The sequence below is a fragment of the Rattus norvegicus genome, chromosome 20 (genome assembly GCF_021556685.1).
Source record: "Rattus norvegicus strain SHRSP/BbbUtx chromosome 20, alternate assembly SHRSP_T2T, whole genome shotgun sequence".
Lineage (NCBI taxonomy): Eukaryota > Metazoa > Chordata > Mammalia > Rodentia > Muridae > Rattus > Rattus norvegicus.
The window spans coordinates 4,415,241-4,663,875 of NC_141553.1; the positions used below are offsets into that span (position 1 = coordinate 4,415,241).

Sequence of the window (248,635 nt, forward strand, 5' to 3'; positions counted from 1 at the left end):
TCCACCCTCCCACCAACCCCGTCTTTTAAAGTTACGCGTTTTCCCCCTCCTTGTGTCTGTGTGGAGCTCTGTTCTGTAACTGTGCAGTTGCTTCCCATGCAGTGACTCATGACTCTGTTGAAGAAGCAATAACTCATTGTTTTTTTTTTTTTTTTTTTTTTTTTTGGTTCTTTTTTTCGGAGCTGGGGACCGAACCCGGGGCCTTGCGCTTCCTAGGTAAGCGCGCAATAACTCATTGTTAAGAAGGCTGGCTTGGAGCGTTTCCATGCTACGTCCCTCCCAAACTACTCCCCACACTACCTGGGAAGGCCTCACCAGGCCATCTGGCCACCAGTGAACTCTTGAGAGAGGCCTTCTCCTTAAGGTAGCTAAGTGGAGGACGTGGGACCCAGGTGCCATGGGCAGGTACATGCTGCCCCCTGCTGGCCATAGAGCCTGGGACCTGAGGCATTTGGGTCGTTTTCCACAGGGCCTCAATTCTCCCTCCTAAGATCTCTTAATTCCCAAGCAGAGTGGAGAACACCTTTCTTCACCATAAGCCCATGGTTTGGAAAGGGAGGTAGATCGGTCTTCTGGTTTAAGATGAACATTGTATTTTCTTGTCTCTTCTCGTTTTATGTGTATGGGTGTTTTCTCTAAATGTGTGCCTGTTGCCTACACAGAAAATAGGGCATAGCATGTCCTGGGGCTTGAGGTTACAGGCGGGTTGTGAGTTGCCATATGGTTGCTGGGAATCAAACCTGGGTCCTCTGGAAAAGGGGCAGGCATTCTTAAGTACGGGGCTGTCTCTCAAGCCCCCCAACCTGTATTTTCACCATGCACACTCTGACACAGGGCTCAGGAAATAATGGTTTACAAGTCGCCGTTGTTGTGAACCAGACTCTTGTGTTCAATACTGTAAAGTCGGGAATCACACCTATGAGTCTCTGGGGTTCCCACCCTAGCTACTTGGTGTATAGAAGTCTCTCCTCCCACTCTTGGGCTGGCGAGATCCAGGAGATGACTGGGCCCAAACTTAAGGGGACTCTGCTCACCCCTTTCCTTTCTGCCAGGTAAGACTTCCAACCCTCTTGCTATGGCTCTGGATTCTGAGACACTATATGAATGCTTTTGGTATTAGTCCATGTACAAACTGAAGGCTGGGTGTGTTAGTGCACACCTTTAACCTTGGTACTCAAGAAGAGAAGCAGAGGCAGGTAGATCTCTGTGAGTTCAAGGGAATTACCTGAATTACCCAGACCGCTGAGGCACACAAGGCAGGAACTCACACAGGGCAGGAATCTAGAGGCAGGAGCTGATGCAGAGGCCAGGGAGGGTGCTTTGTACTGGCTTGCTCATCATGGCCGCTCAGCCTGCTTTCTTATAGAACCCAGGACCGCCAGCCCAGGGTTGGCCACACCCACAGTGGGCGGGGCCCTCCTCCAGTCAGACTGATCTGCAGGCATCCTCTCAGATGATTCTGCTTGTGTCAAGTTGACAAAACTATCCAGGGCGGTCCATCTAGAGTAAGTCATGGCGTATGTGTACTCAAGAACAAGCTTCATTATCTCAGACTCTCTAGGGGCTTTAATAGCTTTATTTATTTATTTATTTATTTATTTATTTATTTATTTATTGACAGGGTCTCAATTATGTAGTTCTTAGCTGGCCCTGGAACTATGTGTAGACCAGACTGGCCTTGAACTCACAGAGATCTACCTGCTTCTGCTTCTCTTCTTGGGTATCAGGATTAAAGGTGTGCGCCAACACACCCAGCCTTCAGTTTATATTTTAATTAATTTAAGACCTGCTACTCTGTAACCCAGAATACTTGAGTGTTGAGTATGTAGACCAGGTTAGCCTCAAATGTTCAGTAACTTCTTGAATTAAAAAAAAATTAGTTCTTGGGGTTATAGAAATGGATCAGCCAAATAGTGCACTGGCTTCTCTTCCAGTGGACCTCGGGGTCCACAGCAACTCAAATCCTTTCATGACTCCTGCTTCAGGGTGTCCAACACCCTCAATCGGCCTGTGGAACAGAACTGGTACACAGACATACATGTAGGCAAAAGACACCACACACACACACACACACACACACACACACACACACACACAGGTTTTTAAGTTATTCAAACCAAACAATGGAACTTTGTCCTCTATGTCTTTATTAAAAGTGTCACTGGCTTCGAGTCACAGAACTTGGAAGGCTGAGGCACGGAGGTCAGTTGTTCAAGGCCATCGTCAGCCCTGTATGGCTTTCCCATCACAGGTCATTTGAGAGCTGGCCTGTGGGCTACTGACAGAAAGAAACCTTAGCCCAGCAGGTACCTCAAGAGGACTGCTGGCCTTAGGGGAAGTTGGGCCACTGTGACCTCATGAAAAGGTAGCCATGGTGATAGACACCCAGTTCCTCCATCCTATTGTTTCCCTGTCAGGGCTCCTCCAAGACCCAAACTAACTGAAGTCAGACGCACCCTCTGATGTGGTCTGCACAGGTCAGTCTCCTGGGCAGAGACCAGGGTTGGGAGAATGGAGGGCAAATAGAAGACCCCCAGGGCACACCCCCTCCTCCTCAGGGCACACATGGCACACATGTGCTCACACACACTCCCTCTTTTTCTGGACAGTGCATTCTTTTCCAGATAGCACAGTCATTCCCCTTGGGGAGCACAGAAGCTTAACAAAGAGGTCTCTAATCTCACGGTGTTCTAATGGCTCCTTCCCTGACTCCATTCCCAAGCCTCTTCTAGTACATTTTGGTTTGGGGTTTTGGTTTTTCTCTTAAATTTATTTATTCTCTGTCTGTCTGCAAGTGCATGACTGGACTGGTTAGAAAGCCTGTTCCTTCCTGTCTACCATGTGGGTTCTAGCTTCCCACTCAGGTCTTCATGCTTGGTGGCAGCAACATCAATCATGGAGCCCCGCCCTGGCCCTAGCCCTTGCTTTTCTTTCCAGACCCTGTCTCAGGCTCACCTAGAACTCCTCTGTTAAGGCTGCTTCCCTCAAACCTTTGACAGTCCTGACTCGGCCTCCCCAGTCCCACATCTTCCCAGCGGACGTTTTAAAAATCCCTTTACTCTTTTATTCTACGCACCCCCTCCCCAACCAAGCTTCAGGCTGGCTTCCTCTGCAGCTGCTGTGAGCTTACTCCAGCCAGGAAGACTGCTCTGGTAGCTGCTGCCCTTACCGTTCCGGTCACACTGAGATACAGAACCGCATTCACTTCCTGGGCAAAGCTCCTGAACCCCTTTGCAGTTTGCTAACTGATAAAGGTTTAATACGGCATCTTCCATCTATTATAGTAACTCTTTTGACTGGGTTTACGTTAAATAGGGTAACTTTTGGAAAGTCCCTGAAGATAGGAATCTTGTTGCCAAGGGCAGGGGTGAGGAAGAGAGCTCTAACTTTCAACTCAACTGGTCTGTAGCCAGTAGCTGATTATTTAATGGGCCATCCCAGATCCCAGCCTGATGGTACCTCCTTAAACACTCTTCGGTCGGAGGGCTGCCAGGGACAGTTAGTACGGAAGGGCATGGAGGCTCCAGACCCCTCTCCACAGTACCTCGACTCACTGTTCCATCTGGCTGCCACCGAGTCGGATGCTTTCTAATGGAACACAAGTGAGGGCAAGGTGCTTTGAGTCCTATGAGCCAGCTCTGCAAATTACCAAATCTGAAGAGGGGCTTGTAGAGCGCTCTTGGTTTATACAGCTGGTTGTCCAGAAGTGTACAAGGCCTGGGTTCGAGACCAGCATCTTAACCTAGAGCAGTCTTGTTAGGACAGAGCCCCTCCACACGGAGGACTGGCTGTCGGCAGTGTCAGAACTGAATTATACTACAGGATGTGTGATCAGTTTCCATCAGGAACTGAGGAACCGGTTGCTGCTGGAGAACCCTCCCCCCGTGAAGTGTCATTAACTGGGGAACTGGTTGGATCCAACTCCTGCAAGTTGTAATTTCTGTACACATACTGTGCCACGAATGCTCTCGCACACACAGATACAAATAAAAAAAGTAGAAATTTGTTCCCTTTTGACCCACGCATCTCTTGCATCCCTGAGAGCAGTTTCTCAGCCATCTCCCATGCTATTCAAACCTGCTTTCTCCATACGGACACCATGAGCCCAGACTTTTCATCGGTTGGCTACCCAGGCCTAGCAGTGTGCCCTGCAAACAGAAGGCATTCAGTCCTCATTGCATGAATGCGGCTAGAAAACTGTCCCCACCAGACACTGAGAGCCTCTCGCAGGGGCTCAAGGTGACCACCACAAAGGGAAGGGAAAGGCTGGAGTCTCCTGTGGACACTTGCAGTACAAGGGGACATTGCTTGGGGTAGGGGAGAGAACAAGGGAAGGGCCTCCCCTGGTGACCCAGGGACCTGACTGGACAAAGGTTTGGTATGAGGGGAGGACATTTTTTTTTTCTTTTCTTTTTTTTTCCGGAGCTGGGGACCGAACCCAGGGCCTTGCACTTGCTAGGCAAGCGCTCTACCACTGAGCTAAATCCCCAACCCTGAGGTGAGGACATTTGCATGAATTAGACCCTTGCACAACCCATGGTGAGGACAGGAAGTGGCTCCGACTGCCGTCCCTTTCAGTCTCACTTTCTGTTCCTCCAAAGTGTCTCTTTAAACTCTCAAATGACTAAAGATTCCAAAGCAGGTGAGGCAGGAGGTTGGCACTCAAGAGCCCGAAGAACACAGACCGAAGTCGTCCTGGGACATGTCTCCATGTGTCCTGAGTGTTCCTCTGTAGCCCCTGAGAGAAGTTTCTTTACTTTCCAGGGCCCTGGGCTCAGCTCACCCCATTCTTGGAGCAGCCTGCAGACTTCAGACTCTCTCTTCCCTACGGGAGAAAGTCAGCCAGTCCTCCTCAGCTGCTTGTCTTAACCTGCACCATGAAGCCTGAGGAAATTTCAAGTAAACCCTCCCAGCCCCCACCCCAGGGTCTGGGGAAGAAGTCATTGTTTAGTGTTTCCTTGGTTTGGGTTTGAGACAGGTTCTTACTGTGTAGGCCTGGCTGGTCTCCAACTCCCAGGATCCTCTAGCCTCAACCTCTCTTAGGTGCTAGCTTGCAGGCCTAGGGCATCACGATAGTCCCCCAGATCCTGGTGCCTTTCCACGCCCCTCCCATGTACAATCTGCCTTTCTGAAGGAGCTGTGTGGAGCTTGGAGTGTTACAGGGCTGCCGCTCCGTTTGGGAGGCTGAGGCAGGACAATATGTGCCTGGACAATACGAGACCCTGCCCCCACCCTTCAAAAGTAGCTTTTCAGTATCTTACTTTTCAACTTGGTCCGCCTTCTCCTGGGATGCTGGTGTCAGCAGAAGCTGATGGGGAAGTGAAGCCTGGGAAGTTAGCAAAGGAGGAATGGGTAGAAAGGGGAAGTGTGAGAGAAGTCCCAGAAGGGACTGGGGAGCTGGTGGAGAGAGGAGCCAGCCAACACACTGCAGCCTCATCGTCATCTCCCCACCTAAGGCCACCAGCGTCTGAGGAGCTATGAGCCAGAGCAAGGATTTGCAGGGTAGGGAAGGTGGACCGTATAGCACCAGGAGCCAGCATGAGTCAGGGAGCCAGAGGGCTGCTGGAGAATCTCAGAGGGCAGCCCTTGGGCAACACTTGGGCTGGGCACAGGGGAGGAGGAAAGGGAGGGAGGGGTGGTTAACCTCTGTACCCCTCAGGAGGAAAAGCTTTTGGACTGCTGAAAGCCCAGCAGGAAGAGAGGTTGGATGGGATCAACAAGGTAAAAGCAGGAGCCAAGAAACGGGGGTGGGAGGGTGGGGGGTGGGGGGGTCTGGAGCTCCTCTGGTTGACCAGGATGATCCGACCCCCTGCTCCTCTGTGGCCCCCAACAGCACTTCCTCGATGATCCCAAGTACAGCAGTGATGAGGATCTGCAGTCCAAACTGGAGGCCTTCAAGAGTGAGGAGACTGGGGGGGGGGGGGGGAAGCTGGAGGCTGGGGGCTCAAATTGTGGCAAGGCTGGCTGGCTGTCCTGGGGAAGGAGGGAGGTGCCTTCAAGCTCCTCCTTCCCATTGGTGGTCCTTTGTCCTGCTCTCCCCATCTTAGCATCCCGCCCCCCCAGGCTCCCTCACAAGCCTCTCTCCCCATGCCCTCCTTCTGTATCTTCTACCCTGGCATTGCTCAGCTGTCTCTACCGCAAACCCCCACAATAGCAATTACACTCTCTGCTCTCTTTCTCACCCAGCGAAGTACATGGAGTTTGATCTGAATGGCAATGGAGATATCGGTGAGAAAGGGTGATTTGGGTTAGTGTGCAGACCTAGGGAAACGGAGCCCTTGTCTACTAGTTCTGTCCCCCCATGGACAGGAAAAGGTCTAGCCACAACCAATAATACTAGGGTGGGTGTGGGTGGGTACACGGAGGCACAAGATTGCAGAGGGGGAACCCTCCTTTTCCACCTTCAGATATTATGTCCTTGAAGCGAATGCTGGAGAAACTTGGGGTTCCCAAGACCCATCTAGAGCTGAAGAAATTAATTAGAGAGGTGTCCAGTGGCTCCGAGGAGACGTTCAGTTACTCTGACTTTCTCAGAATGATGCTGGGCAAGAGATCTGCCATCTTGAGAATGTGAGATCCAGTTCCAACCTCCTGGGACTTCCCTGCCTTCTCCATAGCCGCAGCCTTGTCCCCACAGCCACCTGCCTTCTCAGAGGGACTCTTCCAAGACCCTTCACGATCGATCGACCCCCAACCCATCCACAGCTCTGGCCCCCACAGTCCCTGGCTTTGTGTTCCCCGGCTTTTGTCTTCCTCCCCTTCTGCTCTCTCTCTCTCTCTCTCTCTCTCTCTCTCTCTCTCTCTTTTTTTTTTTCTTTTTCTTTTTTTCGGAGCTGGGGACCGAACTCAGGGCCTTGCGCTTGCTAGGCAAGCGCTCTACCACTGAGCTAAATCCCCAACCCCCTCTCTTTTTTTTTTTTTCCTTCTTTTTTCTTTTTTTTCGGAGCTGGGGACCCAACCCAGGGCCTTGGGCTTGGTAGGCAAGCGCTCTACCACTGAGCTAAATCCCAACCCCCCCTTCTGCACTCTCAAAGCAACCTAAGGTTTACTCCCTTGAGAGATTTGTCCCTGATGCCTGTGTCTCTTCCAGGATTCTGATGTATGAGGAGAAAAACAAAGAACACCAGAAGCCAACTGGTCCCCCAGCCAAGAAAGCTATTTCTGAGTTGCCCTAATTGGAGGTGGATATAACACGGTGGGACCGAGGACCTTCTAATGACAGCAGCATGGGAAAAGAAGAAGCAGTTGTGAGCCAGAGTCAAACTAAATAAATAATGCTCCCTAGTGCAAGTCAGCTCTGCGTTTACTGGGGACGCCCGTCCTGGATCTGGGGAGAAGGAGGCATCTTTGAGGGAAGGGTAGTAGGATTTGCATTTTTACTATTGGATGGGTTTGCTGTGACTGATAGCTCTTTGTACTGAGGGGAGAGTTCAGAGTTTCAAGACAGCTTTGACCTTAAAGAATATAGGTATGTGCCCGGCGGAGGTCGTGCACCACCTTAATCCTGGCATTTGGAGGGAAACTCTGCAAGTTCAAGTCCAGGGCAGCCTGGTCTACAAAGTAACGACAACCAGGGCTACAAAGAGAAACTGTCTGGAAAAACCAAACCAAACCAAATCAAAAGGAAGATAGGTGTGCTATCTTTTATCTGTCCAGGCACACAGGAGCTCTTAGGGGTGAAGGTGGCAACCCTTCATGTCACCATCTGTGACCCTGACAATCGCCCAGTCTCTTAGGCATCACTGTGGAAAGGGGAAGGACAGCTAAGCTGTTTGTTTTGTTTTTTGAGATAGTGTTTCTCTGGGTAGCCCAGGCTGTCCTAGAACTCACTCTGTAGACCACGGTGGCCTCAAACTCAGCGATCCACCTGTCTGTCTCCAAAGTATGAGGACTAAAGGTGTGTGCCACCACTGCCGGCTGAGAGCTAAGCTTTTGTGCTTGGCCTGTTACGGGTCCTCAGGAATGTTTGAAACCTGAGTGGACAGGTGGGGTGAAGGCCGCATGATGCTATAGAGTTAAACAAGATGTTGGGATTCTCGTGAGGAAGAACTACCAAAGTCCAGCCTAGAGCTACAGCTCAGTGGTAAAATGCTTGCCTAGCCTAGGTTTGATTCCCAGTACTGCCAAAGACAAAAGCCCCGGTCTACTAATGAAGGGAAGAGGGGATATATTGGGAAGCTATCGGGGCAAATATGGCGAATCCAGCATCTCTAAATGATAGAAATTGTGGATCAGTCAACAAACCAGGAAAAGCAAGGGTCCTGAGGACCCAAGGCCAGGCCTTTCCTTCTCTGAGGGATCCAGGTAAGTCATCTCTGGTCACAGAATTCAGATCCAATCACTGTTCTTTCCTTCCTCCAAGGCTCAGTTGAACCCACATACTGGGTAGGCGCTCAAGTAAAATATGTCCCCGACTCGCCTTCCTTTACTCCCTGAAAGAATTTCATACACAACAGCCCCAGTCTGAGAGACCTGGAAGCCAGGGAGAGGTCCTTTTCGGTGATCCCCATAGAGAGATCCGGTCACTGTGTAAAACTTCAGGAGGGGTGGGAGCTGGAAAGGGCTCTTCAGGTAAGCGTGCACACTGCTCTCGAAGAGGACCGGGGCTGAGGATGGAGTTCAGAGCAGTGTGCCTGCCTAGCATGCACGAGCCTTCCCTGCTCCAGTTCCAGAGGTTCTGACCCTCTGCTGTTGTCTGGGTGCGATGCACCCTCCCCAATACGTGGTGGTGCACACCTTCAATCCCAACACTCAGGAGGCCCGGGCTGGTATGTCTCTGTGACTTTGAGGCCAGCCTGGTCTATATTGTAAGTTCCAGGTCAGCCAGGACTACATAGTGGCTCGGGCATAAATATACCACACATACACAGACTTTATTTGGTGCTGGGGATTAAGGGACTCCAGCACATTCCTTATTACTAAGCTACACTGCTAAGCAAGGCTGTAGTTTTAAAAACCTTTTTGTTTTATCTGTATGTGAGCACATGGATACAGGTGCCCTGCACCCCAGAGGCAGGGCCCCCCCTGGAGCTGGAGTTACAGGCTTGAGCCACCAGATATGGATGTTGGGGACAAAACTCTGGTGCTCTGCAAAATCAGTCACACTAATAATCAACCTTCAGTGCCCCGCCCTTCTCTCCTCCCCTCCCCTCTCTCCTTTTTATCCTCCCCTCTTCAAGGTTCACCTGTAATTTAGCCCGGCCCAAACTCATTGTGTAGCATAAGATGGCCTCAGACTCAGGATCCTCTGCTTTAGTCTGGGAAGTCCTGAGCTTAGGGTCCCAGACAGCAGTCTGTCTCTTCTACCCTGATAATTACCAACAGCCACCAAATGTTCTGTAAGCAAACGTCTTGGCTGGTTTTGCAGCAATGGCGCCCTCTAGTGCAAAACTCTAGACGTAGCTTTGTGCAGGTAGGGAGGGGAATCAGGATTCTTCAACCCTTGGCAGCAACTGGAATTGCAGCTTCCCAGGGTAGGTGAGCCTCTGATCCTTCAACCCTTGACACCAGGCAGCGTTACAGCTGGTGGCCAGGGGTATCCAGGATCTGTCCTGAAAACTTGACAGACAGCTCTCTATAACAATGACTGGGGCTGTAGTCTCTCTGGATCTTTTTATCTTTTTATTACTTTACAGATATGATTTGCTTTCCTGTAAGTCTATGGACTTGCATGTGTGTCTGGTGCCTGTGTAAGCCAGAAGAGGGAATCAGATCCCCTGGAACTGGAGTTACAGACTGTTGTGAGCCACCACGTGGGCGCTGGATTTGAACCCTGGTCAGCCGTAAGAGAGTGGCTAGTGTCCTTAACCTCTGAGCTATCCCTCCAGCTACCCACTTCCCCCTTTTGAGGCATCGTCTCACAGTGTAGGCCAGGCTGGACTGGAACTCACAAAGATCTGCCTGCCTCTGCTTTCTGACTGCTGGGTCTCATGGGTGCATCACCAGCTCTTCTCTGGTTTATTATCGTTTTCTACTCTGCTCCATCCTTTCTACCCCGCTCTCCCCCTTGCTCCTCTCTTCTGCTCTCTCAAACTGATGGGCTGCCACCTCTTCAGCTGTCAGGCAGCACGCCTCTGTCATCTGCTGCTTCTCCACTGCCAGCTCAGCCCACACTACTAAAAGTAGGCAAGAGAGGATCATCAGAAAGGAGGCTTTGATTGGGCCCAGTGTTCTAACATCAAGGGAGGCAACTTCCCAAGTGAGCCAGACATCTTTGCTTATATACCCGGGAAGGGGTAGCACCGATTACAGCAAATCTCTCATGCAAGTGCTTTGAAAGGTAAAACTCATAACTTCATCCCTTTAGGACCAGTTACAGCAGCATCTCTATGAGGCCACTAAAGGTAGCCCTCTCTTTCTGGCCTCTGTGGAAATGGCAGAAGATCATATACAATCTATGGGTGCCCGTGAAGGCAAAAAAAAAGTTTAATACAAACTGAATAGCCCTGGCTGAGGAAAATCAGGGGCTGGGGCAATCAGCTAAAATGGTTTCTCCGAAACTGTAGAGTGCTGTAAGGTGTGTATACCGAACTGGTTGGTACTGGTGCACACCTTTAATCCCAGGTCCCAGCACTTAGGAGGCAGAGGCAGATAGGTCTCTGAGTTCAAGGCCAGCCTGGTCTACAGAATGAGCTCCAGGATACATTGGCAGAGAGTGGTCCAGCTAGCTTCTGACTGGCTGCCCTCCTCTTAAAGAAGCCAGGGAAGGTAGGGAAAGAGAGTCTAACAAGGCATCAATGAGTGAGTCAAACTGTCCCATGCACCAGTCTTTGGTTCATAGAAAAGTGATCAGAAGAGTGCTTAAAATAAACCTTAAAGAACTTTGTGTTACTTAAAGGTTTTAACAGTGCTGAGTACCCAGTGCCCCAAGTGTGGTGCTTTCAAGATTTACAAGCACATGCTAATTCTTTAATACTTTTAAAAAGATTTATTCATTTAGTATATAGTGTTCTGCCTCCCCGTATGTCTGCAGGCCAGAAGAGGGCATCGGATCCCATTACAGGTGGTTGTGAGCCACCATATGGTGGTTGGGAATTGAACTCAGGACCTCTGGAAGAGCAGACAGGACTCTTAACCTCTGAGCCATCTCTCCAGCCCCACATGCTAATTCTTAACTGTGTCCTGCTAACTCTTCATCTAGACACAGACCTTTGTTTGCTTCTTCTATTCATCGTCTCTCCTATACCTGAACTATAATTTGCAGCAATGGCGCCCTCTAGTGTAAAGCTCTCAGTGTAGTTCTTGGGTAGGTAGAGAGGGGAATCCGGATTCTTCAACCCTTGGTAGCAACTGGAATTGCAGCTTCCTAGTAGGTGAGCCCAGGATCCTTCAACCCTTGACACCAGGCAGCGTTACAGTTTCAATATCTCTCAAAATTGACAGAGATTCGCACAGTCTCTCTCCCTCTCTGTGTGTTGTGTGTGTGTGTGTGTGTGTGTGTGTGTGTGTGAGAGAGAGAGAGAGAGAGAGAGAGAGAGAGAGAGAGAGAGAGAAAGAGAAAGAGAGAGAGACAGACAGACACATGGAAGCCAGTGGTCAACTCCGGCTGTCGTTTCTCAGTTTATGCCCACCTTGGTTTTGTGTGTGTGGTTTTGAGATGGGTTCTCTCATGGGCTTTGCACTCGCCTAAGAGAGTAGCATAGCTGGCAGGCCAGGGAGTCCTAGGGGATCCACCTGTCTCTTGCCTCTGCAGCACTGGAATTACTGTGGATGCCAAGTTCTACTTTCCCCCTCCCCTTCTCTCTCTCCCCATATATCTTTTAACCTGCTCCCACCAGCAGAATCAGGCTGCTCTACAATATCCTGTGAGTGTCTCTAGTACATCAAGCTGTTACTGATGGCCACTGGAGAGATGGCTCAGCCCTTGCTGTTCTTTCAGAGGACCTGGATTTGATCCCCAACACCTAAACCTGGGAGCTCACAACCACCAGTAGGTTCTAGTTCAAAGGGATCCAACATTCTGTTCTGACCTCCTCTTCCGCACCAAGAACCCACTTGGTACATATGCATCTATGTAAATATGCATAAAAATAAAAATAAATAAAATAAAAATGAATAAATGCTTGCTATGCAAACACGAGAACCTGTGTTTGGACATCCTGTACCCGTATACAGGCTGGGCGGATCACTGTGTCTGTAACTTAGCACCAGGATGCAGAGACAGGAAGATCGCTGGAGCTCATTGTCTAGTCCATATGGAATCTGCGCTCACCCACCCAAGTGTCAAGATTCACTAAAAGATGAAAGAATATGTCTCAAAAAAAAAAAAAGTGTCTGGGGGAGACCCTGTAAAGGCCAGTGCACCAATATACATAAAAATTAACACGAAAATGCTGAGTGGGTAGTAGGTGTGGTGAGAGGCAAAGGATTCTACAGTCAAGTACTGAGAAACAAAGAGGGAAACAGTACTACCTTTAAAACTGAAACTCATGGGGTTGGGGATTTAGCTCAGAGCTTAGAGCAAGCGCAAGGCCCTGGGTTCGGTCCCCAGCTCCGAAAAAAAGAAAAGAAAAAAAACAAAAAACTGAAACTCGTTGTTGAAAGAGCATTAACTATAAAAACCCGCTTTTGAAAATTACTGAGCATAAAATTAAATATCAAATGTCCGCCGTACTTATTTGCTGCTAAAATTTGGAAGAGTAGTAGGTCATTCCTTGTCTTTGTTCAAATTATTTGCATATATTATGCAAATACCCAGACCCACTCGAAGAACGCCTACTCGAAGAAAGTCAATGATACACTCTTGTGGGCCCTTTGATTGGCTTGTCTATCCACTTCATTTGCATGACGTGATTTGATAACTAGAAAGCCCCGCCTCCCTGACGCGTTTACCTCTCCGGAATGGACACCAGACCTGAAATTCTTCCAGGGTCTATGTAACCCCGCCCTTGACTAGCTAATCCCTTCCATTTGTCGCGGTTCTTCCCGTCTCCTCTGCTGAGAGTGGCCGGGGCCTAGCATCCCTTTCCTGCGTCTCCGCTCCCATTCCGCGGACGCAACACGCATGCGCATCCTTTTTCTCCCACCATCCGTCGTGTAAATTCTGCGCCCCAACGGCCCGGCATTCCGCCGGGGCTACGCGTCTCAACTGCCGACGCCAAGGCGTCTCCCTAGCCAACCGGCGTCCTAGCGTCTGTAAGTCCCTCCCCTTTATGCAAATATCATCCACACACTGCCTTTATTTTTTTAAAGTAGGGACAGCCCTGAAGAGCGGAGGGGTCAGAAAGAAGGGCTCCGCCCCTATGCAAATCAGGGGGCGTGCCCAGCCGCTGAGGGAGGCGGGAGGTGGGGGGTGCTCCCGGGGGCGGCGGTTGCCCGGATGGGCCGTTAGTCGGAGCCCAGCCGCGGAGTGAGCGAGGGAGACGGGAGGAGCCGAGCGCGGCGCCATCCGCCGCCATCCGCCCCCGCCCCGCCGCCATCCGCCCCGGGAAGCCTCTAAACCCGGGTCCCGGACCCCTACGCACCCGGCCAGGTGAGTCTGGACGAGCGGGGCGCTGACGCCCTTTCCGGCGCGGGGCGGCGGCGGCGGCGGGCCGGGAGAGAAGCTGCCATCAGCCGCCGCCATCTTGTCCTCCTGCCGCCGGCCTGCCCCTCCCCCTCGGCCTGCGCCGGCCGCTCCCAGACCGCTGTGGAGGGCCGGGGGCCGACTGCAGCCGAGCAGCCCTCTCCTCAGGCCGCGACCGCGCTCCAGGCCGCAGTTCCTGCGGGCGTCGCGCCCTCGGCCCCGCGGGCCTGCTGTGGCCCCTCCGCCGCTTGTAGCCTTCCCTTTTGAGGGTCTCTCCCGATTCCTGGAGCCCTTACTACCACCCGGCGCTATGGTTCCCTTCCTTTCTTGGTCTTCGCGTTGAGTCACTCCCATTCTGGAGCCCTGCTTTCCGCCCAGCATCTTTGCCTCTCTGCATTCCCCAAGCCTCTGCTTTCCCTTTTCTCCCGATAGCCCTGTCTTTTTCCTCTTTACTCCCGAGCTCCCTTGACACTGCCGCCTTCCCAGCCTTGCTCAGCCGTCCTTGCTTCCCTCCTTGCTCCCTCGTTGATTCTCTCCGTATTTGTTTAAATCCGTCTGCTCCGCGACTTCTGCTCTTTTCCCTTTTCATGGTAGATTTCAGATTGGCTTCCTTAAGTGCCTGCCTATAGAGCAGCCCCCCTCTTCTTGCCTCTGGCTCGTGGTAAAGTTCTCTCCCCGATTTTGGCTCTCATCCTAGGCCTGCATGCTTTCTTGCTATCTCCCATCTCTCCTTTTCACACTGTTCCCACCCACAAATGAATGCCTGGTCACTCTAGAACGGACTAAGATGTAGAGTTTGGCCTGCCTGGCGAGTAAGGGCTGTTAAGGAAACAAATGACTGCTTACGAAGAGATTGGATGAGGATAAAAATTGTAGTTGCTTCTCGTTTTGGCCCTCTGCTGTCTGGCCCATGGTTACAGGGTATTTTAGGTAGCTCCATTATGCTGTGTTTTCCTTCAGTTTTACATTGGGTCCACTAGTATGTTTTTCTTTTCTTTTTTTCTATTTCTTTTCTGTAAGCAGAATTGTTTCCGAGAGCCAAGGTGGGCTAGTTAAGGAATAGATGGAGTATTCTGCATACAGGGGTTTTGTTCAGCTTGGGACTGTGTGGAGCCCCTGTTGTTTAGTAAGGTTTATGCTGGCACCAGCTCCCGGTCTGGCAGAGCAAGCTCATAAAAATCCTTAAGCTCCCAGCATACCTTCCTTCAAACCTCCCCAGATGGGACTTAAGGCTGCTGGGAATGGAACCTGGGACACAGGGCCCTGGGGCGTGATTAGGGAGCTGGTGTCTAATAGGTTGGCAATCTGAAGTTCTCATACTTGCTGGATGGAGTTGTGCGCCTCGTTCTGGTTTTCTCTGGGGCTTTGACTTGGTTGTTTAATTTTATCATATAGCTCTGAAGTTATTTTGGAGGAGTGAAGGATTGGCTGCCATTTCTAAGGTGGCACAAAGGATAGATCTGGAAGATACCAGGTTGTTATTTGGTTTTCTTTGTCAGGATAATCAGGGAGAAGGGACTGTGGCTGTGGAAGCTGAGTGGATTGTGGTTGCTTAAGAGACCGTAGTAGTTTACACAAGCTAGAGGGCCACATATCTGGCCCCTAAAGAGAATGCAGAGAGCTTCTAGGCTTTTGTCTGTGAAAGGGGCAGAACCTGAGCTCACTACTCTCTGGCCCACAGGCACCGGCTCGTTTTGGGGGAGGTGCCTGCAGGACCCAACGTACTCAATGAGCTTCCAGCGCAATGTCCGATCGCTCGGGGCCGACTGCCAAGGGGAAGGATGGAAAGAAGTATTCCTCGCTCAACCTGTTTGATACGTATAAGGGCAAGTCCTTAGAGATCCAGAAACCCGCCGGTGAGGGTCCCACAAAGAAGTTTCTGATATTTGCAGGCTGAGCATGTGTGGGGTGTAGGATTTAGAGCTCTTCAACAAAGTCAACAAACAGAACAGAGGAACACAGGAGACCTCAGTTCATCTTCAGGGCTAAAGGGGGTACTGGGCTCTGGGTAAAACACAGGTCATCCTCCTACAAAGGCGTGTTTTGGGTTCCCTGTCCTTGGACACGTAAGAATCGGAGGCAAAGAAATGTGGTGGGTTTGGAAAGGTCTGGGACCAGCTTGCCCACCGCAGGCTCAGGATCAACCATCCCACAGAGCGACGATGATTATGTTGAGCTTAGAGATTATTGAGTGATGGAATGGTTTTTGAGAGACTCCTATAGTGAAAAGGTGGGAGGGTTGTCTAAATGGGATCTGTGGATGGGCCTATTTCACCCTTTCTCTCAACCTTTTCTTCAGTTGCCCCTCGACATGGCCTGCAGAGTCTCGGAAAAGTTGCCATTGCCCGGCGTATGCCGCCCCCAGCCAACCTTCCAAGCCTGAAAGCCGAGAACAAAGGCAATGACCCCAATGTCTCACTAGTGCCGAAAGACGGAACAGGATGGGCAAGCAAACAGGAGCAGTCCGACCCCAAGAGGTAGACAGAGGCCTGTGGAACCTGAGGAGTCTCTGAATTTGGGAGTAGTTTAAGGCCTGGTCTGTTTCATCCAGAGATAAAGAGAGAAACACCTTCCTTCTGCATCTAGTTTGATAGATGACAAAGAAATGAAGCCTTAAACTTAGATGGAGAGAAGTCAAGGCCTGTGGGACAGTTCTTTTGTTCTAGTATTTATAGATAGTAGTGCTAGGCTAGGGTCAGTTCCAGCTTTGTGCCAGTTAGAGTACTGAGGAAGTGGCATCTCCCACTCTGGATGACCTTTTTCCATTCCTGCCATCCCAGTTCCGATGCCTCAACCGCTCAGCCGCCGGAATCGCAGCCACTGCCGGCTTCACAGACGCCTGCCTCCAACCAGCCGAAACGACCCCCAACAGCCCCCGAGGTACCTGGGGAACTGGAGGGGTCGGAGGAGGAGGAATGACCCTTACTCTTCTCTCCTCATGACCATTCCTTACCTTTGCTTCTCCAGAACACTCCTTCGGTTCCAAGCGGGGTAAAGTCCTGGGCACAGGCCAGTGTCACCCATGGAGCCCATGGAGATGGTGAGGGCAGCAGTGTTGGAGCATGTGGGAGGCAGGGGACGTGCATCCCTTCAGGAGAGATCCTTTGTCTTGTGTCCAGATCGCCCAGGATTTAGAGCTTTCCATTTTTATGTACATGTTCAGGAAGTGAGCCCCTGTTTGGTGTACACCCCCATTTCAACAGGTGGAAGGGCATCAAGCCTACTGTCGCGATTCTCTCGAGAGGAATTTCCGACCCTGCAGGCGGCTGGCGACCAGGACAAGGCTGCCAAGGAAAGGGAGTCTGCCGAACAGTCGTCTGGGCCCGGACCAAGCCTCCGCCCCCAGAGTGAGTGGCTGCCTTGTGTGAGTGTGTGGCTGCCTTGTAGCCAGGATCACGCCTGTTCTGTGGGAGAGCTGTGTGCTGACTACTCGTGCTCTTCCCCATCTTTTTGCATGTTCACTTGGCCCAAATCAGTGGTAACTTTTCTTTTCCTCCCTCTTTGCATTTCTAAACTACAGATTCTACAACTTGGAGGGACGGAGGTGGGCGTGGCCCTGATGAACTGGAGGGCCCGGACTCCAAACTTCATCATGGTCATGATCCCCGGGGTGGGCTGCAGCCTTCAGGCCCACCCCAGTTCCCTCCCTACCGCGGAATGATGCCGCCCTTTGTGAGTTTGGCTCTGTTACTTGAGTGGTGCACTGAAAAGGCCAGAGTGCTAAGAATTAGGACTTAGTCTATAGAAGACACAGAGAGTAGACCCTAGTGAGATAGGGGGATGGGAGGATGAGATGTTTAAGGGCTGGCAGGTTATGTATCCCTCTAAGCAGCTGTTGTTGGGCCTTTGCAGATGTATCCCCCATATCTCCCATTTCCTCCGCCCTATGGACCCCAGGGGCCTTACAGATACCCGACTCCTGATGGGCCCAGGTAAGTAAGCAAATTCTGGGTTATTTGGGGGGAAACGGGGAGCTACTTGGGAAGAAATGGTTTTTCTGCCATGAGGTTCAGTTTTGTTTGATTCTGCTACATGCTGTATTTAACATTGCCCCCTTTTCCCAATACACAGCCGTTTTCCCCGTGTGGCGGGCCCCCGGGGCTCAGGGCCACCAATGCGCCTTGTAGAGCCTGTGGGTCGGCCTTCTATTCTTAAAGAAGATAATCTCAAAGAATTTGACCAATTGGACCAGGAAAATGATGATGGTTGGGCAGGTGAATATGAATATTTGGATCCTCAAAAGTAAACCGTGAAGAAATGGTGGGTCATGTAGAGGAAGACAGGCGTGAGAGGGAATGATAGGAAGCTTAGTGCTGCCAAGTACTAAGGAATGAGGGCGACAGGACGTGGGACGAGTGAGGACAGTTAGCATTGACCGCTGTTTGTAATTCCAGACTGTTAGCTGCTATCTGGGATGGGAGAGCACACTGCTTAGTTCACTTTAATGTCAATTTCTTTTACCTCAGGGGCCCACGAGGAGGTTGACTACACTGAAAAGCTCAAGTTCAGCGATGAGGAAGATGGGCGAGACTCTGACGAGGAGGGAGCTGAGGGCCAGTGAGTTAGGGCACTGAGGAGGGGGCTGTTTTTCTTGTGGTGTCATAGCCTCATTGAAGGGCTGGGTATAGCAGAGCTTAGTTATACTGTGATCTGCCCACAGCAAGGATTCCCAGTCAGCTGCTGGTGAGGAACCTGAGACAGATGGCAAAAAGGGCACCTCCCCTGGCAGCGAACTGCCCCCTCCCAAGACAGCCTGGACAGAGAACTCTCGGCCTTCAGAGACAGAGCCAGCTGCTCCTCCTATCCCAAAGCCTCCCCCACCTCCACCTCACCGGGGGCCCGTCGGGAACTGGGGGCCCCCTGGGGACTACCCAGTGAGTATCTACAATTCGGGGTTGAGAGTGTCAGCTGTGGCGGGCATCAACTGAATAATTGAAGGTAGTGACAGGAAGTTAGGGTAGGACTAGGGTTGTACCTGAGAAAAGTTTGGGAGCCTTTGGTTCTAGGGGAGTTGGGGATATGAGCTTGTGATGCTGGGAAGGAAGGCCTGCATGTTTAGGTCTCCATAGTAAAAAAAGGAACAGAGACAAGGGTGAGGAGTTTGTTTTCATCCAGAGACCATTAATTCCAGGGCCTGGATCTCTTATCCTGTAGCTATAGACAGTTGTTTGGTCTTTGAAAGAGGTAGTAGAAGGTAGAATGACTGACATGCCTGGCCTGCTGGGTTTGCCCATTTCCAGGATCGAGGGGGTCCTCCCTGCAAACCCCCAGCACCTGAAGATGAGGATGAGGCGTGGCGACAGCGTCGAAAGCAATCTTCCTCAGAGATCTCCCTGGCAGTGGAACGGGCCCGAAGACGCAGAGAAGAGGAAGAGCGACGCATGCAGGAGGAGCGCCGGGCAGCCTGTGCTGAGAAACTTAAGCGTCTTGATGAAAAGTTCGGGGCACCTGACAAGCGGCTCAAAGCGGAGCCTGCAGCCCCACCTGTTACTCCTCCTGCCCCGGCTCTACCACCTGTAGTCCCCAAAGAGACCCCTACACCTCCAGCTCTGCCACCAACACCAACCCCAACCCCAACCCCAGAGAAAGACCCTGAGGAGCCAGCACACGCCCCTCCCGTGCAGTCCGCCCCCACTCAGGCTGGGCCTCCAGCCCCCACTCCGGTGAGTGGGGGTGGCACTGCCAGTAGCACCAGCAGTGGCAGCTTCGAAGCCAGCCCAGGTATGGAGAAAGGAATAGGGTCTACTGGGTGTCAAGTCTCTGCTGCTAGGCTTAAGGGGATACCGGGTACTGAAGATGGATGTCAGTAGGAGACAGTGACAAGTTTTATTGAATTCTGTGAGTGGTGGGATGTGTGGAAAGAGAATCTAAAGTATTGTGTAGAACAAAACTTTACTATTTTCTGCTTTTGTATTTTTTTGGTAGTATCACAGGAATACTTGAGGCTTTAAAGTACTTTTATGGCTTTTAATAGGATTGGTATTTTGTTGAATACTTTAACTGGGGGTGGAATTTCTGGGGTATTTGTTGTGATGTGCCAAGTCACTCTGTTCTTCAATGCAGTGGAACCCCAACTGCCTTCAAAAGAGGGTCCTGAACCACCAGAAGAGGTTCCTGCACCTACCACACCCCCAGCCCCAAAGGTGGAACCCAAGGGTGATGGCGTTGGTCCCACTCGCCAGCCCCCCAGTCAGGGCTTGGGCTATCCCAAATACCAGAAGTCATTGCCACCTCGCTTCCAGCGGCAGCAACAGGTGAAGCCAAGGTCTTTCCATTTGGGGGCTGTTCTGGCTCTTCACTGCCCTTCCATGTCTTCAGGCCTGGGTTTGTCTTTGTGTTGTAGCACAGTTCCCTCCATCCCATCTCTGTCATGTCACTGCCTTAATGTCCTCTGTACTGATGGACAGATGGAGGCCCTTGGGTAAGGCTATGGTGACCTTTCCATCCTATCTCCATCCTTGCAGGAGCAGCTCCTGAAGCAGCAGCAGCAGCAGCAGTGGCAGCAGCAGCAGCAACAACAAGGCACTGCCCCTCCTGCCCCAGTGCCCCCATCACCACCACAGCCTGTGACCCTGGGAGCTGTACCTGCCCCACAGGCACCGCCCCCACCTCCCAAAGCCCTGTACCCAGGTGCTCTGGGCCGGCCCCCACCGATGCCTCCGATGAACTTTGATCCCCGCTGGATGATGATTCCTCCTTACGTGGACCCTCGGCTTCTCCAGGGCCGGCCCCCTCTGGACTTCTACCCTCCTGGTGTGCATCCCTCTGGTACGGGCCCATGGGAGTGCTGGTGACCTCCTTGGTCCCAGGAGGGAATGTGTCTTTGTGTAACGGGATAGCCAGGGAACATGGTGGTGTATCTGCTTAGCACTTAGAGGGTCTTGTGAGACCGAGTTTGGAGAGGAGGTGAGCAGTGATCCTTCATTGGGCATCTTATTCGTGGGGCTTGGTTACTTCATAGGAAAGCTGAGTGGTTGGCTTGTTTTCTCGAGAAAGGCAAAACCCTCAGAGAACAGGAGCTGTGGGTGCTGCTTGCTCTCAACACAGGTGCTTTTGGCATGGAAGGCCCATGATGGTGATTTGTTTTCTTAGGCCTGGTTCCCCGGGAACGCTCAGACAGTGGGGGTTCAAGCTCAGAGCCATTTGAACGCCATGCACCCCCTCTGTTACGGGAACGGGGCACCCCACCAGTGGACCCCAAGTTGGCCTGGGTAGGAGATGTCTTTACCACCACACCCACCGATCCTCGCCCTCTTACCTCACCACTGCGCCAGGCAGCAGATGAGGAGGAGAAGAGTCTGAGGTGAGTTGCTAGGGAGCAACCGGGCAGGCCTGAGAGTAGTGGGGTTATCTGAGGTGATAAGGTACACGGGGAAGGAGTGTCTAAATCTTCATTCTCTTCTGCTTGTGCTCATCCTCATAACAAACTTTTCTATTTCTCTTCAGGAGCGAGACTCCTCCAGTACCTCCCCCCCCACCTTATCTGGCTAATTATCCAGGTTTCCCAGAGAATGGAACTCCTGGGCCCCCAATCTCGAGATTCCCTCTGGAAGAATCAGCTCCCCCAGGACCCCGTCCACTACCCTGGCCTCCAGGCAATGATGAGGCTGCCAAGATGCAAGCTCCACCACCCAAGAAGGAACCCCCCAAGGAGGAACCAGCACAGCTGTCCGGGCCAGAAGCAGGCAGAAAGCCTGCCCGAGGAGTTGGAGGTGGAGGCCAAGGCCCACCACCACCACGCAGAGAGAATCGCACTGAGACTCGCTGGGGCCCCCGGCCAGGCAGTTGTCGACGTGGCATCCCTCCAGAGGACCCTGGTGTCCCTCCTCGCCGAGCTGGGCCTATAAAGAAGCCACCACCCCCTGTGAAAGCGGATGAGCTGCCTCCTAAGTCCCTAGAACCAGGGGATGAAACCCCCAAGGCCCCAAAGCCAGATGCACTCAAGACAGCTAAGGGCAAGGTGGGCCCCAAAGAAACCCCAGCGGGTGGGAACCTGTCTCCTGCGCCTAGACTTCGAAGGGACTATTCCTATGAAAGAGTAGGCCCTACGTCTTGCCGTGGTCGGGGCAGAGGCGAGTATTTTGCCAGAGGAAGGGGTTTCCGGGGAACTTATGGGGGCCGGGGTCGGGGAGCCCGGAGCCGTGAATTCCGAAGTTACAGAGAGTTTCGAGGAGACGATGGACGAGGGGGTGGTTCAGGAGGAACAAACCACCCTTCTGCTCCCCGAGGCCGCACTGCCAGTGAGACACGAAGTGAGGGTTCAGAGTATGAAGAAATCCCCAAGAGACGTCGCCAGCGTGGCTCTGAAACAGGCAGTGAGACTCATGAGAGTGACCTGGCACCCTCTGACAAGGAAGCCCCTCCACCCAAGGAGGGAGTGCTAGCTCAGGTCCCTCTTGCCCCCCCACAACCAGGAGCTCCCCCATCACCAGCCCCAGCCCGATTCTCCACTGCCCGAGGTGGTCGTGTCTTCACTCCCAGAGGAGTGCCATCGCGCCGTGGCCGAGGTGGGGGTCGGCCCCCTCCTGTTTGCTCTGGCTGGAGCCCTCCAGCCAAGTCCCTGGTTCCAAAGAAACCTCCAACAGGTCCTTTGCCCCAAAATAAGGAGCCTTTGAAAGAGAAGCTGATCTCAGGGCCTCTGTCCCCCATGTCCCGAGCTGGCAACATGGGTGTGGGCATGGAAGACGGGGAGCGACCCCGGCGGAGGCGACATGGCAGGGCTCAGCAGCAGGACAAACCACCGCGTTTCCGAAGGCTGAAACAAGACCGGGAAAATGCTGCCAGAGGCACCGATGGCAAGCCCCCTCCCCTAACCCTTCCAGCCTCCACCCCTGCACCCACGGAGACGCTGGCCACAGTCGCAGCTCCCCCACCCCCTCGCCGCACAGCTGCTAAGTCTCCTGATCTGTCAAACCAGAACTCAGACCAAGCCAATGAGGAATGGGAGACTGCATCAGAGAGCAGCGACTTTGCCAGTGAGCGCCGGGGTGACAAGGAGACTCCCCCAGCAGCACTTATAACCTCTAAAGCTGTGGGGACTCCTGGGGGCAATTCAGGTGGGGCCGGACCAGGCATTTCAACCATGTCTCGTGGAGACCTGAGTCAGCGAGCCAAGGATCTGAGCAAGCGGAGCTTCTCCAGTCAGCGGCCAGGCATGGATCGTCAGAACCGGCGCCCAGGCGCTGGGGGCAAGACTGGCGGTGGTGGCAGTAGTGGAGGTGGTGGTGCAGGCCCTGGGGGACGGACTGGCCCAGGACGAGGGGATAAGAGGAGCTGGCCCTCTCCCAAAAACCGAAGGTGGGTAAGGGTAGATGGCTAAGTGTATTCTTATGGTTGCTGGGTTCAGGATGGGTACCAGGGAGTAGGAGTTTTATGAGTAAGTCAGGCCTCAGGAAGGGACTATGGAGCCTCTATCTTGGTAGTTAGCTAGAGTTGGCAGTCCTCATATATGTTTGCAAACCCCTCAGGGCTCCCCCCTCAGCCCCTAACCCACTATCACCCACCCACCCACCGACGGGGTAGCAACACTATCAGTTCTGGTAAGCTGGAGGTAAGTGAGTGGGAATGAGTCCATCCCCAGAGGTGTGTGCTTTTCTCAGCACACCTTTGTAAACAGAAAACTTGGAAAGGTTTTCCCAGGAGAGAATAGGATGCCAGTGGAGAAGCTAGAAAGTAGATGTGACTTCTAGGGGTAAGAATTTAGTGAGCCCTGGAACTGATGCTCTGCCCTCTCTAGCCGTCCTCCTGAGGAGCGACCTCCGGGACTTCCTCTGCCTCCGCCACCCCCCAGCAGTTCTGCTGTTTTCCGCCTGGACCAAGTTATCCACAGCAACCCTGCTGGCATCCAACAAGCTCTGGCCCAACTTAGCAGCCGCCAAGGAAATGTAACTGCACCAGGGGGGCACCCAAGGCCTAAGCCTGGGCCTCCCCAAGCCCCTCAGGGCTCCTCCCCTCGGCCCCCAACCCATTATGACCCCCCGAGGGCCAGCAACGCTATCAGCTCTGGTAAGCTGGAGGCAAGTGGGTGGGAATGACTCCATCCCCCCAAAGGTCAGGTGCTGGACTGGGGAACAGACGTTATCATGGGGGCCCTCCTCCCCCACAATTGGGTTCTAAAGGACTAGAAGGACTGAGAGGTGGAGTTGGGAGAGCAGGCTAGGGTCAGTGGTATAATGGGGTAGGATGCTGACAGTTTTCCCCTTTTCCCCAGACCCCCACTTCGAGGAGCCAGGGCCGATGGTGAGGGGGGTGGGCGGGACTCCCCGGGACTCTGCCGGGGTTAATCCCTTCCCCCCGAAACGGCGGGAGCGGCCTCCCCGAAAACCGGAGCTGCTGCAGGAGGTGAGGGATGGGTCTGGAGACTGGGCCTCATTGCACTCCCACCCTTGAAGGTCACTGGTCATGCTTTCTGTGCTTCTTACACTGCTGCTCTGCTTGCTCACTGGTTCTCACCCCAGATTCTCATTTGCCCCCACCACTGTCTCCCATGTATTTCTCTCCCCTGCTGCTGCTCCTCGCTCTACCCAGCTTATTTGTATTTTGCCCTTCTGGGTTTTCTCATCCTTAGGAAACTGTGCCAGCTTCTCATAGCTCTGGATTCTTGGGCTCTAAGCCTGAGGTCCCAGGCCCTCAGGAAGAATCCAGAGATTCAGGCACAGAGGCCCTAACTCCCCACATCTGGAATCGTTTACATACTGGTAAGGCTGGTGGAGGGGAAAGATTGGAGTGGGGCATGGTGGGGTGAGGTGGGTCTTAGTTTTCTCACGGTCTGCCTCATGGTCGGTGTTCTCCAGCCACAAGCCGAAAGAGTTACCAGCCTGGCTCCATAGAGCCCTGGATGGAGCCCCTGAGCCCCTTTGAGGATGTGGCAGGCACAGAGGTGAGTAGACACTGGGAAGGGGTTGGCAGCCAGGGTGAGGGTTTATTGAGTGTTGGTTGGTATATGACGCCTCTCAGGTGCCGGGTGTTTTACCTTGCTGCTTCTCCGCTCCTCAGATGAGTCAGTCTGACAGTGGGGTGGACCTGAGTGGAGGTTCTCAGGTGTCATCAGGTCCCTGCAGCCAACGAAGTTCCCCCGATGGAGGACTTAAGGGGTCAGCAGAGGGACCCCCCAGGCGGCCTGGAGGACCCTCACCCCTAAAGGCTGTTCCTGGTGAGAGTTCATCTGCCTCTGAACCCTCCGAACCTCATAGGAGACGGCCACCTGCTTCCCATGAGGGGGAAAGAAAGGTAAAGACGAAGGATGGACGAGAAATGTCAGCAGGGCCCTTCCTCGCCCCATGTCTGATCGACTGTCCTTTCTTTGCCAGTGTGCTTTGCTTTTTCTTGGCTTGTTTCTCTGTCACCCAAATACACTGTTTCTCAATCTAGGAGCTGCCCCGGGAGCAGCCTGTGCCCCCTGGTCCCATAGGCACAGAACGATCACAGCGCACAGACCGAGGCCCAGAGCCAGGCCCTCTCCGACCAGCCCACCGAGCGGGCTCTCAAGTTGAGTTTGGCACGACCAACAAGGTCTGAATGGGCTGTGCTTGGACATGTCCTTGAGTGGGTATGAGAATGATAAATGGGATGGAAGGCAGCGTGAATTCCATTACAATCTTCCCTACACATTACAGGACTCAGACTTGTGCCTAGTGGTAGGAGACACTTTAAAAGGAGAGAAGGAGTTGGCGGCATCAGCCACAGAGGTAGGTGTGAAGCCTGTGAGTTTTGATGCCAGCGAGTAAGAGTAATGAGCATCTAGGGCAGTGGGTCTCACCTTCCCAGCGATGCTGCCACCTTTGTACAGCTCCTCATGCAGGGGGCCCCAGCCTTGAAATCATTGCTATTTCCTTGATAACTGTCCTGTCATTCTACTGCTGTTAGGAAATGCAGTGTAAATATCTGCTGATTCAGAACCCCTTGTGAAAGGGTTGGCTCAACTCTCAAAAGGGGCCGTGACTAACACAAAGAGAACGACTGCTGTCCAATGTAAGCATTCCAGTTTGACAAGGCTTCTTTTGCTCAGGCCGTGCCCATATCCAGAGACTGGGAGCTGCTCCCCAGTGCTTCTGCTTCAGCTGAGCCACAGGCCAAGAGTCTGGGTTCTGGGCAGTGTGGTCCAGAGCCCAGCCCTTCAGGTCAGCGTCTGTACCCTGAGGTCTTCTATGGTAGCCCTGGACCTCCGAACTCCCAAGTAAGCTCCGTTTTTAACCATAAGCCCCCTTTCTGTCTTGTCTTTTCTGTTCTTTTTCCTTTTCATTTTTGTTTTGTTTTTGTTTGGGGTTTTTTTGGAGACAGTGCCTGGAACTTAGTATGTAGACCAGGCTGGCCTCAAACTCAGATTCACCTGCCTCTTCCTTCCAGGTGCTGGGATTAAAGATGTACCCTACCAACTTGCTCAGCTGGATAATGGTTTCTTTTGTTTGTTTTTTTAAATTATTTTTTTAATGTTTTTAATTTGTGTGTTTGCGAGCGGGTGTGTGTCCCAGTGCATGTGTTACGCTGCAAGCAGGGTTCAGAGGACAGTTTTGCTCCTCTCCACCTCTACATGGATGGGTACAGGTTACCATGTGTCAGCAGCAGGGCCTTTACCCCCTCACCTGCCCTGAAGTTAGTTAATTTATAAATCATTTCCACTGTGTTCCATTTTTCTTTTTCCTCCAAGGATGGGTGGTCTGGTGCCTCTACTCCCTCAGGAAGTTTTTATTTCATGTGCATGGGTGTTCTGCCTGCATGTCTGCACCATGTGTGTAGAGTGTCCTTGGAACTAGAGAACAGCCAGTGTACCACTGGGGTTTCTCTCTCTGTTATAAGTTATGTGTGGGTAGGTACACATCATACATGATTGCAGGTGCTCACGGAGGCCAGCAGTCTGGTTTCCCTAGAGCCAGAGTTACGAATGGCCACAGGCCTGGGAAAGTATGCTTGTTAACTGACAGCCATCTCTCCATACCTGTCCTCATATTTTATTTTGAGACAGGGTTTTGCCAAGTTAATCAAATTGGCCTTGAGCTTACTCTATAGTATAGACTGACCTTGAACTTGATGGTTGCCACCTTTGACATCTGTCTTCCTAGGAACTAAGGTTGTACCAGACTGCTTTTTCACTTGTACTGTGTCCAGGCCCTTGGTCTGTGGGATGGTGCTGCCCACTTTGGTGTGGGTGCTCTTCCCTTGGTTAATTAACCCTCCCTTCTAAAACACCCAAACACAGAAGGGTGCCTTATTGCCACCTATGTGTTTCTCAATCCCGTTGACAGCCAAGATTACCCATCACACTGTGCTAGAGATCAGACTTGGGGGCTCAGTGTCAGTGAAGCCCTCTCCCACTATGCAGTACATATACATATACATATACATATATATATGCATATACATATATGCATATATATAGATAGATAGATGCAACCCAAGTTTGCTTTTCTTGAACAAAGACACTGTAGCTGCTCCTGTCTTGCTTTTCTCCAGCAGGTCTCTGGGGGTGCACCTATCGACTCCCAGTTACATCCCAGCAGTGGAGGCTTCCGGCCTGGGACACCCTCAGTACACCAGTACAGGTAAAACCAGGTTACCCAGGGACCACATGCACAGAGGGAGAGGATGCAAGAACAGAGGGTTAAGGTATCACTCCAGCTAAGGAATAACACCTCTCCTCCCCAACTTCTTTTCAGGTCACAGCCTCTGTATCTGCCCCCAGGTCCTGCCCCTCCCTCAGCACTGCTCTCTGGGGTAGCTCTCAAGGGCCAGTTTCTGGATTTCTCAGCACTGCAAGCCACAGAGCTGGGGAAGTTGCCTGCTGGGGGAGTTCTCTACCCTCCACCGTCCTTCCTCTACTCTGCAGCTTTCTGCCCCAGCCCTTTGCCTGACCCACCCTTGCTTCAGGTATGAGGTGGGCAGCTGCCAAGGCAGCAGAGAGGATGTTCTTGGGGGACTTGACCTGTTGTGGTTTCTGACTCTGTCACCCAGGAGAGCCTGAAGACATCATGTAGTTGAGATTACAAGTTTGAGCCAAAGCACACACCTGAGAATTGACCTCTCCCCCATTTCCCAACAGGTACGCCAGGATCTGCCATCCCCTTCAGATTTTTACTCTACCCCTCTGCAGCCAGGTGGCCAGAGTGGCTTCCTTCCTTCAGGAGCCCCTGCGCAGCAGGTATCTTTGATCTTCCCACTTCGCTTTACTCTCTGCCTCTGGCTTAGGGTTTTCCCGTGTTCTTTCTGTTCTGATGGGCTGACTGGGCATTTCTTGTAGATGCTTCTACCTGTGGTAGACTCTCAGCTGCCAGTGGTGAACTTCGGCTCCCTGCCGCCAGCGCCACCCCCTGCTCCACCTCCTCTTTCTCTGTTACCTGTGGGTCCTGCTCTCCAGCCCCCCAACCTGGCTGTGCGGCCCCCACCTGCTCCTGCTGCCCGGGTCTTACCTTCACCTGCCAGGCCCTTCCCCGCTAGCTTGGGGCGAGCGGAGGTAAGGTGTAAAGATCCAGTGTTTGCAGGGTGGGAAGTGGGAGCAAGATTCAGAGTCTGTGTGGGTGTGTCTAAAAGGGTAAGTGGTTCAGACAGAAAGCTCACAGGATAAATTATTTTTATTTCAGCTGCATCCAGTAGAGCTAAAGCCTTTCCAGGATTACCGAAAGCTGAGCAGCAACCTTGGGGGTCCTGGGTCATCACGGGCTCCCCCATCTGGAAGGTAAAACCGGAATGGAACCCAGGCTCTGCATCCCCAGGGATTTCCTTTAAGACGGGCTCACCTTGACCACCCTTCCTCCCTTAGGTCCTTCTCTGGTCTCAATTCCCGGCTCAAGGCCCCACCTTCCACCTACAGTGGAGTATTCCGGACTCAGCGCATTGACCTCTACCAGCAGGTGAAGGAGTGACCCTACCCCAGTACAGCAGGTCCCCTTCTGAGCCTCGGAAGGATTGCTAACTCACTCTGCCACACGTACCCCGTCCTTCCTCAGGCTTCCCCACCAGATGCCCTGCGCTGGATGCCGAAGCCTTGGGAACGGACAGGGCCACCTTCTCGAGAAGGGCCTCCCCGAAGAGCAGAGGAGCCCGGGCCCCGGGGGGAGAAGGAGCCTGGATTGCCTCCACCCCGCTGAGGGAGTTCCCCTTGACCCCATCCCCGGGGCTTGTATATAGATTATAAATATATAAGGGGGAAGGGGTGGGTGGGGAGGGGTCGTGGGTCTGGAGTCTCACTGCCCCTCTTCTCTTCCCCTAGTCCCCTATCCCTGGGGCCGTTTGTTAAAAAAGAATAATAAAAGAATTTAAAAAAAAGGGAAGTCAAGGGTAGGGGGGAATAGCAGTAATGTTTTACACTAAGTTCAGTGACTTACCTGTTAAGTAGTGTAAGGTTTCAGAATTAAGAATTTGGATGAGGTCAGTGGGTACCTATCTTAGGGGTTCTATTGCTATGACCAAGTCAACTCCCACTCCAGTGACACTTTCTCCAACAAAGCCACACCTAATGAGACTCCATATGAGCCTATGGAGGCCATTTTCATTTAAACCACCATATTCTACTCCCTAGTCCCCATAGACTTGTAGCCACATATAAAAATAGATTCAGTCCATTTGAAAGTCCCCATAATCTGAACCCTGTTTAAAAATCCAGTCTCTTCTGACATTCATTGCAGTCTCTTAGCTGTAACCTTTGTAAAAAGTCAGATCCTACATTTTCAGCATACAGAATATACATTACCATTCTGACAGCATAGCGAGGGAATAGTAGACCAGCACTAGAACAAAAACCAACTGCAAAATCTGTCTCCATGTCTTATCACCAAAGCTTTTTCGGATCTCCGAACTCCATTTGGCTTGCAGCAACGCACTCCTCTCAGGCTGGTTCTCTCATCTATTCCTTCATCAGCTCTGGCATCACCAAGATCTTGGGGTCCCCAAGGCAATCCAGTCCACAGCTTCCCACTCTGGCTTCTCTAGGCCTCCATGCAGACACTCCCAATCTCCTGGAGGAGATACCAAAGCTGCCAAGTTCTGTTTGCTGGGGCTAGGACATGGCCACCTTTCCAAGTCACCAACTTTCTGTGATAGTTTCCTTCACTGCCAAAGCTTGACTGTCCTTGAAAAAATGCCTGCCTTTTGGGAGTTTAGCTGGGGGGGGGGGGGGGGGGAGTGTGTGTTTTGCCTTGAAGCCACCATTCCCTTTATTACTCTTGGCACCAGGCTTTTCATTGTCTATGCTTCCTCAGGTCCTAAACAGGACATTTTGTATTTCCTTCCTCAGCTTGCTTATTTCCATGTCTGCACTATGACCCAAGCACGCATCAACCAGTACTAGGCTGTCTTTTAAGTTTAGTCTCAAGCAGATTCCTTTTTTTTTGAACAAAGACAGAAAGCCACATTTTTCAGTATGGTATCACAAGAATGGTCTGTAGGCCACATACTAAAACCAGACCCTTGGCCCCAATCCAATGGCCTTCAACCACTGTCTTCTATGTTCTTAGCGTGGCCCATTCAATCACAATGCATTCAGCTGCTTTCCTAAACCAAAGTGCACATTTCTCCAATCAAGGTCTATCTCGGGAATAATGACCTAGCTTGGGTTTCTAGTGTGGTGAAGACAGCCACTCAAATATTTAATTGGGACTGGCTTACAAGTTGAGAGGTCTCGTCCTTCAGCATGTACTAGAGGAGCCAAGCTTTGTATGTCTGGGTCAACTGACTTGGCTTCTGAACCTCCAAGCCCCACCCCCTAGTGGCATTCTCTAAATATCGCCACGTGCTGTGAGGCCATTGCATTTAAATCACCTTAGTGTCACATGGCCTCCCATGTTCCTGACTTTCTTTGACACGGAACTTGGTTATCAGGTCAGATTGCAAGGGCTCTGAGGGCTGGAATCAGGCAGCAGAGGCTCATGGGTGCCATGAAGCTGCTTCAACTGAGAACTTAAGTATTTAAATACCGGTTTTATATAAAAGCTCTAAACAGGCTGTATACACTCCATAAGGAGAGGATGATACGTATGTGGAGCTAGGTGGGTCAGTTTTTTTTGGGGGGGGTGTGTGTCTCCAAAGCTAGGTTTAAATGTGTAAAAAGGTACTCAACACTACCAGACAAAAGGAGCCAGGAAAATCCGACTTTTATTTCTTAAATACTGTGAAGGAAGGGGGGAAATGGTCCCCTGGTGAGAAAGCTAGGGGTCATCAGCAAATGCCCGGTGGGCATTAGGGAAGCGCTGGGGGCTGTAGTTGGGATCTTCCTGCAGTCGTTTTTGAATATCAGACCGGAGCTACAAAGAGAAAACACAAGCCTGTCAGGAGCCCTGATTTAGACCTATGATCCCAGAAAGCACAAAGACCCTAACCCTTAAGAAATACTTTCCCCACCAGCCACGCTGGCAAGCCCAGTATGAGATTGCTAAGCCTTCCCAAATGCCACAAGGAAAAAACCCTGACCATCAATGGGCAGCCCCCACACTACCAAATCATCTCTGAATAGATCCAAGGAAGCAGGAACCTGGCCCAACCCCTCCCAATAGACCATCCCTATTCTGCTGCAAAGTGGGGGCACCTGCTGCCTGTAGCTCTCCTGAACCTCTGGTGCCTCCAGGTCCCGGCTCAGGCTCTCGGGGCTTGTCAGGGGCCGAGCTCCGGCTGCCTTAGCTGCCCGGCTCACTGCCTCTGAGAGTAGCAGCTGGGGGCCCTCACCCTGCATTGTCTGGGGGACAGGTTGAGAGGGAAAAGGGGATCAACATCAGACCCAGTGCCACCACCCAGTTCACCCTTTCCATCAGTTAACCAGTGTAGACTAGTAGAGGGCAGGGAACAGCCTGCACATGGTTCTGACAGCAAAGAAGGCACCAGCAGGTCAAAGCACCTGGGATTCAGAGCTAGCTACTCTCCAAGACAAAGTCCACCTTACACACCTAATCACCTGGGAGATGACACAGCTGAGGAACCAGAACTGCCAGAAAACAGTACGGTGAAGACCCATGTACCAATGTACCAATCCTGAACAAGCCTGACTCACAAACAGGCTTTCTAACTAGATGAAGAGACTGAACTACAAGCAAAAGCTTCTAGCTCAACAAGGGTGCTTGACAGAGACACATCCTTAGCAGAGACCAACCTTTCGTCTCTTGGCAGGCATGCCACTGAGGTAGGCATCACTCAGGGGCGGCTGAGGTTTCACCTTCCGCTGGCTCTGAATGTCCTGCTGGATAATAGGTACCCATTCCTGGGGAGGAGAGGATTTGACATAATTCCCACAACTTACAGCTCTTGAACCCACTGGATACCATCCTGCCACTTACAGGGGGGACTGCAGCTGCCCAGGGCTCTGCATCGGCTGAAGCTCCATCCTGTTCGTCTCGGGAACCTCCTTCAGGAGCAGGGGGTGGACCTCGGGACATGGCTTCTTCTGCTGTTGTTCCAGGGGCTGGGGAAGCATCCTCTCTCTGGAAGGCATGGAACAGGAAGGCCCAGACTTGAGAACTCTTTGCCCCAAGCCCCTCTGCTTCCAGCTATCTACTCCACATTATTTGCCTTCTCAAGCAGTACCTGAGGCTCAGGGGAAGTTCTTTCTGCTCCCTGAACTTCCATTGGCTCTTCAGGAAGTGCCTGTGAAATTGGTCAAGGAAATGGAAGGGTCAGTCCAGTCTATCTCTTCAGTTTCTTCACATCCCAACACCACCCACTATCCGGTCCCTCACCTGAGGAGGATCACCAATCCTGCGCACATATCTGAGGATGGCGTCGGGACCCACGGGCATGTGCTCTAAGACCACCTGAAGCCTGAGTCCCATCATAGTTGTCAGCCAGCTCACCAAGGATGGATTCACCCCACGAGACATGCGGCGCTGAGGGCCAGAAAGCAGATTGACCACATAACTCTCAACCTGCTTTTGCAATCTATTACATCCAGGGCAACAGGTAGAGTGTTTGGAGAAGAAAATTAAAACCCACAGGATATAATAAAAAAGCTGGAGACCTAGAATTGGGTGGTACTTACAATTCGGCCATTGATGACAGCAGCAAGCTCCATTTGCTGGCCCCCCAAGCAGTGCAGGTTCAGGGCCAAGCATTCAAACAGGCCCTGGTTACATAGCTCCAGCAGCCGGGCTCCAAATCCACTGTCTGCAGGGAGGATGGGAGAGGGCACGTGATTCGGGCAGTCCTGCATGGACAGTGAACTACCTAGGCTTGGCTGGCCCCCAGCCTGACCTGTACAGTGCAGCACGTGAGCAGCAATGCTGTTAAATTGCTCCTGGAGAAATTCTAAATTTGTCCGGATGATATCCACACCTGGCTGAACCTGCACCAAAGACTGAGACAAGACACACCAAGAACTCCAACTCAGTACTCAGTACCTTAAGATCTAAAAGGCAGAGGCAGCAGGGACACCCCCGCTTCCCTACCCAAACACAGGAAGGACACACACACAGGACACTTACGAAACTCTCCCGTACATACTCTTCCAGCCCCGTGATCAACGTGTGGGTTGCCATCTGTAGGGAGCATCACAGGTCAGCTTTAGCCCACAGCCTTCAAGAGCCTCACTCCTACCCTACAACTGCAAGGCTTGAGCTGAAGCACAGCTAACACTGACTGACAGGCAGGAGGCAAGAGTAAATAAAGATGGGAAGGAGGAAACCCCTGGGTCTGGGCTTTCACTCACCCGGATGTTGCTGGACGTGGGCTCCTGGCCACCCAGGTAGTGCTGGTGGAAGAAAGATCGTAGCTGTGGCTGGAGCCGCTGTAGTGGCTGGAAATGGCCATGGAGAAGCATCACCACATCCACCATGGAGAAATTCTGGCACAGAAGAGAGAGCAGAGCTCCAAAGAATCCTAGGGAAAGGGGCGGAAGTGAGAGATTACCTTACCTCCTTGCCTAGCCCCACACACCATCAGTGAATCCCATCTTACTAGCAGAAAGGCCACTATCTCCCCAGGCTGCTATTTCCCCAAACTGTAACACCCACATTTTGCTTACCAAGGGCGCCATCAGCCCCAGGCTCAAAGATGTTGCTGGATCCACTGAGGCGTTGGATGAAGGCAGCAATACTCTCACTGCTGCCAGCACGAGCCCCCAAGGAGCCCAGGAGGGAGCTCAACACGCCCTGCACCACTGAGGTGAAAAACTCTGGTGGCAGGCTCTCAGGACCTAAGCCCCCAGGACTCGCTGTCCCACCAGAAGGGGATCCTGGAGGTGGTGTGGTCTGCTGCTCTGGAGCAGGAGGTGGGGGTGGAGGAGGTGGAGGGGGTGGAGGGGCAGCCTGTGATGCCTAGAAGAAGGGATTAAGAATAGAAGACAAGACCACGGGGTCAAGAATATAACACTGCACTGTGGACACAAAACAGCAGGCATGTAGGAAGGTGAGAGAGCTAGGTTCTGATGCTGACTTTAAAAACAAACAAAGACCTAGTTTACTCCTGTATTTACTGTGTATGGGCGTTTTGCCTTCCTGTGTCTGTGAAATGTATATGCCTGGTTCCCACAGGGACCAGAAGAGGGTGTTGAATCCCCTGGAATTGGGGTTACAGATGGCTGTGGACCACTATGTGGGTGCTAAGAATCAAACCCAGGTCCTCTGCAAGAGCAGCAAGAGCCAGTTCTAACCTCAGCTCCTTAGGACATGAATGGACAAGTCACACCAGAGCCGTGACAGCGCTGGCTGTTGGCTCAGCAGAATCATCTCTAAGAGCCGTCCCTCAGCAGCCACAGGATGACAACTGAATGCTACTGTTCTACTGGTCTGGAGACAAAAAGGATGGTACAGCCACTCACCTGCAAAAACTCAGTCATGCCCTGGAGAAAAGCAGGAACTCCAGGCACTGCCACAGTGATGGTGGGAGAAGCCAGGCTTGGGCCCCCAGCCCCTGGCCCTGCAGGCCCCAGCAGATTTCCCAGGAGCTGAGAGAACTGAAGATCAGCCGCAGAGGGCTGAGGAGGTGGAGGCTGGGCGGGACCCCCAGGAGCAGGGCCGGCTGTGGTGGCTGTGTTGGTAGTGCCAGCACTAGCTGAAGCAGTGGCTGGAGCTGGGGCCGGAGCTGGGGCTGGGGCCGGGGCCTGTGCCTGTGCCGTAGCCGGAGCTGAAGCAGAAGCCGGAGCCATTCCTGGAGTCCCCTGAGCTGTCAGGAACCAAGAAGAGTACAATGTTAACAAGCGCCACATTCTAGCTGCCTCGTTCCCGTCGCGTCTTTACAGCAGGAGAACAAAGACTAATATTTTATAGGGTCTAGGGGTAACCAGTGAGCAGGACAGGGAGGGCCACCAAGGACAGCTGCCTAAGTGCTCCTTTGCCCAGGCTAACTTACAAGTTAAGTTTATAGGCTAGGATGTTCTTGAACTCAGTTTTCCTCTAGTCCCAGCCTCCCAGGCGCTGGGTTAAATAAAGCATGCACCGTCATACTCAGTGGCAGCTGGAGATACCTGACGTTTGAGCTAGGGAAGGACAGGACTCACCCACAAGAACAGGCTGCATGAGAAGTTGCCCCACAAGGCCGCTCACCATCTGGGCCAATGAAGTGTTTGTACCCAGCCCAGCACCCTGCTGGGGGACAAGAGGATTCAGTCTTGTCCTTCCAACAATCCACCAGGATTTCCCCACTGGTACTTCCCCCAACCCTTACTCACTAGAGCTCCAGAGACTGGAGGGCCCCCAGGATGGGAAGGCCGAGCCTGTGGAGGAGTGGGTCGGGCAATCACCACCCGAGTTGGTGCTGTTGGGAAGCCGGGCACCTGCTGTCCTGTGTGTAGCAAAAAGAGAGACCAAAGAGAGCTGAGGGTTCAGTCCTTACCTTCCAGCAGACAATTCCCACCACCATGAACTATGCCCCACCTCCCAGTCCTCCCCTTCCAGGTCATTACCTGCGGCCGCGGAGGCAACAGCTGCCACCATGGCCTGATGAGTGATCTGGTGGGCGACGGCGTGCATGAACTCAGGGGGCAGGGAGGGCAGCTGGATGAGGGTGGAGCCTGGGGGGTGGGTCTGATGTAACCTTGAACCTGGACCCCTTCAGCCCACCCACTCAGCCCTACCCCTTTGTCTACCCGGAGCTCTCGGCCTACACTGATAACCTCGTTCTTACCCAGGCTCTGTCCATGACCAGGAGGTCCCAGGGGGCCAGTGGGAGCACTGGGCACACCTCCAGGCTGTGCTCCGGAGTCTGAGCAAGGAAGACGGAAAAATGTGGCAATGTAAGGCCGAACCAAGGTTTGGCTTTTTCCTCTTGTTCCACCCACCCTTCATGCCTCCAAAACCCTGCCCTTTCCCCACGGCAACAGGAGGCTGAGTTCCCTTCACATAACCCAAGGCCAAAACACCTCCCTCATGCCCCTCCCACACAGCACTGGCCTTCTCTCCCTGCTCCTGCAGCTCTTTTCTGCCAGTAACGTCCTCACTCACCTTGAATGTTCATGTGCATCATGACCACAGGTTCCACACTCTGGTGAGAAATCCGGATGACCCGTGGATGGCTGGTGGCTGGTGGTGGTGCTGGCCCTGGTGGGGGAGCTCCTTCCGTTGATGAATCAACAGTGGCAGAAGATGGAGGAAGGGATGAGGCCTGGCCAGAACCTGGGGATGCTGCCTCTGCACCGGGAGCTGGTGGAGGCCGAGCCCCATTGCCTGTCATGGTCACAGTAGTCCCCACATTGATCTGGATGAGATGGACGGACAGAAAGATGTGAGAAACACATCTCTGCCTGGAGAGTCACCTGTAAAGACTACAGCTTCATCACCACAGCTTTTCCCCAGCTTCTTGCTCAATAGCCTCCTAGCCATGTGGGTCACCCTCCTGTCCCACATCCAGATCTCCCTCCAGTCAGGCTTACACCCACCTGAATGGGAATGGCTGCCTGCTGGAGCACCATGGGAGTCGTGTAGTGAGACATAGGCCGTACCACATGCAGGTGCCGTGGGGGTGCACAGGCTAGATTACAGCGCAGATCAGACAATGCCACGAAAGTGTTGCCCAGTAGCCGCAGGCTCTCCCCCACCAAGTTAATCAACCTCTGGTCCTCTTCTCGGCCCTCATGCTGTGCCCAGGTCAAACCCAGAAAAGCATGAAGTTAAGAACAAGGTTGATTGCCTTCTGAGACTATGCCATGTCCCCTGCCTTCAGAAGCTTCTGTATGAACCAAAGCTTTTCCAGGAAAAATTTCAAATAAATTCTATTCAGTACACATATGGAATTTCCTATAAAACATGCCAAAGGTTAAGCAACCACCTGCAACTCTTTCCCTTCTCTACATTTCCTAATGTGTGTGAAGGACACGGCGGACACACAGACTGTCTGTCACCAGCCCCATCACAGGAGGACGCTCTCCTACCAAGGATGATTCTGTGCTAATACTGAGGACAGTGAAGGACTCTGCATCTCAACCTGCAGCTTTGGATACTAGGAGAGGAAAGCCATTAGAAGGCTTACATTGGGGGCTGGAGAGATGGCTCAGTGGTTAAGAGTGCTGACTGCTAGGGGCTGGGGATTTAGCTCAGTGGTAGAGCGCTTACCTAGGAAGCGCAAGGCCCTGGGTTCGGTCCCCAGCTCCGAAAAAAAGAACCAAAAAAAAAAAAAAAAAAAAAAAAAAAAAAAAAGAGTGCTGACTGCTCTTCCAGAGGACCTGAGTTCAAATCTCAGCAACCACATGGTGGCTCACAACCATCTGTAATGGGACCTGGTGCCCCCCCCCCCCCCCACTTCTGGTGCAACTCAAGACAGCTACAGAGTTCTCATATACATAAAATAAATCTTTTAATAAAAAAAGAAGGCTCACATTGTTATTGTAGTCTGTAGTGGCAGCAGCACCCAGGACCTCACAGTAGCGCTGCAGGAAGGGCTGAAGACGGCGTTGCAAGCGCTGAAGCTCCTGGAGCACCTCCACGTGCTCTGCAGGGGAAGGGTGGCTGTGGAGACACCAGGGCACTGAGTGGAGGCTGTCCTCAGAGACCCTACCATCCCCAAGGATTCCCTCTGCTCTCCTAAGAGCATCCAAGAACAGAAAGCAAAGTGCTCCCCTCCCCCAGCATAGTCCTGTGCAGAGGAGGCAAAGGAGCTCACACCCAGACGAGGCCTCTGCAAAACCACACTCCGGGGGCATCCAAGATCTCGCCTCTGCTAGACTGCCAGTCCTAACCGCCTTTATCTACATTAGCTGACCTCTGACCCCACAATATACAACTACAATACCCTCCCCTAGCAACCACTCTCCTCTCCTCACAGCCTTCCTCGCCTTGCACTAAACCATGACCAACCTCCCTCCAAGTCCCCAAGGGCTCCCTGTATCTCTCACTTGGGTGCATTTGTCTCTGGTGCGGGTGCTGGGCCTGCTGGAGCTGGGCCAGAGGGTGGAAGCTCTGGAGTCTGGGTTGGGGGACGTTCCTCCATTTCTTCTGACTCCATGGGCTCTCGAGGAGGAGCTTCACTTTCGACTGGCTCTGATGTTTGTGAGTTCAAAGCTACTGTCTCTGAGGCCACAGTCGGAGTCTGCGGGGGTGGCTGACTGGCCTGTGCTTGGGTTCCCCCTCGACACTGAGGGTGGAAGAAGAGTCAGACACCAGAGCAGAGTAATATTACTGTGCTGAGGTTTATGCAGACGAAGAGTCAGGGTGGAGATGGCTCCCCCGAAGCAGGGATATGCATTCCCACCACTGGCAGAAACTCGATGCGCAGTTAATATCTACAATGCTTACAGAGTAAGGAAATGCTCTCCTAGATTCCACAGAGAGGAAACAGTCACAGGTTGCAGCCACAACACAAATGACAGAAGTAGAACACCGCTAAACTGAACACACAACTTCAGTCCCAGCAGTCAGGAGGCAGAGGCAAGCGGATCTTTGTGGGTTTAAGGCCAGCCTCATCTACAGAGTGAGTTCCTGGACAGCCAGGGCTACAGAGAAACCCTGCCTCAAAACCAAACCAATCAACCACCAACCAACCAACCAACCAAATAAACAAAAAAAGGAAGGAAATTTGAAAATTGCAGCATGCAGTCACCCATGATCCCTCACACCTATACTCACAGCACTTTGAGAAGAGGCACTAGGGGGCACACTGTGAGTTCAAGGACAGCCCAGGATAGTGTAAGTAAAAAAAGGGGTGGTGGTGGCTACTTCAAGTGATGGACATCTATGACATCATCTGGCAAGTCTGAAATGAACGCTTCACACAGCAGGGGTCGGAAGGATTGGCAGCAGCACAGAGCAGTGGCACACCCTGTAAGTCACTTGAGAAGCTGAAGCGAGCAGGCTGGAGTAATGAGACAGCCTCACAAAGATCCTATCTCTGCCTAGGAGAGCTACAGAGAAAACCCCAGACTAGGAAGGCAGCAGACTCCTACAGCCAATGTGGACATTGCCAGGAATGTTCTTACTGCAAGACCGTGAGAGGAGAGGGGAGGAACACAGAATAAACTCTAGCCTACCAGACTTGCCCACTCACCTCCATCCGGGACAGTAAGGTCTGTATATCCCTAATCATGTGCTGAGCCATCACCAGCCGTACCCGGGGCTCACTCTATAAGACAAGAAGGATGTTCACGACAAGTCTGAGAGAAAGTCTCAAGCTCCACAACATACTAAGCCAGTTCCCAGGCATGTCCTCAACCAGGCCCTCCCCCACCTCATGGCCTCCTTCTCCCAGATCCCCTTCCCTGGCCCTCCCAGGCCCTCACTACCTGAATTGGGGCCTGTTCCATGTTGATGTGAACGTCCACAGCAGAGCCGTCACTCTGCGGAAAGGGTAAGGGAAGTTGCTCTGGGAGAAGCCACACACTAAGCTTCACACTGCCAATTCCTTCCTATAGCCCTACCCTCCTTTCTTCAAAATCTGAGGCCAGTATAGGTCAGTGCTTGCCAAACCCAACACAATCTCTCAAGACGCCTATCTTCCGAGCTCCCTGCAGCTGCCACGACCAAAGCTACTCTTCCCAACAAAACCCTCCCACGCACGTAAGAAACACAGGCTCACAGGAAGATTGAAGGTTCCAACCATGACATAACTGTTGGCATTCCGGTCATGACCAGAGGCCCCAGGGCCCCGAGTGCCAGGCAGGGGGCCCCCACCATGAGTAGCTGAGGCAGAGCCTGTCCCAGAAGATGCTCCAGAAGGTAGCTGAGTCTGAGGAGGAGCCCGTTCCACCAGGTGGATAACCTTTCCCCCAACATCTGCAGAGTAAGAGATACACAGCAATCCTTCTAAGTACATAAAACGGAGTCCCCTGGACAGCAGCCTGACCCTCAGCAGCCCCAGCCCTTACTGTGGTCCTGACCTCAGCAGCCCCCAACTCTTACTGTAGTTTTTTTTTTTTTTTTTTTTTTTACTATTCATTTATTTTATGTATGTGAGTACACTATAGCTGTTTTCAGACACACCAGAAGAGGACATCAGATCCCACTACAGATGGTTGTGAGCCACCATGTGGTTGCTGGGATTTGAACTTAGGACCTCTGGAAGAGCAGTCAGTGCTCTTAACCACTGAGCCATCTTTCCAGCCCCTTATTATAGTCCTGGACCTCAGCAGCCCCCAGCCCTTACTGTAGTCCTGGACCTCAGCAGCCCCCAGCCCTTACTGTAGTCCTGGACCTCAGCAGCCCCAGCCCTTACTGTAGTCCTGGAGCTTCTTGTCATCTTGTAGAACCCGGCCCTGGTAGATGAGCCGCTGTTTCTCGGAAGGGATGCTGACAGAGGCAGCTATGTGTTCCTTAAACTCCTTTACATTCATCTGAAAGGAGAGCCACGCACTGATATCAGAAAGTGAGAGAAGGCATGAAGAGGGGCACACCTGACTTCAGAAGCCGAAGTCAAAGTCAGTCTCACTAGCCAACTCTAGCAACAGGCCAATGTCTATTGAGTTCAAAAAAAAAAAAAAGAAAGAAAAAAGGGTCAGGCTGGAGAAATGGCTCAGTGGCTAAGCGCTCATACTGACCTTGTAGAGGACTCCAGCACCCGACACTGGGCAGCGGCTCACTGGTAAATACAGCTCTAGGAGACCCAGTGCCTCTGGCTTCTATGAGCATCTGTACCCAAAGGCAGAGGTACACATCCCCCACACCAACACACAATTACAAGTAAGTGGGACACGGTGGTGTAGGCCTCTGAGAGGCAGAGGCATGTGAATCTCTTGTCAGTTTGAGGCCAGCCTGGTTTACATAGTGAGTTCTACAATAGCCAAGGCGATGTAGAGAGACTGTCTTAAATTTATTAAAAAAAAATAGCAACAACAGTAAATAAATAAAACTAAATCTTATAAACAAGAAGCCAAATAGCTCTCTCTCCCTTTCTCCTCTGTGGCTCACTATCTAGAGATAGTCGTGGTCCTTTTCTAAATTAAAACAATAGCAGGAGTTCATGGCTGTAATCTCAAGGCTAAATGCAGATAGGCACTGTAGCAGAAAGCCTCTAATCTCAAGGAAGCAGAGGCAGATGGATCTGACTGTGAGGCTAGCCATGACTACAGAATAAAACCCTGACTTAAAACACAAAACGATGGGCTAGAGACATAGCTCAGGGTTGCTCTTCTCTTGAACAGGACCAGAGCTCAATTCCTAGCACCCACATAGTAGTTTACAGTCATCCGTAACACAATAGGGACTACAATTTCCTAACTTCCACATGAGGAGAAGGCCACAGGTTGCAGGATTTGATATGTTCTTCTGACTTTCTTAGGCATCAAGTGCACACAAGGCACACATATATATTTCCAGACAAACATATTGCAATACAAATTATTATAATCTGTATTGCAAATACCAATACAAATATTTCCATTCACATATAAAATAAAAACAAATAAGATTTTTTAAAGGAATTGAAAATACACACATCCCAAAAGAACCATCACCACCAATGGTAAGTAATACAGGGGTTTGGAACCAGGTTCTGGAAAGGTAACTAATGAAGAAGGTCAGAAAAGAACACATGGTTCTATACAATTCAGTAGTAAGTACTCTATGCTAAGCCCAAGGTTCAAGGCCCAGTAGAACCACACACCCACACACACCCACACACCCACACACAAATAAATGTTCTAAGACATTTAACTATGTAAGACCCTACTTTACCAAAAAAAAAAAAAAAAAAGACGAAGCCAAGGCAGATGTGGTAATCTACAATCCCATAATCCTCTATCACAGTGTGTATAATCCTAGCACATAGACAGTAAAGGCGAAATGGTCAGAGGCAAAGGCAGTCCCACTATGTGTCCCCACCTCCCAGAAAGACACATCAACCCTTGGTAACAGGCAGAATTAACTATCACACATATCTACTCACAAAATCTACGTGGCTTTTTAAATATCTGCTTTAGAAAACCACGAAAATGACCTGCGCATGATGGTGTCTCAAAGAATTATGCAGGAAAAACAAAAGATAAACGTGGCCACACTGAACTTAGCTCAAGACTCAAATTATGCCTCAACTATTGGCGATTCTACTTCACCGTGTATGGAAGCAGGTTTCTGTAACCTATAAAAAAGAATAGACACACCATACTGGTCTGAGGTCCCCCTGTGTTGTGTCTGGTCCCAAAGGCCAGAGCCATGCCTGTCCCTTTGGGCTGGAGGTCTGCACAGAATAGGTATAGAGTTCTCCTCTGTACCTCCCACTTCTGAGTTCTGTCAAGGTGAGGACAGGCTAAACAAAATCTGCCTCAATCAACGGTAACCACACCTCCCAGCTCAATAGGAACGTCAGATGTCCTACAGAGTAAGGGACAAAAGGGTCAATGACAAGAAAATCAGGCTCATCCTTCACAAGACAAACGAGCAAAAGGGGTGTCATCTCTACAAAGTACTGGTGTCTCACCTGGGCCCCCACAATAAAAGTCCGAGTCTGAGAGTCCAGGGTCTTCACCAGTACCTCCAGGCTGTCAGGCTCCTCCATAGCGGTACTGGTACTATCACTCGGCTCCATGGCCGACAGCTCTCTAAGGAAGAACGAGGAAGGGGGGGGGGATGGTTCGCTGTCGGTCGCGCTGTATTTTATACACCCGGAAGCCTCTCTGGACCCAATCTCCGCCCCAATCCCTTGAAAGTTTCACATACACAAGCACATATATTCATCCTCCTCCTCCTCATCCCCCCTTTTTGATTCGGGGGCACAGGAATAGAAACACAAAGGGTATGAGATCGACGGCATAGGGAGATGAAGGACGAGAGGTGGGAGGGGCTCTACAATGCCAATCACAATAGGGAGAGCCAGTTGGGCTAGGAATCGGGGAAGCAAGCACGAGACCGATCAGAGACCAGTGTCATCACCGGTCGCGACCGAGCAAGCGCCCGAGAGATCGGGAAATCCTAGGACAACGCGAGGGGGTGGGGGGAGGGTCGCGCTAGACTCGGCAGAGAAAGTAGCTTCGCGCACGCGCGCCACCACAATCGAACCCGCCTAAATCACCACAGACCCAAGACCACCGACACTCACGGGAGGCTGGATGGGCTCGCTGACCGCCCCCTCCTTCCGCCTCCGTCTTTCGTCGGTATTCCAGCAACACGACTTAACCAACACGCGGCCAAACACATACAAACACATACACAGCCCACCACCCTGTGGCTCCGCCCCCGACTTCCCCACGGTACCGTCACTTCCGGTCTCCCCCAACCTGGCACCAAGGGCCACTTCCGTTTCCCCGATAGTATTTGGGGATCTCGAGGCGGTACTTCCGGCTCCCCCAGTCTCCCCCGATTTACTTTCGTGGGGCACGATGAGAAAGTCCACAGCCCCGAGCAGTGAGTTTCTGGGGGGCGAGACGGGCCGGGGCCGGCCTAGATGGGAGGGAGCCGACCACCCGGAGGAGCCGCCGCCGCCGCCGTCGCCCGGGGGACCGCACTGCGCCTGCGTGAACCGCGTACGCGTGCGCACACTTTAAGTATTTCCCCGCCCCCCCCCTCCGGCTGTGTGCGTTTCTTCCCTGCTCGCGCCGTTGTGCTACCCGACCGGGTGTCTACTGTAAACGCCTGAAGAAAAATTACTGGGTGGAATGCTGCACCTTCCTGGGGAAAAGAGTCTGGGATTTCTGCGTATTGCACCTCGTTAATCAACGTTCCTATCTTGACGGACATAGAAATTTACAGGCACAATTCTAACTACCCAAACCTCTGCAAGACCTCAGGTCCTCCCGTCATTCCTGCTCTTCCGGAAGCCACTCTTTTCCGTGGACGGCTTGGGGCGTTCCGCGGGCTGTATTTGCTTGTGCTCAAGTTTAGTTCCTGGCGGGATTAGGGTAGTTGGACGTTTTGCAGACTTTGGCCGTCCTATTGGTCTTTGATTGAGAGCACTATGGGAGTGCCATATTTAAGGATAACTAAGCATACTGCTTTTTAGGAGCTTTTTTAAAGAAACGAAAGAAAAAAAACGGATGCCTTAGGGATCGGATTGAAAGACAAGGACAAGATTTTTGAGAAAGGAGATTGAAAGGCCAGCCACCGAGGGAGTTAGTTGAACAGGGTGGGACGGTTGTTTCTCTACATTCTTCCCCACTTATTCTTAGATGCCAATACTGATGAGAGTTCCAGTAAGCATTGTATATTGAGACTTTTATATGCTGTTTCAGTGTTAACTCTGAATTGCCCGGAACCCATAAAGACAATGTACCCCACACCACCACCCAGGGCAGGGTCGTGTGTCACTGTACTAGACTGTATTTACGTTTTGAGGTTTTTTTTTCCTCCGAGACAGGATTTCACTATGTAGATCTAGATGTCCTGTAACTCACAGAGATCCACCTGCTGGGATAAAAGAACTTAAATATTTTTTAAAATGCTTTTCTGGGGGGTGGCTGTATGGCCTTCGTCTGTCACAGCACAGCGCAGGTGTGGAGATCTGAGGGAAAATGTGCTCTTTCACTGCGGGGACCTGGGGATCAAAGTCAGGTCCTCTAGCTTGGCTTGCCATCCGCCAAGCACCATCACTGCTGGGACACTTCCCTAGACACACATTTAGTATTTTATTATAAAGATTTCAGGGGCTGGAGAGATGGCTCAGCGGTTAAGAGCACTGAGTGCTCTCCCAGAGGTCCTGAGTTCAAATCCCAGCAACCATATGGTGGCTCACAACCATCTGTAATAGGATCTGATGCCCTCTTCTGGTGTGTCTGAAGATAGCTACAGTGTACTCATACACATAAAATAAAATAATAAATCTTTAAAAATCACTACCAGAAGTTGCACCGATAACAGACGGATATTTGCTTCAGACTTGATGTAACATGATCTCATTTAATCCCCTGAGACTAATGGGTTGCCCATCCCAGAGATGGGGGTAAAAAAGAAATGGAAATTAATACAATTGTCCCAAGAGACTAGATTGTTGTTACCACTGAGTTTGCTTGGTATGCATAAGTTCCCACATCTAAGAGTCGAGTTAAGGGTTAGACCCACTCTTAATACTAGGGTTACACTTCTTAACCATTACAGTCTAATAGAATGTCTTCACTACTACCAAAGTCTGAATAAATGCGAACCCATTTGTCAGTGAGCTTTCCCCTCCTGTGTTCTTACTACTTCCCCTACCTACTATCAGATCACAAGAGAAATTCAAGCTGGGCGAAGTAGCACAGCCTTTAATCCTAGCAGTTGAGAGACAAAGGCAGGCAGATTTCTATGCGTCCAGCTGGCTTACATAGTGAATCCCAGGACAACCAAAGCTATATGGTGAAACAGGCCCTGGAGACTGGCTGGTGCCTGTTCTAACATTATCAGCTTGCAGTGCAGTAGATTGTTTGCGAAGCAAAGCTGTTTTCCGGTTTTTTTTTTTTTTCTTTAAATGTCCTCCAGGATTAGCTAGTTCCTGGCAAACAACTCAGATTCCAAACTTGCCAAGTGAATGAATGAAAGACCTAATCCGGTCACTCCTCTTCAGTGCTTCCCATCACAGCAGAGCTCCAATCAGATACAGTTTGGAAGACTCCAGGTTTCTACTGTAGGGTTCAGTTTTCCTCCTGAGTCCCTGGTTGTGCCAGGGTATATTGTAGAGTGGTTGCATCCAGAAGGAGTGGGGGGGGGGTAGGCCCCAATGCCATAGTTAATCTAGGCTTGGGTTGGAAAACAAAGTTGAAGTTACTTATTAGCAGGTTAAAGGGTCAAGGGTCGAGGAAGGGGGCTGGAGGCAGAGCAGACTGGGCAGCCAGCAGAGAACAGTTAAGGTAGAGGTCCCCAGAACCGCACAGCGCCAGGTCTCCTCCCAAGATGTTCCACCAAGTCTGGGCAGCGCTGCTCTATCTCTACGGCCTTCTCTTTAACTCCATGAATCAGTGCCCTGAGCACAGTCAACTAACGACGCTGGGAATGGACGACAAAGAGGTACGGACTGAGGGAAAGCCTATAATGGAAGCTGAAAGTCTTCGGTTGGTGGGCAGCTCAGGAGGAAAGCATGCTGGGTAAGGAAGGGAGGAAGAGGGTGTGTGGAATACACTGGTGGCTCCTCATTGCAAACAACGAAGGCCACCAGTACTGCTAGCCCCCCCCCCCCAGCCTTGCTCTGCTGACGGATGGGGATGTTGGATGGATTTTGCGATGCACCCAGTAACTCATCCTTTCCCTTCCTTCATTGCCTCTCTAGACCCCAGAGCCCCACCTGGGCCTGTGGTACTTTATCGCTGGAGCGGCTCCCACCATGGAAGAGTTGGCAACTTTTGACCAGGTAGACAATATTGTCTTCAACATGGCCGCCGGCTCTGCCCCAAGGCAGCTCCAGCTTCGCGCTACCATTCGCACGTGAGTGACAGAGGCACCACTGGGTGTGTTCTCTGCCCCGACTGTGAACAGTCACCCCACCCAAAGTCAGGCTCCATCATTCTCAGCCCACTGAATTCCACAGCATCACAGGTCGCTTCCTGGAGACAGAATGGGCCTAGCTGTCTCTTGGTGGCTCGAAACCCAAAGAGCTAGGGCATGGGGAGGAGAGAAGATGGAATAAAGTTGTTACTGTGGGGCTGGAATGACACTCAAATCTTCCTATCTTGACACTGCCACCTCTGCAGGAAAAACGGGGTCTGTGTGCCCCGGAAATGGACGTACCACTTGACTGAAGGGAAAGGAAACACGGAACTCAGAACTGAAGGTTGGTTCCACCAGACCTCCCCTCACCTCCCTGAGCTGTTTCCCCCTCAGAATTGGGGCTTGAACCTAGGACCTCCTGCATGCTAGGGAAGCCATCACTGAATGTTTTATTTTGAGACTGGGCTTCACTAAGTTGCCCTGATTGTTGTTGAGCTCACCCAGAGCATTTGATGTGGACAGGCCTTGAATGAGAAACCCTCCTGCCTCAGCTTCCTGGGCAGCTGGAATCATGCTCCTCACTAGAAGGCCTGATTCAGTGGGTTTACACCTGTCCTCATCATGATCCTCTCCTGATCCCAACAGGGCGCCCAGACATGAAAACAGACCTCTTCTCCATCTCATGCCCAGGAGGAATCATGCTGAAAGAGACGGGGCAGGGGTACCAGCGTTTCCTCCTCTACAGTGAGTGGGGATACAAGGCAGCAAATGTCTGAGGGAAACTGGAAGGCTAAAGAGCCTCCCTAGATGGGACTCTTTGACCTCCTTTCAGGACAGGGTGGGCACTTCAGCAGGTCTTCTGGGAACTGGGAAAGGCAGGGCTGAGAAGCAGGAACATTGACTGGCTTGCATGTTCCCTGTCCTTCCAGACCGATCGCCACACCCTCCAGAGGAGTGTGTGGAGGAATTCCAGTCTCTGACATCCTGCTTGGACTTCAAAGCCTTTTTAGTGACTCCCAGGAATCAAGGTGAGAGGCTGAAGTCTCCCGGAAGAGGTCTGGGAGTCACCAAGTCTTCTGTGGGTAAAGAGCTGTGTGAGATGTTGGCAAAGGCCACAGCCACAGGCAGACATTATCAGAGTGGGCACGCCGGCCCCTCTAATTCTCATGGGCCAGAATGGCTCCAGGACTTGTGTGGAGTCAGGAATATTGATTGGTGCACAGTTGCAGGCAGGTGGCAGAGGTGGAAGAATGACCACAGGTTGGTTTGAAGCCAGCCTGGTATACAAGTGAGTTTCAGGACAGCCAGGACTACATATAGTGAGGTTGTCTCTCAAAAATAAAAATGAAAAGAGGAGAAAGACAGGTTTCTGAGATTTTAGAGCAGCAGTCCTCAACCTTCCTAACACTGGGACCCTTTAATACAGTTCCTCATTTGTATGGTCACCCCACCACCACCATAAAACTACTTCATTGCTACTTCGTAACTGTAATTTTGCTACTTTTATGAATCCTGTAAATGTAGGGTATCTGGTGCATAACCCTTGTGAAAGGGTTGTTTGATCCCATCCCAAAGGGGTCATGACCCACAGTTGGAGAACCACTGCTTTAGATGAAGGGAGGAGAGAGCCAGATATAACGAGGAAGGGTCTCCTCCCTACTCCAGTACCAACAGCACTCCTCCCCTGGACTTCCACCCTCTTACTCTCTCCCTCCTCCCACCACAGAGGCCTGCCCACTGTCCAGCAAGTGACCCGTGACTCCACCTGTGTCCTGGACAGGCACGATAGGAGCTGAGCTCTGAGGGGAGAAGCCGGCGACTCTCGCTCCCTCTCATGGATAATAAAGATGAATTGTCAATCCTCCTTGTCTCCTGGGTTTTATCTGCAGTTGCCAAAGACATTTCTCCATTTTGATCCTTCCCTCCCCCACATCGACACCTGCACCACCTCAACCCCCCCACCCCCCAGCTGTCCAGCATCAGGAAGGACACTGAGCGGAACCTGTCATGTCGGACTGGTGTATTTAGGATGTGTGTAGTGTGGCACATTTATTGCAAGTCCCTAGCCTGAGTGGAGAGGGCAGACACTGTGCTTCCCCCAGTGCCTGTCAGAGCTGCCCGTCTGTCATGTTGGCCTTCATGCCGACCCAGCCCGCAGCAGCCCTGTTTCTTCCGGCTCCCACCGAGCATCAGACCCTCCCTTCAGCGGGTACCACAGCACCCGCAGCTCCTTCTCCCTCACGGCTTCACTCTCCTCTACATGGGTCTGGTCCTAAGATACAAGGGACTCCACATATCTCTCCATCGTCTCTAACACAGAGATCTCTGCCCTGCCTCTGGCCCCGTTCACCTCTGGGCTTGGAAAGGACCCTGTGGCATCCATTCTCCACGGTTGCTTTTATTCTATTTTGCTTTTTAAAAGTGGAGGTGGAAATTTAAAAAAAAAAAAACTGTGGGAAAATGTAAAAGCAAGAAATAACAACAGCTGGTGACTTCAATGGTGATGCTCCACTGTCCATGTCTGGCCACCCTAGACAGTCCTGTCTGTCACATGTGTGACAGGAGATCCTGTGCCTGAGTTTCCTCCCCATCCCTGAGATCACTGTGCTTACAATCTGGGTTTCCCCACCTTCCTCCTAAAGGCCACCCCACTATCTTTACCCTTTGCTCCCACCATCTGCCAGTCACAACGCCCTTCCTGGACCTTCTGTCTGCTCCTTGGCCTCCTTCCCCTGCCCCTCACTCTCCCAGTCAGCGGTCTCCTCATCCTCAACAGGTTCCCGGAGGCTGACAGCCAGCACTAGGGCCTGCAACAGGCCAAAGAGGCAGGCAAAATGCAGGGGGTGGGCAGTAAGCAGGCTCAGCACAGCATGGAGCCCGTGTAGGGCAGCCAGGAAACACAGTAGCCCGTGTAGCCAGAGGCCCACAGGTCCCCGAAGGCCCAAAGCATCCAAGATGGCTCGGAGTGGCCTCGAGCACAGAGCCAGCAAGGCTGAGGCAAGCAGCTCCAGCAGGTGCAGGGTCAAGTTGGTAGAGATCTGCAGATACTCCTCTGGGTCCTGCAGGTAATGTGAGGGAGCCCCTGGTTCCCCCCGGAGCCACCGCAGCAGCTTCTGACGTCGACCAGGTTTCTCCAGTAGGGCTTCTGGCCCAGTGGTGCCTAACCTCCCTTGGGGGGACACTCCGAGGTTCTTCATGCCACCTGAATCCACAGGATCCAAGTCCAGTTTGGGAACGGCTCCTCCAGTCTCCAGTCTTGCAGACTCTTGAATGGCAGAAGCAGCCTTGTCCTTCTTGAGGGAATCCATTCTTTTACTCCCCAGCTGATACACTCTGGTGTCCCTGCTAGACTCTGGAGCAGCCTGGGGGGGCCTCCGTGTTCCTGAATCCTTGGTCTTCAGAGGTCCCACATCTCCCATGGTCTCTGGAGCACTGTCCCAGTCACTCCCTGAGTTCTCCGGGGAGCTGTCCACCCATCTGGGTTCTGGGGCAGGCAAGTCAGTCTTTGTTGATTTCTTTCGACCCCAAGGTCGCGGCAGCCAGCCACCAAGCCGTCGAAGGAACATAATTGAGGAACTGTGTGCAATGAGCTCCCCAAATCTGTGACCGCTTCCTGACTCTGCTTAAGACTCTCAGGATCTCCCCCGAAGCCAGAATCAGTTCCGGTTCAGAAGAGGTATCTGCTTGGTGATGTCGTCCTACTCTGAATTCAGAAAGGACTCACACAGCCCCAAGCGTGGTAAATGGTCAGCTTCCGTGTCAGTCTAGGGGAAAAGAAATCCATTTGCCACCCCACACACTTAACAAGACTTCTAGGGCCCAATAAGGCCAGGGTCACCCCCACAGTGTTCTGTGCTTTCAGATTTCCTTCCCAGCAGTCAGTACCCCAAGTTTCACTCACCAAGACCACATCCCAACGTGCCCCAGAAAGGGGAGAGGTGGTGCTCCATTGAAGAAGGAAAGAAGTGGTGGCCCAGGGGTCCTTCGGTCCTGGATTTGAGGAACCGTAAACCGCGGGAGCTCAAGGAACAGGAGGAAGTGTCTGTTGAGAGGAAGACATCGGGATGGAAGTGTCCAGCGAACTCTAGTCAGTTACATGCATCCCCTTAACTTAGGAATCTATCGTTCCACAAAGTGGCCCTACTGTCCCGTGAGGGCGCAGCTGAGACGCGGCCTCCGCAAGGTCAGAACAGAGATGTCCTTGGAGATCGCAGTCGCAAGACACAGTGCAGGCCTACCTGGGAGACCCAGGCGTCGGGGTGCTACGCGCAGGGAGTAGCTGTAGGGCCCAGCGTCCGGGGAGCGGCCTCCCGGAGTCGTGAGAGCCCGGAAGCAGCTGTACTGGGTCGGGAGGGACCAGCGGAGGCGGAGCTCTGCAACCAGAGAGGCGGACCCGACAGAGCGACCTCCCCAAAAGCCCCCGCGATTCAGTAGCGCAGGCGTAGAGAGAGGACCACCTAAGGCCAGACCCTGAGTATGAACCTGGGACCTGCTGTTCACCTCCCAGAGCCCCCCACCGCTGACACTGGTTAGGTACTCCAGCCCTTGGTTTGGGATTTTTTGTTTTGTTTTTCAGTGTAACCTTGGCTATCCTGGAATTAGCTCTGTAGACCAGGTTGGCATCCAACTCAGAGATCTGCCTGCCTCTTGCCTCCTTGAGACTAAAGGCGCGCTCCACCACCGCCCGGCTTTGTTTGTTCGTTCTTTTAAGGGCAGGTTCCCTATATATGTAGCTCAGTAAAGGCTTGGACATATATAGCCCAGGCTAGCTTTGAGTCGATCCTTTAGCCTCTGCTTCCCTTATGTTAGGACTCTAGCTGCTCTGTGGTTCTTCCCTACAAGCCCTGCCATTCCTTCATTTCTCACCTGTGACTTCTTGTAGTGCTGGTCCAGAAAGGTAAATAACAGAAGCCACACATGACTTAAGCAGCTACCCTTTGGCCTTCCAGACAGGGATTTGAATGCTTTTATGTTCCTAGCTCTCCCGTTTAAGCATCCCAAGGGAGTGGGGGGGGGGGGGTGCCAAGTATGGGAGAGAAATGTAGAAAAGTATATCAGGGAGTGAAATGGGAATCTTAGGGCTGCCTTAAGCCTTGGAATTGCAACTCAGTAAGCAGATATGAAGCCCTAGGTTACATGCCCCATACAGGTAAAGTCACATGGGTTTTACCTGAGTTTGAGGCCAGGCTGGTCTACATAGAGAGATTGTGTCTGGGGGGCGGGAGGGAGTGGGGTCATCTTCATCTGGGAGGTCAGAGCTCTGGTGGCAGCTAGCCCTGGGGCTTTCAACTTCCCTCCCACCAGCTGTTACATTTCATCACAGCTGGCTTCCTCACAGAGTTCCAGGGCTTGCAGTGTTTTTAACACATAGCACACCTGGGTTATGACACACTACAGAGATAATTCCAGGATAGTCACCGACTTGACTGGATTGGCCTAGACTCACACTCAGAGGGGAGTTTTGCACAAGTGGGGCAATTTCTAGTTCAGAGAGGGTTTCAAGAAGCGGGTAGAATGTGGCCAGCGGGACTAAGGGCTCTTTTGTCATCTGGAGAGCTTGTCCTTTTGGCTCAGGTGAGACTTCCAAGTGACTCTCAGATTAGTTCCAATTCCCTGCTATATCATTCAAGAGAGTAAACACGAGGGTTGGGGATTTAGCTCAGTGGTAGAGTGCTTGCCTAGCAAGCGCAAGGCCCTGGGTTCGATCCCCAGCTCCGAAAAAAAGAAAAAAGAAAAAAAAAAAGAGAGTAAACACGACACAGGGAGGGAAGTTTATTTATCTCCCAACTCTCAACCCTTTTCTCTAAAAGCAGAGCCCGGTAGCCAAGGCCTAAGGGTCTGGAAGCCCAAGTGTCCAAGTCAGAGGCCCACACCCAGCCAGTGACAGACGAGGGCCAGTCTGTGTCAGTCAGAACTCGAGGTTCATGTATAGTCTTAGATCTCGCTCCCAGGCCCGGTCCTTCTCTTCTCGCCTTCTGTTCTCCCTCTGACTCAGCGTGCCGACTCGAGGAACTCTCTCTTTCCCAGACACAGCCCGGGTATCCCGAGCTGCAAAGTGTGTGACCCGGGGTTGGGTCGGGGATCTATAGCCCAGTCCTTCCTGGTCCCTCTTGAGGACAGTGGGAATAGGGTTGGCACGGCCTTCACCCCGGGGTCCTAGCCCCATTCCTGGTTCCCAGCCACCCCTCAGCAGTAGTCTGAAGCCAGGACTGGAAGTGGGTACCCCAAGGGGAAGGCTGGAGGGCTGGGGTCTCTTAGACAGTGACAGCAGGTGAGCAGTAGATGTGCGGTGGTTGGAGTCTTCAAAGTAGGCACCACAGTCCTCACAGAACTGGGAGGAGGAGGGGGGTGATCTGCAGAGAAAGAAATAAGTTATAGGGGAGGAAGTTGTTCAGGCACCAGGCAGAGCACCTTATGCCTTTCTCCTGATTTCAGCAGCACCTTTTTTGATTGTATCTTGTCTTGGGACCCCAGGGTCTTCCCAGTGTTAGGCAGGCGCTCTAACCAAGCTACGCCATCTCCTCTCCCTTTGTCCAGAAGGGACAACTTGGAATATGTTGGGTAGGTCTCAAGCTCTCAGGAGTAGCGAGTGGTGCTGATACTCAGAAAGTGCATACTAGCAGCAAGCACCGTCCACACTTTCCACACTGACCTGCTGCATCTAAACAGCCCTTTGAGAGAGAGTCTTATCCTCAGTTCAGACAAGGACTGAGATTCCCAGACTTTAGGCTGGCTCTGCAAATAAATGGAACCCAGATTCAAACGCACAAAGGCCACGTCTATTACCGCTCTAAGACTGAACTACTGGAAGATGAATGGCCCCTACTAGCTGCTGTGCGGCCCTTGGTAGGAGGTGTCCAGGAAAGAACACAATAAAGATGGGGCATGAGCAAAGGCTCCCTCCTCACCGGTTCTGGTCCTCGGGGCTCCTTGTCTCCCCACGACTCTCTCTGACCATGCGGGCTACCTCAGGGAAGCCTGCTTCTTCTGCCAGCTGAGCCGCGTCTCTGCCTCCCAGTTCACAGACTCCTACCCAGGCAGCCCCTCGGCCCAGGAGATAGCGCACGGCAGCGCCCTGGCCCGCTCGAGCAGCACACATCAAGGGAGTCCACCAGAAGGCGTCACGAGCATTGATATTCCCTCCAGCTCCCCCTGCCTCTTGGGGTTCCAGCAGCCTCCGGAGTTCTGTCAGATCCCCATTCTGGGCTGCCATCAGGATCCACTGGGTCACCCTGTCTTCATCCTCAAGTGCTCTTCCTTGTCTCGGGACCCCTGTTGCTACAGGCTCCCTTGCGGTGGTTCTTCTTCTCTTCCTCTTTCTCTCCCTGGTCGGTTCGGCTCTCCGGGGCTTAGGGGAACAACTCTCCTCTGCAATTAGAGCCTCATAGAAAGCCCGGGCTGCGGCCCCATCCAGGACAGGCTCTGGTTTCTCGGGCTGTGCTTGCTGTTGACCATCTTTCCAGAGGTCACTGGAGTCGGTGGCTGGAGTGAATGTGATGAGGGATGGCTTGGACATGGCTGTGGGAAAAGTGAGAAAATGAAGACCAGGCAAGGCAGGAGGATGTGCCAAGCAAGCCTACCTTTCAGGTAGCTCTTGTGAAGACCAGCACCACCTCCAGGGGCCCGTTGGGATAAGAAAGCAGCCTACAACTAAAATGGACCTTCCATCCCCACACTGACTTCATACCTAGGATTCTGTAGAGCCCAGGGCTCATGGATAAAATGTAACCCAGGAATAACTGATCCTGCCACAATGTTAATATAATTTCAGGAGGGCATGGTAGATACCTATGTCTCTGGGTAGAATGCTCGCCCCGAATTTGAGAATTCTAGGTTCTATCTCTAACACAGAAAAGAAAAAGGATAACAGGAAAAATATTCCACAAGACAGCTGTCTAGGGGTCCTGCGTTCAACTCCCAATTTCCTACAAAAATGCCAGGCTCTCTCTGAAATCATTTTTCCTGTCCTCTAACACATACCGTTTGAAAATATCAGTTCAGCCTTTTAAATCTTGCTCGATCTTATCTAGGGGGGGTCTCCTTTTCCCAGATAAAAAACAGGCGTGACATTATTCCGGAAGCTTTCGGGGAAAGACGCTGCACTGTCATTTCCGTACCGCAAAATGGCGCTCTCATAATCTCTAAGAGTTGATACAATCAGAGCTACAGGGAGCCATGACGCATGCGCACCAGCAACAACAACAAAACACCCACAAGGTTCAGTTTCCCGCGCTGGAACCTTTCCAAGCATCCGTGTAAAGCATCGCGTGCCCAGGAGCGCGAGGACCCAAGGGGGAACCTGTCGGTTGGGGTCCTGCTTTTACATAACGCCCCCACAATGCTCTTCGCCACCCTCGCCCTGGTCCCTCCCGCACCAAGCTCCTTTCCTGGAGCTGGGAGGCCACCCTCTGCGTTCAGAAAGACTCTGAGGACACAGAGGGGGAGACCTGTGGAATGCCGAGGAGCTGTGAGATGAAGTAACATCACGGCACCCCTCACCACTACTCTGAGCAGGGTTTGAAGAACAGTTAGGGTCCGCAGCAGGACGCTCCATCAAGCTCTGAGGAAATGGAGAAGTACAAAGGGACGAGCGGCAGAATGGCTGGCCCCACCTCAGGTTAGCGCGCAGGGCGGTCTAGATTCTCACGCCGTATGCACAGCTCAGCGCGTCCTAAGCACACCCGACCTAAGTCCCTCACCACACCTCTGCGCATGCCGGAGCCCGAGCGCGCTCTGTCGCGGGCCTGGCAGGAGAGCCAGGGTCCAGTGGGTTGGCCTGGCACGGGGAAGAGGGAGAAAAACTAAAGCGCAACGCCGAGAGAGCACCGTAGGGATGACAATCACCCCGGGCGCTAGCCCCGTAGTCTAGCCAGCCTTCTAAGACTATATTTCCCAGGCTTCCTGGTCGAGAAGACTCCGTGCTAGGCTTCCGCTTCCGGTGGCGCTCCGTTCGCCCCGCCCCCGGGCGGCTTCCTCTAGGGCCTCGCGGCCCTAGAGTCATGCGCGGGTCCTCCTGGGATTGGTAGTTTGCCTTCCCTTCATTTCGTCAGTTTCTCTCTCCTGACGGGACTACATCTCCCGGCGTCCACGGAGGTAGGGGGGCGGTCCTTGGCGCCTGCGCGTTGCTCTCTTCTCCCCCCCAACCCCTAAACCCTCACCAGTTTCCAGTCCCCCCCTCCCCACTTCGTCTGCCGCGGCCCGGTCGGCTTTCTGCGCTGTAGCGGTCTCTGCCGTTCCTTGGAAGCACAGCTCCCCTTCCCCGCCCCAGTCCCAGTCCCCGTCCGGCCGGTGAGTGTGGGGTTGTCTGCGCCGAGTCGCCGGTCCCTGGGCGCGGCACTCGGGTCGGTGCTCCTCGATGTGGGGGCGACGAAGGAAGTGACCGGGTCGGTAGCCGAAGGAGGTCGGGGGGCCTGGGGAGAGGAGGCGGCTTGTGGGGACGCTCGTGAGTCCACGGAAGTGTGGTGCCCTCGCCAACCCTGCGAGGGCAGGAGAGGCCGGTTCTGTTGGGTAAAATGAACTTCGGGAGCCTTGGGACAGGCGCCAGGAATATGCAGGCACCTGCGGTGGTGGGGAGCCCGAGCCGAGGGCCCTGTCGCGGCTGACATGGAGGGGAGAGGGGCCTGGCCGTGAGGAGCGTCAGGGACGGGGGTAACACTAACAGACCAGGACCTGTCATTTTCTGGAAAGTAGCGGAACTCGTTCTCAGCACACTGTAAGGGGGGCCGAGCTAAAGGAGAGGAGCTTGGAGATGCTTCAGAGGCCGGGATCCTTTAAGCCCGGCTGGACTCGGATTCATCCGTCGTTGTGGAGAACGTGTGGGAGGAGGGAAGAGACCAGAAACAGCTTGGTCTCCACTTACTTAGGCTCTTCTTTCTCAGCGGACATAAAGATGAGTAGCTCTGAGGAGGTGTCCTGGATTTCCTGGTTCTGTGGGCTCCGTGGTAATGAATTCTTCTGTGAGGTGAGTTTAGGTCGGCCAACTCCACATGCCCTCGATGTTTGATTTTACGTCGTTTGAGAGCAGATTTCGATCGAGCTCACTATGCAGGCTAGACTGGCCTTGAACTCCTGGCAATCCTACCGCCGCCTCCTGAGTGCTAGTATTGTGAGGGTTTGTCAATATGCATGGCTAACAGAGGTGTCTCTGGTGACCATTAGGGCAGTTAAAACCTCTCATGTCAAAGTTGTGTAACGTGCAAAGCACGGTGTGCTAAGGTAGAAAATTATAAATACCTTTCAGAAACTAAACTACTTGACCTTCATGATTCCGAGGTCTTCAGCTCAGGAGTCTGCTGTCCCCAAGAAGAGGGCACATGCAATTTGTAAAATGAGGGACAGAAGCTGAATAATGTCTTTGTGTGCTGGATCTGGTTTGCCTTAAAGAAAAGAGCTGCAGTTTTTATGAAACTTGAGTACTTCTGCAGAACTGGGACTAGGAAACAAGAGAGGTGGCTTGGCTGAGGAAAGACTATCTCCTGGGCCCAGGTGGGAAGATGACGGGCCTTTCTATACTGGTTTGAACCCCTTGACTCCCCTGTAGGTGGATGAAGACTACATCCAGGACAAATTTAATCTTACTGGACTCAATGAGCAGGTGCCTCACTATCGACAAGCCCTAGACATGATCTTGGACCTGGAACCTGGTAACTAACGTGTGTCCTGGGTTGTTGCTGACTGTGAGGTTGGTGATAGAGTGCACTTGTGGGTGCTTTGTTTCCGTTCTCTTCTGCTCTCTGCTTGCTTGCTTCTTGAATTTGTTGATGTTGGGGTTTTTTTGTTTGTTTGTTTGTTTTGTTTTGTTTTGTTTTTTTGTTTTTTTGTTTTTTTTTTTTTGCGGGGAGAGGGGTAGTGGAGACAGGATTTTCCTGGGTAGCCTTGTCAGTCCTAGAACTCAGTCTGTAGACCAGGCTGTCCTCGAACTCACAGAGATCTGTCTGCCTCTGCCTCCTGAGTGCTGGAATCACAGACTAGCTTGCTTCTTGAATTTCTAAATTTCCTTTTGATTCTCGCTTGCTCCTGTGTTTCCTCCCCCACCTCTAGCCCCTCCATTCATAACCCAAACTGGACTTTACCACGTGCTGTCCTGCCCTAGCTTTCCATGCTGGAGAGAGGCACACAGCAGTGCTTAACTTCTCCGCTGTTTTGATTCCTTGCCTGGTCTTGATGCTCTCTGAAAGCAGCTCGGCTGTTTTGTAATAGTGATTTCCTCTTGGGCCTGGTGTGCTGCCTCTTTCCCTCTGCTGCCCTCGAGGGCCACCTCTGTGGTTGTGTGTTTACATTTACTTACTGTGGAAGGAGAGAGGGACTTAGGCAGAGACTAAGGCATACAGAGAGGCTGCGCTGAGGGTCTTGACCTTGTAGAGGAGTCAGGAGCCCAGGTTTCTGGGTCAGATGCATGGATGGTGGGTAGGGCGAGCTTAGGAACAGGTACTGCAGGTAAGGTAGGGTTACCTAGGGAAGCTAAACAAGTGGCCGCCCCACATTTCAGATGAAGAGCTGGAAGACAACCCCAACCAGAGTGACTTGATTGAGCAGGCGGCCGAGATGCTCTATGGGTTGATCCACGCCCGCTACATCCTCACCAACCGGGGCATTGCACAAATGGTGAGGCTCTGCTCCTGCTACTTCTACAGGAGGGGAAGGGTGCATGAGTCAGAGGCTGGGGAAGAGGAGAGAGGGAGATGCCCAGGGCAGGGCCACTGAGGGTCCCATTGAAGGTGGTGTTTTCAGGAAGGGAGATGAAACCAGAAAAAGGAGTTTGCAGGGGACACATGGCAAACAGCCCTGTGCTCTGCAGCCGGCCCCACGAAGGAAAAGCACCTGAGGGGTTGGAGGGCCTGTCTCCACAGAAGGGGCTTCTAGTCAGACTCGGGAGGCGTGGGGGAACCGGGAGTGCGTTGAGATTGCCTACGCACTCACCGACCACTCCCTTCTGTTTTATACATGCCAGTTGGAAAAGTACCAGCAAGGAGACTTTGGCTACTGTCCTCGAGTATACTGTGAGAACCAGCCGATGCTTCCCATCGGTGAGTGTTTATGGGAGGAGGGCACTCTCTGGCCGTCCTGCAAGAAGCTGGCTTGGTGTACACAGTGCCTGAGTCCTGTGGGAGGCTGGGGAGAGTTGGGGACTCCTGGTCTGCATTCTGGCTTTCTATCTCCCAGGCCTTTCGGACATCCCAGGAGAGGCCATGGTGAAGCTCTACTGCCCCAAGTGCATGGACGTGTACACACCCAAGTCCTCTAGGCACCACCACACGGATGGCGCATACTTCGGCACTGGTTTCCCTCACATGCTCTTCATGGTGCATCCCGAGTACCGGCCCAAGCGGCCGGCCAACCAGTTTGTGCCCAGGTGGGAGCAGAGACAGTCACAGAGGCTCAGAGCCACCCGAGGACTGGAGAGAGTTGAGAACAAGCATGGCTTTTCTTTAGGCCTGCCCATTCCAAAGTCAGGGTTCTTCCTGCTAGCGATGGGGAAGTCACGTGATTGCTCGGGTGTCCCTTATCTGTGAACCAGGGATGCTAGTTTTACCTCCCTAGCAACATTCTTAGGTGTGTGGCACTTGACTGTCTAAACCGTGGCTGTGGCTGTTGCCGTCTTGGGTGTTCAGCCTTTTCCCCCACGTCCTCGGGCGTTGTGGTAGCATGGCTTATCATCCTGGACCTTATTTTTACTGTATGCGGGAAGGAAGGGTTCCATCCTGTACAGGTACTGATCTTGTAGCTTCTTAAATGTGAGACTTCAAGTGTGGGTTGTGGGTTTAACCCAGCGTAACTGCTGAGCTCTCTCCCTCAGCTGTACTTTTACTATGGCTCTTTGGTTGGTTTGGCAGAGGTGTCAGGGGCGCAGGGGGTGTCTGGCAGGGTCTTTGTTGGCTAAGATGACCTCGAGCTGTAATGAGACAGGCCAGTACCTAGCCTGGAATTTTAATTTTAGTGGATGTTTAGGGCACATTGTTTAAGCTGGGTATGGTTGCACACTGGGAGGCAGCGGCAGGCAGATCTCTGGGTTCGAGGCCAAGACTCTGTTAGACATGGGACCCCTGTCTTGAAAAACAAGCTCCTCCCCAATGAGAGAAAGAGGCAGAGTTCATGTATTCATGTGCGAGGAAATTGTCCTGTTGAGAAGATATGAGGAGGAGGCTGGAGTAGAGGTGGGTGACCACCGCTGGCAGGGCCAGCAGAGAGCTTACCGTGCTCCCTCTCTGACCTCCCCCACCAGGCTCTACGGTTTCAAGATCCATCCAATGGCCTACCAGCTGCAGCTCCAAGCCGCCAGCAACTTCAAGAGCCCAGTCAAGACGATTCGCTGAGTGCCCTCCCACCTCCTCTGCCTGTGACACCACCGTCCCTCCGCTGCCACCCTTTCAGGAAGTCTATGGTTTTTAGTTTAAATTAAAGGAATTGTTACTGTGGTGGGGATATGAAATAAAGGAAGAGAAGGCTATGAGCTTGTCTCCTGCTGCGTGCTGCGAGGGAAGGGCTGAGGAACGGAAGGGGCGGCTGCTGGACTCCAGGGACCGCGAGGTCTGGTCTGTCCTCCCTAGGTTGGGTCGGGTCAAGTACCAGACTGAGAAGAAAAGGTTTCAAAGGCTGGAGAAGACCTGCTCCCTTTGGGCTCTGGCTGTGTCTGCTGTAGGGGCTTCATGGGAAGTTCCCTCAGCTGTGCTGCTAAAGGGGCTCTACCCTACAGCAAATAGAGCTGTAGAGGAGGCAAAGAGTCCCAGTTGCTCAGTGGTGTCTGTGTGCCCCCTGCTGGGAGAGCCGAGACACAGAGACACATCTGGAAAGGTTGGGGAGGCTTGTCTCTGGCCAACCTCTCCCCGAATAATGGGGACCAACCCTGCTGTGTAGGTGGACAGCAGGCAGTGCCAGAGACAGACTAAGCCGTGGTCCCTGAGGTGGGGGTATGGGCCTTTCAAGGCAGTGTCTGGGATGAAGACACCGGATAAAGCCAGCTGGTACTCGGCTGTGGCCCACATGGGAAACCAGACAGTGTGGGTGAGGACGGGCCATTCTTCCTGCCAATAGATAACTTCCTCCTCTGGTCAGGACCCTGCCTCAGACAGGAGTGCACCTCTGCACCCACAGCAGTTTCTGCTCAGACTGCCTGTCTAACCCATTCTGCCTCTGAAGATCAAGGAGTGTGATCCCAGGAAGGTGGGGCTGTGGGCTACTCCACGGGAGTTGCTCCTCTCCCCTGAAATTCCATAATGAGGGCCTGTGTGCTTGTCCATGTGCTGACCATGGTGGGCTTTGCCTTGGGGAAGGGTAAGTAAGGCCAGGGTCTGGAAAGAGTGGGGAGAGCTGGTCCTGGGTGTGCTTGAAAGACCTCCTGGTTCCGTCTCCTTTGTTCTCTGCGCCAAGCTCCGGTCGCCAGCGTCCGTACCTGCCACTTGTGCTTCTTAGAAGACCCTTCGATAGGCTGCATTTCTGGGTCAGAAAAGTGCACCATCAGCTCTTCCTCGCCATGCATGGTGATCACCATCTATCAGAGTGAGCCAAGCCCCAGGAAAGGGCTGACGGTAGAGCGGTGTGGCTTGGTCTCCTCAACATAAGGGTGGTTTGGGCCACTCAAGGACGAGAGTTATCTTTGAAGGGTGGAGGGAGGGTGTGCAGACAAGTGAGCTGGTTATTTTTTTTCTTTTCCCCCTCCATGAAATAAAACGAGGTCTGCGTGAGTGCGGGAAGAGTTAGGTTCAGGGGCCGCGGGAAGCTGTTAACCAGGATTATAACTGTCCCCTCTCCTCTAGATGTTAAGGTTCGCTTCCATGTACGGGGCTGTGGACAGCACCACTCCTTCCGGTGTCAAGAAAATCACGTCATCTACTACTCAGACTACTGGTATAGGGTTAATTGCTGCCAGTATGATTACTGCAACTCCTGGTCCAGTGCCCAGCACCAGAGCACTCTGCATGGGCCCCCAGGAAGCCATCTGGGTGTGCCCCTCTCTGAGTCTCAGATAAAACAGTTCTACCAGGCCCTGCACCTCCCTCTGCTTCAGCCTGACTTCCACACTCATAAGGTGTCTGAGGGCCCGGACTCTCTCATTCTGCCCCCGGGGCTGGGCTTGTCCATTGCCGACCTGCGCAAAATATACTTGTTCCTCAACAGTTCAGGACTTCTGGTTCTTCCCCAGGCTAGACCCTGACATGTCCCATCCCCCTTCCCAGATTCTGCTCTGGCTGGGAGCCTCGTCCTTTGAGCTGCCCAGATCTGCGAGCACTCAAATCCTGATACCTGTAATCTCCTAGGCTTCCTTCTGCTCTCCATGGCCAGCTTCTGTAGTGGCCCCCGGTCTGGCTGCTGGTTTGTCTCCCTCCTATTCAAGAATTTAAAGATGGCTTCTGCCCAGGCTGACCTGACAGTGTTCCCGTTATGAGTGTCCCGGTCTTCAGGTACCCTCAGTCTGGTCATATGCCACACCTAAGACTCAGTGCCAGGCTTCAGCAGGAAGGTCAAAGGGTGCCTGGACATCTGGCGCAGCGACCCCATTTCACCTTACTGCCTGCCTGCCTGGTGAGGGGTTGCGGCGGCTCCCATGTTTCCTCTATAATAAACCAGAACTTGGCAAAAATCTGTCATAATGTTCGGTGGTGTGTGCGTGTGCGTGTGTTTCAGTTGTGGGCAGGTGTAACCAGGTCAAAGAGTTAAGTGTGGGATTCAGACAGGATATCCAAACCCTACCCACTCTATTTGGTCTTTAAGGCTTCCTTTCAAATTACCCTAAAAGCCACATCCTTCCCCTCCCTCTGCTTAGCTAAAGACCAAAGCATGAAGGCAGTTGCCCCACTTCAACCGTAACCTTCAAAATCTGGAACGTTGGACTGGAGAGATGGCTCAATGATTAAGAGCATTGACTGCTCTTCCAGAGGTCCTGAGTTCAAATCCCAGCAACCACAAGATGGCTCACAACCATCTGTAATGGGATCCGATGACCTCTTCTGAACTCAGGTACAGTGTATATATATATATATATATATATATATATATATATATATATATATATGTGTGTGTGTGTGTGTGTGTGTGTGTATTATATATATACATACACACATATATACATTATATACATATATACATATATACACATATATATACATACATATATACATACACACACACACACATACACACACATATATATATCTTTAAAAAACAAAGCCTGGGGGCTGGGGATTTAGCTCAGTGGTAGAGCGCTTACCTAGGAAGCGCAAGGCCCTGGGTTCGGTCCCTAGCTCCGAAAAAAAGAACCAAAAAAAAAAAAAAAACAAAGCCTGGATCGTTAAGCCCACTCTCGGTGCCATGTTTTCACCTGAGAAGAAGCTCAAGTCCGTGTCCGGGTATAGTGAGCGAGCGAGTTCATTTCAAGGGTCCTGGCACCTTCTTAATCAAGCAGAGGCGGTGCACGCCTTTGATCCCCGCGCTTGGGAAGCAAGGCAGGTGGATCTCCTGAGTTTGATTCCAGCCTGGTCTACATAGTGAATTCCAGCCAAAGCCACACATTTGTCTCAAATAATAAATGGGAAATTTTCAAGCACAGAGAAATCACTCGTGGGTGATTTGCATAACTCTCTTATTCAATGGAGGACGCGTAGGTCATCCAGGTGTTACGAGCACTTCCAGGTGACTGCAGTCAAGCTCACCCCTCACAGCCCAGTGCTAGATCCTGCCCTGCAGGAAGAGGGTCACTCCCCTTTGCTCTGCTGCCTGGGTACGTCAGTCCTGTAGTTTGAAGTGGTCACCTGTGCTGGAGGAGGAAAACCTCATGATCCAGATCATGCATGTGCAGGTATGTGTGCCTAGGGGCACAAACATAGAGCTTTTGGGTTTGTTTTGGCTTTTCTGCGATTCAGCCTTAGGCTAGTCCAGGCTGGCCTTGATCTCAAGGCCATCCTGCCTCAGCCTTCTTAATACTGAGATTGGATGCATGAGCTAGCATATGTAGCAGCCTGTCCTAAACCTTCCCAGCAAAGCAAAAGCTTGTCACAAACACACTAGAGGAAGCTATTCAGTCAGCAGAAGCCTTTGCCGGCAGCCAGTGCTGCTCTCGTGCCCTTGCTGAGCACGCCTGCGTGGGCAGACGCTACTCCCAGCAGCTCGTGATGCTACCACACTGTGATGTTAACACTTGGGAAACGGAGGAGGGAGAACCTGGAGTGGGAGGTCAGTGAGGGGTATACAGTAAACCCACACTCTCCAGATTTACCCTGGTCAGATTTATGTAGTCACACCAAGAGACGGGTTTAGGAAGGGACACTAAACCCGGGAGTCAGAGAGAAGGTTCCTTGGTTTTCATGAGCCTCGTGTCCTCAGGCACCCCTCCTCCCTGGACCAACCTACCTTATCGCTCATACTCTACATCCTGCCAATATAGCCTCTGGACCTCTCCCCCCCACGCAGCTCTGGTCTAACAGTGTCTCTCGGGATACCTAACCAGCCCAGCCTTCACCAAATAAGGCCTTCCAGTCCCTCTTCAATTGTATACGTCCAGGGCTGGGTCAGTAGAGGAGCCCCATGATTGGGTAGCTTCACCTCCATCAGAGGAGACACAAAAAAAACCACTTTGCATACTGTTTTATTTTGGGGGAACGCCTGGGTACTTTGGACAAAAGAGGGGGCTGGACAAAATGAAGGTAGGAGAGCATTGTGGGTAGGGACAGAGAGGGGAGGCCAGCGTGGGGCCGAGGATACGAGAGTCAGGGAGGGCTACTGTGAGGGTTTTGGAGTCGTCCCCGGATGGGCTCAGATGGAAATCTGGAGGGCGGCTGGACGGACGCGGCTGGTTCCTGCTGTCCTAGTGCATAGTGTTCTTTCTGTTCTTCGGGTTGTTGCAGAAGTCCAGGAAGCAGCACTGATAGAATATCCAAAAGCCGAACACAGGGGAAGCCCGAGTATAGGAGCAATCCACCATCTGCTCCTTGTTGCGGCAGTCGCTCACCATGACATTAAAACCGCTGCCTAGGGAGGGGCCACAGACACAGAGCCCCCAAACGCACCCTCAGTCCACACAGATATCATCACCAACCCCGGCACCCTTCCCTGAACCGACAGAAAGCCACAGAGAATTGGACAGAAATGGGATGGCCGGCGAGCCTTGGGCACGGAAGCTTTTCGTGGGGAGATAGAAGGATCTGAAGTTGTGACTGTGTGGGGAGAGACGGACCCTCATGGACCATGAGGAGAAAGACATGGAGGTGTACTCAAGGCAGGCTGCAGACAGGGTGTGGTTTTCTACAGCAGAACAGGGTAGGACGGTGCCGTGCAGCTCAGTGGTAGAACGCAGGCACAAGTCCGGAGCTTGAGTCCTAGCTGCACCGGCGAAAGAGATTGCAGAAGACCTAGGGAGCGTGGGCTACAGAGAGCCTATCTCAAAATACCCAATAAAGTGTAAACAAGTCAGGCCTGTGGGTTTCACACACATGAAACCCTAACACTGAGAGTTCGAAGTAGGAGAATCAAGTTTGAGGCCAGCCTGGGCTGCATAGTGAAATATTTTTTAAAAAATGCTTAGAGTACAGTGGCAAAGCAGTAGCCCCACTTGCTCTGGCCGGGATTCCACCCAGTGCAGAAGACAGAGACTGTGTATTGAAAGGTGGCCAATGGGGGTTGGGGATTTAGCTCAGGGTAGAGCACTTGCCTAGCAAGCGCAAGGCCATGGGTTTGGTCCCCAGCTCCGGGGGGGGGGGGGGGGGGGGAGGGGAAGATGGCCAATGAAGGCAGCCGTTAATCAAGAGCACCATCCCCTGCCCAGTTCTTGAGTGCATTCCTGAGATCATGACTCTTGGGAAGAGGAAGCAAGAGGATCAGGAATTTAAGATTAGCCTGGGCTACATGGTGTAATTGTGGGCCTAAAAGAAAAGGAAAAGGGGATCGTTTCTGCAGCCACCACCAGTGAGACTCGGGCAAAGCTCTGGCTCTCTCTGCACTTCCCCCCCCGCCCCCCTGTTAAATGGAGGCAGTGATGCCCACTTCAGAGGATGCACCAGCTCCGATGTGGCCTCCACGTGGTCCACACTGAGTATCTATTAATTTAGTAAAGGTGACGGGTTGGGTAAGAAGGGGAACGAGGAGGTGCCATCCATCAGTCCTCCAAGCAGGAGTGATGGAGACCTCTGAATGCAGGCCTACAGATGAGTTGACGAGGAGAATTTTTTGGGGGGGGGGTGAACCATTCTGGGCTGGGAAGAAGTCTGAGGCTGCTAGTGAAAGCCAGGGAAGCAGACAGGGGTCCCCTATAATCCCATAACAAAGGATGGATCCTTGCCGGACGAGCCCTTAAGTGTCAGCAAGGCCAGGAGCAGAAGAGTATGTTCCAGCAGAGGATGCTGACCACTCAGGGCAGGCCAGGGCCCTTCAAGGCTGGACAGTGCAGGAAAGTGGGAGGCAGTCGGCTATGAGCTGAGGAGGAAAGACTGCTGTGGATCTGACAGAAAGTTCTGGAATGCCCAAGGGCAGTGGGAACAAGACTTGGTGTGTGGCACAGGACACTGGCAAGAGGCCTGGCAGGAAGATGGCCCAAGGCGGGAGGGAGGGAGTCCGCTTACTGTTCTTTATGTGCAGGGTGACGCAGGTGCTGCCCAGAGGTGTGAGGCAAGTGTCAGACCCCAGAAGGCAGCCCAACTCTTCTGTCTCCAGGAGACATCGGTAGCAGTGCAGGTACTGGTTTAGTGGAGGTGACTGGGAGGGGATGTCAAGATTATCGCCTAGAATGAAGACCAGTCCCATGCTTCATTCCAAGCGAGCTGTTCCTGCTCTGCAGCCATAAAACCTCTGCCTCTCTAAAGCCATCCGCCATAACCGAGCTCGTTACAACTCACTGCTCTGAGCTCCCCTTTAAGCCCACACTCAAGGGCAGGGTTGGGCAGGTCTCCGAGTTCAAGACTAGCCTGGTTTACACAGTAGCAGGCCACAGCCAGAGCTACATAGAGTGAAATCGATCTCAAAAAAGTTATCAGAACAACAACAAAAAACCAGACCTCCATTCTGTCACACCCCCAAAGAAATGTATCCATTTGGCATATATTTGGATATATAACGTGTATCCAGCATTCCATAAGCCTAATTTATGTTTACAGGAGAAGCTGAGGCTGTCCATCCAGCCCTGTCAGAATAGTCTTTCCTCTATGACTTAATTGTTTGGTATCTCATCCAATCCAAGTGCTAGGATTGAAATCATGTGTTAGGATTGAAGAAATGTAGTGTCTCTGTCTGTCTGTCTGTCTGTCTGTCTGTCTGTCTCTCTCTCTCTCTCTGTGTGTCTGTCTGTTTGTCCATCCGTCTTTGTAGGAATGATCTTTCTGCATGTATACCTACAGGCCAGAAGAGAGCAGATCCCTTTATAGATGGTTGGAAACTGCATGTAGTTGGTGGGATTTGAACTCTGGACCTCTGGGACAGCAGCCAGTGTTCTTAGCCACTGAGCCATCTCTCTAGCCCTCTGCCTTCTCTTTTAAGCATCACACACACACACTCTAGGTCTCAGTATCATAGCCTTGCCCGGTTTTCTACCTTCTTGCCCAAATACTAGGACTGCCACCAGTGAGCGTGCTTTCTTTTCTTCTTTTTCTTTTTTTTAATTCAGTTTTTCAAGAGTTTCTTCATGTAGCCCTGGCTGTCCTGGAACTCGCGCTATAGACCAGGATGGCGTTGAACTTGAGAGATCCTCCTGCCTTTACCTCCAGGACACTGGGGCTAAAGGCGTCGCCCCACCACTGCCCAGCTGGAACATGCTTTTTTTACTATGTGATCTTCAGAGGTGAGAAGTCAGAGTCTGTGTCCTGTAGACAGGAGACCCCCATAGCCCTGACTACCTGCCTTACTCTGTAGTCTGGTCCCTGGACAGGCTCATGTTGAATTTTAGCTATCAAAGGCCCCGCCTGTTTAGTCACCAGCTGAGCTGCCTGTGTCTGAAGCCCCCTCTTCCCTGGCGCCTGGTCCACTCCACATGCTAAGAGCCCAGGACTAGCAGATGGCTTAGTGTACCGCAAATGCTTGGCCACCAGCTGAGGTTAGCACGCTGTCACTCTGCCTTGTGGATTCTGGCTGATGAGAGTCTGGCACAACCCCAGTCCTCCCTATTCTGTGTTGCCCTTGGAACTGGAGAAGGTCCCTTCGGTATCTCCAGAACACTGTTGTTGGTACAGCAATGAGGCTGACCCAAGAGAGCTCTCCTTTGGGGTGACCATCAGTCATCGCAGCCCCCGGACATTCCCACATGGCCCATGGTATGGTGCCTGCCGCGGTTTAATCTGTACGTTATGGACAGAAGTATCGGACCTGTGAGGAACCCTTCTGACCCTTGGAGCAGTGCTTTTCAACCTGTGCGACACGACCCCTCTGGAGGCCAGATGACCCTTTCCCAAGGGTCACATATCCTATATTTACATTAATTCATAACAGTAACAAAATTATAGTCATGAAGTAGCAAAAAAAAATAATGTTATGGTTGGGGTCACCACACCATGAGGAACTGTATTAAAGGGTTGAAGCATCATGAAGGTGGAGAACCACTGCCCTGGAGCCACTTACCCAGAACCACGTTCATCGTGACCAGCACTGCTAAGAGAACAGCACATAAGGCTTGGGTGACACCATGGGGTCCCAGGGGCTTCAGGGACCAGCTGGCTGCAAGGCCTGACATGAAAGGCATGACTTCTCTCCAGCCTCCAGCCTGGGCTTATATTGGTTGGAGAAAGGCCGGCCAAAAGGAGGGAGAGGGGCAACCGTCTGAGGTGGAGAACGGCACCACAACAGGCAGTTCAGAGTGTCCTCAACCCACAGTGTCTCCGGTCTAATATCCTGGCTGGAGGCAGGAACTCGGAGGACTTGTCCCGTTCGTTTCCTTTCCTGATGCTCTGGTAGGAATGCCCTGTCAAAAGCAGCCGAGGGGAGAAGCACTTACTGTTTTTATTTATTGTTTTGATGTTGTTATCGTTGTCATTGTCACTTTTTGTTTCTGCTTGAGACGGGATCTCTCTGTGTAGCCCTGGCTGTCCTGGAACTCGCTCCAGAGACCAGACTGGCCTGGAACTCAGAAATCCACCTGCCCCTGTCTCCTGAGTGCTGGGATTAAAGGTGTGCGCCACCATGCTCGGCAAAGGGGGCTATCTCAGGTTATTCCAGGTCACAGTTTATCAGGGCAGAGAAGTCACAGCAACAGAAACTTCAGAGAACTGTCCATCCTGCAACCACAGCTGAGGACAGTGAGTGTATGCGTGCTGGTGCCCTTTCTCTCTCTCGAACGCCCCCTCACCCCCTCCAGGTTTATATGTGTGTGTGTCTGTCTGTATGGTATGCGGGTGACCATGAAGGCTGAAAGAGGATATCACATCTGCTGGAGCCTGAGTTCCCACCTGAGCAGCAAGTACTGTTCACCTCTGAGCCATGTCTCTAGATGTTTCCATTCTTATACAGTTCCAAATCCCCTTCCCAGGGACTCGAATAGCCCAAGCGGCAGGATCTCCCTACATCAATTAATGTAATCAAGATAATTACCCACTGAGACTCCGTTCTGATTCTAGATTGTGTCGAGTGGACAATTAAGCCAGCATGATGCTCATTCCACACTATTGGCTCCGACGCATTAGGTGTTGGAGACCCCGCTCTTCCAATGAAAGCCTAATGGGGGAGACAAGGACAGAGTGTGACCGTGACACCTGAGAAACGGTGGGGAGGGCACAATGTGGTGGGGACACCAGGGCCAGGGGGATTTCAGCAGAGAGGCGATGTGGCCAGATGTTTCGTAAACGTCTGTCTTTGTTGCACATTGGAGAATTAGGTGTTAAGAGCAGAAGCCAGCCTGTGCCTGGTGGCACTGGTCTGTCACTCCAGCTACTCAGTTGCTCAGAAGGATTGGTAGGTTTAAGACTTGACTGAGTTCAAAGGGAGCCTGGATAAATTTCACGTAAACTTGTCTCAAAATAAAAAGTAAAGTAAGCTGGGCGTGCTGGGGCACACCTTTAATTCTGACATCACCGTGAATCTGAGGCTAGCCTGGTCTACATGGGGAGTTCCAGTCTAGCCAGGACTACATGGTGTGAGACACTGTGTCAACTGACAGACTGACAGATTGGCAGACAGACAGATAGACAGATAGAGACAGATGGACAGATAGATGAGAGAGACATACAGACGGACAGATAGACGGAAAGGATGGACAGGGGAGGGAAGAATATTAGTTTTGTTGCTTGTGTAGCACCCACCTATGTTAAATCCCTAGCACAGGGTGGAAACCAGACCAGAGCGCAATTCCCAAGTTTAGTCATAAGATGGCGACATAGGATTTTTGGAAGCGAGGAATGATGTCCTCTTAGTAGACCAGGCTTCCCAGGAACTAACCCTTCTACCTCAGTGTCCCTACTCTGGGATAACCTGGAACCACAACTCTGAGCTTTACAGTAGATTCAGGGTTAAAACTGACAGACAGGTTTGGTGTCAGACAGAACCAGAACGTGGGATGAAAGAGGTGGAGGTTGGGGGGAGACTTGCACAAAGAAGTGACCAGGACCCACAGCACCTTTCTCTGCTGCGGGTCAGTGCACCTGGTCTCCACGCCCACAGACTCAGTGCTCCGAGGGCCCTGCTCCACGGCTCGCAGCGCATCCACTCTAAGGAGGATGCATGGTTGGCCCCCTGCAAACGCAACTGGGTTGTTGACTGGCAGACACGGCAGGGTTTGGAGCCAGCACGGCAGGGTTTGGAGCCAGCGCGCCAGTGGGCGCTCAGCAGTGGATGCCGCGTCCACAGAAGGTAGCGTGCTTGCCCGCGTCCTCCTCTCCAGTCCCGGGACTCAGGGCTGGACGGCTTGCTCTCCTTAGGTAGGTTGCTGGCTTGAGATTTTTGTTTTTGTTTTGTTTTTTTTTTAGCCACATTGTGCCATAGGAGACCCCTAATGCTTTAGTGCCTCCTCCCCCCTCCCCAATACTGTGAGAACTTTCCATGAATCATCACGCCTCAGGACTGAGGGGGACACCAACGGGGGAAGAAGCGAAGTCCTAAAAGATGGACGGGGGTGGAGGGGAGTAGGGTGGGGGTGCTTTGGGAAGGGGAGTGGCTATGGGTTTATGTTTCCGAGAACCAGAATGAGACTTAAAATGTTGTTGGAGGACTGGGGTAGTATCTGGCACCCACTGACACAAATGTCTGTTAAGTGAATGGGCACATAGTGGCAGAGATCGGGAGTCCTTCTCCCAACAGTGCACAGGACACACTCTGAAGCTGCGAAGGTTGAGTCCCTGTTGCAAAGGGAGAAAAGGAGTCACTATGGAGGTCAGGGCCATGAGACAAGCCAGGGATGTTTCAGGGGCCTTTTTTTTTTTTTTTTTTTTTTTTTTTTTTAAGATTGATTGATTGAGGGCTGGAGAGATGGCTCAGCGGTTAAGAGCACCCAACTACTTTTCCAGAGGTCCTGAGTTCAATTCCCAGCAACCACATGGTGGCTCACAACCATCTGTAAAGAGATCCGATTCCCTTTTCTGGAGTATCTGAAGACAGCTACAGTGTACTTATATATAATAAATGAATAAATCTATTGCTTGATTGATTATATATGTGTACACTGTAGCTGTCTTCAGACACACCAGAAGAGGGCATCAGATCCCATTACAGATGGTTGTGAGCCACCATGTGGTTGCTGGGAATTGAACTCAGGACCTCTGGAAGAGCAGTCGGTGCTCTTAACCACTAAGCCATCTCTCCAGCCCCGACTGATCATTTCTGTGATGACAGCTTCCCTGTAGGTTTTTCCTAAAGAGGGCTCTGCAACAGTCATCACGGTGACAGTGGCAGATGACCACATCCATGCTGAGGGCATGGCCTTGTGACAAGGGATTCCAGAAGGTGAACAGCCAAGGGATAGAATAGGAGAGGTCTGAGGACAGAATGGGTGCCACCACAGATAAGAAGAGGCACATACACAAGGGGCAGGCCACAGTGATAGCCTTGGAGAGCCAGCTTCTATGAGGGAAGTCACTCAGAGAAACAGAACTTTTAGCTGAGTGTTAATGGCTATGTTCATGAGGAGGTAGGGATGGACCCTAGAGGGCCCTTCTTTCCTGGCCCCTTGCTTAGTTTTGACAGCTTTGGAGGGTACACTTTCTCTTCATGGGGCTTGAGTCAATCTTCAACCGATCCTGGGAACTGTGCAGGCTTAGACCCTGATCAATGACAGTAAGGCGTGTTCTTGTCCAGGGTTTAGGGACCACGCCTTTTGCTTAGGTTTTGTTTTACTTTTTTCTTTTATTAAAGATTTATTTATTATATGTGAGTACACCGTAGCTATCTTCAGACACACCAGAAGAGGGTATCAGATCCCATTACAGATGGTTGTGAGCCACCATGGGGTTGCTGGGATTTGAACTCAGGACCTCTGGAGGAGCAGTCAGTGCTCTTGACCGCTGAGCCATCTCTCCAGCTGCTTTCTTTTCTTTTCTTTTCTTTTCTTTTTTTTTTTCTTTTTTTCGGAGCTGGGGACCGAACCCCAGGGCCTTGAGCTTGCCTAGGCAAGTGCTCTACCACTGAGCTAAATCCCCAACCCGCTTTCTTTTTTTTTTTTTTTTTTTTTTTTAAGTTAACCTTCCAGAGGGACCTCCCCTCCACTGGCCTAGCTTCCCCTTGCCCAGGGCCTAGCAGCTGGGCTGGGGATGTCAGCTGACTTTGTCTCAGTTTGCTGAGGTTACACACATGGAGAGATCTGTAGTGACTGCAGCCCCGGGTAGGGGAGTCCCCAAGCCACTACTTCCTACTTCCACCTAAGATACCTACCGGCCCCTCCTGATCTGTACCCTTTATTCTAGAAGGTGGCAGGGTGACAACTCCCTAATGGGTGTCTAGGAAGGGGGCGCTCTTGTGTTCCAAGGTAGGGGAGATAAGACTAGAGGGTCCCTGGGCTGAACAGACTTAGTTCCAGGAATTTAGCCTGGAATGGTAGGGTAAGGTTCATGAGCACATTCGATTTGGCTTTTTTTTTTCCTTTTCGGGCAGGGTCTCACTATGTAGCCCTGCCTAACCCGGAACTTGCTATTTGTACAACAGCCAGGCTTTGGCCTCGGAACTGCCTCTGCCTAATGTATGCCACCATGCTCTGCCCAGAGTAGGTTCTTTTTTATTTTTTTAAAGATTGATTGATTTGGGGCTGGGGATTTAGCTCAGTGGTAGAGCGCTTGCCTAGGAAGCGCAAGGCCCTGGGTTCGGTCCCCAGCTCCGAAAAAAAGAACCAAAAAAAAAAAAAAAAAAAAGATTGATTGATTTATTATATATAAGTACACTGTAGCTGTCTTCAGACACCAGAAGAGGGTATCAGGTCCCATTACAGACGGTTGTGAGCCACCACGTGGTTGCTGAGATTTGAACTCGGGACCTCTAGGAGAGCAGTTGGTGCTCTAACCGCTGAGCCATCTCTGCAGCCTGAGATGCTACACACCACCCTGACTGCCTCCTCAGTGGGGCAGAGAGGATGCCAATACCAGCTCTCCACCAGCTTTTGCCAAAGTCAGAGACTCAGAAACTGTGCTGTCTCCCCTCTTCTAACCACAAACCTCAGTCACGATCACCTGTCAATCTCCGCCCTCCTCCTCTTTAAGATCCCGCCTCCCGCCTGCTGAGCTGCTGGGCTGACAGACACCCTGCCTCTGCCCCTTGGTTAGAGGGTCACACATGGGGGTCAGAGGCCACACAGAAACCAGAGGCTGTGGCCAGCACAAAGCACTGTCTTTGTTCAGAACAGTGGCCCAGGCAGTGGAGCTGGGGTAATTTCACCTGACGAGAAGCTTCCAGGGAAGGAAGGAGGCCAGCCGGTCATTCCACCCCACAGGTCAGAGTATGTGTTGCTGAGGATCTGATTTCCTCAGGCTCAGTGCTGGGAGGACAGGAGCGCTTGGTGCCTGGCCTGGTCCCCACTGGCCCCGTTTGCTGACTTGTAAACAGGTTATACGGTTATATGCTGAGGAAGGAAAACTGTCACAGGGTACGGTTGTAAACGAGGGGCATCCCGAGCCACCTCCCAGGCAGCCGCAGGAAGGCCGCAGAGAGAGCCGCGGGTGCTGGCTGTGTGTGAGCACTGGCACAGCACAGAAAGGGGTCTGGGGGGACTGCAGACCCAGTGGGCCATGGCTGAGGCACAGATTAAGCTGCCCTGAGTAGGGTTTCCCAAGCCTCATCCTCTGGAGCTTTTGCTCTTCCTACCCTAGCCACCAGCTGTCTGGACATGTGGAACATCTGACAGTGCGACAGAGTAGAAAAAATACCTTTTTATTAACATTAGGAGTAAATCACTCATTCAGTGCAGGTGTGTATGGGGAGCTGAGAGCTTCCATGTAGATGAGGGAACGTGCAGGAGGACGGTGGCCGGAGGGGAGTCACAAAGTAGCCCCTCGTGTCTCCCCCCATCTTGTCCTTCCAGAGGAGTCTATGTGGTGCCTAGAGGCACCAGGGCATCTGGAAGTGCTGGGCTGGGAGTGGAGTGCAGTGTGTGGCCTCAAAGTTGTGCAGATGCTTCCGAGCCTGAGGAGAAAAGGCCGGGGAGGTAAGTGCAGGGCAGCGTCCCATGGACCCCACCCATCCACCCACCCCCGGATCCCTGACGAGCTCCGTGTATGCCTCTCCATGCAGGCCCTTCCCCTCACCAGCTCCTGAGCTCACCAGAAACAGCGCCAGTTGCCTCCGTCCATCTACACTCATGTCTTCCCCTGTGGAGAAAAGACGCTCAAGTCCCCATCTGGGACGTTCCTTCCCCTCTTCACAGCCCTCCACATCCAGCCCGTCCTTACCCACACTCCAGGGGAAATCAGGCCCATGCTCTGCCTGGTAGGAGCGAAGCACAGACACACACCAGTCCTCATCCACCTCCCAGCGACTATAAATGGAGGCTGGTGGGACAAAGGGAGTGTCCATCAGCAGGCTGTCCTTGCCAGGCCCCTGCCCACCAGCCTCTAGATACCTCACCTTCCTCTAGCTGGGAGGAGGCCTCCAGCCACTGCCTCACAGCTCTGAGCCCCTCCTCTGTCATCACTCGAGGGTACCTGGGGGGGGAGCACAGGGTGAGACAGAATAGAACCAATTCACACCCAGCCCCCATCTAGCCCTTCCCCCATGGTGTGGGCACCAAGCTGTGTCTCCCACAGAGCTCACCGGAACTGCAGGAGCTTCAGCAGGAGGTCATTGCCTCTGTTGGACATGATGTCCTCAGGAACCCTGGGGGCGACAAGAGTTAACCCTGGTTGGGGAAGCTGGGTCCACGGTGGACAAGGTGAGAGAAGGCAGAGCCTGGGCACTCACGTGGTGGTGATGATCTCATCCTTGGTTCTCCGGACCAGCAGCACAGGGCCCTGGAACCTTCAGAACAGAGCAGCAGGGAGGGAGAGCTCAGAGAGCCAGGCCACAGCTGAGGCAGGAGTAACGGGTTTAAGAAGGGCACAGGCTCAGTCCAGCCTGGTAGACAGGCTTAACCCTTCATTGCCAGGTCATCAGTGCGTAAATTTGGGGTCTCAAAGACCTGGGAAGGCTTGGGCAGCCAGGGTAGTGGCAGGGTCACTCGCTGACACTTCTCCCCTCAGCACACCGGAGCACCCCGGGGGCTGCGGCCACCTCCCCTGCGGCCACCTCCCCTGAGGCCACCTCCCCTGAGGCCACCTCCCCTGAGGCCACCTCCCCTGAGGCCACCTCCCCTGCGGCGGCCACCTCCCCTGCGGCCACCTCCCCTGCGGCCACCTCCCCTGAGTGAGGCCACCTCCCCTGCGGCCACCTCCCCTGCGGCCACCTCCCCTGCGGCGGCCACCTCCCCTGAGTGAGGCCACCTCCCCTGCGGCCACCTCCCCTGAGTGAGGCCACCTCCCCTGCGGCCACCTCCCCTGCGGCGGCCACCTCCCCTGCGGCCACCTCCCGAGGCCACCTCCCCTGAGTGAGGCCACCTCCCCTGCGGCCACCTCCCCTGCGGAGGCCACCTCCCCTGCGGCGGCCACCTCCCCTGCGGAGGCCACCTCCCCTGCGGCGGCCACCTCCCCTGAGGCCACCTCCCCTGCGGCGGCCACCTCCCCTGAGTGCGGCCACCTCCCCTGCGGCCACCTCCCCTGCGGCCACCTCCCCTGCGGCCACCTCACCTGCACAGCTGCTCCGCGTTGTTGAGGTTGAGGTGCTGCCTCACTGTCCTGGTCACCAGGGCTCCTAGACACCATGGGGACAGCATGAAGGACAGAGATTTTGCCTAACATAAAGGTCCCCACTGGGCAGGGAAGCCCGCCTCTCGGCAGTGGGGCGGCCTATCCCCACCCACATACCCGCAGCACCCAGTCAGAAGAGCTGTGCTGCCACCCTCCCGGGAAGGGCCAGCTTGGGAGCCGCACTCACGCCAGCTATCCGGCATGACCTTCAAGGCCAAGGGCACCAAGTCGTCGAAGGAGGCGTCCAGGATAACAGCACTAATGTCTGGGTAGGACATGGCTGCCCACGTGGCTAGGAGCAGAACAAGAATAGGATTGGGTCCCTTCACGTAGGACTTACCCACTTCCTACCTCTCTCAGTCTCCATCCACCCCCTCCATGGGAGCCCCCATGCCTGTGCTCATATCTACTGGGCAGGGATGAGCAGGGGAGGCAGGTACCAGTGAAGCCTCCAATGGACCAGGCGTAGATGACAATGTCCTGGGGCTGGAAGCCCAGGCGGTGGATGGCAAACTGAACCACCACATCCATGGCATTGGCCTCATTCTGTGGGAATGGTACCCCCTGCAGGAAGACGGGCAGAAGGAGGGGGGTCAGCCAGAAGACAGCTCACCCTGTAACACACAGAGGTCATGTGACCCATTATGTCCCTGACTGCTGTGGGAGGAGGGACTGCAGCTCCCCAGCACCCAGGTCACAGGCATGTGGAAGGCCCTGCAGAAACGGGCACCAGTTTCCTCCTTCCCACGGCTGACCAGAGGAAGATGCACAAGATTCTGGAAAAGGACAGATCTTCGATTGGGGGAGGGGGGGTCTCACCGTGCTCCCAGCAAAGCCTGGATGATTCCAGCCCAGGACAGAATATCCAGCTGCAACACAGGGAGAGGAGGGAGTCATGTGACTGTGTGGTGGGACAGGATGCTTAAGCCCAGGCAAGGGATGTATGGTTATGAGGGTGGGGGTGGATGTTCCCTCAGAAGTGAGGAGGTCGGGCCTGGGGAGGTCATGTTGTGGAGGACACAGTCAGGTCCAAAGGATAGAGGTAAGAGGTGTGACCCACACACCTACCTTCTAGGGGTGTGGAGACACAGCCCACTTCGTAGAATCCCGCATTCCCCTCACAGCAGATCACCTGGGGAGCAAACAGGAGGAGGACTGGGAGGGTGTTGGGGTGCAGCAGTCTGTACAACACAGGGCAGAGGGACTGCAGGTGCTGCGCCGCAGGGCCTCAGGAGACCCACCCGCACAGTGACCGATTTCCCTGGACTGCTACTGGGAGGCCTCTAATAGGACGGGATGAAGGGGCTCGGGGACAGCGCGGTGGAACCGAGGGCCCATGTTCATGGGCCTGTGACCCTCCTAGGTGCACACTTGTCTTACCCCGCTCTCTATGGTGGTCAAGCTGAAGCTGGGGATGGTGGCAGACGGCAGAGCCAGCACCAGAACCCATCCCCAGCTGCCTGTGCAGTGCTTCCAGGCCAGGGCCGCCGTAAGGGCTACTCGCTCAGCCGCAGCGCTGTCACTCAGCTGTGAGCAGCGAGGTCACTCTGCAGAGTGCACAGACCCACAGGCTGGTCTTGCACGTGTCAAATGTTATTTGTTTTCTTGAGGCAGTGTCTCACTAGGTAGGTTGGGTGGCCTGGAACCCAGACTCCTGCCTCGACCTCCTGCATCTACTCTTTGTTATGGTAGGACAGGGCCCTGTTTATCCCCGTCAGGCCTTGAACTCAGTGTATCAGAGCCTTCTGCCTCTGCCTCCCCAGCCCTAGGGTCAGGGTGTGCACCATGCCTGGCTTTGTGTGTGAGTCCCAAACACTAGGCAGCTCTCTACAGCCCTACTCAAATGACCACTCCCTTCCCCCCACTTTGGTGCTGGTAATGAACTCCTGTTGGGGTGCACACACCACGGTGACTTCTCCAGTCTGCTATGATGTTCTCATCTTTAAACTTTTTGTTTTGAGACATGGGCTGACTGCAAACTCACCACATAGCCAAGACTTTAAACTCTGTGTGTATGCATGAATGCGCTGTGTGTGCACACTCCAGTAGGCACCATGTGGTTGTGTATGCACATATGCCTGATCCACAGCACGTGAGTGGAGGGGAGAAGGAAACGCCAGTCACCCCCTGCCTCCAACTTCAAGGCAGGGTCTCTGTTGTGTGTGCTGTGCTGCATCTGCTAAGCTGGCAGAGAGGGCCCAAGGGTTCCCCTGCCCCTCCCACAGAGAGCTGGGACTACAACGTAATCACCATGACCGGCTTTACACAGCTTCTGAAGATCAGAACTCAGGTCCTCTCGCTCGCATGGGGAATACCGTACCCATCTACCCAGCCCTGGCCTTGAACTTCTGATCCTCTTCTCTCTATACCTGGGTGCTGGGATTACAGACCCATAATCCAGTTCTCCGTGTACACAGGGCTGGGGGTGAAACCCAGGGCTTCACACACGCTAAAGCAAGTCCTCTGCCAACTGAGCTCCGTCCCCACCACCTACTTCCCGCTCAGGCTTCCCATGAGGTCCTTGGGTGGAGCTGGAGAAGACATTATTTTTAACTGTGGGTTCCACAGGAAACCTGTAGCACTGGGGCCCCCAGAATCTCTACTGCTGCCTACCACCCCCTTTGGCTCCCTGCCCCTTCTCACCAGCTTCTGCCCCTGGGGCTCAGCAGTCCCCCGCCGGTCCACAAACATGGTGTCAATCTCATTGCCGTCACAGGCGAGCAGTTTTGCACGGCGCCCATTACACTGAGCAAGAGATGCAAAGACCTGGTCACGAGGGGCAGGAGGCCACATCCCTCAGAGGATGGGGCTAGCAGCAGGCAGGGGGCCTCACCTCTTCCACCAGTCGGGCCTGGCCCTGTAGCAGCACAGGCATGAGGGCCTTCTGGAGCAGGTACACGGAGCCTGGGTACAGCATCCGGCGCCCCAAGGTGTGTGCCACCAGATAGCTGTGGGGAACGTGGGTTAGTAAACCCCAATCCCAGCAGGGCCCAGGGGTTCATCTCCACTCTTGCATTACACGCTCAGTGAGCAAGGTGAGCCTGGTGTCCCCTCAGCTTTGCTACAACTCTAACTATAGATGTCCACTTTAGGAATGGGGTCATGGCTGAGTGGCAGAGTGCTTGTCTAGCATGTGTAAGCCCCTAGGTTTGAGCCCCAGCACTATAAAAACAAACCAACACCATTTTCTATTGTACAATACAATTAAACAGATCCTCCTAGACTTACACAGGGTCATGACCTGAAAAACCCATCAATAAGGTGGAAATAACAGGACGCAAATGCACTTGGCCCCATAACCTACCAAGCACAACAGTGGAGCTGCTACAGGGAAGAGCCTCCTGCCGATGGGACGTGGCTCACAACCCCTGCCAGGCACCGGGGACATCTGCCCATCCCATCGCCAGGCCAGGGAGAGAACCCGAAACTCAAACTACAGCAGAGCTGGGCCTGCCTGGCATAATTCTGAGAGTTTATGAGATAATGTCTAGTAACAATAAATAAATACAGCTGTTAAATATCATTCTGTTCATGCATAAAAATCAACTTATTAAAAGTTCTCAAGGGTCAACAAGAGGGCTTGCATTTGCTTCCAGGCCTGACAACTTGAGGACATTCAGTCCTCAGGTTCTGCATGGTAAAAGGAGGGACCCTCCAAGTGGGCCATGGCATGAGTACTCTACGCATACAAATAAAACGTAAAAGTCTAAGTCCTCATACAGGACCAGGTAGAGCATCTGTCTAGTGTGCACAAAACTCTGGGTCCTATCCCCAGCACCACTAAAAACAAAACGGTTTGTAAATTACTAAAGTGATGGCCAGACCAATAGAGCTCGGCATGAGAGCACACACCTAATACTCTTAGCTCGTGGGCGGATCAGGAGCTCAGGGCCAGCCTTAGCTACACCATGCGGTCAAGGCTAGCCTGGACTGCATGAGGACATCTCTCAAAACATAAAACTTAGCAACAGGTCAAGATCTGCTGGGGTTGGTCTTGTGTGCTGTGTCCCAAGATCAGGCTGCAGTGTAGACCTGGGCACTACACTGTGCTGTGAAACAATCTCTGGATAATAAAAGGTGATGGGGCAGGAGAGAGAACGACAGGGCCTCAGACAGGGACCATGAGGACAGAGGAGCAGCGGAGAGGTTGCTATGAGCTCATGGGCAAGAGAAGCTGGTCCTGAGGATACACATGGAACAGAATAAGCAGAGGCAAGGAGTGGGGCGTTGATGTGGTCAGTAATAGCCTTGCCAGGTTCTAATACCTCAGAACCTGCCCAGTCGAGGCTCACACTTTGTTAATAAAAACACCAGGTTTCTGTGTCTTCTATTTGGGACCAAGACAGCAAAGAGTAGAGTAAAACAAGAAACCCACCCATAAAAATACTTTACTATAAAGATCTGTAGCCTGGGGGCTGGAGAGATGGCTCGGAGGTTAAGAGCACTGACTGCTCTTCCAAAGGTCCTGAGTTCAAATCCCAGCAACCCCACAGTGGCTCACAACCATCTGTAATGAGATCTGATGCCCTCTTCTGGTGTGTCTGAAGACAGCTACAGTGTACTTACATATAATAAATAAATCTTAAAAAAAAAAAAGAAATCTGTAGCCTGAAAGACACCAGACTGGGTCACACTCTTGTCAGGGCAGAGACCCGGCTGTTTGTTCACAGTGACGGTGCCTACTACGTAAGAGCTGTCCACGGAGCTCCACACACTGAGTGTGTGAACTCACAGACAGGTTAGATGGGGCAGGCACTGCTGTGGAACAACTGCTAGCCACTAGGATGTGTTACGGCAGCTCACGGCACCTCCCTGCCAGCACGCCCTCAGAAACCTCGTTTGCTTTCCCTTCGGACCAATCCAGCATGTCAACAGCCACAGGTCAAATCCTTGGTGCTCCAGAACCTGCTGCTTGCCCCAATCGCTACAGTGTCAGGTGAGTGGGTGTGAGACTATGGCTGTCTGACACCATCAGGACCCACAACTGAGTTTGCTGGCTGGAGGGCAGGGCAGGTAAAAACCAAAAAACCAAACCCCCAGCAGCTGTGGTGATTTGAATAGGAATGACCCCCACAGGGAGGGGCACCATTAGGAGGTGTAGCTGTTGGAGGACTACATCACTGGGGGTGAGCTTTAGGTCTGATATGCTCAAGCTATGCCCAGTGTGACTCACAGTGGCCTCTGCCGCCTGTGGATTAAGATGTAGAACTCTCAGCTCCTTCTCCAGCACCATGCCTGCCTGGATGCCACCATGGTTCCCACCACAGTGATAAGGAACTGCACCTCTGAACCTGTACACCAGCCCCAATTAAACGCTATCCTTTGTAGGAGTTGCTGTGGTCATGGCGTCTATTCACAGCAGTGAAACCCTAAGACAAAGCCATTCCCAGTGCTACCAGTTCATCTCCACAATCCCAGTGAGGCACAGTAGGGGCCGAGGTGGGATATCAAGGAGCAGAGGGACAATGACAATTCCACACAGCCATGAGTGCAGGACTAGAACCTGTGCAGTAACGGCAAGGGGCCGTCTCTCCACTGCAGACCTCTGCTCCCTTTAGAGGCTGAGAGGTTTGCATCAGCCGCCCACTGGCACTTGGGCTCTCCATGTACTCCCCTGAGGCCTGGGCCTCGCAGAGCCTTCCCCACAGGGGACACACGGAGCAAACAGCACTAGGCCCCATAAGGGACAGCTACTCTGCTTCCAAGACCGCATCCAGGGCCTTGACTTATGTCCCCTCACCCCAGCTGGCCTCCCACACCCCAGCTGGCCCCCCTCACCCCAGCTCCTACCTGGTGATTTGACAGGGCAGCTTCTTGACTCTGTTAAGAAACGTGTCTGCTGTTCCCCGGTGCAGAGGCTCTGGGCGAAGCAGGGCCACACCCCTGCGGGAAGGGCCACCTCGGGACCCCTTCCTGAGGGGAAGGAAAACAGTCAGGAGCAGTAGGCCTGGGACTCAGAGGGGGAGGATGATGCTGAGGAAGGGGAAAAGAGAAGTAACTTGGGCCTTACCGGCTGCTGGGCTCCTCCCAGTGGAAGTCGACGGGCCAGCTCCTGAAGTCAAAGTTATAGTTGGCCAGCTGTCTCTGTGGACAGAGAGGACAAACGAACAGAGACCTGAGAGCTGAGGGGAGGCCCAGCCACCTACCCTCAACACCTTCCCTATGCAGGATGCCCCCACATCACAGTGCGACCCAGTGGAGGCCAGCGCCCTCTCACCTCTAAATGGAAAAGGTCTCCTCTGACCACAATATGGGGACAAGGCAGCTGCACCCACCACTAGCTCGTCTACCCCTCTCCAAAGCTCCTAACCCCGCTGTCCTGAGAATCTAAAGCCGGGGCAGGGGCTTGAACAGCACGCACAACGCCCCAGCTTCAGTTCCCAACACCACCAAGAAAACCTTAAAAAGTCAGGCTTAGCAGCATATGCTACCAATCCCACCATTCAGAAGCAGAGGCAGGACTGCAAATTGGGACCAGCCTGGGATACACAGTGAAATTTAAGGCTAGCCTGGGATATGGAGTGAGATCCTGTTTCCAGGACAGGTTGTGGTAACATATACTGTGATCTCACCCAGGAGGCAAGAGGATCTCCAGAAATAATACCAGGTAAGCTTGGGCCACACAGCATGACCATGTCTTGGAAAACAGAAAAACGAAACTAAACTGATGGTCCTCCCACGACTGAGAGGTAGGCGTTCATGCCCACAGTAGGCTCTTTTCCCCTCTTACAGCCCCATGCACATCGCCAACTCCCCCCGCCCATCACAACATCCCGGCCTAGGGCTACCTCGTGCCTGTGTCTCCATGTTGCACTGAGCCACATGGTGTGGGCAGTAGGGCTTCATAATCCTGTCCTCCCCCACACCCAGAGCTCCAAGGTCTCTATTTTGAGGATTATTTATTTTTTGCCACAGAAATGTTTTTGACATTTTCAGAAATAACTTGCCTAAGAAAGAGCAACAGGGAAAAAAACAACCCAAACTAGAATTGAACAGAAAGACACGCTTCAGTCAGGCTCGCCTACAGCCTATGTTCAGGTCGGCCCTTGGTCACTTCCTCACTCTGAGGCAGTCACTTAGCCTCCCTCTTCCTCTTTCCACAGATGTAAAGTTGGGGTTCATTACGCCGCCTCAGTGGATGTGAGAGGGCTAGAAAGGGTGTGCAGCCCACAGAGGGTGTGCAGCCTGGTGCTCCCCAGAGTGTAATGAATGACAAAGTCCTGTAAATGGTTGACAGGGCAGCACGACCACGGACCACGACCACGACCACGGTGGGGCCACGGCGACCACGAATGTTTGGTTCCCCTCACACCAGGAAGGAGCTCTATGAGGCCTCACGGCCCCATTTCAAAGATGACACTCTCCAGTAGCAGCAGGCCTGGCACTGCTTAAAGGACACTGTGCCTTGCTGGCACCTCAGGTGCTGTACACAGGAGGGGGTGCGCCTGCCCACCTTGTTCTAAACAAAGCCAGTGGGGTGTCAGAGGCGGGCAGAGAAGCGAGGGCAGAGCATCTCTTCTCAAGGCTGCAGACGCTTCTGTGTTTGTGTAATTCTTGAGCACGGCAGTGGAAGAGGAGGAGTGTTCTAGCCAAGTGTCCATTAGAAGGGTCACTTAGAAAGGGCATGGCAGTGTGCAGGAGAAGACACAGATAGGCCGAGCCTGGAGCCCTGGGCAGCCGGACTCACACGGGCCCTCTCTGGAACTTCTCACCTTGTTTTCCGCAGACTGGTTCCTATGTGTGGCTTCCAAGATGGTGATGAACTGTCGGTACTGGGGGTTGGTCCAGCGGCCGATGCCTGGAGAGACGACAGAAAACCATCAGGTGAACTGGGGAGCCAGATGCCCTTTTTTTTTTTTTTTTTTTTTAGTTCTTTTTTTCGGAGCTGGGGACCGAACCCAGGGCCTTGCGCTTCCTAGGCAAGCGCTCTACTACTGAGCTAAATCCCCAACCCCGAGCCAGATGCCTCTTATGTGGGAAACAGAACTTCTCTTTCCTACACATAGCGACTGGCTGCTGGAGTCTTTTCTTGAGGTTCAAGTTTATTGTTTTAATTAGCATTATTGTTATTATTATTACATTGTGTGTGTGTGTCTGAGTATGTGCATGTGAGTATGTGTGTGTATGTGTCTGAGTGTATGTATGTGTGAGTGTGAGTGTATGTGTGAGTGTATGTATGTGAGCGTGTGTGTATGTATGTGTGTGTCTGAGTGTGTGTATATATGTGAGTGTGTATGTGTATATATGTGTTTGTTTGTGTTTGTGTGTGTGTGTGAGAGTTTGAGTGTGCGCATACAAGTGCCACAGCAGGAATGTGCAGATCAGGGGACAACTTCAAGAGTCAATTCTCTATTCCCACTGTGGGATCTTGGAGGGATCGAACTGAGTCACCAGGCTTGTGCAAGAAGGCATCTCACCAGCCCTCCCTTTGGTTGTTTGCTTTGGTTTTGCTGTGCTGTTGTTCTTGTCTGAAACTTGGTCTGCGCTATGACTCTAGCTGGCCTGGAGCTCATTAAGTCATAAAGTCTGGCTCAAGGGTCACCTGCTTTAACCTCCTGCGTCCAGAGATTCCAGGCATGCACACTACGCCACGCCCGACACTGCTTCCGCTTATTTCTGTTTTGTCGATGAAACAGGGTTTTACTCTGTGCCCCAGGATAGCCTGCAATTCATCAGGTAGGCTAGGATGGCCCACAACTCTCAGCAACTCTCCCACCTCAGCCTCCTAAGGGCTGGGGGGCCTGGCAGTTTCTCTCTCTGTAAACCAGCCAGCCTCTTCTCTTGCAGACCATGTCCCCACATGTTAAAACCGTCCACAACCTTACTACTCCCCTGCTAACAGAGGGCTTCCTTCCTGTCCACTTCAGGCGCTCCAGATCTGGCTTTCTGCATGCTCCTAACCCTGGCCTTGGTGCTGACCCTGGCATCAGGACTGATCCCTGCCAAAGTGTAAATGTGGCAGGGTGTGGTAGGGGCACCTACAGTCCTGTTACCCACAGACAATGGACAGTGAAAAACACAAATCAGGAGTTGTCCAGACGGCTCTTGAGGAGGACACAGGTTCAGTTCCTAGTGCCTACACCCGTTGGCTCACAAATGCCAACAACTCAATTTCCAGGCTGTATGACTTCCAGGGCCTCTGAGGCAATCTACACACGATACACATAAGCAGATTCAGGGACACCCCCTCCCCCCCACTAATAAAAAAAAATGAAACTGGCTGTCTCCTGTAACCAGGCAAGACTGCCAACAGAGAGATTGGCAGACCGACCAGCCAGAAAACCTTTGACCTACAATTTGTCCCGCCTACAAGATATGCAGGCATAAAGACAGAGCAGTAATTAAGGGAAAGGTCAACCAGTGACAGGTTCAACTTGAGACCCAAACCGTGAGGGGGAGCCACCCCTGACACTGCTAATGAGATTCTGCCATGCCTGCAGAGCCCAGCATAACTGTCACCAGAGAGGCTCCACCCAGCAACTGATGCAAACAGATGTAGACCCACAGCTACATAATATGTGGAGCTCGGGAATCCTATTGAAGAGGGGAGGAAGGACTGATGGAGCCATAAGAAAACCTGCAGAATCAACTACCCTGGGCCCACAGGGCTCACAGAGGCTGAACTGCCCACCAGAGAGCATGCGCAGGACAGGCCTAGGCCCTCTGCACATCACGTTACGGTTGTGCAGCTGGGGCTTCCCCTGAGACTCCTACAGTGGGAGCAGGGGCTGCCTCTGACTACACTGCCCACCGTCAGACCCCTTCCCCCTAACTAGGCTGCCCTATCTAGCCTCATAGGAGAAGATGCTTCTAGCCTTACTGCAACTTGATCTGCCAAGGTTGGCAGATATCCCTGGGAGACCTCTCTCTCCTAACAAGAACGGGAGGTGGAGTGGATGGGGAGGGGAGGGGGGAGGAACATACTGGAAGGAGAAGAGGGAGCGGAGAGTGTAGTCAGGATATAAAGTTAAAATATAAAAAAAGAGGCTGGAGGGGCTAGAGAAATGGCTCAGTTGTTAAGAGCACTGACTGCTCTTCCAGAGGTCCTGAGTTCAAATCCCAGCAAACACATGGTGGCTCACAACCATCTGTAATGAGATCTGATGCCCTCTTCTGGTGTGTCTGAAGACAGCTACAGTGTACTTATATATAATCAATAAATAAAATATTTAATAAAAAAAAAAAGAGGCTGGAGAGATGGCTCAGCGGTTAAGAGCACTGACTCCTCTTCCAGAGGTCCTGAGTTCAATTCCCAGCAACCACATGGTGGCTCATGACCATCTGTAATGGGATCCAATGCCCTCTTCTGGTGTGTCTGAAGACAGCTACACTGTACTCATAGATAATAAACAAATCTTTTAAAAATGTTTTAAAAAAATATAAAAAAAGAACAGAGCCACCTCCCACCAGGGGTGTCCACTAGCTTTTGAGAGAACCACACTCCTGTCTTCTGGGTCTTACCACACACATACACATCTGTTTTGACCTTCACTTATACACTCATTCACTTACTGAGACGGAGTCCCAGGCTCAGGTGCTTCCTCCCTCACTCTTACCCAAGAGCTGGGAGAGAGGACACACACTCTTGTTTCTTCTGAGCCTTCTCTAAGTGCAAACTGGATGTCTTCCGCCCAACATGCACCTGAGATCTGAGACTGTGGTTACACTGTGTGACGTCTTTGTGCTGCCGTCTCAGCTGACATTAGGTGCCGTGTGCCGTATTGTTTGTGTATGTTGCTTATGCTCACAAGCATGGAGGACGTAAGGCGCCCGAGAGTGTTCTGTTACTCCCTATGGGGCCAGCCCCAAACTATGTCTGCCAAAAGTGTGTAATGTTTATCCAGTCACAGATACAAAACACTGGCTCCTCTCCACCTACCTCGGAGGCAGGCCACCCCTGCCAGGAGTACCAGCAAGGTCCCGGCATAGTGAGAAAACGGCACCACTTTGGACAAACTCAAGTAACCTGTGAGGGAAGGGGGACAGTTAGGAGATGCTCTCACCGAACCTCTGGGCGGTTCTCCCCAGCTTGCCTACAAACTCGACCCCATACCCCGTCTTTGGGTTAGCCATTCTATCAGAGCAGCGGATCTCAACCTGTGCGTTGGGAACCCTTTGGCAAACTTCTACCTCCAAAAAAGTATTTACATTATGATTCGTAACAGTGGCCAAAATCACACCGTCAAGTATCGACTGAATAATTTGGTGGTGGGGGGTGGGTCACCAGGACACAAGGAACTGTGTTAAAGGGTCGTGGTGCTGGGCAGGTTGAGAACCGCTAGCTTAGAGGGAAGAGACTCCTGGGAGAAGAGAGAAGTCAAACATGCCATTCTCACAGGATCCCCCTTCTCTTCGGGGAGTGGACTTGCTGGCCAGTGGCCGACCCCCCACACCTTTGAAAGCACACTGACCTTTCCTGTACAGGTAGAAGAAGGCGAAGGGAGAGGAGTAATAAGAGATGGACCAGAAGACTGAGGCCTGCAGCAGAGACAGAGACAGGCAATCAATCCGCCTGTGCGCACCACTGTTCTGCCCTTTCCAGGCCTGGGCTCTGACACCATGCACACAGTAGGGACACAGACATTTGTCGCCACATAGCGTGTCAGAGTACAGTCATGGAGGCTGACACAATTCCAGCCTCTCTACTCAAGTTAATCAAGCCTTCACAGTTGGCCCCACTCAAGAGAGTCCTCGGCTTTGTCCCCAAGAGATGGGAAAACATCGCCATAGGAACTCTGCCAGGGAGAACAGCTGTCTCTGCAGACAAAGAGGTCAGTTGCCAAGGAGGACAGGTCACTGGGGACTGCAGGGCTCAGAGACCCACAGACGGTCCCAAGGGTAAATGTGTTATCCTCAGGGCTCAAACTGCTCGGAAAAAGCGTGTGGTACCTGAGGGAGGCGTGTGGTCTTCTAAGGGAGAATGCCAACCGTATGGACTTAGGATACACAGGTCATCTGTGCAAGTTCTGCTGTACAGAGCCCAGAATACCCTTACCTTCTGGGTGCTGCCTTCTCCAGGGCTGGAGAGGACTAAGGTGGAGGCAGCGATTGGGTTTGACTGGCGGATGCTGGAGCTGACTTACCAGTGCCAGGATGCTGTCGGCATGTTTCTCCAAGGCCCGAGGCTGATAATACGAATCCTGCCAAAACAGATGGCCTGTGAAGGGCCTTGCCAGTTGACAGGCTCTTCCTCCCTTCCAGAAGTCCTAACGTGTGCCAGCTGGTACTAGCCTCTTTGGCCATTTCTCTTGGGGTACCCCTGCTTCTACTGACATTTCACCCCTGACCCTGACAAACAATCACAGAGTGTTAGGCTCGGAAGCAAAAGTGAAAGCAGCATTTGGAAAACTGGTCCTCCGCCCGCCCCCCAAAACCCGGATATAGATGTGATTATGTTAATATGGGGAGAGGAGTAAGAACGACAATGAGACTCAAGACAATTCTAGGAGGGAAGGAATAGCATTTGATGTAACTCGATTCCGGAAAGAATGTTTGGTTAAGTGTGCTAAACACAATTTGCAACCAATAAAAATAAAAATTTGGGTGTCAAACTACCACACTGAATGCAACACCCCGGTTTTCAGGTTAGGTTTGGGGGTACAAGGAGCACAAGAGGATACATGAGACGTTGAAGTCAGTTTTGAAACTGAAAAGTCAGGTTAAAGAGAAAGTCAACAGAGCCCTAGGGGTGAAATTGGGAGTAGGTGGGCAAAAGCTGTCAGTGCGCGCAAGGGACTCCAGACTCAACTGGGACCAGCTATGCGGGGGACACGGAGGTGGAAGAAGCAAGCGTGGTGGTGGGCGTGAGGAAGAGTTCCTCCAAAGCCCTAAGGAGAGGCGGCGGCCCAGCCCTGCGTGACTGGGAGGGAGCCGGGAAGCGCCCACAGGCGGACTCCGCGACCGCCGCTTAACAAGCGGGCTCCCCCGTTTCCCACAGTGGGCGCGCCGGGAGAGCGCAGCCCAGCGCGGTTTGGACCGTACCATGCTCTCAGCCAGGGGGAACTCAACTCACCCAGGAGCTGGACGAGGCGGCGGGGACGGCAGTGGGAGTCTCGGGGACGCTGGACGCGGCCCGGTCCGTGTCCCTCTCCCGGTAGATCTTGTAGAGCCGGGGGCCTAGGACGCAGCTCAGCAGCTTCGCCATAGCCCCGGCTCGGGCCGCTGTCCCTCGGCCTCAGGTCCCCGCCGGCCCCGCCCGTAGCCTCCTGGGCGCTGCGTGCGTGCGTGACGTCAGCACGTACCGGCTCTGCCCCGTGGCAGGGTCCGGCTTGACTTTTTCCCCGCGAGAGGAGTGTTCCGCACAGATGCACACTCCCCTGCGCTCCGCCACCGTCTGCAATTAGTCGGAGACGTTCTGAACGGCGAGAGTTCAAAAAAACATGAATGCCCCGGCGTGATTAAAAAATTTAAGCCCCCTATTCGTTAATGTCAGCATGTTCTGGGTGAGAGTAGGAGCGTTTGACAAGAACTTCAAGAAGACAGAGAGAGAGAGAGAGAGAGAGAGAGAGAGAGAGAGAGAGAGAGAGAGAGAGAGAGAGAGAGAGACAGAAGAGTGAGTCAGTCTAGGAATGTGGGAATGTGTCCATTAGAAGAAATATCAGGATTCTTCTGAAGAATCCTTTTTAAAAAAAGTTTTTGAAAGAAGTAATGTGCCCAGTGTAGTGCATGCCTTTAATCCCAGCACTCGGGCAGCGAGAGATGGGTGTGTTAACAGATGGGTCTCTTGAATTCCAGGCCACCCTCATCTATATGTGTAGTGCGTTCTAGGCCAGTCAGGGCTATATAGAGAAATCTCGGTCAAAGGGCTAGGGTTGGTGGCCGGAGGGATAGCTCAACGTTTAAGGGCACTGGCTGCTTTTTCAGAGGTACTGTGAACAATTCTCAGCAACCACGTGATGGCTAATGATCTGGTTCCCCACCTTGGACATAGAGATATACATGCAGATTGAGTACACATATACGTAAAAATAAACACATCTTTAAAATAAAGGGGGGGGGCAGTGCTGGAGAGATGGCTCAGTGGTAAAGAGCACTGATTGCTCTTCCAGAGGTCCTGAGTTCAACTCCCAGCAACCATATGGTAGCTCACAACCGTCTGTCATGAGATCCAGTGCCCTCTTCTGGTGTATCTAAAGACAGCTACAGTGTACTCATACATAAAATAAATTTTAAAAAATCTACTGTGTGTATATATATCACAGTTAAAAAAAATCAAAGTGCTAGGATTAAAGGCATCACCACCACACCAAGTCCTGCCTGTTCCCATATTTTAAAATTACATGTGTATGTATTCATATGTATACACAGCCTGCATGTCTGAGAGTTTCGGATTCATGCCATTGGCAGAGGAGATTTTAAGACAGCCTCGTAGTGATTCTGTCATGTGGTTGTTATAGGTCACCCCTATGCAGATCTACGATGAAAGGGATCAAGCTAGTAAGCAACACCCTTCCATGGTCCCTGTAGCTTCTTCTGCCTCCAGGTTTCTGACCTGCTTGAGTTACCATCTTGAGTTTACTGATGAACTGTGATATGGAGGTGTAAGCCCAATAAACCCTTTCCTCCCCAAGTTGCTTTGGTCATGGCGTTTCACCACAGCAACGTATCCTTTTTTTTTTTTTTTTGATTCAATAAAGTTTTGTTTTCCCAAATGCACAACTGATTGAACCTGTTTATGCATCTTCACCAGCAGCTGGGGCATCCCCGGACCCTTCGTGTTTCTGGTGTCAACTACTTGGGCTCTGTACTTTGAAGCCAGCCTCCTAAGTCCTTTACCAAGTAGCTCCTGAGGGGCTGCCCCAGCCTCGGACCCTCGAATCTCCATTCTCTCGGAGACCACATCTGGAGTCATACGCTGTAGTTGGGAATTTCCTTAAAAGAGCTTGTCATAAGTAGCTTTGTCAAACAGGACGAGGTTGTCCGGCTTGTCCCGAACTTTACCACTTCTTTGGTGGCCTTGCCACCAGATTTATTAACTGGATCTTTGTCTATTTTGACTTCCTGGATCTTTCTTCCTCTTTTTGTAGTCTTTGGGTGGCATGGTGAACTTCAGAGAGTAGTGTGGACCCCTGTGGCCTCACTAAGATGTCAGGGGGGAAAAGGTATTCACAGCAATATTAACCTGGACTTAGACACTTTATTATGGATCCCCCCCCAGCTGTTTGTTTGTTTGTTTTTCAAGGCAGAGTCTCACTATGTAGCCCTGGCCGTCCTGGAACTCACTATGTAGACCAGGCTGACCTCAAACTCACAGAGGTCTGCTTGCCTCTGCCTCATGAGTGCTCACCACCACACCCGCCTTAGTGATGAGACACCATTAACTTCGTCTTCCACATCACAGTCTATCACCGAGGGGAGTCAAGGTAGGAGCGCAGGTAAGGCAGGACCTGGAGGCCAGTGCAGGAACCGTGGAGGAGTTCTGCTTACTGGCTTGAGCAATCACTCAGTCTACTTTCGTATACCATTCAGACCGACTGCCCAGGGTGGCACCATCCACAGTGAGCTAAGCCCTCCTGCATCCTGGCCGATCCTGTGACAGCATTTTCTGGAATAAGATTCCAGGTTGGTTCTTCCCACCATGTCCTTCCATGAAAAGTTAACATTGAGAACTCGTCAGCCCATCGTATGTCGTGAAGGTCGGAGGACAATTTGGGGGGGGGGGGCTAGTTCTTTCCTCCCACCCTGTGGATCCTGAGGATTGAGCCCTGGTTGCTAAGCCATCTCGCCAGCCCAAAGAAAAATAGTGTAATGGCTGGGGGTATAACTCCGCGGCAAATAACTTGCTCTGTATTTGAAACAAGTAACTAGCTGTTTGTAATGATGCACGCCTGTTATCTCATACCTTGGGAGGCAGATGATCAGGAATTCAAGGTCATCTCTGGCTACACAGTGGGTTTGAAGCCAACCTGGACAGCTTGAAACTCCAACTTGAAAACCCATCTCAAAAAGGAAAGAAAAAAAAAAAGCCAGGTTGGGGATTTAGCTCAGTGGTAGAGCGCTTGCCTAGCAAGCACAAGGCCCTGGGTTCGGTCCCCAGCTCCAAAAAAAGAAAAGAAAAGAAAAGAAAAAGCCACAAAAGCACTAACTACCTAAATAGCGTTATAAACAATCAGAAGTGTATAAAGATCTGCCTCTGAGCCCGGGCACCCATGGATGACCCAGGTCCCTGCTGCACATCTCCTTGAGTAATAGCTGAAGACACTCCTGGGGGGCTCTGCAACGGTCTCTGACATCCCAGGTAACCACAGGAACAGTCGTCTGAGCTCACTTATGGCCTGGATGTACAGCTTTGTGCTGGGGGCCAAGGACATCATTAGGCAAAGCCATTTGGCTCTTGGCTGATGTCTTGGGGAGAGACGAGAAGCTACAGAAGGTGGAGAAGAGGAAGGCATCCGGGATTCCTTCCACACGAGAGCAGCTTGCACGGGGACCTGACTCTGAGAGTGGAAAAATGGAAGTTCCCTCCCCCCCCCCCACCCGAGATGACATGCAACTGAGTTTTATCTTTCCTCACTCTCACGTCTCCAGAGGCCAAGTGGTCCAGCCCAGGGACTGTGGGCCTTTATCTGTGTTCTGCTTCCTCCTCGGAAACACCAGGCCTTTGGAGTAGGGGAACTCGGCAGGCTCTCCCCATGGCGATGGTAGTATTCCTCCTCCTGTACCTGTGCGGGCACCCTCAGGCTGCTGCAGGTAAGGGGCAGGAGGTGGGGGGCTTCTGCAGCTACTAAAATGATTGAGAGGGACCTCTGCTGCTTCTGCAGATGCACATGATTCAAGAAGACGGATTTCCCTCGCTTGAACCCTCTTTGCCTTTAGTCCTGGGGAGACCCAGAGGCACCATGGGCCTAGGTTATATACAGTTTCCTGTATTTTTAAGAGAGATAAATGTCGTCGAGTCTGAGGATCTAGCTCAGAGAGCGCTTGCCTGGCATGTGTAGAGTTCTCAGTTCATCTCCAGCCAAGAGTTTGATCTCTTATTACCACATAAACTTGGCTGGTGTGCTATGCCTGTAATCCCAGAACCCGGTGATCCAGGTAACCCTCAACCACATAGTTAATTTGAGGACACAAGATGAGGGTCCTGCTATGTGGCTGTGGTGGCGAACCTTCTGGTTCACATACCTTTAGGCATGTCTGTCTTTCCAGAGTTTTAACCTGAGGAGGGAAAAGCGTCCTTGAATGTGGGTGGTACCACCCAGTGGGCTGGGGTCATAGGCTAGTAATAAAAACGGGAAAAGGAAAGGCCAATCCCCACTCTCTGCTCTGAAGTCCATTCAAATCCAAGCATGTTTCAACCACCATAAATCTCCTGCTAGGATGGGCTTAAACCATGAGCCAAAAAGAAATCTTAACTTCCAGCAGGGCAGTGGTGGTGCATGCCTTTGATCCCAGCATTCAGGAGGCAGAGGCAGGCTGCTCTTTTAGTTCGAGGACAGCTTGGTCTACGTACAGAGTGAGTTCCCGGACGGCCAGTGCTGCCCAGAGAAACCTTGTCTCGAAAAACCAAATAATAATAACAATAATGATAATGATCATCATCATCATTTCCTCTTCCTCCTCCTCTTCCTCTTCCTCCTCTCCCTCCTCCTCCTCCTCCTCCCCTAAGTTGCTTTAGACTTTAGCCTGGTGTTTTTGTCAAATCAGTGAGAAAAGTCACAGTAGCCCAGCTGGTCTTGAACTCTCAGCTGAAGTGTTTTCCTCCTTCACGTGCTTCTGAACGCTGTGACTGCAGGTGTACCACCACACCCAGCTTCCAGCTCCCTTATTTTATTTTTATTTCCGGTTGTTTGTTTTGAGACAGGGTTTATAGCTTTATAGCAGCCTCGGCTGTTATGTATTTTATTACATAAATATGCAATATATTTATTATATAGTGCAACCCCTCCTCCTCAGCCTCCCACGTGCTCGAATCACTTGTGTGCTACCTGGCTTCGTTCCCTTCAGGGAATAAAAACAGAAGTGTGTGAAGAGAGAAGGGACTTTGCCAACGACTGTGGCCTCCTTCTATCCTGGCCCGGGCAGAACCTCTCACTGGCAAGGAAAGAAAGAAAGCCTTTCTATTCTTTACCTCCCGTCCCCAACGCTTTCTGGGACTGGTGTATCCTGGGTAGACTTGAATTCATTAAGCAGCTGAGGGATGACATGGAACTTCTGATCTTCCTGTCTCTGGGTTCTGGGATCACAGGTCTGCACCCACACATTCAGTTTATGGGTTTAAACACGCTGGGGACCAAACACTAGGCAAGCACTTTATGGGCAAAGCTGCGTTCCCAGCCCACTCCCCTTTCTTTCAAGCAGTCACTTGAGAAATGTGTGCTCCCTGGTTAAACCAGTGCCTGGAGACCCCAGAAGGAAAGGAAGGCAGGAGTTAGAGATAAAGTAGGGGCTCGCTGCAGGCCAGGACAACTGTAGTCTGACAGTGCTCTTTCTCCACAGACAACATCCAGACCCTCTATGTACCCTCAGGAGAGTCCATGGAGATGCCGTGCCCTTCACCCCCCTCCCTACTTGGGGGCCAACTTCTAACTTGGTTCCGCAGCCCCGTATCAGGCTCCTCCACCATCTTGGTGGCCCAGGTCCAAGTAGACAGGCCAATCTCAGACCTTGGGAAAGCTGACCCTGATTCCAGGTTCAAAGTCCTTGGAAATTATTCCCTGTGGCTGGAGGGGTCCAGAGATGAAGACGCAGGACGGTACTGGTGTTCTGTGATGGACCAGAACCACAAGTACCAGAACTGGAGGGTGTATGATGTCTCTGTGCTCAAAGGTGAGCTGGGGGGGAGGGGTCTGAAGACCTTTCTGGACACTGGAGGTCAGGGAAAGCCACAAGAAACTGAGGAGCCCCTCTCTCCTCTCCAGGATCCCAGTTCTCCGTGAAGTCTCCAGACGGTCTCTCTTGCTCTGCCCTCCTGTGCTCTGTGGTCCCCGCCAGGCGTCTGGACTCCGTGACCTGGCTAGAGGGAAGGAATCCTGTGAGAGGACATGCCCAGTACTTCTGGGGAGAAGGGGCCGCCCTGCTCTTGGTGTGCCCTACAGAGGGGGTTCCTGAGACCAGGAGCCGTAGGCCGAGGAACATTCGCTGCCTTATGCCACAGAACAAAAGATTCAGCTTTAGCGTGGCAGGTAAAATGAACGTGGGAATGGAGACGGGCGTTCTCTCCATCCTGTCTCTCAAAGTTGGGAGTGAGGGCAGATCCCACCAGTAACTTCCTAAGGGGGCGGCTCCCCAACCCTCTCATTGACCAAGTCTATCACAAAGAATAGTTGATTAAACCAACTTCCTGGTTCTCCACACCAGACCAGGAATCAAGGCCTACTCCGGTGGGATATACCACTGTTTAGAAAGGGGTTTAATCTAGGGCTGAAGAGAGAACCCAGCCAAGTAAAGTGCTTGCAACCCAAATGTGAGAATCCCGAGTTTGAACTCAGGAGTCACAAAAAAAGAGCCAGTCGTGATGATGGCAACTTGTAGTCCCAACACCAGGGAGACTGAGGCAGATGGGTCCCTGGGGCTCTACGGCCAGCCAGTCTGGCCTGTTTCGTGAACTCCAGGCCAGTGACAGACTACATCTCACACACTAAGGTGGATGTCTCCTAAGGAAAAACACTGGCAGTTGCCCTCTAGCAGTCACGCATGTGTTTGCGTGCCCACACTCACGTGAGCACAAACACAGGCATACACACACACAAGAAAGAAATAGGCTGACTTAAGCAGGGCATGGTGGCACATGCCTCTTAGCACATGGGAGGTAGTAGGAGGATCAAAAGTTCGAGAACAGGGCTGGAGAGATGGCTCAGAGGTTAAGAGCACTGACTGCTCTTCCAGAGGTCCTGAGTTCAAATCCCAGCAACCACATGGTGGTTCACACCCATCTGTAATGGGATCCGATGCCCTCTTCTGATGTGTCTGAAGACAGTGACAGTGTACTTATATATAATAAATAAATAAATCTTTAAAAAAAAAGTTTGAGAACAGCCTTGGCTATAGAGCGAGTTCAAAACCAGCCTGCTTCTCTAAAAATAATTAAAATCATCAAAATAAAAGACATAGGGCCTGTGCTATAATCCTAGCTCTCAGGAGACAGAGGCAGTCAATATCTGTGAGTTAAAGGCCAACCTGGTCTACACAGCAAATTTTAGGCCAACCAGGGATAGAGAGAGAGGCCCTGTTCCCTCGTTCTCCCTACCCCTACCAAAAGAGAAAGACAAGAAATAGGTCAGAATACAAGCCAAGCACAGTGGTACACACTTCAGTCCCAGGACTCAGAAGGCTGACACAGGAGTTCAAAGCCCGTCTGGACTCCCATCTCAAGAACAAACAGAAGAAAGAGACTAATCTATTATTTGTGTGGACTTTCCCCGCACAGAGAAGAAAAACATAGGGATTTCTGGGATGCTGACTTCTGAAGAAGGGGTCGCATATCCTGTGGTATAATGGTCTATTGATAGGGAAGACCGAAGCAGAAAGTGGATAATTGTTATACAAAATAAAGGGCCATTGTATAGAGAATGAACGCTACCAGATGGAGAATGACCCATTTATCAGTCAGAGAGAGGAGCAAACGGCCATTGTTGCAAGACTGCAAGGCCTAGAGGATGATGGATGAATAAGGAATTGGGGAAATGCAAACTCTAAAGCACTCTTTTTTTTTCTTTTTTCCATTTGCATGTGTGTGATGTGCACATGTGTGTGATTTGCACTCGTGCATCCATATTTGCATGTGTGTGACTTGCATTGTGTGATGTGCATGTGTGTGATGTGCATGTGTGTTATTTGCACGTGTGCATGCATATTTGCACGTCTGTGACATGCATGTGTGTGATATGCATGTGTGTGATGTGCACGTGTGGTGTGCATGTGTGTGATGTGCACATGTGTGATGTGGATGTGTGTGATGTGCACGTGTGTGGTGTGTATGTGTGTGATGTGCATATGTGTGTGTGTGATGTGCATGTGTGTGACTTGAACGTGTGTGATGTGCACGTGTGTGATGTGCACCTGTGTGATGTGCACATGTGTGGTATGCATGTGTGTGATGTGCACGTGTGTGGTATGCATGTGTGTGATGTGCACCTGTGTGATGTGCACATGTGTGGTATGCATGTGTGTGATGTGTACGTGTGTGGTCACTGCCTGTCATTATTCTTTTCCTGTATTTTTGTTTTGTTTTTCGGAGCCACGCTTACTAGGCAAGCGCTCTACCACTGAGCTAAATCCCCAACCCCTCTTCTTTTCCTGTTATGGCAGCTCCTGCAGAACCCCCTCCCACTGTTTGTGCCCCTCTCCCGAGCTGGGATGTGTCCTGGATACTGATGCTGTTGTTCGCAGCAGGCCAAGGGGTCACCATCATAGCCCTCAGCATAGTGATCTGGAGGCATCGGAGGGCCCAGGGGACTCAGGACAGAGGTGAGTCTTTTCCCAGAGAGGTCATCCGGCTGTGAGGCAGAGTGTTAGGCTCACATCTAGAGCCTGCCTACTCTCTAGGGGAGGGGAGGCAAGGAAAATACCTGAATTACCTGGTGACTTCATAGTCTATGGCTTCTTCCCCCAGAACCCTCGATTCCCCATTTCAAGCCTGAAGTTCAGGTCTATGAGAACATCCACTTGGCCCGCCTTAGGTAAGGGACAACTAGAGGAGGGAGCCTTAAATCCCTGAGGGGCTGAGCATGGGAGATTGTTGCCTGGAACCTGGGGTTGGATTACAGGTGGGAGTCCTGGCTCCCGAGGAAGTCCAGGAGCTTTAACATAGCCTTTTGCTTTTGCAAACTCTACAGCCCACCCACCCACAAGACCAGGTGATCTCGGAGAAACTTGCCTCTGGAAGCCTGACCTACAGTCCCCTGTCTCTGGCACCTGGTCCCTGAAGAATTCCCTGGAAACCTTGGTGAAGGGGTGTGACTGAGGGTGCGACTCCTACTAGGCTTCCAACAGCCACAAGGCTGGAGGGGCCAGGTCAACATAAGGAAGGGAGTAACATCATTCTGTGACGTCACCTACAAAAAAGGTGTGGTCTCCTGTCTTAAAGCATCCAGCAGAGCAGGGGCTCAGAGGGAGGAGGGAGTATTATGGGGTCTAGAGTCTGTTGGCAGGAGGGACAGAAGAGCCCAGAGACATGAGAAGTGGTGGGGCATAGGTATGTGTGTGGGGAGGAACAAGGGAGAGAGATGTTGACAGACCCAGATGCAGAGTCTGGAAAATAGGAACCCTAAATGGCAGGTGTGGGAGACAGAGAAAGCAGAAGACTTAATGGGCTTCTGGGTAACTCTCCCCTCCCCGTCCCCTCCCCATGTTCTTTGCACAAAGGGAAGCTGAGAGGGAACATGACCTCTTTAATCAGGCCCCAGACTTCCTCTGATGGAACAAGAGGGTGACAAGCCTAAATGGGAATTCCTGTCCTCAGCCCCACTGGGGCGCTGTCCTTATCCCGGCACACACACACCCCACTCTGTGGTTCTCTATAGAAGCTTATCACGTCTGACTCGCTGTGAGCTCTGCCCTCCAACCCCCCCCAGTCCCTTGCTATCCCCCCCCCCGGGTGGTAGAAGCATACACAGGGTTGGCAGATACGTCCCTAATGGAGTGAGTACCTCCAGGCTTGTCTGAAGAGAGGAACTGAAAGAGGGTTCAGTGCTCCCAAAGAAGTCAGTCCCTAACCTCCAGAAATAAGCGGGGCCCCAGACCACACACCCTTCACACACCAACCCCCTCACAAGCAGCTCTGCCAGGTGCCCCTTTTGACTCTCAGTTCAAGCTTGGCTCTCAAAGGAGAGCACAAGCTTCTGGGATCTCACCTGCAGCCTACAGACTGCAGCAGCTCAGGCCCGGGTGTTGGCAGGAAAGAGGATGACAGCCACATAGATGGAAGCTGGGGTTGGGGAGCACCGTTCAGGGTCTAGTGTGGCAGCCCAACCCACCAAGCTGTTATAATTCACTCTTATTTGTGTGTGTGCATATGTGTGTGTGCATGTCTGTGTGCATATGTGTGTGTGCATGTGTGTGTGCATATGTGTGGGTGCATGTGTGTGTGCATATGTGTGTGTGCATGTGTGTGTGTGCATGTGTGTATGCATATGTGTGTGTGCATGTGTGTGTGCATATGTGTGGGTGCATGTGTGTGCATATGTGTGTGTGCATATGTGTGGGTGCATATGTGTGGGTGCATGTGTGTGTGCATATGTGTGTGTGCATGTGTGTGGGTGCATGTGTGTGTGCATGTGTGTGTGCATGTGTGTGCATGTGTGTGTGCATGTGTGTGTGCATGTGTGTGTGCATATGTGTGTGTGCATGTGTGTGTGCATGTGTGTGTGCATGTGTGTGAGTGCATGTGTGTGCATATGTGTGTGTGCATATGTGTGTGCATGTGTGTGGGTGCATGTGTGTGTGCATGTGTGTGGGTGCATGTGTGTGTGCATGTGTGTGTGTGCGCGCATGTGTGTGTGCATATGTGTGTGCATATGTGTGGGTGTCTATGTGTGTGTGCATGTGTGTGTGCGCATGTGTGTGTGCGATGTATACATACAACCGCACATGCGCGCACACCAGTGCACAGACAGAAGACCTCAGATGTCCTTAGTCCTTATTCCATGGAGCTGGTGGCCAGCAATCCCCACAGGGTCTCTGCCCCTCACTTGGCACCGAGTTACAAGCACTCGTGTGTGGTTATTCCTGGCTTTTTATTTTAATTTAAAAAAATTTTATGCGTCCTGTGTCCTAGTGTTCTGCCTCCATGCACACCCATAAGCCACATCGTGTTTAGTAACTAAGGAGTCCAGGAGAAAGCGAGAGCGAGCACGGGATTTCCCAGAACTGGAATTGCACATGCGTGTGAATCACATTGGCGCTGGGAACTAAACCTCTGGGCCTCTGCAGGAAGGAACAGCCGGTGCTCTTGGTCACTGAGCTTTTAAAGTGGGTGCCTGTATCCAAAACAAGGTTCTGGTGCTTAGACGGCACACACTGGTACCCAGGGAGCCATCTGTTCTGCCCGCTGTAGTTCATTCTTTTTTTTTTTAATTTTTTTTAAGATTTATTTATTCATTTATTATATATAAGTACACTGTAGCTGTCTTCAGATACACCAGAAGAGGGCATCGGATCTCTTTACAGATGGTTGTGAGCCACCATGTGGTTGCTGGGAATTGAACTCAGGACCTCTGGAAGAGCAGTCGGGTGCTCTTAACCGCTGAGCCATCTCTCCAGCCCGCTGTAGTTCATTCTTAAAGGTGCACCCTCATGTGTTTCACCAACACCACTGCATGGGCCCTTACCAGGTGCACACACAACTCTCTCACTATTTTTACATCTTATTGACCGACTGATTGATTGATGGGTGGTGTAGGGGGTAGAACCCAGGGCCCTGTGTATGGTAGGCAAGCACTCAATGAGCTATCTCTACCCAACAGCCCGTTTTATTAAATACACTCTTTATGGCTCCCCAAGGTAGCCCTCTGTTCTTGAGACCCTCAGGCACCAAGTCTCATGTCCCTTCGCAGTACTCTATTTCTCACCAGCCCCAGTGCCACTTCTGTCCCTTTGCCTGGGACCCCACGGCTCATTCAGGGTAGCTGACCTGGGACATGTAGGTTAAAGACAGCCAGGGTCAGGGGCTGGGGATTTAGCTCAGTGGTAGAGCGCTTACCTAGGAAGCGCAAGGCCCTGGGTTCGGTCCCCAGCTCCGGAAAAAAAAAAAGAACCAAAAAAAAAAAAAAAAAAAAAAAAAAAGACAGCCAGGGTCTCTTATGAGGTGAGGGTCTGGACACTTGCATGCGGGAAGCGGAACTCCAGCTGTAGGAACGGGATCTGTACTGGGTTCGGTGGCTGAGGTTTTTATACAAAGTGATGTTCTTGGGTGTGTCTCAAGAGCGTCTGTGCAGGTGTTTTCATGCCCACGGTGACACTGGAGTCCCGGGCTGACAGTCGTGGACCCACGGGCTAGAGGACGATATGTACTCCCCAGCCAAAGATGGCTGCAAGGGGTAGCAGAGTCATGAGGGGAAGGCTGGGGGGTCGTTGTGAGGCAGCAGTGTTGCACAGATCCTGCTCACAGCACTGGTGCTGGAGAGTGTAGGACCGTGACCAGTAGGTAGTATGGCCCAGCAGAGGGCACTGGGCTCTTGGGAGGCAGCCTTTCCGCTCGATGACATCCTTGTTTTGCTCTGCGGGACAAAAGAGCTGAGGTTGGGGCGGCAGGAACGGCAGAAAAGAGAGAGTTGAGGAGCCACCCCCAAGAAGGGCCTACGACCAGTCCTACCTGAGGTGCCAACACTGACACCGCACACCTCATCTTCCCGACACTCCGTGAGAACAGGGTAGCAGGGCTTGGCAAAGCTGCAGGTGTAACAGTGGAGTCGTCCTCTGGTTGGGGAAGTGGTGAGACCTGTTGGGTCAGCAGAGATCAAGGCAGGAAGGAGAAGGTAAAAGGCAAAGACCAGACCTCCGGGACATACAGAGGGCTGACACACAAAGGAGGAAGAGAGACCTAAAACAGAAGCAGACGGGAATATAAAATAGCTGAGGGAAGAGGGTGAGAAGAATCAGGCAGAAACGAGAGGGACACAGTGACCAGGACAGACAGACAGACAGACAGACAGACAGACAGACAGGAACAGACGGTGCCAAGAGAAACAAGTCAGCAGAAAGGGATACAAAAAGCCAGGCCCTCGGTCCCCAGCTCTGAAAAAAAGAAAAAGGAAAAAAAAAAAAAAAAAAGCCAGGCCCACGAGCAGGAAAGGGAGACCCAAAGTGAAGTAAATGGTGAAGTCAGGAGGAAACAGGAGCCGGCATTGACAGAGGCACTGAGCACAGAGGTGGATGTGAGAGGCAAAGGGTGGGAACCAAGAGCCGTCCACAAATGCTTCCCCTCCCTCTGGCCTTTTGAGACACAGCTCTATATAGCCCAGGCTGGCCTGGGAGTCCAGATCCTCCTGCCTCAGATTCCCAACGTCCTAAAGTCTCCCCGTTTCTCTTCACCTCTGTCAGCTCCCTTTCCGCAGTCCATTTCGCCCTTGCACCAGCTCCAGTCCCAGCCCTCTGCTCCTTGTGGACTCCCCAGTCTACCCTTACCCAGTGTCCCCGAGAGGAACAGGAGGCCAAGGAAGGCGCTGGACAGGCCCATGGCAGGAACGGCTCTGCAGTCTGGAAGACCTGTACCCAAAGTCAGACACACCTGCCCAAGACGGGGAGGAACCAGCAAACAAACAGACCAAGAGAGAGAAAGAATCTGGGGTGTGGAGAAGCGAGGAGGATTGCCACAGCCCTCTGTTCCCACACCTGAGTCTCTCACTCCTGCCCATGCTTGCCTTGAGGGTCTTCTGTTTGTTTGCTCCCTGTTTGTTAACTCAATCCAGCTGTCTGCCTCTCTAGACTTGTGTCTGCCGCCTTCCCTCCAGCCTCCTCCCTCCCTCCTTATCAAGCTGTTCTCGATTCTCTCGTTTTGTTTTTACTCTCTTTTTCTGTTTGTCTTGTTTTTCTTTTTTTGTTTTCGTCTGTTCCCATCAGAGCATGTATGCCTCTCAAGGTCACACTCTGAACCCTCCCCTACCCTAGATATCGGAGTCCTGTTTGTGTGTGGCATCAACAAAGCCCACCCACCCATTCCCACACCCCACCCCACCCACCAAGCCCAGCTGTTGGGGGGCCCTACCCCGCCAGGCTCTCATGCCTTTGATTCACTTCCCCAACCCCAAGCTTCAACACTGCTACCCCATAATTATCCCTCCTGACTTTACCACCTCAGTCACAGGGAAGAATTAACCAGGAGCCGGGCCGGAAGGATAAATGTCCTTCCTCTAAGAAGAAATTGGAAAAACAGACTGGATAGCTTTCCAGGAGGGACAGTGACTGTAAAGGACGATAGGGATTAAGAGACTGAGCAGGGACAGGGAGTTTTAGAGTGTCTCTTCAGGGCTGGAGACTTGGCTCAGTGGTTAGAGCACTGAGTGCCCTTCCAGAGTTTCTGAGTTCGATTCCCAGCAACCACATGGCGGCTCACAACCATCTGTCATGGGATCCGACGCCCTCTTCTGGTGTGTGTGAAGATAGCTACAGTGTACTCATATAATAAATAAATAAATCTTTAGAGGGTTTATCCAAATCCCCAGCACCAACAAAAGAACCACTGACCAAGAGGGCCACGGCAAGGAGGAGGGTGGTGGGCATCTCAGCATCTCAGCACCTACCTGAAAATGGCTCGAGACCCCACAGAGCTTCCCTGCGTAGGAATTCTACCAGTACTTACCATATCAGAAATTAAACGGCCCCTGAGCTCGTTCAGTAGGTAAAAGTGCCTGTGGTGTAAGCTGAGGGCCTGGGCTTGAACCCCAGAACCCACATAAAGGTGGAAGACAGAGTCCACTGAACAGAGATGTCCTCTGGTCCCCACAAGTGCTCAACAGCATGCATTCACCTGCACTCACAAGGAGACAAATAATACATTCATTAGTTTATTGTTTGGGCCTTCCTTGATTGACTGGGAAGTCACTATGCAGGTTGGCCTTGAACTCACAAAGATCTACCTGCCTCTGGACATGCACTAACACACACACACACACACACATACACACACACACACACACTTGTTCTCTGTCACACACACTCCTCTGTGTGTGTGTGGTGTGTGTGTGTGTAGTGTGTGGTGTGTGGTGTGTGTGGTATGTGTGTTTGTGTGTGTGTGTGTGTGTGTGTGTGTGTGTGTGTGTGTAGATAGATGCATGTGAGTGCAGAAGCCCAGAGGCCAGAAAAGACATTGGATCCTCTGGAGCTGTGGTTACTACTACTCAACATAGATATTGGGAAAGGAACCTGTTCTTCCAAAAGAGCAGCAAGTATTCTTATCACCAAGTTATCTATCTCTTCAGCCCTAAGTAAAACTTTTTTTTAAAAAAAAAGGAACTAAGGGGCTCAACAATTTAGAGCACTTGCTGCTCTTGCAGAGGATCCGAGTTCAAGTCCCAGTACCACATGGTGGCTCACAACCGACTGGTAACTCCAGTCCCAGAGCAGTGGGTGCGTCTTCTGGCACTAGGCACACACACTAGGCACACGGGGCACATTACACACAGGCAAAACATTCATTTACATATAATAAATCTTTTTAAGAAAGAAATTAAAACAGAAAGGCAGGTGTGATGGCACAAGCCTATATAGTCCCAGCACACAGGCGACAGACAGGAGAATTGTCATAAATTTGAGGTTAGCCTGGACTACATGCTGAGTGGCAGGCTAGCCCAGGCTTTGTCTAAGACTGCCTCAACAAGCAAACACACACACACACACACACACACACTATATATATATATATATATATATATATATATATATATATATATACATATAATTTAAAACAATAAAAAACCATAAACAGGACATTTAAAATTGGTATTGAAGCCAGGCCCAGTGATTCATGCCTGTAATCCCAGCACTTGAGACTCTGAGGCAGGAGGATCAGGAGTTCAAAGCCAGCCTTGTCTCAAAACCAGCAACAATCAGCTAGCTAAATAAATAACTAAGCATGGTTATATTCATTTAACAAATAAAAAATATATTATATGTTGGGAAGGCATAGCTTTGTGAAAAGTAATAAGTACCCTGCGACGACCCGGACGGGAGAACGGCATTGTTTTACATTTCTGAGAATCCATTTAATGTCGGTCATAATCAAAGGTGGCTGGGTTTTCCTAACCTACTTCTGGAATGTGGAATGTGGAAGAGCAAGAACAACCCTCAGATGCGGAATTGAAAAAGGAAGACCCTTGGGTTTCCGGAGGGGCTTAGGAGGCCCGAGGGGGGGGTCTTGGGCCACCATTCTGGAACTACTGCTGTGAAGGGGGGAGTTTGGGGCTTCAGACGACGCTCAGAGCCACCCATGGGGCCCCTCCCTTTCCCCATTGGGGCCCTGGTGCTTGCTGGGGGAGACTCTTTCCTCTCTTTTTATTGCTCTATAACGCTCAAGGTGAGGGGGATATAAGGCCGGTGGAGTAGAGCCTGAGAGGGGGGTGGGCGGGAGGGAGAGGCGCTACCGGCATAAGGGAACGTGATGAACTCCCAGTTGATCGGGATCCTGTTCAGCGCCCTGCTAGGGGCTGCCCTGGGTAAGGAGGAAGCTACAGTGCCCCTGGCACGGGCCCGCCCTTCCCTCTGCTAGAACTCCTCTAAGGGCCAGATCCAGTACCTCTTTTTCCTGACAGGACAGCGCATGCGGTGCTATGACTGCGGTGGAGGCCCCAGCAACTCCTGCAAGCAGACAGTGATCACCTGTGGTGAAGGTGAGCGCTGTGGATTCCTGGACCGCAAACCTCAACCCAGCTCAGAACAAGCCAAGCAACGTGAGTCCTTGGTCGTCCACCCATCCCCCTTCCCACTGCTTCTAACCAGCCCCCTCTTCAATCCTACGGCTTCCACCCTTCCCGGGTCAGTCTGGCTCTGGGCAGATGGTGCCACTGTTGTAGCTGGGCAGTCTAACGCCCCCCCCCCCCCCCCCCCCGCTCCTGGCGCTGGGCCTTGAGGAGGCTCTCCCATCCCGTCTTTACTCCTCCTACAGTCCCCCATAGGCCCTGACGAGAGAAGGAGCTGTCTTCTAAGATCAGAGGCAAAATGTTAACCCAAACTCCAAACTTTAGCTGTCAGGCGCTGACTGAGGGCTGGAAAGGGTATGGTGTGTGTGTGTGTGTGTGTGTGTGTGTGTGTGTTTAATATTTTTGTTTGAAATCAGTTGATTTGACGGGAAAATTACAAAAGAAATGTACCGAGTTCCCATTCGTGCCCAGTTTCTTCAGGAGCTTATATTCCCGTGTCATTACCAAGATCAGAAAATGACAGTTCAATACTAATTAACCTAGACTTAGATTCTGTGGAAGACACATCTTTTTTTCTGGCCTAAGCTCAAAGCAGATACCCCACTTATTTATTTATTTATTTACTTATAGTTATTATTATTATTATAATTATTATTATAATTATTATTATTATCTTCTACATTTGGTTGTTTTAGTTGACTGAACAGGACATCACTAAGTATTCTTGCCTGGCCTGGAACTTACTAGGCTGGACTTGAACTCACAAAGATCTGCCCACTCCTACTTCCTGAGTGCTAAGACTCAAGGCAGGTATGAGCCACCATGCCTTGCTTAAAATAATTTTTCATTTTAAAACTTATCTTCTGTGCATGAACATTTTTCTGTGTGAATATCCCTGCATTGTTGCCTGTGCCCTGGACAGCTCTCACCCCCACCCTACCTGTGGGGGAAAGTTGGCAGTTGGCACAGAGTCAGTGACACAGGCTCCAGAAGCAGGTGAGAATACAGTGAGCTCCTTTAATACTTTAATACCCTCCGTCCACGTCCCATTGGTTCCAAGAAAGTGTCTATTCTAAACAGTAGTTCCTGATTGGCTAGCTAGCGCTGTTTGCACCAGCAATCCTTGTCCTCTCAGGCAGTCCTCAATTAGGCCCTCCTGCAGGAATGCTGGTGTCGCAGACAGTCCTCAATTAGGTCCTCCTCTATTAGGTCCTCCTCAATTAGGTCCGCCGGCAGATGCTTCTGCAGCTGCACAGCCCCCAGCGTTTACATAGAGGCAGCCCTGTTGTTTTGGCTACAGTGTATCCCAGGCCTACCTGCTGCCTTCAGAGGTCAGGAGAGAGGGTAGAAGCCTCTGGAACTGGAATTATGGTTGATTGTAAGCCACCGAGCTTACAATCAGATCCTCTGGAGCTGGAGTTACAGACAGTTGTGAGCCTGCTTCGAGAACTCAGGTCCTCTGGAAGAGCAGCAAGCACTCTTAACCGTTGAGCTTCCTCTCTAGTTCTATATCTTTTATTTTTAAGACAGGGTCTCACGTCTCCCAGGCTAGCCTCAAACTTGCCCTTGACCTTGGGGCGTGTGTTACCCCATCCTGTTTATTTTGGTGGTACAGCTAGAATCCAGGACTTGCGCACTAGGCAAGCGTTTTACTAAGTGAATTTCACTTCCAGCTCTATTCACTGTTTCACTGAGGGAGGTTCTGTTTTATAGCCCAGGGTCAATGGGTCAGTCTGACTGGCCTTGAACTCCCTGCAATCCTTCTGCCTCAGCCTCCTGAGTAGCAGTTACAGGCAAGCCCTGGTATGCCCATCTTGTGTTTCATTTAGGTAACAATGCTGGGTTATCTTACAAGCTGTCCCTTTTGCATTTAGCTGTGATTTTCCCCTGTTGGGGCTGAGACATGAATGATACTGGGCTCCTGCAATATCCTAGCACCACTGCCTAGGTCAGTCTGTTGGCTCCTGTCCCTTGGTTTCAGAGAGGTGGGTTTTATTTGTTTTGAGAGAGGGCTGTGTATCTCTTTTGAGTCCCTGGACATTGTAACTGTTCTCTCTCTCTCACTGAAGGCAAGTCCTGCAGTCAGGAGTTTAACACCCCAGTGCCGTTTTTTTTCTCTCAGCCTCCGCGACCTTGAGCCATCACTACCCAGCCTGCGTGGCCACGCATCATTGCAACCAAGTGGCCATAGAGTCAGTGGGAGACGTGACTTTCACAACCCAGAAAAACTGCTGCTTCGGAGACCTGTGCAACGGCGCTGTGGCAAGCTCCTCGACCCCATTGTGCATCTTGGCTGCAGTTACCACCCTGGCCTGGCTCTTGTCAGGACAGTAGAGCGGGAGAGTGGGACTGAGGGTAGGGAAGGGACTGAGGGACCAAGGGAGTGAGGGAGCTGGACATCCAAGGTAAGAAGACAAGCGCTCCGTTGGGTGCCGTTAAAAATGTCGGACTAGTCTAGAGATGACTGTAAAATTATTATTTTTTTCATTCTTTGAGGTGAGGTGCTGGGATTAAAGGTGTGAACCACCACCACCCTGATGTTCCTTTATTTTTTGAGACAAGGTTTCTCTAGGTAGCCTGGGCCATCCTGGAACTCAGTCTGTAGACCAGGCTGGCCTTGAACTCAGAGATCCACCGCCTAACTCTGCCTCTGTCTCCCAAAGGCATGTGTCACTGCTCCCAGCTTCCGGGTACCTTCCGTCGAAAAGGTTGAAGGGATGACACGGGTTATCTGGCTTCTAGTTCAGATAACAACAGTTCATCAGTGGACCTGATCCAATGACACCCCTCAAAACAATGGAACCTCTGTTCTAGGTGGCTCCTGGGACCTGCTGCTAGGCAGACTCTTCCTTCACAGTGAGGGTCACTGAGGGGGAAGGTTGAGCAGAGGGTTACCCGTATTCCATGGTTTCCCTTCCGTATTCCATAACTGGAATATTCAGTAGGAATAGTTTGAACTGAGAAAGGAGAGTTGCTTGAATAACCCACTTAGAGAACCACCTCGGAGGTGGAAACAAGAGCCGGCTCTGTGTCTGAGCACACCTTTCCTTTCTGGGGCACCCTCAAGCTAGGCTGCACCTGCTTCTTGGCAGGGTGTAGTCTAAATTTAGGAGAAGGGTTGTTTCTCCAAACACTGGTGCCGGTGTGCCACCCTCAGGTAAAGGAAGGAAGAAAGGCTTGAAAAACCTGCTTTTCCATTTGATCCGCCCAGCCTCAGCGAAACTCCCTGGAGACCTCTTAGGCAAGCACAAGGGTGAGGTTGTGTGTGTGTGTGTGGGGGGTGAGATTTCCGTGGAAAGAGGGCCTCCCCCGCCTCCTCCTCCTCCTCCTCCCCCACCTCCTCCTCCTCTACCACCCATCTTGGCCTCCAAAATGCTAGGAGTAAAAGGTCATAGAGCCATGTCTGCCTCCTTCCTTTTTTTTTTTTTTTTTTCCTATTTTCTTGTGGTTTTTTTTTTTTTGTTTCTTTTGTTTTTTGAAACAAAGTTTCTCTTTATAGCTGAACCTCCCTCTGTAGACCAGGGTGGCCTGGAACTTGTAGAGGTTTGTCTGCCTCTGCCTCCCAAGTGCTGGGATTAAAGGCATTTGCCTCCGCTGCCACCACCACCTGGCCATCCCACTCTCTTTCTTTCTGAGACAGGATCTTACGTGGGTCACGCTGGCCTTGAACTTGCTATAAAGTCAAGAATGACCTTGAACTCTTGTTGCCTCTGCCCCCAATTGTTGAGATTTCAGAGGAAAGTCAGCATGCCCAGATTACCGCTTATATCTCCTGACAAGAAACACAAAGTTTGTTAGACACTGACATTTATTTCTCAGGATAGGGGATGAGCGGAGGGTCTGGTGAATCAGGCCCAGGCAATGAGGTCAGTGGGTCTTTTGGGCATCGCTCCCTGGAAACAAGACAGGAGTTCTTCCAGACCTAGATCCCAGAGGCACAGCAGTGTGCGTCCAAAGGAGGGGGCCCTATCAGTGGCCAGTGGAGGAGGTAGAGTGTTCTAGAAGGAAATGGGAAAGGACTGGGGGGAAAAATGGAGTGGAGGGTGCCAACTGGAGAAGCAGAAGCGGTGGCTAGAAAGACCACTCTAGGCACAGTCCCATTAAAAAAAATGGTGTAGGACTAGGAAAATGGTCTTCAGAAGATAAGGAGCCGGGGGTGAGAAGAGAACGTTCTGGAAAGCCGGAGCTCTGAGGACGTGGGAAGAAAGGCTCAGGCTAGAGCAGGTGGGAAGAGTGTGGCCATCGAGCCAGTCTCAATGCAATAGCCAGAGGCCAAGGCCAGCCAGGGAGGTGAGGGAGATGAGGGCCAGTGTAGGTGTGGGCCGTGGAGCTGGGCTGTTACAGTTGTCCTTGTCACAGCAGGTGGTGTTGTAGCTCAGGCCTAGCTTGTGGTTGGTTTCATTGAAGACCTCCCGACAAGGCTCCTCTGGTGTGCCACAGCGCAGGTTAGAGAAAACCCACATCTTCCCTAGAGGTGGGAGCCAAAGGAGGAGGGATCAGCGATGAGTGCTGGCTCACCTGTGTCCAGTGGCTACTCTTCCTCCCCAAACCGCTTGGTTTCTCCCTTTTTTCCTCAAAGTCTAATCACCCTTCCCGAGCATGACACGCCCCTCCTCCTGGGACCAGCGCCCGCTTCCTGGGGTCAACACAAGCCTCTGCTAGCATAGTAGAGGCACAGGTCAGTGCCTGGCACATAATCATCTTTGGCCACATGTCATCACTGCTGTAATTCTCAGTCCTATCCCTGGATGGGCTTCAGGCCCAGAGAGCATCTCCCGCCCGGGCCCCTCCCAGAGAAGGGGGTGTTACCAAGGTACACGTTTGTTGTCAGGCATTTGTGGCCGGGTTCCAGGCGGCAGGACTGTCGATCCACACAGCCCAGCACAGGCACCTTGTAGCAGGAGTGACATCGAGTGTCAGCTGGGGAGATAAGTTGGACGGAGGTCATGGGACATCTGAGTCACCCGAGGATGAGCTGGGTTAGGGTTAGGATGGAGAGCTGGCCCATTAGGCAGGCAGTGCCTCACACCCCCTGCTTTGTTCAGAGACAGAACAGGTGAGCAATACAGCGAGAAAGTGCAAAGCGATGTGGGCATTGGGTGGAGGTGTTTGTTCTATGTGCAAACCTAAATACCTTCCTCCACCCGGGCCTGTTTGAGATGAGTCAGGAATGGTAACAAAATAACAAAAACCCGGGGCTGAGGATGGCTAGGATGTGTGGAAACAGGGATGGGGTAAAGTTAGGGTCAAGAGTGAGACTTGAAATAAGGAGAGAGAAGTTAAGGATTTCACAGAGCCTTCAGAGAAGGCGTGGAACTGCGGCTGCAAGAAAACCACTGGTGACCAGCTTTAGAAGTAGACTGGACCTCTGCCAAGAGCTTGGGGCAAACCAGTCCTGAATGAACCGCCTCTACTGTTCTGGCACTCGCTCTTTGGAAAAAGGATTACACCTGGCAGATGTATCATTGTACATCTTAGCATGTAACAAAATGGAGAGGGTGGGCCCAGCAGGTGGCACCTCAGGATTCCCCTGTTGGCTAACTCCAATGTGAGCACGCAATGTGCTGTGAAGGAACAGTCAGTGAAGGAACGGTCAGCCTAGAGAGCCTCCAGGGAGCCCATCTCACTTTAGGGTAAGTGCTGTGGCATCTCCTCTGTAGCAGACTCAGGGGAAGTTTGACTCTTGGGAAGGCTGTACAAAGTCACTGGAACCACCCAGAGGCTTGGTTTGCATCCCTGGTGGGGATATAGGTGTGTCGAGGAGGAAGGAACGGGGAACGAGCTAGGGAGGACCATTGCTGAGCACCTCCATGAGGAGTGGCGTGAGACCCTTTCAACAAGGACGCTCAGCTCAGGGTAGTAGATAAGCAAAGGTGGCTTTGCTAATTCCAAAGACACGCATGTTGGGACTGGCTAGACAGATATCTCGGTGTTACGGTGTGCAGGAAGGGTGCACGCTGACATCAGATGACCTAGTGCCAGGTCAAGTAAGAAGTGTAGGCTGGGCCGATATGGGTCTAGGAGAAAATGACAATGGGGACCTGGGTCCTTCATAATGGACCAAAGAACCTAGGTATGATACATGCGCAATCCCAGCATTTAGGAGGTAGAGGCAGGAGGATCAGGAGTTCAAAGCCAGCTTTGGCTACAGAAGACTCTGCCAAAACAAAAAAAAAGATACAAGAAATGAAGATATGGAAATAAAACAAAAAACAAAACAAACAAACAAAAAGAAATGGAGGGAAGAGGAGGAGAGGAATAAAGAAAGAAAGAGAAGAAACACGAAGCCCTTCATGCTCAGAGATATCTGATCCTGGAGGCACTGGGGAGACCAAGCCAAGGAGGGTTTGGGGTTTCTTGGGATCCTGAGTAGAGGGACATATGAAGTGCTGGGTAGGGTTGAGGTGGGGCCTGGGGCCCTGGGCACTCACCTGAGACCCAGCAGCAGAGCACAGCAGACAAGGTGAGCAGCAAGAGGTGTTTCATGGTGAGGGTTCTGAGAATGTTCACGGCCCCAGCAGTCGGCAGCAGATTCCCAGAGATCCAGCTCTGAGAGTCGAGCGGTCTTCTCAGACTTTATACTCCCAATGGCTCCTCCCTTCCAGGCCTCTGCCCTCTGTGGGCACCTCCCTCCTGATTTATTCCCAGCTGACCAAAGAGAAAGACCAGCGGTGGGAAGGGTCCAAGAGCCTGGGTAGGGAGGGGAGACAGGAAAGGGACATGGGAGAGGATAAGTGTCACTACTGGGCAACTCCATTTTGGATCTTGGATTCAGGGTCCTCAGCTGAGGGCCCCCCTGCCCTGGAGGAGCATCAGAAAAGCCTCTGTGACTTAAACAGCCACAACGTGCTAGCTTCTGCTAGTTCCCAGGAAACAAACAGTGTGTCGTAGCCTGAGTTGATCCGCAACTTTGGGTGCCTGGGGGTGGGAGGACATTGATCAGACATTCCGGCAGAAATTGATGAAACAGGCTGAATTAATGTAGATACAGGCCCCACCCCGTCTTCCAAGTGATGCTGAGCCACAAGATAAAGGCTTGTGGCATCATGGAGGGTTTCTGTGATGTCGTAGAGGCGGGGCTGAGGAGGCTGTGTATCCTGGAGGACCACACTAACATGCCAAGGATGCCCTCAGCCCACTTGGGCTTGGGTTTGGGAGGAGCACCTTGAGTAAGGAGGAGCATCATGGGCACCCAGAGGGGACATAGGAACAAAGATAAGAGATAATAATGATGATGTCATACATTGCACATTCCGATGAGGTCATACGTGAGCATTCCGATGATGTCATCTCTCGCTTTTTGGCACCCTCAGTGTATTGATTTGGGTCTCACATTCTCTTATCTCCATTTTTCCTGATGAGGGGACAGACAGGGGTTAAGTGGCTTGCTCTCATCACCCAGCTACTGTGTGGCTGGATGAACTCAGGATTGGAACTCAGGAAGCTGAGCTTCAAAAATGTGTGGTACTTTGGGGCCTTTCTAGTAGTTCGCAAAACACACACACACACACACACACACACACACACACACACACACACACAATTTAAGCTACTTTCAAAGTCTGAAGAATGCAACTTGGCTTGTGAGGATTCCTAAAGGGACCCAGAAATTGGTGGCCTCACATTCACTCTTATCTGAGCCCCAAGTCCGGCAGGATCCCCATCCCTGCCCCTCTGCTTCCCTCCGGTCTCCCTGCTGATTCACTCCCGCCTCTGACTACCAGATCTCAGCCATGGCCTTGGTCCTGCAGCTGCTGCCTCTGTTGCTCTCCAAGGTCCAAGGGAATCCCGAGGGTAGGTCAGCCTGTGAAGTTGTGATGGGCAAAGAAAGACTGAGAGATAAACTAGGGTGTGTGTGTGTGTGTGTGTGTGTGTGTGTGTGTGTGTGTGTGAGAGAGAGAGAGAGAGAGAGAGAGAGAGAGAGAGAGAGAGAGCGCACCTGATAAGCTAGCCTTAACAATCTCCCTCCCCCACCTTTCCTAGTTTCTCTGGAGGGCAACCCTGGGGACCGGGTGAATCTCTCCTGCATAGGGGTCTCCGACCCCACCCGCTGGGCTTGGGCGCCTAGTTTCCCAGCATGCAAAGGCCTGTCCAAAGGGCGCCGCCCGATCCTGTGGGCCTCTTCGAGCGGAACCCCAACTGTGCTCCAGCACTTCTCTGGCCGCCTGCGTTCCCTCGACACTGGTATCAAGCGGCTAGAGCTGCTACTGAGCGCCGGGGATTCTGGTACTTTTTTCTGCAAAGGACGCCAAGAGAACGAGAGCCGCACAGTGATTCAAGTGTTAGGGGACAAGGCAGGTTGCCGGCCTTCGGGATCTACCCACGGTAGGTCAAGGCCCAGATGCTCAGGAGCACTTAATTTGGACACACACCCGGGACAAAAAGTGGGATGGAATCTTGTAGATCGGGAAAGTTAGTAGAACCCTATGGTCTGTACCCCTGACCTCTGTATCCCTCCCTGCCTCGCCGTCTCCCCAGGGTCCGAGTATTCCAAAGTCTTGATCCCGTTGCTGGGCTTTGGGCTTGTGCTGGGACTGGGAGCCTTGGGCTTGGTCTGGTGGCGGCGCAGGTGAGCACTGGAGGCGGAGCCTGGCTTAAAATCGGGTGTGACCAGTCAGGGCGGGGGGTGGGGGGAAGAGGTGGGATAGAACCCTAACCTTTGCAAAGAACAAGAAGTGTTTGGAGACCTGACGTTTGTTAGAAGAAAGCTAGTGGTCAGCCCTTGGGTGCTAGGCTACAGGCTGCAGGAAAGGGCAAACTGAAAGTTCAGAAAGCTCAGAGAGTGGGCGGGACCTGGTTCCCGAGGAGCCTAAGTTGTTTTGCTGGTCGGAGACTGCAGTTTGCACAGTTCTTATTGGCGCCGCCTGCGGCCGAGGAACAAGTAAGACGAGATTGGTGACTCTCCAAGGACTTCCTTACAGACGCTCGCCCCCGCCCCCGCCCCCACCCCCGCCCCCGCCTGGACCACTACCCACAATTGGTGAGATTAACTGCACCCCATTTCTCCTCTCCTACCCGCACAATCCCTAACCCTGAATTCTTGAGTCTGAGTCCTTGCCAGGAGCAGACAGAGTTGGTCATTTTCTCTTCACCCTTCAGCTGTGTTCCTCCCTCCCACATAGCTCCAGTCATAAATGCTGAGCCACAGCGGCCTTTAGAACAGGATTCCAAGATCTCAGGCCACCTGGACCAGGAGCCGGTAAGGGCCTGGGGATGGGAAAGAGGCAGGCCAGCATCCCGGAGGAAAGTGGGCCAAGAAAAAAGCCTAGCTAGGCTGTTGTGGAGCGGCCGTGTAATCCTAGCACTCTGAAGGTTTACGCAAGAGGATGGGAGCCAGACTTTGCTACATGGTCGCCATTACCCACTGTGGGGAAAAGAAAACAGCTTTGATTCCAAGCCAAGGGATCAGACTGATGAGATCCAGTACTATTTTCCTCCCTCTACCCCCTCCAGAACCTCCACTATGCTGATCTGGACCACTCTGTCCTCAGGAGGCACCGCCGGATGTCTGCTTTGGTTCCTGGCGATGCTTCCACCGTCTATGCGGTTGTAGTCTAAAGGGAAGCCCTTGTTCTCCCAACCCTTCCAATCTGGGGCTTCCCTGTATAGCCTCAGCTAGAAGGGGAAGGCACCATGGACAGAGGATCTATGTAGGAGCCTGGCTCCCTGGGATGCGCTCTGCCACTGCTCAGGTTCCAGCCACTTCTGTCCCCTCTATAACATCTTTTCTTCCCTTCCGTTTTCTATCATACCCCACCTCCTCACCCCCACTCTGGTTTTCGAGACTGGGTTTCTCTGTGGACAGCCTTGGCTGTCCTGGAATTCTGTAGACCACAGACCAAGCTGGCCTTGAACTCAGGGACTTCACCTGCCTCTGCCTCTGCCTCCCAACTTCTGAGTTTAAAGGCACTACCTGGCCCAGTCAAGTATTTTGAACTTTAGCCATAGACCCACCTCTTTCCTGCCTGACTGCACTCCCTCTGCTCATTGGCCGCAGCTTGTTCATCCCCTAAGAGCTTGCCAGCCCTTCCTATGCCCTTCCACAAGATAACATTCACCCCTCTTCAAACCAGGGTTTACTTTGTTGCTATTGTCTTTGTAGACGCCCTGCCGTTCTGCTGATCCCTTTGTTTCTCCTCCTTACTCCTTTTCTAGGAAGCTAGCCATTCAATCCTTAGCCCCCAAAGGACACTCAGTATTCCCTCCAATCCAGATCTCAGACCTAGTACACTCTGCCCAGATGGCTTCAGGCCTTTTGCACAAGGCATGTCAAACCTGACTAAGTAATTTCCTAAGCCACCCCCTGGGTCCTTCTCTGCAATCTCTTGAAGAAGCCAAGTTGCCCAAGCCAGAAACTGGGAGTCAGAGTCCACCACCTCCTTCTCTCCCACACAAGGACTTTTCAGGAACACCCCCATCTTTCCACTCCTTTTAAAGACAAACTCTCTTGTGGTGGAGGCCAGCTTTGAAATCCTGCCCTCCTTACCTCCACCTTCAGTGCGGGGGGTAACAGTGATTGTGAGTACGGACCACTGCCTAAGGCCATGTCTGCAGGTCACTGTCCTCTCTGCCTGTCTCTGTGCTGAGTGCTGCCACCAGAATATTCTTTCATCGTTGGCTTCATGGGTGACCCACAGATCCTTCGGATCCTCCTGCCCTGCCCTTCTTATTCAAAGCCAGAGGAGATCCTCCCAGTATCAACCGGTGGTTCTCTCCCAAGGCTTCAGCTCTAGGGCTGTGGGTATGGACATTGCGTGCAGGTGCCCCAGTACTCGGTCCCCTCTTAGGCCTATCCATCACTTTCTGTGTACACGTGCCCTCCTAAGAGAATTTCTCCGCAATATTCTCCCTACAACACTCGTTGGCTCTTTGAAATAAATTCCATCTTCTGGATTTCTTCTTCCTCTTGCTCACTTCCTGCCCGGATAATTATTTATCCTCAGGATTTCGTTTGAGTGTAGCCTTTTCTGGGATATCCTCACCCCAAATTCTTGCCTACTCCTGCACAAAATTTGATACTCTAGAAACCCTCTGGTTTTTCCTCATAGAAACAGACTCCTGCAAATCGCCCCATTGCAACACTTTATAAGAAAGTATCAGGAAGTATGAGTTCCTTTTGGATGTCACTGTTAAGTCTTGGTACATGAATGATCGTCCCTTTCTTCTTTATCAAATAAAGGCGGACTTGTAATCCACCAGAGCCTGACTCACCTGACATTTAGGTAAATTCAGAAAGCAACCATCCACCCACACACATAATTCCCATTCTACTTTGCCTACTCCCCGCAACAGAAATGGTCTCTTGTCCCTCTGTGTATGTGAGCCCTGTGACGGGGTTGGGGTGTGTCAGGAAGCACATAAAGAGGAGGGTTTTTAGATGGAACAATCCAGCTGCGCGGTGGTGGCCCATGTTTTTAAACCCAGCTCACACTAGACAGAGACAGGTGGATCTCTGAGTTTGAGGCGAGCCTGGCCTACAGAGTGAGTTCTAGGGCAGCCAGAGCTACACAGAGAAACACTGTCTTTAAAATTACAAAACAAAACAAAAGTTAGAGTCCTCCCTAGCACTGATCCCAGCTTCCGATTTCGGCTCCACCCCATCCCTTTGTCCCAGTGAGAAACCAGCCACAGCCCTTATCTAAAAGGCCAATTTTATTTTATTGGTTTTGACAGAGAAGACTCACCCACTGGCTCCTAGTCTTTGTCCCATACTAAGTCCTTCCCTATCCTGGGGCATCTCCCACGACTACCCAGCCTCTATTACCTGATTCTACTCCCTAGACGGCTCTATTCCTAGCTAATTGGAGCCCCAAACCCAGCCCTCAGCAGTGGGGGCGTGTGCTGAGCACCAGGCAGAGGGAGCTGAGGCCAGCTCCAACCTTCTCCAGTTCCGAGCAGGACACAGGTACCAGGGTGACGTCAGAGAGCTTTTGCAGAGCCTGCAGGGAGGACCCCAAGGGTGTTTTGATCCCAGGGCCACGCCCCCTCTAGCCAGTTCCTAGGGGTCTCAGAGCCACGCCCCTTCTAGCCAGGTACTAGGGGTCCCACCCAGGCTTCTGAAGAAGGGCCCACTCCTTTCTCCCACTGGGAAATACAGACTTATTTCTCTGGTTGGTGGAGCGGTTTTCCCTTCCCTCACCTCCTGGCTGTTGGGCAGGTCCCCACCTCCGCGGTGCAGAAGGAAAGGTGTGGTACCAGGCAACCCAGGACGCAGAAAGAGACAGTCACTCGCTGCGTCATCTGGGAGGGTCAGAGAGGCGTAGGGGTGATCAGTCAGTGCTGCCATTGCCTGGAGAGAGGAGAGGGCGTTAAGGTCTCCACATCTGAGTCTGCCTGACCTACCACAACGTAAGGGCTTGGGGCAAGGGTTACTTTTGTGAGATAAGGACAGCAAGTATATAACATCTGCTGTGTCAGACAGGGTCGGTCTCAGGCACTTTAGCTACCGCTTGCTTTTGCAACCCCTCCCTGGCTCTTGTTTCTTCTGTACCTCATGTTTACTAGGGTGTCCCTTTGTGTTAGATGAACATCTTAGAGAAGACAAGGGCTGTGGGCAATTCCCAGAGCTAGCCAGCTTCAGTACCGCCCTTGCCCCGAACCACTCCCACTTTGTTGGCCACGCCTTCAACACAGCCTTGCCCCGCCTCACCCTGACGGCTTTTTGGGCAGCCTCACTGCTTCCAGCCACCACCGTGCGAGGTCCTCCCATGCCACAGAGGCCGCGCAGATGCGAGGCGCCAGAGACCGGTACCGTAGAGACAGCGAAGTCCTAGGAGAGCAGGTGGATTTAGGGGTGCGTAAGGAGCACAGGTCAAGCCCTCTGGCACATTGGCGGCACTCCCTCCCCAAGCTTCTCTGGTTCCTCACCCGGAACGTGTCTGCCACGATCTCAGCTCCTCGATGATTGGTCCACTTGGAGAGGCCTACGAAAAACTCCCGGCCTGAACCCCGGGAGGATACGAAGGTTTGAAGGCCAGAGTGAGTTTGGAATCAAGACTTGAGATCGCCTAGCCTCCCAAACTCTGTTTCCCTGGGCCAAGCCCCCATAGGTGTAGCCTCACCGGTGAAGAGGACGTCGGTGCCGTCCAGCGTAGCGTTCTCATCCCCCATCTCCACAATTCTGAGCCCCAAGTCCTGGAGAGCTTTGCGGACTCCATCAACCTTGGAGAAGAAAGAGTCAGCAGAGACATCCTCACTCCCTATTTCCTACCAACCCCAGAGCCTCCTCCCCTCGACCTTCCTCCACCCTACCCCGGGCAATCCTGTCCTCCAACAACAACGGTACCCTGGCCCTCACCTCAGGCCTACGCGCTGGGCTCCAGGGCCTTGTGATTAGAGCCGTGTCTCCTTGGATCACAGCCGTGTCACCAAGCAGTGGTCCCAGCGGCAGTGATTCCTCAGGAGGCAGTTCAAGAAGCTGCAGACCTAGTCGTTGCCTCAGTTTACCTCCTAGTACTCCATGCTCCCTTTGAGCTTTAGCCAGATCCAGAGCCGGAAGACCAGCGCCAGCACCTTCCCCGGATGCCAAGCTCTCGGGGACACCCCGGATCAGGGCATGGGAACAGCGACCCAGCCCCTCCCCCGGCGTCCCCATCACATCCACACAGAAGCCCTTTCCAGCCAAGCCGTTTTGTTTTTTTCTCTTTACTTCACTTGTCTAAGAGAAGAAACAGAAAGGGGCGGGGGCAAAAGAGAAAGACATGCAAAGAAGAGAAGGGGGGAGTGTTAAAAGCTCCTAGGTCTTCCTCCTGCCATCTCCCGGGGCCCCTCCCACTCTGCCCCACCCCCTCCAAACCTTCTGGCACCGTGGACCCCGCTCAGCCTCCTTTCACCGGGGATCTGCGTTAAGAGGCGCCCAAGGGAACAAGACTTGGGTCCTTAATCTCCCAAACACCTGTTGCCCCTGCTCGGGGCTCCGCTAGGTCCCTTCCCCGCGCCCCTCCTGGCAGCCGCTAGGATGCGCTCACTCCCCAAAAATGCGGCGGCCCCGCCCCCTTAACCCTCAGCTGCTCGCAGCAGGAGGGACCCAAAGTCCTGCCAGGGACCCGCAGAGGTTACGGGACTGGAAAAGAAAGCTGGATGGTGAATCAGGATCTGGGGTGTGAAGCCTCGAACGCTCGCCGGAGAAAGGGGCACGGGCGCAAACCGGAGGAACTAGAGTCTAAGGAGTTAAGCATCCTCTCTCTCCACCCCGGGTCGTCACGCTGCCCTTCGAGCGACCCAGTACAAACCAGACTTAGTCCCGGAGGACTGGGAGAGGTCTTAAACGAAATCTGGAGGGCGGGGAAACGGGGGAGGGGCGCGGCGTGGAACCACTCCAGGCTTCAGAACTCTGTAACGTACCCCTTGTCCGTCTTCTACTAAAGTCTACCCCGCCCAGCTCTTCGCCCAAGTGCAGGTGATTCGCACACTCCGTCCGGTGCAAGCTCATATGCAGCACCCCCAAACTCCAGCCTCCCTCTACCGTTCGGGAGACAGCCCCCTCTCCAGACTCACCAGCGGCCACCTCCACTCCTGCAGCCTTGTGATTTCGGCCTTGGCCCCACCCCCAGAGGAGAGAGTTGATGAAGATGGGAGCTTGAGTCTTCAAGCAGGAGAGACCGATAGCTCGGGCTTTTGAGGGGTTCCCAGGGTAGGCGAGCTCACGTACGGCGATGGGGCGGGGGCGCGATGGTCTGGCGGCTCCGGGGCATTGTCTAAGCGGGACGGGGCGGGACCTCTTAAGGCCACGCCCATTCCGCCCTGCTAGGCCGCGCCCACTCCTCCAGGGCTGAGTGCCCCCCTTCCCTGAACTCAGGCACCGCCTCAAGAGCGCTGCCCAGGCCCACCCAGATCCCACTGGCCCTGGCTGTGGGGCTGCAAACGCGACGAGGATCACGAAACAACCCTCTAACGGACAGATGCAAAACATGGCAGACCCTGTACAAACAGTCCCCTCCTTAATTCCCCGGCAGCTGCACTGAGCTTAAGATCACTGACCCTTCCCTTCATTTGTAGCCCAGCACACTTTAAGCCGTCTTTGTGTAAACACAACACTAGATTTTTCCATTCTGTATTTTATTACTGAAATACGTTGTCTTACCCAACCCACCCAAAAATAAAAATCTTACCCTTGTCCTCTAATCTTTCCCTTATCCCCAGTCCCATCCCCGGCCCTGCACAAGTGCCCCGGATTTCCTGCCCATTGGCTATATCGGAGTGTGTCCATTATGTAGCAACGTGGAAGCCTCTGTGGAGAGCACAGAGTGGGTGAAGGACCCTTAAAAAGGTGCTCATTTGAGAGCCCTGGCCACTTGCTCATAGGCCAGCTCTATCTCTTCATCGTCAGGACAGGTGGAGGCGAATTCTTCCCGAGCGTAAGCGTTGCTCAAGTACCGATGCACTCCACGGAACGCCTCCGGGATGGTGAATCCTCTGTACTTTTTGCACACCACCTGAAGGTTGGAGAGAGGTCAGCGTGTTAGCCCCAGGGAAGACATGCTTGCTTTGCTTGGAGCTACTGAACTTTTTCTTCCTTTACCTGGTCTTTACAGGTCTGTCAGGTAAAACTGAGCCCTGTCCAGGCTGCCGGACTATTCTGCCTCCACTTTTACAGACTTTTTGCTGCCATTGTTTTGAGACAGGGTCTCTCTATGTAACCCATGCTGGATGATCTCTGGAACCTTTTCCCTGAGAACTGGTATTACAGGCATGCACCCTGTGCCTAGAGTCTTTAAAAAAAATTGTCCTTCTAGGGGTTGGGGATTTAGCTCAGTGGTAGAGCGCTTACCTAGGAAGCGCAAGGCCCTGGGTTCGGTCCCCAGCTCCAAAAAAAAGAACCAAAAAAAAAAAATTGTCCTTCTAGATGTTATTTATTTAGGCTTTTTAAAAAAAGATTTATTGGGTTGGGGATATAGCTCAGTGGTAGAGCACTTGCCTAGCAAGCTCAAGGCCCTGGGTTTGGTCCTCACTCAAAAAAAAAAAAAAGATTTATTATATATAAGCACACTGTCGCTGCTTTCAGACACACCAAAAGAGGGCATCAGATCCCATTACAGATGGTTGTGAGCCACCATGTGATTGCTGGGATTTGAACTCAGGACCTCTGGAAGAGAAGTCAGTGCTCTTAACCACTGAATCATCTCTCCAGCCCTATTTAAGTTTTTCAAGGGTTGGGGATTTAGCTCAGTGGTAGAGCGCTTGCCTAGCAAGCTCAAGGCCCTGAGTTCGGTCCCCAGTTCAAAAAAAAAAAAAAAAAAAAAAAAAAAAAGGAAAAAAAAAAGGAAAAAAAAAGTTTTTCAAGACAGGGTTTCTCTGTGTACTCCGGTTGACCTGGAACTTGCTCTGTAGACTAGGTTTCAAACTCTGTGATCCACCCATCTCTACATCCCAAGTGCTGGGATTTAAGTGCATGTAGCCATGCACTTGCTGGCTACATTTATTTTTATTTTATGTGGATGGGTGTTTTGTCTATTTGTATGACTGTGCACTAGGACATCAGATCCTCTGGTATGAGTTACATATGGCTGTTAGCTGCCATGTGGGTGCTGGGAACTGAACCTGGGTCCTCAAGAAGAGCAGTTAGCGGGGTTGGGGATTTAGCTCAGAGGTAGAGTGCTTGCCTAGCAAGCGCAAAGCCCTGGGTTTGGTCCCCAGCTCCGAAAAAAATAAAAAAAAATAAAAAAAAAATAAAAAAGAGCAGTTAGCAACATTAACCACTAAGCCATCTCTCCAGCCTATCTGGCGACTTCTTACTGATTCTTTCCCCTCCATCCCTGATCCTCATTCCCGCCTCCCCTGAGACAGGGTTTCTCTGTGTAAACCTGGCTGTCCTAGAACTCACCTGGTCGCTAAAACTAAATAGAAAGACCCTGTCTCGAGAAACTAAAATACAGAAGAGAAATGGACTGAGAAATGGCTCAGTGGTGAAAAGCACCCTCTGCAAACTCTTGCAGATGTTTGGTTTCCAGCAACCTCACTGGGTAGCTCCACTTCCAGGGGCTCTACCTCCCCCTTCTGCCCTCCAAAGGCACCTGCACTTACAATGTAATTAAAACTGAATATACACAGAGGCAGAGACAGACACAGGCTAGGCATGTGGTTAGTCCTGAGTTCCATTTCCAACACACACACACACACACACACACACACACACACACACACATACACAGAGAGAGAGAGAGAGAGAGAGAGAGAGAGAGAGAGAGAGAGAGCATAATTAGTAAAGAGTAACATTTTTGTAGTGAATTTTGTCCACTTGACTTTCAGGTCATCTATTAGTACCTTGATGTGAATGGGTTTTTTTTTGTTTGTTTGTTTGTTTTATATTTTGTGTGCATTGGTGTTTGATTGCATGTACATCTGAGTGAAGATGCCAGATTCTCCAGAACTGGAGTTACAGACAGTTGTGAGCCACCATGTGGGTGCTGGGAATTGAACCCAGGTCCTTGGGAAGAGCAGCCAGAACTCTTAACCACTGAGCCATCTCTCCAGCCATCACATCCCTTGATGCGAATGTCTTATTCCAATTCCACTGTTTGTGGGCAAGAACTAACTTAGTATCATTTGCTTTTTTTCTCTTTTTCCCTTCTCTTTTGTGTGTGTGTGGGGGGTAGAGGTGGTGTTGTTTGAAACAGGGTCTTATTCTGTGGCTAAGGCTGGTCTCCAACTCACACTGAACTTACTTCGGCCTAGCAGGCTGAAGGTTACAGGCATGAGCCACTCTGCCCAGCCTTTTCTGGTGCTACTCTGTTGATGGTGGAGTGAGAGTGGCTATGTTTTACTAAATTACACTGTAGCTTTAAGGACAGAAAGGAAACAGCAACTAAGGAAGAGTCCTTGAGAGAAAACGGGAAAGCCTGGGCTATGTGGAGAGTTACAATGTAGACATGGGAGAATCCTATGTTTGATGTGTGCAATACTGTGTGATATAGTTGCAGGAAAAGCCTACTTGGGAGCAACCCTGGACACAAACATGCAGGCCCACACATAGGCACACAGGCACACACAGACACACAGGCCCACACATACACACAGACACATAGACATACACACAGACACACACATACACACAGACACATAGACATACACACAGACACATAGACATACACACAGATGCACATAAGCACACACAGAACACAGACACATAGATACACACAGACACACAGGCACATAGGCGCACACATACACACAGACACACAGTGATACAGGCACACACAGACTAACAGATACACAGGCACACACAGACACATAGGCACACACAGACACACATGCACACACACACACACATACACACACACACACACACACACACACACACACACACACACACACACAGTGAAACTGAATGCCACTCTTGATTGGATGCTATATAACCACGACTTGTCTCCTGGAATGTAATTTTCTTACTTAGCAGCTTCTGCTAAGGGATAGATGGTGGTCCCTGGGTGGGGTCCACCACTGGTTACAGTCTATGGAAACCATTTGGAGAACATGGATGCTTGCCCTGCAAGTATGAGTGCCTGAGTTCGGGTTCTCAGCATTAACATCAAAACCTAGGCATGATAGGCAGCGCCATTGGACCGATGAGATTGCTCAGCTGGGTAAAAGCGTCTACAGCCGAGTTAGGTGACCAAAGCTCAATTTCTGGGAGAGAACCAATTCCCCCCAATTTTCCTGGAACTTCCATACCCCATTTGTGCACTGCTCCTTGTAATGAATTAGATGATTTCTTTTTTTAATTTCATCATAGAGATTCATCCCGTTTCCCACCCCCCACACAGCGACCACCGACGGCCACCACCGACCTGGACTATGTGAAGCTTTGGCAGCAGGTTGCAGTCAGCCAGGGTGAGCTCATTGCCATCCAGAAACTTCCTCTGAGAGATGCCCTCATCCTCGGCGCTGGTTTCATCCACTTCTTCCGGGAGGGGGGATGTCAAGTAATTGTCTAGAACCTTCAGGGCTTTCAGGAGTCCCTTCTCTAGGTCTGTGAGAGAGAGGAAGCTAATCAGAACTTTAAATGCTGGGGTGACAGCCTGCCCAAGAAGAGCCGTTGGGGTGTGAGGGCATAGCTCTGAGGTAAAGCACAGGCTTAGCACGTGTGAGACCCTGGATTTGATTTAGAAACAAAACAACCTCACTGCATGTGTTATTGTTACCATCTTTTCTTCTTCTTCTTTAAGGTTTTTTTTTTTTAAGATTTATTTATTCATTGCATATAAGTACACTGTAGCTGTCCTCAGACACACCAGAAGAGGGGATCAGATCTCATTACAGATGGTTGTGAGCCACCATGTGGTTGCTGGGAATTGAACTCAGAACCTTAGGAAGAGCAGTCAGTGCTCTTAACCACTGAGCCATCTCTCCAGCCCATAAGGTTTATTTATATATTCTTGTCTATGTGTATGTGTGTGAGCCTGTAGGAGTGTGTGCCTTGTGTATGTAGGAGCCTGGGGTGGGATGGGGGTCAGAAACAGGTTCAGATCTCCAGGAATTGGAGTTACATACAAGTAATTAGCTGTGAGTTGATGGGTGGGTGCTGAGAATCAAAACCCAGTCCTCTGCAGGAGCTTTTAGCCAGGGGACCATCTTTTCAGTCCCCACTTTATTTTTGAGACAAGGTCTCTCCCCAAACCTAGAGCTTACCCATTAGAGTGGACTAGCTGGACTACCTGAGCCCAGACTTCCTCCTCCCTCTACTTCCCCAATACTGGGGTTACAGTAGCTGCCCATCACATGTAGATTTTGACATGGCGGCTAAGCATCTAAACGCAGGCTCTCGGTGCTCGTACTTGCGTGGCAAGCACACAGGTGACTGAGCCATCTCCCCAGCCACCCGCTTGCAATTTATTCCCGCAACTAGAAATGGAGCCTCAGGTTTCACACACTAGTCGGGCTCTCTCTGTCCTGAGTCATATCCTCTCCCTCAGCCTCCCAGTCAGTCTAGAAACAAGTCTCAGCCACTTCTCATGAAAACCCAGAAGATGAACGTTATCCCCATGCTATAGATCTGGAAGCAGATTTAGAAAGGTGCAGAGACCTCCTCAGAATCGATCATTCCCCAACTCCACCAAAAAAACAAAAAAGTATGCAAAATAGTGAAAGAGGTGTCTGTGAGCCTGGAAATTCTACAGTTCATGTGGTGGTGTGGGGCGCACACATGGGGGTACACTTTAACAATGAGTCGTAGGGCTGGAGAGATGGATCAGCCGTTAGAGCACTGGCTGCTCTCCAGAGGTGCTGAGTTCAATTCCCAGCAACCATATGGTGGTTCACAACCATTTGTGCTAGGATCTGCTGCCCTCCTCTGGTGTGCCTGAAGACAGCTATCACATATATATATATATATATATATATATATATATATTATCTTTGAAAAGGAGAAGGAGAGGGAAAGGAAGGAGGAGGAGGAGGAGAAGAAGAATGAATGGATGAATGAATGAATGAATTGTAACCAGTGGTGGTGGTGCAGGTAGAGGCAGGTAGATCTCTGAGTTTGAGGCCAGCCTGGTCTAAGAGTTCCAGAACATCCAGAGCTACACGGAGGAAACCCTGTCTCAGAAAAAGAAAAAAACAACAAAACCAAATGAAAAGAATGAACTCTGGAAGGTAGAGAGAGGACCACCTAGTGGGGACAGCGGGGTGATGTGTAAGCGTATGAATTCAGTTTCAGATGCCAGTACCCGATTTAAAAGCTGGTCTTGGGACTTCCGTGGTTAAGAGCATTTGACTGTTCTTGCAGAGGACCTGGGGTTTGATTCCCAGCCAACATCTGTAACTCCAATCCCAGGAATCTAACAGTCCCTTCAGGCCCTGCACACAAGGTGCAGAGATACACAGACAACGCTCTCATATGTAAAAATAAAACAAGGGGTTAGGCATTTAGCTCAGTGGTAGAGCGCTTGCCTAGGAAGCGCAAGGCCCTGGGTTCGGTCCCCAGCTCTGAAAAAAGAACCAAATAAATAAATAAATAAATAAATAAATAAATAAATAAATAAAAATAAAACAAACTCCCAAACCCCAAAGGTCTCGGCAATGAGACAGCAGGGAGGTTAGAGGGGTAAGGCAGGAACAGAGGGTCGGAAGAGCTCTGGGAACATCTGCTCCGTCTCCCTGACAGCCGAGCTCACGGGGGCTCCTGGTGCCCTAACCCTAGAATCTTCTGTAGGACCCAAACCCCTGACCCACAACACTCACTGTCATTGAGGGCCGGGTTTGAGTTCTTGATGTAGGCAGAAAACTTGGCAAATATGTCCAGCCCCGAGGTGTTGGATTCGGGGTTCAGAGCAGCCAACTTTGGGTACCTGGAAGGCAGAGGGATAAGGTGAAGTCCTTTCTGGGGGGGACTCTGCCCTAAGGCTGGCCACCTGCCTCCCCTCTTCAACTTTTGTTCCGAAAAGCCTCCCAGTTCCCCTTTTCTTTCCGAGTGTCCCCCGTACCTGGGAGGGCACAGCACGGCCTCCAGGAACTCCTCGATTTTGTTGGTATCTGTGTGCACTTCGGTGCCGTAGAGCAGGAACGGGAGCTGCCCACCGGGGCAAAGCTTCTGTACCGTCTCTGTCCGTCTGGAGAAGGGGCCACGTGTCAAGGAAGGAAAAGGGGGGACCAGAGACCTCGGGATGTAGGAGAAGTAGATTTGCTCCAGACAAGCGAGACAGGTTTAAGGTAGAAGGGGGGTCACGTGGGTGCGCATGCGCATACGTGTGCACATGCGTCTACATAAGGGATGTTGAAAGGGGCAGGAGGGGGCCCACCTCTTGGTGTCCACGGTGGTAACGTTGAAGGTGACTCCCTTGAGCCACAGCACCATGAACAGTCTCTGAGAGAAGGGGCAGTTCCCAATCTTGGCGCCATCACTCCCAGCCTGAAAAGCAACGGCACCCCAGAGTTAGGCCTGGTGCACCTCATCCTTACCAGACCTGTTCTCTGAATCTCCTGCTAGTCCTGACAGACACTGCTAAGACGTCTAAGCCACCCCCAGGGCCGAATTATTTTCCCCTTTGGGCCTGGATCAGCAAAGGTAGGCGCCGGTGGCATCCCAGTGATTGACAGGGGGGAGGAGGCAGAGGAACAGTTAAGTCTTGGCTAGCTTTGAGAATCAGGATCCAAAAGGTGGAGAATAGGGTACTTGGTGGGGCTGGAATTGAATACTAGATCTTCTCCAGTGGAGCAGAGAGGTAGGGCAGGGTTTGGAAACCGGGTCCCCATTCTCTAAACCTCTATTCAAGCTGTTTCTGGAAGCTGGGCTGGTGAGCCAGAGGACCTAACCTCACCTTAGCGATATGGAGGGCCTAACAAAGGGGGCAACTCTCTAATTGGATGCAGGTGACCTCATCCCCCAAGGGACACCTCCCCCTAGACTGAGGGTGATTCATTTCTGTGTCTTCAGGCCTCAGCAGCTTCCTTCCCGGCAAGGAAGTGGGGGCAGGGATCTGTACGCACAGAGGCCTAGGCAGCTACTGACACCCTTCCAGTTCCCCAAATCCTCACTCTTCTCGTTCTTTGATTCTCTGAGATCCTCCTCACAGGACACAGGGCCAACATCTCCACAGCATCACCTCACTCAGGGTAAAAATAGCCCCTGGAGGCGAGTGTGAGGTGGGGACCACACCTAAGGGGCGGACCTAGGCTCCAGTTCTCTTCCCAGGGCCAAGAAACTGGGAAAGGCTGCCAGGGAAAACCCAGAGGGAAAAAAAAAGCATAGAGATAAACAGGACACCCAACACACAGACAAGACGAACCAGGAGTGCAAAGGGAGGCGGAGAAGCAAAAGGGGGTGCGAATGTGCACCCACTGGGAGGAGACCTGCCCGGAGAGGAAGGGACCGCATGGGGGTATGGGGAAGGGTGATGCCGGAGGGGCCGGGCCTGGGCAGAGGAGGAGAGCTGCAGCCACCGGTTTCTGAACCCAAAAGCCCAGGACCATCTCTCCTTGACCACACCCACGGAGAGGATGGCATGAAGGAGGAGGGCAGTGTGGGGGGGTGCTTTTTCTTCCATACCCATCAGCCCCGGTATTTTAATCTAACCCAAGGAGTCTCCTGTCCCCTTTGGAGCTCTCCTCTCTTCCTAAGTAACTATGGCTAAACTTTAATCTCCTTCCTGCCTCACAGTCTCTAGCCTCCCTTAGCTGGAGGGGTGGGTGGGGGGATAGTCATCTCAGCCATTGATTGTGCTGCTTCGTGAAGGCTCTTTGCTTCCACTCTGCGACACACTCATCCTTCAACCCTTCTAGATTCTCTCTCTCTCTCTCTCTCTCTCTCTCTCTCTCTCTCTCTCTCTCTCTCTGTCCCATCTTTCTTTCTTTCATAGGGCCACACGTCCTAGCCGATTCTTCTTCTTGAACCCCACCTCTGTCCCTTTCTCGGTCCTTCAGTCGTCTGCACCCCCCCGAACCCCGCACCGTACCCCATTCACTCTCTCACTTCTGAAAACCCCATTTCTTCACCTTTCTCTCCTTTAAGCTGCTGGAAACCTCTTCCATAAACTTTTCAGAGAGTCTGGAACTCTCATTACCGTCTCACAAGTCACCCCCACCTCCCAGCAAAACAGCGCCAGGGCTAGGGGTGGGGTCAACTAGGAAGGGGTTGGGGAGTTAGAGCTGGAGCCCAGGAGAGGGGAGGATTGGCTTGCAGAAATTCTGAGAGTGGCCAAAGAAAGAGAAGGTGTTCTTACCTTCACGAACAATTCGACCTGAGGTTGTTCTTCAGCCATGGTTGCGTCGGGGACCAGGAAGCAGCCGTCGCTGGGGGAACTGGGAGGGGCCCGGGCAAGGGAAGGCGGGTCTCACGGCCCGGGATTCTCTCCTCCAGACTCAGAGCTGTCCCTTCGGCGCAACCTAAGTCCGATCAGACCCTTTAGTTCTCTCCAACGCGGCTTACCCACCGGCTCAGTGCACCCCACACCCAGCTGCTCCACCTCGTTCCCTCCCGTTTAGCTCAGTGAGCAGCTGACTCACCGACCGGCCCCGCCCTGGACTTGGGGAGGGGACATGTGGGGAGGGGACTCGGTGATCGTGGGAGTGGGTCCGGGACAGAGGGCAGAGGTCTCGGGGATCTCAGGGATAAAGTGTTAGGAGGGAGGTCCCGGGACTCCCTCGATGCCCTGACCATTCCTAAGCACAGCACCACGTTTGTGCCTCAGTTTCCTCGCTTCTTTAATGAGAAGGGTGGCCACGTTCAAACAGGGAAACTTGACACTAGCGAACTGGCCCCCTCCGTCCCCCACGAGGGTGCAGAAAGGGAGTCTGAGGATGCAAGGGTTCTGCGTTCTTTTCACTTCCAGTCTTGTCTTCGGGTTTGCTGGGAGGGACTGTGCTCTGTATGTGTGGAGGGGGATTGGGAAGGAGTTAGTGAGGTTAGGAATACGGATGGGTGAAGGGCACTCGTAGGCACAGGCCGGGAGAGACCAGGAGGCCTGATGCTGGCGAAACAGGAAGCAGAGCCCAGGCTCCACGGCAGGGGGCGGTCCTCTGAAAGCCTGTCAACGCTTAGACTTCCCTAGCCTGGGCCCCTTACCCTCCTCTCAGTGGTGAAGGTTGCCTTGGAGACCTATCCTGATACTAGGATAGCACTGGGGCTCATCCTGGGGTGGGTGGGGTGGCGACTGGTTCTGTCACAGGAAGTAAAAAGCAAAGGTCAGAGAGATTAGTGTGAGCAGAGTCAGGAAAAAGTAACTTTCCCCGGGAGGCTCGATTTTGGAGGTTCTATCCAACTGTAGTATAGAGATATAACTTGACTACCTATTTTTTTCCCCCACTTCGGTATCTTTTAATTACCCATGACTTTACGTCAAGCATGGGCAAATAAAAATACGGGACGCCTCGCGGATTTGTGTGACATCCTTGCCCAGGGGCCCTGCTGATCTCTGTAACGTTCCCGTTTTAGTGTTTGTGTTGCTGAAGTGAGAGCTCTATTACCACCAATTTTTAAAAATATCTAAAAACAGGTCTGCCAATGTCTAACCTCCACACTCTAAGTTTCTCTACTGTCCAACTACCTTTTTTTTCTACTCAGTCTAAAATATATATATATATATGTGTGTGTGTGTGTGTATACATGCATACACACATACTCATATATATGTGTCTGTATGCATATTATATATGTGTGCATATATATATATATAATTTGAAGAAAAATATGCTGGACTTGGAACGACTGAGAAACAAAACTGGACTGAGAACTGAAAGAGACAAGGGGGGCTGAGGTGGAGTGATGCATGTAATGCTGGAACAGAAGTTAGTGGTTTCCTCTCGTGCTTCCTCTTCTGAGAGTGTTCTCCTCCCTGGGGGAAGGCTTATCTCTTTCTTCCCCAGAAAGGCAGAATATACTTGGTGTTTGGGCTTTTGAACGACATCGCAGACAGCTGTAGACTGACTCATGCGTGAGCCCCATCTAAGTTCTAAGTGTGTTCCCATTTGCTGACCCTTGAGATCTGTACAGGAGCCTCATCCCTCTGATAAGAAAGATGGCTTCAATGAAGCCTTATTTCCCTGCTGACGTCTCCTTTGTTCCCTCTGGTCAGTGACCGTCAAGCAATCTACTCATAGTGAGATCTCTCTGGGAGAGGCTTTAGACTCAAACAGGTTTGGCTGCCTCTCTTGTCTTTATAGCCGCAGCTGCTCTGATCATCGGTATTGACCGTGGCGCCTGGATTGCTAGGAACACACAAACAGTTCTCTTGCCTTTATTTTTCAGGCTGCTCTCTCCTGGGACCACCAGGGGTACTCGTGGATTTGAAGCCCGGACTGCATCATCGGAATTTACACTCCCATCTTATCTCTGAACTCCCTCCTCTGCTTTCTCCTGCTCTTCTCTCCTCTGCTGGCTTCTCTTCCTGCGTCCTGGGATCCCTTCCGGCTTTTCCTTCTGGGTAAACCAGTCCCTAATCTCTTAGCACCCCAGATTGAAAGGTGTGTCCCTCCCTGCCACACCCCAGAGCTGTCACCAATAACCTCTTCCAGGTTTCCATAACTACATTGCTCAATAATTTGCCAAGGGTAACCATTAACCCAGTCCTTAGCCCTGCTCCCCTTGAGAGAGGATTTTCCAGTCACTGATCAGCAGAACCAGGTCACCTCACACCATCTCTGAACCTCAGGCAGGGTCTTATTTTAGTGTAGCTAGGACAGTTTTTAAATTATGTGGTGTGTGTGTGTGTGTATGTGTGTGTGTGTGTGTGTGTGTGTGTGTGTGTGTGTGTGTGTGTGTACAAGCAGCACAGGTGTGGAGGACAAAGGACAATCTGGAAGTCAGTTTTTTTCCTTCTACAGAGTGAGTCCTGGAGAGAATATTGAAGGTACTTTTACCTGCTGAGCCAGCCCTGATGAAGTTATTTTTGTTTGTTTTCTTGTTATTGTTTTGTTTTTTTGTTTTGAAAAGTATGTTGTTGTTTTTTTCCTCCCTCAGAAACCCCTTCCTTCTCCTTTCCCATTCAAACGGATCTTCAGTCAGAGATACCCTGTATCCTTAGGGGCAGGAGGGCTGTAGTATGGTTGCAATGTGCTCTAATTAGGTCTACTCTTAGAATTTAGCATCTTTCAGATACTTATACTTCCTTTTCAGGGGTCCCCCAAATAATCAATCCCGGTATTGCTCTTGTTGGGAGTGGTCATCCCCTACAATCAGGAAACGTAGGCAAAGTAGGGCTGAAACAGGAGTTGGTTCGTACTTCCACATATTTATTTCAAACACTCATGCAGCGCTTATTTTGTTTGCTGGGCACTGTTCTGAGTTCTTTATAAATATTAACTTAGTGGGTACAAATATTAACCGAGCTGTCGCTGTTGGCACAGGTTGAATTAATGTTGCTTCTGCCCTCTCTCTTCAGGAAGGAGGAAGAACGCCTCTGGCCCTTTAAGGGCCGCCTTCCCGCACTGGCCCTCGGCGGCCCAGACCCTTTTTCCTGGCGGGGACCTTAGCTCTGCCCTCTGCCTTTGGGCGGGCTCCGCCCAGCATCAATCAAAGCTCAGAGGCACGGCTGCTTAGCAAAGGCAGAGGGCGGGAATTTTGAACACTCTGGCACCGCCCCCAATGCCAACGGACCAGTCAGCATTTAGAGCCTTCCCCGCCTTCCCGTTGGATAGCTAAGCAGACCCCTCCAGCCAATAGCGACTAAGAGGGCGGGACGAGCGAGCCCGCGCGACCCACGCCCACAGGCTGGCTGGTCCTTCCCACAGGCTCGCGGCGGTTGGTCAGGGAGGTGGCTCGTCGCGGCTGAGGTGACGAAAAAGGCGGGAAAGTGCCGCGAGTTGGCGGCACCGGTAGGGTGGGGACCGAAGAGCGCGCTAAGGCTGTAGGGGCGTGGGTGGCGGGAGACTTGACGTGACAGCGCGCTCTTTCAGAGCTTCCAAAGCACGGCTTCGAGTGACAGAAATGAGGGTGGGACGGTAGCTCGGAGCTGCCCCTCGCCTGTTCCCCCCCCCCCCCCGAATGCCCGCGCATCACCGGCCCAGCCACCTGCTGAGATGTTGCTTCTGAACCCCCTTCCCCTCCCATGTCCTCAGAGTCGCCGAGCCCATGGCTTTCAGAGCGACCCCAGGCCGGACGCCGCCGGGACCCGGCCCCGGGGTCCCCTCAGCCAGCTTCTCCAGCCCTCAGCCTGCAATGGCGGCGCCTGGAGGTATCGAGGAAGAGGACGAGGAGGAGCCGGCCGAGGTGTCCGAGGAGTGGGGAGGACTGAGAGGGGCTGAGTCGACCCTGTTTCACCTTGACTAAACGCCCCCTACCTATCTCCGAGATTTAGCTAAATGATTAATAATAAGGGATGGCCAAACCATGCCCTGCGGAGGGGCTCAGATATTGATCTTTCCTTCCTCGTGGGGACAGATCCATCTGTGTGTGCTGTGGAGCTCGGGTTATCTGGGCATTGCTTACTATGACACTAGTGACTCCACGATCCACTTCATGCCAGATGCCCCAGACCACGAGAGCCTGAAGCTTCTCCAGAGAGGTGGGATGGAACCCTGGATTCCTCTCCTCTGGGGTGGGAAGTGTGTTCACTCATACGTCCTTATGTGACTTAGTTTACCTTATAGTCAGCTGGTTTTAGGAATTAATTATCCAACACAACTCTATTAGGTACCTGCTGTATGTTAAATGCTACAGATTTTGTCTCGGGCAAACCATTCATGGCTTTAGTGATAGTTTCCAGAACAATCCTGTTCCTTCCCACTGTGCCTTTACTAAGTCTCATTCCCCACCACGCTCCCAGTGTGCCTAGAGCATGCATCCTTTACAGATAGAAAATAAATTTAGTTTGTTTTGTTTTTTTTGAGGCAAGATCTCACTATGTTGCTCTGATTATCCTGAAACCCACTATATAGACCAGGCTGATTTGAACTCACAGAGATTTCCCTGCCTCCCAGGGGCTGGGATCAAAGGCATGTGCCACTACGCCTGGCTAAGATACTAAATTCTTGACGGGAGCAGTGGCAAGAAGAGAGCTGCCACTTTCCCCAGAGTCAAAGTGTACAGGACCCTGTGACTCACCTTCCTTCTCTTTTCAAGTTCTGGATGAAATCAACCCCCAGTCTGTTGTGACAAGCGCCAAACAGGATGAGGCTATGACTCAATTTCTAGGGAAGCTTGGTAAGGATTGCATAGAGATGGGGAAATGAAGACAGACTACTAAATTGTGTATGCTGGGAGGGAGCGTGGAGACAATAACAGGACTGAAGTGTACAGGACTGTGGCCTTTTGCCTCCACAGCCTCCCAGGAGCACAGAGAGCCAAAGAGACCAGAAATCATCCTTCTGCCAAGCGTGGATTTTGGTAGCTCCTTCCTTTTTTGTTACCAGTCCCCATCCCAGGGGCTCCTGTTACCTGAGACCTTGCCCTGTGTACCCTTACCTGAAAACTGCTTCCCATGCCCCTGGAGTCTCCCCAAGATCTCTCCTGCACCTTACTGAGAAGCCGCAGGGTCAAGTATGTGAGGGATGAGTGATGGAAGAAAATGGAGAGGTGCCTAAAACAGTTTTGAGGGTTAGAGTTACACCAAAGTCCTTTGTTGCATAAAAAGGAAAAGTTACTTTCTGGGAACCCTGGTCCACAAGATACATCCCTACTTTGCAAGCTTGCAGGTTTGCAAAAAGGACATGGAATGGGTAGTATTAGTTCATATATACATGTATATATATGTATATGCATACATATATATACATATATATTATAATTTTTTTAACCTAGATAATCCACAATCCCAGACATTTTCTCCCGAGTCACTTGTCTTTCTCAGGTTGTGCTTATAGCCAGACATCACATTACATAGAGAACTAAAGGAATGAGACTACATCTCCGTGTTTTTGGTTCTTGCTTTAGCTTCCCTTAACCACCTCTGTGGACTTGGACACGTCATAGGGTCAGATTTGTTCTTGTTAAAGTGGGATGAGAGAGTGGAGCTATGAGACCTTTCCCTCCCCATCCTCCCCAAACAGGTCCAGAGATAAGCAAACAGCGCCTCCTTTCCGGAAACTACTCCTTCATCTCCGAGTCCATGACCGCCACTGAGAAAATCCTCTTCCTCTCCTCCATTATTCCCTTTGACTGTGTCCTCACGGTGAGCTGGGTCATGGGGCCAGGGCTGAGATGCAGCAGGGGAAAGGCATGAGCTCCCAGCCACGGGTCAGAGTTCTGACTGGACCGCCCAGCCCTGTAAAGGCAGTTTTCCAGATATTAGTGTTGCCCAGCTTTCCCTGCTGGTCCCCTCCCAGGTCCGGGCACTTGGAGGGCTGCTCAAGTTCCTGAGTCGAAGAAGAGTTGGGGTTGAACTGGAGGACTACAGTGTTGGCGTCCCTATCCTGGGATTTAAGAAGTTTGTATTGTAGGTGCCTCATCCAAACCTCAGCCAAAGTAAAGAGGACTGGGAGGGCCTAAAAAGAAAGGGTGTGTGTGTGGTTTGTGCGTGTGTGGGTGTGGTTTGTGCGTGCGTGCGTGCGTGTGTGTGTGTGTGTGTGTGTGTGTGTGGTTAGTGTGTGTGTGTGTGTGTGGTTTGTGTGTGTGTGTGTGGTTAGTGTGTGTGTATGTGTGGTTTGTGTGTGTGTGTGTGTTTGTGCATGTGTGTGTGTGTGTGTGCGTGTGTGTGTGTGTGTGTGTGTGTGTAGGGATAGAGGACAGTGGGTGAAGTGTGCTCCAGCACAGGAGAACCAGAGGGATTGGATTGTTCAGAGATGTATTCAGAGAGGGGAGCTGAGGGAGTAGTTTAGTAATGAACCCCCATGCCTCAGACACCGTTCCTGTGGCTGTTTTCTGTTCTCAGGACCCATCTGGTGAGCATAGATCAAGACACTTACAGGTGAGGTGGAGACAGCTGCTGCCCGAGGAAACAAAGGACTGAGCTTAAGGCTCTCATAATACTACTGGGGCTCTGGCTTTAGTCCTGGGGCTGCGAAGATCTCTCTCCTTGAAGGAAAGAAAAGGGTGATTGTGTGGCGGAGGGTAAATGAAAGGAAGGGGCTAAAACACAGGAATCTCCCTCCTTCCTCTTTGCAACATTGGACAAACTGAGGGACAGGGCCTGTTAGGCAGGCACCCTGCAACAGCTTCAGCCCACCCTTTTCTTTTTTTCACTTCTTCCTTTTGTCTTCTTTCTTCTCGTTTCTTTTCTTGAGACAGGGTCTCTGCGTTTCAGAACCCACTGTCTAGATCAGCTGGCCTCACACTCCCTGCCTGCCTCTGCTTTCCGAGTGCTTGGGTTACTGGTGTAGCCACCACACCTGGCTTTTATTTCCTTTTCTAAGGGGAGAAGCTAAGGCCAACAAAAGTGAGTAATAAACCACACGTCGAGATTACTGTTGCTAGGCAGGAAATAAAACGATTATTACTAACTTAAATCTCACTTCTTTTCTCAGTTCTCAGCCCCCTTTGTTATAAAAAGTTCATTGCAGTATGGATGGGAACACGGTTCAGTGAGTAGACGCTCTAGCGTTTGAGAATCTGCGTTTGGATTCTAAGCATTTGCATACAAAGCCACTCACTGCGGTTTGTGTGACTGCAATCTCCATGCTAGAGTGGGTGGGTCTCCGACTGCTGGGTTTTGCTGGCTGCCAGTTGGCCAAAGTAAGTGGGGAACTCGAAGTTCAATGAGAGACCTTGTCTTAAAAGAGGGCAAGACAGAGAACATGGCTTCTACATATATGTGCAGACAGAGAACATGGCTTCTGCATATGTGTGCAAGAGCATGCTCACCTGCATACAAATATGTGCACACAGGCAAGTGTGCTGGCTCAGCTTTAATCCCAGTGCTAAGAAGCAGAGGCAGGGGGATTTCTATAAGTTTGAGACCAGCCTCGTCTACATAGCGAGTTCCAGGATAGCCAGGGTTACATAGAGAGACCCTGTCTCAAAAACAAATATGTACACACATGTATATGCCATGTCTGGAATGTACAGAAATTCAGACTCCTCCATTTCTCTGTGACAGCGTTCTACAGATTTTCAAGAGTGAGTCTCACCCCTCAGTGTACAAAGTAGCCAGCGGGCTGAAGGAGGGGCTCAGCCTCTTTGGTAGGTGTGGCCTGATGTTCACCCCTCTGAAAACATGCTAGAAAAGCAATTGACTCTACAGCCACGTGCAGGCTCTCTCTTCTGGCTGTACGACATTGCCAGATGACTTTTCCACACCAGCCCGGGTATCTCAGTCTTGGCACCCACCTGACCTGAGCTCCTTTGAAGACTCTAGCCATACAGTGTAATTCGGTTGTCGGCTATGACCTTACCAACACTGTTTATTCTCTGGCTTTGTATGAATGTGTCCACTGATTGATGAGTTTTAGATTTGTATAGTTTTTATCTGATTCTTCTGGCTTCAGAGCATATTAGGGATGTGGCTCCAGGTGTCTAGCTTCTCACGGGTTATGCTGTAGTTTTACATATTGGGATGGGCTTTTGTGAGTTGCAGCCATTCCCATTCATATGTTTCCCTGACTGAATGTCCATCCCTTTTTCCACCCTCACGTGATAAGCCAGGCACCAATTTCGGTTGCTTTTCTGTCCTGTACCCGGGCCTCCAGACTGGCCTACCTTGTAACAAGTCCACTCCCTATGCATAACCCACAGGAATCCTCAACAGATGTCGCTGTAGGTGGGGACAGAAGCTGCTCAGGTGAGTGGGTCTCAGACATAGGTTTATAAGCAAATCCACACTGAGTACCAAGGCCTGTTAATAGTGGTCTACAGGCCGTGACAAACTCGATTTCATTTAGTAGTGCTAGAAATACCAACTGCCCATATAGACCCCAGTGTAGTGGCCAGTGTAATCCTCACTTTATGCTGTCAGCACAGATGCAAACATACCCCTGGATAAGTAGCTTTCTCCTAGTAATTCAGTCTAGCTGTCAAGCTAGGGAATGGTACTGCTTGCAGTGAGTGGGTTCTCCCACATCAAAAAATATAACTAAGATAATCCCTCATGGTATTCTCAGAAGTAATTCTAGACTGTGTCAAGTTGATTACAACACCACTGTTCACCTCGGTTTTAATTTTCAGGATCACATCCTCAACCTCCTTGTGAGCCCTTTCCTACGAGATATACCCAGTATTCTAGTCACCCACGTCAAAATGTAATCTCATGTTTGAGGGTCAAATCAACTTTCTCTACTAAGAGATGACCATTATTAAGAGTTGTAGGATGAGTTGAGCATGGCCACCGTGTGTTTAATCCCACCGGAGGCAGAGGCAGAGGCAGGGCAGGCAGATCTCTATGAGTTCCAGGTCAGCCAAGGCTATGAATTCTATTCCCAGAACTCACATGATCGAAGAAGAAAAACAATTCACACAAGTTGTCCTCCATCTTCTACATATGGCACATGCATGCTCACACACACACACACCTTTACAAAAAGCAAGGGGGGTGGAAGAAAAGAAAATAAAAAGAAATTGTAGGCTAGGGGCTGATGGGACAACTCCACAGGTAAAGGTGCTTTCTGCACAGCCCTAGCAACCTGAGCCCCCATAAAGGCAGGACAGAGCCAGCTCCACAGTTACCTCCATGAGTGCCTTGGCATCTGTGTTCACATATACACAATGCATACAACACACAACAGCAGGCTGGGAAGGGACCTGTGGCAAACACCTGCAATTCCGGCAAATTCTAGGAAGTAGAAGCTAGAGGAGCAGGAATTCTAGGTCAACCCTGATATAGCAAGTTGGAGAGCAGTCTGAACTATGTGAAGCCCCGTCTCAAAAAAATAAATAAATAAAAAATGCAAAAAAACTGCAGGTAGGGATGTGGCTTAGTAGTTCGTTGCTTAGGTAGTGAGTAAGCCTTGACTCAGCCCTCAACTTTGCCAAAAGAAGGAAGGATGGAAGGGAGTCGGGGAGAGAGAGAATGAGAATTAGTTCCAGCCATCTACACAGAAAGAGCACAGAGAGATGAGACTTCGTCTATGCTGTTTCCCTAAGATACTGTCGAGGCTGCACACAGATAGCAAACTCATATTGACTCACCCTCTCCCACTCAGCTGCAGAGAGCTGCAATGTTGTCACACAAATACCATGACACACTGTTCCCCCTCTAAAACACTGACACGCTCCACCACACATCCACATGGAGTGACACATGGTCTCATCCGTCAAAGCCATGATGTGCAGACACAGTCATCGTGACTCCGGCAGTTTTCAGTATGTACATATAAACAAGCCCACATACACAGGGCCCCACCCTTGCCAGTTATAACATACATGCCTGTCGTGTGCTGCAGGCACATAGTACCATGTTCCCCAAAGATTTCCAAGCAAAATGAAGATGAGAGAAGACTTGTAACCTTCCCATCCCAACCCTCACCCTCTAGGCTATGGTTTACACGTCCGACCCGGGAGCTACGGGAGCTCAATTCCCGTCTGGATGTCATTGAGTTTTTCCTGATGCCTCAGAACCTGGACATGGCCCAGATGATGCACCGTCTCCTGAGCCACATCAAGAACGTGCCTGTGAGCCCAGGGTAGCCATCAGGGTGGGGAATAAGGCTTATAGAAAAAAATTGGGCTGCTTATTTTTATTTTATTAAAATTTAGTTTGTTCAGTTACTTTTGTTTTTGTTTTGGGATAGGGTCTCACTGTGTAACCGTGTATGGCCTGGACCTCGGATCTGCCTGCCTCTGCCTCCCAAGTGCTGGGGGTAAAGCCATGCACCACCACACCTGGCTATTTATTTGTTCTTGAGATAGGGTCTCCCTATGTAGCCCTGGCTGTCCTGGAACTTGCGATGTAGACCAGGCTGGTCTTGAACTCAGAGATCCACTTTCCTCTGGAGTGCTGAGATGAAAGGCCTGCACCACTACACACAGCCCAAGATTTATTTTATTTTCAATTATTTGCATGTGTAGCCGGGCCTGTGAATTTTAGGCCAGCCTGGCCTCTACAGTGAGTTCTGGTTCAGTCAAGGCTACCTAATGAGACCCTATCTCAAACAGAAATTAGGTGCGTCTGTGTGGAGCACACGCATGTGAGTGTGGGTGACTGCAGAGCCCAGAATAGGATGGTGGATCACCTAAAGCTGGAGTTATGGGTGACTGAACCTCCTGGTGTGGGTGCTGGGAACCAAACCTTGGTCCTCTGAAAGAGCATCTCTCCCACCTGGACCGTGTGCCCTGAGGGGTATCAGGCGGCAAATGGCAAACCATAGCTGTCCTTTTGCTTATAGCTGATTCTGAAACGCATGAAGTTGTCCCATACCAAGGTCAGTGACTGGCAGGTGCTCTACAAGGTAAGGCCTCTCTCTGTTTTGAGTCAAGATGTAACCAAGAATCCTCACTCTTAGGGTCCTCCTGCCCCTGCCCCTGCCCCTGCCCCTGCCCCTTGCCCTGAGCTCTGGGATTGCAGAACTTTTTAGATCAGAAGTCCGAGTCAAGCCTTTGTGTCCTGTGTCTAGACCTTCTTCTCTTGGGACACCCTGCCACACTTCACTCACTGATGTTTCTTTCTTTTTTTTTTTTTTTTTTTTTCGGAGCTGGGGACCGAACCCAGGGCCTTGCGCTTGCTAGGCAAGCGCTCTACCACTGAGCTAAATCCCCAACCCCTGATGTTTCTTTTAAACTCAGTGTTGCAGAAATAGCAAATATTTTGCAGGGAACGGTGCAATTACTCCTCTTGTGGCCAAGCATTCAGCTTCAACCCTTTGACTCAGCAGTCTCTCCATCTCCAGCCTTTGTTTCTTTCTACCCATAAGCACTTCGCTGTGGCTGTCACAGTCAGTACCAATGCTGCTGTTCCATATCAGAGCCACAAGGTCCCCTCACCCCGTGTTGTTTCACTCATCTGTCTTCCTTGCCTGCTTGCTTTTTCTTTATTTTTGGAGTTTTAGAGACGGGTTCTCTGTGTAGCCCTGGCTATCTCAGAACCAACTCTGTAGACCAGGCTGACCTTAAACTCAGAGATCCACCTGCCTCTGCCTCCTAAGTGCTGGGATTAAAGGAGTGAGCCACCATGGCTGGCTTTTTATTTTATTTATTTTTATTTACTTATTTACCTATCCATCCATCAATCAGTCTGTCCCTTCTGTTGGTCCACCCACCCACCTGGGTTTTTTTTGTTTTTTGTTTTTTGTTTTTTTTGGGTTTTTTTTAAGATTTATTTATTTTATGTATGTGAGCACACTGTAGCTGTCTTCAGACACACCAGAAGAGGGCATCAGATCCTATTACAGATGGCTGTAAGCCACCATGTGGTTGCTGGGATTTGAACTCAGGACCTCTGGAAGAGCAGTCAGTGCTCTTAACCACTGAGCCATCTCTCCAGCCCCCCCCCCCCGCCCCCCCACCTGGGTTTTTGAGACAGTGTTTCTCTGTGTAGCCCTGGCTATCCTGGACTCCTTTTGTATTCTAGGTCAGTTCTTAGATCAAAGACAAAGTAATCAAGCGATGTAAACCCGGAGACCACACAAGAGAGTAATTAAGCAGAGTAGTAAGCAAAAGGATCACACAAGGAAATAATTCAGCAAATTAGTACACAAAGCCCCACGGTCAGTCGCTGTTTCTGAAATTCTTACCTGAGCCGAGTCTGAGCCCAGGGACAAACGCCAAATTCCTAGAAGTGGCACCAAAGCTCTCAACAGAAGAGACAGTGACACTGGGCCTAGCTCAAGCTTCTGAAACCTCAAAGTCACCCCCAGTGACACACTTCTTCCAACAAGACGACTCCCTATGGGCCTCTGGGGACCATTTTCATTCAGACCACCACATTCATTTACTTACTTTGTTTTTGTTTGTATGTTTGTCTTGAGATGGGGTTTCATTATGTAGCCCTGGCTGGAATAGATCTCTTTATGTAGACCCCATTAGCTTAAAATCCACAGAGCCTGGCCTTCCTCTGCCTCCCTTTTGAGTGCTTGGATTAAAAGTGTGCACCACCATGCCTCTGTATCTTTTTGAATTTTAAAATTTACCATTCTATTGTTTCCATTTGATTTTTAGACACTAATTACATTTATCGGTGAATGTGGGTGCATACAGGAGTCAGCGAGTGTGAAGGAGAGAGGAAAAGCCGCAGGCATCAGTGCTTTTCTCCCGCTGTGTGGGAACCAGGGGTTGAACTCAAGTTGTCAGGCTTGGCAGCAAGCACCTCTACCTGTGGTGCCATCTTGCTGGCCCTTATATTTTGAAGCGGTTTAAGACGTGAAGGTCATAAGAACTTTAGAGTTATTGTATAACTCATTTACTTTCCCTTAATAATAATATCTTATATAACCACAAAACAATTGTGTGTGTGCTAGGCATTGAACCTAGGACTTCACGTATGCTTGGCAAATGGTGGATCACTGAGCTAGATTCCCAGCCTTCATGGCATTCTATCAATGTTTTAGAATATTTACTTATTATCCAGTTTGAGACAGGGTCTCACTATGTAGCACTGTACGCACTGCACGTCCTGGAACTTGCTGTGTAGACTAGGCTAGCCTCAAACTTGTAGCAACCCTTTTGTCTCTGCCTCGTAAGCACTGATGTTTGCTTGTTTGGTTGATTACTTTTGAGACAGGATCTCAAAACATAGCACAGGCTAGCCTCAAATGCATTATACCATCCAAGTTGATCTTGAACTTGTGATCCATCTGCCTCAACTTCCAGAGTGTGGGATTACAGACTTCTGACATCACACCCAGGAGATCTTGTTCCCTCAGAGCAAAAGAAGCACAAGGCTAGCCTGTGCTACAGAGAGAGTTAGAGATCTGTGTAGGTAACTTAGTGTGATCTTATCTCAGAGTAAACAGGTGAGGCTACAGCTCAGCAGGGGTGCATGGTGAGAGTGAGATCGTGGGAGCTACATGCTGGGTTCTCACCCCCGTCCATTAATTTGCTGCCACAGTTGAGGCTGTCATTGCCTCTTGTGCTTCAGACTGCTCATCTGTGAACTGGAAGTGGAGGTAGTGCCCACCCCACAGGGCTACTCTGACTCACAATGAGATCTAGAACTCGACCTGGCACATCAGTGTGGATCACTGCATCTCCCTCCTCTGTTCATTTGCTCTGTTCCTGCTCTCAGCTGACTTTGGAATTTTTATTCCAGACCTAGCACATTTCCTTCTCTGTGAAAAGGCTTCCCAAACAGCCTCAGGCCCCGCTAGACTTGTCATTTGAAATTCTCCCACTTTGTCAGCGGTACAACCCTGTCTGCTTTATCAGATCACTGTATCTGTCTCGGCCCTGGACTTGTGCAATTTATACGGCTCTTGTAGAGAAGGCCACTCCCCCTGGTTCTGACCGTAGCCTAATCTGTGCTTACATCAGCTCTTGGTCCCTGACCTCGCCTGCACAGTTAGTTCTCAAGGACTCTGGCCTCCTTGTCTGTCTCTTCTCTTTTACTTCCTTCCTGGCTTCTAAAAACCGCTTAGTGATTTAGTGTATGTTTGTGTTTGCATGTGCAGTGACTTTCATGTGGGAGGCAGAGCAGACTAACCAGTGAGACTCTCCCTCCACAGACAGACCTCAGAAACGGAACTCAGGCTGTCAGGCTTAGCAGCGAGAGCTTACTTGCTGAGCCATCTCCCCAGGTCCCCCCACCTTTTCTTCACTTTCATTCCTATTTTTGTCTTGTCCTCCTCTTGTAGAAGCTTAATAACCTTTCTCTCCATAGTTTTTTCCCTCTCTTTCTTTCTTTCCCTTTTCTTCTCTTTTCTTTCTTCCTTTCTTTGTTTTTTCTTATTTCTTTCTTTCTTTTTTTTTTTTTGTTTTTTGTTTTTGTTTTTGTTTCCTGAGACAGGGTTTCTCTGAGTAGCCCTGGCTGTCCTGGAACTCATTCTGTAGAACAGGCTGACCTTGAACTCATAGAGATCCACTTGCCTCTGCTGGGGTTACAGGCATGCACTATCACGCCCTGCTGATATGTGTTTATCTGTGTTTCTGTGTGTGTCTTTTTGCCTTTGATGACTTCTCAGTGTTCACTTGGATTTTGTGGTTCTCACTCTGTCCATGTCCCCTCCCTGGGGACATGGCTCCCCTGGGTGGCATTACCTTCCTCAGTCATCTCTCCCACAGACTGTGTACAGCGCCCTCGGCCTGAGGGATGCCTGCCGTTCCCTGCCCCAGTCCATCCAGCTTTTTCGGGACATTACCCAGGAGTTCTCTGACGACCTGCACCACATTGCCAGCCTCATCGGGAAGGTGGTGAGTGGAAGCCAGACACCGAGGAGGAGGAGGAGGAGGAGGAGCAGGAGGAGGAGGAGGAGGAGAAGAAGGAGGAGGAGGAGCAGCAGCAGCAGCAGCAGCTGGGCAGGATGGAGGAGTAGAAAGGGTCTGGGTCTGGAGAATGTGGTGTAAAGTGGGGATGAGTGGGAGATAAAGGATCACCTGGTGACCAAACAGCATGCTGAGAGGAAGTGTCTGAAAATGAGAATTAAAGGGGGTTCTGGGGCCTAAGGAGAACTGAGGGACAGGGCAGAGAGAGGATGCTGGGTGCTAAGAAGCTAGATAGATGCCTTAATTTGTCTCCTCAGGTGGACTTCGAGGAAAGTCTTGCTGAAAATCGCTTCACAGTCCTCCCCAACATAGATCCTGAAATAGACGCTAGTGAGTACTGGGCATGGGGCCCTGGGCGTGGGGACCCTGGGTCAGCCATAGAATCCATTCTTGGATAGACACCATATATGGGAATCTGCTTTACATCCAGAATAAAGATCTTCCTTTGTTGTTGAGACAGAGTCTCCAGTAGCATGGGCTAGCCTCAGACTCAGTATATAACTAAGGAGAGCCTCGAACTCTTGATCCTTCTGCTCCCACTCTGGAGTGCTTGGATTATAGGCATGCACCACCATGCCCAGACAATCAGGAATTATTAAAAAATATTAGTTTCATGTGGCCAGAGTTGACCTTGAACCTTAGTCCTCCCACACCTTGTTTTTTATGTGCATATAATTTTCTCCACACCTAGAAAAGAGAAGGCTGATGGGGCTTCCGAGTTTCCTCACGGAAGTTGCTCAGAAGGAGCTGGAGAACCTGGACTCTTGCATCCCCTCATGCAGTGTCATCTACATCCCTCTGGTGAGTGCAGGGGGAGGCGAAGTCCCCAGGAGTCTCCTGTGACACATGAATGGCTTAGAGTGCTAGAGGGGAGGAGGAGGACAGCGGCTCTGGGACTCATCCAGAGGTCTCATGTGAAGCAATGAGGGAGGAGGTGGCATCCAGCCAGATGAGCTAAATCCACCCAGGCAGTCAGCAGATGACAGACACCCACTGTCATACCTGGCCGTCCTTAAATCCAGGGACATGAATACCTTTGGTGACTTCTGTCTCCCACAGAGGAATGGAGGATCCCGGTGATGTCTGGGCTTCCTCTAGGACCAGAGGGTGTTCGTAGGTCACTGCCCACTCTGTCTCTTTTCTCTTCCCAGATCGGCTTCCTCCTTTCCATTCCCCGATTGTCTTTCATGGTGGAGGCCAGTGACTTTGAGATCGAGGGACTGGACTTCATGGTGAGTGTCTTGACCTCTCTGCGGAGTGGGCAGTGGAGTGGGATAAGGAGGTGATAAGAAGCTGGAAGAAGGGTCTGGACCCATTGACGCCGAGCAAGACGTGGGGTCAATGGGGTAGCTTAGGAAGCTTTGCCAATCCTGAGTCAGAAGAGCAGTTGAGGGACGGGGGAGGGGGACGGGGTAGGGGAGATCCAGGCAGGTGGAGGGGAGAGAGGAACCCAGGGATGAAAAGCCTCTGGGGCAGGGTGGTGTGGCCCTGGCTGTTCTGGAACTCACTGTAGACCAGGCTGGCCTGCAACTCACAGAGATCCACCTGCCTCTGTCTCTCAAGTGTCGGGGATTAAGGGTGTGCACTGCCTGGCTTGTGATCAGCTTTAATCCCAGCACTCTGGAGACAGAGGCAGGTGGATCCCTGTGAGTAGCAGGCCAGCCAGGGCTACAGAGTGAAATCCTGTCCCGAAACAAAGCAAAACCCCCAAATCCCAGAGCTCGGACTCCTTGCACCCAGTTTCTCTCAGAGGACAAGCTGCACTACCGTAGCGCCCGGACCAAGGAGCTGGACGCACTGCTGGGAGACCTGCACTGCGAGATCCGGGGTGAGGAGCCCTGGTGGGAGGCAGCAGGGGGACAGATGCTGCCCTCAGCCTGGCCCCTCTGAATGGTTCTGGGAGTTCACCCTGCAGCCATATGCCTGTTCCAGATCTTTCCATGCACCTCTCTCTCCTGCACTTTCCCAGACCAGGAGATGCTGCTGATGCACCAGCTGCAGTGCCAGGTGCTGGCACGGGCTCCGGTCTTGACTCGGGTACTGGACCTTGCCTCCCGCCTGGACGTCCTGTTGGCTCTTGCCAGTGCCGCCCGGGACTACGGCTATTCGAGACCGCATTACTCTCCCTGCATCCAGGGAGTACGAATCAAGAATGGCCGGTGAGAAGAGAGTGAGGCTCTGTCTGCTGCTGTGGGGGGTTCATCCTCTGGACCCACAAACCATGCAGTGCCTCTCCACCCACCACAGGCATCCACTGATGGAGCTGTGCGCACGGACCTTCGTGCCCAACTCCACAGACTGCGGTGGGGACCAGGGGAGGGTCAAAGTCATCACTGGACCCAACTCTTCAGGGAAAAGCATATATCTGAAACAGGTGAGGGCCATACAGCCGAGGTGTCTCGCATCTCCTCCTCGACCTCCGCTGACAGCCAGGCCGCATCCTCTGCTCCCCCACAGTACATGTCCTTGTGCTCTGAGGGACAGTCGGTCCTTTAGGAAGCCCCTGGACCAACCTCCAAATAGACCCATGCCGTGCCCCAGTGCACCTCTACCCACAGCCCTGACTCTGCAGTTAGTTCTGCAGTCAGGACCCGGGACACAGTGTGGCCACACCTCTGTTCTTCTCTTCCACTGCGTCCTCTCTTTACTCTGTCATTTACTTGAATCTTACTTTGCCCATAGCACAGTAACAGGCCCATGTTCTGTCTTCCCTGCCCCTACCCAGGTAGGCTTGATCACCTTCATGGCCCTGGTGGGCAGCTTCGTGCCTGCAGAGGAGGCAGAAATTGGGGTAATCGACGCCATCTTCACCCGAATTCACAGCTGCGAGTCCATCTCCCTCGGTCTCTCCACCTTCATGATTGATCTCAACCAGGTTAAAGGGAGCAGAAGGAGGTGCGGGAGGGGATAACCGGGTAGGAGCTGTGTCCCTGGAAGTCCTGGGCAGGAACACACATCCTCAGGTGCATATCATGTGCACTGGGGGCCAGGGAGCACTCAGGCCGGAGTCTGGAGGCCACGACGCCATCGACTGTTCTCCTTTGTGTGACCTCTTAGCTGGCAAGTGAGGGCAAATAAAGGAGTTGGTGCTTAAAAGCCTGCGGTTGGGGTTGGGGATTTAGCTCAGTGGTAGAGCGCTTGCCTAGCAAGCCCAAGGCCCTGGGTTCGGTCCCCAGCTCCGAAAAAAAAGAACCAAAAAAAAAAAAAAAAAAAGCTTGCGGTTTAGGGGGACACACGTAAGGAGTTTATTCTTGATGACATAGCACAGCCCTGAGCGCTGAGGAAGCTCCCTTGTTCCCCTCATGCCTGGCAGGTGGCGAAAGCAGTGAACAATGCCACAGAGCACTCTCTGGTCCTTATTGACGAATTTGGGAAGGGAACCAACTCGGTACGGAGGAAAAGGCTGAGAGGCTAAGCAGAGGGGATGGAGGAAGATGAGGGGCAGGAAAGGAAGAGGACTCGTGGACAGAGGGGAGGGGGAGCCAGGGCAGGCACAGGACACAGACGCCCTGGCTCTGCCCTCTCACCTCTGCCCGCTGACAGGTGGATGGTCTGGCACTTCTGACTGCTGTGCTCCGTCACTGGCTAGCACTGGGACCCAGCTGCCCGCACATCTTTGTGGCCACCAACTTCCTGAGCCTTGTTCAGCTGCAGCTGCTGCCGCAAGGACCCCTGGTACAGTATTTGGTGAGGAAGTCACTCTGACCACCACAGCCTTTCCCTCTTCTCAGTGCCAGGGACCGAGGGCACACTGTCATTGTTCTCTTTGAAGACCATGGAGACTTGTGAGGATGGGAACGACCTTGTCTTCTTCTATCAGCTTTGCCATGGCGTCGCCAGTGCCAGCCATGCCTCCTACACTGCGGCCCAGGCTGGACTTCCTGACCCACTCATTGCTCGAGGCAAAGAGGTGATGAGCATTGTGTGCGACACCCCCACCACAGGGGGGGTACCCCCTTGAGTACAGCGTGGCTCCTCTAAGGTTTTTTTTTTTTTAAGATTTACTTATTTTATGCATATGAGAGTCTCCTTGAGTTTATGGAAATGTACCACGGGTGCCCGGTGCGTGTGGAGGTCAGAAGACGACATCGAATCTCAGGAACCGGAGTTATGATGGCTCCTGAGCTGCCACGTGGGTGCTGGGAATTGAGTCCAGGTCCTCTGTGAGAGTAGTAAGAGCTCTTAGCCACCGAGCCATCTCAGTACCCTTCTACCTGTTCTGGGCTTCAAGGCCCACAGTCTTCTCTCATTTCCCCTCTTCCCTAATGCCCTCGCCCCCTCACCCATCCTTCTCGGGCTTTCTACACTAGGTCTCAGACTCGATCCGCAGCGGGAAGCCCGTCAAGCCCATGCATGAACTTGTGAGGAGGACCCAGATGGAAAAGTGAGTGGGGCCTGCTGGGCTCCTCAGACTCCTGTGTTCTCTCTCACCAGGCCTCAGCTGGCCCTCCTGCAGCCCTGTGCTCTCCTCACCAAGTCAGGTGTGGCACATGGCTGTAAGCCGGGTGTTCAAAGCCAGCCTGGGCTACATAGCAAGACCTTGTCAGAAAACGACGAACAAGAGCAACCCAGTGTCCATGGCTGCCTTTGAAACCCTTGGCTCCTCAAGGCTGCGGTTTCACACAGATGCTCCCCTCTGCATAGCGAGTTTGATGACCCAGAATCACTCAGTTCTTTCTCCCCTGCAGTTGCCAGGCCCTGGTGGATAAATTTCTAAAATTGGACTTGGAAGATCCCTCACTGGACCTGGACATTTTCATTAGTCAGGAAGTGCTCCCTGCCGCCACCACCATCCTTTGAGAGTCCTCCCTCTGCCTTCCAGCTACCTGAGTCTCGGGGGCTACCACACCTCTTCCTCCCCTTCTTTAGCAGAGTTCTGTTTGTACATTTTGTCTTGTGTTGGGAATAAAGTTTATTTTGGATCAAGGTGTTTCTTTCTGTCACCCAAGACAACAACTGGGACAGGGAGCAGTCACTCAGAAATACAGTGACAGTTGGGCTGGGCTCAGTGGTTAGGAGCACTGGCTGCTCTTGCAGAGAAAGTGGGTTTGGTTCCAAGAACCACATGGTGGTTTACAACTGTGCGGTCACTCCAGTTCCAAGGGATTTAACACCCTCTTCTAGTCTCAGTGGGCTCTGGGACACACAGAATACACACAAACTCATGGGGACACACAAACTAATTAATAGAGACATACATTTAGTCGGGAATGCAGGTATGATGGTGCACACCTTTAATTCTAGCACTGGGAGAACAAAGGCAGGTGGATCTCTGAGGCCAGCCTGGTCTACAGAGCGAGCTCCAGGCTGGCTAGGCTATATAGGGAGACCCTGACTCAAAAAGATAAAAATTTAAATAAATTCAGAATCTGTCCTTGGGACTCAACAAGGACAAGCTACTTCCAACAGACTGTACAAAAAAGAATGAAGGTTGACACACAGTTAAGGGGGGCTATCAATCTCTTGCCTTAAGGACTCTCCTGGCCTCACAGGCTAAAAGACAAGGCAGGATGGGTAGAAGATGGGTTGGGGAGGGACCAGCCCTGGCTCCGCCCTTCCCACTTGAGAGCCATGGAGAGCCCAGGTCCTGGTGAACTACCCCTGGTGCAAGCGCCCTACACTGTTCTGCTGCTACCCCTGGGGACAAGCCGTCAAGACCCAGGGGCCCAGAACTTCTTCCTCTGGGTGAGTACTAGACCAACTCGGTCTTAGGACATCCCCTCCCCTGATCTGCCCTTGATATATTTCCTCTCAACTCTGAGGACCCACAGACTTTCTCCCTGTGTCCCTTGCCGTTGAAGTCCTCAGTGGAGAGTCCGACCTCACCCTTAGTGACCAGATAGTGAGATCACCATATCTAGGATCCGGCTAATAGTGAGAAGTTTTGGTCTGTGTCTCTCGTCTAAGCCAGCTGCAGATGATGCAGGCTCTGGAGAGGGAACAAGATGCTCTGTGGCAGGGCCTGGAGCTGCTGGAGCATAGCCAAGCCTGGTTTGCAGACCGTCTGAGGGAAACACAGCAACGGCAGCTGCAGCTGGGGGCCCTTGGTGAGGTAGGGGGCAGCCATCTGGGCATGAGTTGGGGAGGGAGAAGCAGGGAGCATGTGGACCTCACTGTCTGCTCTGGAAAGGGGAGGGTTAACAGGCAGGGCTCATGAACTGGAATAGCATTGGAATGACAGGATGGCCACCAGTGTTCATTGTGCTGGAAGAGGCCAGTCTGCATTCCATTCAGAGGGACTCCATCTGAGCACCCCACAGAGAGCAAGAGAGTGGCCTGGGAGTCTCTACAGGGCAGGGGATGGTCAGAGAGGATCCATAAGGAACAGGAGTCGGGGTAGGGTGGGGAGGGTTCCAGGCAGTTTGAAAGGAACTGAAATGTTAAGAGGTAGACGTAGAGAGGGAGGGCTGGCTTTTTCATCTGTCTGGAAGGGTTCTGGAAGGAGGGTCTCTGATGAGGAGAGAGGCCGGTGGTGAAGAGGTGGCAGAAGGACCTGTTTCCAGCACAAGGTCACCCTCCAACCCCTTTAGGGCTTTCTGATGGACTCACACTCAGAGACCACCACCCCTCAGCTAACCAGGATTCAAAAGGTGAATGCTTGTTTGCGCAGTCTGATTCAGAAGGTGAGTTTATTGTTCTTAATTTCTAGACTTCGGGGAGGGGGCTTGTGGAGTCAGGTTGATTCGGCCTTGCCCGTATCCACTGGAAAAGCTGATTCCTGTGCAGCCCAGGGCCAGGAGGGAATGCCAAGGCAGAGAACTTGTGGCAGCGATGGGTAAGCTGAGGGGTGTTGAGCCCTGGCTGACAAACCCACAGGGTGAGTGGCGGGTGCCAGGCTGGTTCTCTCTCTTTCAGGAGTTGTCAAAGCAGCAGAAAGGAGTCAGCCATCGAACGGGAGAGGTGATCAGCCAGGCTCCCCCACCAGGAGCAAAGGGGCCTACCCTTGTGTAAACCCTCCCCTCCCTGCACTGGTGTAAGGAGTGGGGTTGGAGTCAGAGTCCCCTGCCCCTGCCCCTGCCCCCCTCATCTATTTAATCTTCATTCAGCAGCCAGTGGCTCCAGGCTGAGAAATTCAGACAACTCAGTAGAGTGCTCCTGCAACTCCTAAAAGTGTCCACCGCACTTCCTTGACGTCCCTTGCCCTCCCTCTCCCCCATGCCACGTACAAAGCCCTGTCTTTCTTCAGTGTATTTGGGGAGGAGGCGTGATCCAGGAGACTCTCCTTCAGCCTGAAGCAAAACTAAGCTAAAAAAGCTGCCCTGGAATTTAAAGGAAAATTGTACTTTCTGGTGCCCCTGCCCTGCTCTGCTTCTGGAATAAACAGCAGCTCTCTTCAAAAAAAAAAAAAAAAAAAGATAGAGCGCTTACCTAGGAAGCGCAAGGCCCTGGGTTTGGTCCCCAGCTCCAAAAAAAAAAAAAAAAAAAAAAAAAAAAAAAAAGCGTTTAAAAAAAAAGAGAGAGAGAGAGAGAGAGAGAGAGAGAGAGAGAGAGAGAGAGAGAAAAGGAAAGCCTTTGGTTTGGTTCCCGTTGGGGTTAGGAAAAGCACCCCAAGGGAAACCCATCATCCTAGATCCCAATCCTGTGTGTGTGTGTGTGTGTGTGTGTGTGTGTGTGTTTGATTGATGTTTTTGAGCTAGGGTCTCATAGCTCAGGCTGGCCTTGAACTCACAGCAGCAGTCCTTCCTGTTACAGGGACTACAAGTTGTACCACCTGTGCACACCAGTCTACTCGTCTTAGAAAGACAAAGGAGCCAGGCAGCGGCAGTGCATGCCTTTGATCCCTGCGGTAGGAAGACACGCAGAGGCAGGTCTGTGAGGCCAGTCTGGTCTAAAGAAAGATAAGGGACAAATGTGATAGAAGAAAAATCCCTGGGCTGGAGAGATGGCTCAGAGGTTGAGACCACTGATTGTTCTTCCAGAGGACCTGAGTTCAATTCCCAGCAACCACATGGTGGCTCACAACCATCTGTAATGAGATCTGGTACCCTCTTTTGACATGCAGATATTTATATATATATGTGCAGAACATTATGGATATAATAAATAAATAGATCTTTAAAAAAAAATCCCTACACCAGGTAGGCAGGGCAGGGCTCTGAAGCCATGTGAGCATCCCACCCATAGGGCAGACTGAGAATGGGGCCCGATGCCCTGTCCCTGTGTTACCAGGAAGTGCAGCCTAGCAGGAACAGCACACTTCCAACTGTCCCCCACCAGGTTTTGCCTGTTGTCCTTCTCCCAGCTCTGCCCCGAGTCACCAAAGTGGAAGGAAGCAGGGCGGGGGTGGCTGGGGGCAGCACAGGGGCAGCTGAGTGGGTGGGGTCCTCCAGCTGGTCCTGTGGAGAGGAGAGAGAAGGTGACCAGTGCTGAGCCTCCACCCACCGGCTCTGGCAGCTGAAGAGGGGGAGGAAGCACTTCACCTTTGAGGACTGGGCCAGCACCAGGAGCTGGAGGAAGGCATGGGTTGGGGGCACCTGGCTGGCTCCCTGACCCACTGCAGTCACAGTCACAGTCACAGTCACCACAGTGTCAGGGGCTGCTGAATCTGGGACCTCTAGCCACAGGCGTCCCCAGGCAGACTCGTTCAGTCCCAGGCGAGCCCTGAAAGAGTGGACAGCCTCAAGTCAGACAGAAGGTTCCTGGTGCGTCACAGCCAGGGGGCGAAGCACGCATAGGACAGGATTGAGGTCTGAGGGTCACGTCCTTGAGCCCCAGCCCCTGAAGTACAGATTAGGTGGAACCAGAACCCAAGCAGAGGTGCAGAGAAGACTCACCTGGAGAGGTTGGAGGTGAGGGAGAAGCTAGGGTTCACGGATGACCTAAGATCAACATCCTGGGGGCCAGAGAAGCTGGCGACTCGGAGGCTGAGAGGGGCCTTGCTGCCCGGAGTCAAGAAATCTGGCGGGCCACTGAGCTGTAGGGAAGGGCAGGTCAGAATAGCTGGTTCTAATCTCCCCAGCCCTGCCCATAGGTCTCCTCACCTCCAGAAGCACGGGAGCCACACTGCAAGGCTGGGGAGCAGACCTCCGCAGACACTGTCCCCCTACATCCTGGCCAACCAGCTCCAGGGAGAAGGGTACAGAGACAGACAGCAGTGTGGGCGGTAGCGAGGCAGCAAGGAGGCCTCGCTCCGGGGGTCCCACGGGCTCCAAGGACACCCGGCCCAGATGAGTGCCCTCTGGGACCCTTCGAAGGACAGCATGGGAAAACTGTGGCTGGCCATCTCCAAGTTTCTGTCTAGATACGAGCCCTGTCACTTCTACCAGCAGCTGGGTCTGAAGACCTGAGGTGACAGGCAAAGACATTGGTCTACATGAAGCTGGAGGAGGTGCAGGGAAAGAGGAATGACTGGTCTCCTCTCGAACTGGGCAGGGTCATGGGTGGCCACGTGAAGCCCATCAGGCCGGAATGTTAGTGTTCCTTACTCATCAAACAAGACACACGTGTTCATTTACACACAGTTACACGTGCAGTGGACCAAGGGGGCGGAGGTCGCTGAACAGCACTGTACCTGCAACTGGCTGAGTCAGGGGGTAGAGGCCAGGGTGGGGTCCATCCTCTGCAGAGATCCCAAAATGAAACAGGAAGTCCAGAGAGGTCTGGGCTGGGAGAGGAAACCGTCTGAGACTTTGAGAGGACCAGAGCCACCACTGTTCACCACTGCTGTGCCCAGGAACCCTCTCTCCTTACCTTGTACTCTCACCCAGGGGGTTCCCTCAGCTGCTACCTGGATCTCCCAAGACCCTGTCTGAGGAGGGTCAGTCATGGTCACTGTCCAGAACTGCCCAAAGCGACGAGTGTGGCCCAGAGGACCTATGCCCTCCTCTGGGCCCTGGGACAATCCTTGGATGGGGACAAGACACTGTCACAAGAGGTAATTCTTTTCTCTCTTGCACAGTCCCCCTCCTGTTCTCCACTCTTGGATTTCCGATCTGCCTTGAGCCCCATGTCAGAGAGTACCTGCAGGGCTCTTGATCCAGAAGCCACTGATGTCCCCGTGCATTCGGACTGTGACTTGCGAGAGCAGACTGTCCACAGCGAACACACAGGGCTCCCCGGGGGTGAAGATGGGAGGCTCCAGGGGAAGAGTCACCTGGAGATATGATCGGGACCAAAGCAGAGATCGAGGGAAAGCATGGGGGAGGGGGAGCAAAGGCAGAGGAGGGAGATGGGAGGACTGCCTCACACAGGGAGGAGGCCTGCCTCACACAGGGAGGAGGGAGGTCAGCGCTGGGGCACTGGACGGACCAGGGATTGTGCTTGGTGACACAGCTGGAGGTGAGGGATTTAGAATGAGGCCATCTTTCTTGTTCCGCTTTCAAAGATGCTGAAAGACCAGGTGTGCTGGCTCATACTTTTAATCCCAATGCCAGGGAGGCAGAGGCAGGCAGATCTCTGTGAGTTCAAGTCCAGCCTGGTCTACACAGAGTGACTTCCAAGCTAGCCAGGACTACATAATGAGACCTTGTCTCAAAAACAAATCTAGGGGTTGGGGATTTAGCTCAGTGGTAGAGCACTTGCCTAGCAAGCGCAAGGCCCTGGGTTCGGTCCCCAGCTCCAAAAAAAAAAAAAAAAAAAAAAAAAAAAAAAAAAAAAATCTAAAAAGCCAACCAACCAACCAAACAAACAAAAAACTGATTTTCTACTGCAGCCCTAGAGGCCAGCGTACAGTTATTGACATGAAAGGCAGGGTGGATGGTAAGAAGCATGGGTCTCTGGGAAGAGAAGAGTCCCTTCCTGAACTCTGTCAGAACTCCTTTAAGAAGGCACACGGCATCTCGGACCTCAGCTCTGGCTAATGGCATGGATCCCTCTGGCCTCTACTCACTCACCAGACCAGCCATGCTCTCCCCAACAATGGCAGCCACATCCCGGATGTGCTGGTCTTTGGTAAAGATCACCTCTCCCCCCGATGCCAGGGCTATTGCTTCGTACGGCTCAAAGCGCGAAGGAGACAAGGCCTCTCGCCGTCCTCGACCCTGAGCCCTCGATGGGTCTTCGGTTACTAGGAACGTGACCTGTGGCCAAGTGACAACCCAGTACTTGGTGTAGCCAAGCACCTCAGCCTGCCTTGGCTAATGAAGGTCTTTCAGCCCCACTTTTTCTAGAGCTGTCTCCCCCCCCCCACCCCCACTGATGTGCTGGGTGGGAGAACACTTATCATGTTTCAGAGGGAGTTTCTGAGATTCACTTCCCAGCTTTGCTTTGAATTCTGTCTATATTGGCATTTACTTCTTGTGTGTTGCACTAAGGATTAGACCCAGGGCCTCAGATGTAAACACCACCGAGCCAAGCCCACCCTTGTTTGCCCGAGGCAGACAGAAAAGGTCCTTGTGTTCACAGAGAAGCTCTACAGAAACCAGGAATGGTTGTCTCCTCCACAGAAGAGATGTCTATCCTCCCGGGAAGTGGGAGTAGACGAAGTTCATAGCCCGTGCCCTGTGCTATCTAACTGTAGGGCCAGGTCTCACCCAGACTGCCCTGTTTATCCCAGACTCTTCCTCACTAGGCCTTCTTTTTTTCTTTTTTTTTTTTTTGGTTCTTTTTTTCGGAGCTGGGGACCGAACCCAGGGCCTTGCGCTTCTTAGGCAAGCGCTCTACCACTGAGCTAAATCCCCAACCCCTCACTAGGCCTTCTTTATCTTTTTTTTTTTTTTTTAAGATTTATTCATTTATTATATATAAGTACACTGTAGCTGTCTTCAGACACACCAGAAGAGGGCATCAGATCTCTTTACAGATAGTTGTGAGCCACCATGTGGTTGCTGGGAATTGAACTCAGGACCTCTGGAAGAGCAGTCGGTGCTCTTAACCACTGAGCCATCTCTCCAGCCCCCGGCCTTCTTTATCTTGAATAATGTTTCCCAGTCTTAAGGAAGAGGTCACATGCTCTTCCCAAAGCTTCGTGGTGATATTTTTCCAGGAACTCTTTCCCCAGAGTTGCACTGAACATTTTAATACGCCTAAAATAAACCGCCCAGGGTCAGATTCTAGAAGCTTGAAACAACACTGCTACCTTCTTGCTTCATTTGGTTTCAGTCCACGCTGGTGTCTACAGAGACCCTCATCACCGGTTCTTTGAATAGTTTATTGGACCCGTTCAGTATGCTCAGTTCAGTTTTGCTAAGGGCGTGGCCTCCCACTCTGGAGCATGTTAAAGATGTGGGGTGACCTTTCGTGAGGACGCCCTCTTTCCCCGTATTCAGGTTGCTAACACTGTGCTCACCCTGCAGCGCCTCTCCCGAGTCAGGGATTCCACCCGGTTGGTAAGAAAAGCGTCCTTGGGGGAGGCGTCAGTGAAGACGAAGATGTCTGAGAGGGGAGGTGTATGCAGCAGGGCTAGCTGTCAAGGAGAAATAAAGGCTCATGTTTAAGATGGTGGTAACAGGGGAGTGGGTAGAGCCAAGGGAGGGCAGAGAGCAAGGGAGCAACCCGGGAAGGAAACTGGTGGAACTGAGGCTGCCCAAGAAGACAAGGGAGCCGGTGTGTAGCTCTGGCTCCCCTGGTGGCAGGGTCTGGAAGTGCAGGATAAGAGGGAGGGGCAGGATAAGAGGGAGGGGCAGGATAAGAGGGAGGGGCAGGATAAGAGGGAGGGGCAGGAGAAGGAGCCGTCAGACCTCCAGGGCAGACAAGCACATCTCCGGCTCATCTCCACCTCCCAAGGCATGGATCTCGGTGAGTTTCTGCCAGAAGCTGTCAGGGTCACTGGTTGTAAAGACAGGGCCGAACCCTGGGCAGAAAGGAAAGTCAGCTGAATGAGAATACAAGGCTGAGGAAGCTGTGAGCCTCCTTCCCAAGGGGATAACAATACTCAAACGCAGGACCTGTGAGAGTAGCAAGCGCTCTTAACTGCTGAGCCATTTCTCCAGCCCCCACCTTTAAAGTTTAACGAGAGAGAAAAGGACTGTACTCACCGGGGAGGCTCCTTGGGAGAGCTGAAGGAGCCATGCATTTGTAAAGCATAGAAGGGGGCCCAGACGCAGTGCTAACACATTATCGACTCACTTGTCCACAGAGCACACAGTAAGTCCCTACTCAAGGTCAGACACTACCCCCTGCAGGAGTTCTCGACCAGGAGGATAAACAGGCACGGACTGGCCATTTCACGGATGATGAAGCAGCCCAAGGGTGCCGTATGACTAGTGGGGCCCGGCCAGGAAAGCTGACTTTGGGCTCAGGGGGATAAAGAAGTAGGATTAGTAATCTCTAACCTCCCCACACAACAGGCCCTCCTTCATCTTTGACCTCAGGAGCAACTTGGAGAGCCCTCAGCGGGGAAGGGCTTGCTGTCCCTGCCCTGTTGCAAGGACCTGAGTTCTCCTCCATATCAGGTAACTCAAGGACCACCTGCAACTCAAGTTCTGGGGGGTCTGACACCCTTTCCTGTCCTTCATATGTGTGCATATGTGTGTGTGTGTGCATGTGTGTGTTTGTGCTCGTGCATGTGTGTGAGTGTATATGTATGCGCATTTTGCGTGCATGCTTGTGTGTGCATGTGTGTCTGTGTCTGTGTGTGCATGTGTGTCTGTCTGTGTGTGCATGTGGGTGTGTGCTTGTGTGTGTGTGCGTGTGTGTGTGTGTGTGTGTGTGTGTGTGTGCAGACCAACATGAAGAAGGCGAAACAGACACCCACATTTTTAAACAATGAACCCAAAAGGTATATTAGCACAGAAATCTAAGGAAGCCAGAGGCACGTGCCTAAGCAGGCACTGGACTTGTGAAACCTCCCCGCCCCCTACCATTTTAGAGACAGTGGAGGCAGTTACTTATTTTCTCCACGGACACAGGTACCCATGAGGCTCACTCAGGACAACAGGTAGAATGGCCCTGGGCCCACCTCCTCACTGGAGGTCTCCAGCCTCTGTCCTGGGCCCTCATTCCCTCCACCATCCCTGTAGACCACCCCTACCTGGGTCGTGGAAGGGCACCAGGATGTAGGAAACAGGCTCCATGGGGCTGCCTTGCCGCTGCTCCACTATGCGTCGAGCCTGGATCTTGGCTGCATTGATCTCCTCGCCCATACTGCCTGTGGTGTCCAGGACGAAGCTCAGGCTGGAAGCGGGGGTGATGTCCAGCAGCCTGTGGTTCACGTCAGAGACTCAGCGAAGGTTCTGCTCTTGTCCCCAGTGCCCAGCTCCTCAGTTCCCACAGGCAGGAGCACTGACCAATCAGGGAACCCGTCTCCACGAGGTCACCCACCTGGAGAACCCCCTGGTTCCCAGGCGGCTTCGCAGGAGGCTGAGGGCCTCGATGGAAGCTAACAGTGCCACTTCTGCAGCCTGGAGGTGCAGCCTATGGTGCGGGGAGAAGCTTGGGGATGTGCTGTCCTTGTTGATGCCTCCCCGGGGTGGCTGGGAGCTGCTCTGGTCAAAACGACCTCCATGGCTACATTTCCCTAGATTAAGGAAAGAGATCTGGCCTGTAAGGGTCAAAGGCTCAGTGCCTACTAAAGACTATGGGGACCCTTTCTGACCTGGTGTGGCCTTCTCACCCCTCAGCATGAGGGCATCAGGAAATAGTGACATTTTGTGTACATCTAGAGTCATCAGAGTCTCTCTCTCTGTACCTCAGCCTTCATCCACCCGTTCTGTTTATTATACCACCCTCTCCTACGGGGATACAACCAGGACCCTGTGTTAAAGTCAAAGAAAGTGACTTCCTTCTGGGAGCTTTCACATCAGGTACCTGGAGGTTTGGGGGGATTCGTTCCGAAGTAGCCAGAGGTGAGCATTGTCAAGTTCAACATGTTCCCAGGGCAGCTCAGCCCCTCGCAGTCAGAGCAGGTAGGATCGCCCACTGGGAACAGAGGGCAGGGGCTGAAATCTGAGCTTCAGCCTGCCGGATTAATCCCTAACATCTTCCTCTCAGCTGGAAAGACAGAAAAGGCCACAGACACCTTGGCCAGGTTTTCCTGCACTAAACCTCAGGGTCAGCATTTGGACATCTGAGACTGGGGCCCGATGTGCACAATCCACAGTGTGGGTAACAATCCTTTGGGGATTCTGCTCCCTGTGAAACACAGGCAGGCCATGATTGTATAGTGGACAGAATGCAGCTCCCAGTGAGATGGAGCTTCGGGAGAAAGCCATAAGGCTGGCATGGGTGGGTGGAAAAGGCCACGTGCAAGACCACTCTGAGGTCTGAGCTGGTCCTGGATGCTTCCCTGTGTCTGGCCGAGAAAGCCACAGAACCCGTGTAGCCATTAGCTAGACTGAGGAAGCTCAACCCTTGCGGGGATAAAGCACCACCCCATCCTGAGACTCCACAAGGTAATGGGTGCATGAGGACAGGAGGCTCCCTGAGCTCCCACCTCTAGACTGGATCAAGGCCATACCTTGGGCCAGGCTCCAGAGTTCCCGCCTTGGCCAGAGGAGGTGAGGGTGTGGCTGCCGCTCCCCCAGCTCTACCCAGTTGCTGTGGCTATAGAAATCCTGGTCCCCAGGAGAGAACGAAGGGGGAACAAGGACGGATATGATCTAGTCAGGGCCAACATCTTGATATGTCACCCAGAGCCCAACACCCTGCCCTGCAGCCCACACACCCTGAGCTGGTGTCCCCACCCAGAAAGTGTGTCCCCCCTGCTTCTCCTGCTCGCCTGGTCTAGAAAAGAGCTTTGCTCAAATGGACGCACACCAGCCTTTCTGTCTTGGAGTCTAAGCCACAGACTTTCTAGGGAGATCCCTAGGATTAAACTAACACCCCCACCTCCTGGTCTTCTTCTCGGTCTGTCTCCCCTTTGTAGTCACTCCCGCAGGACAGAGGAAGTGCCAGCTTAGGAGGGGTGCGCTCCATCCTCCTGGAGGAGGGGAAGGCAGGTTAAAAGCTCAGAGAGTCACCTGCAGGGCATGAAGTGCAGCCCCGAGACGCTGTCGGGCCAGTGTATACTCTAGTGCTCTGGCGGCCACCAGGGTTTCCCGAAGGGCCCCCTCCAGGCGAGTGCGCCCCTGGACCAGCCGTTCAGCATCGAAGTGCAGGTCGGGGTTGCTCTTGGAAGCTGGCAGGAAGTCTTGGGCTGCATTGGCACGAGACACCTCTCCTAAAGCCGCTCTGAACCTCCGGGAAGAAAACCCTGATCCAAAGTAGGCAGCAAAGATATCATCGGCGAGGAGGGTCCGGCCCTGGCCAAGGGTGGTTAGGGAAAGAGACTCCAGAGGCCGCTTGGGTTCTACCACTCCCTGAGGTGCCTTAGCAACTGGCACTCAAGGCTGGGTAGGAATAGAGGGTGAAGGGTCCCACGAGGGAGCAGCAGATTTGGACTGGCTGACCTGGCACTGTGTAGCCCACGCTGGCCTTAAACTAACCACAGATCTCCTTAATCAAGTGCCGGGGTTACCCGTGTATGCCACCACATCCCCCTTGGTACAGACTTTTCCAAGACTTGGGGGGGGGGGGAGACTCAGAATTTCAGGACCAGAATTGCAGAGGGAGGAGTGTGGAAATGAGCAGGTCAAAGGTGAGCCTCCTCTTAACAAGGGCCCTCTGAGAAACCCCGGGGAACTGTAAAACCTAAGGGTGAGAGAGGACACAGGGTTGCTCACCCTGTAGTCCTCTATATGGAGGTGCGGTCGGCCTGGGGGTGGCTGTTCCAGAAAGAGCTCAAGGGTGACATTGAGTGCAGCCTCTTCAGTCAGGTCTTGGTGAGTGACGGAGCCAGGGGCAGCCAGAAGGCTCCAGATGTTGGGAAAGAAGGCAGATGTTGGGGGCAACAGCAGCTGGAGCAGCAGTACTGGGGGGCCCAGCTGGGACAGGGGGACCTCCACAGGGAGCATGGCTGAAACATGGACCTAGGGAACAGAAGCACCTCGCGGGGAAAGGAAGCCACCAATTCCAGGGCAGGTCTTGCTGTCTCCCCGGCACCTGGTGCCCACTTCCTGCCTTGCTTCAGGTGCCCCATCTAAACCAGCCTGGCTCCCCACCCTGAACCTGCAACCCACACAACCCACGGGCCTGTAAGGCCAACAGAGCACACACCTGCCCTCAGAGCACAGGAGGATCCTCAAGGTTCTTTTCCTACACCAGGCTGAGCCCCGGCCCTGCCCCACGGATAGGAAGTCTCCTCAGGCCTCTCCTACCTGGTTGCTGGGTCTCCTGGGCAGTGCTGGCCGGGTGTGGCGTCACAGGGCACTTAGGTCAGAGCTATAATTAACTGGGCCTCAGTATCGGGAGAGGGAGGCTCTTAGTAAGGGGTTGAGGACAGGCAGCCCCTGGCCCTCTTCCATTCATGCCAACCCAGGGCCACACGATGTAGCGAAAGCCAGGGCGGGGCCAGGGCGGGCTCTATAGCCACAGCGCAGTGCAGTGAGGTGAGCGGGGAGGAAGGGAGCTGGCGGCAGAACAGCATGACTCAGGCCTGGCACCATGCCAGAGACAGACCCAGACAGACGCATCCCTCTGCCCACCAGGACCCAGGGCCTGGCTGGAGCTGACATAATCCTGCTGCTCCCAGGAACTCCCAGGCCAGGCTCTGCATGCCCCTGCCCTGCCCACACCACACAGACAAGAGAAAATGTTGGCAAAATATTTTATTGCTGCCATCCCTGTTTGGTGGAACACTGGGGGTTGGAACTGGGGGTGTCACAGCATCTTCTGAAACAGGGCGATGGCCTCATCCACCTTCCTGAGCTCCGCCTCTGTCTGTTGTAACTGGGGGTGCAAAAGGGGTTATGGTGATGACCCATGCCCAAGGAGACCAAACACCCAGAGAGTAGAGGAGCCCAGGTTGGTGAGATGGGTGAGGACCGGGAAGTCAGGGTAGTGAGGCAGCACACCCCACGCCTCCGTCAAGACCCTCCTCTGAAGTGCTCCTTTTCCTGAGTGCCCAGTGACAAAGGCCTTGGAGCGCACACACAATCCTGAGGGACCCCACCTATGAGGAGCCCAAGGCTGCCTGGCCACACGCTACCCTCACTCAGAGGGCCTGGGAATGAACACTCAGTGTCGCCAGTGCTTCCAAGCACTGGGCCTCCTTGGAAGACCCTAGGGGCAAGGGCCTTCGGGAATCCCACGCCAGGAGACAAACTGACTTTCTGGGTGAGCCTAGGCAGTTAAGCAGGAGCAGGCACTATACTTAGGGTTCCACTGCCACAGGGGTTCCAGGGTCCTAGCAGCTGGGCTTGCTGAGACCAGGGCACGACAGAAGCAGCTGATGCTGGGACAACCCCACCACACACCTTCACTTCGTCGGCCTCCTGGACCTCAAGGGGCACCTTTGCTGAGTAGCCAGAGGCAGCACGGCGCTCCTGCAGCCGCTGAGCCTGTCGCTGTGCCTCACTCCGCTTGGCCTGCAGCTTGCCCAGCTCCCGGGCTGGGTCCACGAGCCCCTGCAGCTGCAGGTGGATGGAGCAGCGGTCTGAGGCCACAGCCACAGCGCAGCCCTGTGGTGCAGGAGCACCCAGGGCCAAGACGGCCACCACACCCGCACTGGCCAGAGTCTGCACGTAGGCCGACACTGCCGAGGCCAAGGCACCCGTAGCCTCATCAGCTACTTCCAAGAAACCTGCAGAGTGAGGAGGGAGAAAAGTGAAGCCTGGATACAGCCAGACCCTGGGTTCCCTAAGGGGCCTTGGAGGACAGGGGGACAAGATAGGTGGACGGACACGGGGCCTGAGGCTTACAGTCGGGCCTGGTCCGGGTCAGGTTGTAGTCTGCACGCAGGGAGCGCACAGCTCTAGTGATGCTCAGCGCTAGCTCAAGAGCAGCTTCAGCTTCAGGGTCCTTCCAGGAGCACTGTGAGGCAGAGTGGGGAGCACTGTGAGGTAGAATGGGGAGCACTGTGGGGCAGAGTGGGGAGCACTGTGGGGCAGAGTGGAGAGCACTGTGAGGCAGAGTGGGGAGTACTGTGAGGCAGAGTGGGGAGCACTGTGAGGCAGAGTGGGGAGCACTGTGAGGCAGAGTGGGGAAAGGAGGAGCACTGCGAGGCAGAGTGGGGAGGGGGAGCACTTGAGGCAGAGTGGGGAGTACTGAGGCAGAGTGGGGGAGGGGGAGCACTGTGAGGCAGAGTGGGGGAAAGGGAGGGCAGCAGTGCCCTCTAGGCCACACCTCATACCTCTGAGGGCTCTGGGTAGGGGGTGACACAGAGGCTAGCAGGAGCGTTTGGTGTCCGCCGGGGCAGCCTCTGGAATAGCTCCTCTGTGACAAAGGGCATGAAGGGTGAGAGCAGCCGCAGGCCGACATCCAGGCAGGTGTAGAGGGTTTGCCGAGCACAGTCTGCTGCTACCTGGTCCACTCCATTCAGAACGGGTTTTAGGCACTCCTAGAGACGGGGAGGCAGAAGGCTCAGGGCCAGGTTCCACCTGGATCCCCCTCCCCATGAGAACTGAAAACAAAAGGTGAACTCAAGTCTCAGGGCGAGCCTGAGGTCAGAGCTGCACAGGCCTAGGCCCCGTCCCAGTGCTCACCAAGTAGACATCACAGAGCTCATAGAGCCAAAAGCTGTACTGGGCAGTGGTGACGGCTGGGAAATCATAAGCCTGGAAGCCTTCATTGCTGAGCCTCACGGCCTCTGCCAACCGGCTGCGGATCCAGCGGTCCACCAGGCTCTCGTGCCCTTCCGGCTGCAGGGAAGAGCAATGTCAGCCAGCACACTACCAGGGCAGGGAGCCACCCAGCTATCCCCAGACTGCAAGGGGGGCGGGGCTGCAGCGGCTTCAGTCTTGGCGCACTAGGACCACGCCTGACGCTGTGTGGACATGCATGCTGTCATAGATGGCCGTCAACCAGAACTTCACCTTGGAGGTTGGTGAGGGTACAAAGCCCTTCCCAAGGCCGCGCAAAGCAAACTTGGTGGCATTCCAGAGTTTGTTGCAGAAGTGACGGTACCCCAGGATCCTGTTCACATCCAGGTTAATGTCTCGACCTAGGGGAGGGATGAATCTGACTCCACCCCATTCTCCCTCTCAGAGAGGTCCTCTGCAGGCCCAAGGTGGAGGAGCAGAGGTTTCAAGGAAGAAAACAGGCAACTGGGGGAGGATGGGAGACCATACCTTGGGATGTGTAGGCACAGAGTCCAAAGCGTAGGGCATCAGTGCCACACTCGGGAATCCCTGCTGGAAAGTCGGCCCTCTACAGAGGACACAGAGGGAATAGGGTGGTCAGGTTGCCCACCCGCTGCAGCCCACCCCACACCTGCCCACCCGCTGCAGCCCACCCCACACCTGCCCACCCGCTGCAGCCCACCCCACACCTGCCCACCCGCTGCAGCCCACCTCACACCTGCCCACCCGCTGCTGCCCACCCCACACCTGTCCACCCGCTGCTGCCCACCCCACACCTGTCCTTCTTTGGCTTTCTCCACCTCACTGGGATCCAGGTTGCTGTTCAGTAGTTGGTCATGGAGGCCCTAAGGAGGAGATGGGAGGCATCAGGTTGTTTCAGCCATAGCTGCAAAGTTGTTCCTAACTGACCCACTGAGTGCCCTACCTGCAAGGAAACTCCATGGATGACATCCAGGGGGTCGATGACATTGCCGAGAGACTTGCTCATCTTCCGGCCATGAGCGTCCCGCACGATTGCATGGAGGTAGACCTGGGGGCACACAGTGTGACATTGAGGCCACGATCCTCCCAGTCTTGATGGCTTCCCCAGCCCCCCTACTGGGGATCATGGGTCCCTAGTGGCCCTACTAGCTCCAAGTCTCAGTGTGGCTGACAAGTGCCTGTCCACTGGGAAGAGGAAGCCCTGGGCCAGACCCACCAAAGCTAATCTTAACCAACAGCTACCCGAGAAGGCAGGGGAGGAGATACGGGGGCGGGGCTTAGCATCTTCACACCTCTCTGAAGGGCAGCTTCCCAGTGAGCTTCAGGCCAAGCATGACCATTCGGGCCACCCAGAAGAAGAGGATATCATGGCCCGTCTCCAGCAGGGTCCCAGGGTAGAACACACTGAGATCTTCTGACTGGGGGAAGCCGAGAGTATGCAATGCAGGTAAGCCCAGCATTCCCTTCAAGGCCCCTCCCTCTTCACGTTAGAACATACCTGATTGGGCCAGCCAAAGATGGAGAAGGGAAAGAGACCAGACGAGAACCAGGTGTCTAACACATCCTCATCTGGAAGGAACAAAGGTCAGAGATTAGCAGGATGGTAATAAAAGGACAGAATCCCAACTGTCCCCCCATCCATGCCCATCCCTGCCTTGCTGAAGGCTGATCTTGTCAGGGGACACTCCAAATTCCCGTGCTGCCTTCTCCCGGGCCTCTGCTTCAGTGCGTCCGCTTACCCAGTACCGCCCATCAGGGTCCTAACAGAGAGGGTTATCAAAAAGGCTTCCTTTACTTCGCCCAGACCCCTCTGCCAACCAAGGGCCCAACAAACCCCAGCAGGCAACATCTAGCTAGAGCCTCCTCACCTCCCCAGGGGGTACCGCTGGGTCATGGACAGTGATGAAGTAGGCAGGGATTCGGTGGCCCCACCACAGCTGCCGAGAGATGCACCAGTCTCTGCGAACAGCAAGGGGTCAGTCAGGGTACTCAGCCTGTGTCTCTCAGCTGCCGTGCTGCCCACCCAGGCCATACACACCGGATGTTGTCCATCCAAGAATGCCACGTCCGCTGATGGGCCTCAGGCAGTATACGGAGGTCTCCCCGGGTCACGGCAGCACTGGCGGCCTGAGCCATCTCCCCACAGCGCACGTACCACTGTGGCCTTAGCAGAGGCTCCACCACATCCTTGGAGCGGCTGCAGCAGGAAGGTCATAGAGAGTAGGCCATGTGCCAAGCTCCCAGAGGAACCCCACCCTTCCCTTCCCCATGTGCACCGTCCCTGGTCTCACTTGCATAGTGGCACTACCATGGGGTTGTCCTTGACGCCGCGGAACAGGCCCTGCTCCTTCAGGGCCGCCAGCACAGCCTTCCTGGCCTCAAACCTGGGCAGGCCCTGGATGGAAAAGGCCTCATTATGGCAATGCCCAAGACTCTCCACCTTCCACACAGGCCCCTCACTGTGCAGACATCCTCACCAGGAAAGGTGGAGGCACATTGACAAGGGCCCCCTTCGAGTCCATGATGCTAATGGCCTCCAGCCTATGTCGCTGCCCAACCTCATAGTCATTCTGGTCATGGGCCGGGGTGATCTTCACAGCACCTGGAGGACACAGGGTGTGCCAGGGTTCCACTGCATGCTGGGGGTTCCCTCCCACACCCCTCACGCTGAAGGGCGTGGCTCCCAGACCCCTCTGCTGTCTGCTCCCTAACACGGTGTCTTGTATCTTGTATCCAGCTTCAGTTCTGCCTACTGCACCGAAGGTAATTTTTCAGTCTTTTCTCCCAACAGGCGACAGCCACGGCTCACCTGTGCCAAACTCCATGTCCACAAAGTCATCAAAGACAATGGGAAGGCTCCGGGACAAGAACGGGTGGACGACACTCTTTCCCTTTAAATGCTTAACACAAACAGGGAAAGGTCAGGACTGGCAGGGCTGGGCACCAGGCCCTCACCCACCCCAGAACACAGCATGAGTGTCCACGCCCCACCTGGTATCTGGGATCTTTGGGGTGCACAGCCACAGCCACGTCCCCCAGCATTGTCTCGATCCGGGTTGTTGCCACCACCACCTCCTCGTCGCTGTCTGGAGTGACAGAAGGCTCTGTGTCTGAGCTCCCTCCACCCGCCCCCTCCCAGCCCACATCCTGGTGTCCTTAGCTCCCACCTGAGCCTTGGACCTTGTAGGCAAAGGACACGAGGACCCCAAACTCCACCTTCTCCTTGTAGCCAGGCACAGAGAGCAGGGTGCGGCCCGTCAGCTCTTTCTTATCCACCTGTGAGATGGGTGTTTAGAGAAGTGGGCCAGGCCCAGGCTAGGGAAGACCAGAGGGAGACAGGTGGTGGGCAGAGGGAGACGGGCCACTGTGGGAAGAGGCTTACATACCTCGATGTCAGAAATGGCAGAGTTGAGGGTGCAGGACCAGTTGACCAGGCGGGTACTGCGGTAAATGACCCCTTCTTCATGGAGCCTAACAAAAGCTTCTGTCACAGTTGCTGACAATTTCTAGGGTGAAGAAAGTGGAAGTCAGAGAAATCTTGGTGCCTGGAGGCCAAGGACAATGCCCAGGGTGGGGGTGTGAGGTGAGGACTGAGGGGGGACGGGGAGTTCACCAGGCCTATCCTAGAGTCCCACACAGAACCTCCAGGACAGTTTGTTTTTTATGGGAGTGCAGGGCAGGTCAGGGTCTGGTGATGCAGGGGCAGCTGGGGGCTTGCAGCTTAGGTCTGGGCTAGGCACTGATGGCTGAGCCCTTGGCTATGCTCTGACTTCCTGGCAGAGGGACCCCACCCTGGGAGCACCCCCGCCCCGCCCCAGGGTTCTGCCTGCATACTGGATCCATGGTGAAGCAGGCTCGATCCCAGTCCAAGGAGCTGCCAAGTTTCTTTAATTGGTGGTAAATCCTGTCACCCTTCCTGGAAGTGGACAGAGTCCAGGATAAGCCTTCGGCCACCCCTGTGGGAGCCCAAGCCCGCAACCAGGGCTGCAGCACCCGTGGGCTTGCTGGACTTACTCCGCTTTCCACTTCCAGACCTCCTGAAGAAAGGCCTCGCGGCCCAGCTGGTGCCGGTTCAGACCCCGCTCTTTCCAGAGTTTCTTTTCCACCACCACCTGGGTGGCGATGCCGGCATGGTCACAGCCTGGGTTCCATAGGGTAGTCTCCCCCCGCATGCGGTGCCTGTGGGACACAGCAGGGCCAGAGGGTGAGCCAGGCAGGTAAACCCAACACCAACGGTCTCACAGTTCTGCCAGAGGGGGTCATGGATGCTTAAGAAAGGGATGGATTGAAACCCTCTCATTCTGAAGTCAGGCAGAGAAAGAACTTGGAAGACCAGCAGGACAATCTCTAAAAAGAACAGAGGAGGTCTCACCCAGCCAGAGAGCTATGGGCAAGATGGTCCTAGGAACAAAGTCACAGACAGAAGCCAATTTCATTCACAGACCCAAGCAGATTACCCAAGAGGTCTTGCTCCTAACTCGCCATGTCTTATTAAAGTGCCCGACAGAGAAGACGAACAGGGTGGGCACAGGCCTCTCCAGATCCTAGTGACTGCAGAGGGACGAAAGGCATGTTCTTCAGTGGAATGATTGATACGATGCCCGCGCCCTGTGAACAGGGGAACCTTCACTCCGTTCACAACAAAAGGGGAGGCCAGCAGGAGGAAGAGGCTCACAGATGTAAGGGAGGACACAGGCGATAGGAAATGCCAGCCGATAAGGTAAGAAGGTGTTATGTGCCAGGGTGGTGGCCTCATCTAATCCCAGCACCCGAGGCAGAGGCGTGGATTTCTATGAGTTCCAGGCCACCAGGACTACATACACAGGAATACCCATCTCAATGTTCCCATTTGCCAAAAAGGGCGGAGACACAATCAGTACTTCTTTTTTTTTTTCTTTTTTTCGGAGCTGGGGACCGGACCCAGGGCCTTGTGCTTGCTAGGCAAGCGCTCTACCACTGAGCTAAATCCCCAACCCCAGGGTTTTAGTTTTTATGTGTGCACCTGCGAGGGCGTGTGTGCATGTGGAAGGCAGAAGGTAAACTGAAGCCTCAGTCCCTGTCTTCCACCTTGGGCTGTGTTCTCCTGTTCTCCACTGTAAGAGGCTTACAGCACAAGCGTCCATTGCCCTCAGTGCTTCTGAGATTACAGATGTGCAATCCACGGGTCCCGTGGATCCAAACTTGGGTTCCCGTATGTTTGCAGCGTGCTTTATCCACTGAGCCATCTCCACCGTTCCCTCCCAACCCCTTGCATGTTAGAGGACCATCATCAGTGTACAATGAGGGGTTGGGGATCTAGCTCAGTGGTAGAGCGCTTGCCTAGCAAGCACAAGGCCCTGGGTTCAGTCCTCGGCTCCGGGGGGGGGGGGGGGGGGGAGACAAAATAACAGTGTACAATGAAGTAAGGATTACAGTTCCGCTTGCTTATCACACTGTACTAAGATCTTTTGTGGAAAGGGATTGTAGCAAGTCTCTTAGAGATAGCAAGAAGTCGCCCTTACAGACACCCCAGAAAACATTAACATACTTTATAAACTTTAATGTGCTTTGAGGAACCGGGCGGCAGTGGTGCACATCTTTAATCTCATTGCCCAGAAGGCAGAGGCAAACTGGGTTTGAGGCCAACCTGGTCTACATAGCAAGTTCTAAGACAGACCCCAACTGAAAAAGAAGAAAAGCGCCCTTTGGTATCATTACTGTTAAAAACAAATCTGGGTAGAGCAGCTCACCCATGCAATCCTCATGCTGGTTGGGGAAGGCAGGAGTGTCAGGAGTTCAAGGCCAGCCTTGGCCACCTAACTCATTGCCATTGGTCACCCATCTCAATGCCATTCTGGGCTACTAAAACCCGAGAACAGGAAATCAAAAGACCAAAAGCCAAACCAAACCAAAGCTCCCTTAGGGGAGCTCAGAGAGATGGGTCAGCTGTGAGGAGCACTGGGCCAGCTGTGAGGAGCACTGGGCCAGCTGTGAGGAGCACTGGGTCAGCTGTGAGGAGCACTGGGTCAGCTGTGAGGAGCACTGGGCCAGCTGTGAGGAGCACTGGGTCAGCTGTGAGGAGCACTGGGCCAGCTGTGAGGAGCACTGGGTCAGCTGTGAGGAGCACTGGGTCAGCTGTGAGGAGCACTGGGTCAGCTGTGAGGAGCACTGGGTCAGCTGTGAGGAGCACTGGGCCAGCTGTGAGGAGCACTGGGCCAGCTGTGAGGAGCACTGGGTCAGCTGTGAGGAGCACTGGGTCAGCTGTGAGGAGCACTGGCTGAGGATCTCAAGGATCTGGGATCTCTTCCCAGCTCCACATGGCTGCCCACAACTGTGTAACTCCAGTCCCAAGGCATTGCTGGGCACATGGTACCCAGACAGAAATGCAGGCAAAACACTAGTGCATGTAAGCTAGTACAAAATGAGTAGATAAGTAAATCTACTAAAACTGCAGGGTGTGCACCCGCAGTTCCAGCTCCTGAGAACAACAGGAAGCGTCGTTGCTAAGCCAAGAGCGGCAGGCTAGCCTAGCCCACACACAGGTCCTCAACTTAAGAAACAGTTAAGAGAGCACTGGCTGCTTGTCCACAGGACCCAGGTTCAAAGCCCAGCACCCACATGGTGGCTCACACATCTGTAATTGTAGTTCCAAGGTCTCCACCTCCCTCCTCTGGCCTCTGCAAGCACAAAGCACACGTGTGGTACCGACATGTATGTAAAGAAAATACTGTTCTCATGTTTAATAAAAATTTAAATTAGTTGCTGGAGAGATGGCTCAGCAGTTAAGAGCACTGACTGCTCTTTCAGAGGTCCTGAGCTCAATTCCCAGCAACCACATGGTGGCTCACAACTACCTATAGGGGAATCGGACCTATGGGGGATCGGACACTGTTTTCTGGTGTGTCTGAAGACAGTGTACTCATATACGTAAAATAAATAATCTTTTAAAAAGACATTTAAATTTAAAAAAAGAAAAAAAACATGAAGTCAGTCTGCATTTAAGAACAAGTATACATGTCCAAGAGAAACTTGAATATTAGAAAAAAGTCAAGGAACAACTTTTTTTTTTTTTTTTTTTTTTGGTTCTTTTTTTCGGAGCTGGGGATCGAACCCAGGGCCTTGCGCTTCCTAGGTAAGCGCTCTACCACTGAGCTAAATCCCCAGCCCCGAGGAACAACTTTTTGTGTTTGCCTTTGAGGCACGGTCTCACTACGTAGCCCAGGCTAGCCTTGTCATCACACCTGGCTGTGTGGCTTTGTTTACTTTATGAATGAGTATTCTCCTGCCTGAATGAATGAATGCCACGTATGTCCCCGCAGAGGTGTAAACCTGGAAATGGGGTTAAGGGTGACCGAGTCACCAGACAGGTGCTCTAGGAACCAAACCCAGGAACTCTAACTACAGAGCAGCCAGTGCTCTTAACTGTGAGCCACTTCTCCAACCGAGTTACAATCTGTTGTAAACTAAAACGAGGGAGGAGGAGAGGGGTTGGGGAGATGGCTCAGTGATTATTAAGAACGTGCCGCTCTTCCAAAGGACCAGAGTTCAGTTTGCAGCTCCACATCAGGTGGCTGACAAACCCCAGCTCCAGGGACGCCCAACCTCCCTGGCTCCTGCCAGCATCTGCACTCACGTGCCCAGACCCACATAAACGCACACATAGAACTTAAGAAGGATTTTAAAAAATAAAATAAATAGAAAGAAAGGAAGGCTGATCTAGAGTAACAACTACCTTCCCTCCAATACTTGGGAAGCTGAGGAAGATGGGTCTGTGAGTTAGAGGCGAGCCTGGTCTATAGAGTCCAGGACAGCAGAGATAAAACTACACGGTAAGACCATGCCTTAAACACAACAAAAACTACTACTCCCCTTCAGCATCCAAGGACCTGTGTAGCCTGGAAAGAACGCAGGATCCCCATAAACTATGGGGATTCCCAGGCGGACAGACCTAGAAAGATGTAGTAGTAATAAGCAGGGACTGCACTCAGGAAGGGAGGAGGTCTGGGAGGGAAGATCGAGGAGATGTGTTTCAACACGAGTCTGCCCATGCACCGTTAAAATCCCAAGGAATGTGGCTACAGACCAACGGTGAGGTTCTATGGCAGACCACGCTCAGTGTATACAGGCCTCAGCCCAAGCCCCAGCACTGCAACAGTGGGGTACCAATGTTCTCAGGTGACAGAGAAAGAAGAGAGAGGAGCCTTTGGAAGTCAGCTGCACTGACAGTTACCTGAATGGGACAGACTGCTGAGAGCTCAGGGGAGCAGGCAGGAAAGCCACACCTGAGGGGCCAGGCAAGGCCAGCATGGCAGAGAGAGCCCAGGGAGAGAACGGAGCCAAGCAGGGCGGAGGGCGCCAGCTGGAGGTGCAAACAGGAGCTCACCATCGAGTCAGGGAGTCCTGGATGGCGTTGGTGAGCGCGTGGCCCAGGTGCAGGGAACCTGTCACGTTGGGGGGTGGGATGCACATCATGAAGACACCTCGGGGATTTGGTGCTGACACGCTAGGACGCTGGTGGTGGAGAAGGAGGGGGCAAATGCTAAAGCCTAGGCATCATCGAGGAGCCCCTTCCCAGGCAGTGGCTCCTAAGTCCTGCCCTTGTCCACCTCTGTCTCCCTCTAGACCTAGGCAGAAGCGACCACTCACCCCGTACTCTGGCTTGAAGAAGCCCTGCCGCTCCCACCAAGGGTACCAGGCAGCCTCCACATACTGAGGGCTGTAGGAGTCGGGCATGGTGCCACTTACGTCTGGGAGGAAGAAGAGGGCTCAGTGAAGCCAGAGAGCCTCAAGTGAGGAAGGAAGGAACAGGCCAGGACTGAGGCTGTTCTGCTAACCCTCCCTCACCAAGCAGGACATACATGGCAGAGAGGAGCGGGGAAAGCAGTGGCCAGAGTTGGGTCCCTTCCCCAGCCAGTACCTTTCTTCTCCCCAGGTGGGGTAGGGAGGTCATAGGTAATGACCCCGGGGTCTCGCTTCTCCTTCTTCTCTGGTTTTGGTTTCTTCTGTTCAGAAGGAAGAAGACGCAGACCCAACCATGAGCCACCTCAACAAGGCTCCACCCACTCCTGCCCAGCCCTGGGCCCTCCTACCTCCCCATGTGCCGGCTGCTGCTGCTGCGTCTTCTGCTTCTGTTGGAATTTCTCTAGTTTCTCCCGTTTCTTTGCTTCTTTCTTGAGCTGAGCAGCTGTCTTTTGGGGTGCAGTGATCTCGGAACCTGGAGGGAGGCACAGAAATTCAGACTCAAGGCTGCTGGGGACCCCTCTGAACAGTGCAGAGTCTAAATCCATTGCCCCAAGCCTGATGGTCATCTTCAACCTTTACCTCCCACAGCTTCCGCACCCAATGACCCAGGGACTTCTTAGATAAAAGGGGGGGCCCCCATCCCTCCCCCTGCTGTCTCCCATCCTCCTCACCTGGCTGCTGAGTGACAGACCTGGCCCCTGAGTACAGGACCACTTCTCCCAGCACAGCCCGGAATTCTGGTTGCCGGACACAGGTGTTAAACCAGCGAGTCACATTACCCCAGATCCGGCGGGCAGAAGGGTCCAGAACCTGAGAAAAACCAAACCAAACCAATTATCTCAGTCACTGTAATACGAAGTCTAACGGGCATGCACTTGTCCCTCCCCAGGCTCCTGGGACTCACGTATCGGAAGGGCAGCAGTAAGGCTGTCACAGCAGCTAAGTCAGCCAGAGTGGGAGCGTCCCCAGCCAGGTAGGTGTGCAGACGAAGCCATTCCTCCAAGGGGTTCAAGGCCTTGCCCAGGGCCCCAAGGGCAGCCTAACAGGAAAAGAAAGGGACTCACGTGACACTGCTTCCATGCTTCTATCTCAGTGGTCCTCAACCTTCCTAATGCTGAGACCCTTTAAAATGCTTCCTCATGTTGTGCTGACCCCTAAACCATAAACATTATTTTTGTTGCTACTTCCCAAGCATATATAACCTTGCTACGGTAATGGATCGTAACATAAATGACCTCTAACGCTTTTCTCAGGCAACCCTGTGAAAGGGTCACCCTTTCCACCCTCAGAAGGGTCCTGACCTTTCTGCAAGGTTAAGAGCCACCGCTCCACCCTGTCCACGAAGTTCCCAGACTCAAGCCACTGACCAGCTCAGACTGCTTCCTTCCTCACTCACACGGTCATTATGAATAGTTCTCCTGGGTGTGGTACTGCCTTTAATCCTAGTTCTCAGCAGGCAAAAGGGTGGGATGGGGGGGCTGCCTTTGAAGCTAGCCTAGTCTTCACAACTAGTCCCATTTCAATTAAGGCTACATAGTTAAGACCCTGTCTCAAAGCAGTAACAAAACTATGTCTGGTTGAAAGTTCAGTGGAAGAGTATTTAGCATGCAGGAGGCCTCCGAAATATATTTTATAGGGCTGGAGAGACAGAGGACATAAACAACACTGGCTGCTCTTACAGAGGCCTCAAGTTTGGTTCTTGGATCCACGTGGTGGTGGCACAACAGATCGTGAGCCCAGTTATAGAGGTTACACGGACCCAGACTCCTTCAGCACTAGACACACTTGTGTGTGTACGTACATGTACACACACACATACACGCACGTGTGCACTGGCAAAACACAAAATAAAAGTCAAATACATACAGGCATTTTGTGTGTGTAATTTAGTCAACAAGTCACCCCTAAACACTTAAGTCTATGCGCCAAGGAATCACACCAGGCTCTAAAAGGAGCAAACATGAAGCAGAAATGAGGCTTTGCTAGCCCATCAGGACATGAAGAAACCAGTCAGGGTCTGTGTGGTTCATTCATTCCCCCCACCCCTCCAAGAGACACCAAGTATCCACCGTGCACTCCCTCTCCTGAAGGGGTGGAGCTTCCAGTTAAGTATGGTACAGGTCTACCCCGGAAGGGCTCACAGGAACAATCCGGCTGGTTATCTGTCCTCTCCCTTCCCCCTCCTTCAATTCATATCTCCCCTAACTCCTCCCAGCAACTATCGGTCTCTCCCCAGCCTTTTCTACAGCTCACACCTGGTGTCCCTGTCACATTTGCCAACCAGGGCCTTGTCAACCTCACACAAGCCAGGGGCCTGTAGGGAGAGGGAAACTCAATTGGGAAAATGTCCCCAACCAGATCGGCCTGTAAGGTGAATCTGTGGGGACATTTTCCTAACTAACGACTACGTGGAGGGCCAGTTCGTGGTAGGCAATACCTCCCCTGGTGACAAGCTGTGGTGAGCAGGCAAGTAAGTAGCCATCCTGCAGTGCCTCAGCTTCAGTTCCTTCCTCCAGTCACTGGCCTGACGTCCTTCAGGGATGTATAACCTTATACCTTGGAATAAATCCTTTCTTTCCCAAGCTGCTTTTGGTCATGTTGTTTTTATCATGGCAACAAAAACCCAAAGACCATTAGAGACTTAGTAATGCCTGGCACACCCGTGCGGTTCCAAGCCATTCAGATAGAGTGAGACCCTGTTTAAAGATGCACACACACTCCAAAACCAAAAGTGAAAACACCAAAAGCACGCTCCCAGGCGCTCATCTACCACACCCCCTGAGGAAGGGATTACATCAGCTTGGGTTCTCAGACACAGAAGACCAAGGCTGAAGAACTTAAAGTGTTCCCAAAGTTACTACACCAGGCCGCAAACAGGGATTTGACCGCCTGACAACCTACTTCCTTCCTTGGGATTGTTTCCAATCCTGCTTGTTTACTCAGAAGTTCTCCCTCCTTCTTCTTCCCTCTCACCTGGGGATCCTGACCAGGACCTCGAAGTCCTAGAGCAGGCAGCGTCGCCCCGCAGGCAGCTGGTGTGAGCTCCGTGTCGGCATAACTGACCCACTGCTGGACCAGGACAGCTGCCCGGCTGCCCCCGGGTCCTCCCAGGCCTGCTGGCCACAGCAGCTGAGCTACAGCCGGGGCCCCCCACACCCACAGGCCGCCAGGCCCCTGCTCCAGGGCGGGCAGGCGAGGCGGGGGGAATGGAGTCCGGCTGCTCGGGGGAGGCTGCAGGCAGATGCGAGGGTGAGGGCCTCCCCACCCGGGACCGTCCCCAGCTTCCCCGTAGCGGGCAGCGATGAGGGCTCGCAGGCTGGGGAAGGCGTCGGGGTGGGGAGAGACGTAGAGGATGGACATGGCTGTGCAGGGTCGGAGCGCGGTGGAGTGACCTGAGGAGAAACCGGGCAGATAGAGGAGGGGACGTGAGCACGTGCTGCAAGGCACGCAGGCGCCGGGCCGGGATCTAGGCCTGGCGGAGCAGCCGCGAGCAGCGCCTGGAGGAGGAGGCGGGACCCCAATCGCCCGCCCTCCCCGGGGTTGTGAAAGGGGAGTTCGCGCCGCGTGTACGTACTGAAGGCGGCGATCCCACTTGGCCGGGAGATCTCCTCAGCCGGCCACGGCCGCGGCCCCACAGGGCGGCCGGGGAGGAGGTGGCGGGCGGCGGAGGCAGCTCTCCCGCAGCGGGAGAGCGCGGCCGGGCCAGCGGCACCCACGTGTCCCCCTTTGTGACAGCGCGGGTTTCCCGGCCCGGGTCCTTGAGGGGCGGTCCGACCCCGCCTGTGCGTGCGCGATCCCGAGGGTCCGCGCACGGCTCACCGCAGCCAGACGGGTCAAGGAGGGGCTAGGGTGGCTCTCGCTGCAGGAGGACCGGAACGCGCGCGCGGAGACGAGCCTGTGCCTGGATCAGGCGCCGCCGCGGGCAGCCCGGGGTCCTCGGGTCAGGCGCCGCCGCGGGCAGCCTGGGGTCCTCGGGTCTGGTGCGCGCCAGAGTATGAGCTGGACGAGTTGTGGGATCTGGGGACGCTGCAAGCAGTCCCTGTCTGCCGGGAGTTGCTGCTGTAGGGAATAAAGGTTAGTAATTCCCCGGCGTTACTGTGCGGTGCGCACCACACCTGTTTGTGTTTATTTTCTGCCCTTAAAAAGCGTACTGATTGGGTGAGCTGCAGGAATCCGGCCGTGGCAGATTTTAGTGGCAAGGTGCAACCGCCAACTCACGGGAGATCCTCGGATCTTTCCTAGGTAAAACACCGGAAAAGAGCTCGAGGTGCTGAGAGCTCACGGCTTGGGATGGAGCTGAAAGAATAAAGATTTTTAAACTATCCCCCACTGACCCTGCTGTGAGGCCCAGTGCACCTCAAAGTTCAGGACAGGTAGAGAAAATAAATACAACTCTAAAGGAGACCCTGACCAAATTGACCATGGAGACTGGCACAGACTGGGTGGCACTCCTTCCCTCTTGCTCTCTTCAAAACAAGAAATACCCCTTCCAGATTCAGCCTTACCCACTTTGAGATCTTATATGAGGTCTCAGCTCCTCTGACTGTATTAGATGATGTTATTAAACCAACATATCATAGTAATAATAATTTGTATGCCAGGCTAAAAGACCTACAGGTGATACAGAAAGAAGTCTGGTCACAGCTGACAGCAGCCTATGCCACGGGGACCCCTGAGACAACTCATCAGTTCCAGGTTGGAGACGCGGTCCTGATACAGAGACATCGTGCGGGAAACCTTGAACCATGTGGTACTGTTGACTACCCCCCACCTCGGTGAAGGTAGATGGGATCCCTACCTGGGTACACGCCTCACACGTGAAGGCTCCCGAGTCTAGTCAAGATGAATGGTACTGTGGTACGGACTGATAACCCTCTTAAGCTGTGCCTTCAGAGGGGGGACCCGGAGTCGCACCAACCCCCATCAGCCTAGAACCTATACCTGGGAAATAGTCAACCAGGCAGGAGACCTCGCAAATTCCTCCTCCGTGGTCACCACCACCACACCATGGTATGATTTAGAGGTAGATCTCTGTCGGCTGGCCCTGGGGGCTGACGCAGCCTGGGGCACCTCAGATCACTACTTGCCCCAACAAAAACCTGTTAATACCCAACAAAGGCATAGCACTGTCCCAGGATGCTATAGTGCTGCAGCCAGGACATACTTGACTATGGCACCCATATATGTCTGCCGGGGGTCGCGCAGAGATCACTCTCTGACCACAAGGTGTGCTATGCCCCGGACTACTATTGTGCCTCTTGGGGATGTGAGACAACTGGGGATACTTACTGGAACCCATCCGCCAGTTGGGACTATATTACAGTCAAGAGAAGAACCCCCCGACCCAACAACTTAATTCAGGACCTACACCCTTAACTCGAACTGTGTTAATAATTGGTGTAATCCCTTAGTCATCTCTTTCACAGGAAAAGGCAAACAACAACAGTGGGAAGGCCGGGGGTATGAATGGGTCTTCGTCTATACATATCAGGGAAGGACCCCGGACTTACTTTCAAGCTTAGACTGAAAGTACAGAACACCCCAAGTGGACCAGTGGGCCCCAACAAGGTCCTGCCCAATCAAAGGTCCCCAAAGGCCTCAGTGCCACCACTAGCCGCTCCAGCAGCTCTACCCTCGAAGGCGCCCACGTCTCCTCCTAGGGGACATAACAGTACTAGCTTGCCAGTCACTAGTGTACCTTCAACCCTGTCCTAACTAGGCACCCTTCCACTGGGGATAGACTGTTTAACCTTATCCTTGGGGCCTACCAAGCTCTCAACCAATCCAATCCTAACGACACAGAGTCCTGTTGGCTGTGTCTAATGGACAGTCCACCCTACAATGAGGGGATAGTGCTGGTAGGGAGCTACAGTAACTCCAGCTCACATGGTGAATGTGCTTGGCAGGATCAGGGCAAGCTAACCATACTGAAGTCTCTGGCTTGGGGCTATGCTTGGGTAAGGTCCCCCCGAGCTAGCAATATCTCTGTAATCAGACCTTTCTGAGCCCAACCACTACCCAAGATTACTATCTGGTACCTCCTAATGGAACCTGGTGGGCCTGCAATATGGGTCTCACCCCGTGTTGCTACCAAGGTTTTCAATAGAAAACTTATAGAGACTATTGTATCCTTATCCAGCTCTTGCCTAAGATTATATACCATGATGCCCCAGGGTTCGAGGACCTGCTTGACAGGAGAGTAACCAGGTACAGGAGGGAACCCATCTCCCTCACTCTAGCTGTGCTATTGGGATTAGGAGTGGTGGCCGGAGTAGGAACAGGGGCTGCTGCCCTGGTGACTCAGCATCAGGGTTCTTATCCTTACAGACAGCTATTAATGAAGATCTTAGAGACCTACAAAGCTCCATTGAGGCTCTAGAGAAGTCTCTGACCTCCCTCTTAGAAGTAGTTTTACAAAACAGAAGAGGACTTGACCTCCTATTAAAGAAGGAGGACTGTGTGCCGCCTTGAAGGAAGAGCCTTGCTTTTATGCTGATCATACTGGAGAGGTTAGAGACTCCATGCAAAGACTCAAAGAGAGACGAGATAAACGACAGAGGGACCTTGAGGCACAACAAGGATGGTTTGAGTCTTGGTTCTCCCATTCTCTGTGGCTGACCACTCTGTTGTCTGCTTTGGCCGGGCCCCTGGTGCTATTGCTTCTGCTACTTACTTTTGGGCCTTGCGTGATTAATAGGCTTATAGCTTTTGTTAGAGAAGGAGTTGGTGCTGTGCAATTACTAATCCTTAGACAACAATATATGGCCTTACAAGATCCTGAAGATGAGCTGTAATTCTAAGATTAAAATTATTTACTAGACACTCCCCCCCCACACACACACACACAAAATTATTTACTAGAAGAAGTGGGGAATGAAATATTGTTCAAAAATTCGTCTCGTCCCTGCGGGTCTGGAGAGATGGCTCAGCGGTTAAGAGCACCGACTGCTCTTCCAGAGGTCCTGAGTTCAATTTCCAGCAACCACGTGGAGGCTCACAACCATCTGTCATAGGATCTGATGCCCTCTTCTGGTGTGTCTGAAGACGGCTACAGTGTATTCATATAAATAAAATAAATCTTAAAAAAAAAAAAAAAAAAAAAAAAACTCATCCCACTCAAGGCCTAAACCTGGCTTTCAGCCTGTACAAATTAATTCTGTCAGCCTGTACAACTTAATTCTGACATGACTCAAGTACTGGGAAGTTTGTGTTCCAGGAACTCAGAGGCCGAGACCGTGAGATTAGATAGCTGTCCTCCATGGGTGAGTTCGGAGAAAATGAGCTCCTCTGCCCTGCATCCAGAGCTCCGAGAAAAGCCACAAAGAACATCTGTGGGACCCCAGATATCTCTTCTGCCAGCTCAAGACCTGCTTGAGTTTGAATAAGCACGGGGACCAATCATGTATCACCCTGCCATTCTTTACCCGCTCCTTCTCAAAAACCCTATATATACTCTTGTGGTTTGGGGCCAATCCCTCTGCCTCCTGCGTGAGGGTGAGGTACATATTGGTCCAGAGCTCTGCCCCAATACAGCTTGTTGCCTTTGCATCGGACCCAGTCTCTTGTTCTTGGGCGCCACTCCCTCCTGCTGTGCCTTCCAGCTCTGGGCAGCCTCGCTCTCCCAAACTGGGCATGCCAGGGCTCCAATAGCACAAGCCACCGCACTCTCCCGAACTGAGCGGGGTGGAGGAATTCAGACTTAACAACCCCCTTAAGACTGACGCTAGAGGGGTTGAGGATTTAGCTCAGCGGTAGAGCACTTGCCTAGAAAGCGCAAGGCCCTAGGTTCGGTCCTCAGCTCCAAGAGGGGAAAAAAAAAAAAAGGAAGACTGACACTAGATCATTGGACTAAAGTTAGGGACAGAGCACACAATATGTCAGTTGAAGGAAAGTGGCAGACTTTCGGTGTTGGCTGGCCCCCTGAGGGCTCTTTTGACCTGACTATGATTCTTGATGTTAAAGTTGTTGTTTTTCAGGAAAAAATTGGGAGCACATCCTGACCAGCAACCTTACATCTCGTTCTGGCAAGACCTGGTTCAAAATCCTCCATCCTGGATTAAGCCTTGGGTTAAACCTGGCTCCCAGGCCCTGGTCCTTCGTGGCACATCAGCCTCGCAAAAGAAACCAAAGGCTCCTCCCAAACCGAAGCCCTCAGTACCCTCTGCTCCTCCTAAGCTCTATCCTGAGATTGAGGAGCCTCTTGAGTGGCCAGCCCCTCCTTTGCTTCCCCCATTTCCTCCCCAGCAGCCTCTAGTCTCTGCTCTGCAGGAGGGAGAAGTAGGAAGTGGGGGTCCAGTGACAGGAACCCAAAGCCGCAGAGTTCGGAGTCCTATGGAACCTGACTCCACTGTAGTCATGCCTTTGCGTACTTATGGTATCCCAGTGGACCCCCCTAACCTTCAACCCCTCCAGTACTGGCCCTTCTCTTCTGCGACCTTTATAACTGGAAGGCTAATCACCCCTCTTTCTCTGAGAATCCCTCTGGCCTTCCTGGGCTGATGGAGTCTTTGATGCACTCACATCAACCCATGTGGGATGACTGTCAGCAGCTCTTACAGATCTTACTTACGACAGAAGAGAGGGAACGGATCCTCCTGGAGGCACGCAAGAACGTGCCCAGAGCAGATGGCCTGCCTACCCAGCTCCCTAATGAGACAGAAGCAGGTTTTCCTCTGGACCGGCCCAACTGGGATTTCAATACTGCAGCAGGTAGGGAGCGACTGACAGTCTTCCGCTGGGCTCTGGTGGCAGGTCTCAAGGGGGCTGTGAGACGCCCTACCAATCTGGCTAAGGTAAGAGAAATATTGCAAGGGCCTGTGGAGCCGCCATCTGTTTTTCTAGAATGCCTCATGGAGGCTTACAGGAGATATACTCCTTTTGACCCTGCCTCTCCAGGACACCAGGCAGCAATAGCTATGGCTTTTATAGGACAGTCAGCCCCTGATATTAAAACAAAATTGCAGCTCATGGAAGGATTGCAGGACTATACTTTGCAGGATTTAGTTAAGGAGGCTGAGAAAGTGTATCACAAAAGAGAGACACAGGAAGAGAGACAGGAAAGGGGAAAGAGAGAGACAGAAGAATGAAGAGATCGTAGACAAACAAGGAATTTGACAAGGATTTTGGCCATGGTGGTAAGAGAAGGAGATAGGGCAGGATGCAGATAGACAGGGAACCTGGGTGACAGAAGACCCAGAGCAGGAGATGGGAGGAGGAAACCTCCCCTGGAAAAAGACCAGTGTGCTTGCTGCAAAGAGAGAGGCCACTGGGCAGGAGAGTGCCCTAAGAGGAAAGAAAAGACCCACAAAGTACTGAACATACAAGAAGATGATTAGAGGGTACAGGGATCAGTTCCCCTCCCCGAGCCTAGGGTAACCCTAACTGTGGAGGGGACCCCCTTAAACTTTCTGGTGGACACAGGTGCTGAATATTCTGTGTTGCAGCGACCTTTAGGGAAATTAAGCACCAGAAAAACCACAGTGCTTGGGGCTACCGGACAAAAGCAGTGTTCTTGGACCACCTCCCGCACTGTGGACTTAGGGAAAGGCCAGGTTACCCATGGCTTCCTGGTAACTCCAGAGTGCCCGACTCATTTATTAGGCAGAGACTTATTGACTTTAAGTTAAAAGCCCAAATTCAGTTTACCCCATCCGGACCTGAAGTGAAATGGGAAGAACCCGCAACCATGATACTGGCCTTAAAACTGGAAGAAGAATATAGGTTACATGAACAACCAAGGAAGGAGGTGACTCCAGACCTAGATTGGTGGCTATCTAATATTCCTCAAGCCTGGGCAGAGACGGGGGGCATGGGCATGGCAGTTAGAGTTCCTCCGATGGTGGTGGAGCCCAAGTCAGATAGCACTCCCATTGGAGTTGGACAGTACCCGACGAGCCGAGAAGCTAGGGATGGAATGTGAGCACACATACAGCGACTCCTTTCCTTGGGCATTCTGGTGCCATGCCAATCACCCCGGAGCACCCCTCTGTTGCCTGTAAGAAAGCCTGGCACCAATGATTACAGACCAGTACAAGACTTGACAGCGGTAAACAAGAGAATGCAGGATACACACCCAACTGTTCCGAATCCATATAACCTCCTTAGTTCACTCCCACCTGAACGGCAATGGTATGCTGTTCTTGATCTGAAAGGATGCCTTTTTCTGTCTAAAGCTTCATTCCAGCAGTCAGCCAATCTTTGCTTTTGAATGGAAGGACACCCAGACACTGGACAAACTGGCCGACTCACCTGGACTAGACTGCCCCAAGGATTTAAAAATTCACCCACACTTTTTGATGTGGCGTTGCATCGAGATTTGGCCACCTTCGGGACTGCACACCCCCAGGGAACCCTCCTGCAGTACGTAGATGACCTGTTGGTGGCGGCCTCCACCAAAGAAGAACGCCTCCATGGGCCTAAGGACTTGCTTACAGAACTGGGTGAGTTGGGATATCGAGCCACCGCCAAGAAGGCTCAGCTATGTCAGACTGAAGTAACCTACTTAGGTTACTCTTTAAGAGAAGGGAAACGGTAGCTGACAGAGGCCAGAAAGAAAACAGTTACACAGATCCCTGTACCTACCACCCCCTCGAGAAGTAAGGGAGTTCTTGGGTACAGCTGGGTTTTGTAGACTGTGGATTCCTGGGTTTGCCACAATGGCAGCCCCATTGTACCCTCTGACTAAAGAAGGGAAAACATTTTCTTGGACCCCCGACCATCAGAAGGCTTTCGATGAGATCAAGAAAGCCTTATTATCAGCCCCTGCCCTGGCATTGCCAGATTCGACTAAGTCATTCGCCTTATACTTGGATGAGAGAGCTGGAGTGGCTAGAGGGGTTGTTACTCAGACTTTGGGACCCTGGAGAAGACCAGTGGCCTACTTATCTAAAAAACTAGACCCAGTTGCGCGTGGGTGGCCCTCTTGCCTGAGAGCCACTGCGGCCGTAGCCCTGCTTATCAAAGATGCTGATAAATTGACCTTGGGGCAGCAAATGACTTTAATAGCCCCACACTCTCTTGAGAGTATTGTGCAACAGCCCCCGGATCGATGGATGACGAATGCTAGAATGACACACTACCAGAGCCTGTTGTTGACCGATAGGATAACCTTTGCCCCTCCTGTCATCCTAAACCCTGCCACCCTGTTACCGGAGACTGAAGACTCAACCCCAGCACATCAATGTGAAGAAATCCTGGCAGAAGAGACCAACCATGGCCAGGAGGTTCCACCTGGTACACGGATGGCAGCAGCTTCATGGTTGAAGGTAAACGGGTGGCAGGGGTAGCAGTAGTGAACGTGACTGATGTCATCTGGGCTAACCATCTGCCAGAAGGAACCTCAGCATAGAAAGCGAATTGATAGCCCCCAACTGAGCCCTACAGATGGCAGAGGGCAAGACTAAGCATCTATACAGACAGCAGGTACGCGTTTGGTACTGCACATATACATGGGGCCATATACAGACAGAGGGGACTGCTGACCTCAGCAGGAAGAGATATTAAAAATAAAGAAGAGGGGTTGGGGATTTAGCTCAGTGGTAGAGCGCTTGCCTAGGAAGCGCAAGGCCCTGGGTTCGGTCCCCAGCTCCGAAGGGGGAAAAAAAAATAAAATAAAGAAGAAATACTTAGCCTATTGGAAGCTATCCACCTGCCTAAGAAAGTGGCCATTATCCACTGCCCAGGCCACCAAAAGGGACAAAGCAGAATTGCAAAAGGGAACAGAATGGCTGACTCAGTAGCCAGAGAAGCGGTGTAGGGGGTGATGATGATGACGGGGAGTTCCCTGCACCACCAAATAGTCCCAAAACCAGACATCGAATACATCACAGAAGATCACCAGCATATGGACGAGCTAGGGTTCTCACCTCCAGCGAAAGACAAGAGGAGGTATGCCCCGGATGGTAAACTGGCCCTACCCCAGACAGAAGGACATGCCTATGTGGACCACTTACACCGCCTGACTCATTTGGGAACAAAAAATCTTAAGACTCTGATCAAAGCCTCAAATTATTATATCCCTAAACTTTCAGAGACTATTGACAGAGTGATAAAAGACTGTGCCCTGTGCCATGATTAATGCAGGACATTCGAGACTCCCTCTAGGAAAGAGACTCAGAGGGAGTCGGCCGGGCGTCTATTGAGAAGTGGACTTCGCTGAGGTCAAACCTGCCAAGTATAGTGATAAGTATCTCTTAGTTTTTATAGATACCTTTTCAGGATGGGTGGAGGCTTACCCCACTAAGTTGGAGACTGCCACCGTAGTGGCTAAAAAGATCCTTGAAGAAATCTTTCCCAGGTTTGGAATACCCAAGGTAATTGGGTCTGAACATTCCTGGCCCCTTTGGCCTAACACCTTATGAGATTATGTATGGGAGTCCCCCGCCCCTCCTTGAATCGGGCAGAGCCCCCTGCCCTGAGGCTCTTCCTAAAACCCTGTTTGCTCATTTGAAGGCTTTAAGAGACAGTCCAGAGTGAAATCTGGAGCCGAGTGAAAGAAGCCTACAAGACCGGAAGTCCAGAAATGCCTCACCGGTTCCAAGTGGGAGACACAGTCCTGGTCTGGCGACACTGAGCTGGGAATTTAGAACCTCACTGGAAAGGACCCTACCTAATACTGTTAACCTCTCCCACTACTGTTAAGGTAGATGGAATTGCTGCATGGGTCCACGCTTCCCGTATGAAGAGAGCACCAGATGTTCTCAAAAATGAATGGAGGGGGGTTGGGGATTTGGCTCAGTGGTAGAGCGCTTACCTAGGAAGCGCAAGGTCCTGGGTTCGGTCCCCAGCCCCAAAAAAAGAAAAAAAAATGAATGGAGGCTGGAAAAGACTGCTAACCCTCTTAGACTTCGTCTCAGTCGTGAGCGCCTATAATCCCCATACTCCCCAGAAACTAACTTGGCAAGGGGATACAGTATAGGAGCAAAGTAAAATGGCCCCTCTATGGACATGGTGGCCACCCCTCAGCCCTGACACTTGCTCCTTAATGGCTGGACTAGATACATGGGACATCCCTGGGCATACATATGAAGAAACACCTATAGATTCACATCCTATTTTAAAAAGGTCTCTCTCAACCGGAGTAGGGTCCAAAGGGCAGCATGTGGCAGATAATCCTGGCTGCAAAGACTCTCCTCCTGCCCAGAGGCGGTTGAGACAAACCCCTTTTTTTTTTTTTTTTTTTTTTTTTTTGGTTCTTTTTTTCGGAGCTGGGGACCAAACCCAGGGCCTTGCGCTTCCTAGGTAAGCGCTCTACCACTGAGCTAAATCCCCAGCCCCAGACAAACCCCTTTTTATCTCTGTCCCAGAGATGGCAGGACTAGGTTGGAGGCCCATAGATGTGGAGGGCTGGATCATTACTTTTGTAAACAATGGACGTGTGAAACCACCGGAGATGCTTATTGGAAACCGACTTCTTCCTGGGATCTAATCTCAGTTAATGGAAACTCTGCAGCATCGGGGACCGACCCCCTGAATATTGTCTTTACCAAGAAAGGGCATGAATCCCGAGATTGGATGAGAGGATGTGGGGATTGCGCTTCTATATGACTGGTTATGATAAGGGATTCACATTTTCCATTTGGCTTAGGTAGAGGCTCCCATTTCTGTCCCCATCGGGCCCAGTCTCGTTCTGCAGCCTCTCAAGCCGCAGTCCAAACCTACAGCACCCCCAGACCCTGTGACAGGGACCCTGCAGGGACTCAGACACCTATAATACCTCTATCTGCCTCTCCTCCACATACTGTAGACCAGCTAATGAACATAGTTGATTGACAACCTCCTCAGTATCAGGGAAAGGAACCTGCATGGGCGTGGTCCCGGCTTCCCACCAAAACCTGTGTAACACCACCCAGATGTTCAGCTCTAACTACAGATATCTGCTAGCCCCATCGGAAGGGTGGTGGGCCTGTAATTCCGGTTTGACCCCTTGTGTTTCTCTGGCCGTGTTAAATCAAAATGCCTCCTTTTGTGTCCTTGTACAGTTAGTGCCTGTAGAGAGCGGCTAAAGATGGCTCCGACATCCGGTGGTCGTTGGTGATAAACACCTGCAATGCGCATGTGTTGGCATTTCTCCGGCAGTTATCAGACTGGAGTGATATTCATGCTAATAAGGTATTTCATACTCCACCAATCCCCAGAGGACAAGTTTACTGTCACAGCCTGTCTTGTATTTAAGGTGAGTGCCTTTGTTCCTCGGGGTCCCCGAATCAAGAATGAGGTGTTCCTGCAATAAAAGCTGTTGAGAAGAATCCGACGGTGTTGCGTCTTCCTTGCTGGTCAGGGTGGGCACATCAAGTGCCCCAGTTAATTTACCATCCTCAAGAGTCATTCCCGGAAGAATATCTTACAGGCTACTGGAGGTTTAAATGAGAGCATGTTAGTGTGACCCTAGCTGTACTTTTGGGGCTGGGAGTCGCCACAGGCATTGGCACTGGGACTGCTGCGCTGGCCACCCAAGCTTCCCATTACAGTCAGCTCAGGATAGCCGTAGATGAAGATATCCAGGCCCTAGAGAACTCCGTGTCTAAGTTACAAGAATCCTTGACCAGCCTGTCCAAGGTGGTCCTGCAAAACAGGCATGGCCAAGATCTATTGTTCTTACAGCAAAGAGGCTTGTATGTAGCTCTAAAAGAAGAATGCTGTTTCTATATAGATCACTCAGGAGTAATTAAAGATTCAATGGCCAAGCTGAGGGAGAGACTAGCCACTAGGCAGAAAGAGAAACAAATCGGATATGGTTTGAAGGCTGGTTCACCCAGTCTTCTTGGTTGACTACTCTAGTCTTACCCTAATGGGACCCCTGATAATTCTTTTGTTGCTTCTAACCTTCGGGCCCTGTATATTAAATAGGCTGGTGAGCTTTATTAGAGAGAATTAGCACTGTACAATTATTAGTGTTAAGACAACATTACTAAACCCTAGCCCTAGAGGACCTAGATTCAGAAGTTCCATGATTGGAACTTGACACAAAAGAAAATGGGGGAAATGAAATCCCCACTTGACATCAGTGCAGCCACCTCTTAAGAACCATCTCGGGGTTGGGGATTTAGCTCAGTGGTAGAGCGCTTGCCTAGGAAGTGCAAGGCCCTGGGTTCGATCCCCAGCTCTGAAAAAAAAGAACCAAAAAAAAAAAAAGAACCATCTCTCTCTTTTTTTTTTTTTTTTTGGTTCTTTTTTTCGGAGCTGGGGACCGAACCCAGGGCCTTGTGCTTCCTAGGTAAGCACTCTACCACTGAGCTAAATCCCCAGCCCCAAGAACCATCTCTTAAGAATAAAAAAAAATTTTTTTAAGTTGTCCTCTGCTTAGCCCCTAGACGTTAGACCAGAAAGTACAGTACATTCCCACCCACTTTCCAGGAAGTCGGCCGACCATAAGAACAGATGGTATAGATTGTGTCGTTCTGGGAACTACAGGGTGGGAAACATCTGCCAAGTCAGAGATCCTTGGTACTGAAATAGCTGTGACCTTATATTGTCTATATAAACTGTATATTTCCTCCTGCGTGAGGACCGTGTCGAGCCCCAGTGCACTGTATCCTGAATAAACCTCTTGCTTTTGCATCGAGACATGAGTCCAAGCTCTATGCAGACGGCCCTGGTGGCCCGTGTTCCTCCAACTGTAACCCCTTCATAGTCTAGTTCACCCCCAAGGGGAAAGAAAGCGTGGGGTAGGAAAGACATGGGGACTGAGACTGTATGTGTCTGGGTATGACTATGGAGTGATGTTTATGATTGACTCTCTGCCCAACAGATCGGGTTGGAACAGGGGATGCCTTTAGGCCCTAATCCAGCCCTGCCCCCTGTTGACCTCATGGTGACTCAATCTCAGCTCACAGTCCCCATTTCTTAGGAACCTGGACCCTGGACTGGGCCATGGGACTTGCTTTGGGCCACTTACCAGGTGCTGAATAATTCTAGGCCAGAGCTCACAGGTAAATGCTGGCTCTGCTTGAATGCCCAGCCACCCTATTATGAAGGAATAGTCATTCTTAGAAACTATACCACCTCTACGGACAACAAGGACTGTCGTTAGCAACATCTGGGTAAGGGGGAACTGACCTTAGAGCTAACTAAAGGAGAAGGGCTCTGCATTGGGACGATACCCATACCCATAGACATCTATGTAACAGCACTCAGGAAGCCCCAGGCGGGGATGCTTACATTATACCCCCCCCCATCAATACATGGCTTCTAGGCTGACCCCCTGCATCCACACCCAGGCCCTTCATCTCACAAATGGATTCTGTGTCTTGGTCCAGCTTACCCCTAGAATCCTTCATTACTCTGATGAGACGGGACCAGAGTATCCCCTTGCCCAGCCGCTGGAGCAAAGCGGGCTACTGTTGCCAAGATCCTGGGCACGTCAGCCTTCACCCTCAAAGGTGAGAATTACAGAGCACCAAGCCCTGCCGTAGATGCAGATTTGATCAGACTAAGGAAATTCTACTCCAGTGAGAGAACCTTCTTAACTTCTCTGAGGGAGGCTGCTCTTTGAAGTTAGGGAGGACAAGACTTCCAGTCTTTGCAGCAGGATGGACAGACAGACCCTAGGGAACTTTTCCCTGGCCCCTGTATTAAACTCAAGTGAACCATTTCAGGCCAGGAAACTCCTCTACAGAGCAGTTAAGCTCAACTGTCCCAGATTTAGTCAACGATAGCCCAGCTGTCAACGTCAGAGTGGCTCCAGGAGATAAGACAGAAAACTCACAAGAGACCAGAAAACATGGATTTGACAGACTGCTATAGATGGTCAGAGGCCAAAATTAAAGGATTTATAGATGATATTGAAATTGAGGACTGGGTAGAACAAAAGCAGACGTAACAATGATTTCATCAAGACCTGGCCTTTTCAGGAGGTAGATAATTCAGTTCTAGGGTTTGGGACATTATCCCAGGTAAAACAAAGCGTGAGAAGCTTACGTGTGTAGGACCAGAGGATCAGATAGAAAAATTCAAGCCGCGTGTGGCTAAGAGCTGTGATATGGGGACGTGATATGCTACAGCAACGGAAGACACGGATTAGCTTCCCTTCAACCTCAGAAATAAACCATTAAATAAAAATGCTTCTGGGGTTGGGGATTTAGCTCAGAGGTAGAGCGCTTGCCTAGCAAGCGCAAGGCCCTGGGTTCGGTCCCCAGCTCCGAAAAAAGAACCAAAAAAAAAAAAAAAATGCTTCTGAGGGCTGGAGAGAAAGTTCAGTGGTTAGAGCACTGTCTGCTCTTCCAGAGGTCCTGAGTTCAATTCCCAGCAACCACATGGTGGCTCACAACCATCTGTAATGGGATCCAGTGCCCTCTTCTGTGTGTCTGAAGACAGTGACAGTGTACTCACGTACATAGAGTAAATAAGTCTAAAAAAAAAATGCTCCTGAAAAGAATTATTGGAAAGTGTTATCAAGAACAGGCCCAGAGGGGCTGGGGATTTAGCTCAGTGGTAGAGCGCTTACCTAGGAAGCGCAAGGCCCTGGGTTCGGTCCCCAGCTCCGAAAAAAAAAAAAAAAAGAACAGGCCCAGACTGTTCAGGTTTTCCACAGGCAGGACACAACAGGTAATGGCTTTTCTTTTTTTTCTTTCTTTTTTTTTTCTCGGAGCTGGGGACCGAACCCAGGGCCTTGAGCTTGCTAGGCAAGCGTTCTACCACTGAGCTAAATCCCCAACGGTATTGCCTTTTCAAAGGTGCCAACTGCCCTACCTTTAAAATGGCTGACAAACCTATGTGGGAGAACAAAGGCCTATGGCATGAGAACAAATTACAGATGGTACAGGAGCAGCGAAATGCTTAACACATTGAAGAATCCCCCAGCCCATGAATTCCTCTATGTTTGTTTTTAAAAAAAGGAATTTGAAGAATGGAGGCCAAAAGCAGATTTAAGAGCCATAAATCAGATGACTGAGCCAATGGGCTCTTTATATCCTGGGATCTCACTGCCTTCTTTATTACCTACGTCACTGCCTGATAGTAATTGTGGTCAGCCTCCTCTCCCCTGGCTAGCCTGCTCCTCTGTCAGACTCAGTGGTAACCCTCTTTCTCCCATGTTAATAAAAACGTTCAAAAATAATTCAAACAAGAACATGTCCTGGAGTTGGGGATTTAGCTCAGTGGTAGAGCGCTTGCCTAGCAAGCGCAAGGCCCTGGGTTTGGTCCCCAGCTCCGAAAAAAAAAACCCAAAAAACCAAAAACAAACATGTCCCATTTTTATCAGCCAAATACGGTCACACTCATCCTTCCCGGACTGCTCTCTCATGGTAACTCCTTAGCCAATAAGATCACCACAACTGGGGCCTTTACTATTTCACCCCTCACCACTAAAGAACTATCTATCAGCAAATAACCCTGACAGGGCTACAGTTGAAATTCCCCAATACCCCTATGAAACACCTTAAACACGTTCTCAAGACTTCCTCCTCCTGGGCCTCCCTAATTCGCACCCCTGCTGTACAACAATTGGGCACCAACCCCAGATGTCCTGAGGCTAGTGCCTTCTGGCAGACTGACATCACCCACATCCCATCAATTGGAACACGAAAGTTTGTATTCCTCACCATTGATACCTGTTCCCATTTTAAAAAATCTGATTAATCACGTGTTCTCCACTTTCGCCGTTATGGGAGACCCTCTCCATATCAAACCTGATAACAGACCAGCTTTCAGGAGACATCAATCCCAAAATCTTCGCAAGACTTGGAAAATCATCCGCCATACTGGTGTCCCACACGACCCTCAGGGCCAAGCGGTCATTGAAAAAACAAACACATCAAACACTCTAGGAAAATTAAACACAAGGTTCCCAACCACAGAACACTCAATTAAACCTGACATCATTCACACTGAACGTGTTCAACGTCTACGCCACACAAGACGAACTCCCCATTGTCCATCACCGGAGTCAACCACCACGTATACTACCCATTCTGGTCAGATGGAGGGACCTGCTTAGATGGGTGTTAGAAGGAGCCTCACTCCCCATTAATGGTAAGGAGGGGATTTGTTTGCGTCTTCCCACAGGACCAGCCTTGCCCTGTCTGGGTACCAGCCCGCAATATCCAACATGACCCCTTCTGTCAAAAACCTCTGTTGTCGATCAGGTCACAGAGAAATCAAAGAGGAAGTGGCACAGACACCCAACAAAGTACAACCAGGTCACCTGGAATGATATTTATGCCTTCAATGACACAGCCCAATGACACATCTGTTCCCTCCCCTACCCAACCCTGCACCCCCAAAGGCTTCTCTTTCATTCTCATGGTTATTTTTACTCTGCTTAGCACCAATGTTATGGCTAGCCCTGCCCCTGCCCCCTATGCTCTGGTGGTTTTATTGTCAGGGAAACATATCAGGGGAGGAATCTGTCCGGACACTAGACTGCTCACTAGCAGGAATGCCAGAAGTCCACACGGATTGTGAAATACCCAAGTGCCAGCCATGTCCTGGATGATTGTTTTCCTTTGCGACAAGAAGAGCCATCTCAAGGATGTTGATGCTTGTGGGGGTATACTGGTTCTACACCTACAAGCTGGAAGAGGGGTTTACTGAAGGTCACACTAATCACAGAAAGGGGAAATCTGCCTTCTGGGCAATGCAGAAGACCCTTGGCATGATTGCTGGCATACGGGGGTGTTGGACAGTTCTATCGTTTCTTGCTAGGTATCCTGCTGCGGTCTTGCATACCTCCTCGTACCCAGAGCCAAGCCTGCGTTAACGTATCATAACATTGTTCCACAGGAAAAGAGGAACAACTGAGATCAACAGTGTCCTGGACTCGATACGTCCAATCTGTTGCTGGCTTCCTCCCGTTGACCACCTAAAAGCTTCCCACTGTTTCTTTTATGCCTCTAGCACCCACCTCCTCCTTGCTGCAGGACCCACAAATACTTCTGTGATAACAGCAACCAAAAGAAATGACAGCTGTCCAGACCCTCTGGACATTCTCCTGTTTGATCAAGTATCTGTCCTGCTCTCTGCCTTTCTCCTAGGCCCATACCAACAGACCTTGATGTGCTGCCAGCCAGGGTGTTACTGCCTTGACTTGTGCATTGTCCCCCTCCTTCCTTTGGTATAAAGGAAAGATAACTCTCTGCATAGACACACACACACACACACACACACACACACACACACACACACACACGGCCTTTTGTAGCCCTGTCGTGACTATTCCGCAGGTTTATCTCTAGGAGGAAGAGAAGACAGCACTGTTGCTACAAACTCTGCTACAGTCAGAGACAAGACACTCATCCCTTTCTAGCAGGAACAGGACTAACCATTCCCCTTGGATCTGCTGGAGCCACAACAGCTGCCGCCATCCAGACTTCACCATCGGGGTGGAGACTTTTCCCTTTACAGGAGCAGGACAGGGAAAGGTTCGCTTTCTCGGTACCCACTCATAATAATAATAGTTGTCCAGGGGCTGGAGAGATGGCTCAGTGGTTAAGAACACTGTCTGCTCTTCCACAGGTCCTGAGTTCAATTCCCAGCAACCACATGGTGGCTCACAACCATCTATAATCAGGTTTGGTGCCCTCTTCTGGCCTGCATGTGCATTACATGCAGGCAGAAAGCTGTATGATATATACATAATAAATAAATAAATATTAAAAAAAAATAGTTGTCGGGGTTGGGGATTTAGCTCAGTTGTAGAGCACTTGCCTAGGAAGCGCAAGGCCCTGGGTTCGGTCCCCAGCTCCGAAAAAAAGAACCCCCCCAAAAAATAGTTGTCCAATAAAGAGATATAATTGGGAAGCCTTACCACAAAGAATATTAAACAGCTGGACATCGTGACAATATTTTATACAGGAACTGTGGGAAATAACTCCTAACAGTTTCTTCAATCTAAAATTGGATATGTGACTTGCTAATTCAGATGGACCTATCTTCAAAAAACTGACAAACTAGGGGCTGGAGAGGTGGCTCAGTGGTTAAGAGCACTGACTGCTCTTCCAGAGGTCCTGAGTTCAAATCCCAGCACCACCTGGTGGCTCACAACCATCTGGAATGGGGTGCAGTGCCCTCTTCTGGTGTGTCTGAAGGGATTAACAGTGTACTCACACATTAAGAGTAAATAAATCATTTTTAAAAAATTGATGAAGTAAAAAGAATTTTGCCTTGTTGGTGACTACAATTTGCTTCTGGAAAAAATACAGAGGAGATGGTACTAATCATCTAGGATATAAAATAGTTCTACAGAAAATTCAACCATGGTAAGTACCAATCAGGAGATGATCAATTGTAAACTTAGTGAATTTCAAAAATTGTTGGGAGATATGAGATGGCTAAGGCCCACAGAGATTAATTAAGTAATTTATTTCAAACCTTACAAGGTGATTAAGACGTAAATAGTTCAGGAAAGTTATTAGTCAGAGCTGAAAAGGCATTGGCTCTGGTACAAAAGAACTGACAGGATACACACGTGGTTAGGTTCCAAAGCTGAACTGAATTTTAGTTATTTTGCCTGCTACTCATTCTCCACAGGAATTCTCAGGCAGAGAGAAGGTAATGTCTTAGAATCTATATCGTTAGCACACAAACAGTAAAAATACTAAAGGCCTAAGAGGGAAAGTTTTCTTAATTGATTCTGAAAGGAAAAATGAGACTTTTGTCAATTAGCAGGAATAGACAGAAATCGTGGTACCTTTTATTGATGCTGAAATCACCTCATTATGGGCAGAAAGTGAACAGTTATAGAGAAATTAACAATAAATGTCCCCAAAGCAAGCAACTTCCGTTTTCAAAAAGTATTAATTGGATTCTCCCTCGTACAGTAAAAGGGACACCGGTTTCTGGAGTCCCTACATTCTATACTCATGTAAATAAGTCAGAAAAGGCAGGTTATAAATCAGGAGAAATAAATGGCTCAGAGCCCTTATGATTCAATTAAAAAATCAGAGCTGTGTGCCATTCCTATGTAATCATTAGACAGTCCTGCATCTCCTCATACAGTTACTCTCTGGACTCTCAAGCACCAGGGAATGATGGCAGTGACCAGCTCTTGATAGGAATTGTAGGGGAAGCTTAATTTCATTAAGAAAAAAAAAGGGGGGGGGGTTGGGGATTTGGCTCAGTGGTAGAGCGCTTGCCTAGCAACCGCAAGGCCCTGGGTTCGGTCCCCAGCTCCGAAAAAAAGAAAAAGAAAAAAAAAAAAAAACAAAAAACAAAACTCCATGCTAACAGCCAAGGTTTAAAGAATTTTCTATCACTTGGTAACAAAGCCAAGAAAATTATAAGAAAATGACCTACTTGTTCTTTGTATAACCAAACTCCATTGCCTACAAGAAGGAACCCAAAAGGTACCAAAAAGAAAAAAAGAAAGAAATCTGGCAAATGAGTTTCATTTTTCCAGAGTTTAGAAAATTAAGTTATGTGTACCGTACCATAGACACACACTGAGGATTTCAATAGGCCACTGCTCGAAGGTGAAGAAGGCTGACTCCGGAGTTCCACACTTAGTAGAGGTTATGCCTATTGTGGGGGCGGGGGGGAGCTGTAAAGATTAGGGCTGACATTGCTCCAGCGCATGTCTCTAGTAAAATGAAACCGTCTTTGCGTATTACAACATATTACAGCCATACCACACAACCCCACGTGGCAAGCAGTTATACAAAGATGTTATCATACTTTAGAAGAGATGGCTTAATAAACAGGAAGGAACAGCAGGCTCCAGTGATAGATTACATAGTACTTTATTAAGTTTAACAACAACAACAACAACAAAAAAAAACCAACATCTTCTGAGAGACACTGGAATGTGGAAAAGAACTATTGAATTAATCCAGCTCATGTGTTTTAAAGATGTTACACCGCTCTGCCGTTCTCCTGTACAGGAGGCAGCCATGGCGCCCAGCCGGAATGGCATGATCCTCAAGCCCCACTTCCACAAGGATCGGCAGCAGCGAGTGGACCCTTGGTTCTACCGGCCAGGACGCAAGATCCGCAGATGCAAGGCCCGGCAGGCGAAAGCGCACCGCATCGCCCCTCGCCCCACGTCCCGTCCCATCAGGCCCATCGTGAGGTGCCCTACAGTTAGGTCCCGGCTGGCAGGGAATTCAGCCTGGAGGAACTCAGGGTGGCTGGTATCCACAAGAAAATGGCACGCGCCATCGTTATCTCTGTGGAGCCAAGGAAGAGAAACAAGTCCACTGAACCACTGCAGGCCAACGTGCAGCGCCTGAAGCAGCACCGCTCCAAGCTCCTACGTTTCCCCAAGAAGCCTTCTGCTCCGAAGAAGGGAGACAGTTCTGCTGAAGAACTTAAACTGGCCACGCAGCTAACAGGACCTGTGATGCCCATCAGTAATGTGTACAAAAAGGAGAAGGCCAGGGCCATCACAGAAGTGGAAAAGAACTTTAAGGCTTTCGCCAGCCTTCGCATGGCCCAAGCCAATGCCCGGCTCTTCGGCATCCGAGCAAAGAGGGCGAAAGGAGCTGCAGAGCCAGACGTTGAGAAGAAAAAGTAATGCGCGGTTGGAGAGTTGTAATAAATTTTCCATAAACAAACAAACAAAAAAAGATGATGCAGTGGTTTGGGTATGCTTGGTCCATGGGAAGGGGCACTGTTAGGAGGTGTGGCCTTGTAGGAAGTGTCACTGTACACTTTGAGGTCTCCTAGTGCTCAGTCTTCACCCAATGGGGAACGGAGACCTCAGCCTGGCTGCCTGCAGAAGACAATGTCCTGGCTGCCTTCAGATCAAGATGTAGATCTCAGCTCCTCCTGCACCATGCCTGCCTGGACGCTGCCATGCGTCCCACCGTGATGATAATGGACTGAACCTCTGAAACTGTAAGCCAGCCCCGATTAAATGTTTTGTTTTGCCGTTTTGATAAGAGCTGCTTTGGTCATGGTATCTCTTCACAGCAGTGGAAACCCTAACAAGACAGATGTGTTAACTTCAGAATGGAAGGCAGGAAACGTGTTGGAAGAGAGACTATGCCTTTGTTCCAACAGGAATGAAAAACTGCTGGTTCCTTCAGAATTAATGAAGATTAGATTTGGCCGGGGGGGGGGAGGGGAACCTGGAAATCTTGGCTATGGACGTGAAGAAAGAAACCTCTCAAAAGAACAAAAGAACAACAAAACAGGTTACATGAATGACTCTACATGGGAACCTGAGCCTGAGAGTGGCTTAGAAAGGTCTCTGCATGGCTTGTTGGCTCCAGAGTCCTTGGGAATTAAACTGCGTGCCACCCTTTCATATGGCATGGATGGAAATTTATATTACAGGTCATAGAATCCAAACAGAATTATAAAGTTTGACGCCTTTCACCCGCTCAAAGACCAACCACCTTTGGCTGATTTGCGCACACATACATATGTCAGTGCAGAGACAAATATTACCTTTAAGAGTTTGTTTTCAGATCAAAAAGACTAGACCCCAGTGAAGACAAGACAAGTAGCCCATGGGGATCCAGCTTCACAGATGGCCTCCATAATTGTTTCCTCAAGTCTGTATCCAGGAAAACTTCCAAATGGCTGAGGTGGTCCAGCCTCACAGACTGGACCAGCCAGCACTTAAGCCTTGTTCTTTCCCAATCACACAGAGACTGGATCACAAATGACACAACTAGTTCTCACAGGCTTGACTAATATCCCAATTTTCTTAACGTCCCCCGTTGAGAGCTTTTGGTGCTGCTTCTAGGAATTTGGCATTTGTCACTGGGCTTGGACAAAGAAGTCCCGGCTCAGCTAAGAACTTCAGAAACAGCCACCTGGGGCTTTGTGTACTAATTTGCTGAATTGTTTCCCGGTGTGATCCTTTTGCTTTCTACTTTGCTTAATTACTCTTTCATGTGGTCTCCTGGTTTACTCTTCGCCAGATTACTTTGTCTTTGACCTGAGAACTGCCCACGGTTTGGGATGTCCTAGAATGCTATGAAAGCAGCCTGAGAAAGCATAAAGCTGCTTCAGCCTCAGTACGGGCTGGAGTCTCATTATTGTTTTGTGTAATGCTGTTAACTTCAGATAGCAGGAAGTAATTTTAAGAGAACAATGTCCCCACTCCCGAGAGGTGAGATGGGTGGTTTTGGGTCATTTGCTGGGTGATGGGTATTTGCCATTGTCTAAGGGGGGTTTGGTAACAAGTGGTTAATGGTCTTGGTCAACCAGGAAACCCAGTAAAGACGAGATTCAGAGATCTCTCCTTTCCTCTTTTCTCTCCTACTTAGTGTTAGTGGGAAGGGGGCCGGGAGGGGATGAAAAGAAAATGGGGGATACAGGAATGATAGGATAAAAGGGTAGACTGTTGAATCTGCTTTTAAATTAAAAAGCACCAGTAAGCCAACTATTTCTCTATGGGCATGCACTTTTTTTTTTTTTTTTGGTTCTTTTTTTTCGGAGCTGGGGACCGAACCCAATGGGCATGCACTTTTGTGTATCAATGTACACTCAAGATCTTATCGTATCATTTTGTGTATACGTCTCCACTTTTTTTTTTTAAACATTTATTTATTATGTATACATCATACAGCTTTCTGCCTGCATGGATGCAACTACAGGCCAGAAGAGGGCACCAGACCTGATTACAGATGGTTGTGAGCCACCATGTGGTTGCTGGGAATTGAACTCAGGACCTCTGGAAGAGCAGACAGTGCTCTTAACCTCTGAGACACCTCTCCAGCCCACGTCTCCACTCTTTAGGGCATTGCAACTCGTTTAAAAATCCAGTGTAAACCTAAAATCCTTGAATCCTACTCTATCACACCCTGTTCAGGATAATTAAGAAAGGCAAGTTAGCGAGCAGTCAAACTGTGCTCCTGAGAAGCACTGGTTTAGCTAATTACAGAAATGAGAGTTCCTTAGCCTCCTGTAGGTGTTTTCAAAGTAAACAGCTGGAAACAAGCAGTTTGCCTAGTCAGATAGGCTGTATAGTCTTGAAACACTTCAGAGATCTAGATTATGGCATTTAAGATGTTCTAACAGCATAAGGCTTTTCACGCCAGAGCTCCTGGCAGCACCCCAAAACGACCTCTAAGATGGCGGACATCGAAGAACCTCCAACTGGAGCTTGCTTCTGAGGTGGCTGAAGTGGAAATGTCTGGTTTCTTTGGAAAGTCAGTTATGTCAGATGATGTTCTCCTGGACACACAGGTGAAAGGAAATCTTGCTAAAGCAGACACATAAAAAGACGTGTGATAAAGGAGTATAAATATGACCCCACAGGTAGGGGGAATAGGAGGATTGGTTTGGTTTGCTCTGCCTCACCATTCTTCGCTAGCGACAGGTATGTATTGGTTCACCTTATATAGCATTGTTCAGCTCCGCTGTGGTGACACTGCCACTCAGAGAAACTCACCCAGGAACTGCTTCTGAGGTTCCTGTGGTTTCTTGGTGCTTTGGTGGCCCAAGGCTGGTTGGCAAGCCTTGTGGTTTCTTCAGGATTGAACGAGTGCTCGTTCAAGCTAAGCTTGTGCATGGTGTCTGCTGGCTAAGAGGAAGGGCTGCAGCTGCAGCTTCACATTTGGTATTTGCTGACTGAACTGCTGATAAAGATTGAGCTCACCTCCAAAGAACTACTGCTAAACTGATCCACTTCCCCCATCACCTATTAAGCTTTCTCTTCCACTGCCTCTGGTGGGTGGTGGGCTAGAGAGGCTGCAAAAATGTTATGCCTACAGAACCCGCAGGAGCCACTCAGAGTTGGTAATGGCACCTTAACCTATCCAATTACAAGCTTTAGGGCAGAAGTGCACAATGCTACTGAACGGGGCTGGACTCCTGGTTGGAGAGGAGGAAGAGGAATGTAGAGTGTTGGAGGGGAGGTGAATTCAACATCCTTTCCCAAGTCCCTGTCTAAAACACAACAAAGCAGGAATTCAGTTTGCATCATAAGTTTTATTCCCGATGCGGGACAGATCTTTCCATCCCTCAAATGTATTACATGTCACCATGGAAGGGCCTAGGCTGCAGCTCCCATCTCCAGGGAAGGTGAGAAGGAGGTGCAGACTGGGAGCCGCTCCAGGAACATCCTGCAGGTCCTGGCTCTCTCACCCTCCCTTCTCCACAGAGGAATTCTCTCTCATCCATTCAGTTAAAAAGAAAAAACAATCATTAACAAAACAAAACACACTGAGTATTGGGCAGGGGTGTCTTGTCCTCGGTTGGACATCAAGTTATGGGTCACCGATGGGGAAGTGAGGGGAGGGGAAAGGCGCCATCACTGTTTCTGCTGAAGGGCTTCCTTCCTTGCTGCATCCTGCAACAGCTGTGTGTCCACCTCGTCTGCTGGCAGCTGCACGTAGCGGACAACCGAGCCCCTGATGAAGCAGTTCTTGACGGATAACTGGAGACAAAGAATGAAGCACGTCCATTAAAGTGCGCCCTCCAGCCACCCGGGGCCTTTTGCTCTAACGTCTTCCTCTCCCTCACCAGCCCCAACTCACCATGTGAGGATATTTTTCAGGGTCTGTGACACTGATGTCGGTTAGTTTGATATTGAGGTACTAAGAAAGAGGGACATCATCATTAACCCTAGAGACTCAATCCACCCTCACTGTCTCCTTTCCTTCCCCTTTACTGTATCTCACCTGGTCCACAGAGTGCAGGGTTCCACAGATGCTGTGGGAGCAAAGAGGAGAGAAGCATTCATTTATGCTGGAATCAGCAGAGGGAAAATCAGAACTACAGTGACAAGGGGGGAGGAACTCTAGGCCCTGAAGCCAGCAGGCAGCCCCTGTAAGTTCTGAGGTGGAAATGATAAAGCACCTCAGACTCAGTCTGTCCTCACACCAACACATCAGAAGCTCGTAGTCAGGCCGGGCCTATGCTCCATTTAATATTAGTATTTCCACTTTAAGACAGGTTCTCACTTGGCCCAGGCTGGCCTCCAACTTCTGGCATTCCTACCTCCACTTCTGAAGTTCTAGAACTACAGCTAGGAGCACTACTCATGGCCATTGCCCACTGGGTTTCCCTGTGGGGTTCTAGAACTAGCTCTGTAGATAAGGCAGGCTTCAAACTCCCCCCTGCCCCTGCCCTTGCCCCTGCCTCCTGAGGGCTAGGTTTAAAGGTTTAAGGGATGAACAGCCATCAACCACTCAGCTAATCACCTTTCAAAGTAGTATCATCCAGGACTTATGAGAGGTCATGTAAGGTACCAAAACTTACACAAATGAACTGGAATGTCAGCCCTGATCTGCACGACTCCCAGAAACATCCATTATTTTTAAATACTGATTTTTACTATTTGTGTGTATGTGCATGTAGTTACCCACAGAGACCAGAAGAGGGCATCAGATCCATTGAAGCCAGAGTTCTAAGGAGTTGTATTCAGCCCAACAAACTGTTGTCAATCACCTAATGTAGCTGCCGGGAACTGAACTCTATTTCTCTGGAAGAGCAGCAAGCTCTTTTTAAAGCACCAAGCCATCTCTGCAGCTCCAATAGCTGTTACTTGTAAACATTTATGCTTTGGAGCCAGAGACCTACATATACATGGCAGCTGAAATTAACTATTATTAATGCTACACTCCCCCACCCTCTAGTCCTGAGTACAGTTATCAAAGCCACTGCTCCCACACCATGTTACCCATCTTATATTTACCCACTGCACGGAGGTGCAGAGGAATTAAAATTTTAATTAACAACCCCAGATCCTGCATTTTACTTCTTCACTCTCTACATTCTACGAACCCCCACTGCTCTGTGGAAGAACACTTGTGTGGTCTGACTTTTAGACTAGAAAAAGTCTTAGCTACTCTCCACCCCGGCCTGGGCCAGCCTCTCACTTGCCCACACTGGCCATAACCATCCTGCTTGTCAACACCACGTTCTGTCTTAGAATCAAGGCTCTCAAGCACTGACCTGTGCTCAAAGGTTTCAAGAGTCTACAAATAAAAGGATTTTAAAAAGAAACACGAGGGCTGGAAATGAAGTTCACCTGTTGAGCATGCCCATCCAGTACATGAAAAAAAAAAATAGACATCAGTGACACCTATAATTTTCTAAGCACTATTAAGAAAGTAGACTCTAGAATTAGGGATTTAGCTCAGTGGTAGAGCGCTTGCCTAGCAAGCGCAAGGCCCTGGGTTCAGTACCCAGCCCCGAACAAAAGAAAAGAAAAAAGAAAGAAAGAAAGAAAGAAAGAAAGAAAGAAAGAAAGAAAGAAAGAAAGTAGACTCTAGGGGCTGGAGAGATGGCTCAATGGTTAAGAGCACTGACTGCTCTTCCAGAGGTCCAGAGTTCAATCCCAGCAACCACATGGTGGCTCACAACCAACTATAATGAGATCTGATGCCCTCTTTTGGTGTTTCTGAAGTCAGCTACAATGTACTTATGTATAATAAACAAACAAACAAACAAAAAAAGAAAGTAGACTCTAATGGATGATGTGACAAGAAGCCATAAACATCTTTCCAGTGATACAGCATTTAATCCACTCCTGAATGGTTAAGAGCAAATGATACAGCAGGGCAAATCCTAGCACTCAGGAGACAGAGGCAGGCGGATCTGTGTGTTCCGGGACATCCAGGACTGCACATACATGTTACTTAACTGTATCTCACTGTGTAACTCTGGCTGGCCCTGGACATATGTAGACCAAACTGTCCTTGAATTCACAATTCTGCATCAGCGTTGGGATTACACGCATGTGCCACAGCACCAGGCTCACTCTTAAACTAATCTTTACACTCAAGACACAAGATATTTCTTCTGTGTTTTGCCCCTCTGCTCTAAAATAGCTTTGTGAACAACAACCACGAAAACGATCAGGACACCAGGCACCTCCCACCTTCCACCAACTCGCTGAAATAAAGACCTACCTCAGATCATTCTTGAGTTCCACGACTACATCCTTGCCCACAAGGGACTTGAAAAAGGAGTAGAAGAGCTATTGGAAAAGAGGGAGGAACTATCACATGAAAAGGGACAGGGAGGAGGAACCCGTGACGGTATTTGAAATACCAGTCCTTTTGGCCCCACCTAGTAGTTCTCAAAATTTCACCACCATCAACAATCCGTTAACAGAGACTGCAATTCCTGGGGCCACAGAGAGACAATAACTGCGCTGCACCCCTCGATGCCAGAACCCACTCTCCGAATCGACCACCTCCCTGCTCGAGACCGCTTCCCAACCGCACCCTCACAAAATCCTGATCTCCAGCACGGAAATGCAAGACTAGCTTTCCGTTCTCCCCCGGCGCCCGTGGGCTTTCTCTTGGACTTGCTGGAAGTTTCCCCAAAAAAACCATTGGTTCCAAGCAGTCTCCTCACACAGGGTGTGGGCCCTGAGGTTGTAAGGAAAACCCTAGGGCTTAGCTACAGCCCAAGGCAACAAACACTAGAGCGCAACCAAGACCCGAACAGTTCGAACCGCCCGCCGCGGGCGGCGGCGCTCCCTTTTGACGTCACGGTACCCACCATGGTGCTGGCGCCACGAGGGGCGGCCTGGACCGCGAAGGAAGGCGCCGGGGACTGCGGGCCGGAGGCAGGGCGGGAGCCGGAGCACGAGCCCGCGCGTGAGGCAGGACAGGATCACGCAGGCGCAAGGGGAACCGCGAAAACCGCGGCTGAATCTGGGCTCAAAGGGAGCGGAGTAGGGCAGAGCAGAGAGGACCGCCAAACCGGGAGGAGGGCGGGACTTCCTGTCTCCCACTTCCTCCCAAGGAACTCCTCCCTCCCGAGCGCGTGCGTGGGCCATAGCAGCTGCGCGTTGGATGTAGTTCGCCTCCCTGATAATTTTTTAGATTCTTCTCTGTGCCGGGTGACTTGCTCATACTCTACGCTTTCTACTGAGAATTATTGGGAAGATTGAGAAAATTATGACTTGCATATTCTTTTAAAAAAGATTGAGTTATTATATATAAGTACATTGTAGCTGTCTTCTGACACACCAGGAGAGGGCATCAGATCCCATTACAGATGGTTGTGAGCCACCGTGTGGTTTCTGGGATTTGAACACAGGACCTCTGGAAGAGCAGTCAGTGCTCTTAACCGCTGAGCCATCTCTCCAGCCGTATTATTTTTACTAGTAATTAAATGGGAAGTTGCTAGGTTATAGCTTCTGTAGATATCATGTCTGGATAAATAGGAAAACACTTGCTATTTTGTCTTCTCGAGGCTGGCTGTTGGTGCAAGGCAGTCATGGTACACAGGTGAGAATTCTGAGAGACTAGGCCTGCTGATTGCATGATACCAAAAAAGTCGGTTTCCTGGGGGTCTGGGTGAAGCTTGGAGCATGCCTGCCTGTGTAGGCCAGAGATGAATGCTGGCTGTTCTTTCCACTTACTTAATATTTTAAAATTTTATATGTGTGAGTTTTTCCTTGCACGTATATCTGTGTACCACATGTGCAGTGTTCCCAGACACTAAAAGAGTGTGTTGGATCCTCTGGAGTTATAGTTGTTAGCCACCATACGGGTGCTGGGAATCAAACCCTGGTCCTGCCGAAGAGCAACATATGTCCTTAACGACTTAGCCATCTCATTTTCTGAGACAGGATCTGCCACTGATCCTGGAACGGACAGGTTCATTCAGCTAGACTGACTTGCCAGCAAGACCCTAAGATGTGTCTTCCCTCTCTGTCCTACCTACCCCACTCCACCTGTGCACATCACTGTGTTCAGAGCTGGATCCATCATGATTACCAAGCAAGATGTTACCGAGTTTCAACAGAAACTTTAACACCTGAATCTAAAAGAGGCTGTCACTGGTTAGAAGCAGTCAGTACATTTAGCAGCTGCTTCCTATGGGCTCAGGGTGCCTGAGAATTAGAAAATATTTTTCCTGGCAGGTGTAACGTTCTGTAATTCCAGTCATGTAGGCAGCATGAACGAAAGACATTTGAGGCAGACCTGCCTCAAAACCAAAAAAAAAATTGTTGGATATGCTCAACTTACACAAATTCAAGTACTTTGCCCTTATCAAGTTAAACACTCACAATGGACTCACAAACAGAAAATGCACGTCCATGGGCTGGAGAGGTGGCTCAGCGTTTAAGAGAGCTGACTGCTCTTCCAGAGGTCTTGAGTTCAATTCCCGGCAACCACACGGTGGCTCACAACCATCTGTAATGTGATCCGATGCACTCTTCTGGTGTGTGTGAAGACAGCTACAGTGTACTCATATATAATAAATAAATCTTTAAAAAAAGAAAATGCATGTTCTCTGTGAGCTCTCCTTTCCTCATTCTCAAGGAACATGGACAGCTTAGATACCAGGAGGTGAGCTGGGTAAGGGAAGAACAGATCCCTTGTGTATAGAATGTTCTAGGCTAACCTAGGCTTCAAGAAACCCTGCCTCCCAAAAAAAAAAAATCACAAGTTGGGCATGATGGTGCAGGTCCGTAATCTCGAAATTCAGGTGGCAGAGACAGGAGGATTGCTGCAAGTTAAGGACCAAATTGGCCAATGCGGTAAGCGTCAGGTCAGCTAGACATATACAGTAAGGCCCTCGACTAAACAAATCGAAAAGTGACAGACGTTTCCTTTGGGAACAAATTTACTGAGAGACAAATAACCATCCACACAGGGAGGTGAAAGGCGGGGTGTGGATGATAAATAACAGACATCCAAATTCTTCACGAGGCTCAAAGAGGGGCCTGGTTGTGCTAAAGATCCAGTTCAGGATCATAGATCAGAGGGTGGGGGCGTGGAAAGGCGGAGTCCGTGGGTTCTGCATCAGATCCCAAAGGATGGTGACTTAGGCTCAAGTCCAGTCAGTTCAAGAATCACAGTGATGTTGGGAGGTGAATAAATGTCGCCTAGAGGCACCCTAGCACCCTGCCTTTCTGGGAAAGGCTAATCTACTTCCTCAATGGTGGGGCCTGTGGCAGCCCTGCCGGGTGTATACCCTGGCGCGCAGGTGGGCCCTGTGCAGCCGCTCTGGTACAGCTTTGTGATGATAGGGTTGCACATGTTTTCCAGCTCTTTTCTTTTATGATCGAACTCTTCTTTCTCCGCCAGCTGGTTGGCCTCCAGCCAGGAAAGGACCTCACTGCATTTATCCAGTATTTTCTTTTTATCAGACTCGCTGATCTTGTCCTTCAGACCCTCATCGCCTACAGCGCTCTTCATGTTAAAGGCATACGATTCTAAGGCATTTTTGGCAGCGATCTTCTCCCTCTGGCCCTCGTCCTCGGCCTTGTACCGCTCGGCCTCTTGCACCATGCGCTCGATCTCCTCCTTGCTCAAGCGGCCCTTGTCGTTGGTGATGGTGATCTTGTTGGCCTTGCCGGTGCTCTTGTCCATGGCTGTGACGTTGAGAATCCCGTTGGCGTCGATGTCGAAGGTCACCTCGATCTGGGGCACACCCCTAGGTGCAGGGGGTATTCCAGTCAGGTCAAAGCGCCCCAGGAGATTGTTGTCGCGCGTCATGGCCCTCTCGCCCTCGTACACCTGGATCAGCACCCCGGGCTGGTTGTCCGAGTAGGTGGTGAAGATCTGCGTCTGCTTGGTGGGGATGGTGGAGTTGCGCTTGATCAGAACAGTCATCACACCCCCGGCTGTCTCCAATCCTAGAGACAGGGGAGCTACGTCCAACAAAAGCAAATCCTGTACTTTTTCAGATTTGTCGCCCATTAAAATAGCTGCCTGGACTGCAGCTCCGTACGCCACCGCCTCATCGGGATTGATACTCTTGTTGAGATCCCGTCCATTAAAGTAGTCTTGAAGCAGCTTTTGCACCTTTGGGATGCGGGTAGAGCCCCCTACTAGAACAATGTCATGGATTTTAGCCTTGTCCATCTTGGCGTCCCGGAGAGACTTCTCCACGGGCTCAAGCGTGCCTCTAAATAGGTCTGCACACAGCTCCTCGAACCGCGCCCGCGTGATGGACGTGTAGAAGTCGATGCCCTCGTACAGAGAGTCGATCTCCAGGTTGGCCTGGGTGCTGGACGACAGCGTCCTCTTGGCCCTCTCGCACGCCGTGCGCAGACGCCGCACCGCGCGCTTGTTCTGGCTGATGTCCTTCTTGTGCTTCCTCTTGAACTCCTCCACGAAGTGGCTCACCAGCCGGTTGTCGAAGTCCTCCCCGCCCAGGTGCGTGTCGCCCGCCGTGGCCTTCACCTCGAAGATGCCGTCGTCGATCGTCAGGATAGACACGTCGAACGTGCCGCCCCCCAGGTCGAAGATGAGCACGTGCCGCTCTCCGTGACTTCCTTTATCCAAGCCATAGGCGATGGCCGCCGCTGTGGGCTCATTGATGATTCGCAGCACGTTGAGTCCTGCGATGACCCCTGCATCTTTAGTGGCCTGTCTCTGGGAGTCATTGAAATAGGCTGGCACGGTGATCACAGCGTTGGTGACACTGTGGCCCAAAAAAGCCTCTGCAGTCTCCTTCATCTTGGTCAGCACCATGGACGAGATCTCCTCCGGGTAGAAGGCTTTCTTCTCTCCTTTGTAGGACACCAGCACCTTAGGCTTGCCCGCTTCATTGATCACTTGAAATGGCCACAGCTTCATATCCGACTGCACGACGGGATCATTAAACTTCCTGCCAATTAGACGTTTGGCGTCAAAAACAGTGTTCTGGGGATTCATGGCCACCTGGTTCTTGGCGGCGTCCCCGATGAGCCGCTCGGTGTCGGTGAAGGCCACGTAGCTTGGGGTCGTGCGGTTGCCCTGGTCGTTGGCGATGATCTCCACCTTGCCGTGCTGGAACACGCCCACGCACGAGTAGGTGGTGCCCAGGTCGATGCCTATGGCCATTCCTTTATTAGCAGCCATGGTTTTCCGAGGCCTATGGAGAAAGGAGATGTAAAATCGTATTTAAGGTAGTGGGGTTTTTTTAAAAATAAAACTCAAGGGGTTGGGGATTTAGCTCAGTGGTAGAGCACTTGCCTCGCAAGCACAAGGCCCTGGGTTCGGTCCCCAGCTCCCAAAAAAAGAAAAGAAAAGAAATAAATAAAACTCAAGTTGTCTATTGATCCGTTTTCTTCAAGATTTTTTTTTTTCCGGAGCTGAGGACCGAACCCAGGGCCTTGCCCTTGCTAGGCAAGTGCTCTACCACTGAGCTAAATCCCCAACCCCTCAAGATTTATTTTTAATATTTGTGTGTGCGCATGTATGTCTGTATGGATATATGCATGAGTGCAGGTACCTGTGGAGGTCAGAGGTATGGGATGCCCTTGGAGCTGAAGTTACACTTGGGATCTGTACAGCATGGGTGGGTGCCAGGAACTAAATCCAGGATTCTTTTTTTTTTTTTGGTTCTTTTTTTCTGAGCTGGGGACCGAACCCAGGGCCTTGCGCTTCCTAGGTAAGCGCTCTACCACTGAGCTAAATCCCCAGCCCCTAAATCCAGGATTCTTGTAAAAACAGATGTGCTCTTAATGGCTGAACCCTCTCTAGCCCTCAGTTTATTCTTTTAATCTTCTGAATGTTTTGTGTTTGTCTATGTGTGAGCCCTAGGAGGTCGGGAGTAGGTGTCAGATTCCCGGGGGGCTGGAGTTGCAGACAGTTGTAAGCCACCATATGGATTCCTACACAGAGAGCTTGCAAATGTCTTTGTGGCTGTTGTTGTGGTGTATGGGGGGTGTGCGCATGAACATGTGGATTCAAGCGGCCAACCCTGGGTATCATTCACCTGCCAATCACCTTGTTGAAATAGGGCCTCTTTTTTTTTTTTAATATGTAGGTGCTAAATTTATTCAAAATCATCACTGAATATATTATTGATTTTAGAGGTATGATTAACACTTTAGTTTATTGATTTAAGGTTTTTTTTTTTTTTTTTTTGGTTCTTTTTTTCGGAGCTGGGGACCGAACCCAGGGCCTTGCGCTTCCCAGGTAAGCGCTCTACCACTGAGCTAAATCCCCAGCCCCCTTGATTTAAGTTTTTATCTAAGGCTTCAACAATGAAATATTAAAAACCGTTTGAGGTTCATTTATACTCTTGGATCAGTGAACAAAGACAGTAGGTTAGGAATAGTAATGCCAGATATGCAACTGGCCTGAAAACCCGGTCAGTTGCAGTGAGCTTGGACTGTGATCCCAGCTGGATGCCAGCACGCTGGTTTGTGGTTCTATTGTGTGGGTTCTGGGAATTGAACTCAGGTCCCCCATGCTTACACAACAAACACTTTAAGCACTCCATAGCGTCTTGGGAGGTTGTTTTTTGGGTTGCTTCTTTTTTTTTTTTTTTTTTTTTTTTTTTTTTTTATGATTCTCTCTGTGGGCCAAGAGGTTGGCCTGGAAATCACCATGTATCCCAGGCTAGCTTCAAAGGTGCTGCTCTTCATCCCTCTTAGCCTTCCAAGTGCCAAGGTCACAGGCATGAGTCACCACGCCAGGCTGGTTTTCCTAACAACCACTGTCTGAGCTGTCTCCTACAGCCTACGACTCCATGCTTTCCCTTCTAAGAGACAGGGAAGCTACTAGGGAAAGGTGTTACAAAGTCTCGACATCAGAGGCGTTGGGTGCTTGATACATTTTGAGTTTGCAGCTTGGAAAAGTACCAAACACTGTCAAAACTTCTCTCTGCTCACTTTTTACTTTATTCTTTGGGATTGGTTCTGGTTTTGTCTCTTTGTCTGCTGGGGGCAGAAGCTAAGGCTTCGGGCAGTCTAGGCAAGGGCTATACCTCGGAGCTAACATATCCTCAGCGTGGGGATGCTTTCATTGAACTCAGCACAGATCCTGAGACCCTCCTGCGCCCTGCACCCCGCCCCCAACTCTCCCAAATGTCTGTTTCAGGATCATCTCTGTCTTCTACAGTGTTTCTTCTCTAACAGATGTCATACCTTAAGAAGGGCTGGTCAAACAACAACCTGATACAGGAGGCAAAGCGTCCACAGGCCTCCTTCCACTGCCAAACTCATTGGCTGTTTAGTCTGAACCTTGCCCCAATAGACTTGACTAAAATCTTTAAGTCCATAATGAACTTTGCCTCTGTTTGTTTTGAAAGAGACTCATTATAATAGGAATTCTTCTCAAGATGGGTCTCATACTTTCTAGGTCAGGGTGATGCTGGAGTAGGGCCTACGCTAACCTTGGCTGGGCTTCCTAGCATGAGTGGACTGTTTGCTGGATGTTTGTCTCTGTGGATTTGTCTACCCTTAGTAGCCCATACAATTGGAATCATACTACATTTGTCTAGTTTGGCTGGCCCTTTTTTCTTTTTTTTTTTCGGAGCTGGGGACCGAACCCAGGGCCTTGCGATTGCTAGGCAAGTGCTCTACCACTGAGCTAAATCCCCCAACCCCGGCTGGCCCTTTTTTAAAAAAAGATTTATTTGTTTTATGTATATGAGTACACTGTTTGTCTTCAGACACACCAGAAGAGGACATCAAATCCTGTTACAGATGGTTGTGAGCCACCATGTGGGTGCTGGGAATTGAACTCATGACCTCTGGAAGAACAGTCTGTGCTTTTAACCACTGAGCCATCTCTTCAGCCTGTGGATGGCCTTATTTCACTCAACATAACTGTCCTTAGTTCTTACTCATGAGCTTGCCTATTTCTGTACTTCCAGAACTAAACGATGTTCGTTTTTATGTATCCCTGACTCCTTCCTTATGGGACCTTCTCTTCATAGACACCAGGTGACTTCCCCTTCTTGGCCATTGTGAATGATGCTGTTAGCATAGGTACACACACACACACACACACACACACACACACACACACAGAGGGGGAGAGAGAGAGAGAGAGAGAGAGAGAGAGACACCAGGCTTTCATAGCAAAGCACTTACATGGACATTAGACAACAGTGTTCTCAGCTACTCCTGGGGTGGAAGGAAAGTGGGTTTATATCCTCCATTTCAGACAGGGCCTAGATCAACTCTACTGTTTTCATGACAATGATATGCTTTACTGTGGGACCACACCTGTCTACCTGTCTCCTAAGATTGCGTTCTGAACTCCTTGAGGCGTTATCAGGGGGCCTAAGCGATGGCATCGGTTAAGTGCTTCTGCTCTTCCAGAGAACCTGAGCTCAGTTCCCACACAGTCAGTGGGCAGCTCACGACGGCAGGCCCCTTACTCCAGTTCCAGGGGATGAGACAGCCTCTTCTAGTCTCTGGAGGCATTTGCACAGCATGACACAAAGCACACTGACACACACAGACACAAACCATTTCTTTAAGAAGACAAGCACTAGTCTTTCTTCAGACGAGATTGCCTTCCTTAGCAATCTATGGTGGAGTAATTTAGCTCACTCTGAGGAAGGGTGGCTGTTAGGATTCCCCTCCCCCTCCCCCCAGACACGTACAACAAACCTTTAAAAAAAAAAAAAAAAAAAGCAGGGATCTCACTATGTAGCTCAGGCAATCAATCCTCTGTCTCCACTGCTGATTGTTGGAATTAGAGGCTTGAGCCCACCAGACGGCCCCAGTTAACTTTTCTAACTTTTCTGAGTAGGGCTGGACAGGAAGTTTTTCTATTTATTTTTAAGACAAAGTCTTCTCGTCGTCGTCCGTCCCCCCCCCCCCCGCGCCTCCCCCAACCCCCGCAGACATCCTGTCTGAAAATCCAGAGTTCTGGGATCCCAGGCATCTTTCTCTGAGTTTCTATCTTTCTCTCGATTGTAACTCCTCTCTTCGACCATCAATACCATATTCAAAAAGGTCTTGTCTGCCTCCGATTTCAGCTTAGACTAATTTCAGCCACTAATGTCCCTCAAGAGCCCAACCCCATTTTTTCTTGGTTGCCAACACCCAAATCCAGAATTAAAACTGGGGTTCCTGTGTGGAGAGCCAAGAGGAGACCTAAGGATGGTGGCTTCCACTAGACCACGTCTGTAAATCAATCAAACCTAAGAAAATTCTTGGCCCATTAAATAAGAACCAACTGGAATTCCAGGCTCACCTGGAATCTCTACGCCTTCGATCCAGTTTGGAAAATTTGAAGTCGCTGAGCCCCTACGAGTGGGGAGCTCCAGGAACATCCAAACTGAGCAACTGGGGTTCCCCCCACCCCCCACCCCGCCCCTCCCGGCAACTTTGAGCCTCTTCTGGGACAGATCCTCTGATTCCTAAATAAGTCCATGAGGTCAGAGTTAGCACTGCCATTGTAACGCGGCTGGAGGGGGGTCACGTCACCGGACACGCCCCCAGGCACCTCCCTTGGGTCTCCCAAGGCTAGGAAGGGGAAGTTATAACCCTTAACTCGAGCCCCATAATCAGAAATGTGCGAGTCTGCGAACCCCACAAATCACAACCAACTGTCCACAACACGGAGCTAGCAGTGACCTTTCCTGTCCATTCCACTCAGGCCTCAGTAATGCGTCGCCATAGCAACAGTGTCAACAGCAGCACCAGCAGGTCCCGCCACCCTCCCCCACAGGAATCCGTCCTTTCCAGCTAACCCCAGATCTGTCTGGAGAGTTCTGAACAGGGGCGGAACCCTCAACTCCTATTACTCAAAGGAGGCGGGGAAGCTCCACCCGACGCGAAACTGCTGGAAGATTCCTGGCCCCAAGGCCTCCTCCCGCTCGCTGATTGGCCCATGGGAGGGTGGGCGGGGCCGGAGGAGCCTCCTTAAAGGTGCAGGGCGGCGCGCAGGACACCAGATTCCTCCTCCTAATCTGACAGAACCAGTTTCTGGTTCCACTCGGAGAGAAGCAGAGAAGCAGAGCAAGCGGCGCGTTCCCGAACCTCGGGCAAGACCAGCCTCTCCCAGAGCATCCCCACCGCGAAGCGCAACCTTCTCCAGAGCATCCCCCAGCGGAGCGCAACCTTCCCTAGAGGATCCACGCCCCGGAGCGCACCCTTCTCCAGAGCATACCCCAGCGGAGCGCACCCTTCCCCAGAGCATCCCCGCCGCCAAGCGCAACCTTCCAGAAGCAGAGAGCGGCGACATGGCCAAGAAAACAGCGATCGGCATCGACCTGGGCACCACCTACTCGTGCGTGGGCGTGTTCCAGCACGGCAAGGTGGAGATCATCGCCAACGACCAGGGCAACCGCACGACCCCCAGCTACGTGGCCTTCACCGACACCGAGCGGCTCATCGGGGACGCCGCCAAGAACCAGGTGGCGCTGAACCCGCAGAACACCGTGTTCGACGCGAAGCGGCTGATCGGCCGCAAGTTCGGCGACCCGGTGGTGCAGTCGGACATGAAGCACTGGCCCTTCCAGGTGGTGAACGACGGCGACAAGCCCAAGGTGCAGGTGAACTACAAGGGCGAGAACCGGTCGTTCTACCCGGAGGAGATCTCGTCCATGGTGCTGACCAAGATGAAGGAGATCGCCGAGGCGTACCTGGGCCACCCGGTGACCAACGCGGTGATCACCGTGCCCGCCTACTTCAACGACTCGCAGCGGCAGGCCACCAAGGACGCGGGCGTGATCGCGGGTCTGAACGTGCTGCGGATCATCAACGAGCCCACGGCGGCCGCCATCGCCTACGGGCTGGACCGGACCGGCAAGGGCGAGCGCAACGTGCTCATCTTCGACCTGGGGGGCGGCACGTTCGACGTGTCCATCCTGACGATCGACGACGGCATCTTCGAGGTGAAGGCCACGGCGGGCGACACGCACCTGGGCGGGGAGGACTTCGACAACCGGCTGGTGAGCCACTTCGTGGAGGAGTTCAAGAGGAAGCACAAGAAGGACATCAGCCAGAACAAGCGCGCGGTGCGGCGACTGCGCACGGCGTGCGAGAGGGCCAAGAGGACGCTGTCGTCCAGCACCCAGGCCAGCCTGGAGATCGACTCTCTGTTCGAGGGCATCGACTTCTACACGTCCATCACGCGGGCGCGGTTCGAGGAGCTGTGCTCGGACCTGTTCCGCGGCACGCTGGAGCCCGTGGAGAAGGCCCTGCGCGACGCCAAGCTGGACAAGGCGCAGATCCACGACCTGGTGCTGGTGGGCGGCTCGACGCGCATCCCCAAGGTGCAGAAGCTGCTGCAGGACTTCTTCAACGGGCGCGACCTGAACAAGAGCATCAATCCGGACGAGGCGGTGGCCTACGGGGCGGCGGTGCAGGCGGCCATCCTGATGGGGGACAAGTCGGAGAACGTGCAGGACCTGCTGCTGCTGGACGTGGCGCCGCTGTCGCTGGGTCTGGAGACCGCGGGCGGCGTGATGACGGCGCTCATCAAGCGCAACTCCACCATCCCCACCAAGCAGACGCAGACCTTCACCACCTACTCGGACAACCAGCCCGGGGTGCTGATCCAGGTGTACGAGGGCGAGAGGGCCATGACGCGCGACAACAACCTGCTGGGGCGCTTCGAGTTGAGCGGCATCCCGCCGGCTCCCAGGGGCGTGCCCCAGATCGAGGTGACCTTCGACATCGACGCCAACGGCATCCTGAACGTCACGGCCACTGACAAGAGCACCGGCAAGGCCAACAAGATCACCATCACCAACGACAAGGGCCGCCTGAGCAAGGAGGAGATCGAGCGCATGGTGCAGGAGGCCGAGCGCTACAAGGCGGAGGACGAGGTGCAGCGCGAGAGGGTGGCTGCCAAGAATGCGCTCGAGTCCTATGCCTTCAACATGAAGAGCGCCGTGGAGGACGAGGGTCTCAAGGGCAAGATCAGCGAGGCTGACAAGAAGAAGGTGCTGGACAAGTGCCAGGAGGTCATCTCCTGGCTGGACTCCAACACGCTGGCGGAGAAAGAGGAGTTCGTGCACAAGCGGGAGGAGCTGGAGCGGGTGTGCAACCCGATCATCAGCGGGCTGTACCAGGGTGCGGGTGCTCCCGGGGCTGGGGCCTTCGGGGCCCAGGCGCCCAAGGGAGGCTCTGGGTCGGGGCCCACCATCGAGGAGGTGGATTAGAGGCTCTTTCTGGCGCTCCAGGTGTGATCTAGGAGACAGATGGGTGGCCTTGAGGACTTTGGGTTATTGTCGTTTAGGACATTAACTCCTTCGTTCGGTCTGCAATCAAGTCCTAGGTTTAAGCAAACTGCCTTCCATTTACTCTGTGGAATTTCACGTGTGCTTTGCATTCCCAGTAAATTAGTACTGGGAGTGTGTCTTTGCAATAGATATAATTTCCTGCCTTCAAGTCAGCACTGCCCCCCCCCCCGAAGTTATTTCTTTTGCAGGACAGTCAGAGCTATATTGATATAGCAAGAGGTGTGTTACAAAAACACCAGGACACTGTTGAGTTCCTTTGTGTTTGGACTCTCCCCTGGGCGACAGTGTTGAGGCACTGTTAAGTCAGGAGCTCAGGGGCCACCGGTGGATCACTGAAAGCTGAGACTCTGTTGCTTCTCCCGTTTGACACTCTGTTGCTTTCCTTGCATGGTGGCTCACCTAAGGCTGAGACTCTTGTTCTCCTTCCCTGTATAATCTTGCCTGGCCGTTGCACTTGTTCCCCAGTGTGTGAACTCGGAGATGAGTTTACACCACCACTGTTAGTTCACGTTTTTTGTTTTTACATAACCATCCTGAACTCAGGTCAATTTTTACTGGCTATTTGAAAATAAACTTCAAAAGAACTTGCCAGGTCTTGTGTCTGTTGTCTTTTGAGGTCAGGAATTGCTGTGTATGTCTTACAGATTGGACTACGCTTGACTGACATTTTATGGTAAGATGGGGTGGGGAGCACCCAGGGACTTTGCATTGGGATCTGCTTGTGTGAGAAAAATGAAAGCAGTCAGAGCAAATAACAACCAGTCCGGGGCTGAGGTCTAGTACAGTGCAGAGGATCCGGGATAAATTCTCAGGGAAGTCAGGGAGAGGCTTGAGTCTGGAGGTCTAGAGATTCAGGCCCCTGGCAGGGTGGCAGGGATGATATAAAAATGGCTTCAGGAGAGGTGGTGGGGAGCTCACTTAAGGAGGTGGGGCGGTGGGGTTGGGAATTTAGCTCAGTGGTAGAGCGCTTGCCTAGAAAGCTCAAGTCCCTGGGTTCAGTCCCCAGCTCTGAAAAAAAAGGAGGAGGAAGAGGAGGAGGAGGAGGAGGAGGAGGAGGAGGAGGAGGAGGAGGAGGAGGAGGAGAAGAAGAAGAAGAAGAAGAAGAAGAAGAAGAAGAAGAAGAAGAAGAAGAAGAAGAAGAAGAAGAAAGAAAGAAAGAAAGGAGGTGGGGCGGTGAAATAAAGGAGGCTGTGGATGATCTTCAAAAGTGAGAACTGACAGCCCAGACTAAGGGTACCACCCTACTCTTCCTCTTTACTGCAATTATGTATGAGGGGGTGTACATGCCAGGACACGCATGCAGGGATCAGGGGACCACTGTGTGGGGTGTGCACATGCCAAGGCACACATTCAGGGGACAGAGGACCACTGGGGGTGTGGGGCATTCACATAGCAGGGCACACATACAGAGATCGGGGAAGCATTGTGTGGGGTGTGTACACATCAAGGCACACATGCAGGATCGGGACCACTCTGTGGAGCCCGCACATGCCCGGGCACACAAGCAGTGGTCGGAGGACCTCTATAAAAGGAAGTTCTCTCTTTGCACCCTCTGGGTTCATCCTGGGGGTGAAGCTGAAGTCTGAAGGCAGCAAGCACCTTTAGCTACTGAAGCGTGCCATGGGTCCTCACGGTCTACTTGTGATGTTTTGAGGTTGAGGCTAAACCCGTCAGTCAGGCCTCACAAACCCATGAGATTACGTGCAAGATTTCTAATTTAATTTTTTTTCAACTTGCTTGAAACAAGGTCTCTTGTAGACCAGTCTGGGCTTGAGTTTGGGAGTCTCACTGCCTTAAGCCTCCCAAGTATTGGATTCTAGGTGTGGATTACTATGCCACACCTGCCTTATAAAGTTTGGTTGGCTGGGTTTCTGCTTTGTACGTGGTGTGGGACTTGAGGCCAACTCTAACACTTAGCCCAGCAGGTTTACTTCATGTGGTTTACTATGCTGGGAATCGAGCATAGAGCCTGCAGATGCTCGGCAACTGTTTCACTGTCGAACATCCTAAGCCTGGGTTCCTGGTTTTGTTGCTAGGTTTTTTGAGATGGGTTCTCTCACATCTCAGGCTGGGCCAACTCACCGCCCCTCGTCTGAGTTCGTTTAAAGTTAAGGGCTGGAGACGTAGCTGCTTTGTGAGAACCTCATGTTCACCAACGAGCTCTGGGTTCAGGCCTCAACACTATGTCTGGGGGCTGGAGAGATGGCTCAGCGGTCAAGAGCACTGACTGCTCTTCCAGAGGTCCTGAGTTCAAATCCCAGCAACCACATGGTGGCTCACAGCCATCTGTAATGGGATCAAGTGCCCTCTTCTGGTGTGTCTGAAGACAGCTACAGTGTACTTATACATAATAAATAAATAAATCTTAAAAAACTGGAAGGAGGCTGGAACAGAAATCACACTGTTAAAAGTGTGTGTGTGTGTGTGTGTGTGTGAGAGAGAGAGAGAGAGAGAGAGAGAGAGAGAGAAACCTCTATATGTGTTCATATACAGGTTAGAGAATTACTTTGGGAGTCAGTTTTCTTCCATTGAGGGCTCTGGAGTATCGAACTCGGGAAGTTGGGCTTGCATGCAAACACTTTGACCATTGATTCTTGCTGGGCCACGCTCGCAGTTCTTCTGCTTTTTTTTTTTTTTTTTCTTTTTTTCGGAGCTGGGGACCGAACCCAGGGCCTTGCGGTTGCTAGGCAAGTGCTCTACTACTGAGCCAAATCCCCAACCCCACGTTCTTCGCAGTTCTTGTTGCCTGTTTTAAGTATTCCAGGAAACACTCCTCTTAGGGGTGTCTCCTGACAACATAGTGCTAGACAGTTGTAGGGCAACTTGACACAGGCTAGAGCCATCTGAGAGGAGGGAACCTCAACTGAGTGAGTTCCTCCGTGGGATCTGCTGTAGAGCATTTTCTTAGATTGATAGGGGAGGGACCAGCCCATTGCCGATGATTCTACTGGGCTGGTGATGCTGGGCTCTATAAGGGCTGGAGAAGTGGCTCAGTGGTTAAGAGGTTCTGAGTTAGGGGTTGGGGATTTAGCTCAGTGGTAGAGCGCTTGCCTAGCAAGCGCAAGGCCCTGGGTTCTGTCCCCAGCTCCGAAAAAAAAAAAAAAGAAAGAAAGAAAAGAAAAGAAAAAAAGAGGTTCTGAGTTCAACTCCCAGCAACCACATGGTGGCTCACAACCATCTGTAATGGGATCCGATGTCCTCTTCTCGTGTGTCTGAAACCAGGTACAGTGTACTTATATATAATAAGTAAATAAATAAAATCTTTCTTTAAAAAAAGAAAGAAAGAAAAAAAAAAAGCAGGCTGAGCAAGCCAGTAGCAGCTCTCCTCCACGGCCTCTGCATCAGTTTCTACCTCCAGGTTTCTTCCCGAGTGCCTGTCCTGACTTCCTTCAGTGATGGACTACAGTGTGGAAGTGTAAGCCAAATGAATCCTCCCCTCTCAACTCATTATAGCAGTTAGTCTTAGCAGGACAGCCGTGATCGTGATCGTGATTGATCGTGATCTCCACACACCTGCATTCTCTCTGACAGTCAGCCAGCGAGCTGGATGCAGAGCTGGGGTCAGGTGGGAGGGGCGGCTACCCAGAAGCTTGGCTATTTTCAGTTCTGAAAACTCTCTTCTCACCTCCTGCAGCCAGATTTGTTTATGTCAGTATCGTAAAAGTCACAAAAATTTCCAATGTTTTCCATATGGTGAATCAGAGCGGGGTGTGGTACATGCCTGAACTTGTACTGGAAGAGTGGAAGTCTGGGCTTCATAGATAAACCCCCTTGCATGATAATGGAGAGAGGAGAGGAGGGGGGAGGAGGAGAAGAGGACAAGGAGGGGGAGAGGGGGAGAGGGGGAAACAAGGGGGAGAGGGAAGAAGAGGAAGCTTCAGAGTACCTCAGAGATGACATAGTAATCCCAGCACTTGCAGGGCTAAGTCAGGAGGATTGCTGGGAGTTTAAGACTCACATGGTTTGCAGATTAAGACCCTGTCTAGCAAACAAACAAAGCCAGAAGCAACTTTAAACAGTGAGGGAAGAGTCTGGAAGAGGTGGCTCAGCACTGGCTGCTTTCCCAGTGGACCCAAGTTTGATTCCCAGCACCCAAATGCTGGCTCACAACCATCTGGCCTCCACAGGCACCAGGCACAGGGGGTTGTGCAAAGACAAACATGCAAAAACACTCATACACACAAAATAAAAACTTTATAAAGAAATTTAAAAAACAGTAAGGGCCAGAGGCAGGGTGGGTATGGGTGTGGGGGTGGGGGTGTGGAATATGTCTTTAATCCCAGCACTTAGGAGGTAAAGGCAGGGGGTTGGGGGTTTAGCTCAGTGGTAGAGCGCTTGCCTAGCAAGCGCAAGGCCCTGGGTTCGGTCCCCAGCTCCGAAAAAAAGAAAAGAAAAAAAAAAAGGAGGCAAAGGCAAGGTTGATCTCTGAGTTCAAGGCCAGCTTGGTTTACAAAGCAAGTTTCAGGACAGCCAGGGCTACACAGAGGACAGCCTGTCTTGAGTAATCACAAGAGAGACAGAGACAGAGACACAGAAACAGACAGAGACAAATAGAGAGACAGAAACAGAGTGAGAGAGAGACTAAAACTCCCTAAAAAATACCGAGAAGAGGGAGTTAGGGGCATGGCCCACTCTTTCCTGACTGAGTCTGTCAGTCAGACTTCTGCATCTTTGGTTTTGTGCTGGCTTTGTCCTGGAGGAATTGTTTGGCCTGGAAGGAACTGCCCTGTCATTCTCAGGAACACTGCTTAACAAACAAACTATTCCCTTGGCTCTCTCCCCTCCCCGACAGCCTGCTCTGGAACGGCAAGTTTAGTCAGGCTCTGAATTTAATATCCCAAGATCCTAAGATCTGTGTACCAGCCCCGCCATGGTTAAGGGGCCTGACTTCTTTCCCTGGTGTCTGGCGGACAAGGAGAAGCTGGAAGCTTGGTCAGACAGAAGCTTAGGGGCAGGGCCTTGAGAGGGTGGAGCAGAAGGGGAATTCCTGGGTGGTCACTTAATCCACCTGGATTTAAAGCTTACAGAGGCCTGACCTTCACAGGGCTGCCCTTCTGTCAGTGCAGAGGCAATCTCAGGGCAGAAAGGTCTGCCTTATGCCTACTGCCTTCTTCCTCATCCTGATTTTTCGTGGGGTTCTGTGAAAAAGTGGTGAACCGGGGTAGGCCTGTGAGATTTAAGAAGAAACACATCCTCGGTTCATTTGCGTTAAAAGAATGTCGTCTGGCCTTTACTGAGATCTCCTTTTATACAAGAGGCAAAAGCAGTGGAAAAGTACTAGAGCAGGTGGAAGACCCCAACCAGGAACCAGGAAATAACACCATGAAAATTCCCTGCCCCAAAACAGGGGCCAAGAACAGCTGCCAAGGGTGTAAACAACTTTTTGCCATAACAGGCTGAAAGGCTCAGGGAGGGGGAAGGGAAACACCCCAAGGTAGGGCCTAACAAAGTGGGAGGTTGTGTGGGTCCCAGACACACAGGTGCTGGCTTTCCCAGTATTTCGGAGCTCCTGTGAAGCCCCTGTGTAATATGGGCCATATGTGTCTGCTCTTGGCTGTGCAGGTCGGGGACGGTGGCTTGTCGGGGTTCCTTGGTGTTGACTAAATTGATTTGTGTCTGCCACTGTTCTTTCAAAAGCCTCAGGTGCCTCTCACTTCACTCCCAAGTGCCTCCCAGTCTCAAGGCTTCCACTCAAAACCTCTGTTTAAAAATGTCTTTAAGGTCTGGAGAGATGGCTCAGTGGTTAAGACCCCCGACTGCTCTTCCAGAGGTCCTGAGTTCAATTCCCAGCAATCACATGGTGGCTCACAACCATCTGTAAAGAGATCTGATGCCCTCTTCTGGTGTGAAGACAGCTACAGTGTACTTATATATAATAAATGAATAAATCTTTAAAAAATGTCTTTTAATAAACCACGAATCAGTTGGGGCGTTGTTAGCACTGTGGGGGCTGAGGCAGATGGATCTCTGAGTTTGAGGTCAGTCTGTGTACAGTTCCAGGACAGCAAGGCCAGGTCTACGCAGAAAACCAAAATAAATGAGTAAATAAATCAACAACCTCTAACCGAGGGCTGGAGAGATGGCAGGTTCATGCCGTGGCTCCTCAGAGGATTTGCGTTTGGTTCCCAGGCCCCGTGGTTTAGAACTTGCGATCACGTGTCATTCCGGTTCCAGGGGATTCGATGCCTTTATCTGTCCTCTGTGAGCTCCTGCACTGCGGTGCACACACACATTGTTAAAAATAAAGCTTGAGGGCTGGAGAGATGGCTCAGTGGTTAAGAGCACCGACTGCTCTTCCCAAGGTCCTGAGTTCAAATCCCAGCAACCACATGGTGGCTCACAACCATCTGTAATGAGATCTGATGCCCTCTTCTGGTGTGTCTGAAGACAGCTACAGTGTACTCCTATATAATAAATAAATAAAATATTAAAAAAAAAGAGGGTACCAGAGGACCCTAGGGTTTCCAGCACCCACATGTAACTCCAGCTCCAGGGGACCCAACACTATCTTGGTCTCCAAGAGAACCATACTCAAATACGCACACACAGACTCATACACATATGCATTAAAAAAAAATAAAGCTTGAAAAAACAAAACAAAACACTCTCCAGCTTTGTGTCTCAAAAATACTAAAGCCACTCCTGCCTTCTGTCACTGTTTTGGGGTGCAAGGAAACTAAAACTGAAGCCTTCCTCCTTGTAGATGAGCAGAACAGAGGGAGCTACCGTCTGCTGGTTTGGTTTGGTTTTGCATCAGGGTCTCACTCTGTAGCCCTGGCTGGCCTGGAACTGGCTATGGAGACCAGGCTGCTTCAAACTTGTAACCCCTGTGTTGCTACCTCTCAAGGCCTGGGGCTACAGAAGAAGCCACCATCCCTGGCTTTACCACAGCTTTCATGCTAAATTCAAAGTAATTCCACATGCCTGGGAATGGGTCCTAGCTTCGTGAGTGCCTCACCAAGGGTGAGTTAGTCGCTGGATCTGAGTGGGTGGGACCAGCCAGGAAAGAAGGGGAACCCACCGCCTCGGGCACACTTGTCTGAGTTTGGGGGTGTTTATTTCCTGAGACACGGTCTCCTGTATTCCAGGTTGCCTACAAGCTCACTGAGTAGCCCAGGATAGCCTTAGACTTCTGATCCCCCTGCCTCTACCCTACCGATGGCATTACGGATATGTGATACCAGACCCGGTTTTGTGGTGCCAGGGACTTAACCCTGGGCGTGGCACACACCAGGCAAACAGAGCAATGGCTGGACTATGGAGCTAGAGAGATGGATTAGGAGCACTGACTGCTCTTCCAGAGGTCCTGAGTTCAAATCCCAGCAACCATGTGGTGGCTCACAACCACCTGTAATGAGATCTAATGCCCTCTCCTGGTGTGTCTGAAGACAGCTATGGTGTACTCATATACAATAAATAAATCTTAAAAGAAAAAAAAAAAAGCTGGGCTACAGTGCCAGCAGGCACCAGATTTGCTGTTCCAGGCAGGGTTTCTTCCTGTGACCCAGGTTGGTTAAGGTCTCAGGGCATCCTCTTGCCTCGGCCTCTCAGCACATGTCACACCAGCCTGAAGTGGATATCCTTAGCTCTATTTTGAGATGATCATACAGAGACGTGGGTAGTTTCGTAGCACACGTGTACTTCACTGTTAAAAAGTAAAGGACAAAACAAACCACAACAACCCACCCTTGGCCAAGGGGTAGATTCCAGACACCTGGTCTCCCACCAACCAAGAGTGTTCTTACAAGTCACCTCACCAGAAGTTTCTGGAATCATCTCGTCACCTAAGCCATTGAAATTTGCTTAAGAAATGCCTGTCTCAGCAAGGCGGGTGCCTATCCTGGTGAAACCTGCACTTGAGCAGAGGAGGCAGAAGAACCAGTGTGAGTTTCAGCCAGCTAGAACTAGATCTCTCTCTCTCTCTCTCTCTCTCTCTCTCTCTCTCTCTCTCTCTCTCACAGACAAACACACACACACACACACACACACACACACACACACACACACACACACACACACACACACACCAAATAAAAAACCCAACAGAAAGCCAGCCTCTGGAGTTCATGATGCTTTTCCTTTTGGTTTCCCCTAGGTAGGCTTAGAATTATACCAACTTTTAAAAACAAGGGGACTGAGGGGAAAACAGGGCTGTTTTGAGAAGCATTATAAAGCCGGGGTAGCGGGGTGGGAGGGTTGCTGGAGCCTCTGGCTGAGGAAGGATCTCTCTCCTCAAGTGTTCTTGGCTTCTTCTCCTGCCCCTGACACTCCCTGCCCCTTGAAAGTCCTTCGACGTCCTCCCAGCTTCAGAACTCTGAACACTGTTGCTTCCAAATATGGAACTCAATAAAAGCCTAATTCCTGAATGAACCAAACTACCAAACTTGTCTTGGTCTGTGTGTGTGTGTGTGTGTGTGTGTGTGTGTGTGTGTCTGTGTGTGTGTGTGTCTGTGTCTGTGTCTGTGTGTGTATGTGTTTGTGTGTGTGTGTTTGTGTGTGTTTGTGTATGTGTGTCTCTGTGCACGTGTGTGTCTGTGTGTGTGTTTGTGTGTGTGTGTTTGTGTGTGTGTATGTTTGTGTGTGTATGTATGTGTATGTGTTTGTATGTGTGTGTTTGTGTTTGTGTATGTGTGTCTCTGTGCACGTGTGTCTGTGTGTGTGTATGTGTCTCTGTGTGTTTGTGTGTGTGTGTATGTGTATGTGTCTCTCTGTGTTTGTGTGTGTGTAGGTGTATGTGTCTCTCTGTGTGTTTGTGTGTGTGTGTGTATATGTGTGTGTGTGTGTGTGTGTGTTTATGTTGGGGGTGGGGGAGCGGTGCTGGGAATTAAATCCAGGGCATCTTGGATACTACGCATGTTTTCTACCAATGAGCAACAGCCCCAGTGGCTTGGGTTTTTTTTCAGACCCTCCAGCCTTCCACAATTAAACCTACCACTGTGCTTTTGCCTCAGAAGTACCCAGGCTAAGGGGACAGACAAAATTTCAAATACTTTCTTGTGGAGAAATGGACACAGGTACAGTGGCTGTTTCTGTTAATCCTGGCACTAGTGTGGCCAGACAAGAGGATCTCACTTAGCTCAAGTCCAGCTTCTAGGCACAGAGTCCCAGAACTCCTTTGCTGCAGAATGAGACCCTGACTCACATTCTCTTTGAAAGCGTGCTCTAAGAATTGCTGGTTCACAGGGCAAGAGTGAACCCCAAGACTGTTAGTGGCCAAGGGTGGGGGTGAGCAGGCCTCTAAGGGAATGGCGTTTGCTGGTCTCTGGGTAGCTAACTAACATGGACTCTCGGAGGAATCCCCAGCCAGAGGTGCAGAGAGTCATGGAAAAATTCTTGAGGTTTAACCAGTTTGACTAGATCAGGATGGTGATTCATTAGAACTGAATTCATTAGGTCTAACTATGGAACAAGCTGCTGCAGGCCAGATCTGCCCACACAAACAGAGCATCTATGAAGCAGCATCTTCCAAACACTGGCTGAGGTCAGCAAACTACAGCACAAACAATGCAATGCCCTTGGATTCCCAGAAGAGATATGCTCTCGCGCACACGCGTGCGCACACACACACACACACACACTCTGTCACACACACACATGCACACACAGATACACACACTCTGTCACACACACAGACACACAGACACACACTCTGTCACACACACATACAGACACACACATACATACATACACAGACACATACAGACACACACACACTCTCTGTCACACACACATGCACACATACACACACACACTGACACACACACTCTGTCACACACATGCACACATACACACACACAGACACACACACTCTGTCACACACACATGCACACATACAGACACACACACTCTATCACACACAGACACAGACACACTCTGTCACACACACATACACACACATACACTCTGTCACACACACACACAGACACACACATACATACACACACAGACACACAGACACATACACACTCTCTGTCACACACACACATACACACATAGACACATACAGACACACACTCTCTGTCACACACACATGCACACACACACACACAAACACACACACACTCTATCACACACACATACAGACACAGACACACAGACACACACAGACACACACACACTCTGTCACACATACATACAGACACACAGACACAGACACACTCTGTCACATACATACACACAGACACACACATACTCTGTCACACACACATACAGACACACATATTCTGTCACACACACATACAGACACACACACACTCTGTCACACAGACATACAGACACACAGACACAGACACACTCTGTCACATACATACACACAGACACACACATACTCTGTCACACACACATACAGACACACATATTCTGTCACACACACATACAGACACACACACACTCTGTCACACAGACATACAGACACACAGACACAGACACACTCTGTCACACACATACACATACATACACACACACACACATACACACACACACACACACACACACACACACACACACACACGGAGTGATGTTTATAAGCAGGGTCCCCTCCAGAAAAATGCTTCCTCCAATTTACACTCAGGGACCTGTGTGGGTAGCTTATAGTGCTTGTGGGAGTCTGGAATTCCAGCACTTGGGTGTCAAGGCTGGAGGAGCAAGAGTTTAAGGCTAGCCTGGGCTACATGAGCCCCTATTTTGAAAAAGAAAACAAGAAATAAAAAAGTTAGAAAAAAGAAAAAATGAAAACAAAAGATGTGTGCGTGTGTATGTGTGTGAGAGAGAGAGACAGTCTCTCTCTCTCTCTCTCTCTCTCTCTCTCTCTCTCTCTCTCTCTCTCTCTCTCTCTCTCTGTGTGTATGTGTGTGTGTGAGACAATTACTCCCTGCTGTGGACTGTTACCTCAGAACTAAGACTCTAATGCAATCTTATTCTTTTTTTAAAAAACAGGCTCGGGGCTGGGGATTTAGCTCAGTGGTAGAGCGCTTACCTAGGAAGCGCAAGGCCCTGGGTTCGGTCCCCAGCTCCGAAAAAAAGAACCAAAAAAAAAAAAAAAAACCAAAAACAAAAAAAAAACAAAAAAAAACAAAACAAAACAGGCTCTAATGTAGATTGGGCTAGCCTCAAACTCTTCATCCTCCTGCCTCCCCCTCCAAAGCATGAGGACTACAGAGGTGGGCCACCATACCCAGTAACCTCATACTGTTTCAAGACATCTAACTAGGGGGTCTTTAATTCGTACACGGAAGGAGGAGCCCGGAAGAAGAAAAAGGGACATCACTGACAGCTAAACATATTTATAATGAGAGGAGGTAGGGGACAGACAAGGGACGGAAAGGTGATGTCTAGGACAAAAAGCTAACCACATAAACTAGTAGGTGGGTCCCGACACCTCTGCTTAGGGTCTCACCCAAAAGTCGGAGTTAACAGCACTGTGAGGCCAGATGCTATCAGAGGACAGGACACACCATCTCTCCACCTAGGAAAGGTGAACTGACAGGGGCAGCAGACACAGAAGAATCAGCAAACTCTTAAGTCAACCCTGAGGTTACTACAGCACAGAATAGAACAGTGCCTGGCAAGGAGCAGCTGTGTGAAGGAGAAGCCAAGCAGCCATCCTCAGCATTCTTCTTCTATTAATCTTTTGGGACAGGGTCTGCCTCTGTAACCTAGGCTGACCTTGACTCGCTGCAGTCCCTCTGCCCCACCCTCTACCGAAAGTTTTTTTTTTTCTCCTTTCTAATGCCAGGCTGCCGCCTGAGGCAAAGGGAGCGGCTTGCAGCCTGGCACGGTCGGTCGATTAAACCTTGCTCTCCCCGTCCTGGGACACTTTCCTTTTTTGGGTCACAGGTCCTCCTAACATGAGAACCGAGTGTTTACACAATGATGTTCTTTTGAAAACCGTGAAAACTCCACAGGCGATGTACTTGTACGTTAAGCGTGACATAAAGACAGCAAAGCGAATAAACTATACTGCAAGATCTCTTCTCTTTCCCTATTTAAACCTAAAATGGAGGGAGTGGGGGGCAGACACAGACAGGCGAGCATTCCACAGGCGCCCCCCCCCACGCTGTCACTTCCAGGCAGGACCCAATCACAGACTTCTTAGCCAAGCGTTATCCCTCCCGTTTTGAGAAACTTTCTGCGTCCGCCATCCTGTAGGAAGAATTTGTACACCTTAAACTCCCTCCCTGGTCTGATTCCCAAATGTCTCTCACCGCCCAGCACTTTCAGGAGCTGACCCTTCTCAGCTTCACATACAGAGACCGCTACCTTGCGTCGCCATGGCAACACTGTCACAACCGGAACAAGCACTTCCTACCACCCCCCGCCTCAGGAATCCAATCTGTCCAGCGAAGCCCAGATCCGTCTGGAGAGTTCTGGACAAGGGCGGTACCCTCAACATGGATTACTCATGGGAGGCGGAGAAGCTCTAACAGACCCGAAACTGCTGGAAGATTCCTGGCCCCAAGGCCTCCTCCCGCTCGCTGATTGGCCCATGGGAGGGTGGGCGGGGCCGGAGGAGGCTCCTTAAAGGCGCAGGGCGGCGCGCAGGACACCAGATTCCTCCTCCTAATCTGACAGAACCAGTTTCTGGTTCCACTCGCAGAGAAGCAGAGAAGCGGAGCAAGCGGCGCGTTCCAGAACCTCGGGCAAGACCAGCCTCTCCCAGAGCATCCCCACCGCGAAGCGCAACCTTCTCCAGAGCATACCCCAGCGGAGCGCACCCTTCCCCAGAGCATCCCCGCCGCCAAGCGCAACCTTCCAGAAGCAGAGAGCGGCGACATGGCCAAGAAAACAGCGATCGGCATCGACCTGGGCACCACCTACTCGTGCGTGGGCGTGTTCCAGCACGGCAAGGTGGAGATCATCGCCAACGACCAGGGCAACCGCACGACCCCCAGCTACGTGGCCTTCACCGACACCGAGCGGCTCATCGGGGACGCCGCCAAGAACCAGGTGGCGCTGAACCCGCAGAACACCGTGTTCGACGCGAAGCGGCTGATCGGCCGCAAGTTCGGCGACCCGGTGGTGCAGTCGGACATGAAGCACTGGCCCTTCCAGGTGGTGAACGACGGCGACAAGCCCAAGGTGCAGGTGAACTACAAGGGCGAGAACCGGTCGTTCTACCCGGAGGAGATCTCGTCCATGGTGCTGACCAAGATGAAGGAGATCGCCGAGGCGTACCTGGGCCACCCGGTGACCAACGCGGTGATCACCGTGCCCGCCTACTTCAACGACTCGCAGCGGCAGGCCACCAAGGACGCGGGCGTGATCGCGGGTCTGAACGTGCTGCGGATCATCAACGAGCCCACGGCGGCCGCCATCGCCTACGGGCTGGACCGGACCGGCAAGGGCGAGCGCAACGTGCTCATCTTCGACCTGGGGGGCGGCACGTTCGACGTGTCCATCCTGACGATCGACGACGGCATCTTCGAGGTGAAGGCCACGGCGGGCGACACGCACCTGGGCGGGGAGGACTTCGACAACCGGCTGGTGAGCCACTTCGTGGAGGAGTTCAAGAGGAAGCACAAGAAGGACATCAGCCAGAACAAGCGCGCGGTGCGGCGACTGCGCACGGCGTGCGAGAGGGCCAAGAGGACGCTGTCGTCCAGCACCCAGGCCAGCCTGGAGATCGACTCTCTGTTCGAGGGCATCGACTTCTACACGTCCATCACGCGGGCGCGGTTCGAGGAGCTGTGCTCGGACCTGTTCCGCGGCACGCTGGAGCCCGTGGAGAAGGCCCTGCGCGACGCCAAGCTGGACAAGGCGCAGATCCACGACCTGGTGCTGGTGGGCGGCTCGACGCGCATCCCCAAGGTGCAGAAGCTGCTGCAGGACTTCTTCAACGGGCGCGACCTGAACAAGAGCATCAATCCGGACGAGGCGGTGGCCTACGGGGCGGCGGTGCAGGCGGCCATCCTGATGGGGGACAAGTCGGAGAACGTGCAGGACCTGCTGCTGCTGGACGTGGCGCCGCTGTCGCTGGGTCTGGAGACCGCGGGCGGCGTGATGACGGCGCTCATCAAGCGCAACTCCACCATCCCCACCAAGCAGACGCAGACCTTCACCACCTACTCGGACAACCAGCCCGGGGTGCTGATCCAGGTGTACGAGGGCGAGAGGGCCATGACGCGCGACAACAACCTGCTGGGGCGCTTCGAGTTGAGCGGCATCCCGCCGGCTCCCAGGGGCGTGCCCCAGATCGAGGTGACCTTCGACATCGACGCCAACGGCATCCTGAACGTCACGGCCACTGACAAGAGCACCGGCAAGGCCAACAAGATCACCATCACCAACGACAAGGGCCGCCTGAGCAAGGAGGAGATCGAGCGCATGGTGCAGGAGGCCGAGCGCTACAAGGCGGAGGACGAGGTGCAGCGCGAGAGGGTGGCTGCCAAGAATGCGCTCGAGTCCTATGCCTTCAACATGAAGAGCGCCGTGGAGGACGAGGGTCTCAAGGGCAAGATCAGCGAGGCTGACAAGAAGAAGGTGCTGGACAAGTGCCAGGAGGTCATCTCCTGGCTGGACTCTAACACGCTGGCTGAGAAAGAGGAGTTCGTGCACAAGCGGGAGGAGCTGGAGCGGGTGTGCAACCCGATCATCAGCGGGCTGTATCAGGGTGCGGGTGCTCCCGGGGCTGGGGGCTTCGGGGCCCAGGCGCCCAAGGGAGGCTCTGGGTCGGGGCCCACCATCGAGGAGGTGGATTAGAGGCTTTTCTGGCTCTCAGGGTGTTGGCTAGAGACAGACTCTTGATGGCTGCTGGTGCACGATTCTTATCAAGTTACTCCTTCTCTCCGGAGTTCAGTTTAAAGTTACAGCCTTTTATACGGTAATTGATTTGAGTTTGTTACATTTTGTATGCTCGTGGGTTTTTTATATATTCAAATTAAGGTTGCATGTTCTTTGCGTTTAATCTAAGTAGCTGTGTAAAAATGGTGTTTCCTTCCTGCGAACACCTCAGCACTGCCACCCTGTGTACAGTTTTTTCCTTGCATCCCTACAAACTGAGAAAAAAAGTTATCTTTTGTAACTTAAACATTCAAAATAAAATGTTACAAGTATGTTTTGTCCGTGTGTATGTTGGGAGGGCTAATGGATTCTGGGTTCATGTGGATTTCTTAGCTTTGCGATGACGGGGAAATGGGGTTTGGGTACTTTGGTTAGAAGTGTGGGTTTTGGGGTTGGGGATTGAGCTCAGTGGTAGAGCGCTTGCCTAGGAAGCGCAAGGCCCTGGGTTCGGTCCCCAGCTCCGAAAAAAGAACCAAAAAAAAAAAAAGTGTGGGTTTTCAGCGCAGTTATGCAGAAAATGCAGGTATTCGGTTTGAGGGTAGGACTCATTGGGGGGAACAGTAGGGTGGTGCTGTAGTTGGGGGTCAGTGGAAGAGGGACTCTTAGGGCTATGATGACTCAGTTCTCTTAGCCCTCCAGGGCTGAACCAGAACTGTTTCCCAACTTATGGGTCGAGACCTCTGTTGGAGTCAGACGACCTTTCCACAGTGGTAGCCTCGGACATTGAAAATTGCAGGGGTTGTTGGTTGTCGGTTGGGTTTTTGTTTTGTCTTGTTTTGTTTTTCAAGACAGGGTCTCTCTGTGTAGCCCTGGCTGGCCTCGATTTCGGATCCACATGCCTTTCCCAAACCTGGCTTCCTTATTACTTTTTTTTTTTTTTTAAGATTTATTTACTTATTATATATAAGTACAATGTAGCTGTCTTCAGAGACACCAGAAGAGGGCATCAGATCCCATTACAGATGGCTGTGAGCCACCATGTGGTTGCTGGGATTTGAACTCAGGACCTCTTCAAGAGCAGTCAGTGCTCTTAACTTCTGAGCCCTCTCTCCAGCCCTTTATTACTTTTAGAGATTTCTTACCAGGTTGCCCTGGCTGTACTTACACTTTGTCTTTAGCTCTGCTGAGCTTTCAATTCACCAGTTCCAGACCACACCCCTGAACCCACCAGCTGAAGACAACATGTCTTGCTATCTTTTTCTTTCCTTTTTGGGGCAGGGATGGTCTGTGTGTTGTGTGTGTGAGAGACAGAGACAGAGACATCCTTCCCATGTAGCCCTAACTGAGTCGGAAGTCATTATTTAGACCAGGCTGCCCTGACTCCTATATCTGCCTCTCCAATGGATTATGGGCACCTGCCACCTCACCCACTCACTTTATCCCCAGGATCCCCCTCCCTCTTCCCAGGCAGTAGGTCTGGTGATGGAGAAGACCACTTACCATGTCCATGGCTCAAAGAAGCAGGCAGAACGTAGGGGAAAGAGTTGCTTTCACCTCAAGCCTTTGGATCCATGGGTGTTCATTCTAGTGGGGTAATGCCATCCTTTGAGAGCTGGGGGGTGTGGGTCAACAGAGATCGGTTGCTATGTGTGCATGAGGCCCGCAATTCAGTCCCTGGCTCCATGGAGAACGAACCAATCAGTTGGGTGAGGTGTAAACCACATGTAATTTTAGCATGTCCAAACAGACACGTTAAGGACATCCTAGGGTAAAGAAGTCTTCAGCAATAGTTTAATTGAGGCAATTATGCTCATGAATTCCTCGTTAGAGAAGTGGTTAATTCGTCAGCCATTTAAGACTGTTAGAAGTCGTTTCTGGCCTGCACCTGCACACAGTTTGGAACTGAAGAGTCTTCCTGTAAGTCTTCCAGATGGAACCTGGGCCTCTAGGAACTGAGAAACTTACAAATACATAATTACTGTACGATCCTTAGGTTTTTAAAAACGTTGTTATGTTCTGGGCCAATGTCTCTCTGTGCAGCCCTGGCTGGCCTCCACCTCACAGAGATCTACCTGCCCCTGACCTTGAGTGCTGGGATTAAAGTGGGCATCAGTGCTTCCCAGACAAAATGTATTTTGACATGAAGAGAGCAGCCTATAGTGGCTCCCACATGCAATTCCAGCATTTAGGAAAAGGAATCAGTAGCGTTGACTGTTGTAGTACAGAATTGCTGTCTCAAAAAAATGACAAAGTGCTGGAACAATGGCTCAATGGTCAGGAGCACTTACCCATCTTTCTGAGGTCCCGGGTTCAGTTCCCCGCACCCATCGCCAGGCAGCTTACAACTTGATGTAACACACATAGACACAAATAAGGTCAATTTAAAAATATTTCTTGGGCTGGAGAGATGGCTCAGTGGTTAAGAGCAGACTGCTCTTCCTAGAGGTCCTGAGTTTAATTCCCAGCAACCACATGGTGGCTCACAACCATCTGTAATGAGATCTGTTGCTTTCTTTGGTGTATCTGAAAACAGCTACACTGTATATAATAAATAAATCTTTTTTTTTTTTTTTTGGTTTCTTTTTTTCGGAGCTGGGGACCGAACCCAGGGCCTTGCGCTTCCTAGGTAAGCGCTCTACCACTGAGCTAAATCCCCAGCCCCAATAAATAAATCTTTAAAAAATATTTCTTAAAAGTTGGCCAGTGGTGGTGTATGCTTTTAATCCCAGCACTCAGGAGACAGAGGCAAGTAGATGTCTGTGAGTTCGAGGCTAGCCTAGTCTACAGAGCAAGTTCCAGGACAGACACGGTTACACAGAGAAACCGTATCGTCAACCAATACCATCCCCCCCACCCCAATCTTTTTTTTTTAATGACAAAAGTGTCCCAGCACAGTAGTGAGTAGTGTGTCGTGCCTATAATTCTAGGCATGTTTGAAAACCCATCTTAGACTATATATGAGCAGGTGTGTGTGTGTGTGTGTGTGTGTGTGTGTGTGTGTGTGTGTGTCTTTATTTCCCTTTAAATAAAAATGTAGGGGCTGGTGAGATGGCCCATCAGTTAAGAGCACACTGGCTGCTTTTCCTGAGGTCCTGAGTTCAATTCCCAGCAATCAAATGTCCATGACCATGTATAACGGAATCTGATGCCCTCTTCTGGCATGCGGGTGTACATGCAACAGAGCACTCGTTAAATATAAATATATATATATATTTATATAAATTTATACATATATAAATATATATAAACATATATATATATTTAACGCAGAGCAGAAGCTAAGGTGCAAACTGACATTTTTCTGGCTGTGGAGGCAATATGAGTCCTCTCGGGTAGACTGGATCCAAGCAAGAGTACAGAATCCCTAAAGCCACAAGCCTGTAGGAGACCAAAGAGCGAATCTACCCTGCAGGATCTCCAGGGTCTTTACCCAACCTTGGTGTTTAGGCTGCCTGTTTCGCTTGTTTATTTTTTTTTCCTTTACTTTGGCTTGGTCGTTTATCAAATTGTCGTCACATACACGATTCTCCACCCAGGACAGTGAGAAACATAATTCCTCTTTGTTCCCTTCGCATTCGTCAGCGCGAGCAAGTCAGGCATAGGAGAAGACGACTATGTCCGTCAGGACCCCCGCGCGGGTATAAAGGACGGAGGCGGGCGGCTGCTGGTCTCTTTGTGCGCCTGCTCTCATGGCTTCTTTTTCTTCCCCTCTCTGCTGTTCCCCACCGATCTCTGCGGAGTCTATGGACTCTGGGGGACAAGACGCGGGTCGCCCTAGTGCAGCAGGTATCCTGGTGCCCTGTCTGGGGTGGGGGTGTCTCTGCGGTGTGGGGCCGGGTAGGATGACTCACATTTACAGACTAGAGTTTCTGATGTCCACGTGACGCCACCCCTTCTAACTGACCCAGCCCGGGGTGGGGGGCTGCTGGACCCAGTCTCTTGGATGTGGGCTCACTCAGTGGTCTCTTCCAGGCGCCTGACCTTCGCCTGCGGGACCCAGGAGCACAATGAATGGTAAGCGGATGGCACGAGTGGTGGGCGGTGTGAGGAGGGGCTGGCACCGGGGAAAAAGGACGGTAATGATGACTTCTGGTGATTCTGAGTGTCTTCGCTGACGCCATCACCGCAGCGCGCTGACCGTCCCCGCGTCCAAAATCTGCAGTATTGGGGTTTGAGCTTTCGTCCCCAGGAGTTAATAGTGATGGGCTTCTGTGTCTTTCCATTAGGGCTTTGCCGACACTCGCTGGCTGCCTATGCTCGAAGGAAGGTTAGTATTAGTGTCCAAAATCTTAGGTCCTTTCAAGACGTTTTTCTTGGGTTTCTGCTCCCTTACTTGACTTGTTGAGGGGGAGGGGTTGCAGACAGGGATTTTCCATGTAGCCCTGGTTGCCCTGATCCTTCATCCACTTGTCTGTGCTTTCGACTGGCGTGCACCCCCCCCCCCGCCCTGCCCATGGCTTTGTCCTTAAGATAGGGCAGGCCTTAGCCAGTCTCCAGGCAAGCCACCATGGTGCCCATCTTGCTTTTTTAGATAGCAACTAATCTAAACTAGTTAACTAACTAAATCTAGTTAACTAAACTAGGGTGGTAAGTTAATATCCACGAGCCACCTTGGTCATTTTCTTGTCCTTTTAATCTTTGTATGCCAATAGAATGGCACTAAACAGTAGTTCTCAGCCTTCCTGACCCTGCAAACCTTTTTTTTTTTTTTTTTTGGTTCTTTTTTTTTCGGAGCTGGGGACCGAACCCAGGGCCTTGCGCTTCCTAGGTAAGCGCTCTACCACTGAGCTAAATCCCCAGCCCCCCCTGCAAACCTTTAATACAGTTCCTCGTGTTATGTTCCCAACCATCAAAGTTATTTCATTGCTTCTTCATATCTAGTCTTTGGTGCTGATGCGATATGCAGGGTAACCTATGTGGGAGCCTGTAAAGCTCCCTTGGTGACTAAGGGTGGAGAGCCACTGCTCTAGACCATGTTTTGGGGTATTCAGACGGGCTCATTCAGTCCAGGATGGCTTTAGTCCTAGTGCTTGGCTTGGGGTTGTGTCACTTTTTCTGTATGATTTTAGGTTCTATTTCAGTCTCCAGAGTGGTTTTGGGTTTTTGCAGCTCTGTAACAGTCTAAACCTAACAGTACAGACACGGGGGCTACCACACCCTGTTCTTATTGTCTCTCTGGATTAACATCCCTGGATGCTGCCCTTGGTTTGGGTCTCCCTCAATTGAGAATGATGATTTCACAGACTAGAGTCTCTGACTCTGCCCTTGATGTCAACTATAAATCTGACTCATTTGGGGAACCTGAATTCTTACTCCTCTTCCTTGAGATGGAACCATGTTCCAGCACTGGCTCTATTGAGGTACACGCCCTGTTCCTGCTTCTCATCGATTGTCTTAATTAACTCTTCCAGGGCGATGTCTGAAGGCCGCCCAGGGGCCCCATCCCCTCACCTAGATGTGGGCTAACCTAGGACCCAGACTAAGGTGGAGTTCCTACAAGTGACTAGAATGTCATGATCATCTCATTGTCTAACAAGCCCTTTGTCCTCTGTGCTGGGAAGGTGAGTGCTGTGCTGTGGTTAATTCACTGTAATAAAGCATGACTAAGAGCCTGGGGGAGGAGGGGGCTGTTGAAGGCTTTGTCTTATGAGATGCCAGTCACTGGGGCCTGTAAAGTTAACGAGCACAATGAAGTCATCACTTGCGGGTTGTAATGCTGACTGCTGCTGACCTTGTTAAAATGTCCTGGATTTGAAGCACATAGCCCAGCTTTGTGTGGTCCTGAAATACATTCTTCTTAATTTTCAGGCCTTAGCTGCTACTCAAAACTGACAAGTTGGACTCCTTCTTACTACTGCCTTGTTGCCAGCTATCCGAGCGTAAAAGGCCGCAAAGCCGTGGGTGCTGGCTGTCCCACATCACAGGCATGGCAGGTGGCAGCCCAGACTGAACCAGAGCCTCACTTGAACATGAGCATTAGCCAATGTAATAAAAGTCTACCTTGCCTAAAGTGTATCTGTTTTTCTGCTTACAATGGCTTGCAATGGAAGTGCATGGTTTCCTGCTTCTAATAAAATCCTTTAAAAGCACTTAATTTGACTGTTGGTGTCACTCTTTGGGGGGATATGAAAAGATTTATGGAATAAGATTTTTAACTGCCACAGAAGGGTCTGGTCTGTTCCCCCACTGCCTGCGTACATCAAATGCCCAGGAGCTAAGACCTCTGCAGGAGCAGCTGTTGATCTGTCACTTCATGGTGTCTGGGTCAGGCTCCCTTAACTTAGCCCTGTTACCTGCTGTCCTGGAAGCTGAACAGTGTGGTTTAGTAAACTTGTCAGGCTGACTTCAGTTTTAGCCCAAGATTGCAGTCTGGATCTCTCAGATCTTCCTGCTAGGAATGAGTCAGCCTCTTCTGTGCATACCCTAAGCTTTTCTGCCAAGGGTAAAGGACAGCATCAAGTCCCCCTGGGCATTTAGACCCTGGGTATTAAACCCTAGCCTTCTGGAGACCCCACCAGTAAACATCCCAGGTGTGTCTACCTGGTGAGTTAACTCCAGCACCCAGGAGTGCCCCAGAGCCACAACTTCTAGGAAGATTGGGGTATGGTTGATGGTATGAGTACTTGGCGTGCACTCTTGAATCTAACCACATGGGCACATAATGACTGCAACCTACACTTGGGGAGATGGAGGTAGAAGGATCAGAAGGTTGCTACTGCACAGAGGGCTTCCGGCAGTAGGAGCACTTGGGGGAAAAACAGCCAAGAAAAGTAGATTTTGAAGCTATAATGGGTAGTTAATTCAATGGCCACACACAACCATTGAGTTAATAAAATAGGAACATGGGGAAGACTTGTAGGGACTGAAGTTTGAAAGTGGAGTAATTAAACTTACAAAGAAGCTTTTTTTGTGTGTTTTAAAGATGGTGCTCAGTAGGCCCAGCTGTAGTGGCCATGCCTTTAATCCTAGCACCTGGGAAGCAGAGGCAGGTGGATTTCCAAGATTGAGACCAGCTTGGTTTACACAGAGTTTCAGGACAGCCAGGGCCACACACAATCTCTCAAGGGGTTAAAAAGATATGCAGGGTCTGGAGAGATGGCTCTGGGGTTAGGAGCACTGACTGCTTGCTCTTCCAGAGGTCCTGAGTTCAAATCCCAGCAACCACATGGTGGCTCACAACCATCTGGCTGCTCTTACAGGGGATCCAACCCTGAACAAAACAAACTTTAAACAGTAGAAAAAAGTTTCTAAAGGCAGACAGAATACTTAAAGTTAACTTTGACCAATGTACTGGCCTCCTTCTGGTGTGTCCAAAAGCAGCTATAGTGTACTCATATAAATAAAATAAACCTTTAAAAAAAATATATAAGTAGACGAGGAAGGTGCCAGCTATGGGTCCCTGGCCTATAAGCACACGCAGAGGAAGTGTTTTCAGGGAGCTGAAGCCAGTGGCGTACAGTTGGTACACTCGTCATTCCGGCACTCCTGCAGGGAGTGTTTGAGGACAGCCTAAACTGTGAACTCTTGTCTCAAATGTCTTTGTGTCTGGCTCAGTGCCCAACACCAGGGTGACAGGTGTGGTGATGCGTGCCTATAGCCCAGCATTTGGGAAGTAGAGGCAGGAGGATCAGGGTTATCCTCAGTTGGAGACCAACATGGGACACAAGATAGTCTATCTGAAAAAAAAAATTACATTTAAATTTCTCCTGGACAGGACAGAGCTGCTGTCCTGAATTCACAGAGGCTGTCGTTGGCAGCACAAGAATTGGCCTGGGGTGAGAGGGCTTAGGAGGCCCTATTTCCCCTGAAGAACTGGCAGTTCGTGGTTGCTGGGGACACCAAGTTTCAGTTTTATGTGTATGGGTGTTTTATCGCCTTGTTTGCCTGGGCACACGTGGTGCGCATGCAGACGAAATGCTCATATGCATAAAATAAATAAGTTGTAAGTTGTTTTTTTTTTTTTTTTTTTTTTTTTTGGTTCTTTTTTTCGGACCTGGGGACCGAACCCAGGGCCTTACGCTTCCTAGGTAAGCGCTCTACCACTGAGCTAAATCCCCAGCCCCAAGTTGTAAGTTTTAAGCCAGATTACTTAGCCACAGGTGATTACCAACAGAGGAGATCTATTTCTTTTCTTTTCTTTTTTTTTTTTTCTTTTTTCTTTTTTTCAGATCTGGGGACCGAAGCCAGAGCGTTTGGCTTGCTAGGCAAGCGCTCTACCACTGAGCTAAATCCCCAACCCCAAGGAGATCTATTTCTTACATTGCTAGGGGACATTGCTAGCACCAAGTCCCTCTAAGGGGAAAGCTGTTTTTTCCCAACCCCCATTCTCCTTAATCACTGGATTGGCTTCTTTGATGCTTTCCCATCTCTAACAAGATGGGAGAACCGGGAAGGAATGACGTAAACATTAGGAAAGTAAACAAGGGTTGGGGGTCTGCCAGTCACACTGGCACCAAACATGATGAGGTAGACATCTTTGGTCCACACCTTCTCACCTCACACACCAGGAAAAAATGGGCGATGCAAAACCCACAGAGGCCAGAAGAGGGCGTCAGATCCCCTAGAACTGGCTTCCTAGACAGTTGCAGATTAAACCTGGAAGTCCAGCCAGGGCATGCATGCGTGCCTGCACGCTTTGTTCGGTTTATCTATTTAGACAGGATCTCACTGGCCGGATTAGACTGGCTGGCCCGAAAGAACTGTTTAACAAGACTGGTCTTGAGCTCCCAGAGATCTCTGCCCCTGAAGGTTTTTCAAACGGCACCCTGCCAAAACTTTGAACTTCTTACTCTGATGGGTGTGTATGCTGTAATCACTTACAATATTTGACTGGGGATACCATATCCTGGGGATAGGGCTGATTAAGATTCTGGAGGTGCCAGGTGGTGGCAACACACACCTTTAAAACAAACTTTAGGGGCTGGGGATTTAGCTCAGTGGTAGAGCGCTTACCTAGGAAGCTCAAGGCCCTGGGTTCGGTCCCCAGCTCCGGAAAAAAAAGAACCAAAAAAAAAAAAAAAAACCAAACTTTAAACAGTAGAAAAAAGTTTCTAAAGGCAGACAGAATACTTAAAGTTAACTTTGACCAGTGTACTGGCTGGTTTTGTGTGTCAACTTGACACAAGCTGGAGTTATCACAGAGAAAGGGGCCTCAGTTGTGGAAATGTCTCCATGCGCTCCAGCTGTAAGGTATTTTCTCAGTGATCAATGGGGGTAGGGACCAATCCATTGTGGGTGGTGCCGTCCCTAGGCTGGTGTCCTGGGTTCTTTAAGAAAGCAAGCTGAGGGCTGGAGAGATGGCTCAGCGGTTAAGAGCACTGACTGTTTTTCCAGAGGTCCTGAGTTCAAATCCCAGCAACCACATGGTGGCCCACAACCATCTGTAATGGGATCCGATGCCCTCTTCTGGTGTGGCTGAAGACAGCTACAGTGTACACAATAAATAAGTAACTTTAATAATAATAAAAAAAGCAAGCTGAGAAAGCCAGGGGAAGCAAGCCAGTAAAAAATATCCCTCCATGGCCTCTGTATCAGCTCCTGCTTCCTGCCCTGTGTGAGTTCCAGTCCTGACTTCCTTTGGTGATGAACAGCCATGTGGAAGTGTAAGCTGAATAAACCCTTTCCTCCCCAACTTGCTTCTTGGTCCTGATGTTAGTGCAGGAACAGAAACCCTGACTAAGACAAATTGGTACCAGGATAGTGGGGGATTCCTGTGAGCACCTGAAGAAGAGCCATTGGGATGTTAAGAGCTCTGTGGGATGTTCTGTAGGAGCTTGGAAGATAATGTTGAGAACAGTGCAGAAGATGGAGGCCTGGCTTGTGAAATTTCAGAGGGAAGGTTAAAGAGTCTTATCAGGGATCTTGCTATTTTGATTGTGAAGATTCTGTGGTTTTGGTTAGCTGGAGCTGAAGAATCAGATGTGATTAAGAAGATACCAGAACTACTAAAGCGAAACCTTTGCATTACTGGGACTATTGATGCTGGTCAGCCGGAGCTAAGAAATTAGTGGTGATTAAGAAGAGACCAGAATCGGGTTGGGGATTTAGCTCAGTGGTAGAGCGCTTGCCTAGCAAGTGCAAGGCCCTGGGTTCGGTCCCCAGCTCCTAAAAAAAAAAAAAAAAAGAAAAAGAAAAAAAAAAAAAGAAGAGACCAGCATCATTGAGGTGAAATCTTCTGGGAGGTGTTTTCTGAGATCACAAAGAGGCTGTGTTCCAGAGATAGCCAAGGTGTACCTTGTGCCATGGCTGGACTTGGTAATGTCTAAGAGTCACCCAGGTGGTATTGGTTTTGAAGGCATGAAGGGGTCATGAAGAGCAGCTGAGGCTGGGCCCTGTGAGAGGCCATGGGAGGCCATTGGTGAAGGTGCAGCCTCAGGTACAGTTGATGCCAGTACCACGGTTGACCACCAAGAACAGCAGCAGCAGTGGGGATCAGGCATCTGGAGCCTAGAAGACAAGGTGTGTGCTACAAAGGGCAGAGCTGGAGAAGTGACCCAAGCCCTTGGAGGAGCCTAGAAGATCATGAGTGGATCCCAGACATTAGACGTTAGTTTGATTTTGCTTTTGATTGTGATTGTGCCCTGACATTTTTCCCTCTTGAAGAAAGAAAGTATTTTAGTGGAGTCCACAGTTAAGGGAATTTTAAAAGATATTGGATACTTTAAATGGATTGAAATTCTAATATGTAAAGACTATGTGACTCTTTTTTTTTTTTTTTTTTTTTTTGGTTCTTTTTTTCGGAGCTGGGGACCGAACCCAGGGCCTTGTGCTTCCTAGGTAAGCGCTCTACCACTGAGCTAAATCCCCAGCCCCATACTATGTGACTCTTAAAGTTAGTTAGATCTTGGGGATGAATAAGAAAGTAAGGGTTGGGGCTTAATAGTGATGTGTTTTTGTGTCAAGTTGACAAGGGGTCAGTTGTACTGGCTGGTTTTTTGTGTGTCAACTTGACACAAGCTGGAGTTATCACAGAGAAAGGAGACTCCGTTGTGGAAATGCCTCCATGAGACCCAGCTGTAAGGCATTTTCTCAATTAGTGATCAAGGGAGGAAGACCCAGCCCATTGTGGGTGGTGCCGTCCCTAGGCTGGTTGTCCTGGGTTCTATAAGAAAGTAAGCTGAGCAAGCTAGGGAAAGCAAGCCAGGAAGTAACATCCCTCCATGGCCTTTGTATCAGCTCCTGCTTCCTGACCTGCTTTAGTTCCAGTCCTGACTCCCTTTGGTGATGAGCAGCAATGAGGAAGTGTAAGCTGAATAAACTCCTTCCTCCACAACTTGGTTCTTGGTCATGGTGGTTTGTGCAGGAATGGAAACCCTGACTAAGACAACAAATTTTGTCACTCCACTCAAGTACAGGCAAATAAGAGTACTCATGGGCTGGAGAGATGGCTCAGTGGTTAAGAGCACAGACTGCTCTTCCAGAGGTCCTGAGTTCAATTCCCAGCAACCACATGGTGGCTCACAACCATCTGTAATGGGGATCCAATGACCTCCTCTGGTGCATCTGAAGACAGTGACAGTGTACTCACATATAAGAAATAAATAAATAAATCTTTAAAAAAAAGAAAAAAGAGTACTCATTACTCTCTGAGAATAAGATCTAATATGTAATATTCACACACACACAGACAGACACACATGCAGACACACAGACACACACATGCACACACATACATACACATACACACATACATACATACACATACACATACATACATACACACATACACACATACATAGACACACATACACACACATACACACATACATACACACACATACACACACATACACATACACACATACACACATACATACACACATACACACAGACAGACACACATACACACATACATACACACATACACACACATACATAGACACATATACATACACATACACATACACACATACATACACACATACACACATACATAGACACATATACGTATACACATACATACACACATACACACATACACATACACACACATACACACACACACACACACACACACACACACACACACACACCTTCCAAAGGCTTAGCACATAGACTGTACATAGGTATGAGTGACAGTCTGCCCAGTCACTCACAAAGCCTCACCTGCCCTTCCCTAACCATTGGCATCTCTTCCTAAATGATCAATCATTCCTGTAAATGGTCAACTATCCATTCATCCAAAGGTCTTGTTTTCATTCCTTCTCCCTTCCATGGTCCAAACAAACTTCCCCCACCCCGGGGTGGTCAGGCCTCTTTTCTGGTGCCAGTCCAGGTTGAAAGTATGAGCTTGAACCACGGTCAGGGTCAGAGTCACATGGGGTTCGGGATGTAGTTCAGTTGGCAGAGTACTTACCGAGCATGCGCAGTCCCGGGACTGCTCACCATGGCCCTGGGCGCGCCTGCAATCTCAGCACTCGGGAGGGACAGGTGGGAAGGTCAAAGTCCAAGGTCATCTTCAGCTGTGTATGGAGTTCTGAGCCAGGCAAGATCTTGTCCAGTTTTTTTTTTTTTTTTTTCCGGAGCTGAGGACCAAACCCAGGGCCTTGCACTTCCTAGGGAAGCGCTCTACCACTGAGCTAAATCCCCAACCCCCTTGTCCAGATTTTTACACAAAAGGCCTGGTGTGGTGTCACACGCCTTCGATCAGCACTGGGATGCTGATTTCTGTGAGTTCAAGACCAGCCTGCTCTACATAGGGAGTTCCAGCAGCCAGACCACAGCCAAGGCTGTTACACAGGGAAACCCTGTCTCAAGGACAGACAGACAAAACAAATAAAAGACTTTCTCCTCCAATACACTATCTTCATTATCTCCATCAGCCTCACACCAGAAGTGGAGCAACCACAGGAACGACCGTCCTTCCAGCCTACTTCCCCTCAAAGGAAATCTGCTGGAGCAGGCTGGAAGCCAGGCAGACACTGAGCTTCCCCAACCTCATCCCTCGACCCCTCATGCTATCCAGTAATTTCCACACGGTGCCTCCCTAGGGATAGAGAACGGTGAGTCACCATGGCCAGGCTAGACTCCTCTAACTGCCCTGACATCCAGCTAAAACCTTAGGAATGACTATTAATAAAAATGATATTTTTACATTCCGACCTCAAGCTTATCTGGTGCTCATTTTCCTGTAAGTAATCAAAGACTGTGCAGGACAGTCTGACTCCATAAACCACAGATACAGGACTCTGGGAGCCTGAAGCAAAGGCACTCTCAGCCGGAAAACAGCCTACCAGCGCCAGAGAGCCTCGAGAGGGCTTCACAATCCCAGCTGATCGCTCCCGACCGACCCTGAAGGCATGTTCCCAGCCGGGGCTGTTTGAAACAGTCTGTTCCACTTTTATTAAGTTCTTATCTGCCTGCAGAGGTAGGGTTGGACTCTCAGGCTCTTTCAGGTTCTCAGTGAGTGAGCTGGGAGAAACTCTCCTGTTTGGCCTCCCTTGTTGCTGCATAAAAACCTAATAAAACGCTTCTCTCCGGTGGGCAAGATGGCTCAGGGGTTAAGGCACTTGCCCGCAAACCCGACAACCTGAGTTAGATCCCGCGGACCCAGATGTGGGAAGGAGAGAACTGACTCCCAAAAGTTGTCCTCTGACCATCACATGTACACAAGAGCACTCACGCACAAAAGCGGTTAAGAGTACTGACTGCTCTCCCAGAGGTCCTGAGTTCAAACACAGCAATCACATAGTGGCTCACGGCCATCTGTAATGGGATCTGGCGCCCTCTTCTGGTGAGTCAGAAGACAGCAACACTGTATTCATACATAAAATAAATAAATAACCTTAAAAAAAAAAAAAGAAAAGAAAAAAGAAAGAAAGAAAGACGTCGGAGACAGGAGAATAGCCATGGTGGGAAGAAGCTGAGAGCTGCGGCTGAAGAGGCTGGAACCACCAAAGAGCCAACGGAGAGACACTGCGGTAACCAGAGGGTTCCAGCGCCATGTTAAGTCTCCGGAGTCAAGGATCCCAGGCCGGCTTTAACCCCAGCTCTGGTCGGGATCTGGGGATACAAAACCCTGCTGAGAAACTGCAATGTCAGCCACAGCTGAGAACTGAGGAATCTAAGCTCTAGGCCTACACCGGAGCAGTGTAGAGCTTGCCCACTCAGGGTTTCTATCTGTGCGGAGCAAAAGGGCCAGATCTAGCTGCTCCATGACAGCAGTCCCAGGGTACAAGCCTTTTGTAATTAGTAACGGCCCCTGCATAAAAGATATAAGAAAAGAAGAGCCGAGGCAGAGCCTGAGAAGACCCCAGAGTAGAGTAAGACTTCCCCTCTGAGGCTCATGCAGCGCCTCTGAACAGGACCTAAAATTACGCAAAAGATAAACATCACAAAACTAAGAAGATAGGGTTCTATGGTGCCAGGTCCCATGTGTACACGAAAGGTGATATCAAAAGAGTGTATAAGAGGGTTTGGGGGTTGGGGATATAGCTCAGCGGTAGAGCGCTTGCCTAGCGAGCGCAAGGCAAGGCCCTGGGTTCGGTCCCCAGCTCCGAGAGAAAAAAAAAAAAAAAAAAAAAAGAGGGTTTGGGGACTGTGGCGGTCAACTTGACCACATCTGGAACACAAGTGACTTTCCAAATTGCCAATACCTACAGCCACCGCGAAGCCCCTCCCGGAAGCTCGGAGAGCCCCGGAAGCCCGTGGTCCTCCAGTCAGGTCAGGAAGCACATTCTATGGAAAGATCTTCTGACCGCCCTTCCAGACCTCAGGACAAACTCCTCCCTGTGATGGGCAAACACAAACCCCACTTCCTTTTCCTGTGGCTCTGGGCATCTTTGCTCCCTCACTTCGGTTGGCTGGCAATTACCCGTTTCACTCTTGGCAGATCTCCATTTAGCCGGTTCTACCAAGCCATCTTCCCTGTTCTTGGTTAGACCACTGCTCTCTGTGTAGCTTACATCCATCCTCCATGGCTCATTCTGAGGAGGCCAGGCAGGCAGGGCGGGCTTTGTCACCTGCCGCTCACCTGCCAGGTTGTTCCAGGCACTGAGCAGGAAGGCAGTCAGGGCTTTACTAAGTCAGTGTTGAGAAAAGTTTATGATTCCCGGCTGAGGTCATGGCAGCATGCTCCCGTCTGAGGGCACCACTGAGCACATGAGTGTGGTGGTCTTTGAGTCATTTCATTCGGGTTGGGAAGAAACCCTGTTGCCAAGACAAGAAAGCTGGTTTTGATGTTGTTTGTGGGTCTGTGGCTCTGTGCAGTCCTTTGGCAGACATTTTTAAAAAGAATTATTTATGAGGTTGGGGGTTTAGCTCAGTGGTAGAGCGCTTGCCTAGCAAGCGCAAGGCCCTGGGATCGGTCCCCAGCTCTGAAAAAAAGAAAAGAAAAGAAAAGAAAAAAAAAAGAATTATTTACTTGTTTTATGTGTATGAGTACACCATAGCTGTCTTCAGACACACCAGAAGAGGGCATCAGATCCCATTACAGATGGTCGTGAGCCACCATGTGGTTGCTGGGAACTGAACTCAGGACCTCTGGAAGAGCAGTCAGTGCTCTTAACCGCTGAGCCATCTCTCCAGTCCTAGTCTTATGTGTATGTATGTGTGTGTGCTTGTGTCTTTTTATGTACACCACACAAGTATAGTGCCTGTGGAGGCCAGAAGAGGGAGTGGATCCCTGGAACAGGTAGTTGTGAGCATGTTGCTGTGGCGATGGGGAAGGAACCAAGGTTCTCTGCAAGAGCAGCTGAGGCTCACTGAGCCGCTCTCCAGCCCCTCACTATATGAGGTACAGTGTCCACAAATGCCTGGTCCTTCTGCCTCTACTTTCAGAGAACTGGGAGTCCAGGCATTTGTCACCACGCCCTGCTTAAAGGCATAGCTTTGGCTGGCGATTCTCAAAGGGCTGCTGTCTTGGAAAACAATTGCTTTGAGCCCAGCCAAAGTACAGCACACTGGGGAAGCCTGTCTCAGGGGTGCTGGGCAGCAGGCACAGTAAAAGATGACTTTACAGTTAAGAAACTCACACTGCAGTCGGGTATGCTGGTCCTCACCTGTACCCCTGCATTTGGGAGATTGAGGCAGGAGGATTGTCTTTTTTTTCTTCTTCTTCTTCTTCTTCTTCTTCTTCTTCTTCTTCTTCTTCTTCTTCTTCTTCTTCTTCTTCTTCTTCTCCTTCTTCTCCTTCTTCTCCTTCTTCTTCTTCTCCTTCTCCTTCTCCTTCTCCTTCTCCTTCTTCTTCTCCTTCTCCTTCTCCTTCTCCTTCTTCTTTTTTTCGGAGCTGGGGACCAAACCCAGGGCCTCGCACTTGCTAGGCAAGTGCTCTACCACTGAGCTAAATCCCCAACCCCGGGGATTGTCTTTATTCAAGGCTAGCCTGGGCTATATAAGTTTTGTGCCAGCCTAGGTTATAAGAGACCTTTTTTTTTAATATATAGAATTATTTATTTTATGTATATGAGTACACTGTCGCTGTCTTCAGACACACCAGAAAAGGGCACCGGATCCCATTACAGATGGCTGTGAGCCATCATGTGGTTGCTGGGAATTGAACTCAGGACCTCTGGAAGAGCAGTCAGCGCTCTTAACCGCTGAGCCATCTCTCCGGCCCAAGAGACCTTTTCTTAAAGGATGAGTTGATGCCTCCAGCCTCCCTGGGCACCGGAATTCACCTGCACACACCGATCACACCACATACACATATACACATAATCTAAAAAATAAAACGACTTTTAAAACTGCTATCAGGAGACAGAGGTGTAGTTTATGTGGGAGGTCCTGGCTCAATTCCCAGCAGTGGGGGTTGGGAGGGACAAGAAAGTGAATAGAAATTCTAGAGTATAAATAAGTACACAGGGGAGTGGCTCTCAAGACTCCTAGCTGAGGAGCTATTAGTTACGGAAGGCTGCTAGGGTGTGGAGAATCAGGTCTACAAATGTGTGTGTGTGTGTGTGTGTGTGTGTGTCTGCATGTGCACACTTGTGGAAGTCAGGACAAATTAGCAGTCAGATTTGGGGATTAAACTTGGGTCTCGGGCTGGAGAGATGGCTCAGCGGTTAAGAGCACCCGACTGCTCTTCCAGAGGTCATGAGTTCAATTCCCAGCAACCACATGGTGGCTCACAACCATCTGTAAAGAGATCTGATGCCCTCTTCTGGTGTATCTGAAGACAGCTACAGTGTACTTATATATAATAAATAAATAAATCTTTAAAAAAAAAAAAATTAAACTTGGGTCTCAGGTATGGAGGCAAACGCCTTTACCGGCTGAGCCATCTCACCTACCCAAAAGGTGTTGCCCCTAAAAGTGTCGCCCCTGGTAGATTTCCCATGTTCAAGTAGATGGCCCTGCAAGCATGGGTGTCTGGATGCATTGACTGGATTCATCGGTTTACAAAAAGGGGTTAGCTTAAAAGATGGTTCAGTGGCTAAGAGCACTGGCTGCTCTTCCACAGACGACCCAGGTTCGATTCCCACCACCCACATGGCTGATTCTCCACTGTCAATTTGAAGGGGGTCCTATCCCCTCTTCTGGTCTCTGAGGGTACCAGACACGCCCATGGCACACAAACCCACACACAGACAAAACACCTATTATGCCGTGGGGGCGATCTGGGCCGAGTTGGGTCAGGCAGTAGATAGGATCAAACTGTATTGCTTACATGTGTGAACTTCTCTAAGGATAAATGGAAAGTATTATACTTAAAGTAAGCGCACAGTGAAGAGCTTTAACTAGAAGACGGACTAAATGCCACATTAATGTCTCGGAAAAGAAATTACCCTTAAAAACATTAGGAGAAGCGTCGAGTCCTGAAGTTGTGCCAAGTCAGGGCTTGTTGGGAGCTGTCCTGGCCATGCAGGTTTATCACGATGCTGCCACCCCAACAGGCACAGGTGGTGTCCTTTGCTCTGCCCAAGGAGGTGGACAGCGTCTCTCAGCAGGCCAGACCAGACCTTCCCATAACTATCTTTTTTTTTTTTAAGATTATTTTATTTATGAGTACACTGTTGCTGTCTTCAGACACACCAGAAGAGGGCATCAGATCTCATTACAGATGGCTGTGAGCCACCATGTGGTTGCTGGGATTTGAACTCAGGACCTCTGGAAGAGCAGTCGGGGCTCTAACCACTGAGCCACTTCTCCAGCCCTCCCATAACTAATCTTTATTCATTGTTTTTGAGGAAAGATCTTAGATAACTGGAGCTGGTCTCAGACTGGCCAGTGAGGTCCTCTGCCTCCCACAGGGCTGGTTATCTTTTGATTGCTGTGTTATTTCCCCAAGAACAAGGAAATGAGTTGTTCCCAGTTAGTCCAAAGTACATGCTGACTCTTAACAAGTTAGATGTCATTGTCCCTGGCCAAGTGACCCTCAAGTGGAAATGACCACATTCTAGAATGCCTATTGCCTGTCATTAAACCATTAAAATCTAAAAATAGGCCTGAGACAGAGGTGTTTGCCAACACTCCCCAGTTAAACCTCATGGGGAAACACACTGGTGAGGGAACTTCATGGGGCCTTGTGACGGTTGATGCTGGGTTGGGTGAGGCATCTTCCACACAGAGAACCCTCTGAGAGGACTGAACAACTTCTATAAAAGAAGACTTTAGACATTTTTCACAAGCTGAGGTTGAATCCAGGGCCCTGAGCATAGGTGTGCCACTGACCACAAGCCCCGGTCTAGCCTTTTCTTTACCATGAACAGTAAATACAACGGGACTATGCCGGCTATCCAAGAGGCCTGTGGTATTGCAAACAAAAGGCTAGCCTGGGCTACAGAAGTGTGATCAAAGCTTGGGAAACTTACCTAGATCCTGTCTCAAAATACACAAAGGGACTTGAGGTATAGCTCAGTAATATAGTGTGGGCCCTATCTAATCTTCAGAACAGGACAGTGCCCGGGTGCGGGTATGGTATGCCCTGTGCATAGGAAGATCAGGAGTTCAAGGCCAGCCTCAGCTATATAGGGAATTCGAGGTTTGAAGCTAGGTTTTAGGTTTAGATTTTATCTAAACTCTTTCCCAAGAAGGAAGGAAGGAAGGAAGGAAGGAAGGAGAGAGAGAGAGAGAGAGAGAGAGAGAGAGAGAGAGAGAGAGAGAGAGAGAGAGGAAATGTTAACAACTAACCTCAAATCAAAATGAAGACAGCACCTGCCTCTCTGGAAAATTCACACCCTCTTTCAACTGCCTCGCCCTTCTCCTATTCAAGCTCCTTGCTGCTGAGCCATCTCCCCAGCCTCAGTTGACCTGCCTCCCCTTCCCCCACCCTTGGGAGTACACGGCCCAGGGCCTTTCTCCTAATCTGGTTGGCCAAATGCCATGCTGAAATCCAGATGAGCTGAGGTGCAGGCCTCTGATTCCTGTTTCAGCACAGCGGGGGGAGAGGGGGCTGGCGCTAACCTTGGCACCACATCCTCAGAGACCCATGCTTGGACCAGGTCAGTGCCTAGGGCACACTGTGGTGCTTTCCCCTCTGCCTCCCAATGCTGGGGCAGCTCAGCATTTCCAGGGAGCATCGTCCAGCCCGCTCGCCGGACTGCTACTCTGTAACTTTTACCAGCTCAGAGTTTGGACAGAATTCCTGCACTGGACTCAACAGACTTCAAACTAAGTCTGAAGCTCTGTCACACTGCTAGACTCTTTGCTTACAAATTCAGGGTCATGGGAAATGTGACTTCTGTCCTCCACCTCATACAGGTGTGAACTTCCTTTAGCCTCTTCCATTACACCGGAACAGAGATGAAGAGCAGTTTACCCAGTGACGATCAGTGGTGCAGCCATTGACTAGCTTGCCTGTGGCCTCTGCTTCCTTTCCCAGCACACAAAACAAAGCCAAGGAAATAAAAAAACCGAGATGTTTACCCAGCACAGGTGCTGTTTTGTTTTGTTTTGTTTTGTTTTGTTTTGTTTTGTTTTGTTTTGTTTTGTTTTTGAGCTGAGGACCAAACCCAGGGCTTTGTGCTTGCTAGGCAAGGGCTCTACCACTGAGCTAAATCCCCAACCCCTGGTTTTTGTTTTTAAACTCTTTTGTATCTGTGGGTGTTTTGTCTGCCTGTATCTAAATGTACCACCCGAGTACCTGGTGCCCACAGAGACCAGAAGATGGTGCTGCTTCTACTTCACCAGTTCATAGGCAGGCACAGTGAGTATCATTTCCAATGCCCACTGGTGTGTTTGTGCCTGTATGCTTACCTCTGTGTTTGTATGTGTGTGTGAGCATGAACGCATGTGTGTGTGTGTGTGTGTGTGTGTGTGTGTGTGTTTTGGATCCCATTACAGATGGTTGTGAGCCACCATGTGGTTGCTGGGATTTGAACTCAGGACCATTAGAAAAGCAGTCAGCACTTTTAACTGCTGAGCCACCTCTCCAGCCCAAGTTTGACCACTCTATCTGTCCATCTGTCTGTCTTTCTATGAACTGGCCTGGAACTTGCTCCGTACACAAGGCTGGCCTCAAGTTTTCAGGATCCTCCTCCTCTGCCCTCTGCGTGCTGGGGTTCCAGGCGGGCACCACCTCGTCTCTCTCTCTCCCACTACCTCTTCTGACTCAGTTTTACACTTACTGGTTTATGCGTTTGGTGGGGGTGGTGGGTTCATACATGCTGTGCCATGTTTGGTGTGTCACAGGACACCTTGCCAGAGCCAGTTCTCTCCTTCCACCCCGTGGACTCAGAGCTTCGAACTCAGGTCATCGGCCTTGCTGACAAGAACCCACTGGGCCATCTTGCTCTCCCCTCTTCCACTGCTGGGTCCGGGCCTGTGATCTCAGGTCAAGGAGTGGAGCAGGAAGGACTGCAGGAG

General features: G+C 51.4%; 25 protein-coding genes, 6 long non-coding RNA genes, 4 other non-coding genes and 2 pseudogenes across 137 annotated transcripts; 20 read left to right on the plus strand and 17 right to left on the minus strand.

Annotated features, from left to right (window-relative positions):
• The first annotated feature begins 1,401 nt into the window (after nt 1–1,401).
• Nucleotides 1,402–7,290, plus strand: Aif1 (allograft inflammatory factor 1). 5 transcript variants are annotated; one of them, XM_087597039.1, is made up of 8 exons: nt 2,187–2,306; nt 2,418–2,477; nt 4,765–4,899; nt 5,660–5,721; nt 5,834–5,900; nt 6,187–6,228; nt 6,408–6,570; nt 7,091–7,290. In XM_087597039.1, exons 3-8 carry the CDS (start codon nt 4,878–4,880, stop codon nt 7,173–7,175), a joined length of 441 nt encoding a protein of 146 aa, XP_087453165.1. In that variant the 5' UTR covers nt 2,187–2,306; nt 2,418–2,477; nt 4,765–4,877; the 3' UTR covers nt 7,176–7,290.
• Nucleotides 7,291–10,916: 3,626 nt separating this feature from the next.
• On the minus strand, nt 10,917–13,089 carry E230034O05Rikl (RIKEN cDNA E230034O05 gene like). Its single transcript, NR_002154.1, is given in 3 exon segments — nt 10,917–11,405; nt 11,512–12,232; nt 12,832–13,089. It is a non-coding gene; the product is annotated as an RIKEN cDNA E230034O05 gene like (long non-coding RNA).
• On the plus strand, nt 12,821–33,724 carry Prrc2a (proline-rich coiled-coil 2A). Of its 12 annotated transcripts, none has more exons than XM_087597006.1 (32): nt 12,821–13,134; nt 15,186–15,360; nt 15,804–15,981; nt 16,285–16,384; nt 16,472–16,544; nt 16,708–16,851; nt 17,025–17,176; nt 17,357–17,436; nt 17,576–17,718; nt 17,971–18,061; nt 18,165–18,378; nt 18,745–19,225; nt 19,568–19,758; nt 19,969–20,272; nt 20,597–20,807; nt 20,951–22,801; nt 23,241–23,509; nt 23,715–23,845; nt 24,072–24,201; nt 24,298–24,383; nt 24,500–24,733; nt 24,875–25,015; nt 25,120–25,191; nt 25,512–25,679; nt 25,850–25,897; nt 26,954–27,042; nt 27,157–27,367; nt 27,540–27,638; nt 27,738–27,950; nt 28,078–28,172; nt 28,257–28,347; nt 28,444–33,724. In XM_087597006.1, exons 2-32 carry the CDS (start codon nt 15,249–15,251, stop codon nt 28,582–28,584), a joined length of 6,543 nt encoding a protein of 2,180 aa, XP_087453132.1. In that variant the 5' UTR covers nt 12,821–13,134; nt 15,186–15,248; the 3' UTR covers nt 28,585–33,724.
• On the plus strand, nt 15,528–15,661 carry LOC134478792 (small nucleolar RNA SNORA38). Its single transcript, XR_015646045.1, has one exon. It is a non-coding gene; the product is annotated as a small nucleolar RNA SNORA38 (small nucleolar RNA).
• Nucleotides 30,569–43,285, minus strand: Bag6 (BAG cochaperone 6). 43 transcript variants are annotated; one of them, XM_087598422.1, is made up of 26 exons: nt 43,024–43,285; nt 42,251–42,371; nt 40,052–40,169; nt 39,416–39,612; nt 39,123–39,176; nt 38,888–38,962; nt 37,740–37,978; nt 37,224–37,353; nt 36,288–36,485; nt 35,854–36,106; nt 35,537–35,614; nt 35,316–35,423; nt 35,082–35,194; nt 34,911–34,995; nt 34,233–34,576; nt 33,438–33,729; nt 33,123–33,292; nt 32,899–32,952; nt 32,669–32,771; nt 32,457–32,581; nt 32,158–32,304; nt 32,006–32,065; nt 31,759–31,902; nt 31,575–31,682; nt 31,017–31,163; nt 30,569–30,735 (listed from the first exon to the last, which is right to left on the minus strand). In XM_087598422.1, the coding sequence occupies exons 2-26, from the start codon at nt 42,356–42,358 to the stop codon at nt 30,640–30,642; spliced, it is 3,546 nt and encodes a 1,181-aa protein (XP_087454548.1). In that variant the 5' UTR covers nt 42,359–42,371; nt 43,024–43,285; the 3' UTR covers nt 30,569–30,639.
• A 2,267-nt stretch (nt 43,286–45,552) lies between these two features.
• Nucleotides 45,553–48,023, plus strand: Apom (apolipoprotein M). Its single transcript, NM_019373.2, is given in 6 exon segments — nt 45,553–45,744; nt 46,004–46,158; nt 46,425–46,504; nt 46,807–46,905; nt 47,091–47,189; nt 47,888–48,023. Coding segments are annotated over 6 exon segments (573 nt in total). The 5' UTR covers nt 45,553–45,630; the 3' UTR covers nt 47,914–48,023.
• A 136-nt stretch (nt 48,024–48,159) lies between these two features.
• Nucleotides 48,160–50,486, minus strand: G4 (protein). The gene is given in 3 exon segments (NM_001003975.3): nt 48,160–49,925; nt 50,063–50,203; nt 50,400–50,486. A coding segment is annotated over 1 exon segment (882 nt). The 5' UTR covers nt 49,728–49,925; nt 50,063–50,203; nt 50,400–50,486; the 3' UTR covers nt 48,160–48,845.
• Nucleotides 50,487–51,904: 1,418 nt separating this feature from the next.
• Gpank1 (G patch domain and ankyrin repeats 1) lies at nt 51,905–55,076 on the minus strand. Of its 4 annotated transcripts, XM_087598095.1 has the most exons (4): nt 54,774–55,076; nt 54,142–54,302; nt 53,070–53,679; nt 51,910–52,514 (listed from the first exon to the last, which is right to left on the minus strand). In XM_087598095.1, exons 3-4 carry the CDS (start codon nt 53,675–53,677, stop codon nt 52,070–52,072), a joined length of 1,053 nt encoding a protein of 350 aa, XP_087454221.1. In that variant the 5' UTR covers nt 53,678–53,679; nt 54,142–54,302; nt 54,774–55,076; the 3' UTR covers nt 51,910–52,069.
• Csnk2b (casein kinase 2 beta) lies at nt 54,523–59,611 on the plus strand. 4 transcript variants are annotated; one of them, XM_087598384.1, is made up of 7 exons: nt 54,523–54,778; nt 56,040–56,122; nt 56,702–56,804; nt 57,650–57,765; nt 58,112–58,187; nt 58,324–58,513; nt 59,384–59,608. In XM_087598384.1, exons 1-7 carry the CDS (start codon nt 54,730–54,732, stop codon nt 59,472–59,474), a joined length of 708 nt encoding a protein of 235 aa, XP_087454510.1. In that variant the 5' UTR covers nt 54,523–54,729; the 3' UTR covers nt 59,475–59,608.
• A 641-nt stretch (nt 59,612–60,252) lies between these two features.
• Ly6g5b (lymphocyte antigen 6 family member G5B) lies at nt 60,253–61,737 on the plus strand. The gene is given in 3 exon segments (NM_001001934.2): nt 60,253–60,432; nt 60,529–60,657; nt 60,915–61,737. Coding segments are annotated over 3 exon segments (585 nt in total). The 5' UTR covers nt 60,253–60,374; the 3' UTR covers nt 61,313–61,737.
• A 1,987-nt stretch (nt 61,738–63,724) lies between these two features.
• On the minus strand, nt 63,725–67,818 carry Ly6g5c (lymphocyte antigen 6 family member G5C). The gene is given in 3 exon segments (NM_198739.3): nt 63,725–64,122; nt 65,709–65,867; nt 67,693–67,818. Coding segments are annotated over 3 exon segments (444 nt in total). The 5' UTR covers nt 67,814–67,818; the 3' UTR covers nt 63,725–63,958.
• A 5,576-nt stretch (nt 67,819–73,394) lies between these two features.
• Nucleotides 73,395–88,553, minus strand: Abhd16a (abhydrolase domain containing 16A, phospholipase). The gene is given in 20 exon segments (NM_212531.2): nt 73,395–73,662; nt 73,801–73,847; nt 73,929–74,027; nt 74,104–74,180; nt 74,290–74,352; nt 74,437–74,493; nt 75,258–75,321; nt 75,505–75,609; nt 75,758–75,881; nt 76,137–76,186; nt 76,386–76,449; nt 77,961–78,062; nt 78,151–78,265; nt 81,108–81,230; nt 81,328–81,401; nt 83,030–83,115; nt 86,197–86,283; nt 86,729–86,795; nt 87,401–87,457; nt 88,330–88,553. Coding segments are annotated over 20 exon segments (1,677 nt in total). The 5' UTR covers nt 88,462–88,553; the 3' UTR covers nt 73,395–73,578.
• Nucleotides 89,940–90,395, minus strand: Rps25-ps2 (ribosomal protein S25, pseudogene 2; annotated as a pseudogene).
• On the plus strand, nt 91,916–96,938 carry Ly6g6f (lymphocyte antigen 6 family member G6F). The gene is given in 5 exon segments (NM_001003691.1): nt 91,916–92,006; nt 93,753–94,082; nt 94,175–94,438; nt 96,564–96,722; nt 96,868–96,938. Coding segments are annotated over 5 exon segments (882 nt in total). The 5' UTR covers nt 91,916–91,948.
• Nucleotides 96,584–107,142, plus strand: Ly6g6d (lymphocyte antigen 6 family member G6D). Of its 2 annotated transcripts, NM_001412147.1 has the most exon segments (5): nt 96,584–96,722; nt 96,868–96,934; nt 97,091–97,320; nt 104,501–104,638; nt 106,731–107,142. In NM_001412147.1, coding segments are annotated over 2 exon segments (342 nt in total). In that variant the 5' UTR covers nt 96,584–96,722; nt 96,868–96,934; nt 97,091–97,320; nt 104,501–104,508; the 3' UTR covers nt 106,943–107,142.
• On the minus strand, nt 98,971–104,616 carry Ly6g6e (lymphocyte antigen 6 family member G6E). Of its 4 annotated transcripts, none has more exons than XM_087598046.1 (5): nt 104,485–104,616; nt 102,553–102,720; nt 101,379–101,481; nt 100,567–100,692; nt 98,971–100,471 (listed from the first exon to the last, which is right to left on the minus strand). In XM_087598046.1, exons 2-5 carry the CDS (start codon nt 102,553–102,555, stop codon nt 100,248–100,250), a joined length of 456 nt encoding a protein of 151 aa, XP_087454172.1. In that variant the 5' UTR covers nt 102,556–102,720; nt 104,485–104,616; the 3' UTR covers nt 98,971–100,247.
• A 1,255-nt stretch (nt 107,143–108,397) lies between the features above and the next one.
• On the minus strand, nt 108,398–111,094 carry Ly6g6c (lymphocyte antigen 6 family member G6C). The gene is given in 3 exon segments (NM_001001969.1): nt 108,398–109,076; nt 109,418–109,528; nt 111,040–111,094. Coding segments are annotated over 3 exon segments (381 nt in total). The 3' UTR covers nt 108,398–108,861.
• A 1,049-nt stretch (nt 111,095–112,143) lies between these two features.
• Nucleotides 112,144–115,806, plus strand: Mpig6b (megakaryocyte and platelet inhibitory receptor G6b). 5 transcript variants are annotated; one of them, XR_015644946.1, is made up of 6 exons: nt 112,144–112,402; nt 112,592–112,933; nt 113,087–113,177; nt 113,441–113,588; nt 113,731–113,807; nt 114,062–115,803. XR_015644946.1 is itself a non-coding variant. In XM_087598044.1 (6 exons), the coding sequence occupies exons 1-6, from the start codon at nt 112,342–112,344 to the stop codon at nt 114,164–114,166; spliced, it is 786 nt and encodes a 261-aa protein (XP_087454170.1). In that variant the 5' UTR covers nt 112,144–112,341; the 3' UTR covers nt 114,167–115,803.
• Nucleotides 115,807–116,241: 435 nt separating this feature from the next.
• On the minus strand, nt 116,242–119,315 carry Ddah2 (DDAH family member 2, ADMA-independent). Of its 5 annotated transcripts, none has more exons than XM_087597004.1 (8): nt 119,105–119,315; nt 118,404–118,447; nt 117,906–118,265; nt 117,670–117,769; nt 117,476–117,549; nt 117,258–117,377; nt 116,748–116,848; nt 116,243–116,547 (listed from the first exon to the last, which is right to left on the minus strand). In XM_087597004.1, the coding sequence occupies exons 3-8, from the start codon at nt 118,200–118,202 to the stop codon at nt 116,406–116,408; spliced, it is 834 nt and encodes a 277-aa protein (XP_087453130.1). In that variant the 5' UTR covers nt 118,203–118,265; nt 118,404–118,447; nt 119,105–119,315; the 3' UTR covers nt 116,243–116,405. The 5 variants fall into 5 exon arrangements, with proteins under 5 accessions (NP_997697.1, NP_001159408.1, XP_087453130.1 ...); XM_087597002.1 differs by having other exon boundaries at nt 116,748–116,897; NM_212532.2 differs by lacking the exon at nt 118,404–118,447 and having other exon boundaries at nt 116,242–116,547; nt 116,748–116,897; nt 119,105–119,288.
• A 333-nt stretch (nt 119,316–119,648) lies between these two features.
• On the minus strand, nt 119,649–128,533 carry Clic1 (CLIC family member 1). Of its 2 annotated transcripts, none has more exon segments than NM_001002807.2 (6): nt 119,649–120,042; nt 123,394–123,575; nt 125,786–125,892; nt 126,028–126,153; nt 126,343–126,452; nt 128,263–128,533. In NM_001002807.2, coding segments are annotated over 6 exon segments (726 nt in total). In that variant the 5' UTR covers nt 128,302–128,533; the 3' UTR covers nt 119,649–119,880.
• An 860-nt stretch (nt 128,534–129,393) lies between these two features.
• Nucleotides 129,394–129,499, minus strand: LOC120099048 (U6 spliceosomal RNA). The gene has a single exon (XR_015646075.1). It is a non-coding gene; the product is annotated as a U6 spliceosomal RNA (small nuclear RNA).
• Nucleotides 129,500–131,753: 2,254 nt separating this feature from the next.
• Nucleotides 131,754–148,181, plus strand: Msh5 (mutS homolog 5). 6 transcript variants are annotated; one of them, XR_015644560.1, is made up of 25 exons: nt 131,754–131,809; nt 132,095–132,245; nt 132,417–132,540; nt 133,098–133,178; nt 133,299–133,361; nt 134,024–134,145; nt 134,300–134,409; nt 134,845–134,880; nt 136,009–136,091; nt 136,644–136,689; nt 138,377–138,515; nt 139,229–139,291; nt 143,055–143,183; nt 143,513–143,585; nt 143,947–144,056; nt 144,407–144,487; nt 144,974–145,083; nt 145,225–145,414; nt 145,503–145,629; nt 145,981–146,130; nt 146,569–146,643; nt 146,799–146,942; nt 147,028–147,165; nt 147,566–147,639; nt 147,944–148,181. XR_015644560.1 is itself a non-coding variant. In XM_087597021.1 (25 exons), the coding sequence occupies exons 2-25, from the start codon at nt 132,108–132,110 to the stop codon at nt 148,053–148,055; spliced, it is 2,496 nt and encodes an 831-aa protein (XP_087453147.1). In that variant the 5' UTR covers nt 131,754–131,851; nt 132,095–132,107; the 3' UTR covers nt 148,056–148,181.
• Nucleotides 148,182–148,808: 627 nt separating this feature from the next.
• Sapcd1 (suppressor APC domain containing 1) lies at nt 148,809–150,589 on the plus strand. Of its 4 annotated transcripts, none has more exons than XM_087597954.1 (4): nt 148,809–148,940; nt 149,138–149,307; nt 149,786–149,878; nt 150,111–150,290. In XM_087597954.1, exons 2-4 carry the CDS (start codon nt 149,173–149,175, stop codon nt 150,204–150,206), a joined length of 324 nt encoding a protein of 107 aa, XP_087454080.1. In that variant the 5' UTR covers nt 148,809–148,940; nt 149,138–149,172; the 3' UTR covers nt 150,207–150,290.
• On the minus strand, nt 149,831–160,514 carry Vwa7 (von Willebrand factor A domain containing 7). 15 transcript variants are annotated; one of them, NM_212499.2, is given in 19 exon segments: nt 149,831–150,589; nt 150,668–150,694; nt 150,741–151,591; nt 151,676–151,856; nt 152,030–152,169; nt 152,237–152,538; nt 152,767–152,859; nt 152,946–153,098; nt 153,216–153,348; nt 154,088–154,273; nt 155,482–155,598; nt 155,873–155,985; nt 157,165–157,334; nt 157,455–157,650; nt 157,941–158,051; nt 158,590–158,686; nt 159,092–159,373; nt 159,794–160,039; nt 160,328–160,514. In NM_212499.2, coding segments are annotated over 16 exon segments (2,679 nt in total). In that variant the 5' UTR covers nt 160,025–160,039; nt 160,328–160,514; the 3' UTR covers nt 149,831–150,589; nt 150,668–150,694; nt 150,741–151,417.
• Nucleotides 155,850–157,613, plus strand: LOC147998529 (uncharacterized). Its single transcript, XR_015645562.1, has 2 exons — nt 155,850–155,930; nt 156,482–157,613. It is a non-coding gene; the product is annotated as an uncharacterized LOC147998529 (long non-coding RNA).
• A 248-nt stretch (nt 160,515–160,762) lies between the features above and the next one.
• On the minus strand, nt 160,763–175,184 carry Vars1 (valyl-tRNA synthetase 1). Of its 2 annotated transcripts, none has more exons than XM_087596862.1 (30): nt 175,026–175,184; nt 174,425–174,843; nt 172,356–172,490; nt 172,123–172,261; nt 171,799–171,923; nt 171,627–171,711; nt 171,356–171,456; nt 171,093–171,220; nt 166,745–166,909; nt 166,565–166,646; nt 166,117–166,236; nt 165,898–166,006; nt 165,722–165,816; nt 165,540–165,630; nt 165,208–165,332; nt 165,022–165,125; nt 164,769–164,927; nt 164,599–164,689; nt 164,385–164,490; nt 164,229–164,299; nt 164,023–164,148; nt 163,674–163,778; nt 163,525–163,593; nt 163,238–163,316; nt 162,983–163,110; nt 162,653–162,808; nt 162,301–162,507; nt 161,870–161,981; nt 161,426–161,751; nt 160,763–160,898 (listed from the first exon to the last, which is right to left on the minus strand). In XM_087596862.1, exons 2-30 carry the CDS (start codon nt 174,809–174,811, stop codon nt 160,830–160,832), a joined length of 3,795 nt encoding a protein of 1,264 aa, XP_087452988.1. In that variant the 5' UTR covers nt 174,812–174,843; nt 175,026–175,184; the 3' UTR covers nt 160,763–160,829.
• A 240-nt stretch (nt 175,185–175,424) lies between these two features.
• LOC108349032 (uncharacterized) lies at nt 175,425–179,004 on the plus strand. 2 transcript variants are annotated; one of them, XR_015645559.1, is made up of 4 exons: nt 175,425–175,525; nt 175,694–175,824; nt 176,053–177,658; nt 177,783–179,004. It is a non-coding gene; the product is annotated as an uncharacterized LOC108349032 (long non-coding RNA). The 2 variants fall into 2 exon arrangements; XR_015645560.1 differs by lacking the exon at nt 175,694–175,824.
• Nucleotides 179,005–180,541: 1,537 nt separating this feature from the next.
• On the plus strand, nt 180,542–185,697 carry LOC147998530 (uncharacterized). The gene is made up of 2 exons (XR_015645558.1): nt 180,542–184,091; nt 185,431–185,697. It is a non-coding gene; the product is annotated as an uncharacterized LOC147998530 (long non-coding RNA).
• Nucleotides 194,242–194,484, plus strand: Rpl13-ps1 (ribosomal protein L13, pseudogene 1; annotated as a pseudogene).
• Lsm2 (LSM2 homolog, U6 small nuclear RNA and mRNA degradation associated) lies at nt 198,250–202,001 on the minus strand. Of its 2 annotated transcripts, none has more exons than NM_001165922.1 (5): nt 201,794–202,001; nt 201,196–201,263; nt 198,961–198,991; nt 198,817–198,876; nt 198,250–198,716 (listed from the first exon to the last, which is right to left on the minus strand). In NM_001165922.1, the coding sequence occupies exons 1-5, from the start codon at nt 201,794–201,796 to the stop codon at nt 198,591–198,593; spliced, it is 288 nt and encodes a 95-aa protein (NP_001159394.1). In that variant the 5' UTR covers nt 201,797–202,001; the 3' UTR covers nt 198,250–198,590. The 2 variants fall into 2 exon arrangements, with proteins under 2 accessions (NP_001159394.1, NP_001004073.1); NM_001004073.1 differs by lacking the exon at nt 201,794–202,001 and adding an exon at nt 201,514–201,624.
• A 1,625-nt stretch (nt 202,002–203,626) lies between these two features.
• Hspa1l (heat shock protein family A (Hsp70) member 1 like) lies at nt 203,627–210,325 on the minus strand. The gene is given in 2 exon segments (NM_212546.4): nt 203,627–206,110; nt 210,178–210,325. A coding segment is annotated over 1 exon segment (1,926 nt). The 5' UTR covers nt 206,098–206,110; nt 210,178–210,325; the 3' UTR covers nt 203,627–204,171.
• Hspa1a (heat shock protein family A (Hsp70) member 1A) lies at nt 209,858–213,966 on the plus strand. Its single transcript, NM_031971.2, is given in 2 exon segments — nt 209,858–211,029; nt 211,095–213,966. A coding segment is annotated over 1 exon segment (1,926 nt). The 5' UTR covers nt 209,858–211,029; nt 211,095–211,168; the 3' UTR covers nt 213,095–213,966.
• A 5,099-nt stretch (nt 213,967–219,065) lies between these two features.
• LOC147998531 (uncharacterized) lies at nt 219,066–225,542 on the minus strand. Of its 2 annotated transcripts, none has more exons than XR_015645564.1 (2): nt 225,434–225,542; nt 219,066–219,579 (listed from the first exon to the last, which is right to left on the minus strand). It is a non-coding gene; the product is annotated as an uncharacterized LOC147998531 (long non-coding RNA). The 2 variants fall into 2 exon arrangements; XR_015645563.1 differs by having other exon boundaries at nt 225,379–225,542.
• A 179-nt stretch (nt 225,543–225,721) lies between these two features.
• Nucleotides 225,722–228,225, plus strand: Hspa1b (heat shock protein family A (Hsp70) member 1B). Its single transcript, NM_001329896.2, is given in 1 exon segment — nt 225,722–228,225. A coding segment is annotated over 1 exon segment (1,926 nt). The 5' UTR covers nt 225,722–225,946; the 3' UTR covers nt 227,873–228,225.
• A 3,337-nt stretch (nt 228,226–231,562) lies between these two features.
• On the plus strand, nt 231,563–233,987 carry LOC102549726 (uncharacterized; the record flags this gene model as incomplete). The annotated part of the gene is given in 4 exon segments (NR_110713.1): nt 231,563–231,680; nt 232,120–232,160; nt 233,305–233,454; nt 233,702–233,987. It is a non-coding gene; the product is annotated as an uncharacterized LOC102549726 (long non-coding RNA).
• Nucleotides 231,969–232,032, plus strand: Snord48 (small nucleolar RNA, C/D box 48). The gene has a single exon (XR_015646092.1). It is a non-coding gene; the product is annotated as a small nucleolar RNA SNORD48 (small nucleolar RNA).
• Snord52 (small nucleolar RNA, C/D box 52) lies at nt 233,118–233,183 on the plus strand. The gene has a single exon (XR_015646091.1). It is a non-coding gene; the product is annotated as a small nucleolar RNA SNORD52 (small nucleolar RNA).
• Nucleotides 233,988–248,635: the final 14,648 nt, after the last annotated feature.

What these genes read in the sequence shown, in the direction of transcription:
- Aif1 (XM_087597038.1), top strand. Translation starts at nt 4,537, where the DNA reads ATGGTGAGGACAGGAAGTGGCTCCGACTGCCGTCCCTTTCAGTCTCAC. An exon ending in GAAGCCTGAGGAAATTTCAA is followed by an intron (nt 4,900 to 5,659) that starts GTAAACCCTCCC and finishes TGTACCCCTCAG; the next exon opens with GAGGAAAAGCTTTTGGACTG. An exon ending in GGTTGGATGGGATCAACAAG is followed by an intron (nt 5,722 to 5,833) that starts GTAAAAGCAGGA and finishes GGCCCCCAACAG; the next exon opens with CACTTCCTCGATGATCCCAA.
- Prrc2a (XM_087597006.1), top strand. Translation starts at nt 15,249, where the DNA reads ATGTCCGATCGCTCGGGGCCGACTGCCAAGGGGAAGGATGGAAAGAAG. An exon ending in CCGACTCCTGATGGGCCCAG is followed by an intron (nt 17,437 to 17,575) that starts GTAAGTAAGCAA and finishes CCCAATACACAG; the next exon opens with CCGTTTTCCCCGTGTGGCGG. An exon ending in CCCTCAGTACACCAGTACAG is followed by an intron (nt 27,043 to 27,156) that starts GTAAAACCAGGT and finishes ACTTCTTTTCAG; the next exon opens with GTCACAGCCTCTGTATCTGC.
- Bag6 (XM_087598415.1), bottom strand. Translation starts at nt 42,966, where the DNA reads ATGTGTTTGGCCGCGTGTTGGTTAAGTCGTGTTGCTGGAATACCGACG. An exon ending in GCATGACTGAGTTTTTGCAG is followed by an intron (nt 33,730 to 34,232) that starts GTGAGTGGCTGT and finishes CCCTTCTTCTAG; the next exon opens with GCATCACAGGCTGCCCCTCC. An exon ending in GGATTGGTGATCCTCCTCAG is followed by an intron (nt 32,066 to 32,157) that starts GTGAGGGACCGG and finishes CCAATTTCACAG; the next exon opens with GCACTTCCTGAAGAGCCAAT.
- Gpank1 (XM_087598093.1), bottom strand. Translation starts at nt 54,412, where the DNA reads ATGCTTGGAAAGGTTCCAGCGCGGGAAACTGAACCTT. An exon ending in AGCGCGGGAAACTGAACCTT is followed by an intron (nt 53,680 to 54,375) that starts GTGGGTGTTTTG and finishes CTTTTCCCACAG; the next exon opens with CCATGTCCAAGCCATCCCTC. An exon ending in AGCCCCGAGGACCAGAACCG is followed by an intron (nt 52,515 to 53,069) that starts GTGAGGAGGGAG and finishes CTTTCTCTGCAG; the next exon opens with ATCACCCCCCTCCTCCTCCC.
- Csnk2b (XM_087598384.1), top strand. Translation starts at nt 54,730, where the DNA reads ATGGAGAAGTACAAAGGGACGAGCGGCAGAATGGCTGGCCCCACCTCA. An exon ending in GATCTTGGACCTGGAACCTG is followed by an intron (nt 56,805 to 57,649) that starts GTAACTAACGTG and finishes CCCACATTTCAG; the next exon opens with ATGAAGAGCTGGAAGACAAC. An exon ending in ACCGGGGCATTGCACAAATG is followed by an intron (nt 57,766 to 58,111) that starts GTGAGGCTCTGC and finishes TATACATGCCAG; the next exon opens with TTGGAAAAGTACCAGCAAGG.
- Ly6g6e (XM_087598046.1), bottom strand. An exon ending in GTTCCTCTCGGGGACACTGG is followed by an intron (nt 100,693 to 101,378) that starts GTAAGGGTAGAC and finishes CTGACCCAACAG; the next exon opens with GTCTCACCACTTCCCCAACC. An exon ending in TGTCAGTGTTGGCACCTCAG is followed by an intron (nt 100,472 to 100,566) that starts GTAGGACTGGTC and finishes TTTGTCCCGCAG; the next exon opens with AGCAAAACAAGGATGTCATC.
- Mpig6b (XM_087598044.1), top strand. Translation starts at nt 112,342, where the DNA reads ATGGCCTTGGTCCTGCAGCTGCTGCCTCTGTTGCTCTCCAAGGTCCAA. An exon ending in GGTCCAAGGGAATCCCGAGG is followed by an intron (nt 112,403 to 112,591) that starts GTAGGTCAGCCT and finishes CACCTTTCCTAG; the next exon opens with TTTCTCTGGAGGGCAACCCT. An exon ending in CTTGGTCTGGTGGCGGCGCA is followed by an intron (nt 113,177 to 113,477) that starts GGTGAGCACTGG and finishes GCGCCGCCTGCG; the next exon opens with GCCGAGGAACAAGTAAGACG.
- Ddah2 (NM_212532.2), bottom strand. Translation starts at nt 118,202, where the DNA reads ATGGGGACGCCGGGGGAGGGGCTGGGTCGCTGTTCCCATGCCCTGATC. An exon ending in CACCGACGTCCTCTTCACCG is followed by an intron (nt 117,550 to 117,669) that starts GTGAGGCTACAC and finishes CCCGGGGTTCAG; the next exon opens with GCCGGGAGTTTTTCGTAGGC. An exon ending in CTGCCCAAAAAGCCGTCAGG is followed by an intron (nt 116,898 to 117,257) that starts GTGAGGCGGGGC and finishes TCCTCTCTCCAG; the next exon opens with GCAATGGCAGCACTGACTGA.
- Clic1 (XM_087598043.1), bottom strand. Translation starts at nt 128,301, where the DNA reads ATGGCTGAAGAACAACCTCAGGTCGAATTGTTCGTGAAG. An exon ending in AGGTCGAATTGTTCGTGAAG is followed by an intron (nt 126,453 to 128,262) that starts GTAAGAACACCT and finishes GTTGCTTTTCAG; the next exon opens with GCTGGGAGTGATGGCGCCAA. An exon ending in ACCACCGTGGACACCAAGAG is followed by an intron (nt 126,154 to 126,342) that starts GTGGGCCCCCTC and finishes CCCCTTCTCCAG; the next exon opens with ACGGACAGAGACGGTACAGA.
- Msh5 (XM_087597021.1), top strand. Translation starts at nt 132,108, where the DNA reads ATGGCTTTCAGAGCGACCCCAGGCCGGACGCCGCCGGGACCCGGCCCC. An exon ending in ATAGATCAAGACACTTACAG is followed by an intron (nt 134,881 to 136,008) that starts GTGAGGTGGAGA and finishes TCTCTGTGACAG; the next exon opens with CGTTCTACAGATTTTCAAGA. An exon ending in GCCACATCAAGAACGTGCCT is followed by an intron (nt 138,516 to 139,228) that starts GTGAGCCCAGGG and finishes TTTTGCTTATAG; the next exon opens with CTGATTCTGAAACGCATGAA.
- Sapcd1 (XM_087597952.1), top strand. Translation starts at nt 148,827, where the DNA reads ATGGAGAGCCCAGGTCCTGGTGAACTACCCCTGGTGCAAGCGCCCTAC. An exon ending in GCTGCAGCTGGGGGCCCTTG is followed by an intron (nt 149,303 to 149,785) that starts GTGAGGTAGGGG and finishes CAACCCCTTTAG; the next exon opens with GGCTTTCTGATGGACTCACA. An exon ending in TGCGCAGTCTGATTCAGAAG is followed by an intron (nt 149,879 to 150,110) that starts GTGAGTTTATTG and finishes TCTCTCTTTCAG; the next exon opens with GAGTTGTCAAAGCAGCAGAA.
- Vwa7 (XM_087597343.1), bottom strand. Translation starts at nt 160,024, where the DNA reads ATGCTCCCTGTGGAGGTCCCCCTGTCCCAGCTGGGCCCCCCAGTACTG. An exon ending in CTGCACTTCATGCCCTGCAG is followed by an intron (nt 158,687 to 159,091) that starts GTGACTCTCTGA and finishes CCTGGGGACCAG; the next exon opens with GATTTCTATAGCCACAGCAA. An exon ending in GGGAGAGCATGGCTGGTCTG is followed by an intron (nt 153,349 to 154,087) that starts GTGAGTGAGTAG and finishes TCATATCTCCAG; the next exon opens with GTGACTCTTCCCCTGGAGCC.
- Vars1 (XM_087596862.1), bottom strand. Translation starts at nt 174,811, where the DNA reads ATGTCCATCCTCTACGTCTCTCCCCACCCCGACGCCTTCCCCAGCCTG. An exon ending in TACTGCTGCCCTTCCGATAC is followed by an intron (nt 172,262 to 172,355) that starts GTGAGTCCCAGG and finishes GGTTTTTCTCAG; the next exon opens with GTTCTGGACCCTTCTGCCCG. An exon ending in CCTGCTTCACCATGGATCCA is followed by an intron (nt 166,237 to 166,564) that starts GTATGCAGGCAG and finishes TCTTCACCCTAG; the next exon opens with AAATTGTCAGCAACTGTGAC.
- Lsm2 (NM_001004073.1), bottom strand. Translation starts at nt 201,624, where the DNA reads ATGGTTTTTTTGGGGAAACTTCCAGCAAGTCCAAGAGAAAGCCCACGG. An exon ending in GAACTCAAGAATGATCTGAG is followed by an intron (nt 198,992 to 201,195) that starts GTAGGTCTTTAT and finishes TTGCTCCCACAG; the next exon opens with CATCTGTGGAACCCTGCACT. An exon ending in CTGAAAAATATCCTCACATG is followed by an intron (nt 198,717 to 198,816) that starts GTGAGTTGGGGC and finishes CTTTGTCTCCAG; the next exon opens with TTATCCGTCAAGAACTGCTT.